Here is a 250703-nt window from a genome sequence, read left to right on the forward strand (position 1 = left end):
CCCGACAGAGTCAAGCTCATAGGAGCGCAGAGTAGAATACTGGCTGCCAGAGGCTAATTAAGGTGGTTAGGGGAGAGGGGCGGGGAGGTATCGGTCTAAGTATACAACCACATTTACAAGACAGAAGGGACATTTGCTGAAACGTCCACAACAGGTGAATATGTAGAGACAAAAAGCAGATTAGTGACTGTCGGGGCTGTGGGGCCCCGGGAAGAGAGAGATGGCAGTGACTGCACCTGGTCAGGGCGTTGTGTGTGTGTGTGTGTCTGTGTGTGTGTGTGTGTTGGGGGGAGATAATGATAATGCTCTGAAGTTACTGTGGCCGTAGTCATACAGCTCTGCAAAAAAACCTCGAGACCATTGGTAGGATATTTCTCAATAAAGCTGTCTTTGAAAACTTAAGTAAAAATACTCTTGGTACACATTTCCAATTTGCTCTTGAATTGATAACCATATCAAGAAAATATTGACAGCACCAAAATGAGGCAGGCCCTATGAACTTGCCAAACTGTATGGTACAGCTCGATGCTCAAGAGAGGCGAGGGGATTTCCCCTGAGGTCACGGTACACACGACCCGCCGACCGAGCACCTGAGTGCTTTCAAGCTGTCTTCTGAAAACAGAAAGGGAGAACTGAGGGTCTTCCCACTCCCAGAACTGTGCTCTTCATACCCAGTAAATACTAAATAGGTTTATTCATTTAATAGTAACTGCCCACGAGGGCACCAGAAGCACACGGTACAAGTAAACAGCTGAGCACTGCCTTAGAAGTTCTTCATTTCAAATCCTTGGCTGTGAAGCTCAGGAGCAACCGCACCCTTATTCAGTGTTACTCCCTCTGTCAGTATTGCAGCCTGGTCTAGAATGATCTGACCCCATTCCACCTTTCCTCTGTTGACTGAGTGAAGATAGCCAAGCAACACGTTACATGAAAAACAATTTCTTTATTTGCTCCTTGGAGGCGAAGGAAGATTTTACATTGTTGAGAATGTTTCAGATGCGAGTTTTAAGAGGAAGCCACGGTGCAGACACGGATATGATGCGACTGTGGATACCGTTGTTAAATGGGGTAGAGGTGACTCAAAGAGATGTTGCCTCATGCGTTTCAAGCAGCTGTGTGCCAAGCTTTCCAGAAAAGAGAAGAAGAAAATGAGTTTGGCAATTTTCCTTTCTCCCGCAGAGGAATAGTTATGAGTGGCCAGCAGATGCCACTGTTGTCAGTAGATACTTCTTCAAGGTTCAAATACAAAAAGAAAATGAGGCATTACAGAAAATGGGTAAGATGTAGCAAAGCGATTGTGTTATCTTTAAAGAATAAGGGGATGACAGTGTTGCACAACTGGATCTTATTACTTCCTGTTTCAAAAAACATCTAGTTCATTCTTGGTAGCTAAAAGACGTGCACAAAATTAACAGGAAAAAATTAACAGGAAATGGTGAGTCTTCTGTGTTTGAAAATAATAGTTGTTTTTAAAAGTTAGAAGTTTAGGCAATGAACTTGGTTGTTGACTGCTAGCTAATGTATTAGCCAAGATACATTCCATCCTGCTTTGACAGCAAGGAAGAGGAAAACACAGCAATTCTGTTCCTTTTTCTTGTTGTTGTGGCATCTTAGAGCCGTTCATATTCATCAAAGCAGCTCTCAACTGTAATGAGCCGTCCTGCACAATTTGTTATGTTATTACGCTCTATGTCAATGTTGTGTTTTTAAAGTAACATAAAACAACTTGATGAACACAGATCTAACTGTTATTTTCGAGAAAAAAAGTACATTAGTCATTTTCTTCTTCTAAGGCAGCTTCACAGATTCCGCAGTGGGCTGAATAAGATGTTAACTAACTCTCCAGAGATATTCGCATTTTTCTGAACATCGCATCAATTCCTCCAAAAATCCGAAAACTACATTTCACATAGTTTTTTCATGCATTTTCATGTGCAGCCAATCTCCTGAGCATTTTAATGCATTCACCATAAAACACAAGCTGTAACCAGGTGGTAGACACTCTGATATTTGCTGTCTGGGGGTTCAGAATAAATACAGTTTCCACTCTCAGGTGAAGTCAGAGGCAGAGTGGAAAGGAGAGCTTGGTGTGTAGACGGATCTGCACTGTGCTACACAGTTTCTGCGTTACTGATAAATGGATCCATACATCGGTGATGCCCATCAGGTGTTGTAAGGAACAAAGAAGGACGGAGAGTATCAAAGTCTGGTACAACATAGTGGCTGCATGAGCCTGAGGGCTCGCTTTTAGGCAGATAACACAGTCATGGAGAGCAGGCAAGATGTGTGGTCAGAACTTTATTCACTCAGAAAGCAGAGAATGATAGATGACGTAAGAAAGGAAGAAAACACAGGTAACATTTGAAAGATGTTCCAGACAGATCGGTCTGGGAGGAATTTATGGAGGAGAGCGCGTTCAGTGAACGTGTGAGAGAAGGCCAAGTGGTTAAAGGCAGAACCGTGAGATGATTCCACAGCAGACAGAAATATAGTGGGGCTCAGGAGGAGTGCAGGAAGCAGGGCGCTCTCCGCACGCCCCCTCCCACCAGCAAACTCGAGTCACTGGGAACTGAAACACTGCCAGGCGGGTAAGTGGCAAAACTTTGGAATCTGTTAACCACATCACAGCTGTGTAAGAGAATAGCTTTCTTCCTAGGAAGCGCACGCTAAAGAATTAAGGGGTAAAAGGTCACGAGCTAATCAATCTACTCTTAAAGGATTCAGAACAAATAACACGTGCTAACACGTGTGTACGTCTTCTCACATAACACGAGAAGAGAATGATAAGCAGATGTGGCAAACAAGCAACATCAGGGAATGCGGATTAAGGGGGGCAGGTCACTGTACAACTTTTTTAGTAAGTTACAAATGACATCAGCATTTACAGATGGAGATGTGTAGGTAACTTAAATGAACTCAAAAGAAGACAGAAAAAGGGGGAAAGAATAATGAGGGAAATAGAACACAAATAACAAGGAGTCAGACGTGGGTCAAACCATATCAGTAATTGGATGAAGTGTAAACGACCTTGAATTCTTTAAGATAAATAAGGAAAGATTCTTAAACTGCATTTAAAAGTGAAAAACCATGGCCAAATTACACACCAATTTCCAAGGGACACATTGTAAAAGCAAAGGTAAATGCTGGTTAAAAATAAAAGAAGAATGTGAATTAATGCTGAATTAAGTACTCAAACAGTACTTTACACTTTGTGTTTCTGTGTGGGTGCAAACTGCTGAAATCTTTACGTAATATATACTAAATTGATCTTCTGTATATAAAGATAATTGCAAATGAATCTTGATGTGAATGGAATGGGAGAGGGAGCGGGAGATGGGAGGGGTGCGAGTGGGAGGGAAGTTATGGGGGGGGAAGCCACTGTAATCCAAAAGCTGTACTTTGGGGATTTATATTTATTAAATAAAAGTTAAAAAATAAAAAATAAGAGACATATCATGCAAATACCAATCAAAAGAAAGATGATGCCATTATATTGATTCTAGGCGATGCGGATTTTAAGGCAAGATGCAGTATTAGCGATAAATGCAAATATCTCATGAAGGTAAGATGGTCAATTTATCAAAAAGACGTCACAATCTTAACTAGGCATGCATCTAGCAAGAGAGAGCTTCTAAATCCATGAGGAAGAACTGGCAGAAAAAAGGGAGAAAGCGACAAATCCAAAATTATAGTTGAAGAATTTAACACTAATAGTCACTAATAATTTATATTATGGTAATAAAAATAATTGTTATACTGAGAAACTCACAATTGATTCTATAATCAGAAAAATATTTTCAATGATTAATAATGTAATTAGAAAAAATCAACAGAGATGCAGAAAAGAGTTGAACAATGCATAAACTGGACACCATTTTCCTTACTAGAAGACCGCACATAATTTCTGAAAAGTCCTCACTCTTTGCCAGCGGCTGTGGAGTGCGTACCAAGGCAGATCCCATACCCAACCTTGACTGAGCCATGTCACTGCACTTCCTGGAGCCAACCCCTCCCTTCCCAGCTCTGTGAAGACACCAAAAGGAAGTAGCTCAAGCAGGGCCCAGAGGAGAGCACCTGTGGCTCCGTGGAAGGGGAGCTGGGGCCTCTGGAGTGAACTGCGAGGCTGCAGAGACCACCAGGACACCCGCTCGCAGGAGTGACACTGAGACGAAGGAGGGGGAGCCAGCAGGGACAGGGGAGCGAGCTGGGGTGTGCTTGTTCTGACAGGCGAGGCGGGCAAATGGGTTCTGACAGAAGAGAAGCACGCAGTGAGGAGGGGAGGACAGTGGTCATCCTGGGGAGTCCTGGAGAAGTCGGAACGGGAGCAGCAGGACTGCAGGCGGAGTGACTAATTCTGGATAGGAAACCCTTTTTCTTAAAGAATAGAGAAGGGGCTGGCGTTGTGGTGCAGCAGGTTCAGCCACTGCCTGCAATGCCAGCATCCCACAGGGGCGCTGGTTAAGCTGCGGCTGCTCCACTTTCAACCCAGCTCCTACTAATGCGTCTGGAAAAGCAGCAGAGCTTGGACCCCTGCCACGCACGTGGGAGACTTGCATGGAGTTCAGGCTTCTGGCTTTGGCCTGGCCTGGCCCTCGCCATTGCAGCCATTTGACATTTGGAGAGTAATCCAGCAGATGGAAGATCTCTCGTAATGAAATATAAACCATCTCTATCTCTCTCTCTCTCTCCAGAATAAATGAGTAAAATTAAAAAGAAGGGAAAAATATAGCTGCCGGGAAACACTTCCTCTTAAACGTGTGACATACAGAGAATTGTCTACACTGCTTGTTAATAATTCGCAACACTTAATTTAAGGGGTTGTACAAGACAGGCTTCAAAAAGTTCATGGACAGTTGGAATTAAATTTTTAGATTAAAATTGTTAGATCCCTTCGTATAACACAAAAGCCTGATTTTTGACAAGCAAGCCTCAAGTGCTTTAAGTCACATCCACAGATGTAACCTCTTTGCATTTACTTGGAAATATGGATGCTTATTTTATTCCTTTGTTTCTTTTTTGGGGGTGGCAAGTGCAGAAGGAGGTAGAGGGGAAAGCCTAAGATGTCAGGAAATTGAAGGGGTTTCTTTCCAATGGCCTCCTTACTCAGCGAGCAGAAAGCCGTATTCTCTACAGAGAACCTGGGAACAGAAGAGAGACCCGTAACTGAGCAAAGCAAGGACAGCACGGAGCAGCCACTGCGGGGAAAACGAAGAGAACACATCACGGCAGCCCCCAAGTGGACTTATCTTTCTCTTATTCTTGCTTTGATAGGAATTTTTAAAAACCTGTTCTATCAAAAAAGAAAAACCCTAAACAAAAACCAACAAAGATGATGAACAAGCAATTCTCAGACAAGAAGGGAAGGACAGGTGGGAGGATCCCTTGTACCCGCAGACCGTGAACCCCACGCTGGACCCCTCAGCTCAGAGAAAAAGTCACGTGCCACTGAGAATGCGCACTAACGGGATTCCCACTACGCCAGTGGCCACTTAAACTGACCAAACCACTTGACGAGGCCCAAGGCAGTTTCTAAGGAGGTGGAGGATGCACGGGTGGTTGGCCGGGGTCTGCCCCTGGCCTTGGATCCAGGGTCCCCACCGCCCACCTCCATGTGAGCGGCACCCAGCCCTGTACCATGTGATTTGCCTGTTCAGCTGCCGGGGCGGACAGGACTGCTCGTGGGAGCACACGCTGGAGGAGAGGCTGCAGCCCCAGTCTTCCCACGCACAATTCTCAGGCCAGGGAGAGGACTGACACCAGACAGAAGCTCCTTCCACCCCAACCACAACAACTGAAACAATTTGTGCTTTAGAATTTCTCAGGTGGTTTTAGTTACAGATCTTGGTGGTGGAGAACTTTTTTTTACATGTAAAGACAATGAAAACAAGTGCTAAATACACACAAGTATGTTTTTTATTTAAATGTTTATAAATTATAAGATTTTAATTATGAAACAAAATATGTGCAACATATTGCTATATACTGTTACTGTGTGTCACTGGTCTAAGGCACATAGTGCAAAATACTTCTTTTCTGATACAGAGATCCCCAAATGTTTATTTAACTACACTGGCATGAAACTTCTTTAGTACCTTATATGATACAATATATCCCTCATGACTGTCTGGGGAAAAATGCTTTGTGGGTAAAACTAGCACACTACTATTTACTGGCAAAAAAATCTATTAGTAGATTCCAGTTTCTTTTGGTTTACCGAGCAGGTTGCTGTAAAAAAATATTTGCCTACCTGACTTTTTAAGTCACGTTATTTTCACATAACACACAAATTATCCACATGAAAAAAACTCCTGATATCTAATAGTTTGTCATGAATTATTCATTTCTATAGAAACCTCTGATATAAAATAACATGAACATCTCTGACAAAGATCTTGCATCTGTAAATATAACTTTGTCTATCAAAATAGAATTTTCAAAACTTTAAGAATTCTTACTTTTGCATTTGATTCATAAAATACAGTATACAACTTTGAGAAGATAGATCTTTAAATAGACACATACATATATACACACAAGATTATAAAGGCATGATGGAATATAAATATAAAAACAAGTTATTGTTCTTTTAAGTACAATCAAATTAGAGGTAGGTTTTTAAAATTAAACTCTATATTTCATTTCTTATATTGTATACCCACAAAATCTTGTATTTAGCATTTAACACAAGCATAAATAGTTAATATAAAATTGGTACCATTTTTAGGAGGTTTTTTTCCCAATGAAGCACCATCATCTACAATTTTAAATTAACGGAACAATAAACCAAGGTATCTAAACTGTATCAGTAGAAAGTATAATGGCTGTGTGCTCTTGACGTACCGAGTCACTCCTCAGCTGACAGCTCAGCAAGGACTGTAGTCCTTCTCAGGAAACTTCTTCCTGACATCCACTTGCCCAGGACAACAAGCAGGACATGGAGCAGACACCGGCGAGTGGGTTTGGAGACCATGCGGTGGGTCTGGTCCAGGCCAAGCTGTTCACCCAGTGGCGTCTTGGTATAGTTCAAACAGCGTTGAATTCCCTCCCATGAAGTAGTGATTTCTTCCAAAAGGCCCTGACCAGAGTCATGATTTGCTAAGGTCATCTCAACGTCTTGAAGCAAAGGAAGCAGTGGTTTGACTCCCTGATGAGCACCTGAAGAGAAGGCAGAGCCGTCTGGCTGGACGTCGCGGGAAGGGAAGAGTGGAGAAATGAGCACCGGTTCCTTCCCTGTTCTGGAGAACGGCTCCTCCTGGGCCCCACGTCCCACCTCCTAAGTCACAGCACTTGAACTGGGAGCCCGGCAGTCCCGTGCGGAACGCACTTCCCACAGAGCCCTCCGCACCTGCCGTACACTTTGGTTCCATCCTGAAAACAGGGAAAGGAGGAGACACGGGAGAATCTCATCCAAGCTGGACTCCGAGTGCACACTGAGGAAGAAACAGGCATGCTGACACCGTCAGCCAGGGCCTCTAGACCACGGCATCCGAGGTCACAGGCCACCCCCCTCGTATGAGCTCAAAGTGCCGGACAAGGCCAAGTTAACGGCAGTTAAGTGACCTGCTTCAGATAATCTACTCGGTAATGTGGACACTTACGTAAGCGGACACCTCATCTCAACTCACATATTTCCACCGTGGTATTGCCGTGCTTCAGTGAGTTTACTAAGACCTTTCCCAATTCCTGTCCAGGGTTTGCATGAGTTACACAAAATTCCCTGTGACCACATAAAAGACGAACTTGACCTGCAGCATCTCATGCCAGCGTTAGAGCAACACCCTGGAGGAAAGTGCAGCAGGCAGCAGAATGGAGAAAAGCACGGAGCCTGGGCTGAAAGCTGTCCTCGCAGCTGGGGAGCCCTGGCAGCGGAGCTCACTGGCCCACGCTGGGAAGAGCGGATGGGGGTGGACTCCCAGACCGGCCTCTAGTGGCAAAGACAGACACGGCAGGCCCTGTGAGTGCTGACGTCTAACCACTGGAGGAACTCCTTGTCTTCCTCAGGAAGGAAAGGTTTTTGTTGTTAATCCAGAAAGAAGAGTAGACAAGGAACCTGGGCCCCTGGGACACTGCCTGGGAAGAGTGTGTGGAGGGCAGGGGCTTTGGACGTTACCTTTGCTTGCAGAGCCCTTGGCACCGCAGAGAGTCTGAGTAATCAGAGGGACAGCTTTGTCCACTTCCCTGTTCTCAAACAGACTGATCATGTAGAACTTGATATTCTTGAGGTTGATTGGCAAACAAGAAGGCACTGGGGTCCCAGAACCCCAAGTTTCATACCAGGCATTCTATATCAAGAAATGCTGTCATTTTTTTTTATTGAGGTTAAAGATCTCAGTGAAGTAAACATATAGTTAATATTGGGAATATAAGTTGAAATGAAGTAAAATGAATAATCTAACAAAATATTCATTTTTAGTGGTGACTTCAGCCAGAATTCAGTCTTGACATTTAGCCAACAAATGTCCAAGAGCTGGACACAGTGGACAGAGCATGTCATCGGTCTCACATTTCTATTGGCTAGAAACATGCTTTAAATAAGTGGATTTATTCCCATTCTTCTGCCAAAAGAGATTATACTTAAATATACTAAATATTTCTAAAAAATCCTTTCTTTCTGAAAGCTTTCTTTTTTGTTGTTGTTGTTTTAATTCATTTTTTTTTTTATTTGAAAGGCAGGAAGAGTGAGATCTCCCATCAGCTAGTTCATTCTCCAAATGCTCATAGCACCTGGGGCTGGGCCAAGCTGAAGCCCATCCCCCACTGCAGATCTCCATGTAGGTGGCAGGAACCCAACCACTTGAGCCACCGGCTGTGGCCTCCCAGGCACATTAGCAAGAAGCTGGATCAGAAGCAGAAAAGCCAGGACTAGAGCCAGGCACTCCATACAGACTGTGGTCATCCCAGGAGCAACGTGACTGCTGAGCCAAGCGCCCACCCCTGGTTACCTAACAGGTTATCATTATAACAGGAAGCACAAAAATGAAAATTATTTGGTTATCAATTAATGCACAACTTCATCATTTTCAGAAACTGAATGTTGTAAAGGCTATGACTATCGGATCTACTTATAAACAGTGTCTGTATAAACAGTGGCATTACAGAAGCCACTGTTACTACAACAAAGAAAAACTGCAAAACATTGGAGGGGGCACGGTTGCAGCTGGTGCAGCTTTACGTGCAGGGCTCACGTGGCTGACGACCTTCGTATTGCGGGTCCAGGGGTGGTGCGACAGGGCTTGCTCAGAGGCAGTGACTGTGGCGATTGAAGGACTCTCGTACAGACCCACGTCCCTGCAGCATAGCTGCAGCTGAACTACGTGGATTCTGCTTTGGATACGACAGCTGTGATGGCAAAAGTAACCACAGAAATAAACCGTTACAACAGAAGTAACTGGGCTGTCACAGAGGCACCAGCATTCCATAGTAGAGAGCCAGTTCAAGTCCTGGCTGTCCTGCTTCTGATCCAGCTCCCTGCTAATGGCCTGGGAAGGCTTCAGAAGAGGGCCCACGTGGGAGAGCCAGAGGGAGTTCTTGGCCCCTGGTATCCATCTGGCCCAGCCCTGGCTGTTGTGGCCATTTGAGGAGTGAACCAGTAGATGGAAGGTTTCTCTCTCTAACTACTTTCCAATGAATAAATAAATCTTTAAAAATACATGGATAAATATTATATAATAACCTATATTTGCAAAGTTAAAATAATTAAATGTTACAAAGATATATGTAAATGGAGCCGGCGCCGCGGCTCACTAGGCTAATCCTCCGCCTAGCGGCGCCGGCACACCGGGTTCTAGTCCCGGTTGGGGCGCCGGATTCTGTCCCGGTTGCCCCTCTTCCAGGCCAGCCCTCTGCTGTGGCCCGGGAGTGCAGTGGAGGATGGCCCAGGTGCTTGGGCCCTGCACCCCATGGGAGACCAGGAAAAGCACCTGGCTCCTGGCTCCTGCCATCGGATCAGCGCGGTGCGCTGGCCGCAGCGCGCCGGCCGCGGCGGCCATTGGAGGGTGAACCAACGGCAAAGGAAGACCTTTCTCTCTGTCTCTCTCTCTCACTGTCCACTCTGCCTGTCAAAAAAAAAAAAAAAAAAAAAAAAAAAAAAAAAAAAAAACAAAGATATATGTAAATGGAAAACATAGGTACAATATAAATAAACCATACAATATCCAAATTCTTGAGAAAACTGAAGAAGACGTTTGTTAGGCGGCCAACGACTGCAGCAGCACCCCATCCCTGAATGAAAGCAGGAGGACGCCAGACCCAAAATTCAATTCTCACTCTGAATGCTAGAAACGGAGAGACCTCGGTCACGCCCAGGACCGAGGCTCCTTTAGAGAATCCACGCAGGAGAGAACCTGGAGGTGTCAGTAACTGTGAGCAGGCTTTCACTGGGAAGACAGCGGCTGCATGCAGAGAAATCACGGTGCAGACACACAAGTGTAGCATCTGCAGGAACACTGAGTTAAAGCTCCATGAATATTTGCTAACGGCAGAGGAATCTCCCTCCACATATGAAATACAGACGCGTCACCAAAGGGGCACGTATCTGTTTTCCACAACGCTCACACTTGAGACCGGGGAGACTTTCATCGGCCTGACTGCACATCAGAGAACTCACAAGCCTTCACGCAGAAGCCACAGCCCGAGACGCACCAGAATTCCACAGTGAAGAGAGACTGCCTTGAATGAGCGTGAAAAGGTGTCCAGCCACAGTCAGACTGCTCACGGAGCGGGAGCCAGCCTCCAAGCTGGCCCACAGTCGCCTTGGCTCCTGGCAGTCACATACGCGTGATGCAGCCAGTCACCTCGGCTGCAGCCATTTTATGTGAACAAAAGACTCAGACGGAATTTAAACACAAGGAGCCAAACTCAGTGCTACCAAAAATTAAAATGGAATAAACAAAATAAAAGGATAGCTTAAAACACGACCTCTACCTGAAGTACTACCTGCAATCACACCACGAGGCAGACGGCGTCATGCCCTGCACTTGGTGTTTCTCACGCAGGCACCCAGAACCTGCACACAGATCTGTGTGTAACAGCCACACACACACATCGTCAATGTCAACACAATGTCTCTTCATAGTAGTTAGTCCCCATGACACACACTATGACCCTCGCACGTGGGAACCCACAGACGCCTGCCTGTAGGTGGAGGACGTTCAGTGCTCACTCACAGGAGAGACGCGGCCCAGGCAGGACTCACCTGGGATCTGCGGATGACGACTGAGGCGTAGTTGCCCTGAGCGAGCCACTTGGCCGTGCTGGAAATCTTCATCCCTGTTCCTGCCAAGTTGATGCTAAACTGTCCCTGGATTTCAAGCAAGACAAAACAAAAATCGACATTCATAAAACACTTAAGGGTGCCCTCGGCTAGAGAGGCCATGGGAATGGCGCATGCAGGGCGCGTCTGGAAGGAGCTTCTCATGGGAAATGACCATTGACACACGCGTTCTGCGAACGAAGTGAGCCTCAGACAGCACCAGGAGCTGCATGGGGGCTGAGCGGGGTCCCGCTGCCCGACCCCCTGACCCCACCGTGGGAGCCCGGGAGCAGTGCTGAGCCACAGGCAAGGCTGGCAGAAGCTGCCCCTGGCACTGACCCCTGCCAGGCTCTGCCACTTCCAGCTTCAAGGCTGACCCCCACCTCCAACCTCTGCAGTGTTGCACTTGTTCCATGGATTTGCTGCAATCTCGTCACTGTGCCTTTCCCTCTTCACCCACCATGCAAAACGAGCGCCCCCTACACAGCTGTGCTGGCTGATGCGTCCTTCCTAAGCATCCAGACGGGTAGGTGGGTGTGGGGCCCCAGGACTCCCATGCACCCTAGTGTGCGGCCCCACGGGCTCTGTGACCTAATGGCTTCCAAGTGTAAGGACCATTTTATCAAAGCATTTCAGACTCTGTTAACAATTCAGCTTCAGATATCTGTTGACTAAGAAAATGGGTGAATAAAATGAGCAAAATGGTATCCTACTTATGTAATCTTACAGCACACATTTATACACCGAGGAGTGAAAGTCCATGCTAATTCAGCCTACTGGCAAAGCTTGCTCAGTAGGCCAGGGTAAGACATTTCTAGATCACATCACAATATCCCAGTGCCCTGGGACTCATGAAACTTGGGTGAGACTGCGGGAAAACATCAGCAAGTGTATTATATTAATGAAAATATTATCTTGTCCTGAAAGCAAAGGCTAAATAAACTTTACTGTGGTTATAATATTGATTATTACCGTCGCTAAAAGAATTAGATATCAAGTTATTCATTTTCGTTTCTTGGCAATCTTAAACAATGTATTTCTTACTAAATACAAAATATCCAGATATATTATGATGACAACAAGTGGTGATTTTGCCATAGCACAAATAAATAAATTCCAAGGACAATGTGTTACACTCAGTATCATCAGGCTGTGGAATTTAGACTCTGAGCTGTATTCTGCCTCACTACTGCATCCCCAGATCCCACAACACAGCCGGGGTACTCAGAGAGCGCTCTGAACTGATGCACAAATAGCTGTATCATAGGAGTCATTTACAGAACACACATGTGAGCACAAACCCTCCAAATGCCATGAAGGTGAATGGTACTAACACTAGACAAAGAAGTATTTTATGTTGCTAAATGCTGGGGTTGGAGTTTGTTTTAAAATTTTAAAATTTAGTTATTCGAGACAGAGAGAGAGACAAAAAAGAAAGCTCCCATCTGCTAGTTCATTCCCCAAACGCCCACAATGGGTAGGGCTGGACCCAGCTGAAGTTGGAAGCTGGCAACACAATCCAGGTGTACCACATGGGCGGCAGGGACCCAAGACCCAGAGTCATCACGTGCTGCCTCCCAGAGTCTGCGCCAGGAAGAAGCGGGAGCCAGGAGACAGAGCCAGGACGGTCCCCCAGGTGCTCGGGATGTGGGACACGAGCATCTTAACCCAGGTTTTAATGCTAGGCCAAACACCCATCCCTGTTGATACATATTTGAAAGAGAACGATTCTTAGTCATTGATCCTGTCAACCCGACAGGTTTCACACTGAATACCTCACTCCACGTTCCTTGGAAGATCGACTTCTCGCCAAGTAAAATTCCTTCAGAATGGAAATACATGCTGTGGTGTAGTCTCCTACGTCCGGAAACCCAGGAGAACCCCAGTGGGGTCATGCAGTGTTTGTACAACCTGATACTGCCGGCCTCTTGCACTCACTCTCTCCGCCCACTGAGACGTTACTGGGCATGCTGAGGCATACGGCATGTTGTTACTGGACACGTACAGGTAGTAACAGGGTTACGTGACGGAAACAAATGCACATGCCAGCACCTCACAGGGTTACCTGTTTTTCTGGCAAGAGCAGCTAAAGCTACAGGACATTTTAGAACGTACAGACCTTGTGTCACATACGAGGTCCCCAGACTTGCTCAGCCCTCGGATCTGCTACTCTGAACCCTCCTACCTCCACCTCCTATTTCCTCCCCCGCCCACCCCAACCCTGGGAACCAAGGGGTAATTGTCTACCTCTGTATATTTGCATTTCTTAGATGCCACACATACGTAAAACCGCACAGTATTTTCCTTTCCATGTCTGGCCTACTTCACTCTGCATAGTGTCTTTCATGCTCATCCACTGTATGGGAAAGGGCCCGATGGCACTGTGTTTGCAGGGCTGAATAATACTCTGTTGTGCTTATGTGTGCACTGTGGCATTCATCCTTCAGGGGATGCTTAGGTCCTGTCCACATCTTTTTTTAAGATTTATTTTATTTACTTGAAATGCAGAGTTACAGAGAGAGGTAGAAAGAGAGAGAGAAAGAGAGACAGATCTTTCATCTACTGGTTCACTCCCCAGAAGGCCACAATGGCTGGAGCTGAGATGACCTGAAGCCAGGAGTTTCTTCCAGGTCTCCCACATGGGTGCAGGGGCCCAAGGACCTGGGTCATCTTCCACTGTTTTCCCAGGCCACAGCAGAGAGCTGGATCAGAAGCGGAACACCAAGGACTCAAACTGGTGCCCATGTGGGATGCTGGCACTGCAGGCTGGGAGTTTTTTTTTTTTAATATTTATTTATTTCATTTGAAAGGCAGAGTTACACAGAGAGAAGGAGAGGCAGAGAGACAGAGAGAGGTCTTCCATCTGCTGGTTCACTCCCTAATTGGCTGCAACGGCTGGAGCTGTGCCAATCCAAAGCCAGGAGCCAAGAGCTTCCGCCAGGTCTCCCACAAGGGTGCAGGGACCCAAGGATTTGGGGCATCTTGTACTGCTTTCCCAGGCCATAGCAGAGAGCTGGGTTGGAAGTGGAACAGCTGGGACTCAGACTGGGGCCCAGATGGGATGCCAGCACTGCAGGCGGTGGCTTTATCAACCACACCTCAGTGCCAGCTCCTCCCTTCCACATCTTGGCTGTGGAGAACATTTCTGCGATGAACTGCTTTAGGTACTGCCTGGGAGAGAGGTTGCTGGGTCACAAAGCAGTTCTATTTTTAGTTTTTCTAGAAACCTTCATACTATTCTCCATAATGGCTGTGCCAATCCACATTCTCACCAACATATATGAAGTTTCCCTCTACTTCATACCCTCCCCAACACTCATTATCCTAATTTTTAAATAGCAGCCATCCTAATGTGTGTGCAATTGTGTCTTAGCATTTCACTGACTTTTCCCTGACTGGCAAGTTTTACACTCCCTTGTTGGGACATCTATTCAGATCCTTTGGCCATTTTTGAATCAGGTTATTACTAATCAGTTGTATGAGTTCTTTATAAGTGCTGGATACTAACCCTTTATCAGGTCTATGCTTTTCAAATGTCTTTTCTCCGTCTGCAGGCTGCCTTTGCACTGTCCTGATGGCCTCCTTGGCTGTGCAGAAACATTTCAGTGCTGGATATAGTCCCACTCATGTGTCTTCACTTGTGTGGTCTGAGCTTCTGCTGTGACAGCCAAAAAACCATTACCAAGGTCAATGTCCAGGAATATTTCTGGCATTTTTAATTCCCTGATTTCTTCTTTAAAACACACGTCATTCAGAAACATGTGGTATAATTTACACATGTGCATGTATTTTCCAAGGTAACTCCTGCTACTGACTTCTGATTTCATATCATTTGGCCGAAAACACTATCAGATATGATTTCAACCTTCTTAAAATTTTTTATTTTTTTAAAGACATATGAATTTATTTGAAAGGCAAAGACACAGAGAGAGAGGGAGAGAGGGAGGGACAGGGAGAGATAGAGAGACAGAGACAGAGAGAGAGAGAGTCTTCCATTTGCTGGTTGGCTCCCCCAAATGGCCACAAGGTCATGGCTGGGCCAGGCTGAAGCCAGGCACCAGGACCTTCTGCCAGGTCCCTCATGTGGGTGCAGGGCCCAAGCACTAGTGCCATCTTCTGCTCCTTTCCAAGGCACATTAGCAGGGAGCCAAATTGGAAGTGGAGCAGTCAGGACTCGAACTGGAGCCCTTGTAGGGTGCAGGCACTGCAGGTAGAGGCTTAACTTTCTACTCCACAACAGTAACCTTTGTCTTAAAATTCTTAAGAATTGGGCAGGCACTGGTCTAATTGTGAGTGCAGTGGAGGATGGCCCAAGTGCTTGGGCCCTGCACCCCATGGGAGACCAGGATAAGTACCTGGCTCCTGCCATCGGATCAGCGCGGTGCGCCGGCCGCAGCATGCCAACTGCGGCGGCCATTGGAGGGTGAACCAACGGCAGAGGAAGACCTTTCTCTCTGTCTCTCCCTCTCACTGTCCACTCTGCCTGTCAAAAAAAAATAAAATAAAAAAAAATAAAAATAAAAAAGTGGAATTAGGATACCCATGTCACAGAGTACCTGAGTTTGATTCCTAATTCCAGTTTCCTGCTAGTATAGACCCCAGGAGCCAATGGGAGATCCAGACTCCATTCCCAGCCCTAGCCTGGCCTTAACTCTTGAAGGCATTTGGGGGAGTGAACCAGAGGGTTTGAGCTCTTCTCTCTCTCTCTCTCTCTCTCTTCTCAATCTCTCTTCTCAATCTCTCTGCTTCATAAATAAATAAAACACAATAATTTTTAATTATAAGACTTGCTTTGTGGCCTAACATGGTTTATCTTGGAGAACAGTCCATGTACACTAGGGAAAACATGCTTTCTGCTGCTGTTCCATGCAAAGTCCTGCACTTGTCTGTGAAGTCTATTTTGTGAAAAGTAGACTCAAGTCCAGCATTTCCTTAAGACTTTTCTGGTTGATTGATCCAGTGCTGGGAGCAGGGTACTGAGGTACTGTAGCACTCTCCATTTCTCCCCTCATGCCTATCGACACTGGCGTCATGCTTTTAGCTGATGCAATGTTAGCTGCACATTATACTTATAACTTCTATGTCCTCTTGATGAACTAACCCCTTTATTGTTAAATAATGACCTTCACTGCCTCTTATCACAGATTTTTTTTTTACTTGCAGTCCATTTTATTAGCTGTAAGTATAGCCTTCCTGCTCTCATTTGATTACCATTTGCATGGAATATTTTCTTCTACCCTTCATTCCAGCCTCTGTGTTTCCGCAAAGATTAATTAAACAAGTCCCCAGTAGGAGCTTGGGATCTTCCTGTTCTTGTCTTCCTCACAGTGGGGATTCTCAACTGAGGTTCTCTCTGCCTCGCTGCAGGGTCTGGCTTGGTCCACAGGCCGCTTCTGTGGCTCTGGGATCCAGGAAAACTGCTCGGAGCAGCTGCGGAGCCAGGGCCTGGGCTCCAAGGCTTTGAAACTCCTGCACCCATGAAACACGAAGTTCTGGTCCTGGTTGCACAAAATAGTACCGGTTTGGCTTTGGGAAAAGGTTAATCAGGAGCCTGGGCCCTTGGGAACAGAGCACAAGTGCAAGTCATAACTGGGAACCAACCGCACAGAAGGCCAGCGTGCGCTCCAAGGGAGAAGGCACCATACCCTGGTGACTGCACCCTGGGAAGGTGGGCACGACCAGCTCGTGGGGGCAAGTGTCCAGGAATGATGGGACACTGCCACGGATTGGGTTTCCGAGAAAGGTGGGGAGGATGGGGTGGCTGGGCAGTAGCATGGCCCCAGGGGACAGGGCAGAGCAGCTGCTGGCTCAGGGCTGGAATCTACCAGCTGGGCACGCCACAGTGGCAGTGAAGCCTCCGGGAGGGCAGGTGCACTGTTGCTGCCAGAGCAGGGGCTGCCCCGCAATGCCTCAGTTTCCAAGACTGCACACTGAGGTGGCAGCGTGAGCCATGGGGACAGGGCACAGCACCACTCCTCACCTGGGGAGTGGCTCAGTCTGAGGACTGGGGAGCTCTCCCTGCTGAGCTCAGAGCCTGGAGGACATCAGGAGCCCCCGGTGGCGATGGTCTGCAGGGGTCCTGCTTAACTCCCCTGCAGGAAGGAACCCTGCCCTGCTGGGTCAGGAGTTCCCCTCCCTCCTGCCCTGTGCAGCGATCCCAGCTCCAGGCTCTCAGGAGCTCTGCTGCCCCTCGCTGCCTGCTGGAGCTCCCCCTCGTTATTCTGGTCACAGTGTGGCTGTGGGGTCATTGTCGAGGGATTTTTGTTGTTGTTGTTTGTTTGTTTGTAGGAGGGAGGAGCACGAGGAGGCTCCAGTCAGTGGTGTTGCTGACATCACTCCTCCTTACCCATCCATCATGTGAGTGATCCATAGATTAAATCTCACTCACACATGGACAGTGGATCCCAAAGCTTATATGGAAAAGCTAAAGAATTTAAATAGTCGAAGTAAGCTTGAAAAGAAGATTGTTGGGGGACCCACACTTCCACCGTTGAACAACTTCATTCTAGAGTGATCGTGGGGCAGTGCTGTGGCGCAGCGGGTTAACGCCCTGCCTGAAGCACCGGCATCCCATATGGGTGTTGGTTTGAGTCCCGGCTGCCCCACTTCCCATCCAGGTCTCTTCTGTGGCCTGGGAAAGCAGTAGAAGATGGCCCACATCCTTTGGCCCCTGCACCCACATGGGAGACCCAGAAGCTCCTGGCTCCTGGCTTCAGATCTGCACAGCTCCGGCCATTACGGCCATCTGGGGAGTGAACAAGCGGATGGAAGACCTCTCTCTCTCTTTCTCTCTCTGCCTCTCCTCTCTCTGTGCAACTCTGACTTTCAAATTAATAAATAAACCTTAAAAAAAATAAAGTGATTGTACCCAGCATGGCGGGGTACTGGAGCAGACAGGGTCTGCAGATTCTTGGGGCCGCGTGCAGTCTAGCATGGACCTGTGTGCACATGGCCAGCTGGGTTTCCCCAAAGGTGGGGAGGAGAGCACAGGCCACTCGACCCCCGGGGTCCAGGTGAAGGACATCCATCTGCAAACACTCTGAGGCCTCAGGCATTAATCAATTCAAAACGAATCACAGGTCTAGATGGAAAACGAATCACAGGTCTAGATGGAAAACGAATCCTAGGTCTAGATGGAAAACAAAACCGTCAACGTCTCTGCAGAAACCTTCAAGAAGGAGAATTATTTTTGTAGCTTGGGTTTAGTCAAAGATTTCTTAGCTGTGACCCTAAATGCACAGTTCATAAAAGAAAAAAATAATAAATTTGACTCCATTAAAATTTAAAACTTTTGCTCCAAAAAGACACTAAAGAGAATGAGAGGATAAGTTGCAGATGAGGAAAAAAAATATTTGCAAATGGCCTAACAAAAGACTTTTATCCAAAATATAAAAAGAGTTCTCAAAACTCAGTAAGGAAACAAAAACCCAGTTTAAAAACTGGCAGAAGCTTGAGTGTACTCTCCACCAGAGAGGATATACATGGGGAAAATGAGGCCATAAAAGACACTTAATGCTATTAGGCATCAGAGAAATAAAACCACAACCAGATCCCACTGAAGAAGAGAAAGCAAACAGACAAGCAAAAATCATCCCTACCAAGCGCCACCAGGCAAGGCAAAGCCAGGAGCACTTTAGTCATTGCTGGTGGAAACACACAATGGTGTCTTCAAATGTGAAACACACACGTTCCATGTGATCTGGCAACCACTCTGAGATCTACCCTCGAGAAATAAAAACGCTATTCATGTAAAAACCTGCGCCCAGGTGTGTACTGTACCTGCTCCAGAAACAAGAAGCAGCCCTGTCCTCAGAGCAGGATGGACCCAATACTTCCCAGGGCAACAGGGGTGGGGCTCACAGGCACCCTGCTGAGTGAGAGACACCAGCATTAAAGGGGTCCCTGGCCCCTCTGCGTCTTGCAGAGAAGGCAGGACAAGGGCCACGGAGAACCGAGCAGTGCAGTTCAGGAGCTTAGGTGGGTGGGGAGGGGCTTCCCTCCATAAAGGAGCACACAGGAGCCTTGGGAGCAAGGCAACCGCCCTGCACTCTGATTCTGGTGGTAACAACATCAACTCGGACACACACATGTTCAAATTCATAGAACTGGCAGCCAAAAAATTCAGTTTTACTATGTTATTTTAAAAACAAAATAAAAAAATGTGAATGGATATATTTATGAAGGTGCTTCAAAAAAGTTCTTGGGAAAACAGAATCAAAAGCCTAAATTGATTTTGGTGCTAACAAGTTTAGGGGCAAAATCTTGTTCTGATAACGCAGGCAAATGCCTCTGAAGACACCATGGATGGATTTCAAAAAGTAGTTTGCACCAGAAGAAGAAAATTCCATTTTCCCACAAACTTTCTGAAGTGACCAAAACCAACTACATGCTACATATGAGACACACCTGAAACCAAGTGATTCACAAAAGCTAAAAGTAAAAGGAGGGGGAAACATACATCAGGAAAATAGTTGGGGAGAGCAGGTGTTGTGGCATCGCTGATCATGCTGCTGCTTGGGACACCCACTTCCCATATCCGAGAACTTGCGATCAAATCCCACTCCCATTCCAGTCTCCAGGACAGCTTTCTGCTGATGCACCACGAAGGTAGCAGACGATGGCCCAAATGCCTGGGACCCTGCACTCACGTGGGAGACCCAGAGAGAGATGATGGCTCCTGGCTCCAACCTGACTGTTGCAGCCACTTGGGGAATGACCCAGCAGATGGAAAACCTATCTCTCGCTCTGTCTCTCTCTGTCTTTTCATCTCTCTGTCACTCTATCTTTAAAGAAAGAGAGAGAGCAAACAGGGGTAGCAATAAAGGACAAATGACAAAACCATGACAAAGAAGTTCTAAAAACATAATCTACAGTGAAGACTTAACCTGTGAATATTCACATCAAAGAAACACAGCAACACTTTTATGAAGCAAAAACTTTAAGATATAAGGAGACAAGGACAAAAATACCCTATTAATCAGAAAATTTAACATACCACATATAATGACAAGACAGACCAAGTGGACAGAAAATGGAAGGAGGGACGATCTAAATAATAAAACCAAAAAGTGAGCCTTAGGGAAATAAATTAAACTGTACACCCAGACAAAAAGAACAGACATCAAGTGTTCAACAATTGATGCTGTTCCCTCAGAATGAATGCTGGCCAGGACACACTGGCAATGGCTGAACATGATTATTTCTCTCACTCTTATGTAATCAAATATTAATTACAGAGCAGCTAAAGATATATATGTGTATGAATATGTATATGTGCATATATATATATATATATATAAACATTTGAGGGTTTACAAAAAGTGCTGAATCCTTGCTTCAGCTGACTTGTGGCATATGGATTCTACAGTCACATCACAATGTGGGTCTCACATTACAATGTGGCAAAGTTTACTTTCCCTGCAGATGCCATATGTGCCCCTTCTCTTCTGCACGCGTGTCCTGGGGTTCCCTGTCATATGCAAACACAGAGGATGTGGTTTTGACGAATCCCAAGGAACAGAATGGGCTCTTTGTGTGACAGCAAACATCTGGAGAGCACCGATGCAAATGCTGTGTAACTGAACACGCACTCGGGCTTCTGCATCTGACAGACTTCTCCAGAGATCCTGGGCAGTCTGTTAGTGTCGGCATTGGCAGCCCGAGGCAGGTGAAAGCACACTGAATGTAGATGGCACGGCCCCTCTCACAGCCTGGCTCCATGCCCAGCAACCTCTAATTTTAAAAACAGAGCTTTGCCCTCTGAGGCGGGCACCTCGTCCCAGTGGGCAGAGACGGACGTTTTATCGCTGAGTCGGCCTGTGATCCTCTCAAGGATCTTGGGCAGACTGTGAACACACAGTCTGCTTCTCCCACTATCAGATGGAATTACCCAGCTTGCAGCTACGTGACGTTCTCAAGATAGGGAGGAGAGACACGAGGTTGTGCAAAAAGTGGAGGGAGGGAGCCAGATAGGATTGGACACAGCTGCCGTCATCAGCTCCTGCTGGGATTCCACGCTCACCCAGAAATGCTCTATTCTCGGTAACTGGCTTTCCGCAAAGACGTTTTGGAAGGCTTATTGATTAGACAAAAGGACTCTTGACTCCACGTCACAGCTCTGTGCTTTACTTGCACGTCAGCCTTCTGAGAACGTTGCCGATGTCTCACTGACCAGAGCTTGCTCCGTTCAACATGGAACGACAGGGACCAGACTGCCAGTACTTGCAGACCTTTCCAAGTCATGGCATCTGTGAAGGCTGGCATCAGCAACTGTTGACACGTTTAGCTCGCATTGCCAATTCCCTTCTCTTTTCACACCAAATACGTTGTAAGACGGGGCAAGTGTTTCACACTGTGGTTAAGTCGCCCCTTGGGATACCCGCGTCCCATTTTGGAGTGCCTGGTCCAGCTCCTGTTCTGCTCCCACTTCCACCTACCTGCTAGTGCTCATCCTGGGAGACAGGAGACAAAGCCTCGTACCTGGTTCTTTAAACTCATGTGGGAGACAAGGAGTGAGCTATAGGCTCCTGACGTCACTGTTCCCAGCCTGGCTGATGCAGGCATTAGTGGAATCAATCAGTGGATGGACGTTCTCTCCTGCTTTGTCGCTCTGACTTTCAAGTAAGACTACTACAGTCAAGGGACCGCGACTTAATCGGATCAGACTGTGAAGTACTTTACATCCTCCTAAATGGAGATTGTTCATAATCCAAAAGCCAACTCATGTCAGGACTGGACAATTTTGCTTAAAAACCTATTTCTTTATAAGCTACTCCTGTATGTATGTGTGTGTGTGCACTTACATACACACATAAATGAATGGTACTGATGACAACGATTTTGTAACTAATTATAAAAGACACTGATATTCACTACCTTGCCTTTTTTCTCTTAACATATTTAAAAGGCACTGAATGTGTTTAAACTATTGACCAGTGACATACAGAAATGTAATATATTATGCAATGATGGCAGATACGAGACAAGTGGAAGCAAGACTGCTTTGGAATAAGTAAGTGATGCAAATAACAAATCAGATCCACAGGAAGAGAACAAAAGCACCAAATAAGGAAGCCCACATAGGACTGGCACTGTGGTATAGTGGTTAAGCCTCTGCTTGTGGCGCTGGCATCCCATGGGGTACTGGTTTGAGCCCCGGATGTTCTTCTTCAGATCCATCTCTCTGCTGATGACCTTGGAAAGCACTGGAAGACAGTCCAAGTGCTTGGGCCTCTGCACCCACATGGGAGACCTGGAATTGGCTCCTGGCTCCTGGCTTCAGACTGGCCCAACTCCAGCTGTTGCAGCCATTTGGGGAGTGAACCAGAAGATGGAAGACCTTTCTCTCTGTCTCTTCTTCTTTCTCTCTGTTAACTTTGTCTCTCAAATAAATAATAAATCTTTTTTTAAAAAAAGCAAATCCATATAACAAACCCTATTTCTTCTCTTGCATTCTCTAAAAGACATGTCAAGTACAATGAATTATATAAGTCATGTACAACAAAACCTCAAAGTGAGGCAGCAGCATTAAAGTGAGAGGAGGCGGGGCTGGCTCCGTGGTGCAGTGGGTTAATCCTCTGCCTGTGGAGCCGTCATCCCGTTTGGGCACCGGTTCTAGTCCCAGCTGCCCCTCTTCCAGTCCAGCTCTCTGCTGTGGCCCAGAAGGGCAGAGGAGGTGGCCCAAGTGCTTGGACCCTGCACCAGGGAGACCTGGAGGAGGCACCTGGCTCCTGGCTTCAGATTGGTGCAGCTCCGGCTGTTGTGGCCATCTGGGGAGTGAACCAATGGAAGGAAGACCTTTCTCTCTGTTTCTCCCTCTCACTATCTGTAACTCTACCTCTCAAATAAATAAATAAAATCTTTTAAAAAATAAGTAAGTAAAATGAGAGAAGGCAGTGTGACAGAGCTGCAGGGTTCTGGCCAGAGAATGCAGCGCAAGTCGAGGAGGTCGAGGCAGAACTGAAAGATGCCCAGCCAGCAAGGCCCGCGGCCCGCAGCGCGCTGTCCCCAGCAGGGGAGCACACGCTTCCCGGGCACACACTCAACCTTTCCCAGGGTAAGCCGGGTGCTGTGCCACGAAGCAAGGCCCAGCACATGTAAAAGCACTGAAATGAAACAGAACATGTTTTCCAACCACCACTGTCTGAAAGCAGAAATCAAAAACAGCAGGAAATTCGGGAAATTCACAAATGTGTGGAAACTAAACACCACACTCTTAAATTACCAATGATTCAAAGGAGTCATAGTGACAACAGAAAATAATTTAAGCTAAAGGAAAACAAGCCTACAATATGCCCAAACTCTTGGGATGCTTCAAAAGAAATGCTTCCAGGGAAACTTATAGCTATAAATGCCTAGAATAGAGAAGAAACACTATCTCAAACCAGTAACTTTTTCCATATGGAAAAAGAGGAATAAATGAAATCTAAGGCCAAGAGAAACAAAGAAGTGACAGTGATTAGAAAACAAATTGAGAAAATAAAGAAAGTAAACAATTTCAAAAGCTAGTGTTTTGAGGGGCCTGCGCTGTGGCATAGCAGGTAAAGTTGCCGCCTGTGGTACTGGCATCCCATAGGGGCACCGGTTCGAGTCTTAGCTACTTCACTTTTGATCCAGCTCTCTGCTAGGGCCTGGGAAATCAGTAGAAGATGGTCCAAGTGCTTGGGCCCCTGCACCCACAGGGGAGACCTGGAAGAAGCTCCTGGCTCCTGGCTTCAGACTGGCGCAGCTCCAGCCTTTGTGGCCATCTGGGGAGTGAACCAGTGGATGGAAGACCTGTCTGTCTGTCTGTCTGTCTCTCTCTCCCTCCCTCCCTCCCTCCCTGCTTCTGCCTCTGCCTCTCTGTAACTCTGCTTTTCAAATAAATAAGTAAATCTTTAAAAAAAAAAAAGTGTTTTGAGAAGAACAAAACAAATCTTCTGTTACAGTGAGCCAAAAAGACAAAAGGGGACAACAGTTAGAATGAAACAAAAGACAAAAGGGAGGACACTCAAAATATCAAAATCGGGAATGAAAGAGGGAGCACAGCGCTAATCTCTAAAAACAGGAAGTACTAGCTACGGACAGTGTGTGACAACCAGTTAGACGCCTTCGATGAAATGCACACATTTTTTAAAAGGCATCCACCACAAAAACTGAGCCAAGACAAACTAGAAGCCTTGAATAAACCCATAGTTAATACGGAGAGTGAACCAGTCACTGCAAAACCTCGCGCGAAGCGCGGCCTCAGAAAGGCAGTGCTGGTGGATTCTACCCAACGTTCAAGGACAAACACACTCTTCATAAGCTCCTCTTCCCAAAACGAAAAGGAACAGACACTCCCTGATTCATTTTTTGAGACTGGTAGTTCCCTGATGCCCACCAAAGGCATTACAAGAGAAAAAACGATCGAGCAGCACTGTGAACACAGAAGAAAAACTCCACAAAACAGCAGCAAACCAAAGCCAGCAACATGTAGAAGGAACTGTGCACTAGGACAAGGGGATGTGTCACAGAAATGCAAGGCTGCTTTGACAGACAGAGTCAAGCAGTACGACACGTGACTTCAACACAGAAATGAACAAAGGCCACAGGGTCATCTTTTTTTTTTTTTTTTTTTTTCTGACAGGCAGAGTGGACAGTGAGAGAGAGAGACAGAGAGAAAGGTCTTCCTTTGCCGTTGGTTCACCCTCCAATGGCCGCCGCGGCCGGCGCGCTGCGGCCGGCGCACCGCGCTGATCCGATGGCAGGAGCCAGGAGCCAGGTGCTTTTCCTGGTCTCCCATGGGGTGCAGGGCCCAAGCACCTGGGCCATCCTCCACTGCACTCCCTGGCCACAGCAGAGGGCTGGCCTGGAAGAGGGGCAACTGGGACCGAATCCGGCGCCCCGACCGGGACTAGAACCTGGTGTGCCGGCGCCGCTAGGCGGAGGATTAGCCTAGTGAGCCGAGGCGCCGGCCCACAGGGTCATCTTAACAGACGCTAAGAAGTATGTGACAAAATCCAGCGCTGCTCATGGTTAACAAACACTGAAGGTAGAAATGGAAGGACCCTCCCGCTACCCAGTCAAGGACACTACAAGGCACCGTGGCAAGCATACTTCACACCTGTCCATGGCTAGCACAGCTAATGAGGGAGAACTCAAAGCTTTTATGGTAATTAGCTTACGTATGAATCACTCCATGCTCTGCATGAGTCACATTTAAGTCATGATGGTTGAATAAAACACCCAGGACTTGTCCATGTAGCAGGTCTCTGTACCTAAATCAGGGTTTGTATATTTATTCTGGATAATCTTCTCTTACTCATGTTAGCCTTCCATTCAGTTGAATACTGATCCCTTCTAAGACTTCTCTAATCAGACGAAGGCCTCATTCCTAACGCAAGGACACATACTCTACGCTAGAGGATGAAAATTGTGAACTGGAAATCCCATGGACAGAGATGCTGCAAACCATTAACTTCTCTCCAAAGTGACATCGATGTGTTAATTACTATTCCTCTCCCAGGAGCTCTGGCTCATAGGTTCAGTTAGCTGTGAATATATCTAATAATGCCATAAAATATCCACCTAGCTTCAAATTTTCCATTTTTTACTAACATGCTTGTTTACATGGACTACATAAAATTCCTTGTTGAAAATGAGATGGTGAATTTTCTCCTAGGAAGCACACTTAAATCTGAAATCACAGAAATGACATAAAAGGATGTGTGAGAGAAACTCTGTTAAGAAAGGATACAAACAAGAACGAAAATATGGAAAGGGGCCCCACGTGTCTTTCACAGAGAACAGAACGCCGTGGAGAGAATGCTAGACTCAGACGAGCAGGATAACGAACGGTAGCTGAGGAAATCCACATGCTTGTGATCTGTGCTTCCACTTTTTTTAGTGTACAGACTAAATGGAAATATGAGAAGCGATAAGATGTCATGCGAGGAGAATGAAATCTGAGTAATTTAAAGTTCTTGCTACTTGGTCTTTCAAATCAATCAAAACTGGCAAAGATCCTTTGTCTCAAGCTTGAATCTACAATTCTGAAATAATGTACTTAAAGCAAGTTTTACATTTCCATTTATTTCCTTTTTTAGACAACATTCTGCTTAAGAAAACGGATGAAGAGAAACACTTGGTTTTTTTATAGTGACAGAAAAAAATTTTTTAAATGAAATACCTGCGGGCATCGGGCAGCACTGTAGCAATCTCCAGCTGTGGCCAATGGAACTGGTTTTCCAGAGAGTGTCTTGGAAAACAGGAGGTCTGTGGCTGGAAATAAACAATGAATCTCTTTAGCATCAAGACCATAATGCAGTTTTCATGGTCAAACATGTAGTTTTCCAATTATTTTGTTAAAAATAATACTTGCATACTTAATTCAAAAACATAAGCAAAACTGTCGTAATTATGCTGCATAACACAGAACAGACTGTCAGTGAATACATTTTCATATACAAATACAAATATGTTCATCTTATGAACTGTCCTAGAAAATGACAGCTTAATGTCAAACTAAAATGGAAAATTGAAAAACTAAATAAATGCCTCACTGTATTTTGTACCATAGTAAATACCTACAGTGGATGAAATGGCATCAACAGTAAAACTGCTACAGAAAAAGCATTATTAAAAGATAAGAAAATGATGACAAAGCAATATGTAAATACTTACAGACAGCATAAACAACAACTACCTTCGGCTATTTAAAGAACTCAATTAAACAGTGTAACAGTGTGCCACTTTCCTTAATTTCTTACATTGCTGTATGATAACATATGAAGGGCTTCCAAGGGTTCACGGAAATGGAACGAAAGGTAAGTTTATTTTGGTGCAAAGTAATCTCAAATCATAACTTCAAGCAGTCCTTAAAAGCCAGGTCATATATTGTGAAAAAGCTACACGTGGGACTAGGTCATACTATGAAAAAGCTATGCACGGGTCTTGATTTTCTTTTTGCACCAAATTAAATTAAGTTTATCTTTTTTTTTTTTTTGACAGAGTGGACAGTGAGAGAGAGAGAGAGAGACAGAGAGAAAGGTCTTCCTTTGCTGTTGGTTCACCCTCCAATGGCCGCCGCGGCCGGTATGCTGTGGCCGGCGCACCACGCTGATCCGATGGCAGGAGCCAGGTGCTTCTCCAGTCTGCCATGGGGTGCAGGGCCCAGACATTTGGGCCATCCTCCACTGCCCTCCCGGGCCATAGCAGAGAGCTGGCCTGGAAGAGGGGCAACCAGGACAGAATCTGGCGCCCCAACCGGAACTAGAACCCGGTGTGCCGGCGCCGCTAGGCGGAGGATTAGCCTGTTGAGCCACGGAGCCAGCCAAGTTTTTTTTTTTTTTAATTTTTATATTTTGACAGGCAGAGTGGACAATGAGAGAGAGAGAGAGACAGAGAGAAAGGTCATCCTTTTTTGCCATTGATTCACGCTCCAATGGCTGCCGCGGCTGGCACACCGTGCTGATCCGATGGCAGGAGCCAGGTACTTATCATGGTCTCCCATGGGGTGCAGGGCCCAAGCACTTGGGCCATCCTCCACTGCACTCCCTGGCCACAGCAGAGAGTTGGCCTGGAAGAGGGGCAACCGGGACAGATTCTGGCACCGCAACTGGGACTAGAACCCGGTGTGCTGGTGCCGCAATACGGAGGATTAGCCTAGTGAGCCACGGCACCGGCCAACTTTATCTTTTAATTCCAGGTTTCCACAAATTTTTAGAGGAACCCTCACATTATTTATTTTATTTTTTTATATTTGAAAGGCAGAGTGACAAGTAGAGAGAGACAGAGAGGTATCTCATATCCCCAGGTTCATTCCCCAGTCTATAGCAGGACTCATGTTGAAGATTCACCTTTGATTCAATCAACAGGATTGAATCAAAATGCTGGGTTTCACGTGAGTGTGGAAGAAAGGGAGGAGTTAAAGGTGTTGCTAGATTTTAGGTAAAATAACTAGAAGACTATAGTTTTTTTTTTTTTTAAAGATTTATTTGATAAGCAGGGAGACCTCAGGTCCGCACCGGCCCTCGGCCTAGCAGAAAAACATGACTCTGGGGGGTGAAATAACATGAGATTAGGACCTAGTGAATGTGTGGTGCTAATGAACTGAGACTGTGAAAAAAGAGACTGTGGGGGAGAGAACTCACGGAATTCACGTGAGCACTCTCCAGAGATGCTACAATTCGGTAACTTTGGCAACCCAGTGGGAGGCTGCAGGAGAATTTGAGCCCACACTGAGGGTAACACAGATTCCCTGTGTGGTCCTTGGGAAAGAGCTTCCAATCTCTGGCTCCTGTGGGTATATCATTCGCCTGCTAACTACCTCCAATTCCACTCAGCTGTGCGGAATTACTTCCCTTTTGAATCAAAAAAAGAAAGAGAGAGAGAGAGAGATTTACAACGCCTAACCTGGGAGTGTCACCTTTGGCACACCCTTAACCCTGAGGAACCAAACAGAGCTCTCAGGCCACACCCATCTCAAGCCTCTAAGGCTCCATCAAAAGCAGACAGTCCACTTAATACAGTCATAGCACTCTGGCAAAAAGATCTCTGTGAGTGAGATCCCAGTGGAAAGAACAGGTCTTCAAAGAGGGAGGTGCCTTTCTCTGAAGGGAGGAGAGAACCTCCACTTTGACTATGACCGTGTCTAAACAAGATAAGAGTCGGAGAACTCAAGGGGCTTCCATAGCCTTGGAAACTCATAACTGGTGCATAGGGAGATTACTGATGCCATAAACAGGAGTGTCAATTTGTAAAGTCAACAACAGGAGTCACTGTGCACTTATTCCTCATGTAGGATCTCTGTCCTTAACGTGCTGTACACTGAGGCTTAATGCTATAACGAGTACTCAAACAGTATATTTCACTTTGTGTTTCTATGGGGGTGCAAACGATTGAAATCTTTACTTAATGTACACTAAACTGATCTTCTGTAAAAAAAAAAAAAAAAAGAAAGAAATTATCAATTCCCAACTTGACTCTCACTGGGATTAAACATGACAATAGGTCTGATCTGATTTCATCATCATTTAAAAAAAATCATCTATTATTTTTCACTTTATGTTTCTGTGTGGGAGCAAACTGTTGAAATACTTACTTAAGGTATACTAAGCTGATCTTCTGTATATTAAGATAATCGAAAATGAATCTTGATGTGAATGGAATGGGAGAGGGAGATGGGAGGGGTGCGAATGGGAGGGAAATTGTGTGTGGGGGGTGAAGCCATTGTAATCCATAAACTGTACTTTGGAAATTTATATTTACTAAATAAAATAAAATATAATATAAAAAAAACTAAAAAAAAGATTTATTTATTTATTTCAAAGGCAGAGTTACAGAGAGACAGAGGCAGAGAGAAAGGTTTCCATCTGCTGGTTCACTCCCCAGATGGCTGCAATGGCTAGAGCTGTGCTGATCTGAAGCCAGGAGCTTCTCCCATGTGGGTGTAGGGGCCCAAGGACTTGGGCCATCTTCTACTGCTCTCCCAGGCCATAGCAGAGAACTGGATCAGAATGGAGCAGCCAGGACCTGAACCAGTGCCCATGTGGGATACGGGACCACAGGTGGTGGCTTTACCAGCTACGCCACAGTGCCGGCCCCAGACTATTGCAGTGATAAAAGTGGGGGCAGAAGCAAGCATTTTGGCAGGAAATATTCCAAGATCAGTTGTTGTTTTTGGCTTGCCAGTTAGATATTCATGTTGGATCACTGAATAGACAGCTGGGTTCTGGAGCTCAGAGTACAGTCCACGTCTGAGCTATGCATCTGGGACTGTTATTTAGTAGAACTCTGTAGCTTGAATGAACCTCCAATGAATAAATCCTAAAGCTCGCCAACATCCCGCATTGTGGGAGGTGGAGAGGAACCAGCCAAGCCAAGAGACAGCGAGAGGACAGAGAAGGGGGCTGAGGGAATGAGGAAACCGGGAGAGGGTGGTGTTCTGAACGGCAGATGCTGCCAATGACCAACCACCCATCACTGGATCCGGGACTGCCTCTGTGAGTGAAATGAACAACAGTCTACAGTCCAGGCTATGGGGGTCGGGGAGAAGCTGGGGAGTGGGAGTTAAAACTCATTTAAGGGTGAAGAGAATTCTCCCCTTAGGATGGAAGAGGTAAGAACATATTTCCCTATGAGGAATGCCAACCATCTCACAGAGAGGAAGCAGTGATGATGGGAGAGAAAGGAAAATCACTTGACTCAAGCTCTCTCTCTCTCTTTTTTTTTTTTTTTTTTTTTGACAGGCAGAGTGGACAGTGAGAGAGAGAGAGAGAGAGAAAGGTCTTCCTTTACCATTGATTCACCCTTCAATGGCCGGTGCGGCCGGCGCACTGCAGCCGGTGCACCACGCTGATTCGAAGGCAGGAGCCAGGTGCTATCCTGGTCTCCCATGGGGTGCAGGGCCCAAGCACTTAGGCCATCCTCCACTGCACTCCCGGGCCACAGCAGAGAGCTGGCCTGGAAGAGGGGCAACCGGGACAGAATCCGGCGTCCCGGCCGGGACTAGAACCTGGGGTGCCGGCGCCGCAGGCAGAGGATTAGCCTAGTGAGCCGTGGCGCCAGCCTGAATCAAGCTCTCAAGCATGTACAAGGCGATGAGCCTGGGGAACACAGAGGGGTTTTCCTTAGAGGGAGCGTGAACAGCTCAGACCTAGTAAACAGGAGGGGGCCAAGTGTGCAGAGACCGGCTTGAGCCGGTTGCGGGATGTGGTGCTCCCTTTGGGGTGCTCCCACTGTCCTGGAGAAGCAGGAAGCAAGATTGTGAGCAAGGGGCAAACAGAGCGGAGGTATAAAAAGTACAGGAGTTTGAAGAAGGTCTGGATAGAGGGTCAGGAGAGTGGAAGGGGGTGGCAGGGACTGGGGGTAAAGTACAGGACGCCAGGCAGCTCGGCAGCGCTGTGCATGAGAGGGGCTGGTCCCAGAGCGGTGTGTGATTTGTCTTGTTAATTTCCATACAGCAGAATGCAGAACGGCTTAATGTAGTACGGCTGGGCTTCCACCACCACATGTGAGGAAGGAGACGGTACGAGTCAATGTGTGTGTTTGACAGCCCACTCAGGGTCCAGCCAAACACCTGGCAACACGGCAGCTCATTTTGATAAATTAATGAAAAATAACAGCCTACTTAACAGTAAGTAAGCAATCAAGTGACTCAGTAATACTAATACCTGATACAAGAAATTATTAAACAATAATTAGCAATTATACAGTATTTATGGTATACACTAAAGCAGCCAGATATGTTGCCAAAATGTCATTGCTTACTCTTCAAAAAAATAACAATAAGAGTGAAAGGGCAGGAAGGAAGGAAAGAAAGAAGGGGGAGGCAGGTTCACATTTCGTAAGCGAGGGCTCCAGGTTTGAAGAGACACATCCAAGTGAGCTAACTGGAAAAGGCTTCGCACCCAGTCCGCGCCCAGAGTTAGGACCAGAGCCAGAGCAGCAGGCAGCTCCCACACCGTGAGGACAGAAGACGGTCAGCACACGGGGGACCCAACCACTAACAGTGACAGCTCCGCTGCGTCCTGGGACGGGACTGGGATACTGTGGATTCCTACCACTGTCTCAGCTAATGCGGTCCATGCACTGCGTTAGGCTCCGGTTAGCCAGCAGTGGGTGGGGTTAGAGTCTTTGCCTCCAGATGAACCTCCTGGCCTCTTTCTGGAGCCATGCAACTTTCCGGGCAGCAGGTGCACTCTGCCCTGCAACGCCAGCTCCAGAAATATGACTGACTTGACGGAACTGTGAGTGACTCCCCAGCAAGGCCGAGTAAGCCACAGTCCCGGGTCTGTGGGAGTCTGCTGGACTTTATTCCCCCTCAGTGACAGCTGCTACAGTTGTGATCTGGACAATTAGGTTGGCTTTACCACTTGTAACATTATAACACCTGCCGTGACTAACCCAGGGTGGTTAAAAAGATCAAACACAATTGTGTATGGGAAGATGAGGCTTGATAAATTACCCTATGAAACCAATGCTAATACCTAGTTTAAACCTTGAAAAACAGTTTACACAGGAGACTGAGGCTATTAACTACCTTAACCTTAATGTATTTGGAGGTGTTCTGGCAGAGGCTTTATGTGGGAAGGACTGAGTCTTCTTCTTTTTTTTTTTTTTTTTTTTTTTTTTTTTTTTTGGACAGGCAGAGTTAGACAGCGAGAGAGAGAGAGAGACAGAGAGAAAGGTCTTCCTTCTGTTGGTTTACTCCCCAGATGGCTGTTATGGCCAGCGCGCTGCGCCTATCTGAAGCCAGGAGGCAGGTGCTTCCTCCTGGTCTCCCATGGGGTGTAGGGTCCAAGGACTTGGGCCATCCTCCACTGCACTCCCGGGCCACAGCAGAGAGCTGGCCTGGAAGAGGAGCAACTGGGACAGAATCTGGCACCCCAACCGGGACTAGAACCCGGGGTGCCGGCGCCGCAAGTGGAGGACTAACCAAGTGAGCTGCAGCACCGGCAGGACTGGGTCTTACCACTGTCATTACCACTCCATTTGTATTGAGGGTCTCCACGGTGCTCGCTGTAGCTGAGAAATTATGCAACTAATAAGTTGTGTTTAAGAATTTCAGGAGTGGATGAACCCTGATAAGCCCTCTTCTACACACGACTGTCACATCTTCCAGTGTACTGCTAGATTTTCATCAGCAAATGCAGGCTTTTTGTTCTAAAAATAGGGATGCTCCACTTACTTTTAATCTGCATGGAAGTGAGATCGACTCTTATTTTGCTGAAAACTGTGTATCCAGCAGCCAGGTAGTCGTGTTTACATTCACAGTCTTGCCTCCTACTCCCATTGAAAGGACAGTCATAGGGGTTTTGCAGCCTGCAACAGTATTGCAACATTTGCAGGATCAGACACAGGTATGAGGCCATCAGGTGGATAAACAGCAAGCTGTGGGTGGAAGTGGGGAGGTAAAAGACACGGCCCGGTCTTCATTATTATAGCGTGAACCAGCTACAGGAAGAAGTAAAACTGCTCAACGGGAAAGTCAGCAACAGCTTGTGGGACTCACTCAGCTCTACTTCTCCCAGCCTTGTTCCTAGAATTAATTTGATCCCTAGGAAAATGTGCATGGTCCTTCACTCTTCCCTCTCCTGTTGTCCTGTGGGTCACAAAGCTTTCTTGGTCAGTCTCCCAGTGACCACCTCTTAATGCTCACTCCTTTATTATCATGTGGGCATGGACAACACCTGGGCTGGACCTCCTATGTCCACCTGCGCCTACATTACTTGTCTCACACAGGAGCTGCTCAAGTGTCACTCTGAAGGCTGGAACTTCTGATCGTCTCCAAGGACCAGCACAGTGCCCAGAGAAGTGAGAACACAGCGCATACCTAGAGCCATATACCTCCGAGAAGTTGTCTTGCTCTCCTTTGACCAGTGGTAAATACTCCCTGGGGTTGTCCGAGTGCATGTCTGCACAGTGGATCTACAGGCAAAAGGCAAACATCTAAGTCATTTTTCCAAAGCCAACGGTCAAACCTGAAACCAAACAGGAGTTGCTCTTGCCATACCTTTATGAGTCTTCCCTTAACATTAAGGAGATGGTCACCATCGTCCGTGATGTTGTTTTTCACTTGGATTTCCTTGCAGGTGGTAAGTGAGTTACCTTAAGAGGCAAATTAACAGAACTTACGAAGCATGAATGAGAACCCAGCGTGGGTGTAACCACCCAAGGCTCTGACAATCTGACACCAGAGTGTTAACTAGATATTTAGTTTGCATTTTAGCCAGAATTTCCTAGGAACACTGAGGTTCTAGGTGGGTTTTTGAAGTCTGTTACTTACAGTCACTGACGTAACACTTCTTTTGAGCATGTGGTCTTAAATGCTTCAAACACAAGTCACTGGGCCACCCATCTTCAGTCACACACTCCACCCTTCTTTCCACTGCTCCAGTTCCACAGGTCACCGAGCACTGCAGACAGGTTACAATTGGAAGGCAAAGTCTACAGTCTACAGTGAATAATGTAGCAAGACAAGCCACACCTCCTCCTCTCAGACAAGGTCCTTCTGAGGTCTAGAATTCCTGGAATGCCAAAGTGCACCTACAAAATGGATGGTTGCAGGTGGGAAAAATCCTTAGGCATAAGCCCGGATTTATTATTTCTCAGTTACTGGTCTTTCAATTACTTTGAGCAGTTTCAGGAATAGCATGTTGTAAATATGAATAAAGGGATAATTTCATAACTTTGCAGAAAGGAAAAATAAAGACATTAAGTTCTTTTTGGAGTAAAAAGTTTTTGAAACCCAGGGCAGGTGTTGTAGCACAGTAGGTAAAGCCTCTACTTGCAGTACCAGCATCCCATAAGGGTGCCAGTTTGAGACCCGGCTGCTCCATTCCCATCTAGCTCCCTGCTAATGCACCTGGGAAAGCAGCAGAGGGTGGCGCAAATCCCTGGGCCTCTGCATCCACATGGAAGACCAGGCTCCTGGCTTCAGCATGGCACAGCCCCAGCCATTGCAGCCATTTGGGGAGTAAACCAGTGTATAGACGATTTCTTTTTTCCTCCCACGTCTCTCCCTCCCTCTCTCTCTTTCTCTCTCTCCCTCTCTCTTTCTCTCTCTCTCTCCCTCTCTCCCCCCCCATAGCTCTGCCTTTCAAATAAATAAATAAACCTTTAAAAACACTATTCTTAATCCTTGCATACAAGAGATCTTCAAAATTCAAGGAAAAGTGCTTATTATGAAATAAAAATTACATGGATTTCAAAACTTTCTGCATCAAAAACCCTTAATTTTTATCCCATCTCTGTATAAATTTTTGCAATCCCCTCATAAACATTAATTAAGGATGGTTACTAAGACTACCAAGAATTCTCTCATAAATTATATAAGGAAACTTCAAAAACTTCATAGAAAAATTGAATTAAAGCATAATGTGAATTTTCCATGAACTTCTTCCATCCTCTTTGTATTGTAAGTTTGCAAAGCAGTATTTATTTCCTTCCATTAATTTAGTTAGACAAAGAATCTAGTGCAAATAACTTCCATGAATCGGATTAATTTTCTTCACTTAACCAGAAATAAGTCTGGGAAAAACAGAGCACAGACTTAGTGGTGGTCTCTGCGGATGCACGAGTTACAGCAAGCGTAGAAAGAAAGATACGTACACAACAGATAAAGCGGGTTTCAGACAACGGGGTCTGAGACAAGCTGGGGGCTCCCAGGAGACAGCAGACCAGAGAGCCCGCACCTAGACAGTCTACTCTGACGTCTCAGACGCATCCCCGTGCACTGACCTTGCTCCACTTCCCAACCTTCCAGGAGGCCACACGCAAACACCTCCTCGCCATGCATTGGTAAGCCTGGGGGGAGGTTAGCACGGGGCACTCTCGGTAGGCCACAGGCCGGAGCTGCAGGGGCTTCTGCTTCCTCGCAGACGGGATCCCGACACAGTACGTGATCCGCTGTTGGTGGCTGAACCCACAGTTGCCTGCGCACTGAAACACAGTCACAAGCAGAGAAGTGAGTGGGCTTCAGCTGAGCCAGGCCAGTATGTATTTGTCAGATGCTTAATATATGGTACTGCTCCCCCCACAGCAGTGCCGCTGAGTGACCCTGTGCACAAGTCAGCAAACAAAAGCCCCAAAACAGGAGGAAGCTCCCCAGTGTTGTACCAAGAGATGGAAAGAACCAAGACTCAGGACAGATTTTCCATCTGTAGCACCTGTTTGTTGCTTGCTTTCTGATACTTCAAAATGCTCATAGAATGTACAATTATCAGACAAGGTTGTCCTAGTGTAAAAAACCTTTGAAATCCATGTCTGGGGGGGGGGGGTCTTGAAAAATTTCATGGAAAACTCATATTATGAGAAAACTATATTGGATTTCAAAACTTTTTTTTGCACCAAAATGTATTTACCTTTTAATTCCATTTTCCATTAACTTTTTGAAGTGCCTTCATATAATGTAAAGCCTAATACCATTTGAGTAAAATAGGTGACTTAAATTAAAGCCCCAGGCCAAAAATGGGCATAGATTTGTACTTGTAGCAAAAGTGAAGAAACAAGAAATGTATTTACCTTCTAACCTGAAACAACCAAAGCACCTTGACAAAACATATGAAGCAGTGACTTTAAGACACGGGGCATGGATGGGACCGGCACTGTGGCCTAGCAGGTAAAGCCACCACCTACAGTGCCGGCATCCCATATGGGCACCGGTTCAAGTCCCAGCTGTTCCACTTCCGATCCAGCTCTCTGCTATGCCCTGGGAAAGCAGTAGAAGATGGTCCAAGTCCTTGGACCACTACACCCACATGGGAGACCTGGAGGAAGCTCCTGGCTCCTGGCTTTGTGTGGGTGCAGCTCCGGCCATTTCAGAGAATTGGGGAATGAACCAGTAGATGGTAGACCTCTCTCTCTTTCTCTGCCGCTCTCAATCTCTCTCTGCATAATTCTGACTTTCAAATAAATAAACAAATCTTAACAAAAAAAAGACATGGGACATGGAGCCCTAGAGGATGGTTATCCCTGGGAAATATGAAACAGATTTGCCTTAAAATTGCTCCATTCTCTCCCCCTCCTCAGAAAGCAGAAAATTAGAGAGAGATCCCATCTATTGGTTCACCCTCCTAAATGCCCCCAGTAGCTGGTGTTGGGCTAGGGCAGAACCCAAGAGATGGGAACTCAGTCCAGGTCTCCCAAGTGGTTCAGTTACTGCCCAACAGGGTTTGCATTGGTGAGAAGCTAAAGCCAGCAGCTGGAGCTGGGAATTGAATTCAGGCATTCTGATGTGGGGCGCAAGCATCTTAACTACTAGGTAAATGCCGGTTCCCTGTCTACTTCTTTAACGAGTTTTCAGGTCTTGGCAAAAGGGAAGAGAGAGCGCAAAATTCTAATCAGTGCTACCTGTGAAGATTCTGACTACAGCCAGGGGATGAACCAATGCAGACTCAGATGGCACCTTATCAGGTGCTCACACAGGACCAAGAACAGGGCCCATTCACTCCATTCATACTGGAAATGATTCACATACACAAGGCAATTGGTAGAAGGCTCAAACGGTTCTTATCCCAACAGAGGGAATAATTAACTCCAGATTCAACAAATCACTGTACAAATCCTAAGAGCAAGGCAAGAGGAGATCAAACGTTTCTGGACAAACTAACTGCCTCACAGAAAAAAAGCTCAAAACGTGTATAACAATCAAAATTATCTAGCTACCAAAAGATTAAATTTCACAAAGTCAAAAATGCAATAAAAAATGATGTGGCATGCACCAATGCAGGAAAATATGCCCCATAATGAAGAGAAAAATCCATCAATCAAAACATTCGCAAGTCTAGGAGACGATCGTTTAAAAAATGTGGAAAGAGTGCAGTCTCAGGGAAGAGTTATGGAGAAAACAGCACAGGAAACTCTACGCAAACTGGAGGGACACAGGGGACCTATGTGGAGGGTGCAGATATGCACAACTCAGGAACCCAGCAGCATTGGAGAGTGAGGTGAGACCAGAATGCAGCAGTCCAAGTTGCATTTCACCAAGTCTGGTGAAAAAGCTGCAGGAAGAGCCTTGAGGGAATCCAGCTTGGAACCCCTGGGGGATAGTGTACCTGCTAAAATAGAGGTGAAAAAACAAAGCATGTTTTCCCTCTCCTCAATCACCCTGCAAAGGCATGCTGTAACAAGCTGACAGAGAGCAGGTGCCATTTTCAACACACATAACAGCTGTGCCAGCTCATGTCTGCCCCATCAACCAAGCAGAAACTCCTGAGTCAGGTGGAGAGAACTAACAGGGCTGGGTGCTCGTGACTGTGGAAGGCTTGTGGCCAGGACTGTGAAAAAACTGAGGCTGTGTGGGAGGACTCAGGGTGTGGCTGGGACTTTGGGCAGTCACTGTGGGAGGCTCCACATGATCAGGGCTCCCTGGTTACCTTGCGAGGGACACTCCTGGGGAATCTGAGCTTACATTGAGGACTCGACAGATATTTTGTGTGGTCCTTGGGCAGAGTGGATGAATATTACACCCACTGGGGCTAGCACTAAGGCACTTTTCTCCTTTGAGGAGAGGAGCACAGATGAGTCTATGCCAACAGAACAAACCTCCCCTCTGATAAAAAAAGAGAGAGAGAGAGAGAGAGAGATTTAACATGCCACACCTGGGTGTGTCACCTCAGCCATGCCCTTCACCCTGGAGCACTGAACAGAGTTTCCTGCAATACCCACTATGAACCTCTAAATAGTCACTAAAAGCAGACATTCCACTAATCTACAGAGGCATAGTACAAAGATAAAATCTGCCACAGTGAAAAAACAAAGAAGAAACCAACAAGTGTCTCCACCGATGCCGAATAACAAAATGCCAATTCAAGAAACAAGAATATGGAAGACAACATTACACCCTCAAAAGATCACAGCCTTTCAGTACTAGATTGTGAAGAGGATGACACTGACAAAATGCCAGAAATGGTATTCAAAAGATTGATCATAAGACTACTCAGAAGTAATAAGAAGCAAATGCACAAACAAAATCCATACAGGGCATGAAAGAAAATTTCTCCCATGAAATTGAGATATTAAAGAGAAATCAAAGTGAAATTTTGGAAATGAAGAATTCAATAGAATGAATAAAAAATACAGTGGAAAGCCTTAACAACAGAATCAGCAAAGCAGAAGAAAGAGTATCTGACATAGAAGACAAAGCACAGGAAATTGCACAGTCAGACCAAATAGAAGAAGAAAAAATTAGAAAATTAAAAACCACTGTTGGGAATCTACAGGATACTATCAAATGACCCAACATACGGGTTCTAGGAGTTCGTGAAGGCATGGAAAGAGAGAAAGATTAGGTCTTTTTTAGTGAAACAGTAGCAGGAAACTTCCCTAATTTGGTGAAACAAAGGGACAACTAAGTACAGGAAACACAGAGAACTTCTAATAGACATGACCATAAACAGTCTTCACCACAACACATCGCAATCAAACTCTCCACAGTAAAACATAAAGATTCTAAAATGTGCACAAGAGAAATGGTAGATCACATTCATAGGATCTCCAATTAGACTCCCAGCAGACTTCTCATCATAAACTCTACAGGCTAAGAGAGAATGGTGAGATATAGCCCAAGTCTTAAGAGAAAGAACTATCAACCCAGGATACTATACCCTGCAAAGCTCTCATTTATGAATGAAGGTAAAATAAAGACCTTCCATAACCAACAGAAATTGAAAGAATTTGTCACCACCTGTCCAGCTCTGCAAAAGATGTTAAGGATGTGCTGCACACAGAAATACAGAAACATGGTCATCACCATGAAAGAAGGTAAAGGAAGGAAATCTCCCAGTGAAAGTATAAAGGAAATCCGAAGTAAAAAACATGAATATTTATGGAAAAAATGGCAGGGCAAACTTGTTACTTTTCAATAGTCACCTTGAATGTAAATGGCCTCAACTCTCCAGTTAAAAGATACAGAATTGCTGAATTGATTAAAAAACAAAACTCATCTATTTGCTGCCTATAAGAAACACATCTTACCACCAAAGATATATGCAGACTGAAAGGGAAAAGATGTAAAAGATATTTAATGCTAAGAAAAACCAAAAAAGAGCTTGTGTAGCCATCCTAATATCAGACAAAATAGACTTTAACCCAAAAACTGTTAAAAGAGACAAAGAAGGGCATTATGTAATGATTAAGGGATCAATTCAACAGGAAGATTATTATATTATAAACATACATGCACCTAATTACAGGGCACTGGGCTATTTAAAAGAAATGTTAAAGGACTTAAAGGGAGACATAGGACAATCTCTTCAACAAATGGTGCTGGGAAAACTGGATGTCTGCATGCGAAAGTATGAAGCATGACCCCTACTTTACACCTTACACAAAATGGATTAAAGACCTAAATCTATGATCTTATACCATCAAATTATTAGAGAATATTGGAGAAACCTGCAAAATACTGGCATCAAGCAAAGAATTATTGGAAAAGACCCCAGAGACACAGGCAATCAAAGCCAAAATTTACAAATGAGATTACAGCAAATTGAGAAGCTTCAGTACCGCAAAAAAACACTCAGGAAAGTGAAGAGGCAACCGACAGAACAGGATAAATTATTTGCAAACTATTCAACTGATAAAGGATTAATAACCATAATATATAAAGAGATGAAGAAACTCCACAACAATAAAACAAACAACCATTTTAGATATGGGCAAAGGACTTAAACATTTTTCAAAAGGAGAAATCCAAAAGGCCAACAGAAACATGAAAAAAATGTTCAGAATCGCTAGCCATCGTGGAAATGCAAATCAAAACCACAGTGAGGTTTCACCTTACCCTAGTTAGAATGGCTTTCACACAGAAATCAACAACCAACAAATGCTGGCAAGGATGTGGGGAAAAAGCTTACTGTAATCCACTGTTGGTGGGAATGTAAACTGGTAAAACCACCATGGAAGACAGTTTGGAGATATCTCAGAAATCTGAATATAGACCTACCATATGACCCAGCCATCCCACTCCTCAGAATTTACCCGAGGGAAATGAAATCAGCTGCACACCCATGTTTATTGCAGCTTAATTCACAATAACTAAGACATGGAATCAAATTAAATGCCCGTCAACTGAAGACTGGATAAAGATATTAGGGGATATGTACTCTGTGGAATACTACACAGCATTAAAAATAAAAAGGAAATCCAGTCATTTGCAACAAAATGGGTGAATCGGGAAACATCATACTTAGTGAAATAAGCCAGTCCCAAAGGCACAAATACCATATTTTCTCCCTGTTCTGTGAAATTGCCACTTTGAGCAGCAAAGTCTTGAATAGCCCTTGTCTTGACTGTTGAACAGTTTTTTTTTCCTCTTAATACTATTTGTTGAAGTCTTTACTTTTCATAGTTAATTGTGTATAAAGATGAAATATTTGTTAATCGTGTATAAAATAGCATGAAATAGATCTCAGTAAAAAATAAGAGCGGGAATAAAAGAGGGAGGAGGAAATTTGTAACTGTAGAGCTGTAAAGTTCTTTATACATTCCGATGGACTTCTAAGAGTACAGTTTAAAAACTTGCTATGGGATCCCCAATCCCATTAAGCTGGGTGATAAAAATTCCATCTTAAGTATTAAAGGGACCATGTTAAATGTTAAAGTGATCATATAGATAGGATTAAGTGTTAAAGGGATCCTATAAATAAGATCAAGTGTTTCATAATAATAATAGAATTAGAAAGGAGAGAATATTCCAACACGTGAAGTAGTCCACATAGCCAATTCATAGAATGACAATCACTTTAAATAGCACTCTGACCTCAGAATCAGCTGTTAAGTCATGAGAGCATTTCAGGAATGGAAAGCCAAGACACTGTGACAAAAAAAATGTACTACATGAAGGATTTCTGTCAGAGAGACCCCAGTGGAAAGAAGTGGCCATCAGAGAAGGATGTTTTTTTCTTTGAAGGGAGGAGAGAACTTCCACTTTGCTTATGGCCCTGCCTAAATACTGACAGAGATTGTGGACTCAAAAAGCTTCCACAGCCTTGGAAGCTCATGACAAGAGCCTCGGGTGGTCACTGACATCATACATAAGAGTGTTAAGTGCTAAATTAACAACAGGAGTCACTGTGCACTTACTTCCCATGCAGGACTTCTGTCCTCAATGAGTTGTATTATGGGAATTAACTGTAAAACTTGTTCTCAAACAATTTGTGTGTGTGTGTTCAAATTGTTGAAATCTTGTTTAGTTGGTCTTCTGTGTATAAAGTTAATTGAAAATGAATCTTAATGGAGAATGGGAGAGGGAGGAGGAGATGAAGTAAGAGTGGGGGTAGGAGGGCAGGTATGGTGGGAAGAATCACTATATTCGTAAAGTTGTACTTATGAAGTTTGTACTCATTAAATAAAGGGTTTCTTTGAGAGGAAAAGATATAAAAAAAATTCCCAGACAGGTGACGCCCATGAAGACGCAGAGTGGAGCTGGCACTGTGGCATAGCAGATAAAGCCATCACCTATAGTGCTGGCATCTCATATGGGCACCGGTTCAAGTCCCAGCTGCTCCACTTCCAATTCAGCTCTCTACTATGGCCTGGGAAAGCAGCAGAAGATGATCCAAATCCTTGGGACCCTGCACCGTGTGGGAGACCCCAAAGAAGCTCCTGCATCCTGGCTTTGGATCGGCTCATCTCTGGCTATGGTAGCCTTTTGGGGAATGAACCAGTGGATGGAGGACCTCTCTTTCTCTCTGCCTCTCCTTCTCTCTGTGTGTAACTAACTTTCAAATACATAAATAAATCTTTTAAAAATAAATACAAATTAAAATTTTAAAAAGACTACATATCATTACTAAGTGAGATTTATTCTATGAATGTAGAATGTTTCAATATATGGAAATAAGTCAATGTAATACATTATACTAATAGGATAATAGACAAAAAACACACAATCATCTCAATAGCTGCAGAAAAAGCCTGTCACAAATTCCAATACATTTTCATGTTATAAACACTGAAACATGATCAGAGGGACACTTCTTCAACCTGATAAAGAGAATCTGCAAAATATCTGTAGTCTACATACTTAATTGTGAAAACTCCTACAGGGTGTAGGGACAAAGCTAGGATGCCTCTTCTCACCACTTCTATTCAATGTTGTCTTGGACTTTCCATCAGGGAAATTAGGCAAGAAAAATAAAGAAAATCATCCATATTTAAAGGAAAAAGTAAAATTATTTCTATTTGCAAATCACATAGTGTTGTATGTAGAAAACCCCACTATACACACACATAATTAGATACAATAAACATGATGAATATTCAAAAATCTATAAAAGAGCAATGGACAATCAGATAATGAAATTAAAAGGATAAATCCACCTACAGCCCATAAAAAATAATAAAATATTTAGGAAGAAATCTAACAAAAGTATAAGATATTAAACTAAAAACTATGAAGCAGTCTTGAAATAAATTAAATAAGACCTAACTAAATATAAAGATAGTCCCTGTTCATGAATTGGGAGACAATTTTAGAACAGGAATATTCCCTGAATTAATCAAGATTCTCTGCAATCTTTAACACAATCACAGCTAGCTCTTACACAGAATCTGAACAATCAGTCCTAAAATTTACATAGAAATGCAGGCAATGAGAACAGATAGATAACCTGGAGAAGGAAGAATAAAGTCGGTTTACTCATGCTTCTCAAATCAAACTTCTTCCAAAACCACATAGCCAGAACTACGTGAGAATGACTCAAGGGCAAGTACACAGATCCACTAAAGCATTTATGGCCACTGATTCTTGACGAGCTGCTGAAGGGACGCAATGTGGGAAAAATCATTTTCTCTACAACTGCACAGACACATACAAAAGGATAAAATTAGATGTACAGCATTCTATGTAAAATGTTAAAATATATCAAAAGCTTAAATGTGTTGGCTAAAAAGACAGTCATAGAAGAAATCAGGGATGTAAATTTTTATTCTCACAGAACAGGCAACAGTTTCTTAGATGTGATACTTTACAATGAACAACAAGATAGATTTGGTTGTGTCAAACTAAAAGCATTTGTGTTTCAAAGGGTACTACCCGGAAAGTGAAAAGGTAACCAGCAGAATGGGAGAAAATACTTGCAAAACAAGTAACTGATAAAAGTTGGTAGCCAAAAGTTGGGAAAAAAATCTTTATGACCTAGTAATAAAAAAGTCACTCAGTTTTGAAAATTGGTTGGATATATATTATCCAAAGATTTACCAACAGCCAAAATGTACATAAAATAATGCTTACCTTCATTAGTTATCAGAGAAATCGAATTCCAACACCAAGGGAGATACCATTTCACACACATTAGGATGACTGCATTAACAAGGATAGACTATAAAAAATGCTTCTGTTGACGTGGAGAAATCGGAACCTTTATCACCACTGACAAGAGCGAAAATGGAATGGTACAGCAACTACGGATAACACTTGGGCAGTTACTCAGCAATCAAATGTGGAGTTAATGTAATATCAGCAACTCCACTGTTAGGTGCCACGTCTGAAAGAGCGGACAACACCTCCTCACAAAAACTTGTGTACAACTTTCCTTGGCAGTGTCCCCCACCACAGTAAAAAGTGAATCGTTCTGAAAGATCATCAGCTGATTAATTAGTTATCCAAGTGCACAACGGGATGTGATTGAGTCGTGCAGAGGAAGAAGTGCTGGTGTGCGCTATAACATCGAGCTCAGCGGAAGAGGCGGACACCAAAGACCGCGTGTTTTACTAGTCCATTTACAGGACATGTCCAGAGTAGGCAAGTTCACAGAGAAAGCAGAGTGGCAGCTGTGAGTGACGCAGGGGAGAAGGGTGGGGAGAGACGAGGAGTGATGCTGTGTTCTGGAACTGGGTCACGGTGAGGGCTGCACGAACTTGGGAATACACTGAAATTCTCCAAAGTGTAAACACATTCAGATGTCAGTTGATCAGGATACTAAAATGTTATTAATAACTACATTTTATGGGTTTACAAAGTTAAGTAGAGTAAGGGAATACATATCTCAAAAAGCCAAAAGTTGAGACGCTGCCTGGGATGGCAGCAGGTGATGGATCAAGTGCTTGGGTCCCTGACGCCCATGTGGGAACCCTAGTTTGGGTGCCAGGCACCCGGCTGCAGCCTGGCACAACCCTACCTGTTATAGGCATTTGGGGAGTGAAGCATAAGATGGAAGATCTCTTTCCATGTATCTCTGTCTACCTGTATCTCTGCTTTTCAAGCAAAAGTAAAAATAAATTAATGAATAAAAGCTGTAGTCAAACCTCTAAAGATGAAAATGATAATGAACGAGATGAAAAGCAGAGTGGAGGAAGATTAAAGGCAGACCCCACACAGGAAAAGGAAACAGGAGTGGACCCAAAGGCATCCACTTAGTGGAATATTATCCAACAAGAAAGAAGGAACAAACTGTTGACACAGACTGCAACCTGACTGAATCTCCAAATGCCTGGTATATAGTCAAAACAAGTGCAGTGCATTGATTGCAATTACATAAAATGTAAAAGGACACAGGGACAGACCACTAACACAGAAAGCAGATGAGGTTAACTGTGGTGTGGGCAGGAAGGGTTATGGTTACAAAATAGCACAAGGACATTTGCAGGGAGAATGGAGATGCTCTTCATTTGGGATAGGACAATGGTTTTTCAGACAAATACATGCACAACGTACTAAGCAGTACACTTTAGATATATGCAGTTTATTCTATGTCAAGTGTACCTCAATAAAGCTGTTTTTAAATCGTGGGCAACCACACAAGGCCTGTTTCCCACACTTTTCCAGTGGTTGGTTTCACAGTTGGCTCCAACTGACCCTTGGGACTTGCACTAGAGTTTAGAAGACCTGCGGTTGTTCCTCTGTTAGCACCATCCAACTCTCAGCGGCTTCATTCCTCGGTGACAAGCCTACCCAGCATCTGTCCCAGGCTTGGATTTTATGCACAGTGTCAACCGGCTCAAATGTCTGACCAAGTGTCTCACATAGGAGTGAACACCCCCACCTTCGTCTCTTTGCCTTACCTGTGAGGAGTCACCTGTTACCACGACATACTTGCAGAGAGGGTTCTTGCACTTCTGGACAGACAGAGGTCTCGTCGCAGGGTCACAGAGACTGTCGCTCACTGGGACGCCCTGCACATCAGCGCATTTCACCACCCGATAGGTCTCTTTCTTCTTGCATGATGGTGAACACTGGAAATGCAGGACAAAGTGAACAATGCATTCCGACATGCAGTGTCTGAAGGCTTAGGGTCAGTACTCACACGCAGCCACTCTTCTGCCGTCCACCGGTACTGCGCGCAATCCTGACGCCAACACTGCCTGTGAGAATAGGGCCGGCTGGACGGGTCACACCTCTCCGCAGGCACCGGGCCCTCACCTCGCAGCCTGCAGAACACATCCCTTCGCTGGACTCCAGAGCCACAGGTCGCAGAGCACTGCAAAGGAGCCCACAGGAGTTCAGCACCAAACCACACCAAAACGGCAAAGCATAGCCCTTCGTGTTTTCTTACTTCTGGCATTATTGTATCATGCATTAGTTGGAAAGAAGTGCGGTAAGCAGTTCTACCATTGTCATATCTGGATCTTCCACTGAAGATATATAAATAGATCTTCTTTATTTGGCGTAAGTTATCTCAAGACTTATAGAAACTATGACCTTGTTATACAAGACTTCACCCCGATCCATCGCTCTCTTCTGACTTAAACATAGTTAATGTCTACAAAAACTGCCACAAATGAATCAAACTACACTGCTTCATTGCCTTAAAATTTGATTTAAATGTGTACACCATTTACATTATCTTCCTCAAACATGTCCCAGATTCTGTTGCATCCATCTTCCTACTTGCAAGACCTCCCATGCTGGGCACCTGTTAGCGTTCTGAGTGTTGGCTGATTCGTTGGCCCATCACTATCTTTCAGTGGATAGGAGTTTAAGATTATTGTGTAGACTGTAAACTTTGACTTGACTTGAATTCTCCAGGCCTATTTTTCTTATCTATATGACGAACATTGTGGATGGTCTATCAAGCTTCCCAGGACACTTCCCACACATTCACTGCTGACAACAGCTCTAGACAGGAAGCACCATGGCTGGGGACCCCGAGAGTCCAGGAGGTTCACTCACTGCCCGAGGTGATGCCTTCAGGTAGTGCTTGTCTATGTGTGTGTGTGTGTGTGTGTGTGTGTGTGTGTGTGTATTTAATTTATTTGAAAGGCAGAGTTACAGAGAGAGAGAGAGGGGTCCTCCCTCCGCTGGTTCACTCTTGAAGCGACTACAAAGGCCAGGACTTCTTCCAGGTCTTCTGCATGAGCCATCCCCATCCTTCATTTGGCCATCATCTGCTGCTTTCCCAAGTGCATTAGCAGAGAGCTGGATCAGAAGTAGAGCAGCTTGGACTTGAACTGGTGCCCGTATGGGATGCCAGCACTGCAGGCAGAGGCTTAATCTTCTACATAACACCAGCACCCAGAGTGCTTGTCTTAATCCATTCAGGTCACTGTAGCACAAAAGCATGATCCCGCTGATTCATAAACTACAGAGAGTCATTCCCCAAGGTCAAGGTTGTGGAGCTGGGAGCTCCAAGATGAAGGCACAGGCAGACTTGGTGTGTTGGAGGGCCCACTCTCTGGGTACTGGAAGGCACCTTCTTGCTGTGTCCTCGCAGGTAAAAGGGACAAGGCGGCTCTCCCGGCTCTTTGTTAAGGACACTCATCCCAACCATGAGGGCTCCAGGTTCATGAGATAATCACCTCCCAAAGCCTCAGCTCCTAATGCCATCCTGTCAAAGTTAGAATTTCCACATATGTATTTCAGGGCAACAAAAAATCTTCCACTATGGAATTCTGCCCCTGCTCCCCTCCACAATCCCTAACCTCCTCATAGGACAAATATATTTACTCCATCCCATTTGCCACTCATTCCAGCATCAACTCAAAAGTCTAAAGTCCAGAATTTCATCTAAATAGCAATTAAGTCAGATGTCAGATGTGGTTAAGATTCTAGGTACAATCAGCCTAAGGCCAATTTCCTCCAGCTGTGAACTTGTCCAATTTATTTGCTTGCAGACAATGGAGGAGCAGGTATGGGGTAGACATTCCCATCGTGAAAGGAAGAAATCACAGTGAAAAGGGAGAAATCACGGTGACAAGGGTGGGGGGGACAGGTCTCTAGGAAGGCCAAAACCCAACAGGGCAAACAAAATTAAATCTGGGACCAGCGCCATGGCGCAGGTTAATCTTCCACCTGCAGCGCCGGTATCCCATATGGGTGCCGGGTTCTAGTCCTAGTTGCTCCTCTTCCAATCCAGCTCTCTGCTGTGACCAGGGAGGGCAGTGGAAGATGGCTCAAGTGCTTGGAGACCAGGAAGAAACACCTTGCTCCTGGCTCTGGATCGGTGCAGCTCTGGTCATTGCAGCCACCTGGAGAGTGAACTAACGGAAGGAAGACCTTTCTCTCTGTCTCTCCCTCTCACTGTCTGTAACTCTCTCTCTCAAATAAATAAATAGAATCTTTAAAATAAAATTAAATCTTAAGCCTTGGAGATACTTTTGACTCAACTCTCACCTAAGGGACATAGTTGGGTGGTGACAGGGCCCCCCAAGCTCCAGACAGCCCTGCCGCCCAGGCCCAGGGCAGGCTCATCCTGTAGCATCTTGATGGTGGCCACATCATTAGGGCTCCTGAGCTGTGTGTGCCAGCACCATGTGGATGCTACCAAAGTCAGCACTCAGGAGTGGCAGCCTCTGCAGTCCACACCACCACCCCTGGGCCCACTGAAGCCACACCTGGGTTAGCAGAGGAGCACCACCCTAGAGCAGAGAGGGTAGACCCATAAGAGGAGGTGGCAGCAGGCAGCTGGGGCCTTTTCCCGCACTTGGTCCTTGCAGTTCTGGGCCTGTGAGGCGAGCTCTGATGATCTCTGAAACAGTGTAGGGGTCTTTTTTCCATTGTCCTGGGCAACAGGTCATGGCTTGTGGATTTAGATGGCTGTCTAATCCCTCCTCCGCCTTGATGAACAGGCCACAGATTTGACTGCAGCGGCTGATCCAACTCGATCTTACCGAATTTAGCCACACACTTTAGGTTCTCTCTGAGTGAGCCTTCTCCCTTTTTCAAATATGGATAGCATGAGCATATTCTAAGTTTTTAAATTCTAATTCCCCTTTGACTAACAATTCTACCGTTAAGTCATTTCTTTGTTTTCATATTCTATCATAAACAGTCAAGTTAAGCCAAGCTGCAACTCACGGCTTTGCTTGGAGATCTTCTCAGCCAAACGTCCAAAGTCATGACTCACAAGCTCTACACCCAGCACAATACTGGGACACGAGCAGAGAGTGGTCAGAGCCTCTGCCACTGGAACAGTGGTGGCCTTTCCTCCACGGCCCAGCGAACTGTCGGTGACTTCTCTGAATGCACTTTGCTGTCCTCAGATCTACGACCTGCTTGCTGTTACTCAAGCACTCACCAAGCTCCAGGCTCTTCCCTTCTAGCTGGGCTTCCGCCATGATCACCCTTCACCATCCACACAGAGCAACGGAGGCTTTTCCCAGCACTCACCTGAGAACCTACTGAGCCTCCACCCAGTACCCAGGCTGCATATTGCTTTCCCATCTTGGGTATTGGTTAAGGCAGGGTCCCACCGCAGGACCAGTTATCTGTCTTGGCTCATTACCTTTGGCTTAACCTGTGCAGCTAACAAACAACAGATACGTGTTTCAGTCCCAAATCCAGGCACCAGTGGAACCAGTGTCGGTGAGGACCTGCTTCCTGGTCACAGACGACTGCCTTCTCTCGGCATTCTCCCAAGGAGGAAGGGACAAGATCACTCTCTGGAGTCTCTTATAAGGGCACTGGTTGCAGTCACGAGGGCTCAACCTCATGGCCTAATCACCTCCCAGTACCCCTACTTCCCAGTCATCGCCATGAGGTTAGGATTTCAACCCAGGAGTTTCAGGGGGACAAATCGTCAAGTCAGAGCCGCGATGAAGGCTGAGAAGTAACCGGGTTCTGAGTCCAAACTGAGCTCTCACTGCGCTGTCTCCTGAGGGTGGCGTGGACTCGGCAAACTCTCACCTCTGCGGTGTCAGGTGTTCCACAAGTAAGCAGCAAAACTGTAACACAGAGCTTGACCACAACCCGGGGCCGACACCTGCCAACAGCAATGAAGCGCAGAGCTTGTCTAGGGATGATGAGTCATCTGTGAGTTTGGCTCACTACATTCCTTGCTATTCCAGAAGGGGCTGGAGGTAATTCAGTAATTCAGTAACTGAGTAATACCATTTTTGGACCCATCAGAATTCCCAACAGTGATATGATTTGGGCGAAATACTAGGTTCACCTTCAAGTTCTCTGTGTCAACATGAACCCCAGGGTAATGAACTTCCTTTATTATTACTATTTATTTTTCATTTTATTTGAATGACAGACAAAGAGAGACATAGACAGATAGACAGAGATCTTCCACCTGCTGGTTCACTCCCCAGAGACCTGCAAAAGTTACGGCTGGACCAGGCTGGAGTTATGATCCAGGAAATCAGTTAGAGTTCCTCACATGGGTGGCAGGGACCCAAGTACTTGAGTCATCACCTATTGCCTCCCAGGGTGTGCATTATCAGGTAGCTGGATTGGAAGCATCGTAGCCAGGAGTCAAACCAGGCACCCTGACATGGGATGTGAAAATCCCAAGCAATGACAACCACTGTGCAAAACCCACCACCTGAATCTCCTTTAAAAAAGAAAACAAAACAACAAAATGAAGAGTTACTACCTGAATCTCCTTTAAAAAAGTTATTTTATCTATTTCAAAGACACAGTTACAGAGACAGAGAGTGAGATTTTCTATCTGCTGGTTCACTCCCCAAATGGCCACAAAGGCCAGGCTGGGCCAGGCTGAAGCCAGAAGGCCAGAGCTGCTTTCCCAGGCACATTAGCAGGGAGTTGGATTGGAAGTATAGCAGCTGGGACTGGAACCAGTGCCCATATCAGATGCCAGCATCGCAGGTGGCGGCCTAACCCTTATGCCACAACACCAGCCCCTGAATCTCCTTTTTTTTTTTAAACAACAATAAATATGTTTCTGTAAAATATAGTTTTCTCATAAAAGGAAACAATTTTTATCACACAAACACTAAGAACTTAGCTTACGCAGGAGTCTCAAATTCCTCTTATCAACCAGAGCAGAATTTTTACTCCTAAGTCACTGACAGTTGACGTTTTCTACCTTGTGGGTGGAAGCAGCGGCCAGCATTTCACAGAGGATTTCTCTCCTCCTTACGAGGGGTGTGCACCCATCTCCATCGCTCACACTGACCCCAAGCCACTCCTCAGCAGCTGGACTGGGCCAGCCTGCTGGGGGCCCTCACAAAGCGCACAGCTCTAGGGAAGGAGACCACAGCGACGCAGTGCGGACTCCACGCGGAACACGGCTTCCGCCAGGGGCTGAGCTCGTCTCAACCTCTTGTGAAAACGGTCACTCTACAGAGTAAGCTCCTGGACTCTGCAGAAATAGCTGCAGAATATAAACATTCTGCCTCTAAACCTCAAAATAATTTTTTTGGCAAAACTGATTTACAAACATTAAACCATCAAATTTTTAAAAAATATTTATTTATTTTACTTGAAAGTCAGAGCTACACAGAGAGGAGAGGCAGAGAGGCAGAGAGGCAGAGAGGCAGAGAGGCAGAGAGAGAGAGAGAGAGAGAGAGAGGTCTTCCATCCACTGGTTCACTCCCCAGATGGCTGCAATAGGCAGAGCTGCGGCGATCCGAAGCCAGGAGCCAGGAGCTTCCTCTGGGTCTCCCACATGGGTGCAGGTACCCAAGGACTTGGGCCATCCTCCACTGCTTTCCCAGGCCATAGCAGAGAGCAGAACAGGAAGTGGAGCAGCCAGGCCACAAACCAGTGCCCACATAGGATGCTCCCACATGGGTGCAGGGGCCCAAGGACTTGAGCCATCTTCTACTGCTTTCCCAGGCCACAGCAGAGAGCTGGACAGGAAGTGGAGCAGCTGGGCCTTGAACCAGCACCCATATGGGATGCCGGCACTTCAGGCCAGGGCGTTAACCCGCTGCGCCACAGCGCTAGCCCCTAAATCATCAAATTCTATCAAACATCATTTCCTACAAGTCAGTAAGGCACACTGATTGGTCCTTCGCTCAGATCACGTCTTTAGAGAAAATATCCGCTGAGGCTATGAGGAGCTGCTACACCCTTGGTGTGGCCCCAGTCCCTAACGGGAGAAAGTCAGTATGGACCACCGCGTGGAGGACAAAGTAACTCCTGCTTCTTGGTGTCTTCAAGACAAGGCCTTGGATCTGAGGAAGAACTGGTTACTTAAATCAAACATCCCTTAGACTCATGTCATCATAATGTCATCGGCAAATCCGACAGAAAGTTGTCAGAGTTTCTCCCTGATCGCGCCAGCCCCCGGGGCTGCACACTGAGCTGAGCCACTGTGGCCTCTGTGGCTGAAATCCCTTCCAGTTCCAGGTGTTTTCCGCTTCTTCAACTGTTTTCTCTCGAAGCACCAGCTGCCTCCCCTCCTCTGTTCACCCTCCGAATGCCGGCATACACCAGGGTTTGTGTGTGTCTGCCTTCTCTTTACACCCTCTGAGCTCTCCCCGAGCAATTTCTACACTTGAACAACACCAGATTCTCACCGGTGGGAAAAGAGGGAAGTTCAGTCAGTCCCAGCCAGAAGACACTCCCCACCCCAAGACTCAGAGCCCCTGTGGGAGAGACACTGTGTGTTTTGGCTGGGGGCGTTTGGGACTTAAAAAGATTAAGATTTACTCTATATTTAATCATAAAAATACACCTGCAGGAGTCATCTTCAAAAAGGTCATGGAAAATGACCTTTAAGAAACAATGCATGATTTCAAAACTTTTTTATATCAAAATAAATGGATAGTTTAATGTCATTTTCCGTGAACTTTTGAATTACTCTCGAATGTGCTGGAAATTTTGAAAATATAGAACTATGTATTTTTGAAATACATGTATTTTGGAAATACAGAAAGTTTGGAATCTCAGAAACATAAAATCACTTGGACATCTGGCATCGAGCATATCATTGCAATTTTTAAAATTCAAGTTAGAGACCTTGGGAGGGGGCACTGGGCACTCGATCTGTGGGATCTGGGAGTGTTGTCCTAGCTCTGATCTTAAAATATGAAAAATAAAATGTCTCAGAGAAGGGGCCCAAGCCAGTGGCCAATTTCACCTGGTGCTAGGTCGAACAGGGTTGAAGGAGATTCTCCAGAACTCTTTCCAAGCTGTCCAGCAAGTGTGCCTGCCTCAAGGGAGCTGAGTTCAGAGCCGTCCCTCTTCTTGAGCACAGCCTGCCCTGGGACAGCACCTCCCCACCAAGAAGGGACCTGAGACAGCCCGGAGCTGGCGTCACAGGAGCCTTAGAAAGGTGGGCTTCCAAGCGAAGCTGAATCCCAGGCAGATAAGAGAAAAAGGCCTCTCCCGCCTCCAGGAAATTGGAGGGTGGGGAGTAGGGTTTTTTTCTTTTTGAATGACTCAAGGATTTAATTCGCCTTTAAAGAGCTACATCTGGGTACAGAAGACAAATGGCCTTGGACAGCAGTCTTAGTTCCTGTCTAGCAGCCTTCATTAAGGTGACTGCTAAATGCTTTCATTAAAAAGGGAAAAAAAAAAGGCCCACTACCGAAGGAAGGGTGTCCTGCAGAATTCAAAGGAGCACGCCTGGGGTCCCCGTACGGAAGGATTCTCCTCACTGGAGGCCCCAGGTAAACAGCAATCGCGTGAAAAGCTGTCACAGCGAGTGGTGCCGCTAAGCCAACACTGTAAAGCAGCACCCCCTGAGGGTCCAGTAACGACCTCGGAAACTGCACTCTGCGGCCTCCTGACCATCTGCAGTGCAGCGACAGCCTGCGATTGTTCCCTCACATGGGCGCTTTTCACAGAACGCACCCCAAGCCAACGCAGCACAAGTGGGCATTTGTTTCTGCCCGGGACTTGCTGTCTGTGTGGGTGAATGACGCAAGCTTCTATGACAAGGAGAGGCAGTAGAGGGCGGAAAGTGGACTCCGGACAAAGGCGTCCGTGTCTTTCATCGCCTTGAATACTCACATCGGCCTCTGGGAGCCCCCAGCAGCACGTGCTGTGGGTGGATCTTGCATAATTTCACGTCCATGATGAGCCACGGCCGTCTGCTAGCACTGATGACAGGTTCGCTGGTGTGGGGCTGGACGTCAGGGGTGAGATTCCCCCTCCTGAATACAGCCAGGAGCTGCAGCCGCCGAGTCCTCAGTGGCCACGGGTGAAGCGGTGGCCCCGGGGACTCGGGAGCTTCCTGCTGCACACGGGGTGGATCAGCGACCTCAGGCCTTTCCAGGGTTTCACGCTCTTGGAGAAGCTACATTGCGCTACTCTGCCACACCTTGGACTAGCGAAAACAGTGCCCCACAGCAAGCAAAGCCGCAGCAGAACCAGTTTAACAGCTTGAAAGATACTGAGTCCTGCAACTGCCTCATGCTCTTCCAAGTCCTACGAAGTGCGTGCTTTGTCAAAAAGACACCCAGGGTCTCCTAGAGAGGCCTGAACTCCTATATTAAAGTCCTTAATGTAGGCGTCCTGGTCTGTCCCGCAGGTTTAACCACCGATCACAAGAATTCGCTGAATCCAGGTAGCATATGACTGGCCCTACAAGGCTCAAGCCTTCATCTGTTTTTCCAACAGATAAAACTTGGATGGCCAGCATTGTCCAGGGGCGTTTTGCTCAGGAAAATTCCAGGTCTGGGGCAGAATCTAACTACCACCTGCCTGTAATCCCTCAGACCAACTGAAGCCCACCCAGCCATCATCAAAACTCACTGACCAATCAAAGGAAGGCCACGAGCACCACTGACCAGCCAGGAACTTGGACAGGAGCTGGTCATGCAGCTCTCAGGCCCAATTTCAATCTGTAAGAATCTTCAGCTCTAACCCCATGGGGATGCCAGGAACCAAGCGATGGCTGCCTGGCTCCTTGCTCTGTGCTTTGCACACACCTACTTCCTTCCACCACTCTGATGTCAGTGATTGGCTTTCTGTGCATCAGGCAAGTGGACCTAGGTTTTGGGATTCTATAGCAATGCCTCCAACTAGTCTGGAGGAAAAGAGGGTGGCCTGAGATGACTCTGAAACAGTTGGGATGGGTGAGGGCTTAGACCTACCCCTTAGAGACAATACCGAGTGGTGGAAGACATTGAGTTCTTTTAGGGCTTGCACTCTATGCCAAGAAATAGTGGCCATGCCATACACAGGGAGGCCATTGTAGGCCCGGGGACAGACCATGATGAACTCTTGAACTATATTGTGTGGCTGCAATGGAGATTCAAGAGCTACTTACAAGATCATTGTTGTGGCACAGTGGCTGCCTACAATGCTGGCATCCTATATGGGTGCTGGTTCAAGTCCCGGCTCCTCCACTTCCTGTTCAGCTCCCTGCTAAGACCTGAATGAAGGTCCAGGCTGCTGGCTTCAGCCTGGCCCAGCCCCAGATGCTGGGGCCACTTGGGAAATGAGTGAACAGATGAAAGATCTCTGTCTCTCTCCCTTTCTCTGTGACTCTGCATTTCCAAGTAAGTAAGTAATTTTTTTTTGGTTGGATTAAAGAGCTATGTAGGAGAACTGAGAGAAACTGCTGAGTGACAAGCTATGGGGCAAAGGAAATGGAGCTGGGTGGGTCCAGTGTCTCCTTGAGCAACAGCTTTGTGTTAAAGATGTTCTCTCCACACGGCAGGCCAATGAGATCTTTAGATCATGGCCTCCGCTAAAGCTTGAAAAATAATTTATTTACTTGATCAAAACTTAATGCAGAGGCAAAGGCCCCTGGTGGCCTCTGTTTTGTGGGTGAAAACCAGAGATGTGGTAGGTCCTGGTCAAATATTAGCCTTGAATCTCAGGACCCTCAAACCTGGCGGAGGCTGACTCTCCAACCAAGAACCTTGACTTTGAGCCTGACGATCAGTTTGGGAGCTGTTTACTCCGTATCAGTGATGAGCGATGCAGGGCGGGGCCTTGTGCTGAGCCCAGAGTGACTGATAATGCCTTAGGTAGGGGACCCACTGACTCTAGCTCTAGACCCCTCTCTCTCTCGTGGCACAGGAGCCATGACTTCAACATCTGGTGGGTCAGACAGGTCCAGCCACCTTTCCCCTTTGGGGGCAGCCTCTTTAACACAGGTCCTGTGGTCCTGTGTTGAGAGCCCAGCCCCGAGGACATCAGGCCTTAGGAAATGACTCCAGTTTCCACTTCTCACTGCACTGACGGGCTGGCCTGCTCTCTGTTAACCAAGCTGCTGTTTTAGCGAGGGCCTCTAGCATCTGCCGGCCCCCCACAGGGCAGCCCTGAGCTCCCTTCCAAGAGCATACCAGGGCAGGTGTCCATCACCCTTCTGTGGCGAGTTCTCATTTGTTCACCAGTTTCATTTTCACTTCGTCTTTGTGCTCCATGCCTTAGCCCTGCTGAGACTGCCTGGCTTGGACATCGCCCTCACTCTCAGCCTCAGGCCCACAGTCCATTCCCCAGGACTCAGCCATAGCTCAGTCCAAGATTTCAGCAGTGAAATAAGGCAGTAGAAGAGGCATCGTCACACATACCTTACAACAACAGTATCATGACTGCCAGCCCTCCTAGCACTCAGCAATGGACTTTCTCATAAAATTTACACACACACAAAACCAAACAACTACTTTATGGGTAAACTAGAAACTTAGGAAATGTGTTAATTCTGTAGATTTGCAACTTTGAACACAGTACAAAAAAGTGAAAACAGGCTAAAGTATATTTTAAACAAGTAAAACTCCCAAGGTGATCAAAAACACGATGAGCAAATTAAGATTTTCTATGGAAATGCAAAAATCACCCCGTACCTGTGAAATGCACTACATACCTCCTTCCACCTATTGGCTTTCCATGAAGGGCATCTAGGAGACCTGCAGGCTTTGTGGGTTCGAGGTTTGGGCAGGTGACTGCAGTATTTTTCTCCCACTTTCCCTTGGAACTGGTGAACGCAAAGCACATCACGGTGCTTTATACCTTTCCCACAGGAAGCTGAGCACTGGAAAAAAATACATATGCATTTGGTTCCTTTTTTCCTGGCATTGAAGTTTATCTTCAAGAAGCATAAAATGAAACAAAAACATCATGGCTTGGGTATTTTATGAAGATATGCTCTGGTATTTCAAAGTAGAGAGAACCTGGAATGTGCCACCTGCCCCGGACCATACCACGGATGCTCACCTCGGAAGATGTTCATTCATTCTGCAAAAAGATACCAATTGTCTGCAACCTCCCCGACACGCCACTGGTGCAAAGACTCTTCAGCTCTCGTACAGTGGAAGACTGGCTCCTGCTAACCCCTTTCACCAAGCACAATACAGTATCACTTGCTTTCAAGTTTATAAGGACAGTCACCCCATCTCTTTCCAGCCCATACACTTTTCCAGACTCAAAGTATGTTTATAATGTTTAAAAATGCAATGATCTCTTAAGGCAAGAAACAGAAAATTTTATTTTTTGAAATGAAATTCAGCTTAATCTTGTTCTCTTAAATCAGTCTGGAAATTGTATGACTCTACTGTTAGCCTTCCGATATATTTAGCTTTAAAAAAAAAAAGTACACCATACCTTTAAAATATAGGGAAAACAATCGTTTCATCTCATCTTTGAGACAGCTGTCATTTTTTGAGCGAGGCCAGCGCAGTGCAGTGGAAAGAGCATGGGCTCTGGCACCCAGTGCTGGTACTGTCAGCCGCAGCTGGGGAACCTGAGGCATTTCAGCACCTGTCCATGCCTCGGCTTCTCCACTTACAAAACAGGGTCGTAACACCCATCTCATGGGTGTCACAAAGATGAACATGAGAAAGAACACTGAACGTCTACTCCAGTCTCACTACACATGGAGTACTTCCATAAACTCACTTCCACTTCTACCACCTTCCTTCCTACAGTGACAGGGATGACAATGTCACGTGCCAGGGTCCAGCCACCCGAGAAGACACGGGTTCCAGGCAACTCCTGTCACTCCTGCGAGGCAGCTGCTGATCTATGGTTTCATTTACAATGAGTTCCAGGAATACCACATTAGGCTTGTATACTATGAATTTTATGCACACTGTATTAGACACAATTAGGGTATTAGAGTAACAGATTATTAGACACTTAAAATACCCTAAACTTTTTAAAAAATTACCTTTTTGTATTAATGCCATATCCAGTATGTGTAGGTAACTAACTCAGTGCCTTGATGAAGAATCACTGCTATCATACCCTAGATGTTCCCCAACCCCACTTTCCATGCCAGTTAGAATGTGCCTGGCACCGTGAGGCCTCTGCTGGATCCGTATACACTGCACTAAGACAGCAATCCCACCTCCTGTGGGTACAGATCCACCTTTAAGCTCTGCTTTTCCTGGCCACTTGCTGTGGGCAGTGCCCTATCTCTTCCTTTTCTTCACTGTTAATTTTCTGAAGAGTACAACACATTGTACACAAAAACACAAGCATCAAGCATACCTTATAGGAGTGTGCCAACTACACACACGTTCACACATGAAAGACTTCTTATAGGTGTATTTTTTCAACTTTCAAATTATGACTTTTGCACAAAGGAAGTATTCATTACTCTCCAGGTTTAGTCCCTTTTTAAAAGAAATAATTATCTTGAATAGTCATTAAACACTGCCTCTTGCTTTGCCCTTGCCTGTCTTCAAAGTGCTCCTAACCTGGATGACACACTGCCTATGAAAGAAAAGCCCAGGACCAGACGCCTTCACTGCTGAATTCTACCAAACCCTTAAAGGAGAACTAATTCCAATTCTTTTCAAACGATTCAAAATAAATGAAAGGGAGGGAATCATGCCAAAGAGCTTCTATGAGGCCAGCATCACCTGAATCCCAAAACCACAAAAAGATACAACAGAGAAAAAGAACTATAAACCAATATCCCTAATGAACACAGACACAAAAATCCTCAGAAAATACCAGCATGTTGAATCCAACAAAAGAAAGATCATTTACCCCGACCAAATGGGATTTATACCTGGTGTAGAGAGATGGTTCAACACACACAAATCAATAAATGTGATGCATCATATTAACAAATTGAAGAATAAAAACCATATGAATATCTCAACAGATGCTGAAAAACATTTGATAAAACAGAATATCCTTTCATGAAAAACACCTTAAGTAAATTGGGCATAGAAGGATCACTCCTCAACAGGATCAAGGCAATGTATGACAAACCCACAGCCAGCATCATATTGAATGGGGAAAAGTTGGAAGCATTTCCATTAATATCTGGAACAAGACAAGGATGCCGCTTTCATCATTACTATTCAGTATAGGTCTGGAATTTTTAGCCAGAGTCACTAGGGAAGAAAAAAAAATCAAAGGGATACAAACGGGAAAGGAACGAGTCACGCTATCCCTGCTGGCAGATGACATGATTCTCTATGTAGGGAGACCAGAAGACTCCACAGAGACTACTGGAGCTCCTCAGACAGTTTGGTGAAGTTGCAGGATATAACAAACACACAAAAATCAACAGCCTTTGTATACACAAACAATGAGAAAGACTGAGAAAGAACTTGTAAAATCTGTACCATTCAAAATAGCTACAAAAAATTAAACACTTTGGAAAAATTTAATCAAGGATATGAAAGAGCTCTACAATGAAAATTATAAAATATTAAAGAAATAGAAGAAGACATGAAAAAATGGAAAAAACCTTCCATATTCATGAACTGGAAGAATTAATAGTATCAAAATATCCATACTACCCAAAGCACTTTACAGATTAAATGCAATCCCAATCAAAAACCAATGACATTCTTCTCAGACCTAGAAAAAATGATGCTAAAATTTATATGGAAACACAAGAGACCCCAGATAGCTAAAGCAATCCTTATCAACAAAAACAAAGCTAGAGGCATCACAATACCAAACTTTGAGACATACAGCAGGGCAGTTACAATCAAAACAACCTGGTACTGGCACAAAAATAGATATGTGGACCAATGGAACAGAATAGAATCCCCAGAAATCAATCCACACATCTACAACCAACGAATCTTCAACAAAGGAGGTAAAAGCAATCCCTGGAGTGAGGGCATCTCTTCAACAATTGGTGCCAGGAAAATTGCATCTAAGAATGCAGAACTATGAAACAAGATACCTAATATACCCTATACAGATATAAACTCACAGTGGATCAATGATCTAAATCTATGAAGTGACACCATCAAATTACTAAAGGAAAACATCGAGGAGACTCTGTAAGGCATTGGCATAGGTAAAATCTTCTTGGAAAAGGCCCCAGAAGCACAGGCAATGAAAGAAAAATAGGCAAATGAGATTGCAATAAGCTAAGAAACTTGTGCACTGCAAACGAAACACTTAGCAGAGAGGAGGCAACTGACAGAACAGGAGAAAATATTTGTGAACTATGCAACCAACAAAGGATGAATATGCCCAGGACCCTTAAAAAGCTCAAGAAACTCAACAACAACACAACCAGCAATCCAGTTAAGAAATGGGCAAAAGACACGAACAGACCTTTTTCAAGGATGAAATTCAAATGGCCAATAGACACATGAAAAAAACACTCAGGATGATTAGTCACCAGTGAGATGCAAATAAAATCCACAAAGAGGTCTCCCTCACTCCAGTCAGAAAGGCTATCATTCAAAAATCATAAAACAACAAATACTGGTGAGGATGTGGAGAAAAAGATACCCCAATGCCCTGTTAGTGGGAATGTAAATTCATATAACCATTAAGGAAGACAGTATGGAAATTCCTTAGAAATCTGAAAACAGAGCTACCATATGACCCACCCATCCCACTCCTGGGAATTTACCCAAATGAAATGAAATCAGTGTAAGAAAAAGTTACCTGTACCCCATGTTTATTAAGCAGCTTAATTCACAATAACTAAGATATGGACTCAACCCAGTTGTTTGTTAACTGATGACTGGATAAACAAAGTATGTTATACATAGAATATGGAAAACCACTTAGCCGTAAAAAAGAATGAAACCTTGTCTTTTGTAACAAAATGGATGCAACTAGAAACTATTATGCTTAGTGAAATAATCCAGTACCAAAAAGACAAATAACAAGTTTTTCCTGATTTGTGGTAACTAATATACAGATTACGAAAAAGTAATGTCTATGAGTGAAAGCCATTGTCTTGAAAGTTGATTATTGTTTACATGCCTTGTCTATATTCAAGAAACAGTGGTTTTTCTACTTAACTACTTGTCAAATTCTTTATTTAGTAGACAGCTAAACTTGTGATTTTAAAGAAAACTGAATGCATATCACTGTAAAATTGAAAGAAAAAATAAGGAAGGAAGGTGGGGACAGGATGGCAGCATGGGTGGGAGGAGAGACAGGTTGTGGAGCACCACTACACTCTTAAATGTGCAAATATGACACGCATGAAAAGTGTACACCTTACCATCTGTGAATGGACGGATCTTAAATCATATTAAACCCGCTGAAGATCATAAAAGCAAAAACAGTACAACACACTAAATACCTTTAAAATGACAGAGACAGGACAGACTTAAGAAGTTCATGGAAATTAGCCATTTCATCCTGGATATTAGGTAAGTACTCAAGGGTGATATTAAACTCATCTGTGCAGAGGGAGGTTGTTGATGGAGAAAGCTGAGTAGTCTTATGTCCTTGTCTGGCACACCTTATCTAGATACTAACTGTGTGTGTCTGTTTTGCACAATTCCCAGACTCACTCACTGAATACACAGTACACTGTTGATACTTCTGATAAAAATCACCAATTCATTTGCAACTATGTAACATAAGGGGAGAAAGATTAAATTCAAGATTCAACTTTGGAACTTAGCGACCTATTTCCTCATTGAGCAGCATCAGGGAGTGTGATGCAAACTCTAACTGTCCAAGTTAAGGTTCTCAACATTGAGGAGCCACCTGTTCTGATGATAGCTCAGGTCATCTTTGATTCTCTCTCTTCTTTGTCATTTTAATTTATTAGCCCACTCTAGATTGCTAGTAGTCTCAACTATTAAATATAATTTTGATGTAAACCTTTTCATCAACTTATTTTACGTTTTATGTAAGGATATTTTTTATTTGACAGGTAGAGTTACTGACAGTGAGAGAGAGAGAGACAGACAGAAAGATCTTCCTTCCTTTGGTTCACTCCTCAAATGGCCACTACAGCCGGAGCTACGCTGATCCGAAGCCAGGAGCAAGGTGCTTCCTCCTGGTCTCCCATGCGGGTGAAGGGCCCAGGCACTTGGGCCATCCTCCACTGCACTCCTAGGCCACAGCAGAGAGCTGGCCTGGAAGAGGAGCAACCAGGACTAGAACCTGGTGCCCATATGGGATGTCGGCACTGCAGGTGGAGGATTAACCAAGTCAGCCACGGCGCTGGCCCAGGATATTTTTAATTTTTATAAACATAAGAGTTATCATTCAACCTAAGTTTAAACATACTGGGATTGATTTTTTCCTCTCTCTCTACTGTCTTTAATGGCACCCTAAAACTTACATTTTGCCTCTTTTTAAATAAGTTAACTATTTATTTGAGAAACAGAGTAAGATCTACTATCTGGCTGCTGCCGCGGCTCACTAGGCTAATCCTCCACCTAGCGGCGCCAGCACACCGGGTTCTAGTCCCGGTCGGGGCGCCAGATTCTTTCCCGGTTGCCCCTCTTCCAGGCCAGCTCTCTGCTGTGGCCCGGGAAGGCAGTGGAGGATGGCCCAAGTGCTTGGGCCCTGCACCCATGGGAGACCAGGAGAGGTACCTGGCTCCTCTTCGGATCGTCACAGTGCGCCAGCCGCAGTGCGCCAGCCGCAGTGCGCCAGCCATGGCGGCCATTGGAGGGTGAACCAACGGCAAAGGAAGACTTTTCTCTCTGTCTCTCTCTCTCACTGTCCACTCTGCCTGTCAAAAAAAAAAAAAAAAAGATCTACTATCCACTAGTTCACTCCCCAAATGCTCATAAAAGCTGGGGCAGGGCCAGGCCAAAGCTGGGAGCCAGGAACTCAATTCAGGTCTCCCCTATAGGCGGCAGGGACCCAACTACTTGAGCCATCACCGGGTGCCTCCTGAGGTCTGCGTTAGCAGGACGCTGGGACTGGGAGTGGAGCTGGAACTCTAACCCAGGCACTCCAGCGTGGGGTGTAAGTTTCCCAAGTCGCATCCTAACTGCTCTGTCGAACACCTGCCCCTCTTTCTTGTTTTCCTGATCCACCAAATTGTATTCCAAACTTTATTTATGTTTTTTAAAGATTTTATTTATTTATTACAGAAAGTGAGAGGCAGAGACAGAGAGAAAGGTCTTCCTTTCGTTGGTTCACTCCCCAAATGGCCACAACAGCCGGAGCTGCGCCGATCCAAAGCCAGGAGCCAGGAGCTTCCTCTGGGTCTCCCAAGTGGGTGCAGGGGCCCAAGGACTAGGGCCATCTTCTACTGCTTTCCCAGGCCATAGCGGAGAGCTGGACTGGAAGTACAGCAGCTGGGACTAGAACCAGCGCCCATATGGGATGCCGGCACCACAGGCAGAGGATTAACCTACTGCACCATGGCGCCGGCCCCTCCAAACCTTATATTCTGCTCCTTTTTATCGCATAAGCTTAGTTCCATCAAGGCACAATGCGCTTGCTTCTTTGTTCAGGTGACGGACTCACAGGACACCAGACCTCACTGATGATCTCCCCTGCGTGCACTGATCACTTCCATGAGTACCATATCAATTCAACCTCATGGCTACAGCAAACACAGTGCTCATTCACTGCTCGGGGCTCTTGGGGCTAAGCAATCCATCAGTTTCTTTTCGCCCCACACTTTATCTACCCAGCCTTCTGTGGGACTGCCCAGATCACCCACAGAGGGGCAAACACCAGCTGACTCACCAATGGCGATTTTGGGTGCTGACAATTTCATTATTGAAACTACATCAACATAATTTATTAGAAATTATTAATTTAATTAAACACATGTATTGGTCAATAAGCTCAGAGTCCTCTAGCTAAGAAAGGAAAACTATAGGATCAAGAATAAAATAAACTGTGCTTTGGACAGACTTGTAGAGTTCTGTTCTCCAAGATCTGAGGATGAAGTCACTTACTTCACCATGTCTGGTCAATTCCATGTGGAAACTGCCCAGGTGAAGAGAGAATACGTTACGTAAAGAATTCTTGCATTGGACGGAGGCAGCCACAGAGTAAACAAGGGAGAAACGCTGCCCAGTTCCTTGTCCGGTGGCAGCTCCGAGATGTGAGAAGCGCACACAACAGCCATCGGGCACAACTGCTCCCAGATAGCAGCTCTTTCCGCCGGTACCCAGAAACCCCTTCTTGTATCCCCTCGACTTTGTACCCCTGACACACTGCTTCCCTCTGAGGTTGTATTACTGCTGTAAAGTTAATCTGTAGTATTCTTGTCAGAGAAATGTTCTTAAATCCCTTATATGCTCCTTAATTGTGATGGTCTTAGACTCGCCCTGAGATTTTCCCAGATCTGTTAAGGAACAGTGGGTAAGGATGCAGTCCCCTTCCAAGGTGACACCGTTACATAAACCCACTGGCAGATGAGGCGGGAGGAATGTCTGGAAGGATGCATCGAGGCCCTGGGAACGAGGCTCGGCTTGCAAGCCCTGGAAGTGTGCTAGAGCCCGCGGACTGCTCTATTTGGCTGCTACTTTCCTTTCCAAGATGCAGAGTTGACATGAATTTATTTCCCCTTAGCTAATTTTTGAGCACATATATCCTTGTCTTAGAGAAAACTGATACAAAATTACACCATGACATTGCTACTGATATCTGAAGTGTGGACTTTGTGTGTGTTTATATACAAGGATACCACAGAACAACAAACGAACTGACTGTGGCAGTCTTGTCGATTAACTTAATTCTGGGAATTTAAATTGCTAGATGAAATCAAATATGGAAACGAGGCTGATTTAGGAAAATCTGGACTGCGGTGCAGCTCTGGCACTGGGCCCCTCCTGACATCTCTGCAGGTGCCGCTGCCTCCCACCTCAACAGCCCCGTCCACCGCAGCCCTGCACGTTCCCATCAGAGCTCAAGTCTCATCCTCTCTGCAAAGCCTCCCCCTCTGGCACAGGATGTCACACCAGACCACGTGTGGCTGTGGGTTTCTTTCAAGCACCCTGTGGTCTTCTTCCCCATGCCTAGCACACCTGTGACCAAAGTCGGACTGTAAAATTGGCTCCAAACACTCTTATGATAGGGAATCAGGGAAAACAGAAAGCACCAGAAACACCGATTCCTAACTAAATGCATCGTGGACCATTCTACATTCCTTCTGGATGAAGGAAATACCCCCTGGCCCCACGACCATGGGCTCCTGCATCAACTCACTGGCCAGTGCTGCTCTCAAAGGGCGGCTCTTACACTGGTGGCACGCAGGCCGATTTCATAGATTTCAGATTTAGTGGTTCCCCTGCACAGTAACACCCACCCGTGATTCCAGCTAAAAGATCATGTAGTTGGTTATGCAGGGAAAAACCAATCTGGACTACAGACCAGCAAATCAAATGAAAGCTAAGAGTTCATTATCCACTGTGTCTATTTTACTTAGACTTGCCGCGACAAATAGCAAATGCCCATGCTAGTTGCTACTGTATGGTGTCATCTTGGCAAGAAGGAATTTGTTTTGTTTCTGTGTTAATCATGTAAACATCAGCCACACTTCTCTAAGTATTAAAAGTTACAGTCATCACTTTGTATTAAAAAGCTAGTCTTAGGGGCTGGCACTGTGGCATAGAGGGTAAAGCTGCCACCTGCAGTGTCGGCATCCCATAGGGGTGCAGGTCTGAATCCCAGCTGTTCCTCTTCCATTCTAGCTCTCTGCTATGGCCTGGAAAAGCAGAAGGCGGCCCATGTGCTTGGGCCCCTGCACCCACATGGAAGACCTGGAAGAAGTTCCTGGCTCCTGTTTCAGATCGGCCCAGCTCTGGCCATTATGGCCATTTGGGGAGTAAAACAGTGATTGGAAGACCCCCCACCCACCCCCATCTCTGCCTTTCTGTAACTCTACCTTTCAGATAAATATTTAAAAAATGTTTTTAAAAATATAGAATATTTCAAAATGTGTTAATATAATTGTAAAATTTTTTCAATATTATACCTTTTATCTAAGAACTATTTCAGGGATAGTCTCCCTCAGCCATTGTTTTCTGATGTTATTATTTGTAAAACAAATTCTTTAAGAAGCAGGGGAGACACACACACACACACACACACACAGAGGGAGGGAGGGAGGGAGGAATGCTATCTATTGGTTCACTCCCCAAATGAGTACAATGACTGGAGTGGGGCCAGAAATGAAGCCAGAGCTGGCGCCACGGCTCACTAGGCTAATCCTCCACCTAGCGGCACCGGCACACGGGGTTCTAGTCCCGGTCGGGGCGCCGGATTCTGTCCCGGTTGCCCCTCTTCCAGGCCAGCTCTCTGCTGTGGCCCGGGAGTGCAGTGGAGGATGGCCCAAGTGCTTGGGCCCTGCACCCCATGGGAGACCAGGAGAAGCACCTGGCTCCTGCCATCGGATCAGCGCGGTGCGCCAGCCTCAGTGGCCATTGTGGGGTGAACCAATGGCAAAGGAAGACCTTTCTCTCTGTTTCTCTCTCACACTATCCACTCTGCCTGTCAAAATAATAATAATAATAATAACAAAAAAAAAAAAAACACTGAAGCCAGGAGCTGGGAACCCAATCCAGGTCTCCATGGGGGGAAAGGACCCTGTTATCTGAGCCTTCACCGCCTCCCAGAGTCGTCACCAGCAGGAAGTTAGGAGAGGGAACAGGGCCAGGTGCTGAACCCAGGCAGCCCAGTGCAAGACGCAGACATCTTAACCAACAGGCCAAGCGGCAGGCCAGATGTCTGGAATCTTGTTTTTTCAAAGCATAGTCCTTCAGAAGCTAGGCAGTGATCAACGAAGAACATTTGTGCTTACTTCCTGGGTCTCACAGGAACTCTCTGCTTCCTGACAACAAGGTGCTCAAGAAATGCGTGGGCCACGTGCAAGTGCACGGCCACGTGGCTGGGCATGAGGTCCACCCTGCTGCTCATCACACGCCAGGGACTGCCCACGTGTCCAGACCACAAGGAAAACAAGTCACAAAAGGGCTCACAGAAATGCAAATCCACCTTCTCACTAGGACTGGCAGTCACTCCCATCAGACAAGCCTTCTGTGTTGGCAGCACCGCACACGTGGACACAGACAAGGGTTCCCAGGTGAGCACGCACACGCTGCTGGGAGGACTGCTGTGTGCGCCCTAGTGCTGAGCAACAACTCCGGAATCATCAGAGAACTCTTCAGTGCCGGAACATCTCTTGTTTAGCTTGTTTGCATCTTTTCTCAAGACTGCACATGCTTCTGTAGCACACATTAAACACCTTTAAGGAAAAATCCTGACCATAACCACCTGCAGAAGTTTTATGTTCAAGTCTTTAGAGCACTTAGGAAGTAAGATCAGGGTATGAAACAACGCATGAACCAGGCCAATGACAGCATTCCCGGTCAGAACCGACCAGAAATGACACATTCAGTGACAGCATTCCCGGTCAGAACCGACCAGAAATGACATATCCAGTGACAGCATTCCCGGTCAGAACCAACCAGAAATGACATATTCCAGGAAACAACACACAGAAGCCTATCACTCTCTCAATAAAATGCAGAGGCTACAACAAAACCCCGAAAAAAACGTGGTTTTCTAATTCTTCACGAAGTCAGTAATCCTCTATATCTAAGCAAAAAATCTACTGTAGTCAAGTTTGTTTTTTGTTTTTTTTTGTTTTTTTTTTTTTTGACAGGCAGAGTGGACAGTGAGAGAGAGAGAGAGAATGGTCTTCCTTTGCTGTTGGTTCAACCTCCAATGGCTGCCACGGCTGGCGCGCTATGGCCGGCACACCACACTGATCCGATGGCAGGAGCCAGGTACTTCTCCTGGTCTCCCATGGGGTGCAGGGCCCAAGCACTTGGGCCATCCTCCGCTGCACTCCCGGGCCACAGCAGAGAGCTGGCCTGGAAGAGGGGCAACCGGGACAGAATCCGGCGCCCCGACCGGGACTAGAACCCCGGGGTGCTGGCGCCACAGGTGGAGGATTAGCCTAGTGAGCCGCGGCGCCGGGCTACTGTAGTCAAGTTTTAAATAGCGTTTTGTACAACTGCTTTATAATTCAGGGCATTCCCTGTAAGGGAGAAAGTCAATTTTAAATTCAGCTTCTCAATTCCTAGAGAGGCCAAACCCTAAAATGGTGGACGTCGTGAGAGTCCAGTAGAGTGGGCTACCCCTCCGCTGAAGAGGGCAAAGTGTGGCTGTAAAAGAGAGCAGCTACTGTGCAGTTAACTACGCATGTGCAGCACAGAGCGGGGACCCAACCCAGCAACAGGGACCAGCTCAGAGTCTCCTCAAAGAGCCTACTTCGGGTTTTAAAATTCAATGGAGTTTGGGGCAGGCGCTGTGGCGCAGTGGGTTAACGCCCTGGCCTCAAGTGCTGGCATTCCATATGGGTACCGGTTCTAGTCCTGGCTGTTCCTCTTCTGACCCAGCTCTCTGCTATGCATAGCCTGGGAAAGCAGTAGAAGATGGGCCAAGTCCATGGGCCCCTGCCCCCATGTAGGAGACCTGGAAGAAGCTCCTGGCTTTGGATCTGCACAGCTCTGGCCATTGCAGCCAGCTGGGGAGTGAACCATCGGATGGAAGACTCTCTCTCTCTCGCTCTCTCTCTCTCTGCCTCTCCTCTCTCTGTAACTCTGACTTGCAAATAAATAAATAAATAATCTTTAAGAAAAATTCAATGGAGTTTGAAAATTTCCCTTTTAACCGATTACAGACATCCTTGGAGTACACAGCTCGAAGAGTTAGGGAAATGTTGGGTTTCAAACACCCTGACCACTGACATATCTCATCCTATTGCATGGTATCTAACCGTATTAAGAACTTTCAGCTTCTTCCAGACTTTGTTTTTAAAGTTAATTTGCAAAGAAGTCTGAATCCAAACTTAAAGGATAATAAAGTGATTAACAAAAAAACATCCAGCACACTTTTTTTGCATTAGTGTCCTCCTGAGGCGAAGCACACATTCTGGTTTTTAAAAGAAGTTTTAGTTAAAAATGGTAGAGGGGCCCAGGTTTGCATTTCCTCTCCCACCTCAGTTTTCTGTTCAACCCACAAGGGAAAGTGGTGGAAAGTGTCTCAGTAACTTTGGGAGGCGCAGAGGGGATGAAGGCGGCGGAGGGGCGGGGGGGGGGGGGGGGGCGGAGGGGCGGGGAGGTGGGGGGGTGGGGGCGGGGAGGTGGGGGGGGTGGGGCGGAGGGGCGCTCCCGCAGCCTGCAGCACCAGGGGAGGCCCGGCACCGGCGGCAGCAGCGAGGCAGGCGCATTTGCTGCAGTTACAGCACCAGGGGCTTCCGCTCCGAACCTCTCAGAACCTCAGTCCCTCCGCCCACCCTACTCACCCCCAAGCAGAGAGAGACAGCTTTTCTGGGTGTCAAAGACAAAAGACCTTAAGAGACTGAGGGCAAAGGTCACTTGTTACTGAACTCCACTGAGATGCAGCCTCCACTCATTTCTCCAGTGCCTGCCGAGATTCACGAACATTTGAGGAAAACCCTCAGAAGGAAAAACAGGAAAACTCTGCTACCCCGGCCCTAAGGAGAGGGACTGAGGACCAAGAGAAAATCCTGCCCAAAAGGAGACACACACACACCAACAAAACACTGTCGGTGACATGTGACAGATGACGGATGCTTTATGGACAGATGGAGAAGAGACTGCAAGCCACCAAAGCCACTAGAAAGTAGGGAGAAGCTTCTGATGGCCAGAGATCCGAGAGGTCGGTGTCGTGGGACGACGGGCCAAGCTGCTCCTGTGACGGCAGAGCACCAGTTCGAGTCCCCGATGCTCCTCTTCCGCTCCCTGCTGAAAGGCCTGGGAAGGCAGAAGCTGGTTCAGGTGCTTGGGCCCCTGCCACCCCTATGGGACATCAGGACAGCTCCTGGCCCTGGCGCTGGCCTGGCCCAGCCCTGGCTGTTGCAGCTACCTGGGGAGTAAACCAGAGGAGAGGAGATCCAGCTCTGTCTCACCCCCTAGAACATCCACCTCTGGGAGTGTGTCTTGTGTCACTCTGCCTTTCATTTAAAAACAGAGTAACTAAAACAATTAGAATACATAACTTGATAGACAAATTTCTCGGTATCCAAACTATCAAGTAAAATTGAAAGACAAAGGTGGAAAATAGCAAAGAATAAAGCAAGAAAATTAGGTCAATCCCAGAATTCCGGTATCACCTTCAAAGAGTTCAAGAAAGAACAAAGAAATGGCTGCACAGGAATTACGGAATAGCACATTTCCTCAACACAGTCTGTGGAGTGAAAGGACCTACCGGAAAGCCTAGCAGACAGGAGTTTAGGCCCACGCACGGGCACACACACGTCAGCTTGTCATGAAAACACAGGGGCAAAGAGAAGGCACCACAACTGCACTTAACAACCCAACCGGGCCGGCGCCGTGGCTCACTAGGCTAATCCTCCACCTTGCAGCCCTGGCACACCGGGTTCTAGTCCCGGTCGGGGCGCTGGATTCTGTCCCGGTTGCCCCTCTTCCAGGCCAGCTCTCTGCTGTGGCCCGGGAGTGCAGTGGAGGATGGCCCAAGTGCTTGGGCCCTGCACCCCATGGGAGACCAGGAAAAGCTCCTGGCTCCTGGCTTCAGATCAGTGCGGTGCGCCGGCTGCGGCGGCCATTGGAGGGTGAACCAACGGCAAAGGAAGACCTTTCTCTCTCTCTCTCTCACTGTCCACTCTGTCTGTCGTCAAAACACACACACACACACACACACACAACAACAACAACAACCCATCCAGAATGAGACTGATCAGACTTCCAGCACTCGCTCCGAACCCCCGAGCAATTAGGGAATGGGTTAGAATTCCAAGCGAAATGGTTTTCAGGCCAGAATCCTTGAACCTAACGTGGGCTGACTGCGAACACGTTCAGATGCAGAGATGGGAAATGCGCTTCTCCTTTCCTCAGGGAAGCAGAGGAGTTTTCCTAGACAGTCACAAATGCAAAATGTGCACCAGGAAGTCACCAAGCCTGAAGGGCGTAAATGAGAGAGAGAGAGAGAGAGAGAGAGAGAGAGAGAGAGAGAGATATGCCCACAGACGGAGAGGGATACAGTGGCAGGGGCCAAGCCAGGTTTTTCCAGAGCAGAGAGGAAGACGGGGTCTCTGGGAAGGAATCCAAGGAAGAGGAATTATCTAAGGCTTTAAAAACCATTGCTAGGGATTTCACTCATCTGTTCAGGCTCTTGAGGGGGACAAAGCGACTGGAACATAAGAATGAAGAAGCGTTTGATAAGGCAGTTATTAACTCAAGGACAGTGGGGAGTGGCTCAAGAAAGAACTGGTGTGTGAGAGCAACTCTTGGGCTGCACACGGACGCCTGAACTGATGGGATCAGAACCCAACTCGGGGCAGGTGCTGGACCACAGCGGGTTAAACTGCCACTTGATGCCTGCATCCCATATGGGAGCACCTGTTCCTGTCCTGCCTGCTCTGCTTCTGATCCAGCTTCCTGCTACTGTGGACCACAGGAAGGCAGCACAAGATAGCTCGAGTACTTGGGTCCTTGCCACCCACGTGGGACACTCAGAAGAGCTGCAGGTTCCTGGCTTCAGCCTGGCCCAGGCCTCCCAGATGCAGTCATTTGGGGAGTGTGCCAGTGGATGGAATATGAGCCCTCCATCACTCTGCCTTCAAGTGTATGAAAATAACTACACACACGTAAAAAAGTAATCCCACATGCTTATCAACTGCAGAATACTCATACAATTCAGATTCATTCATAAAGGCAATTAATACTAATTCAGTGATAATCACTAGATTCAGCAATGAGTTGATAAATGGGCAAGTATAGATCCAATGAGCAATTCTAGATCTAAAAGGTCATACTTGATTCAATGAAAAACCACAATTACACGTACCATGAATGGACCGGACATGAGATGGCAGCTCTCACAAATCCTCTAGGTTCTGCTCAAAACGGGCAAACTTGTTTACATTTGATGTCAGAACAGAGCTTTTCAGAGGACAGTCACTGCAAGGGGTCCGTGTGGGAGAATTTCTGGGAGAACTGATGTTCTTTTGGGGGGCAGTAGCTACACAGGTGTATTCACTTTGGAATAACTTTATGATTTGGTAATTTTCCTATACGTTGTAATTCCATAAATGTCTAAAGAAAAGAAAACCTCCAGCCCAAGTTGATTTCTCTGTTTTAGTATAACTGGCAAAAATGGATCTTGATTCAGATTGCTCGAAATACTCCTAGCCCTCTCTACCGCATTTTTTAAAAGATTTATTTGGAAAGCAGAGTTACACAGAAAAGGAAAAAGACACATCCTCCTCCCGCTGGTTCAGTCCCCCAGTGGCCACAATGGCTGGGGCTGAGCTGAGGCCAGGAGCTTCTTCTGGGTCTCCCATGTGGTTGCAGAGAGCCAAACACTTGGGCCATCCTCCACTGCTTTCCTAGGCCATTAGCAGGGAGCTGGATCAGAAGTGGAGCAGCCAGGACTCGAACCAGCGCCCACATGGGATGTCAATGTCTTAGGTAGCATCTGAACTTTCTATGGGACAATGCTGGCCCTAATTTTAGTTTCTTGACGAAAAGGAATATAAGTGATACTGATGAGCAATACACTTCGAGCCTTATTATAAGAGAACCTATGCTAAGAACATTTTCTACTGCTCAATTTCACCCTCCCCCCCAAAAAAAACCTTTAGGTAACTACTACTACTATTTCACCCTAAGACAACAAACTCTTCCCAATGTTAGGAAACATGTCCAAGGTCACTCAGTACAACAGCAGTCCTAACTCAAACCCATGTGTTCTAAGAGAGCTCACATCTACAAGATCCAGACTTGATATTTTGTATTGCAGCGGGTTTGATCCTTATGCTCTCTCTTCAAACTCTTGGAAAATCGGTTTCCTTTGCTCTTGGTGAAGTCAAGATTGCATCTTCTTGGGTGGGTGAGGCTGACACCAGCCCTCATTACACCCCATCAGACGGGCCCTCACAATGGGCAGCAGCGCAAACACATCACCCAGACTTCTCAACCCAACTCCCTTGGTAACAGAGCACTTGGCAAGATGTTCCCCTGCACATCACTTCTTTCTCCCCGGCTTCAGACGCCAGCCCCTCTCTCCACCAAGACCAGACCCACAATCTCTCCACACTGGTTCCTTCTAGGTCCTCTCTCTGTACACACTTCCATGCTGTGAGCAACCCACAGATGCCTGGAGAAAATACAAAACACTGATCCCCAGCCTCTCGAAGTCTCCCCTTGACATCCACCACGTTGTCAACTTGCTTACGTTCTATGATAATGATCTGTTAATTTTCCTAAAACACAGCTCTGACCTTCACTCCAAAAACTCTGTTCTTCCATACACATAGAATTTCAGAATTTTTAAATCAGTTAGGCATGTCCATCATTGGACCTCCCTGATCAGACCCTGACTTGTGTCTAATCTTACGTCCTTGTCATCACAGACAGGTGACACTGACACTCCTCACGTCCTTGTCAACACAGACAGGTGACACTGACATGTCGTTGTCATCACAGACAGGTGACACTGACGCTCCTCATGTCCTTGTCATCACAGGCAGGTGACACTCCTCACGTCCTTGTCATCACAGACAGGTGACACTGACACTCCTCACGTCCTTGTCATCACAGACAGGTGACACTGACATGTCGTTGTCATCACAGACAGGTGACACTGACGCTCCTCATGTCCTTGTCATCACAGGCAGGTGACACTCCTCACGTCCTTGTCATCACAGGCAGGTGACACTGACACGTCCTTGTCATCACAGGCAGGTGACACTGACACGTCCTTGTCATCACAGACAGGTGACACTGACCCTCCTCACGTCCTTGTCATCACAGACAGGTGACACTGACACTCCTCACGTCCTTGTCATCACAGACAGGTGACACTGACCCTCCTCACGTCCTCATCACAGGCAGGTGACACTGACATGTCCTTGTCATCACAGACAGGTGACACTGATGCTCCTTATATCCTTGTCATCACAGACAGGTGACACTGACACGTCCTATCACAGGCAGGTGACACGCTCATGTCCTTGTCATCAGACAGGTGACACTGATGCTCCTCACGTCCTGTCATCACAGACAGGTGACACTGACGCTCATGTTCTTGTCATCACAGGCAGGTGACACTGACACGTCCTTGTCATCACAGACAGGTGACACTGACACATCCTGTCATCACAGGCAGGTGACACTGACGCTCCTCACGTCCTGTCATCACAGGCAGGTGACACTGACGCTCATGTTCTTGTCATCACAGACAGGTGACACTGACACATCCTGTCATCACAGACAGGTGACATGGACACGTCCTTGTCATCACAGGCAGGTGACACTGAGCTACTCTTCCCGGCCTCTGTGGTTTTGCTTCAGGCAAGCTCCTAGCCAGCACCCCTCTCCCAAGTCAAGCACTAACTACCCATGGGGCCCTGGACCTGTCCCTTCTCCTCCATAAACTACCACATTCCTCCGCCGGACACGTATTTTCTGACTTTCCCTGCTCCCCTTTCTGCCCTGTTAGTGGTTTCTGTGCATATCCAACTCTACCTGGACTGTGAATCCTTTGAGGACACTACAGCATTTTTCTGTATTCTTCTGTATTCTGTATTAACTTATCTGTATTCTTCCTCCAATTGGAACCCAGTGGCTGATAAATGTGGGCTCTCAGCAGCCTTGAGTGGGTGAATGGATGGGTTTGGGGCAGCTCCGTGACCATGTTTCCTTTCATAACCATTACTAAGACCTCTGGGTTTCCCCGGTCACAGCTTAAAAAATCACAAAAGCCCAGGGAGATTAGAGCTGTCTTATGGACTCCCTTTCACTCAGTTAACTATAGATAACTAGAAGAATTTAATGAGGTAAGAGCTGGTTTACTAGTAAAACTTGGCAATGCATCACTGAATTCTTATAAATACATGCATTATATGACGTCTAAGTTTACCAAGTTTACCACATCACAACAGAACTTGGCAGGTACCTCCCCAGTACGTCCTTCTGGAACATGAATTAGGTAAATTAGTGTTAGACTAATTTAATTTTGATTTAAGTACTATCTTGGGGTTAAAAGAGCACAACGAGGAAGCAGCAAAGCTGTCTGTGAAAACAAATCATGAAATTTCGACACCTGTCACTTATGAGAGGTGTCACTGCACACCTGTGTCCAGGCGGCTGAGGATCCAGATCAGAGCGCTGCAGCAGACCCCAGGCAGCATGATTCACGGGGGCCCGAAGTCACGGTTTCAAACTTCTCCGTATTTTTTTTACCTAATATTACAGAGAGTAAGTTAACTTCCAACATAGGCCCATACATCATGGTGACACCCAATGCATATGACACACGATGTCTCCCATCAGCAGAGAGACAGCATCGCTCACTCAGCCGTGCACAGGCCATGTGCCTGTGGCCATTCCCACTGCGGTACTGAGGAAGGGGCAGAGGCCATGCTACCTGGACGTCTCCAGGCACCCCGGCATGAGGAGCACCACACTGTTAACGCTGGCTGCAGTTTTAGTTTATTAACACAGAGAGCTGCCAGCTCCTTCAAACTCATGAAGACAAACGGGCTCGCAAAGGTGAACTGCTATTTATTTCTACTACAAAAAACAAACAGGTTTGTTCCAAGTTCCTCATTTTTTAAAACTTTTATTGAAGTTATACAAGTATGCATTTCGTCTATATAGATTTAGCAAACAGCGATACTTCCCACCCATGCTCCAGCCCTTCTAGCTCCCCCCTCTCACATCCCATTCTTAATTTTCACAAAGATCTATTTTCAGTTTACTTAATGATCATATAGTTAACCCTCCACTAAGTAAGAGAGTTCAAAAAATAGTATGAAGAAAAAAAAAGTTCCTCAACAGAAGAGACAAGGACTGTAAACAATCATCGAATATCAAAATGTCCCTTTCACTCCTAAATTTTTTTTTTGACAGGCAGAGTGGACAGTGAGAGAGAGAGACAGAGAGAAAGGTCTTCCTTTGCCGTTGGTTCACCCTCCAATGGCCACTGCAGCCGGCGTGCTGTGGCCGGCGCATCGCGCTGATCCGAAGGCAGGAGCCAGGTGCTTCTCCTGGTCTCCCATGGGGTGCAGGGCCCAAGCACTTGGGCCATCCTCCACTGCACTCCCGGGCCACAGCAGAGAGCTGGCCTGGAAGAGGGGCAACCGGGACAGAATCCGGTGCCCCGACCGGGACTAGAACCCGGTGTGCCAGTGCCGCAAGGCGGAGGATTAGCCTAGTGAGCCACGGTGCCGGCCCTAAACATTAAATGTTAAGCACACTATTAGTTACCTCAGATCAAGGAAAACATACGATATCTGTCTTTTTGGGACTGGCTTATTTCACTAGGTATAATGGTTTCCAGTTGCATCAATCTTGTTGAAAAACACAGGATTTGGGGCTTGCGCTGTGGCGTAGTGGGTTAATGCCCTGGCCTGAAGCGCCACCATCCCATATGGGCGCTGGTTCAGGACCTGGCTGCTCCACTTTCAGTCCAGCTCTCCACTGTGGCCTGGGAAGGAAGTGAAGGATGGCCCAAGTCCTTGGGCCCCTGCGCCTGTATGGGGGACCTGGAAGAAGCTCCTGGCTCCCGGCTTCGGATCAGCACAGCTCTGGCTGTTGTGGCCAATTGGGGAGTGAACCATCGGATGGAAGACCTCTCTCTCTCTCTCTTTCTCTCTGCCTCTCCTCTCCTCTGTGTAACTCTGACTTCCGAATAAATAATAAAAAAAGGAGAAAAACACAGGATTTCATTTTTTTTTTACAGCGGAGTAGTACTCCATTGTGTATACATAATTCCTTTATCCAGTCAACAGCTGATGGACATCTGGGTTGATTCCACATTTTAGCTATTGTGAACTGTGCTGCAATGAACATGGCGGTACAAATAACTCTTTCAGATGCCAATTTCTTTTGGTTTGGGTAAATTCCCAGGAGTGGGATAGCTGCATCATAAGGTAGGCTTATATATATTCAGTTTCTGAGGAATTTCCATACTGTTTTACACACTGGCTACACCAGCTTACAGTCCCAACAGTCAACAGTGATTCAGGGTACATCTCCACCCACATCCTCGCCAGCATTTGTTGTTTGCTGATTTCTGTGGTGAGGTGAAACCTGTGGTTTTGATTTGCATTTCCCTGATGGCTAATGTTCCTAAGCATTTTTTTTCTAGCCATTCAAACGTCCTCTCTTGAGAAACGCTTGTTCAAGTCCTTTGCCCATTTCTTAACTGGATTGTTTTGTTGTTGAATTTCTTGAGTTCTTTATGGATTCCAGATGTTAACCCTTTAAGAGTTGTGTAGTTTGCAAATATCTTCTCCTATTCTCTCAGTTGCCTCTTCGCTGAGTGTTTTCTCTCGCAGTACAGAAGCTTCTCAGTTTGACGTCATCCCATTTGTCAATTTTGGCTTTAGGTTGTCCAAGCTTCTGGTGTCTTTTCCAAGAAGTCTTTGTCTATGTCAGTGACTTGCAGAGTTTCCCAACGTTCTCTAGTGACTGGATGGTTATCAGGTCGTAGATTTAGCTCTTTGATCCATTCTGAGTGGACTTCTGTGTAAGATGAAAGGCTAGTTTCATGCTTCTGCAAGCAGAGATCCAGTTTCCCCAGCACCATTTGTTGAAGAGACTTACTCCAGCACCATTTGTTGTGGCTCCAGGGATCGATTTAGCTCCTTTGTCAAAGGTAAGTAGGCTGTAGATGCATGGGTTAATTTCTGGAGTTTCTATTCTGTTCCACTGGTCTACATGCCTGTTTTTGTGCCATACCAGCCTGTTTTGATTATCACTGCCCTGTAGTATGTCTTGAATTCAGGTATTGTGATACCTCCAGCTTTGAGTGTGTTGTAGAAGATTGCTTTAGTTATCCAGGGTCTCTAATATTTCCATATAAATTTTAGCTTCATTTTTTTCTAGATATGAGAAGAATGTCGTTAACATTTTGATTGGGATCAGTCTTTAAATAGCTTTTGGTAGTATGGACATTTTGATATTAATTCTTCTAATCCATAAACATGGAAGATTTTGGTGATATTTTTAATGTTAAAAATGTAGTACCTAGGCCGGCGCCATGGCTCATTTGGTTAATCCTCCACCTGCGGTGCTGGCATCCCACATGGGTGCCGGTTCTAGTCCCAGTTGCTCCTCTTCCAGTCCAGCTCTCTGCTGTGGCCCAGGAAGGCAGTGGAGGACGGCCCAAGTGCTTGGACCCCTGCACCCACATGGGAGACCAGGAGGAAGCACCTGGCTCCTGGCTTCAGATCAGTGCAGCTCCGGCCGCAGCAGCCATTTGGGGAGTGAACCAATGGAAGGAAGACCTTTCTGTCTCTCTCTCACTGTCTAACTATCTGTCAAATAAATAAAAAATTTTTAAAAATGTAGTACCTAATATTTATCCTTTACAGTGAAGGAGACAGCTAAGAATGGATGAGAAAGCAACTGCTTTTTGGATCTTTTTCTACTAATGAGAAAAGATTTGGAAATGTTTTCTGTGTTTTTTCTTTTGCCAAGTGCATATTTTTAAAATTTTGAAGTAAAAATTTCTAATTTGTTTAAATAGTTTCCAATTATTTCAAAATTTGAGTTTTGAAGCTACTTTTCAAAATATAAAACCCTAACTTCTACTTTTCATGAACTGATTGACATAATTGAAAACATAAATTTGTGAGGCAAATTTCAAAAATTTCTGATAGACATGTTGGACTGAAAACCAATTAAATTACTAGTATAAAACAGGAGCATCCAGTGATAAACTTTGCTAATTGTATATATTTTTGCTGAGTAATGTTTTTCAGCTACAAAAGTTATCAAAACTACATACTGGAATAGCTAAACCAGGTTGACAGCATTGAACCAGGTTTTAAAAACTAATGAAATGGGCCGGCGCTGTGGCACATTGGGTTAATGCCCTGGCCTGAAGCACCATCATCCCATATGGGCGCCAGGTTCTAGTCCTGGCTGCTCCACTTCTGATCCAGCTCTCTGCTGTGGCCTGGGAAAGCAGTGGAGGATGGCCCAAGTCCTTGGGCACCTGCACCAGCATGGGAGACCTGGAAGAAGATTCTGGCTCCTGGCTTTGGATCAGCGCAGCCCCAGCCGTTGCGGCCAACTGGGGAGTGAATCACCAGATGGAAGACCTCTCTCTCTGCCTTTCCTTCTCTCTGTGTGTAACTCTTTCAAGTAAATAAACAAGTCTTTAAAAAAAAACTAATGAAAAACATTCTACCACGTTTTTAAAAAATGAGATAACAGAAATAGCTCAGGAGGTTCTGTAACCCTACACACAAAAAACAATTGACTTTATTCAATTTATCCTTTTAAATGCATGCTTATTTGTGCTTTATACATCATATAACCTACATGTTTATATATGCAATACATAAATGCGTATTAAAATATACATTTTACTGAGAAATATGAGTGGACCTTAAAAAGTTTGTTGACAATGGAAATAAATAAGTTTACTTTGGTGCCAAAAATTTTGAAATCCCTGTGTTAAAAGGGTCTTCAGAAAGTTCCTAAAACCTGCAATATTATGAAAAAACTGTATAGATTTCACATTTTTTGTACCAAAATAAATACCTTCAGAAACAACTTATTTGAAAGGGATAGACACAAAGAAAGAGTTCTCATCCACTGGTTCATTCCCCAAATGCCTGCAACAGCCAGGAATGGGCCCGGCAAAGCCAGGAGCCAGGAACTGAACGTAGGTCTCCCCTATGCGTGGCAGGGGCCCAACTTCGCTGCCTCCCAAGGTTCTTACGAGTGTGAAGGTGGAGTTGGGAGCCAGAGCCAGGGTGGAGACCCAGACCCTTCAATACGGGAGTGGGCGCCCCAAGCAGGGTCTGCTGCACCAAACGTCTACCCTGAATCCTTTTACACAGTGTTTTAAAGTAGCCTTACAGATGATCAAGTGATAAGAAATCAATTATCTAGAAAAATGCCAAGCGAGACATAAAATATTAACATCTGACCATTATGATCAGACACTGAAATATGATTTTTCCCCCAAACTGCTGAAAGCTGACACATTAACTCTTAACAGAAATGTGGGACAGCTAAATGAACTAATGTTAATAATGCTTATGAGCAGGCTCATCAAACAGCACAGAGACAGTGAAGAAAAATGAGGACACTTTCTTCTAAGGACATTGAACCCATTTCCAGAGTCAAACATTGCAAAGCATCAGGCCTGGGAAACCAGAACTCCTGCAGCAGGGTGGGCGTTCTCACCTTCTCTAACATGGAAATACCAAGAGAAAATAAGACTTACCACCCTGGGACACAGTTGTAGTTACTTTACATTCCAACTTCACTCAACATCATGACACACAGAATCTTTTTTTTTTTTCTTTTACAACCTCATCACTGCCTAGAGAACCTACTTACGTTTCCTTAGACCATTCACTCCAAACCTGCCCAGTCCATTGTGTCTCCCACACTGTCTCCAGGGCATTGCCGCTGAGTGACATCTATGAATCTGCCCGTGTTCTCCCCTGTGGTGAGGCACAGAACCCACAGGTGGAGAGAGGACGATTCCGTAACGGGAGCAGAATCTATTCTTCTAGGGTAAGGACTTGGGACGCTGCTCACCACTTGCCAGGGGACGATGAAATGTGTGACACGCGTTTTGGCATTCTGGAAGGATCTACTGGCAGGACTCTTGTGCAGTTCAATCGTCTGTATCAATTCTTGAGTTATTCTAACCTGTTTAGCCCCAGATGTCCAATATCTAACGTTCAGGGTTACACATACCCTAGTTACTACTGAATGGGAACAGGAATCTCACCCGGCATTCTGACCACCTGCCGAGTTGGTACATTCTCACTGAACTGCACCTGGTTCACTTTCAGTGACTAGCACGACACCTCTGGGTGGCAGACACACATGATACTGGGGACCTGAAACCCTCTACTTCCATACGCAACCAACAGCAGAAGCAGGAGCAGGCGTCCCCTGAGTACGTGTCACTGGCACCCTCTGCTCAGAAGCCCCCCCATGCTGGGCTGGCTGAGTGTGGCACTCCACGCACATTCAGTGTTCCTCACATTCCACTGTATATACACTTAACATATCCAGAATATAGTTTTATGCACAATGCTACAGGCATTTTCTTTGAAAAAGAAACACTGTGGGCCAAGAACTAAAACTAAGATTCAAGCTAGTTTCTGTTCTTAAGCAGCAACTTATTTTTTCATGAGAAAAATGCTCCTTAAGGAAAAAAAGAACCAACATATTCTCTTTACTTCTGTTGGACCATCAACACCAGAAGACATTTACAGGAATGATTCCATTCCAGGAGGAAATGCAAACACCTTAGAGAAATAAATCACTTCTACATGAAATCTGGGTACGGGAATACATATTTACATCAAGAGCACCTGACAGAACGACTCAATTATGCCACACCCAATGCCCCTTACTACTTCAAAGAGAAAATTAAATCCTCTAGTGTGACCTTTTAAAAAATACCTTGATCATATGCACATCTATTCTTACCTAAAAAAATCCATTCCTGTCATTAATTTTATTCATTATTTATTAAATAATGTAAAGAAAAACCAAATGTAAAGAAAAAAACAAAAATTTCCAGTATTTAATAATTGATAGCTAAATAATACATCGCATACTTTTAAATCACATTTGTTTTAATAGAAACGTTCTTTGAGAAATCACAGCAGTTTATACACATACTAGGTACAATTATGAAAACATACAGTATTAAACAATTAGTGTTTAATAAAAGAAAATAACAGTTTGTTATTAAAGAAAGATACCAACAATAGAAAAGAGGCATTCATTACAATGCAAAATCTGTCAGTGACTTAAGACATTTTATGTATTGATCCATGGAGTAAAAACACAACATATACACGAATTAAGCAAAGCACAAAGCCACAACACATGTCATAATAAGCAAGGGTTAAAACACAATCATTTCACATTGACTTACCACAGAAAAGCAGTCATTAAATTAACAGTGGTTAAAATTTATTTATTGCTTTTGTTATTACAGCACAGGGTTTCCCACAGCATGGAGAAAACGACAATGTCATCTTATAACCTGCTAAGGATATTTAAATGTCTTTGCCCTTCATGTATTTTTTCACTTTAAAACGAAAAATGAGGTTTCCTGCCATTCATTGGTTCACACATACTCTTAATTTTCTCCCTTCTTGAAGAAGACCTGTCAAAATGAGAGCTGTCCATGAAGGAATACTGACCTGACATGTTCAGAGGAGGTATGAAATGCAGCAACACTGAAAGATGTCAAGGGTTTTGACAGTAAACTTTCAGGTCCCCTAAACCCTTTTAATATAAAAGGCTAATTCAGTGAATAAATATTCTTCATATAATAAAATAAATCCAGGCACTCTAATGATATAAATGTACTTTTCATTTATAAAACATTAAATAAATAAGTTTGTAAAAATTCTGATATATACATTTATTGTGACTTTTTAAAAACTTCATTGTCTTCAATTTATCACGAAAATAAAATTATTATAGTTCTTCATTAGTGCAAAGACTGAGTCATTCAATCAACCCCTTCTGGAATAGACACATCGTAAACAGTGAGGAATCTGCTTACTATTTGGTCGTTTGCGGCTATTACTGTTCCCGGGCCCTTTGTTGTATGAGGCTGCAGAAGTCATCTATGCAGGGGACTTTAAGGAACATCCTGGTTTGTCACGTAAGACATGATTCACATACAAAAACAACAGGCTGCACTAAGTATGTGAGGGATACAGTCTTAGACTCTGACACTAGGAATTCCATAATGGATATGTAGAGAGGGTGATAAGCCTTAGACTACTTAGAAATGTCAAATAAAGAATCAGAGAGATCTAAAGTGACTAAGAGAAACAGCTGATTCTATGATGTGAAGCTCTTTTTTATCTGCCATTTAAAAAGCATTGTGTTTACAGAATAGGTCGGAGTCTATCAGCTCTTTCCAGCACGGGCCAAACAGTAAACACTGGCAGGCTCTGTGGGTCAGTCCCATCCTCCGCTCTGCAGCCACCAGGCAAACCCAGTCACAGGCGGTGCACAGACACACGAGCACAGCTGCTGTACTGAGACAGGCGCAGGTGGGCTTGGTCCACGGACACACGGTCTGCCACCCCTCAAACAGAGCATCCGACCCAAAGACAGTGAATTTTAGGAACCGCTATACGAGCACAAAGCAGGAGACGGAAGTCAATGTTTATGTTTTGTGAATTAAAGTCACAGATGAGTGGGGAAAATGAAACCTTTGTGCTCAGAAGCAAATGCCACCACAATTCAATCTCTCATTAGTGATCAGAATTCTGCTTCCTAATTGGGGCAAAATTCAAAGAAGCCTCATTAAGAACTAGGCTTGCAAACTCAAACCAATAAAATGAAAGAAAATGTTCAGAGATACAGTGGTGAGATAGTGGACTTCCAGGCTTCCAGATGGCTGGTGGGAAACACCTCTGGAAGGTGGGTGCCTCACCAGTCTCCCAGGAGAGTAAACCCAGCAGGGACAAAGCACGTGTGACTCCTCCCCCAGCACCGTACCCAGGACCAGCAGAGGCCGGCACACACTTGTCAAACAAGCACGTGGATGCTCTAAGGAAAACAAGCTTGCTGCTGGCTCCTGAGTGATGGCTCACTGAAGCGGACACTCAGCTTTGCCTGCGCTAGCTTTTAAAAATCAGTCACATTTGGAGGGTAAAGACGAATTTCAGCCTGCACCAGAGCCAGACCTGGAACCTGGGTCCATGTCTCACTGGGAAGCTCTGAGGCAACACCACAGGGGTGCAGGTGCAGGCTTTGAGGACTGATTACTCCCAAACACAGAGGCGCCTAGCTTTCATGCTTAATCATAAACGTTCTAGAGCCTCAAACCTGGAAGAAATGTGCTTAGTTATTCATGATGTAAAAGATCAAAGGTGATTAAAATGCAGTAATTTCAACATATTTAGCTATTCCTCAAAGTCTGAATACTGGAAGGATAACCAGAGAAAATAAACCATTCATGAGCACTGATTAGGAGTTTTGTCTATGACTCCAAAAAATAAAAAAACAGAAAATTCAAATATTCGCAAACCACAGTAACTCCACACAGTGGAAGAGATCAACATTCATATAAATTACTATAAACCCTAATTTTTCCATGATGTATATAACAAACCGTAAACAATTAACTTACTTTATGTAAGTAAGTTTCTCTATCTCTTCTTTAGTATATTTTCACATTTCCAAACAAAATAAGTTTAACAATGATTTACAACAACAAGCTTTAAAGAGTGTTACTTGGTTTTGGATCAGTAACTGGACAGTGACAGACAAAGTCACAACAGTTAAAATCTCCAACAAGACACAGACTCAATTTGCCATTGCTGTTAACACTATGTACAAATGTAAATAGCAAAACGTTTCTGGTGAAACACAGGGCAAGCTAAAGATGTGGTGAGCCAAAGAGTGCGATGTTTACAATTCATATGTACGAAATAAATATGCATAGAACTATCACATATACACACATGTACAGTAGACAGTATTTGAAACTGAATGGATTCTTCCTTCAAACCATCAAACTTAATAACACAAGCCAAGATGGCCAATGGCTTGCCTGAGAAAAAAATCAGACGATAGAACGTGTGCGTTCCACAATTCACAGAGCGAGAACAACAGAAATGGGACACAGACTAACACAGAATAAAACAAAGGTAAGAGTAAGAATGCTATCGTACCGACTTCCACGGCCCCCGATGCCACGACACACCATCAGGGCACGCGTGCGTGTGGCACTGGGCCACATGAGGTGGCTTGTCTGAGCTTTCACAGTGGTGCTCTTGTAATACTTGGCCATTGGGAAGCTGACATATTACAAATCTTGATTTTATTCCTCCTCCACATGTCTGTGTACACTACAAAGAAGAACAGGAAAATTCAAAATCACCATTAAGTGAGGATACTTCAAAGAGTTCAAGGAAAAACAGAATTAAAAGATAAGTTTATTTTGGTGCAAAAAAAATTTGGAATCCAAGCACATTTTTTCATTATTATTACACATTTTCAATAAACTCTGTTTAGACTTCTTGTATTGCTTTATTCAATGTTTAAAGATAAAAAGTAATGCTGAAAGGTTATGATTTCTTCAAATTCCCAACATTTCTCCTGGGCATGAAAATAAAGTTTTAATTTTATGATCAAAAAATGGCAGATGTTGAGAATTAATACAGCAAGATATCTGAATAGCATATCACAGGTCTCTATGATACCACTAGCAGGTGAAGCTAGAAACAAGTCTGATATACCTAATAAGAATCACCTCTTTAAGGTCTTAACGTCAAGTTTGAAAGTTACCTATTTCTGTATCTCATACATAATATCTACTCTACTACTGATGCAGTCCATTTGGATAAAGGTAACACATTAATAAACTGTGGAAAAAAAGGAATTATGTTATGCACAAGATCTAATCAAATATGTAGCCATGAAAGCTAATATGGTAGATCAAATTTATATAAGCATGAAAAAAATGTGCAGTATATAACAGGATGCTACCAAAGGCTCACAGACTGATATTAAAAGATAAGCCTATTTTGGCACAAAGTATTTTGTAGTTCTTTTTTGTAATATGCATCTTCCACGAACTTTTTGAAGACTCTTGATTTTATTTGAAACAATAGTTTGTATTTTTCCATGATTTGAATTTTCACATTGAGCAGGCCTGAGCTCAGGAAAAAAATAGTTGTTTTACTTTTGGAAACTAGTAAAGGATAATCTTTAACATTGATATTGATTAGATGCACCCTCACACAGTATCGTCCATGCCCCCTACAGAAGGAAATTACACTACAAATCATCTGGTCTATTAAGCTACGGGATTGATTTTACTCATCTAGTACTAATAAAAACCTTTACTTCTTGTTCTTGCCCTTGAAAAATATGGAATATATTAGTATTTAAATGACTTTTGAAAGCTTTTTCTTTCCAGAGGCTAGAAGAGTATGAGAGCATGTGGACAGTGCCAGTCGCTGATAACTCTGTCTTCATGGAGAAAGATTCCTCTAGTGCATGAAAGAGGAACAGGATAAAGCATGTGTAGACAGCAACCTCTTCTACTTTTATAATGAACTAATTTTCTAAGAAATTAAAGCAGGGGCCGGCGCCATGACACAGTAGGTTAATCCTCCAACTGTGGTGCCGGCATCCCATATGGGTGCCGGTTCTAGTCCCAGTTGTTCCTCTTCCAGTCCAGCTCTCTGCTGTGGCCTGGAGAAGGCAGTGGAGGATGGCCCAAGTGCTTGGGCCCCTGCACCACATGGGAGACCAGGAGGAAGCACCTGGCTCCTGGCTTTGGATCGGTGTAGTTCTGGCCGTTGCAACCACTTGGGGAGTAAACCAACGGAAGGAAGACCTCTCTCTCTCTCTCTCTCTCTCTCTCTCTCTAACTCTGCCTTGTCAAATAAATAAATAAAATCTAAAAAAAAAAGAAATTAAAGCAATAACATAGCAATTTTAGAAAGACAGCTCACTGACACACTTCTAGTATCACAGGCTCCCTTCAAAAGCGCAGAGTACATGAGAAAACACCTACTAACAGTCCCTGAAGAAAGCAAGCCCCTCTGTGCTGACGCTGAAAGGGATCACCCACCAGTACCCGTGGGCTTCAGAGACGTGGAACTCCCACGAGCTCAGGAGAACGACACTTACTTCTCCCCAGCTCCCGTGGATCCACCGTGGACAAGGGCCGGAATCACAGTGCCTGGACTCTGGGGGCTTGGCGGCGGCGTCACAGGAACTGGCGCTGCGTCCATCTTCATCCTGGCAGACCACAGCCCTGTGCTGGAGGCCTCGGGCACAGGTGCTGGAGCACTGGAGGGGAAGAGAGCCAGAGTCGCACACACTCTGCCCCACACTCTGCCCCGCACTCTGCCCCACACTCTGCCCCACACTCTGCCCCACACTCTGCCCCAGCTGCTGCGAAGTCAGGCTGACACCATCACCCTCCCGGGACAGAACACCGGGCAGAACACGCGAGCTCATCAGCATGCGGGTGGAAAGGCGGTTCTTTTTTTTTTTTTTTTTTTTTTTTGACAGGCAGAGTGAACAGTGAGAGAGAGAGACAGAGAGAAAGGTCTTCCTTTTGCCGTTGGTTCACCCTCCAATGGCCGCCGCAGCCTGCACACTGCGCTGATCCGATGGCAGGAGCCAGGTACTTCTCCTGGTCTCCCATGGGGTGCAGGGCCCAAGCACTTGGGCCATCCTCCACTGCACTCCCTGGCCACAGCAGAGAGCTGGTCTGGAAGAGGGGCAACCGGGACAGAATCCGGCGCCCTGACTGGGACTAGAACCCGGTGTGCCGGCACCGCAGGCGGAGGATTAGCCTAGTCAGCCACGGCGCCGGCCTAGGCGTGTCTTTCAAGCTTGTGTTAGCATCTGTCCTGCATCTCTTCCCAAAGGTTAGAAAAAAGGGATTACAGCTTGCAGGCCTCACGATGAAGGAACAAAACAGCGTAAAGTGACCGAGTTTTTCTAGAGGTGTTTTTAAATTCTGTATCATTAACTGCCTGTGAAACTTCATGCATTTGAACTTCCGTTGTACCCGTTATAGCTCATCGTGATTTTCCACCACCTTATTGTGCTGCTGCTATCACAGTAACATTTGTTTCCTTTTAAAATTTCTATCAACTTTTGTGGCCTTACTTCTTAGAGGGATTCCTTTGGTTTTATTACAGCAGACTCCACTCAGAGTGTTTCTAAGCACACTCCTCTTAGTGATCACTTCACACAGGTGTGTAATTCAGTAAGGTCCTCGGATCTGCAACCTGCTGAGCCCTTTAAGATCTACACTTAACGCCCTGACACACCTGTGTGTGCAGGGTGGTGACCTAGCAACATCTCAGGCTAGAGTAACTAGGAAAGCTTACCGAACCCCAAGGTCCTGTTCGCCACTGGAGTTCTCCAGCCACAGGGGGAACCCCTTGATTCTGAGGACCTTCGAGCTTGTGATTGAGGGAGAAACTCCTGCCTGGACCAAGGCTCGGCTGCTCGGAGGAACGGAAGCGGGGGTCGTGGTTGTGGCCATGGCCCTGGGCGGGTGAGCAGGCAGCCAGGGTGCACTCTTGTTCCGTCACAGGGCGTGCCTCGGGGTCACAGTAGCTCTCGTCAATCGGCTGATGGTAGCTCATGCACACGACTTGTCGAGTTGCTTTTCCACGGCCACAGGAAGCTGAACACTGCGCAGAAATTGTGCCCACACTTACAACGTGGCACACTACATGCACACATTACATGTGACAATCACTACGTGTACGACACGTCCAGTCAGAAACGGCACCTGTTCACCACTTCCCCGGGGAACACTTACCGGGGACCAGCTCCCTGCCTGCCACTCTCCGCAGGGACTCACGCAGGCGGCTGTTTCAGCAGGCCGGGGCAGGTGCGCGCAGCGCGCCTCGTCAGCTGCCTGGTCGTGCGCGTCACGGCAGCTCACGTAGCGGGCCCGGGTGCCTCTCCCACAAGACACAGAGCACTTGTTAAAAAACCAGAGCACAAGGAGGTGTCACACTGGGTCTGTCACAGTACCACGCACGTGGCTGTCCAATTCCCAACACATCACGTTTCTTGAGAAGGCATGCATTACGACACCATCACCTGGCATCATTTCGGAGTCAAATGCAGACAAGGTACCAAGTGTTCCAACCAGTTTAGATCAGGGGTGGGGAACCTTTTTTTCTGCTAAGGGCCACACAGGATTACGAACCTAAAAATGAGCCAGCCACAGACTGAGTTTTGAGTCCTACCTGTGGCCCCCTTGGCAAGGCCAGACTCCATGACTCTGAAGGCCTTAGCCACTGCTTTTGGCTGAGATCAAGTGAAGGCCTTAGCCAGCCTGCAGGCTGGGTGCTGCCCACCCTGGCTGCCATCATAAATTTCATAAATACAGTAATTTAAATGAATTCAATGATCTGAAATAACATTTGCTTATAACATCTGCTTATTTTCTGTAAGAGAATATTAAGGTATCATTAAAAATAATTCTGAAAGACTTAATTAAGGAATATGGAGTATATATGATCCCACAATTAAAATTTAAGATTAAAGCAAATCATATACTCCAAATACATTAAAGCTTTCAGTTCAGAAAAACAACATGAAATACTTGTAGCTTACATAAAAGCTGCTAAGTGCCTGAGAGCACATTTGCTGCCCTTAACTCCCCGTGACGTATGTATTACTATTAGCCTCATGTCGTGGATTACAAAAGAGGACCAGAAAACTTACCTTTCTTGCTCCAGGCAAGCTCTTGGAAGGCAAAACATGATTCGGACCTTAAACTACCTATTCCTAAACCTATGCTTCATCTGTACATCAAAACACCTGCCGGGATTCTGTGAAAGTTTAAAAGCCTCCGAGAGAAACCCCTCATCCCTTCCATGAATTCACTTACGGGGGTCCAGGAACCATGTCGCCACTGTGCTGCCATTCCCACGGGCAGAGCGGGCAGTGAAGTGGCCACAGCGTGGGAGATACCTGGGCAGGGTGCAGCCACACAGTCCTGTCGAAGCAAAGTGGAGCTCATGAAACACAACCCACCCGTCCTGCTGACAGTTAGACCCAGCAGTTCACTGCCTCTGGTCTGACTAAGAACAGCTGGGTACCAATTCTCAAACTGACCCTGGAAGGGTTCTGGTTTCAAAAGCACCAACTACCGTCACATGGCAGGCATGAATGGTGGCATGAACCCTACAGTCTGGAAAGTCTTTGACAAAAACACCGCAGCTCAGAAACTCCTCCAACACATGGAAATCTATTCAACAAAGCACAGCACAGCATGCGAGCCCATGATGTTCACAGTAACAGACGGCACCCTTCTACAGTTCAAAAAACAGCCCTGTGCCTGTTAAAGCAGAGAGCCCGTGGCTGACAATGAGTCAAAAAAAAGTTTCATTGATTAAGCTGGCAAAATTAAGAGTGACAAATTCTGTATCACAAATTTTTAAGGCATCTAAGCTGGTGTAAAAATACACATAGAAATATAAATGTAACTCATTAATAATCCTCCTGCAAGGGCCAGCGTTGTGGCCTAACAGGTAAAGCCACCACCTGCAATGCCAGCATCCCCTGTGGGCGCCAGTTCAAGTCCCGGCTGCTCCACTTCCGATCCAGCTCCCTTTTAATAAGCCTGGGAGAGAAGGAAAGATGGTCCAAGTGCTTGGGCCCCTGCACCCATGTGGGAGACCTGGAAGAAGCTCCTGGTTTCAGCCTGGCCCAGCCCTGGCCACTGAGGCCACTTGAGGAGTGAGCCAGCAGATGGAAGATACATTCTCTCTCTTTCTCTGTTTTCATCTTTCTGTGTCCTTGACTTTCAAAATCAATCACTCAATCTTTTTAACAAATCCCGCTGCTTCAGAAGCTGTTTTGTCAACAGTCCCTGGAGAGGCGGCCCTCACCTGCCGGTCATGGGGGCGGCTGGTCCCAGAGCACTCGCGCTCCTCCAGCACCGTGCCCAGCAGCTCACTGATGCACTTCACGGCACGCATCTGGGACCCACGTCCACACGTGGCTGAGCACTGCACGAGAATACACAGAGACCTGAGAAAGCATTGCTTGCCAACAGTTCCACAAACTGCACTTTGCTAATGAGTGCACAGCTATCGCCGCACTTCCAGTGGATCTGGCGACTACTCGTCCTTCCTGCCGTGTTCCAGACCCAAATGGAACAAAGTCAAAGTTAACAAACAAGTACCACTGTATTCTTAAGACGCTGTCATGCAAAAATATCAATGGGACTTGATCTTTGGGAGGTAGAGTCAATACAATTCAGGACGATAAAGCACTTTTCAAGCTCTACCTTCTGTGTGTGTCACTCCAAAGACTAACAAGGAACCTTCACGGGGCTGCAGGAGGAGCCCGGGTCAGTGAGAATGAGCAGGTTTCCCACGAGCGGTGGCCACCTGTGCAGGACCAGAAGCTGCTCACCCTCGCTCATCCTGGGGATTCCAGGTGCTCATTTGGCAGAACTGACAAACAACGCCTTCTCCAAAGGCAGTAAAGCTCCCAACTCAGACGCAGAACATGAAAATATCTATGGTTTAATCAAAGCTGATAAACGCACAGGATGTGCGTACTCTAACTGCCTGTCCAAAAAAAAAAAAAAAAACAAAAAAAACACTAAATTCAAAGACAACGCTGCACCTTCAGTACAGCAACATCAGCAGTGAGATCAACAGTTTCCAAGTAAGGATTAACACTTCAGCAGGATTTGTGCCATCCATCGGCTCCAACGCCACTGCTTCCACTAAGGAGGCAGTGACTACCACAGGAGCCCGTGATGGACGTGCCAGCAAGCTCACGCGTGAAGGAACCCAGAGACTGCTTATCTGCGGTGCCGGCCAACAACACGGCACAGCGCAGAATGTGCAGCCATGAAGCCGCCTGTGAAGAAGCAGCTGGAGGGCCATCCTGAACAGCACCTTCTCCTACCCCCTGGAGATTCGCGGGTAAACCAGCCATGCCCAGGTTCTGCCCATCAGGTCCCAGTCTGCAACCAGTTCTCCCAGAGGCAAAGGCCAGACTGGAATCAGTGCACATCCCAGGCTGCTGGGTGCACTGTACAAATGCAAGCGCAAGTCTTCTATGGCCTTGATAATGAAGTTATTTACAAAATGGCGAAACAAATTCAAAAGCTTTTGAATTCTGTGAAGTCTTCCACCGCCAAGCTTTCCAAGCATGAGGTTACGAGAAAGTTCTAGCCCCGTGTGCGTCATGTTACCTCACTCCACTCACTAGTGGCCCAGCGGGAACAGGGAACCGCATTGCAGCTCTCGGTGGTGACGCGGGGAAGCTCCTGACATTCCTGGTCAGCGAGACGGTGGCCGAAGTTATTGACGCAGACGGATTCTCGAGACCTTTCCCCCGGACCGCAACTCCTGGAACACTGATTTAAAGAAAAAGTGGTGACTTCTGGAAATCTACCACAGAATCAGACTTTAGAGTCATTTAAAGAATTAGAAAAAGAGGGGCAGCTCTGCCAATGCAGCCATTTCTACGATACCTGAGACCATTCTGAATAATGCCATCTCGCGGAGGCACAGTCCCCGTGGCATGGTTCTCGGACGGGCGGTTTAGGCTGGTCGCTGCAGTAGCGGTCATCTACTGGGACAGTCTGTCCTTTATGAACGGAATACTTCATGCAGCGGACATCCAGGGACCTGTGCCCTGGACCACAGTGGGACGAGCATTCACTCTTGCCAACGATGTGCCACCTAGGAAGAAAACACGGCACCACCCTTGGGAGGTGTGTTCGTGAGCACACTTACAATGTAGATTCAGAGAAACTCAGGCATAGGATTCCACTTAAAGACTCCTAAGAGGTGACGAACAAGCCACCTGAAGACATGTGACGGGCCAGTGAGTCAGAAGTGAACAGTCCACAGAGATCCCACAGCCCACACTTCAATTCTGCAGATGAGAAAATGAGGCCGACAGGTAATCATATTTCAGTCAAACAAGCTCTTGATTTTGTCAGAAGCCTTACTTTTTTCACAATCAAATCTGCGCTGCTCTCAGAACGTGAGTAGATAAAGTGGAGCTTGTCTGGTTACAGCTGGGGACAGGGAGCCAGCACTACGCCAGCTAAGCCCAGTCTGGCACAGGTGGCAGCACAGGAGTTGTGTCCCAGAAACTACACACTTCCGGGAAAACCTCACGAGAGGGGGATGCAGACAGAGATTACCCGAGAAGGCGACAGCTGAGAACGTGGGTCCCCAGTCAGGGGGTCCCCGCCCACGCAATCCTTTTCCAGTATTTTGATTCATGAACAGGAAACTTCTGTGACTCTGACAACATTAACACAGATAAAGCACCTAAAAGCTGGTAAACCAGTTTCCGAAAAACGTGATCTGTGACATCACTAATCTCACTGATCTCTATCCAGACGTGTTTCCAGGGAAAATCTGTGTTCCACAAGTAAAAACGCCAGTTACGGCCAAATTATCACAAATGTCGTCCGGCACTCTATCAGATAATCGGAGCACGTCAGTAAGACACATCACAGAAATCAAGGAGTTGACTTGCAACCCCAACAGCATCTCAAGGACTTCAGCATGCAGCATTCTACGGCAATGCAACACACGCGACTCCTACAGCACCTGCACCCTTGGGCTGTGCTGCAGGACTTCAACATCACCACAAACGCACAGCAACGCCCATCACTGCCGAGGGAAAGAGTCCAGCAATGTTTCAGAGCCCAACGGCTCCTGCTATGATGCAAAAATGAACAAAAGATGACGAGGTATTTAGGTTAGCTGTGCAGACTTTCCTGCAATTATCTATGACAATGTTTCTTAATGTTTCATGGCCAAAGCACTAATTCAGTACCACGGAACTCCGTCTATGTGTTCTCCTACCTCAGATGTGAGTAGAAGCTGATGTGTTCCTAAGTCCCGTGGAGAAATGTATGGTTTCGGATATTTAAACCATAGCTTTTCAGATGAGAGTTTACCTGAGTGGCTTTTACAGATAAAATCACTTCCATTCTCTACAAAAAATATTGACACCTAGATACTGATATTCAGCAAATGGTAAGAATAAAAACTCAAACTCATCACGGGGTTTCAGCAAATGAATGACCCCGAAGTGACACATTGGCCAGGGTGGACGCTGTCACACACCCGGCACCTCCGGTACGGGTTTGCACGTGGCGCGGTGCACACCACCTCCCGCTTACCTGAGCTCACAGTCTGTGTTGCACCTCTCCATCAGCAGCAGTGGAGGCGGCAGGTGCTCACAACTTCGGTCTGACACAGCCGTGTGATCACTCTGACGTATGCAGGCAAGCTTTCTCCTTTGGACACCTTGACCAACGTCACAGGAGAAATAAAAGAGAGAGGAAAATCCCATTGTTGAATGCTGTTAACAGTCTGCAAGATTAAGCTCAGCAAGCAAAAATCTCCAGCACAGCACACAGGACGTTCTAGTATCTCGATCTCATCAGCAATGATGTTTGTGGCAAGAAGGCTGAACCCTGAATGACGCGCAGCTTGCTAAGTGAGAACAGGAGGTGGGATGGGCACGGAATAGACAGAAACTCCGGATAGCTGCAGGGTGGCGAGTGGAAAACCGTGTGGCTGGGGAAGGTGCTGGTGCACCAGGAGCACCCGACATTGTCCCCATGGTGTCCCCCCCCCCCCAGGCCCAGCATCGCCAGCAACTTCCTGCATGAGAAGAACACCTCCCTCTCCACTGGCAGCGGCGTCATGCCAGCCAACTACAAGGAGCAGTGAAGACGCCGGCTCTGCCGCTGACCCTCGAGGGCTGCCCCAGCCTGGAATCGTGAGAGGACAAGGCAAGGACGATGACAAAGACCAGCAGCTGACAGGGGCTGCCGGGGAGGGAGGGCGGGACGACTGGGGAGCACTGTGGCAGGGCAGTGAAACTCCTCTGTATGATAGTGGAACGGTGGCTTCAAATCACTAGACATCTGTCCACACTCACAGCACGAATCTGAACACCTGACTGACAGCAGTGCGCTGAAACTGCTCATTAGTGACACACCTGTATCACACTAGTTCAAGGCTTTAATGACAGGAGATGGGGGGTGGGGGGAGGGGGGGCAAGTGATTTTCTTTTTTTACTTTCTATGCAATTCTTCAGTAAACTTAAAACTGCTGTAAACAGTAAAACCGATTTTTTTAAAAAAACAAAGACACTGGCATGGACGTAGATTCAAGGTTGAAATAGAGTCAGAGCCAACTAGCAAGCAGAATACGCTAAGAGCAGGAAGTGGCCTTCTGTTCTCAGCACTGAGACTAGGCAGTGACTGGGGGGCAGCACGACCACAGAGAACACAGACCAGGGGCAGCGTGCACAGTAGTCAGCGGGGACAAAGCCGAGCTTCACACAGCGACATCAGCTTTCTCCGTCCCTCCTGTTAACTACACGTGAACACGTAACGTTTCCCTCTGTTCCCTCCTAAATACCCTTTGAAGAAACCATAAAGAATTTTGAAAAGGCATAAACTTAAAAGGATAGCAGTAGTAAAAGAAACACAGTAGGCAAGAAGAAAAAAATCTGGATGTAAAAAGTGGACGGAAGTAAGTATTTAACAGAGCCAAGGAAGTTCGTGAAACCCAAGCCCACGGAGGGGAAAAGTGAGTAAGGAACAAACTCTCTGTGCCACAGAATCCAAGAAAGGCAAGGACCCAAACACACCAGGTTCCTCTGAAGAGCTGGCAGTGTGAGGGGAAGGCAAAGAAAACGGAGCGTGAATGGGGAAGTGTTTATGAAGAACAGTTAAGATTATCACAGCCACACTGGCCAACAAAAACAGAACGTGAACCACATCTAACGCAAAATGCAGCACTTTCAACATCTCAATATAAACACTGCTAGGGACACATTTACATTCCCTCTCATATGCCTGTGCACTTCAGTCTTAAACGCACGTCTCAGCAGGGCAGCCACACGTGGCTGGTGACTGGCAGACAGCTTACGCCCAATGAATCAGACAGCGTTCCAGAGAAGCGACCTTGAAGGCAGAAGACGCCCGCGGGAAGCGGGGGGTGCACTGTGCTGAAACTGGCTGCAGGCGCCATTCTGAAGCTGGCTTCCAGCCGACTGGGTTCTCCATCTCCCTGTGGCTCCAGGTGACGTCTGCTGTTCTCCAGCCCCCCAGTGACCATCGGATGATGGGAAATGTCTGTCTTGGACTCTTCAACCCAAGAAGAAATATTCACTGGCAGTGTGCACTGGTGCTTCTCCCCAGTGACGTAAGAAGTAACCACGTGACTCTGGAATGCAGCCCCTGGCTGACTCGTCTGACCCACCCAGGACTCCTGATCTGCACCTGAGTTCTGCACACACTGCAAGGGGTGAGCAGACTTCAGCCAAGTCTCTGACACAGAGCAGGTCCAAGAAACACAAAACAGAGCTAGGAGGACAAAGTCAGGGAACAGAAGGAAATCGGTGATCACGATTAATGCTCTCAGGGCACATAATGAGTACAATGCATCCACAAACCAACATGGGCAGCTATGGGAAGAAATTAATAAAACAAGGAAACTGAAAGAAGAATTCAGAAAACAAACCATCAGTTCAGAAAGCTGAACATCCAAATAAAAGTCTAAAGCAGGAGAGAGAAAAGGTGAAGAAATTATCAAAAATATGTAATAAAATTTCTCAAGATAAATAATCTTTGTTTTCAACTAAAATGATAATTACCTAGGAAAATATGAGAGAACTTCAAAATGCTTATGGAAAAACTGAATTAAGAGGCAAGTTTATTTGGCACAAAATTATTTGAAATGTATGCATATGAGACAGGTCTCCAAAAAATTCATGAAGAATGCATCTTATAAAAAACTGTGAATAGATTTTTAAAATCTTTTGCACCAAAATAAACTTACATTTTATTTTTCTTACATTTTATTTGTTGAAATACTCTGATATAAAAAAGAACCACTCATATCAAGGTACACTGTCCTGGTATTTTATTTTATTAGAATTAAAGAGAGGGTCCACAATACTTCTACAACAGAAAATACCACCTTATATAAGCCCAGGAAATGAAAAAAAAAAAAGCCAAAATTCAAAGTCAAGCTTCTGTAAAATAATATTTTAGAATTTACAGTAGCTGAACTGTTGAAGCGTGATCAGAAAACAGGATCTTTCAGCACTTTCGGATGTGAAATGTGTAAGAAAACTGCCTTAGTAAAGCACTAGGGATATGCTCCACCCAAGGGAAGAAGTCCGCAAGGATTCCCAGAACAGTGGTGGCCACTCACAGAGACCAGCAGACAGCAAGCTCAAACAGCAACGTGAAACCAAGGAGCTCGACAGAAAGGACCACGGGCAAACGATGAAGAAAACGTGAAGGCAAACTGGGCTGGCGCTGTGGCTTAGTGGGTAAAGCCGCTGCCTGCAGTGCTGGCATCCCACAGGGACCCTGGTTCAAGTCCCAGCTGCTCTACTTCTGATCCAGCTCTCTGCTGTGGCCTGGGAAGGTAGTATAGGACGGCTCCTGGCTCCGGATCGGCGCAGCTCCGGCTGTTGCGGCCAATTTGGGCGTGACCCAGCGGATAGCAGACCACACTTCAGAAAGCTTTGCCTGGATTTTGGCCTAATTCCCAAACACAGCCATACACCAGCTTCCCCGCCCAGCTCCGCAGCACTGGGCCCAGCTCCCCCAGCTCCAGTTTGCTCCGTAGAGGACACACAGGGCCGTCCTGTCAGACTGAATCCTCCCTTCTCCCGGGTCACCTGAGCTCACTGTGTCCTGTGTTTGATCACAGCCAACCTTGCATCATGTACCATTGTACTGCTCCAGTGAGATGCTGCCCAGACAGAAGGAACACCTGCCCCCACAGTCACTGCGGGCAGCACTGTCCCAGTGCCCAGGACCAAGGCCTGAGTGGGACCACAGTCTCGTGGACCCTGGGGTCAGTGTGTCAGGCCATCTCTCACACGAGACTGGTCACCTCTGACCACCACTGCCCCCACCAGTTGTCTCCGCACTCTCCTCTGACCCACGGCCTCCTCACTCCCAAACCTGCCCTCTACCCTCCCTGGAAACTACTTCTCATTGTAAATGAGGATACTTCTCCCTCTCTCTACCTCTACCACTAGGCTTCCTTCCCCTTTCCTGTGATCATGTCCACCAGTATCGATTACCACTGCGTGCACCACTTCAATTAGCACATCCCTGTACGCTTCTGACTCCAGGTAACGTGAGACAAAGCTGTCCCTCTCACAACGAAGATGGTTTGCTCAATGAAGGATCCACATTACACACTGCACGGCGCCCCAGTCTTCTCACTCCCTGGCCCACTGTCAACTCCCGGTTCACCACTGCACTGGGTTACGCTTTGCCATCAAGGAAGGACGGTGGGAGAACGCGGAATGTTCTGTCTATACACTGTCAGGGGGGCGGGGGCTGAGAGGCATGGGCAGAGGAGGGGAAGAGGGAAGATCACTCACTGGACAGCAGGAGACAAGTCAGAGAGACTTCCTGTGACTGCGAAGAAGGAGGAGAACAAGAAAGGGGCAGAGACGGAAAACGCTGAGAAGTGTGATGCTGCACGGGGCTTTGTCAGGGTACGAGTCAGGAGGAAGGAGGGAGAGGAAGCACGGGAAGAGAACCGGAGAGCTCTGTTGCCCATGTGGAATGTCTGCGTGTGAGCTTGTGGGGGGGGCAGTGGGGGGGCTCCGGAGCACCCAGACTCAGAGGGAGCCCCAAGGACACGCGCACCCACAACATCTGTCCCTGTTGTGCAGCACCAGGTACCTTGGCACATCTTGGAGCAGTCCTGCCACGGGCCAGACGGGTCCCACATGAACAAATCGCTCTTTTCCTCCAGAGGAATATTGAAGGAATAATGGACATCGGGGTTGTATAGATTACCCACACACAACACCTCAATAAAAATGCAGAGGAACACACAATTTAATCCCAAAGATACATTCTTAAGATCTCAAAATAACATTTAATAAATGCTGCACATGTAACCAATAAGGTTTACTAATACGATTAAAACTAAGTCCGTTTAACGACTGCTGAGAACTTACCTGCAAAACAAGCTCTTGTTCCAGCCGATCAGTGCCGTTAAGTCTTTCAACGGAGCTGTTGGATCCACTGTATTCAAAAACAGCTCCTTGTACGTTGATTTCTGTCTTTGCCATAGTTACAACGTAATTTCCATTCAAGAGGAAATTCCCTTGACTGTCAGATAATGCTGCAGAACAGAATCACATGAAACAGATCAGTCAACGACAAAGAACATGCTTCCTTAACTGTGTGAATTCAAACCCTTTTGTGAGACTGAAGAATGGAAATGTAAATTAACATTACGGAAATGAACTTTATTGACTACAGTGTGGTATCTAACCTATAAACAGGGAACTGTGAAGACACGAGGCAATGATATCGAACTTAAGTGCAGAAGCCCTCAACTCAACCACTGAACTAGAAAGAATCTGCACCCTAACAAAGCCAACGGGCCTGTCTTTCCTATTTCCATTTATATTTTCTTACAAAATATACTGCTACTTTATTGGTAAAGATTTCTAATTTTTTGTAAACACCATTTTTAAATTTTGGTTTTTGTTGATTTTCATTTTATTTGAAAAGCAGACAGACAGCGAGAGATTTTTCCATCCACTGGTTCACACCCCAAACGCCTACAAGGGCCTAGTCTGGGCCAGACCAACACCAAGGTATCTCCCACGTAGACAGAAGGGACCAGGGATTTGATCCGCTATCTGTTGCCCCCTAGGGTACACATTAACAGGAAGTCAGACAGGAAGCGGAGTAGCTAAGATTGAAATCATTCACTCCAGGCCAGGATGTGGCGTCCCATGAAGCGACTTAACTGCTGCGCCACCTGCCCACTGCAATCCTAAACGCGGGTAGCAACTGGTCCGTTTCTAGGAAGGTGCACACAGCAGCCCCGCCTTAGGCGTCATTGTCCCCGTGGTTTCAGTTACTTGCAGCCAACTGCAGCGGTAAATTCCAGAAATAAGCAATTCCTAAATTCTAAGTTATACACCACGCAGAGTGGCATGACATCACCTTGCTCCTTCCAACACTGCCCTGCCCAAGTTACAAATTACCCTGTGTCCAGTGTTTCTACAATGTCTACACCACCTGCCTGTGAGTCATTTAGTAGTAGGCTGGATTACCCAACCGACTACTAAGGAATTACGATGCTGTGTTCAGGCAACTCTCAACTTACTTTTATCACAGTAATTGTTAAAATTACTCTACTATTGTTAGTCTCTTATTGTGTATACTTTACAAGTTAAACTATCACAGGCTATGTATGTTTGGGGAAATCAACACGGCATACACGCAGTTTTTTTATCTGAGGCCTGGGGCTTCTCGGAGCCTCTTGGGATAATCCCCTGTGGATCTGTAGCAGGGAGGACGAGCTGTCTATCTGGAACCCAGTAAATTACTAATCTACAACGTAGTAGGACATATTTGTGTGTATGCACCTAGAAAATATTTTTCATGAGAGAAAAATAATTTTAACATAAAGGATAACAAATCATAATATTTACATTAGATTTTCTTCTAGAAATTTGCTTACACTATTTATTGAGATGAAACCGACATAGCATAAAGTTAACCATTTTTATGTAGACATTAATAAGGCTATCATCTTCCCTTAAAGAAAGCCTGGGCCATTATGTGGTGCCAAATCTAATTCCTGAGACAAGGGCTTCCTCTGGATTCAGATTACAAATTAAAAGAATGGGCCGGCACCACGGCTCACTAGGCTAATCCTCCGCCTGCAGCACTGGCACACCGGGTTCTAGTCCCGGTTGGGGCACCGGATTCTGTCCTGGTTACTCCTCTTCCAGGCCAGCTCTCTGCTATGGCCTGAGAGGGCAGTGGAGGATGGCCCAGGTCCTTGGGCCCTGCACCCCATGGGAGACCAGGAAAAGCATCTGACTCCTGGCTTCAGATCGGTGCGCGCCGGCCATAGTGGCCACTTGGAGGGTGAACCAACGGAAGGAAGACCTTTCTCTCTCTAACTCTGCATGTCAAAATAAATAAATAAATAAATAAATAGAATAAAAAAATTACAAGAATGAATTTTGTCCAGATCAGCTCTACAGCGCCCCCTACTCTAGCCTGGTGAATTACAGGACAGTCAACAAACTTGCTCAGAAACTCAGATCAGTCTGCAAAACTTTCTGTTCAAGCTTGTACCCAAGTGAAAACTTTAAACCCGACAACCTCTAAAACTACTAAATAACATAAATCACATAAATAACATAAACTATTAAATAACGTAAATGAAGTCTACACTCAAGAAACGCATCAGGTGGTCTTCTAAAAATCTATATTTAAATGATTTTGCCACATGCTGAAAATACTTGAGCAAATTCTTTCAAACATGTAACTCAGAGTTCTTAACTAATATTTTATAAAAAGAAGAGGGGCAGCCAGCGTTGTGGCATAGTGGGCTAAGCCTCTGAGTGCAGCGCTGGCATTCCACACGGGCATAAGTTCGAGTCCCGGCCACTCCTCTTCCGATCCAGCTCTGTTGTGGCCTGGGAAAGCAGTAGAAGATGGCCCAAGTCCTTGGGCCCCTGCATCCGCGTGGGAGACCTGGAAGAAACTCCTGGCTTCAGAACGGCCCAGCTCCAGCCACTGTGGCCATTTGGGGAGTGAACCAGTGGATGGAAAACCCTTTCTGTCTCTCCCTCTGTATGCAACTGTACCTTTCAGAGAAATAAGTAAATTAAAAAAAAAAAAAAAACATAATTTTATGCTAAATACACATGCAATTTTAACTTTGGTTGTCCAAAATAGACTTAGGGGAAAACTCTGAAAACAAGCTGAATTTTTGGAATTTCATTCAGTTTTTCTTGAGGCTACACTCTGTAGACCTCGGGAGCACGCGTGTCCAGGCTGAGACAACCCCGCCCCGTAGGAACTGAGACTGTGCCCACACGGGGACTGCTGCTGCCTGCCGGGACCTACATCAGCCACAGACCGGCTGCAGCTGCACACAACCCACGAGTTACCCAGGTAGTTGTCATCCTCTGCTCTTCCAGAATAGCTGTGCTGAAGGATTTCAATGTTGGTTGCTCCCGAGGGAATCTTTACGACCTCGTTATAACCTGCAAGACAATTTCACACGCTTTAGATTTCACAAAAAGAAGATGGCTTACAGGCTGCTACTGCTCAACGGTCAAAAAACAGGTCCAGCACAGTCAACTCAATTTCACTTTATCTTTTTAAAAATGATGTAGTGTTCATTCCACGTGAATCAACACCTTATACAAGTTACTGAGGACAGAGAAAAACTGGGTGATGTTAAAACACACAGAGTTTGAGATCCTTAAAGCACAATGTTTCTTACATTTTCATTCTAAATTAGGTATGATGCTAGTATATTCACTCCTGAGATTCTTAATGCCTATTTGTTTTTAAACTTGACTCATATTTTTATATTCTATAATGGGAAAAACAGATTTTCAAACGCTATTCACAAATCCAGGATGTATCAAAATAATCAGTCATTGCTATGATATGTTCACATAGATACAATGAACACCAAATATGGAAACATTCAATTTCAGTGCTCAAAAATAATTTCTGTACAGTCTAGGCTGGAAATCCCTATATCTACCCCCAAAATTTGACATTAGTTTTAAGTCTAGTAACAAACTTGTTACGATAAAAGTAAAAAGTTTACTGGAGTGAAGTGAAAGTAATATTTCTATTTTATGAGACCAAAATCAGCATTACTGGCACTGCTTTAAGGGAGAAACAACATAGCTAATATTTATTAGATAAGAAAAATGTTCTTGTGACACTAAAAACACCCACATTCCACAGTTGTTCAAATGCTCCCAAGTTTTTAAATATATAATTAATAATGCTATGGTGATATTATTTTGTTCTTTGATTTGAATTTTCCCCTATTTAATACACGAAAAAAAAAAAAGCTGGGATTTTTCTCAGACACTAACTTTGATAAATACCTGATGAGATTAAGGAATAGAAAATTGAAGACGGCTTAATTTCACCACCTGTCAGATCAGCTTGCATATTTTTAGAGCTCATTTTTATCTCTAAGACATCACACGTGGTCTGATGATTCTGCATATCACACGTGCACCCTGGCTGTGGTTAATCTCCAAGAAAAATTGTCATTTGCCTTTTCTTCACTATAAAATCTTCCCATCCACTATCTTCACTATTTCTCTCTCTCTCTCTCTCTCTCTCTCTGTGTGTGTGTGTGTGTGTGTGTGTGTGTATTCTTTTTTTTCCTAGAAAGCACGCCTTCAATAAGTGAGGCACTGCCCGGACAACAAGATGGAGAGGACCACCAGGGGGCAGAATGTAACCAACATTGTTAAGATCTTGCAAATCACTTGAACACCTTTTTCAGTTGCAAACCAATTAATTTGCAATACAATTTTTTGTGAGGTTAAGTGTTTGATCCTAATTTTGTATATGTTGCTTTATCCTGAAAACAAGTAGCTTTCAGTGTGAACTATGACCAAAGTATGTAGGACAGTGCAGGACATGTGTGTGGCTCCCAGGAAACAATGACCAGCTGGAGAAGGAGTATGTCAGAGCGTGAAGCACAGGACACATCTGTGTGCTCAGAGTGTTGACTGTGGGTTAGAAGTATACTGCTTTAATTGAAGTCACTTACACTAGCTCAATTCTTCCAACAACCGTAAACACCATTTAATGTGTGCAACAAGGCTTTAATAATGCATTTTCACTTGCAGGAAAGGATTTAAGGGCATCTTCTTTTACTACAAAAAGAAAAAATGCCTAGAAAACTTTCAGATGGGGGCCAGTGCTGTAGTGTAGTGGGTAAAGCCATATGATGTGATGAAAATAATGGACAGCAGGTTTCCTGGGAAACGTGATAAATATACACGTTAGACCACAGAAAAACCAGTGGAAGAACTTCCTTAACCAAGAACTGTTCACACACTACGGTCAAAAAGCCGTGGACTCAGAAAACAAAACAAAACCAACCAACCAAACAAAAAACACTGGGCACATTTAAGATCTGCTTTTATTTATTTGAAAGGCAGAGTTAGAGAAAGGGAGAGACAGAGAGAGAGAGGTCTTCCATCTGCTGGTTCACTCCCCAGATGGCCGCAAAGGCCGGACCTGCACTGATCCGAAACCAGGAGCCAGGAGCTTCTTCCAGGTCTCTCACGCAGGTGAAGGGGCCCAAGGACTTGGGCCATCCCCCACTGCTTTCCCAGGCCACAGCGGAGGGCGGGATCGGAAGTGAACCAGCCGGGACTCGAACTGGTGCCCATATGGGATGCTGGCACCCCATGTGGCGGCTTTACCTGCTATGCCACAGCATCGGGCCCCCTAATGTGTTTTTAAGGATCAGATTTATCTTGGAAAGGTGATTTCATGAATTCAAAGCTACTTGTGGTAGAATACTTACTTTGCATTAGGTTTATTTTATTTATTTGAAAGAAATATAGAGAAAGAGAGAGATCTTCCACCTGCTGGTTCACTTCCCAAATGGCTTTAACAGCCAGGGTTAGGCAAGACTAAAGCCAGAAGCCAGGCGCTTTTCTGGGTCTCCCATGTGGGTTCAGGGGCACAAGCATTTGGGCCATCTTCCACTGCTTTCCTAAGTCATTAGCAAGAACCTGGACCAGAAATGGAGCAGCCAGGACTCAAGCTGGTGCCAGCATGGGATGCCAGCACTGCAGGCAGGGGCTTTACCCGCTACACCACAATGCCAGCCCCAACACTTGCCTTTCTATACTTAGGGAATATTTCTTTAGCAGTCGTTTTGGATGAATGGTACACAGTAGATAAAGCAGTACAGCCACACCTTCACTGCATATTTCACTACTACAGCAATGAGAAGGGTTAGGAGCAGGACAAGATAGCAGCTGAGTAAGTGCTCCTCCCAGTCGTCTTCCCCGGACACCAAGCCACGTGGACAAGACCCCAGGAAGCCAGTAAGCGACCACAGTACTGAGTGTTACACAATAATAAACCAAGAGCCACTGAGAAAGACAGGACGGGAAGAGTTAGCTGTGCCACCCCTTCCTCAGCTCCAAATACCACGGTGGAGAGTGCTGCCTCACCACCACCTGGAGGCAGAAGGAGGAATTCAGTCCAGACCTCAGTCCTGAAATCCAGGACAAGCTCACCACAGTGAAACTCAATGCCCAGTGGGGCCCCAAAGCCCTGTCCCCAGGGTCTCCAGATCCTGGTAACCAGCAACATAAGGGACTGACTCTACTACCCTCCTACAACACAGCAAGATGCCAGCCACTGGGAAACAGGGCAGGAAAGTGAGCTCAGGACTTCCACCTTCAAGTTCAGGGCTGGGCCTGCCGTGGTGAGACTCAGCCTCGGGAAAGCCCGGAGGCCTCTATACCAGGTCAGTGATGGTCTGCAAGAGCACCAGGTAGAGCCCCACACCCCCAGAGGGACGGACTCATTTCAGTCTGCATCACTGCCTGCACACGGGCCTGGTGTGCACAAGGCCCAGTGACTGTGAGACCCAGGTGTCCCCCGGCTTACTGTCAGCCTGGGTGGCTGAGGAACTGCCTCTACCACACCTTCCCTGACCTCGGGAGAAAGCAAGGAAGAAGACTTCAACCGCGGAGGAGTAGAAAAAGAAAGCAAGCCCAGGGTTTTGCCTTGAAGCTCAATGCCAGTCTTGTCACGGTGAGACCCAGCACCAAGCAGAGCTCCCAGGCCCATGTCCTCAGACTGGACTTGCACACAGAACCTCCGGATCTGCTCGAGCATCAGACAGAGACCTGAGAAGAGACTGTTGGCCTGTGTCACCACCATCTCCCCAGGTGCCTGGTGCACAGCCCCCAGACTGTGCAGGGCTTTGTGGCTGCAAAACTCAGATGCACCCCACTTCGTATCAACCTGGGAAAACCCCCCTCTCCCAGTCTGGGGCAGACAGCAAGAAGCAAGTCTCGAGTCACTGGAAAGGAGGGCATGGAAGTGGGTACACTGCTTTGTCTTACAACTCATCGCTAGGCTGGCAAAGTCCAACAATCTGCAAATCCCACAGTCCTGCCTCCAGGCCAATGCTTGCACACAGTCTCTGAACCCGCTCCATTTGACTGGAACTGTAACCTGACCAGCATCACCTGCAGCTCACTGCAGTAGCCTCAGGCCTCAAGCCTGCCTCGGCAGCAAGCAACCCATGGCCGTGGGAGCCTCAGCGCACCGGTCTCAGCAGGCTTGGGCTCTGGGTACGGACGGAGCATTGCGGTGCTGCCATCCATGACACTGCCCCCGCACTCCTCCACTAATCCCAGGAAGCACAACACAAAGGACAGTAATTGCTTGGGGGAACGAAAGGGAGGTGGACGTCAAGACTTTGTACCAGGAATCTAGGGCCGCTCCCTCCACAGTGAGTCAAGAAGCCAGGCAGATTCTACGGTACCTGACCACAGGCTAGTGACTGGACAAGGCACCTGGGTCTACCCAGGCCCAAGGAAGAGGCTGGCACAGATGGACCACCCCTTTCCAGAGACTTCCTCGGTTCCATATGCACGACACAAAGACTGAACATTTGGGACAAACCTGGGATGGGGTACCCTCTGGTGCTCAGACAGCAACAACGCACCTACAAGAGACTCAGCAAATCTCAACTTCAGGCACCAGCTAAGTGATGAAACAGCACAAGTGTCCACAGACTCAGAGAAAAAGAGCAGAATGCTTAGAATTTCTCAGATGACAGCCAGAAACAAAGCAGATATGAAGCCTGGGAAAAATTTCCAAAATACAGATGACACCGTATGCCAGCCAGCATCATGAGCTCATCTAAGGAACAGAAATAGGGGAGAAACTGGCCAAACAGCAACTGACATGTGCAAATTCTCAGATAAAGAATTCAAGATAGTTGTTTTTAAGGAGACTCAATGAGCTTCAAGAACACACAGAGAAATGGTGTAATACCCAGCAGAGAGTCTTAACAGAGAAAGGAAAGTATTAAAAAAAAAAAAAAAAAAAAAAAACTCAAGTTCTTGAGCTGAAGAATATACAACTCTATACCAAGACATATGATAATCATAAGACATATGATAATCCCTATTAGCCTGACCTCAGATTTCTTGGGAGAAGCCCCACAGGCCAGGAGACAGCAGGAAGAGGAAAGGGAAACAAACAAGCAAACAACAACAAAAACCCCTGCTAACCACAAGTACCATTCCAGAAAGCTATCCTTTAGATATGACAGGACAGATGAAGACGGTATCAGACAAAAGCAGAGTGAGTTTATCTCCACCCAACCCATGCTACAAAATTGCTAAATGGAGTTCTTCAAACTCAAAGATGCTAGGGAGTAAGGAGACATCAGAAGGCAGAAAGTCAATGACAGGAGCCAGTGCTGTGGCACAGCAGATAAAGCCGCTGCCTGCGATGCCCGTACCCCACATGGGTGCCAGTTTGAGTCCTGGCTGCTCTGCTTCCGATCCAGCTCTCTTAATGCTTCTGGGTAAGCAGGGGAAGGTGGCACAAAAGTGGGAGGCCTGGAAGAAGCTTCTGGCTTCTGGCTTTGGTCTGGTCCAGCTCTGGCTGTTGCAGCCATATGGGGAGTGAAGCAGCAGACAGAAGACCCTTCTGACTGTCTGTCTGTCTCTCTGTAACTCTGTCTTTCCAATAAATAAATCTTTTTAAAAAAAAAAATCAGTGATAAAAGTAACTATACAAACAGAACGCTCTAAAACTATAAGCTCACACGATCCAGTATTGTAAATGTGGTGTGTAAACCATTCATATGTTCAGTATGAAGACTAAACTCTTAAATAATTAAACACAATTACCATATTTTTATGTAGAGACAGGCAATGCATAAATATATAAAATGGGATACGAAAAACAACATGTGTGAAGGAATAGAGTACAAGCATAGGTTTTTTTATTGGAATCTTTCATTACTTATTTATTCCTTTTCCCATCTTTATAATCAATATTAAGATGCTTTCATGTCAAAATAGCTTTTTATAAACAGAACACTTTTTGTAAGCTTCATGGTAACAAAACAAAAATCTCAAATAAACATATTTCAGAGAATAAGCAGAAAGAAGGCCAAGAACTACAATAAAAGAAAATGGCAGTAATAAGACTTATCAATAATGACCCTCAATACACAGAATTAAATTCTCCAATGCAAAGACCTAGAGTGACTGAATGGGTAAACTAAGTCAGAGAGAGACCGAGACACACACACAGAGCTTACCATAGTGAGCACTGTTGAAAACCCCGGACATCGTCTTGCAAGAAGAGCTGTCCCCACCACACACGCCACACTTGTCTCTCCTGGTCTTGGAGTTCAACACATGGTCACAGCCGGCTTGCTTCAAAACACAATGATTGCATTCAGTATTATAAAAATGATACATTATAAGCATGGTGCTTTGAACAATATTTTCTTCAAAAATATTCTTTCAACTCACAAGAGACTCCACACAACAGGATTTTTTTTTAGCATAGCTACTGATCTTGGTGTACAGTAGTATTTTTATACATCTGTTCACATGGCCCAAGAAGCTGCACTGTTTACAGTGCCATCCACCTGCTTCCTGAATCAAAATCACACAGAGTGACATTTAAAAAGACAAGTTCCCAGATTTTCTGATCTAAAATCCTTGGAAATAAAACCCAAGAATCTTCATTATAAGACTAATAGTGACACAAATACTCACTATAATTCAAAAACTACTCTTTAAAGAAATATAATCCAAAGAGATTAAAGTATGATTTAAGTAACATGTCACTATATTCCCAAAAGCTATCTTGCAGGATTTTTTTTTTAACTCATGACTTAAGACTCTGGGAATGGGGCCGGTGCTATGGTATAGCAGGTAAAGCTGCCACCTGCAGTGTGGGCATCCCATATGGCGTCAGTTCAAGACATGGTTGTTCCACTTCCAATCCAGCTCTCTGCTATGGCTGGGAAAGCTGCAGAATATGGCCCAAGTCCTTGGGTCCCTGCCCCCACATGGGGGACCTGCAGGAAACTCCTGGGTCCTGGCTTCAGATTGGCACAGCTCCAGCCATTGTGAACTGGGGAGTGAACCAGTAGATGGAGGACCTCTCTCTCTCTACCCCTCTCCTTCTGTCTCTGTGTAACTGACTTTCAAGTAAATAAATAAATCTTGAAAAAAAAAAAAAAAAAACTCTGGGAATAAATCCAGTTTCAGAGAAACATTTGAAACAAACAATTCCTTTCTCCAAAATTACCCCTCAACATAACACAATGTTTATTAAACTGAATGAACGAACAGTAAACGGTTTGTTGCAAGGACTTGAAAATACAAGTGCAGCTCCTGTGTAGCTCCTACTCCTTCAGAACAGTCTTCTAAATTCAGTGATCACAAAACTCCCCAAGCCTCGTGCATTCTTTTTCCCGCAAAGACAGTACCTCCAAAATGAACTGTGTGTTCAGAAAACCTGCATCATGTTTTTTCATTTTCATGTGACTTTAGGCTGTTAATGTGAATAAAACTTGATTTTTCAAGCCACTTGGTAACCTTGGCAACCCTGCTTGAGTATGCGAGGTATTCCCAGTGGGTACATTGTATTAAGTGTCTTTGACCATCTGTCTCATGGGCTCTTTGGTTGTAACACCTTACTCACCTAGGTAACTGGTATACATACATGGTGACAGAAGATAAAACTGACCCTACCAAGTTTCATTTAATCAATGGAATGGGTTCTTAAAATTATTCCACTCTCCTAACTCTCAAACTTTCTACCCCTTCTCAAGATTTTCAGGCTTACGCTTTAATTCAGCTTCTCACCCATTCTTTCCAGAATCCTGCTCAATGGCCCATCTTGTTCTAGCGCAGGGCATTCTGAAGGTTCTAATAGGCAAATAAGAGCCCATTTCTCCCTTTACTTCAAATCCTTCTTTGGGTCTCCCAGGAGTTCAAGAAGTCTGCATAACCACACCCACTAGTCCCTCACTCCAGCTCTGCCCACCCCGCCCCAGTCCTCACCTCGCTACAATCTACTCCTCTGCGACACTTAACAGAAACCTCAAAGCCTCCATGAAGGCTTCTCTGTACCACTTAGAACTCCCTCACGTTACCCCGCAGGCGGCCACAAAGCACCGCGTTCCCATCGCTCACACTCCCATCTCCCATCCTGGAATCAGGAGCTCCGTTCTGTCCTTCTGTCCTGGTGACCAGAACAGTGTCTGACATCCAATCATATGACCAGATACAATGAATTCTTAGGGATGGACATTCAAAATAGGAGCTGAGGCCAGCGTTGCAGCATAGCGGGAAAAACCACTGCTTGCAACGCTGGTTCCCCTAAGGGTGCAGGTTCGTGTCCCAGCTGCTCCACTTCCAATCCAGCTCCCTGTCAACAGCCTGGGAAAAGCAGTGCAAGACGCCACCTACAAAGGAGATCTGGATCAAATTCCTGGCCTGGCCCAGTGCTGGCCACCATGGCCATCTGGAGAGTGAACCAGTAGATGGAAGATAGTTCTCTCTCTCTCTCTGTAACTCTTTCCAAATAAACAGATAAATCTTTTAAAAACAAAACAAAACAAAACAGCAGACAGAGAGCTGGAGAGAGGAGCGAGGGAAGGAGTAGGTCCACGGGCGTAACACACAAGGCAATGTCAGCACAAAGGTCCGGTCTGATGTAGCAAAGCACTCGACAACCCCCCATTTCCTATCTATAAAAAAGCTGACTTCATCCTTCTCTCGGTTATGGGCACTTCAGGCCAAAAAAAAAAAAAAAAAATCAGCAAACGATCCCAGTGCTTCATGGTGGGGCAGATTCCCTCGTCAGAAAGTCCTGACCGTTTGCCTGTAGGACGTTGTATCCAAGCCTGCTTTCCCGTTCAGAAGAGCGTATCTGGAAGCCATCAAGCAACATTTGGATGGAGAAACAGAAGGAAAACACTGTTCCGAAAGCTGCTTTAAGTGTCACAGAAGCTGGGTTGGCTTACCCGACACGTGCCTTGCACACAGATGTCGCTGGTGTCAGCCCCGCACGGAGTGCCGTCAGTAACCCTGTCCTTGAGCTGGTAGAAGCGGGTGGTCCCGGAGACGCGGCAGTAGAGCTTACAGCGATCCTTCATGGCAACTGCAGAAACAGCCAAAGCCAAAGGCTTGGTGTGCCGTGAGAAAGCCCCAAGTTTGCAGTCTCAAAAGCCTTCAGGCCAAAGAAGTTACTTACTCCCACTGTACTTGGGCAGCCACCTCACGTTAGAGGGGACGCCATTGATGTTCAAATGTTTACCATCAAAATCAGAGCACTGCTTCTCGCGGAAGTCTTCCTTGCCTTTTGGACAGGAATCAGTGTTACATGACCGAAATTTCATCTTGCGGCCCACACAGTACTTTCCTCCGTTTCTTGGCCTAGTCAAATTCATTGGTGTAAAGTGCATCAGTACCATATAATCTCCACAGGGACTGCTACAGTTGCTTCATTCTCTTTCAGGATCTGATCTGCACAACCACTGCTGTCTCACATGCTTCATCTAGCAGAAGTGTGTAAGAGGGCTTCGCGGCCATCTTATGGTTAGTACCCCAGAAAGGTGTACACCGCAGGTGGACACTGAAGCCTCAAGGGCAGAGGGGTATCTTACTCCCAACTGCATTAAGAACCTAAGCATGGGGATGTGTTTTAAAAACTCCAAAAGAGCGTCTGCTCATTTTTCTGGGGCAGGAGGACCACCTGTAGCCAGACAAAGATGATAACATGTTAAATAAAAAGGAATTATATATGCATCTTGCTCACATCTACTCTCCTTGTCACTCAGCTCAAGGAATTTCATGCGATGAATTATTATCCATCTCGGTTTCAATTTCTGCTAGACAATGGAATTCTTCAGAAATTTTACAATACAGAAAGTACTAGTACAATGGAGCTATTCTAGAATTCAAATCAACTGAGATTTTATTTAAAGTAGTACATCACTTTTCTACACTAAAAATACTTGCTACTGAGACTTCCAGTCTTTTCACTATTAGTATATAATCTTAGCAACTAATACATAGAACATAAAATTTATTTAACAATCTATAAAAGTTCTTTTAAATAGTTTGATGAGGGTATATAGTGCTTTAGTATTTGTTCAGCTAAAGACAGTGATGTCTCTGTAAGACGAGAAGCAAAGGAAGAAAATACGACAAAGGCAATTTACACAGAACAGTAAAAACATTATAACGAAATCATGCATCCTATCCATGAGGGCAGAAACAGAGGTGAGAGGAGATGCATCCCTCGATTAGGAACACGGTCAACATGAAAATATCACTATGCAACTGTCATTCATATTTGCAAAAAATGCTCATTTATAGTAAATCAGAAAGCAAAATAATTGTTCTGTCTCAATTCATATTTATAAAGTTTAATGCATTTACGGTTTTGGTATTCTTCCGTTTGGGCCTGACTCTGCCGAGATACGTAGTAAGAGAGCCTAAAATAGTCCAGAAGTTTTCCGCATCTCAGAAGCTACAGACTGATCTCAGGGTTGGAAGTGAATGACAGAGTGCTGGTTACTTTCAGGTGCCTTGAGATAACCTCAACCTACTGCGACATAAGAAGACAAACTCGGGACAGATAACCTTAACCTATAGCGACATAAGAAGACATACTTGGGACGGATAACCTTAGCCTACAGCGACATAAAAAAGACATACTCGGGACAGATAACCTTAACCTATAGCGACATAAAGACATACTCGGGACGGATAACCTTAACCTACCACGACATAAAAAGACATACTCAGGACAGATAACCTTAATCTACAGTGACATAAAAAGACATACTCGGGACGATTACAGAGCCTGGTTGTGATTCTGATGCCTCCTCCACATGTTCTTGAGCAAGAACTGTAGGGGCCCCAGGAGCCCCAGTCACCATCCACGGGACGCATCTCCATCTCTTTGTTTACACACACGCCATGATAGCAATGCTAGAAAAACAACAAGTGCACAAAGAAATGACTCTTGAGTATTCAACCAGAACATCACGAATGTAAGAAAAGCTTATAAACCAGCAGAAGAACAGACGATAAACAATTTAAGGGAAACGGATATGAATTCCAAAATGTGATCATATTTGATCTCACTCTATGGATATCGCCTGTTTACTGAGAAACTGTTAGATGTGCAGAATGGAACAAGAACATAAATACTTTTTCTTTAAGACCGTCCCATTTTACAGAAGAAAATTTAAGCAGCAAAATGGAAAATTATGTTTTCTAAAAGTTTCTTTGACAAGCAGAGTGACAAAGAGGTCTTGCATCTGCTGGTTCACTTCCCAAATGGCTGCTATGGCCAGGGCTGGGCCAGGCCAAAGCCAGGAGGCAGAAACCCCATCTGGGTCTCTCACATGGGTAACAGGAGCCCAAGCACCTGGGCCATCACCTGCTGCCTCCCCAGGCCGGTTAGCAGAGAGCCAGATCAGAAGTGGATGTGGAATGCTGGCACGGCAAGCGGCAGCTTAAGCAATGCCAGCCCCTGCTTCCAGTTTTCAACTGCAAGATATCTTGTTACTCTCTCATGCTTTTAGAGCCTCCAATGATGACCTCGTTTCTTTATTTCATGTAAGAAACATAACAGGAAACTTAGAGAAGAATGTTCCCACAATTTCCCATCACCCCCTATGCCCAACCCAGTAGCACCTATACCCAGATACTCAGAAGGGCTCACCACGATGTCATACAAACCGATTTACAACTAAAAGTACTGAGCAAAGAGACTCTCTTTTAAGATAGTCACGAGATATAATTTTGTGTTAAGGCAAATCATACGATACTTGTTTAAGCTATTACTTCAATAAAAGATCCATTTAATACTGAAAAGAGTTAATTTACAGGAGTTCACAATCTTGTATTTAAAAAAGAAAATTCGGAAGCCTGCATTGCGGTGCGAGGGGTTCAGACAACTGCTGTTTTGATTCCCAGCTGCTCCACTTCCGACCCAGCTGCTTGCTAATGCACCTGGGAAAGCAGAAGATGGCCCAAGTGCTTGGGCCCCTGCACCCATGTGGGAGACCCAGACGAAGCTCCTGGCTCCTATATTTGACTTGGACCAGCCCTGGCCATCATAGCCATTTGGGAAGTGAATCAGTAGATGGAAGATCTTCCTATGTTTGTGTTTGAGTGTGTGTGTATGGCTGTAACTCTGCTTTTCAAATAAATATCTTAAAAAATTTTCCATTCACCCTGATGCACACATTGCTGCTCCAAACAACACCTCTGCTTTTCATCACGCTGGCTTTATAGTCTCAGAATTCCATCACATTTACCTTGAACCCCAAGGATCCAGGCTGACCACACAGTCTCAATGGGGAAATATTCAAGTGGCCAATTAGCACATGAAAAGCCACTCAAGTAAATCAATCAGGTAAATATAAGCTCAAACCACAGTGAGATTCATTCTATTCTGACTGAAGTGGCTTAAATGTTTTGAAAGAACTAACAATCCCCAAAGTGGGCAAGGACCTGAGAGCGAGTGGAGCCTTCCCAAGCTGCTGCTGGCAGCCTACAAGGGCGCACAGACTCGGGAAATCGCCTGTTAGTTTCTTGTGAAACTAAACACTTGCACCAGGACCCAGCAAGTCGACCCCAGAACACGCACACAGGCCTGTAAGAAGACCTGCATATCGGTGCTCACAGCTGCTTCCTCCATCATAGCCAAAACCCAGGAGAGGCCCCAGTGTCCAGTGACAGAAGGATATGCAAACTCCGCTACACCTGCACAGCGACTGCACCGCAGGATGAACGCGGGGCCGAAGCACTCAGCAGTGTGGACGCAGCTCAAACAGCTGGCGTTGACCCAAAGAAGTCTGATTCATCCCAACAAGGGGGTGCACTGCACCATTCCATGCCCAAAGATCAAGACACAGAGTCAAGGCAGACAGAAACAGGAACAGAGCTGAGAGCAGAGGGGAGGGAACTGTCTGGAAGCAGACAGCACCGAAGGCTTCAGATGGACAGAAATGCTTTGATGCTGCTTGGGCTGCCTATACCCAAAAGATCTCCGCCCTGCACCACACACCTCCGTTTCAAAAGCAAAAATCATGCTTACACGTGAGCTGACTTAGGCCACTCAGAAAGCTGGCTACAAACGGGATTTTCTTTTTTTTTTGTTTTTGTTTTTGTTTTTTGGTATTTGTAAACACAACAATCACTACTCTGGCTGCAGATCTTGAGGCTCAGGCTGGGATCAGGTGACCCTCTCAAGCACAGTTCGTCAGCCCAGCACGTCCAGACAGCTGCTTCCTGGCTCTTGGCAGGTGCTCACTGACTCCCAGGTGCCTGGCCGCAGAAAGCTGGCTACTAACACTGCTCCCAGGAATTGAGGGAAACAAGGGCAATGTGGTTTTTTTTTAATATTTTTATTTATTTATTTGACAGGCAGAGTTATAGACAATGAAAGAGAGAGACACAAAGAAAGGTCCTCCTTCCATTGGTTCACCCCTCAAATGGCCATTACGGCCAGCGCTATGCTGATCCGAAGCCAGGAGCCAAGTGTTTCCTCCTGGGCTCCCATGTGGGTGCAGGGCCCAAGTACCTGGGCCATCCTCCACTGCTCTCCCGGGCCACAGCAGAGAGCTGGACTGGAAGAGGAGCAACTGGGACTAGAACCCGGCATCCATATGGGATGCCGGTGCCGCAGGTGGAGGATTAACCGAGTGAGCCATGGCGCCGGCCTGGCAATGTACTTTTAACAATTCTTGGCCAGCGCTGCGGCTCAATAGGCTAATCCTCCGCCTTGCGGTGCCGGCACACCGGGTTCTAGTCCTGGTCGGGTCACTGGATTCTGTCCTGGTTGCCCCTCTTCCAGGCCAGCTCTCTGCTGTGGCCAGGGACTGCAGTGGAGGATGGCCCAGCTGCTTGGGCCCTGCACCCCAAGGGAGACCAGGAGAAGCACCTGGCTCCTGCCATCGGATCAGCGTGGTGTGCCGGCCGCAGCACGCTGGCCGCGGCGGCCATTGGAGGGTGAACCAACGGCAAAGGAAGACCTTTCTCTCTGTCTCTCTCTCTCTGTCCACTCTGTCAAAAAAAAAAAAAAAAAAAAATCCTTATCCACCAAATCACTTCAAATGAACGCTCAAATTTTGAAATTTACTGCTTGCTGAACTGAAAAGGCCCATGAGGACTGTGAGCATGAAATCCCCAAGAGGTGAGCGAGCAGTGGACACGCTGGCCATGCCAGAAACCGCTCAGGTTCCAAACAGAGGCCCCGCCCAGTCGTCTGTGACCTGAGAGAAGACGAGGAAGCACCGGTTGGTAACAGCACGGGTTCAGTTTCAGCTGCGTCTACACTGAGCCGTGACCACGTGGCCTGCGCCAGCCCACTGCTAAGGAAGCTGCCCCTTGCACTGGGGAGCCCGGGGGAGGTGCAGACGGGAGCTCAGCAGACGCCACCTGGCCTCCGCTTCACAGGCAGCACAGTGAGCTCTGCCCGGCACAGCGCAGGGTCTGACTGACACAAGCTCGCAGGTCAAGACGTGCTACGGCAGGCGGGCTACTCCAGGGCTAGAATGGATTCTCCATCAATGACAATCTATACACATCTGAAGAAGCCACGTAGAACTTTGTTATACTCAGCCAAATTTTGTCGGGAAGCACCCTTGGATCTGGGGAGACTTGCTGAACTGTTAGGGTTATGATGTCAGTACTCAATTTTAATAACCAGTCTGTGATATACTCAAAGTACATCTGTATCTGTGTAACTGTTTATATAATTACGTGTAAGTTTAATAGTCACGTGCGGTTGACAATGTACTGCATCCAACAAACGTGACGGCAGAAGGCACAGGACGCAGAGATGCAGAGCGGTCACATGCCGGCACACCTCTCGGTACGAGACTCACCCTCTGAGAACACCTACCATGCCAGCGCCGCAGGCCGTCCCGTCTGCCAGCGGCATGTGGTGAGTGCGGCAGCCCTTGTGAACGCCTTCTGTGCCCGTGCACCACAGCCGCCGGCACTGTTTCTGCAGAGAAGCAACGGGCAGGGAGCACGAGTGAGAGTCACACACACACATCAGGCCCCTCCCACGCTGGCTCCCAGGTTGGTCCACACCTCCCCTGCACCAGGGCCCCTCCCACACTGGCTCCTAGGTTGGTCTATGCACTCCCTGCTCTCATGGCAACAGCTAGAGACCGTTGGCCAACATCTTTCCTAAGTAAGTTTCTGTCATTGAGTCTCCTCTAGACCCCTAAAAACACTACACTCACATTTTTAAAAGATTTTTATCCATACACAGGACAATGGGAGAAATGAGTCAGAGTGGAAATATTCAAACTTACGTGAGAATTTTATTCCTCTTTACAAGATATTTCTCTAAAAGACATTTTATGGCTAAATATTCACAGGGAGTGCCTCAAGGCCCCTTTGATGCAGTGGCAGAATGTATGAATAATGCACACAGAAATATTTTAAAGCCCACTGAAGCTCCTATTTTGTGAACCTAATGCATACTTTCAACTTCTGAACAAAGAATTCCAAAGCTTTCACAAGAAACCGAAGTCCAGAGGGTCACGGCAGCTATATCCAAGAGAATTCCGTTCTTTTTCAGAATTTAAATTCAAAGTGTTTTTAGTGTCTAAACCAGGTTGGAAAGAAATGTATCTCTTGGAATCAAGTAGTAAGGTCAAGTTCCCCTCCGCCCACCGGCAGTGGAGTTTAAAGGTTTGCTAAAATTAAAATGGCTGATGACAAACCTAAGGCTCTGGGAACAATATCCACCACGTGACGCACACGTGCAAGTCTCTGCACTCCCTGTTAATGTGACTTAATTCATTCACTCAACGTTCAGGAGATGTGTATCTGAGGGTACCCACCGTGTGGCAGGCCAGTGGGCCCCGGGGATACACATGCATTTGGGAGTGCCCAGCAGGGCCCATGCCTCACAAGGCAGGAACGCACAACAGGAAAGAACTACCATGTCTGGAAAAACAAGGCCGGCGTCACCAGAGCAGGGGCGCACTGGGTCAACCCCAAACCCGACATCTACCCCCCAATAACGCAACAATGACAGACCCAGTGTGTGTTGGGACCAGCTACTGCAATGGAAATCAAACATATCTAATCCACAGAAAAGTCCCAAATTATAAAGTAACAGATTAAAGAAAACCAAGCAAAGTGCCCTAAATGTTGTTCCTTTTGATCCAAACCTACATAAAAGAAAATACACTCTAGTGGATTTCTGAGGCCTTTGGAACAACTCAGGATCAAACACTACATTTTCTCGACACATGCCCCAAATGTGGTTTGAAAACCCGCACTCTGAATATTTTCAGTCTTCAAATGCCAGAGCCTTGCTGTGGCTGACGCACAGGAGAACTCTTCACGGGAACGTATCGGAGCCAACAGGGCCCCACGCACCCGACACACAGGAAGCACTAAGCTTGCATTTCCCTTTGGTTAACCCCTTACTGCAAACACCAGAGTTCTGAAAGACGGAACACTGTTCCTGCTCTCCTTCTGTTCTAGAGGACAAACGTACATTTGGAAATCCGTCCTAACATCAGCTGCACGGCAGGCACTTTTCTTACCATGTAGGGACACACTTGTGAGCCAGGACCAAACATGAGTTCACACTGCTTGTTCACATCGTACAGGAGTCCAGGAAGTTCCGAAAACAGCTCATAGGTCCTTCCATTCGGTTTGTCCAGAACGCACTCGCCGTGGCCAGTGCTGGGCCCAGGACAGAAGACAAAATGTGAATTTCCAGGGATGCCCGGCCATGCAGCCTCTTCCTCACACTTGCTGCGGTTCTGACTTCACAAACGAGCATTTCCTCCTAACTTAACAACCAGCTCAGACCAGCAGCAGCACGGCAAGTCCCCGTGTGCAGTGACAGCCGTGGCTGACCGAGGACGCGGAGCTGTACGTGTGCTCCATCCCAACTGAACTCAAAGTGGCAACCAAACAAAAGAGCATCCTGACTCAGAAACGTGCACTCACGGGAACGCGATTTACCAAGCACGTGCGCCTAGCACACTTCAAGTCTACGCCTGCAACATGATGTCCCATCTGTCAAAATGCTTTCAAAATACCCATGCATTTCCAAGACTTCTGAGAAGGTGTGCTTCCAGTTCTGAACAAGAGCGGGATTTCACAAAGCTTCGTGCAGGCCCCTCTAGGAGGGAGCGCGCACGGAGCTGAGAGCTGTTTGGATTTGGGGGAGCTTAAGCGTGGTTCCCCTGCTTTCCAGGAAGCACGGCTGTGGACACGCTCTTTATTCTCCCTGAGCCCACGTCTCTCAGTGTGGTAATGTCTGTCCTGCAACTTTCTATCAGAATACACGATAACCTAAGCGACTTCGAGAGTGGTACAGGCACGGGCCTCGTCTGTCATGCAACGTCCCGCCGACAGACAACCCTGAGGACGTCCAGTGTCCCCACCGAGCACTAATGATCTTCTGTTCCTCTGCAGCAATTAAAAGCAGTTATTCTAGAGGCTGGAAATCTCTGCTGCCGAAGACGTACTGATTTTCCAATGAAATGCACACTTAACTTCTAAAATTTCCAACGAATAGAAGCAGAGTATTATTCCCTCACACATATAAAAAGCACACTCACTGGTATTTACGATCAATGCACCAGTTAGCTGCTGAACAAAGCTAAGTGAGTCACGCACAGATCAGTAACTGTATGCTGTGTGTTTTAATCAAGTTCCTAAGTGAGAATAAATCCTGCCTGCTAGTCATACCTGCAGGATAAACTTATGCACATGTATCCCAAAGCATAACTTAATTATTACCAAGGATCTCATGAAGAGAGAGGGAGATAACTATGAACTACTGATGCTGCTAACTCAGTGACTGAAATACACAGAAGAAAGGAAGCACTTTTTTCCATCTACACTAAATGATTTCCTGGGCTGGCCTTCTGGGAGTTTCTGTGACTACAGTAAACTGCAGCTGGATAAATGCATTTGGGACACAAAGAAACATGCCTTGTCTCCTCTCTCAGAGCCAGGGGAGCCCCCCAAAGATGAGCCAAGCCAGACTCCACATCCGTGTGGCTCTAGAAGCCATGTGGGTGACTCGGAATTTGGCTGCAGCCACCCCCTGTCCCTCCAGGCCACCTCTAACCCCTCTCAGAATAGGACCTGGTGACTTCATTCAGAGGTCACGCAAATTCAGACACGCAAGGTAGCTGTGACTGCCATTAAGTCTTCACCCAAACAAGTTCTTATCACAAGAAAGGGTCCAAATAAAAAAACGATAGTTGGCTCTCAGCTGCAATAACAATGCTTTTCCTCCTTTCTAAACACCCACTTGTAAAGTGAAAATAAGCTTCAATCTAAACAATGGCAAATTAAGCAGAAGTTGAACCACCCTGAAAAACATACAAACATCAAATCTGCAATCTAGATGTTCAACAATGTGACAAAAGGGACATCCATTCGGACTTACTCGAGGAATTCCGTGATGTATTTCTGACTACATTTTGACCAGGTCCAGGGAACTGTTTCGTAATTTAAAGTTGGGGCCATCACATGATACGGATGTTTAATTCCAACTTCTTTACACTTGAAGCTGTCGTCATGGGGAGCATTAAACCTGAAAGTGGAAACAAACCCTTAACAAAGGATATCCAGAGTGCACACCGAGTGTCACCAATGCCTATGTCTGTTTTAGGATGTAAAACACAGATGGGTCACGTTACGGCGGAATCTGTACTCTCGACTGCTTCCCAAGGTGCTGACAACGTTCATGTTTAGGAGCAACCGGCTTCCAAGAAGTAAAACTGAGCGTGCGGGCTGCTGCTGACCGTGAGATGGAGCCAAGCTCAAGGGCTCTGAAGAGACACCAGCTCACTGCAAGACCTCCCCACAAAGCCATGCCCCTGAGATGCCCTACTGATGTCTCACAGCAAGACAGGCAAAGCAATGGCGTGGACCTGACAAGGGAGAAATCAGCCTCGATTTGTGTCAGCAGTCACAGAGAGACCCCGAATCCTGGGGCACGGTGGGAACAACTTCTCAGAGGGGTTTCTAACGGTCCCTGGGCAGTCCCCATTCGTAGAAGCCCACGGCAGTTTTAGTAATACAGGGGTTGATAAAGGAACCACTTAACAAAACAAAACAAAACAAAACAAAACAAAACAAAACAAAACAGGGCCAGTGCTGTGATGTAGTGGGCTAAGCCTCCACCTGCAATGCTGGTATCCCATATAGCTGGGCTCCAATTGGTGTCCCGGCTGCTTCTATTCCCAGCCAGCTCTCTGCTATGGCCTGGGAGAGCAGAAGATGGCCCAAGTGCTTGGGCCCCTGCCCCTGCACCAGAGACTGGGAAGAAGCTCCTGGCTCCTAGCTTCAGATGGGCCCAGCTCTGGCCAGTGAGGTCACTTGGGGAGTGAACCAGACGACAGAAGACCCTTCTGTCTGTCTTTCCCTCTGTTATCTCTGTAACTCTGCCTCTCAAATAAATAAATGACAAATTAAAAAAAAAATTAGAGAAGAGAATTCTTAAAACAGAGACATATGTTTTAATGAGTAAGAACTTCCCCTGGCCAAAAACACCCTCTGCTGGGGCTCTGAGCTGCAAGATCAGAGACAAATTGGTTTTCACAGAGACCGGGAGATGTCCACAGGCAGGCACCCAGCAGGCCCTTCCACAGCTGAGAGAGGATGAGAGCTGGACTTGTGCAGCCTACGACAGATGACAGGGCCACGCAGAGGACAGCAAGGGCTGCAGGACATGTGCAGGAAAACAGGGGACAGGGGTCAAGTGAAGGACAGTGAGTGTTGGGGGTCACACTGGAAACCAAGAGATAGTGGTCATGAAGAGGATAAAGGAATAAAGGGGTAGAGAACATGTAGAACAGAAGTGACACACAGCACAGGAACAAGTAGAGGCCACGTGCAGAACAAGAGACAGGGTCGTTTACAGGCTACCACAGACCCGCAGCCATGCACGGGATGACCAGAGAGGCCACTGTGAGGATGGAGACGGGGTCGTGCATAGAACAAGGGACAGGGTCATTTACAGGCTACCACAGACCCGCAGCCATGCACGGGATGACCAGAGAGGCCACTGTGAGGATAGAGACTGGGTCGTGCATAGGACAAGGGATGGAGGCCATCAGTGCCTGTCAGGGACACCACTACTGTAAACCAAACAATTCCCAGGTTCTGTTTCTTTGGCTTGGTCTGCTGATCTAGACACCCTGAGAGACCTAACACAGCTCTAAAACAGCCTGAGTCAGCATATCAGGGAGCAGTTACAGTGATGACTTTTTGAAGAAACACAGGTACGAGCAACTCAACCAGAGGTGGATCTTCAGGAGCTCTGTGCAGTGAGCAGAAGGCACATCCCCGCGGGACAGGATACTCCCACACGGCCCAGTGCATCCCCGCGGGACAGACACTCACACACGGCCCAGTGCATCCCTGCGGGACAGATACTCACACACGGCCCAGCGCATCCCCGCAGGACAGAGGTACTCACACATGGCCCAGCTCGTGCGCAATGGTAAAGGCAGCACTCAGTCCATTCTCTTCACTGATAGAGCAGCTCCGGGAAGGATCACACAGGGTCCCTAATTCTGCTAGGCCTGAAAAATTTCATATTTGCATATAACCAAACTGGAAACAGCATTTAACTCGTAAACTAAGAACTGAATTTTAAAGTATTCATTGGCATTACCACCTAGAAATAAACAGAGCTGGCTGTTAATACTGAATGAATATAGGTATTGAACATTTTGTCTTATAAAAGCTTAAAGAGAAAAAAACTGAACTAGACCAAATAATGTTGATTGCTAAAGGTTGGGAGAGGAAGGAAGGTTAGAGGGAGCTTGGATTAAAAAACAAAAACAGGGGAAGCTGGGTATAGGTCACTGATCGTTACAGATACACTAACATGCAATGCTGTTAACAGGGGAAGCCAGCATGTGCCCACAGCTTACAGACTGTGACAAAGTATCACAATAATATCAGGTGCTAACCAAAGAGGAAGTGGAGTGTAGAGTATATGGGAATTTCATACTTCTTCACTATTTTTTGTTTTATAAATTTAAAACTTATGAAATCAAAGTCTAAAAAAAATCTTTGTAGTGGCCAGTGCTGTGTACAGTGGGTAAATGCCAGCTGTAAAAAGCCTGCAATGCCAGCATCCCACGTGGGTGCCAGTTTGAGTCCTGGCAGCTCCTCCTCCAATCCAGCTCTCTGCTATGGCCTGGGAAAGCAGAAGACGACCCAAGTCCTTGGGCCCCCACATCTGCACAGGAGACCCAGAAGAAGCTCCTGGCTCCTGGCTTCGGCTCAGCGCAGCCCCGGCGACTGCAGCCACTTGGGGAGTGAAACAACAGATGGAAGACCTTTCTGTCTCTGCCTCTACTTCTCTGTAACTGTGTCTTTCAAATAAATAAATAAATCAATCTTTTTTTAAAAAAAGAAATCCTTTTAGAAAACTCTTAGATTACTCAAGAAAATAATTCCAAAAATGGGTGAACAAACAATGTTTTTAAATATACGTAAAGAATAGTCATTCCATGTAGGTTGAAGGATGTAGGCACATCAGTGTGGGAGTAACAAAGGCACTGAATGGGTTAACTGGCAATACAATAACTAATGAGAGCAGAAAATAGCACACAACTCCAAAAATATCTATGAGACTTAATTTTCTAACATCTAAGATCACATTATACACACACACACACACACACACACAGAGTTATCACATAATTAAATGAGTAAAAACATGTTCAGTGCTGAGAACAGTACTTGGCATTTAATCTATGTTGAATAAAATGAGACCCAGCGATAAGAATTACTTTAAGCACTCAGTAATTCTGCAACTCTTTCAGCAACAGGAAATGCACTATCAAGATGTAGTCACTCTACTATAAAGAATAACAAGCAACTCAAATGTGCAGTTGAAAGACGACAACAATCTGAGCTGGCTGGATACTAAAGACAGCAATAGTCAGTTAATAGTCCTCGAAAAATACCACAGAGCAGGAAATTCGAAATAAACGTTCATTACAAAAATCCATGCTCCATCATCAGGCAAGGTAGCTTTTTATTTATTATTTTTTGAATTGAACACAATACCATGGTTTTACCACCAATATCCTGTAATATTTAGTTGTCAACTGGTCTGCTCTCCTATGACAATTCCTTTCACGAAAGTTTTTCATACCTAAGATAATAATTTCTTAAAGTTTTAAAAATTTCTTCATATAAAATAAAAAACATTTGCATTAGCTACTGTTACAGCTCTCACCTCTAAGTGGTAATTCTTTTATTCTTAAAAGTTAAAAATATGGACATCTTCATAGCATTTAAGGTAAACTTCATAATAATTAGAATGCTTTCGTTGTGTGTTAACAGAAATGGAAATTAAATCAATAAAGTTTTAAAAGGCTGAAAAAAAGCCAAAGATAAACAAGTTCATTAACTGATACTTTTCAGCAAAAAAGCAAAGATGTGTCCTCTTTCTGACCTCATTACCAAAAGGCCTTGTTTGGGCAAAGTCCCTCCTACCCTCAGTGACTTTTTCTTAGTTTAAAGCAAGACCAAAAACTAAACAAGAAAAAGAATACATTAGTAAACAGTGCCTCAAAGATAGTATGAGGGCAGCACCAGATGCTCCCTTCCAATCTACTCAGTTTCAGGGCTGTGCAGACATCTGATTATCTCCCACACTTTGTGCTTCACGCTTAGATACATGTATACATTCTAGGGACCAGATAAGTGTGGCAGTTAAGAAACTAACAAGCATCAGCAAAGAACAAATTAACGTGCCCAAAACCAACCTCCTAGGAAATGAAACTTCTAAACGCTCAAATGAATATTTCAAAATACCTATTTTAAGGAAACTCAATTCAACTTAAGAGAATATTGAGAAAAGATTCAAGATTCTAACATATTTGAGAGAGAGATGGAAATGACAAAATCAAGGAGCAATTCTTCAAGTCAAAAGTACACCAAAGTGAAATTAAAAATGTAAAAGGCGGCATCAATTGCAGAACAGATCAAACAGAGGAAAGAATCAGACACCTGGAAGACAGGCTATTTGAAAACACACAGTTGGAGGAGAAAAAAGAAAACCAAGAGGAATGAGGAACAGTTATGAAAAATATGGAATAGTGTGAAAAAAGCAAATAGTTGACTTACTGGGATTTAAGAAGAACTAGAGCAACCAAAGGAGTAGAAAGCATATTCACAGATACTGACAAAAATTTTCCCAAACCTGAAGAAAGATACAGCCATCAGGTGCAAGAAGGCCAAAGGTCATCAGTCTGATTCAACCTGACATTCATGGCTACCCCAAGACATAGTCAAGCTCCTCAGGATTAGAGATGAGAACAGGACTCTCACAGCTACAAGAGAAAAGAAGTAAAACACAGCAAGGGCTCCCCATCCGCCTGACCGCACACTCCCCAGCAGAAACCTTTCAGGCCAGGAGAGAAGGGGAAGAGACTTTCATGATATGGAAGGCAGAACAACTCCAGCCAAGAATACTGTCTCCAGAAAAACTATGCTTCAGATGATAGGAAAGATACAGACAGTCCCAAACCAAAGTTCAGAGACTTCATCACCACTAGATCTGTCTTACAAATAGTGCTAAAGGGAGCTAGTTCTTCAAGCTTCAAGAAATACTAACAAGAAGAACATATCAAAAGGTAGAAAACTCCTGGTAAGAGTAGCTTTAAAAAATTTCAGAATGCTCTATTACTTTAGACATTGTGTATAAAGCATTTATATTTATTGTGAATCTCCCCAACTTGTAACTACTGAATTGAAACATTAAAAGAGGCCAAGCATAATATCAAAAACTCAACACCAGGGATGAATGCAGCACCAATTTAGAGGCATTTATTAAGATTTACCTCTTTGTTTTTGTCTCTTTCCATATCTTTAAAATCAACATTAAGCTTTTTTTTTTAGCAAGATAGATTGTTGTAACCAAAAGAAACTTTTTCTAAGCCTTAACAACACAAAACCTATATACAGAATTATCAAAACATAATAAGCAAGGAGTCAAAGTACACCCCAAGAAAAAAATCATTTAACAGAAACAACAAAGACTGCAATTTAGAAACAAAGAAAGTAATTACAATAAAAATACAAAACAACGATCCAAATGGCAATAGTAGGATGCTACCCATCAGTAATTACCTTAGATATTAATGTGTTCCTGGACTGGAGAAATCAGTATCATTGAAATGTACATACCACCTAAAGCAATTCATAGATTCCATTCAATCCCTAACAAAATCCCAGACATGTTCTAGAACTAGAAAGAACACAGCTTAGCTTTGTATGGGACCATAAAAGATCATGAATAGCCAAAATGATCTTGAGCAAAAAGAAAAAAGCAGCAGGCACCATACTATCTGCATTTAAGATATAATGCAGAGCTGCAGTGATTAAAACAGCATGGTGGCCAGCACCGCGGCTCACTAGGCTAATCCTCCGCCTTGCGGCGCCTGCACACCGGGTTCTAGTCCTGGTAGGGGCGCCGGATTCTGTCCCGGTTGCCCCTCTTCCAGGCCAGCTCTCTGCTGTGGCCAGGGAGTGCAGTGGAGGATGGCCCAAGTCCTTGGGCCCTGCACCCCATGGGAGACCAGGAGAAGCACCTGGCTCCTGCCATCGGATCAGCGCGGTGTGCCGGCCACAGCGGCCATTGGAGGGTGAACCAACGGCAAAGGAAGACCTTTCTCTCTGTCTCTCTCACTGTCTACTCTGCCTGTCAAAAAAACAAACAAAAAAATTAACAAAAACAAAACAAAACAAACAAACAAAAAACCAGCATGGTATTGGCATAAAAACAGACCCACAGGGGCCAGCAGGGTAGTGTAGCAGGCTAAGCCTCTGCCTGCACTCCGTATGGTCACGGTTCCTGTCCCAGCAGCTCCTCTTCTGATCCAGCTCTCTGCTATGGCCTGAGAAAGCAGTGGAGGATGGCCCAAGCCCTTGGGCCCCTGAACGTGCTTGGGAGACCAAGAAGCAGCTCCTTGTTACTGGCTTTGGATCGGCCCAGCTCTGGCCGTTGTGGCCCTTTGGGGAGTGACCCAGTGGATGCAAGATCTCTCTCTGTCTCTCCCACTCTCAGTCTGTAACTCTACCTCTCAAATAAATAAAAATAAAATCTTAAAAAAAAACCCAACAGATCCACAACCATTAGAACAAAAGAGAGATTCCAGAAGTGCACCCATGCATCTACAGCCAAATGATTTTTGACAAAGATGCTAAGAGCATGCATTGGAAAAAGGATGGTCTTTTTAGTAACTATTGCTGGGAAAACTGGATATGCATACACGGAAGCATAAAACTAGATCCCTACCTCTTACAATGCAAAATAACCAACTCAAAATGGATTAAAGACCCCAGTGTGAGGGACTGGCGCTGTGGCACAGCAGGTAAAGCCGCCACCTGGGGTGCCGGCATCCCATATGGGCACCGGTTCAAGTCCCAGCTGCTCCATTCCTGATCCAGCTCTCTGCTATGGCCTGGGAAAGCAGTGGAGGATGGCCAAGTGCTTGGGCCCTGCACCCACGTGTGAGACCTGGAAGAAGCTCCTGGCTCCGGACTGGCACAGCTCCAGCCGCTGCAGCCAATTGGGGAGTAAACCAGCGGATGGAAGATCTCTCTCTCTCTACCTCTCCTCTCTCTCTGTAACTCTTTGAAATAAATAAATAAATAAAAATCTTAAAAAAAAAAAAAGACCCAAGTGTGAGACCTCAAACTTTGAAATTATTAGAAGAAAGCACAACAAAAACACTTCAGGACATTATAATGGGCAAGTATTTTCTGTACCACACTGCAAAAGCCCAGAAAATAAAAGCAAACAGACACGAAATTTCATCAAACTAAAGAGCTTGTAAACTCAGCAAAAGAAACAATCAACAAAGGCACAATGGTAGAAGACGCTTGTAAGCTCTACGTCTGACAAGAGGTTAGTATCCAGACTATATAAAGTCCTCAAACAATTCAACAGCATTAAATCCCAAATAATCCAAGTAAAAGATGCAGCAGTGGACCTAAACAGACATTTCTCAGAAGTGATACAAGGGCCAACATTTAAAGAAATGCTCAGTATCACTAATCATCAGGGGAATATGCAAATCAAAACCACGATGAAACAGCACCTGGCTCCAGAAGATAGGCTATTAACAAAAAGACAAAAGATAGTAAGTGTTGGTCAAGATGTGCTGAAAAGGGAACCCTTGCACACTGTCGACGGGAAGGCAGAATAGTGCAGCCATTGTGGAAAACAGTACAGACCTTCCTCCAGAAACAAGGAACAGAACTACCCTACAGTCCAGCAGTCCCTCTCCTGGGTATATATCCAAGAGATGAAATCCACAAAAGCTAGGAAACAACAGCAACTGTAGTGCTCATGCACCAATGAACAGATAAAGAACGTATGGCACAAATACAGGATGTAGTACGGATCAGACATAAGAATACGAACTCATGTCATTCTCAACATCATGGACGGAACTACAAGTCACTGTGTTGGGCAAAATAAGCTCCAGACAAATACCACATGACTACACTTGCTTGTGGACCCTAAAAAAATCCCACAGAAGTTATAAACATAATGACCGACAACAACTAACAAATGTAGATCACATAAGGCAGCATACAACGTTAATTACAATAACTGTAGTAAGTAGACTTTGCCAGTTGAACAATAAAGAATACTGTATTTCATATTTTAAGAATCCAATTATATGCTTTTTTCAAGGAAAAAACTAACATATGAGGGCACAGGAAAACTGGAGGTAGTGACATATCCAGCAACTAAGCAACAAGAGAAAGTTGAGGTCACCCTGCTATCAACAGACATAATAAATTTTCAAGTATTCAACTCTGAAAGAAAATAATACATATTTTGCCAAGACACTTAAAAAGTCCACTTAAATGGACAGATCTTTTAGGAACATTAAGCGGAGATACACAGCCCATCAGTTATTAAGATTACAGAAGTCTGAAGTGAAAATAGTGCAGAATTGGCATGTGAATGAATAAGACATGGGCATGGAATGGATGGATGTTACACACATCCAGGTTCATACAGAGATTTCATACATGATATTGAGATTTCAAGGAAAAGGAGGACATATTCAAGGTACAGTTTGGGGAATCTGGTTTTGCAGTTAGAGAAGAAAGTAACAAAACCAAATAAGTATCTGACATCGTATCAAAAAAATTGTCCCTTTTTAATTTCTTCAATGGCCCACTGGTCATGCAGTAGCATGTTGTTTAATGTCCATGTACCTGTAAATGTTCTGTTGCACTTCTTGTTACTGATTTCTAGAGTTAATCTTTTGTGGTCTGAGAAGACACATCATTGAAGATACATTCAATCTTTTTTAAATCTACTGAGATTTGACTTGAGGCCCAATACAAGATCTACCCTAGAAAATGTTCCATGTGCTCATGAGAACAGTGTGCATTCTGTAGTCACTGGGTTACAGAGTCAAATATGGAAGGACGAATTTTGAAATATTTACAACAGGGGCCAGTGTGGTGGCACAGTGCGTTAAGCTGCCATCTGCAAAGCCAGCATCCCCTATGGGTGCCAGTTCATGTCCCAGCTGCTCTACTTCTGATCCAGCTCCCTGCTAACGGCCTGGGAAAGGCAGCAGAGGATGGCCCAAGTGTTTGGGCCCCTGTCAACCTCATGGGAGACTTGGATGGAGCTCCTGGCTTCAACATGGCTCAGCCCTGGCCATTACAGCCATTTTTGGAAATGAATCAGCAGATGGATACCTCTCTAGCTGTCATCTGTCTGTCGCGCTCTCTCTCTCTCTCTCTCTCTCTAACTCCTACTTCCAAATAAATAAATTACTCTTAAAAAAATATTAACGGAGCCAGTGCCATGGTGTTGAGGGTAAAGCCAAAGCCACTGCTTGGAGCTGGCATTCCACATGAACACCAATTCATGTCCCAGCTGCTCCACTTCCAATCTAGCTTCCTGCTACTGTGCCTGGGAAAGCCGCAGAAGATGGCTTAAGTGCCAGGGCCCCTGCACCCGCGTAGCAGACCCAGAAGAAGCTCCTGGCTTTGGCCTGGCCCAGCTCCAGTTGCTGTGACATTTGGGAAGTGAACCAGTGGATGGAATATCTCTTCTCCTCCTCCCCACCCCCCGTAACTCTGACTTCCAAATAAATTTATTTTTTAAAAAATAGAATACAGCAAATACCACCACAGAAAAAAATGGGAAATTTTATTTCATTCCTTACAGAGAAGGAAAACCAACGGCCAGTAAATATGATTTCTCATTAGAAATCATGGAAATAAGTGACTATAATATATTACATTTAGATTGACAAAAATCAGAAATCTGAAGATGTCCTACTGTGACAAGAACACAATCAAAAGGAATGCTTGTTGTCCACTGATAATGGTGTAATTTGGTACGACCACATTAAAAAATAGCTTGGTATTTCTTATTAAGTTGAGTAATAACATACATACTGGCAGAGCAATTCTAGTCCTAGGAATTTACCTTCCTACAAAAAAAAAAATCATGAAAAAAGTCAGATGAGCTCAAATTATTCTCTGATAAGATCTGGATATATAAGCTATCGATTCAGTACGCCACAGCAGTGAAAATGCATGCATTCCAGCTACAAACGCTCAAGAAGCAGCAAAACCAAGTGATTCTCCAGGAACACGTACACTCGTTATAGAACCATTCCTCAAAACACAGAAGGAACTGGCAAATATGATATACTTGCTACTGCTACCTCCCGGGACAAGCAGGGACGGATGGTGGACAGAGCTCTTGTCTTAGTAACAATAGTACTCTGAAGCCTGTGTCTGGCCATGGATTCACTACTTTGCTTTCCGTGGACACGTGGGTTATTAAGTGTGACTTAACATGAGCTGAGTGTTATGTTAGGTAACACCGTAAGTTAATCAAACACGTCGCAGAATTTCATACTTTTTATTCTGTAAACTTTATAGAAGTAGAATTAAATAATAGTGATAGGTAATAATGTATCAAGACAACTAATCAAAACATTAAATAAAGAGAAATTAATTTGAACATTTTTTAAAATAATGCAGTCACCAATTACATAAGCTAAAGTTAACTGGCAAAATAACTTACCTAACGTGTCACATTTTTCTTTAGCACCACAAATGTCTTCCCTTAAAAGAAAATTTTTATTAATTAATAAACATGGTACATAATTAGTAATAATACTGCTAATAAAATAATAGTCATATATTAGTAGTAATTTAAAATTTTCATTTGTATTTAAAGATATTTTCTCACTACCAACCAGAGCAGAACCACAGATCAAGGTAGAGTAATGTGTACAAAACTAAATCAATTTCTTTTAATTACAAAAAGAGAATACATGGGCTATGTGTTGGCTTCTTTACATGGGCTCAAAGTTTGTATTTCAGGGTTCTGGGAAGTTGAGATTTCTCTCAGGTTAAGCCCCAAGAAAAGTATTTCTCCGTAAAACCAACCAAAAAGTAAACCTGGGATCTATATGTTCTGACAGCACCCACGTTGCTGAATCAAAGGTATTAATTAGCAATACACAAAGCTATTTCCAAAGGTTCACCGACAAATGGAATTAAATGACAGTGTCTTCGCCATGAACTTACTGCAGACGTCCTGTTCTCCAGTGTGTGTAAAATAGAAACTGACTTTTATCAGCAGAAGGTGTTTCCGTGGAAATAAAGAGGCTCAAGAAGAGCCCCAGCCAAGGCAACATGGTCCTTAAGACATGCACAGAGCATCAGCATACAGAGCAGACCGAGGAAAACGCACAGGGAGTCCACAACGTGCACAGCGACTCAATTCAGACCTCTTTCCAGGGACTGAAACAGCAGCAGGGGAATGGAGCAAAGGAGATGATTCTGTTCAGACCACGCCATTTCTCCACAACCAGACAGTCTAACCCAGCACTCTGGTGCAAAAGCTGTGAGAACCCTCACTCGCAGCTTTTTGGGGAATTCAAATTCTCACCAGACGTTTCTGAGCACTACTGGTACAGAATCACGGCGGGGAGGAGGGGAGGAGGGGAGGAGGGGAGGAGGGGAGGAGGGGAGGATGGGAGGAGGAGGGGAGAAGAGGGGGAGGAGGGGAGAAGAGGGGGAGGAGGGGAGAAGAGGGCGAGGAGGTGAGGAGGCGAGGAGGCGAGGAGGCGAGGAGGGGAGGAGGGGAGAAGAGGGGGAGGAGGGGAGGAGGAGAGGAGGAGGGGAGAAGAGGGGGAGGAGGGGAGGAGGGGAGAAGAGGGGGAGGAGGGGAGGAGGGGAGGAGGGGAGGAGGGGAGGAGGGGAGGAGGGGAGGAGGGGAGGAGGAGGAGAGCGTCTGCTGAGCCCTACCTGGTGATGAGGACAGCTGTGTCGTGGTGGGCAGGGTGGGTGTCATCAAGGACATTCTGAGTTTGCTGCCATGAACAGAAATTCTGCAGCGTGCTGCCTGCGTTGGAACTGACGACTGGTCCTTCCTACACAACACACAGCTCAGGGTGAGGTCCAAACATCAGGCCCACTTTCTCCTCCAAGCTCTCAGCATCCTGGCCACCCCACGCACAGAAGAGCAAGCTGCAGCCAACTCCAGGAGCGGCACCTCTCTCCTTCACCCCAAACACCGTGAACTCTGAAGCTCCCCGGTTACTCTCTATGCTAACCCAGCCACCAGCAGGGTATTTAGTGTTGGATTTTTGATTTGTTTGTATCTTCTCTCCCCTGGCTCAGATAAACCCTGCTGTGGTTCCACTTGATCTCTATCACAACAGAAAAAGTAATCTCAATCCTTTTGAAACCAAGTTTTTAGAGTAAACTGTTAAAAAAATCTAATTCTTAGTGAGTTTTGTGACCTCTATATATTCACACTAAAAGCCCACTGCAACTAAGATTACTAATGTTTTAATATTCAATCCGTTTCTTACATGTTCATTGTGAATCACAATTAATTTTACGAGTACAATGTTTATAAGATTTCCGATACTTGAGTCCTTGTAGATTTGTGCAACCTGCAATAAAAAAGAAAGCAGGATTAGATTCCACAGATGTGTCTTTCTTCTAGAAAGTGCACTGAGCCCAGCCCGAGAGCAACTCTCCCGGCGAGCTGCATGCTGAAATCCAACACAGCGATTATGAGCCCCACGCGTGGGTCCCACCCCTTCCAACCACAGCAGAGCCCCCAGGGCTGGGACCCAGGCGTCAGCATCTTCTCAGCTCCCCCACAATCTCAGTGACTCTAACAGGCGGCGAGTCTGAGCACCAGGCTCCTACACCAGGCGGATGCGTGTCTTCCAGCGAACTCCGAGCTGCTGGGCAATGGAGTTTCAGGCCCAGCCCTGATGAGGGAGACACAATCTATACTTTAGCAAGAACCCCGCGCAATGTGAACACAACTTAGAGTCTGAAGGATTTAGTGTTCTGAAGGATTCAGCAAGAAATCTGCTGCATTCTAGTCCATGGTCCACCACGTGCACCATCACAAGATTCCACCACACAAACATGGAAGTTTGTCTATTTGTTTTCTGCTAGTTCTATCTGATCTTCTCTGCACTCAGTGTTAACTTCCAATTATGAACATGGTTTTGAGGATCTTTGTTTAAGATTTATTTCAGAGGTAGAGTTATGCACAGAAAGCGGGAAGACAGAGAAAAAGGTCTTCCATCTGCTGGTTCACTCCCGAAACGGCCACAATGGCTGCAGCTGGGCCAATCCGAAGCCAGGAGGTTCTTCTGGGTCTCCCACATGGGTGTAAGGGTCCAAGAACTTGAGTCATCTTCTACTGCTTTCCCAGGCCTTCAACAGGGAGCTGGATTTGAAATGGGGCAGCCAGGACTCAAACCAGCACCCATATGGGATGCTGGCACCACAGGTGGAGGCTTAGCCCACTACGCCATGGTGCCGGCCCCTTCCATGAACTTTTTGAAGACTCTTCATAGTATATATTTCAAAATTTACACACCAAATAAGCTCATGCTCTAATTCTGGTTCTACAAATGTTTGTAGGACCCCATATATAATCCACTGGCTCCATGGCTGAAGCACTCAGCTCTTCTCCCCTTGTATCTACAGCTCAACACACGAAAACTCTTTCTTCCCCTTGAATCTTCCTTTAAATGGCTTACTGTCATATTCCAAGCCTAAACCACATATCCCTCTCTTTCTCCTTGATCATAACATTACCACTAACCCAGGTATATGTGTTTGAAGAAATGCAGTGAGCACCTTGCGGAAACATAAAGAACTCTCAAGTCTGCTCCCTCAAGTGGGAACAATCACGACACTCAGATGCAGCCCACACTCCTCAGACCCCACAGACCGATCTTGGAAATGGACTTCACACCCTAGGCTAGATCAGTTCTGATGCTCTCCCTGCGGTACGTGTGACCGTCTCAGTTCACCCAGGACCAAGGGTTCCCAAGCATATGAGGCATTTAAAGACGAAAGCTAAGAATGTCCTGGGAAATCCAGAAGAGTCTGTCACGTTCGCTAAGTCTCCTTCCATCTTTAGCACTGACTATCCATGAATGCAGCTGTGACCTCTGCTTTTCACCAATTAAAGAGTAATCCACGGGGCTGGCACTGTGGCCAGCCAGTGAAGCTGCTGTCAGCATCCCATACAGGCCCTGGTTGTGAGCGCCGGCTACTCCACTTCTCAGGCTCACTAATACTGCACTTTGTAAAGCAGCAGATGATGGTCTGCGTGCTTGGGTGGCACATGATAGACCCGGAAGGAATTCTTGGTTCATGGAAATCATCAAGTCTGCTGAATGTCCTGTATCCTATTTTGAGCATTCTTTTGAATAGAGATGAAAAGAATGAAGAAAACACTAAATCCATGTATATAGAAATCTGCAATTCCACCTTTCGAGAGGAGAGGGAAGATATTCAAAAACCAATGGAGGGCCAGCACTATGGTATAGACGGTTAAGCCTCTGCCTACAACGCTGGCATCCCATATACACACAGGTTCCAGTCCAGGCTGCTCTGCTTCCCATGCAGGTCCCTGCCAACGTGCCTGGGAGAGCAGTGGAAGGTTGCCCAAGTGGGAGATCAGAAGAAGCTCCTGGCTCCCGGCTCCTGGCTTCAGCCTGGTCCTCTCTTCCTCAAAACAGCAGCATCTATCTCCCAGAAAATCAAAGCTGAACGCAAACCAGGTGACTGCAACCACAGAAGTCCCATCTTGGATGGAAATATGTTCTCCCCTAGTGGGACTAAACTCTAGAAGGTGATCTGCACGGTACATACACTGAGCTGCACAGTCTCACACAGGACATGTACTGTCCATGACACACACTATCACACAGTGGCATGCACTACCATACAGTGCCATGCACACTGTGTATGAGCAGCCATACACAGAACACGCACTGTCTATGCAGGACATGCACTATCATACAACATTCACAGGACATGTACAGCAACATGCACAGGACATACACTGACATGCACTGTCCATGCAGGATCTACACTATCTTACAGTGACATGCACAGGACACGCACTATCACACGTGACATACACAGGACATGCACTTACACTGACACACACAGGACATGCACTAGCATACAGCAACATTCACAGGACATACACTGACATGCACTGTCCATGCAAGACCTGCACTAGCGTACATTGACATGCACAGGACATGCACTATCATACAATGACATGCATAGGACATGTACTATCATATAGTCACATACACAGAACATGCACTATCATACAGTCACATACACAAGATATGCACTATCTTACAGTGACATGCACAGGACACGCACTATCTTACAGTGACATGCACAGGACATGCACTATCTTACAGTGACATGCACTATCTTACAGTGACATGCACAGGACATGTACTATCATACAGTCACATACACAGAACATGTACTATCATACAGTCACATACACAAGATATGCACTATCTTACAGTGACATGCACAGGACATGCACTATCTTACAGTGACATGCACTATCTTACAGTGACATGCACAGGACACGCACTATCTTACAGTAACATGCACTATCTTACAGTGACATGCACTATCTTACAGTGACATGCACTATCTTACAGTGACATGCACAGGACACGCACTATCTTACAGTAACATGCACTATCATACAGTGACATGCACTATCATACAGTGACATGCACTATCTTACAGTGACATGCACTATCATACAGTGACATGCACTATCATACAGTGACATGCACTATCTTACAGTGACATGCACTATCTTACAGTGACATGCACAGGACACGCACTATCTTACAGTAACATGTACTATCATACAGTGACATGCACTATCTTACAGTGACATGCACTATCATACAGTGACATGCACTATCTTACAGTAACATGCACTATCATACAGTGACATGCACTATCATACAGTGACATGCACTATCTTACAGTAACATGCACTATCATACAGTGACATGCACTATCTTACAGTAACATGCACTATCATACAGTGACATGCACTATCATACAGTGACATGCACTATCTTACAGTGACATGCACTATCTTACAGTGACATGCACAGGACACGCACTATCTTACAGTGACATGCACTATCTTACAGTGACATGCACAGGACATGCACTGACATGAGCAGGACTAGCACTGATCTGAGGCTTCCTGCAGCCTCAATGCAGATCTGGTTTCCACAAAATCAAAGAAGTCTGCTCTAACCCTGCCTTTAGAACGCCCGTAGATAACTTCAGCTACCCCACGGCACCCCACGGTCCATCAGAGAAACATCACTTTGCAGCACTGATAACGGGTTCATTGTGAAATACAGGAAACAAGACTTTTCTTCCCAGAGCTACACCAGAGTCACTCTTGAAGAATTTCTCTTGTGTTCCTTTACTTCCTGTCAGGAATTCCAAAGCACCAACATCATCTGTCATTTACTACGTTTCAAAATCTGCTGCATTTACAAAATGCAGTATTTTCCCTCACTATTGAGCCCCACTCAACTTCTTCATGAATGTCCTCTTTCCTAACCATTTTCAACTGGGAAGTTGATCCCACTGTTCCATATAATGGATACACTATCCTGAGAACCAACTCATACTCCCCATGTCACAGTTCTCACAGGATCCCTTCCACAGGAGGATCCCAGCCCCACATCCATTTAAGTATATAACTAGATGATGAATTTGAATCTAGAAATTTAAAAAATTTCATCAGGATAAATTTCTACACATAGTTCCTCTGTCATTTTAAAAATTCAAGTCAAGAAACGAGTGTCTACATCATATAATTCCAGGAAAACTTATGGATCAATTGTCTTATGTTCAGCACAACACATCACATTCAGAAAAAAGCAGGAATCTTACTTTCTTTTGTTTAACAACAATTATTTGTTGAGCACCGACTGACAGATGCCACATTTAGGTAAGAAAGACGATGATACAATCACAAAAACTGATAAACAATGCCATACATAAAGAAAAGTACAGAATCCGATGATCTTTACGTCAAAGTGAACTTGACTGAGGATTTCCAGCCAGAGGGATTTCAAACATCCTAAGGCTGTCCTGGCCAAACCTCTGTATCCAACTGCTTCCTTGCAGTGCTACTCCCAGCCTTGAGATGCATTACAGAAAACCTTGAATCTGTATCAAGAGGGGACCACGTAACTCATCCACTAAACCAGGACACTTCTGAGCATGAAAGAGGTAGCCATTAGCAATTACCCCCCAAAAAACTAAACTGAAACTAAACAAAAAAGTAGTCTTAAATTCTAGAATGCTCCACCAACTAAAGCGCATGTGTGTGTGTGTGTGTGTGTGAGTGTGTGTGTGTACTGGTATATGTGAGACCGGGGCTACCAAAAACACAGAACAGTGCACTCCACTCATGTTAGAGATCTGTTCTGTGGCTACTGGCACCACCACTGCTGGACACGGACAGCAACCCCAGATGGAAGACTCAGTGCCACTGTGGTCTCAGATTCCACATTGACTGAGACAACTTTCTTAGCAACAGCTTATGCCATCATTCCCCAAAACTCATGGATAAAAGCTCACACATCTCAGGTTCTGACATAGAAAATGCAGTAACAGTAAAAATACTATGGTTCTTGGCCGGCGCCACGGCTCACTAGGCTAATCCTCCACCTTGCGGCGCCAGCACACCGGGTTCTAGTCCCGGTCGGGGCACCAGATTCTGTCCCGGTTGCCCCTCTTCCAGGCCAGCTCTCTGCTGTGGCCCGGGAGTGCAGTGGAGGATGGCCCAAGTGCTTGGGCCTTGCACCCGCATGGGAGACCAGGATAAGTACCTGGCTCCTGCCATCGGATCAGCACAGTGCGCCGGCCGTAGCGCACCAGCCGCAGCAGCCATTGGAGGGTGAACCAACAGCAAAAGGAAGATCTTTTTCTCTGTGTCTCTCACTGTCCACTCTGCCTGTCAAAAAATTAAAAAAAAAAAAATACTATGGTTCTTCTTCTCTGCAGAAACAGGGTCCAGTTCTAAAATGCCAAGCAGAGATCAGTGCAACTAGGATATTCGCTGTCACTAGAGGGCAGAAGCCATTCGTGAAGAAATGAGAATGAGTCCAGCATTTTCTGAGTCATTTCAGAGATGCACAAATGCTTTAGAAACTGTCCCAGTCCCAGAGTGCAATACTTGGTGTACAGACATCTAAATTACGTCTCAGTGAGATGTTACCCAGATAAAAGTTATTTATATCTAGACTTTAGGAAAAAAAAAAACATTAGATTTTATGTGGAAAAAAAACCAGACTCATGTGGAAAGACATTTTAGGAAGCAGGGAGGAAGCGTTTTGCCTACTCACAATTGACATCAGGGTGAGTACATAGTGCTGCAGATTCTGCCCGTGATAACGCGCCATCTTGGAGTCAGCGGTGACCATGACCTCCACGTATCTTGGGTACGACAAAAACCGCTTGTTCCTGGAATGTGACGGCCTCCTTTCGTCTCCCAATGATGAATTCTTTGAAGGGTATTCTAAAACTGTGCCCTTCTTTCTATTAACATCTGTAGTCACGTTACTGTGCTTATGAAATGCGAGAGCAGCTTTCTTCACTTGATTCTCTGGGAGTAGAAAATGAAACAATGAAGCTGTTAAACTGGATGTGACTCAAAATACTGCAAAAAGCAGAAAAGCCAAAAATACCCAATACTTACATATCTGCTTCCAATATGAAATAATAAAAGGGCAAAGAGAAATTATTATTTCAATTAGCACTGTACAGCACCATCACAAGATTATTCACAGTAATAAAAGTTTGAAATATGTTCACATTTTCACAGACTGCACTAACAAAACCACATCTAAGTCTTATTTCAAAAGGTATGAGTATTCAAAAATATTTACTAACCACTGGGTAGAAAATAAAATCATGAAGGAGGGCCTGTTTTTCTCAAATCGCCAATGAGTAATCACATTTTGTAGGCTGGGACTTCATAAAACACAAGACAGAACAAATGGTTGTTACACAATGTATGAAAAGCGTACATTGTGGGGCCAATGCTGTGGTGTAACGGGTTGAGCCACGGTCTGCAGCACCAGCATTCCATGTGAGCGCCAGTTTGAGTCCCAGCTGCTCCACTCCCTATCCAGCTCCCTGCTAATATGCTTGCGAAAGCAGCAGAAAATGGTCCACGTGCTTGGGCTCCTGAACCCACGTGGAAGACCTGGAAGAAGCTCCTGGCTCCTGACTTTGGTCTGGCCCCGCTCCAACTGTTGCAGCCATTTGGGGAGTCAACCAGCAGATGGAAGATTCCTCTCTCTTTCTCTCTCTCTCCACCCCCCTCTAACTCTGCCTTTCAAATAAAATAAATGTCTTTAAAAAGCACACATTGTAAAAATACAAATGCAGAAAATTAAGCCATGTAACAATAAGCAGTGATACAAAACCAAAAAATCACATTGATATAAATTTTATAATGCTCTGTCCCACTCTGTCCGTAACCCTACCTCTCAGACAAATAAACAATATCTTTAAAAAAGATATAAACACAAAAGCATGCATTTTTATTAATAGGATAATTTGGGGGCAGGCATTTGGCACAGAGGTCAGACACTGCTCTGGGTGCCTGCACCCCGTGTCACAGTGCTGGGTTCCAGTCCCAACTCCACTTCCAATCGCAGCTTGCTGCTGACGCATACCCCAGGAGTCAGCAGGTGACAGCTCAAGTACTTGGATCCCTGTCACCTGCACGGAGACCTTGATCGGGTTCTGAGCTCCTGGCTTCAGCCTAGCCCAGCCTTAGCTATTGTAGGATTTGGGAGATGAACCAGAGGACAGAAGAGCTCCCTCTGTCTGCCTTTCAAATAAATAAAATCTTAAACTTTATAAAAATAATTCATTTCATTTTAAATATAAATGCAATCCTCTGACTGTAAAAAAGAAACTGAAGTCCTTGTCTAGGCGAACTTCCCTAATTCCTAAAACCATCTTGTTTTTTTTTTTTTTCCCCTGAAGATTTATTTATTTATTTGAAAGTCAGAATTACACAGAGAGAGAGGAGAGGCAGAGAGGTCTTCCATCCAATGGTTCACTCCCCAACTGGCCTCAATGGGTGGAGCTGCACTGATCCGGAGCCAGGAGCTTCTTCCTGGTTTCCCATGTGGGTACAGTCCTTGGGCCATCTTGCACTCCTTTCCCAGGCCTTAGCAGAGAACTGGATCAGAAGTGGAGCAGCCAGGTCTCGAACCAGCACCCATATGGGATGCCAGTGCTTCAGGTCAGGGTGTTAACCCGCTGCGCCACAGTGCCGGCCCCTACCTTGGTTTTAGCAATACTTCACTCTTAGGTTTTATAATTATTCCAATAGGAAACTCAGCAGAATGTGCTGTCCTAAAACTGCTTCATACCAGCTCTCTCCTGGGGCAACTCAACTACTAAAATATTACTGAATATTGGGGAAGATCCTAGGTACCTAGATACCAATCTCAGAGTTATCATGAAAAAGTTAAATTTAATGTTTTGATAATCCATTTCATTTATTCAAAATAAACATTTACTGAGTCCCTCAACTATATCAGAAAATGTTTAGAAATTGAGAAAAATGTTATTTTTTTGGGAATGGAGCAAAAATTAGTGATCATATAATTAAGGATAAAATTTCAGATACCTTAAGTACTTCAAATAACAATTCAGCCAAGAAACACACACACACACATGATTCAGTCAACCAGAATGGCCAAAATCAAAAACTGATCATACCAAGTGTTGCTATAATCACTTTATGAAGCTATCTGTTCATTTCTAAGTTAGACACGTATCTCCCTATCACATTGCAGCTGCTCTCCTAGATATGTACCTAAGAGAAACAAAACATCCATCCATGAAAACGTCTACAGCAAAACATACACAGACCAGAGCAGAAGAGAGCCGAGAATTAAGCCTTCATATATGTGATGTAACCAACTACAACAAACGGGGCAACACAACTCACTATATGAAAACTAACATCCAAAAGTACAACACACACACACACACACACTTCCCAGAAGAAAACCCAGGATAAGAACTATGACCTGGCTACCACGAGGATTTCTCGGGAATGATGCCAAAATCACAATCGGGAAAGGCAAACACGGGTAACTGGGACCATACCTGTTATGGGTAGAACAGCACCTGTCTCCCAGAACTTACACAGACCCAATCTGCTTCTTTGACATTAAGGCTTAATGGACTGACGGTGGAGGCTTGTTCTAATTACGGTGTTTCAGAGGTACATCTGGTGGGAGATCGTCAGGTCACCCTTGGAGGGTGGCTCTCGAGAGAGGGCTGTTTATTTGAGTTCTAGTGCTGCCTGGCTGCTCTCTCACTGCTCCCTGGCTCACTATGTAATCATTCCTCCACACCCGCCAGCACTAGCCTCCACCTATGCCTTACATAGGACCACTCATCCCTGAACTTTAACCTCCAAACTAAAAGCTGAAATAACCTCTCCTTTCCAACAAGCTCCTCCCAGGTATTTTACTTAAAGTAAACAAAGGCTGACTCAAAGAACATCTAATATAGAAATTTCTCGTGCCAAGATCATAATCAATAGTGTGAAAAAGCAACCTATGGAATGTGAGACGCTGTCTGCTAACTATTTAACTGATATGGAATTAACAGCCTGAATGTATTTGAAAATCAACAACTAATCAACAATCAAACAGATAATCTGATTTTAATAAGAATATTAATAAATGTTTCTCCAAAGATATATACAAATGGTCAAGAAACACGAAAAGATACTCAACATCACTAATCATTAGAGAAATTCAAAGAAAAAAACAGCAAGATCCTATTTCACAACCTTTACGATGGCCAACATAAACATACGCGCGCACACACACACACACACACACAGTGTTGACAAACATGCCTTTGTGTACCCCTGGTGGGACTGGCATGGTAAAAATGGTGCAACCACAGCTGGCGCTGTGGCTCACTTGACTAATCCTCCACCTGTGACACCGGCAGCCCAGGTTCTAGTCCTGGTTGGGGTGCCAGGTACTAGACCTGGTTGCTCCTCTTCCAGTCCAGCTCTCTGCTGTGGCCCGGGAAGGCAGTGGAGGATGGCCCGGGTGCTTGGGTCCCTGCACCCACATGGGAGACTGGGAGGAAGTACCCAGCTCCTGGCTTTGGATTGGCGCAGCACCGGCCATAGCGGCCATTAGGGGAGTGAACCAACGGAAGAAGACCTTTCTCTCTGTCTCCTTCTCACTGTCTATAACTCTACCTGTCAAATTAAAAAAAAAAAAAATGGTACAACCACTATGGAAACAGCATGAAAGTTTCTGAAAAAGTTAAAAGCAGAACTACCACATAGTCTTGCAATCCCCTCTAGGTTTAGGTATGTAGTCAGAAGAATGGAAAACAAGATCTTGAAGAGATAGTCACATACTCATGTATCCTGAAGCATTACGTAAGATATCCAAGAGGTGGTAGGCAACCTAAATGTCCACCAACAGACAGAGATAAAGGAAGTGATGGACACGCGTACAATGGAATGTCACTGAGCCCTACAGGGAAGGAGATGTTGTCATATACAATATGGATGAACCTTGAGGACACTGTGCTATGTGAAATAAGCCAAATGCACGTGATTCTACTTACGTGAAACAAAAAGCAGAATGGTAGTTACATGGGCTGGAGGGAGGGGAGAAATGAGTTGTGTAACAGGGAAACAGGAAAGAGGGTTTTCAAAAAGTTAACAAAAGACAGTGAAGGAAAATAAAATTATCTGAGATGGACATCCGACCTAGCTGTTTAACATACTGACTGATGCTTGGGTTCCCCACCACAGTGCCTGGCTTCAAGTCCCGGATCTGCTAATTCCAGCTTCTTGCTAATACACACCCGGGAGGCAGTGGTGACGTCATCAGCTGAGCAGGCTACACTGGCTCTGGATCAAGGTGAGCATCCTAAGTGAGGACTCTGACACACACAGGAGACCTGGATTTAGCTCCAGGCTTCAGCCTTGGCCCATCCCCAGTCTTTGTAGGCATTTGGGGAGTCAATCAGTGGATGGGAGTGTTCTCTCCCTCATTCTCATCCTCTCTGCATCTCAAATAGCAATTGTTAAAAATATATGAAGGGGCTGGCGCTGTGGCCCAGCAGATTAGGGCCCTGGCCTGAAGCGCCGGAATCCCATATGAGCGCCGGTTCTAGACCCAGCTGCTCTACTTCCAATCCAGCTCTCTGCTATGGCCTTGGAAAGCAGTGGAGGATGGCCCAAGTCCTTGGGCCCCTGCACCCACATGGGAGACCTAGAAGAAGCTCCTGGCTCCTGGCTTCGGATTGGTGCAGCTCCAGCTGTTGCAGCCAATTGGGGAGTGAACCAGTGGATGGAAAACCTCTCTGTCTCTACCTCTCTTTGTAACTCTTTCAAATAAATAAAATAATTTTTCAAAAAAGTATTTAAAGGAAGAAACATCAGAGTATCGTAATGTGAAATAAAATAACAGCTACAAGCATATTTCTGGTAATTTTCCTTGAAAAATTTTTGCACCAAAATAAACTTATCTATTAATTCCATTTCCAATGACCCTTTCAAAATACTCTCATATTAAATCAACGATACCATATGGTAGGTTCTGCCACTGGTCCCATTTTACAGGTGGGAAATCTGCAACACGCTCATACACACAGCTGATAAGCAGCAGTAACAAAAACAAAAGGGACAAAGCTAAATGAGTCACTTGTCACAAAAGGTCAAGGAGTTAAATGTGTCCATCAAAAAGCAAAAGCCCCAGCAAGATGGCTGAACACAGATGGCCGAGGTGCTTCCTTCCACAACCACGACCCAGAACAAAGAACGAGCAACTGCTGCTTCCCCAGGGTGTGTAGGCAGAGTGCTGGAGTCAGAGAGCACAGACACCCAGGACGGCCCTGTGAAAACGCGAGATGAGCACACAGCATCCATCATGGCGTCTCTCAAAACCATGCCTAAACCAACAGTGACTTCACACCGCGAGAGCAGGGTCCGGGGGAGTCCCCACCAACGCCACAGACACCTGCGTATCTGCTACTGGACAAGCCTGCAGTTGTCACGGGCCCTGAGCCCATTCTGGGGAGCTGTGAGGCTCTCCACTACTGCAATGCCACGCTGCACCCCTGCTCATGCAGGTCTCTGATGCACAGAGATATTCTGGGGCCACGCCCACCAGGGAATCCTGTGAAGCTGCAAGTCAACCATCCAGAGATCTCAGCCCACTCTTCCTGGCAAACCAGCCAGGAGGCCGGGCAAGAAGCAGCCAAGTTGGCTGCCGCGAGCTGCTCAGGCCATCAAAACCACAGGAAGTGGGGTGTCTCCCTCTCGTCCATCCTCAGCCCCAGGAAGCAGCAGGCAGGTCAGCCTGCCGTGGCTGGGCCTGCCAACACCCCAGGAGGAAGATGGGGTGCCTGCTTATTTGCCATCAGCCCTGGAAAGAAGCTGAGCAGCCTCCCCCAAGTGACCTGGCCTTCGGAAGCCCTGGGAAGCAAACAGGAGACCTGACTCATGCTCTTGGCTCTGGGAAGCAGCTGGACGATCCACTCTGATCAGCCTGGCCCCCTGCGGCCTCATGAAGGTACCAGTACAACCCTCAGACACTTATGGGAACTCCATCTGGGCCCAACAGTGCAGCCTGCCCCCATGCAACCAGCTGGGTATGTACACACAAAATGCTGGTTAACCCATGCCACCTAAGACAGCTGCACCAAACTACCGAACTGCAAACCCCGCAACCTAGACCACCGAGACAGCCACAGGAATTACCACTATCGACACAACTGAGTAAGCTGGCCAAATACTGAGCTATGAGGCACACCTTGATCCAAAGCCCATCTATTCTCAGCCGACACAATGCCAGAAGAAATCTTTTACTCCAAAAGCCACCTACAGAGTGGTAAAGCTGACCCTTCAGAGGTACCAATATCAACGTAGGGACACAAGAAGCAAGAAAAAAATACATGACACCTCCAAGGAAAACAGTATCTCTCTAGCAACACAGCCCAAAGAAAAGGAAATTGACAAATTGCCTGAAAAATAATTCAAAAACGAATGGTTTGAAGGACATGCTACAGCATGTAAGAGCAAACAGACAACTCAACAAAATTAGGAAGATAGCGCATAATCTGAATTAGAAATTCAGCAAAGAAACAGCATAAAAAACAACCAAATCAACACTGGACATGAAGACCTCAATAAATCAAATAAAAAATAAAACAGAGGCTGAACAACCATCTAGATCACACAGAAAGAACCTCTAAGCTTAAAATAGGTCTTCTGAAATAACCCAGTCAGACCAAAAAACACGTTTTAACGAAGGAGCCTATAAGATTTATATAAGAGAATAAATGTAAAAACTTAAGACTTGAATCTAGGAAACTACTAGAAGGAACTACAGCAGAAATATGTTAGAAAATTTGGGTATGACCTTAAAAGCACAGGCAACAAAAGCAAAAACTGAAAACTGGGATTATATCAAGTTAAAGTTTCTGCAAAGCCAACAGTCAACAGACTGAACAGATTACCTGCAGAATGCAAGAAAGTATTTGCAAACTATACACTACACAAAGGATAACATCCAGGAGAGATAAGGAACTCAAATAACCCAGTAAAAGAAAATAATTCAATTAAAAATCGACAAATTACTTGAATATTTTCAAAATAAGGTAAACAAACAGGCAACAAGTAAATTAAAAAAAAAAACCATGAACATCACTAAGCATAAGAGAAATGAACATTCAAACTACAGTTCAAGGAACATTTGGCAACCCATGGGACCAGCATTGTGGCACAGTGGGTTAAGTCAACAATGGAATGCTGACTTCCCGAATGGGCATCAATTCAGGTGTCAGCTGCTCTACTTCTGATCCAGCTCCCTGATAACGTGCCTGGGACACACTACACGGTGACCCAAGTGCTTGGGGCCCTGCCATCCCTGTGAGAAATCCAGCACCAGCCATGGTGGCCATTTAGGGAAGTGAACCAGCAGATAGAAGATGTGTGTGTGTGTGTGTGTGTGTGTGTTTCTGTAGCGGGGGAGGGTTGTCTCCCTCTTAAACTCTGCCTTTCAAAAAAATTACTTAAAAAAAGAACATTTGGCATTTCGATTACATTTCTACGCAATGCTTTGCTTTCTATTTAAGCTGCATCATGTCAGAAGTTAAAACAGTACCTTACCCTTTATTAATAACAATTGCATGATAATCCAAAACTAATTCAGACCAAACAAAACTACAGAAACATGCACATCAAGTCACAGTGATGTTTTGCTCAGCAGAGCACAAAATTCTTAAAAATTGCACCTGTGGGGGCCAGCGTCATGGTGTAGTAGGTAAAGCTGCTACCTATGGGAGCTGGTTCATGTCTTGGCTGCTCCACTTCTGATGCAGATCCCTGACCTCCTGTGAAAGCAGTGGAGGCAGCGGAGGATGACCCAAGTGTTTGGACCCCTACTGCCCATGCGGGAGACCCAGATAAAGCTACTGGCTCCTGGCTTTGGTCTGGCTCAGTTCTGATCACTGTGGCCATCTGCAGAGTAAACTAGCTGATGGAAGATCTCTGCTCTTGCTCTCTCTGCATAAATTTGTCAAATAAACAAACAACTCTTTTTAAAAAGTTACATCAGTGGCTATCACCCTTCTAACAGCATGGTACATTCTAGAATGTAAGGAGAATGCTAAAAATCAATAGTAATTCATAAGAATATAAAGTACTAATAATTAGCTTAATAATGTCATTAGAAGCCTGTATTTAAAAAAAAAAAAAAAAAGGCCCATAATTCTATGTGAATGTCCTACAGGCACCTCATTCAAAATACACAAAAACTGGTTTTGCCATTTTCTTCTCCCATCCTCACTTTCGCTGTTCTACTAACATGAGAAATGGCCACCAACACCCAAAACTCACATGCCAAGCCCACACCCCATTCGGGCTCTTCCTCTCCTCACTTCTCTAGTTCTACCATCTAGTCAGCACATATGGCCACTTCTCCTTTAAAACCATCTTTGTACTGCTCCTCCTTCAAACAGCTAACTTGCCTCTAAGCTCATCCAGTCTTTCTCATCTTCGAACAATGTTAGAACCAGGCAAACCTGGGCACAGAGTCTCCCAAGTAGCCTCACCATCTTCAGTCTCCGGCCCCTCGCACTGATCTTCATTTATGTCCAGAGAGATTAATGTTAAGGAACAACCCTTTCCTCTCATCCTTATTCAAGATGAAATAACACGATCCTCACTGGTCCCTCGCCACCAGCCCAACACTAAATACTGTCATCCGCTCCCCCACCAAGAATCTACACAGTCCCCAACACCAAGAACAGCACGGAGTAATGTGCTCTTCATCTCACAAGTGCTCAGTAAGGGTTCATGGACAGAAGGGGAAGGAGACAGGCGGCAAGAAGGGAGACACTGAGGAACAAGAACAAAGAGCTGGCCAGCTTCACGACAGAGTGCTGAGACTGTGACACAAACAGCAGAAATTCAGGAACAGAGGGGCATGGAGCCTTCTCCAATGGTACCCAGCCTTCCACCTTCAGAATAAGGCCATGGAAACAAGCAATGCTCACTCCAGAGCCTCCCATCTTTTTTACTTTTTTTGTAATATTTATTTATTTATTTGAAAGTCAGTTACACAGAAAGGAGAAGCAGATAGAGAGAGACACACAGAGAGAGGTCTTTCATCCACTGGTTCACTCCCCAGTTGACCACAATGGCCGGAGCTGCACTGATCCGAACCAGGAGCCAGGAGCTTCTTCTAGGTCTCCCACATGGGTACAGGGGCCCAAGCACTTGGGCCATCTTCTACTGCATTCCCAGGCCATAGCCGAGAGCTGGATCGGAAGTGGAGCAGCCAGGTCTCCAACTGGCACCCACATGGGATGCCGGCACTTCAGGCCAGGGCGTTACTCCACTGTGCCACAGTGCCGGCCCTGAGCCTACAATCTTGACTATCAGACTCTCTGACCACCACTGAATACCGCACAGCTCAAAGAACTGGGAGTCCCTGGGAAGAAACTGGGGCCACATCAGGTATGCTATAAAACAGAACGTTTTCTGGTGATTCATGTTGCTGCACTACTGAATTTTCTTTTTATAAAAAAGACTTATTTATTTATTACATTTCCAAGTCAGAGTTAGAGAGAGGGAAAGACAGAAAAGAGATCTTCCATCTACCGGTTCAGTTCCCAAATGGCTGCAATGGCCAGGGCTGGGCCAGGCTGAAGTTGGAAGCCAGGAGCTTCATCTGGGTCTCCCATGTGGGTGCAGGGGCCCAAGTACTTGGGCCATCTTCCACTGCTTTCCCAGGCCTTAGCAGAGAGCTGGATCGGAAGTGGAGCAGCCAGGACTGGAACCAGTGCCAGTATGGGATGCCGGCGCTCCGAAGTGGAGAAGCTGGACTGGAACCAGTGCCAGTATGGGATGCCGGCGCTCCGAAGTGGAGAGGCTGGACTGGAACCAGTGCCAGTATGGGATGCCGGCGCTCCGAAGTGGAGAGGCTGGACTGGAACCAGTGCCAGTATGGGATGCCGGCGCTCCGAAGTGGAGAGGCTGGACTGGAACCAGTGCCAGTATGGGATGCCGGCGCTCCGAAGTGGAGAGGCTGGACTGGAACCAGTGCCAGTATGGGATGCCGGCGCTCCGAAGTGGAGAGGCTGGACTGGAACCAGTGCCAGTATGGGATGCCGGCGCTCCGAAGTGAGAAGCTGGACTGGAACCAGTGCCAGTATGGGATGCCGGCGCTCCGAAGTGAGAAGCTGGACTGGAACCAGTGCCAGTATGGGATGCCGGCGCTCCGAAGTGGAGAGGCTGGACTGGAACCAGTGCCAGTATGGGATGCCGGCGCTCCGAAGTGGAGAGGCTGGACTGGAACCAGTGCCAGTATGGGATGCCGGCGCTCCGAAGTGGAGAGGCTGGACTGGAACCAGTGCCAGTATGGGATGCCGGCGCTCCGAAGTGAGAAGCTGGACTGGAACCAGTGCCAGTATGAGATGCCGGCGCTCCGAAGTGAGAAGCTGGACTGGAACCAGTGCCAGTATGGGATGCCGGCGCTCCGAAGTGGAGAAGCTGGACTGGAACCAGTGCCAGTATGGGATGCCGGCGCTCCGAAGTGGAGAGGCTGGACTGGAACCAGTGCCAGTATGGGATGCCGGCGCTCCGAAGTGGAGAGGCTGGACTGGAACCAGTGCCAGTATGGGATGCCGGCGCTCCGAAGTGGAGAAGCTGGACTGGAACCGGCGCCCATATGGGATGCCGGCGCTGCAGGCAGCAACTTTAGCTGCTACACCACAATGCAGGCCCCACGGCTGACTGTTCTTATAACACTATCATTAAAAATAATCAGGGATGGCACTCTCACATAGTAGGTTAAGCCTCGGCCTGTGGCGCCGGCATGCCAAATGGGTGCAGGTTCATGTTCCAGCTGCTCTACTTCCAATCCAGCTCCCTGCTAAACGCCAGCAAAAGCAACAGAAAATGGCCCAAGCGCTTGGGCCCCTGCACCCACATGGGAGACCAAGAAGAAGCTCTTGGCTCCTGACTTCAGATTAGCCCAGCTCTGGCCATTGTGGCCATCTGGTGAGTGAGTGAACCAGCAGATAGAAGACACCTCTCTCTGCCTCTCCCTCTCTCTGTAACTCTGCCCCTTAAATAAATAAATAAATAAATGTTTTAAGAAACAATCACCATAATGCTGAGTGTTCATTACGCATCAGGTACAGGTACACATCACACACACCATCTCCTTCAGTAGTAACAGTTACTAAATAAGACAGATGCTATGGGGCAGGCATGAGTAAAACCACTGCCTGCAGTGTTGGCATCCCAAATGGGTGCTGGTTTGAGTCCCGGCTGCTCCACTTCTGATCCAGCTCTCTGCTATGGTTGGGAAAGCAGTGGAAGATGGCTCAAGTCCCTGGGCCCCTGCACCCATGTGGGAGACCCAGAAGAACCATCTGGTTCTGGGCTGATCGGTTCAGCTCCAGGTGTTGCAGCCAACTGGGAAGTGAACCAGCGGATAGAAGACCTCTCTCTCTCTCTCTGCCTCTCCTTCTTTTTTTTTTTTTTTTTTTTTTGACAGAGTGGACAGTGAGAGAGAGAGACGGAGAGAAAGGTCTTCCTTTGCCGTTGGTTCACCCTCCAATGGCCGCCGCGGCCGGCGCACCATGCTGATCCGATGGCAGGAGCCAGAAGCCAGGTGCTTTTCCTGGTCTCCCATGGGATGCAGGGCCCAAGCACCTGGGCCATCCTCCACTGCACTCCCTGGCCATAGCAGAGAGCTGGCCTGGAAGAGGGGCAACCGGGACAGAATCCGGCGCCCCGACTGGGACTAGAACCCCGTGTGCCGGCACCGCTAGGCGGAGTATTAGCCTAGTGAGCCACGGCGCCGGCCTCTCCTTCTCTCTTTATGTAACTCTTTCAAATATATAAATAAATTAAAAAATATACAGGTTCTATATATATTTTTACAGGTGAGGAAAGTGAGAAACAGGAGCAAAGTAACTAAACTGCCCATTGTAGCAAAGCTAATAAAATATAAATCTGAGATGCTTTACATTTGCCCTCTCTGATGTCCCAGTGTCAGCAGACACTGCTGCCATGACCTCACAATTGTGATTCACAGCCTAAGAATTTTATAGTTCTTCATTTCAAAGTTTCACAAGCTAATCATTTGAGCCCGACCTCCTGGTAACAGAAGGGCAGAGGACCGTGGACTGGCCCACGGTCAGCTCAAACTGGAGACCTAAAAATTCCTGACATCAGAGTCCCCCTGCATCCCTGAATCAGTTGCTATTTCCGCGAACATCTGAAAACAGAGACGTGAGACACAGACAGGAAGCTGCAGCAGCCACCACGGAGTAAGCGGCCTAACAAAGAAGTGACCTAAGAAAGAAGTGGCCATCACTTGTTAGCGCTGAGGTCACGCCACACGCCACTTTGAAAGGTCACACGACTAACAGGTGCAGAACGCCGAGAACTCAGAGACGAGTCTGAACGGCAAACGTTGCTTCCTGGGAGACTGGAAGAGGGAACGAGCGCACAGAGCGCAGTACTCCTGCTGTTACTCAAGTGCGGCGCGGGGCCGGGATGTGGGTACATGGCCTTCGGGCTGTACTTGGAACAAAGCCAGAGACAGATCTGGCACTGTCCCTTCATCTTGTGGCCCTGCAAGAAAAAACTAGACACTGGAAACCCCCAAGTCACTCCCACAAATCTTATACACCGAAATTCTAGTTCCTCCCGACATGCGTGCAGGCAGAATGCAGAAGCTCCCATCAAAGGCTGTCCTGGTTGTTCTTTTTAAAAAAGGTTTACTTACATATTACTTCATTTATTTGAAAGTCAGAGTGACAGAGACTGAGAGATTCCACCCACTGGCTCACACCCCAGACACCCACAGTATCCAGGGCAAGGCCAGACTGCACCACAAGGCCAGAACTCCATTCAGGTCTTCCACGGGGTAGCAGTGAACCAAGCGCCTGAGCCATCATTGGCTGCCTTTCCAGGAACATTAGCGGGGAGCCCTTATCATGGTATTGACACAGGATGGACAAACAGACCAATGAAAGATAATACGCCCAAAAATGGTACACATACATGGATAACTAGGGGGATAAATGTTACATCCTTTTTTTCTTTTCAGTTTCTATGAGCTACCTCAATTAACTTTTACAAAGAAGCAACATTTTATTTACACTGCTTTTGATGATGTTACTGAGTCCACTACTTTCAGATTTCAACAGAAGGCACAGTTTGGACCTTGAAATCACGGATAAAAACTGGGCTCTTATTTCAACTATTATTTTCTTTCTTTTCATTAAATACTATATTCCAAAGCTTAATATATATTTTTAATGAAAGTTTTCACCACAACAGGACTGCCTGCCAACAACAAAGGCCTAAAACACAGTTCACCTAACTCTTCATTGATAAACTTTAGTTTTATTCATATAGATGTTCTCCAGCCTTAACCCTAATCCTAATCATCTTTAATTTACAAAATCCCACAGTCAGTTCTAAATCTTCATGTTCAGAGAGGGAGAGAGAGAGAGAGAGGGAGAGAGGGAGGGAGGGAGGGAGGGAGGGAGAATTGAGATCTTCCATCCACTAGTTCACTCCCCAAATGGCCACAACAGCCAGGGCTGGACAGGGCCCAAGCTAGAAGCCTGTAACTCCATCCTGATCTCCTACTTGGGTAGCAGTGAACCAAGTACTTGGGCCATCCTCTGCTGCTTTCCAAGCACATTAGCAGGGAGCTGGAAGGGGAGCAGAACAAGTGGGAAACAAAATAGCATTCCCATTTGCATGCTGAAATTCACAGTTGGTAACTGAGCTATTCACTGGCCCCATTCTTTGAATTCTTAACTCCACTGAGTCACAGCCAAGTCCCCAGTCTTTCTGGACGTCCTTCTTAGCTGGGTCCTGCAGCACACATTCCTCAGTTCTCTTGCTATCTCCCTGGCCTCTACTTTTCAGTCTGAATGGATGCTTTCTGCTCATAGCCCCAACTCAAACACTGGCACATCTCGGAGTTCAGCCCACGGGCTGCTCCCGGTCTCTCTCTGGTCTGCTGCCGAGAGAGCTGACCCGCACATCCTCTGACACCCATGCTGTTCTCTCAAGCCCAGGCCCACCCACTTAGCTTCCACTCATTAATTCTAGTGCCTCCAAGACCCTTCTCCCTTTAGAGGTTTAATATGCACCTCAAACTCAAATTGTCCAAAATAGAACTCCTGATGGTTCCTCCTCAGCCCTGTGTTCCCAGAGAAATCCCCATCTCTAAAACGAAGACGCACCCTTGCATCTGCTCAGGCAGAGGAAACTTAGGATAATCCCTAACACGTCTCCTACTCCCAGCCTGCATCTGCAGTCCACCTGTGAGCCTGGCGATCACCAGACAAGGTGTCCGGCCACATCTCCCTTCTGCGTGGCTACCAGCCCGATTCAGACCTCACCACTGCTCCACACGCTGCCGCAGCATCCTCCTAGCTGGTCCCCTTGCTCCACCTCTCGTCTGCGAGCCTCCTCCCCACATCACCACAGGAGCGACCTCTGACATGTGGACTCGCCATGCCACGCCTCTGCTCCGAATCCTACAGCGGTCTCCAGTGTTAGAGCCATAAACAGGCCCTGCTGTAACTTACAATATCCCGAGTGTACGAGCAGATTCACTAAGACCTAAAGCAGTTGGAACTTCTGAATTCTCTCTTACAGAGCTCCTTTGAAGACCTTGAAAGAAGCCCTACAAGTGGCACATGCATCATTTCCTGTTCGTTTGTTTGTTTTTCCTTAAAGGAGGCCACCTTAAACTGCTTAGCCTTCAGGCCCTGGATCTAATGCAGCTACCTAATTTCGGCTCCTGCACGAACTCTCTGACTTCACTGCCCACACCCCTCCCTCCGCCCCGGCTGCACCTGCACAGAACGCTGCAGGAACCTGAGGCATGCTCCCCCACAGCATCAGTGAGGAAGGCACTCACCACACATCTCACCAAGGAAGGAAGCCACCACAGGCTTTTCACAACATGAACTTTCTGAAAACTCTTGTTATGCGTGAACTTCAAAAAGTTTCTGCAAATATAAATTTATCTCTTCATGTTTTCTCAAGTATTCCCATGCATGTGCAATTCACAATTAAGCAAGAAGGGCACACAACTGGCAAAATAAATGTGCCAACAAGACTACCCTACATGGATGCCGCCAGTGGTCACACCACTGCTATTCCATGTCTTTAAGTCAAACTTCACTAACTCAGAACAATAAGACTGAAGAACAGGTATAGAAAATAAACTACTCTTGGGGGCTGGCACTGTGGCACAGTGGGTAAAACTGCTGTCTCCAGTGCCGGCATCCCATATAGATGCCAGTTCAAGTCCCAGCTGCTCTATTTCTGATCCAGTTTTCTGCTATGGCTTGGGAAAACAGTGGAAGATGGCCCAAGTCCTTAGGCACCTGCACCCATGTAGGAGACCCAGAATAAGATCCTGGCTCCTGGCTTTGGATCGGCGCAGCTCCGGCCATCGCAGCCAACTGGAGAGTGAATCAGCAGATGGAAAACCTCTCTCTCTCTCTGCCTCTCCTTCTGTCTCTGTGCAACTCTTTCAAATAAATAAATAAATCTTTAAAATAAAAATAAAAATAAATAAATAAATAAATAAGGAAATGACCTACTCTCAAGCACACAGAATTCTGGTCAGGAAACAACAGGGGTGATTCTAGGGACTGAAGAAAGTACTGTGCTATTCCAATATCAATGAGTCTTTCTACTTGGAAGAGAACTTCTTTTTCAAGTGACATCTGTTCGGTTTCCAGTGCAGCAAGCCCTTGATTTACACAGAAACCTGCGCACCAAAGGAACAAAGCTTTCTATTGAGGGGCGTGGGTGAAGAGGGAGGCGAGAGAGGGAAAAGGGCTTTGGATTCAGCTTTGCTGACTCAAAGATGTCACTGGACCACCCAAGACAATGGCAGCGTCCGGCGGTTCATGGACACAAGTTTTAACGGAGTTAAACTCAGAACAATGGTCTAAAACGACGGCCAGGAAGAGCACTTACAAGTGCTTCACAGAGAAGACGGAGAACAGAACAAGCAGGAAGAGGAGTGGAGGGGATGGAACAGGAAGCAACGCTGACGACACAGTATGCCAGAGGGGCCAAAAGAGAGTGAACGTTCTAGCAGGGGTGTGAGATGTGCCCCAGAACAGACCAAGCGACTACTGCCTCCGACAGGCACAGGCTGTTAGCAACGTGGGAGGGGCAGTGTCAGTCAAGCGGAACCGGGGACACAATCCCTACACTCACCTCCCGACACATGCAAGTGCCCAGGCCAACTCCCGAACACGCCCTGACAAGTTATTCCCACAGGAGACTGCCCATGGTCACCGCCCATTTATAACCCTCCTGCCTAGTCGAATTAGCAGCACCTTCTCCTCTGCCCACACATTTATCAACGTGTTACGTGGGGTGGACACTTTAGAGCCCTAAAATAAGAGAATGCATCCCAACAGCTAACAAATCAAATTCAGCTTTCATACTTCCGGGTCTCCCCACACACACCCCTAAAACAAATCTGTGTTTTCAACCTCTGTAAAATACTAGAGATCTGGCAATGTTGGTCCCATGTTCCCAAAGTGCCTTTTCCAAAAAAATATGCACATCCCAGAATTCTACACACACTCAGTTTCCTAGAGGCGCCTCACTGCGCTCATATGTGCTAAGCGCATAGTCCCCACAACTGAGGATTTCAACTCGACCTTCTCTCCAAGAGGAAGCAGTGACCCAGGGACGTTGGGGCCCAGTGCCCACAGGAGCAGGGCCAGGGCAGTTTCCCGAATCCCAGGATGCTGGCACCGAAACACGCACATTTCTCCAGACGCTGCCTGCCTTCCCTTGGAGGGAAATGGAAACGATCTGTCCATACAGTTTTTACTGAAGAGGCAGCCCTCATGGTTGACCATTATCAATCGGTGGAATATTTGCAAACAACTAGCAGAGGATCCTGAGTGTTCAACACGAAGAAATGATACAGGTCTGAGCAACAGATATGCCAAGCGGGCACCCGGAGCTGACCGCACACTGTGAGCGACGTTCCATCGTAACGGGCCAATTACTGAAATATTTTTAAAAGGCAGTTCTCATCACTCACAGAAATACTAAAAAAATGGATCACTCGTAGCAAGTTCCTTGATATGTCCTCAAAGTTGAGGAAAAGCTTTATGGCAGGGCCAGCACTGTGGTGTAGCAGGTAAAGCTGCCGCCTGCAGTGCCAGCATCCCATACAGGTGCCAGTTCAAGTCCCGGCTGCTCCACTTCTGATCCAGTTCTCTGCTGTGGCCTGAGAAAGCAGTAGAAGATGGCCCAAGTGCTTGGGCCCCTGCACCCACATGGGAGACCTGGAGGAAGCACCTGGCTTCTCACTAGCGCAGCTCCAGCCATTGCAGACATTTGGGGACTGAACCAGTATATAGATGGCTTCTCTCTCTCTGCCTCTGCCTCTGCCACCTCTCTGTAACTCTTCCTTTCAAATAAATAAATCTTAAAAAAAAAAAAAAAAAAAAAAAAAAAAAAAAAGCTTTAGGGCAATTTCTTCCAACTCTCTTCTTTAAATGAACCCTACTTGTTTGACACCTAAGTCCTGTGTCAATGACATTGCTTTTTTCTGAAGGTCAGCATCCCTGCCTTCAATCTCAAAAATAAAAAATCTCATTCAAATCCCAAAATATCTTAAGGAAAAAAATAAACCAACCAACCAACCCTGCCTTGCTAACTGAGCCAACACCATTAAAAGGAAAAGCAGACGCTGTGAGGTGCCTGCCTCAGAATTCCTGTGCTTCCCCATCACCCTTGAGGTCCCAAAAAAACCCTTCAAGTCTCTTAGACCACGTTCCCCCCACACCTGCACCACATCTCCTGCAACAGTGAACAGGGACCTCACACTCAGCAGGACGCCGCTGAGGCCAGGGCCACTCCCCTCGGCCCCATGCCCCATTCTAACCAACCTGTGCAGATCTCCTACGTACTGACCCAAAGACCCCAAGACCAAGGGCATTTAGAAAAGCTCAGGGATGGCACAGACGTTGGAAGCAGGCTTCAGTCACCCGAGAGCCCCCTGAGACACCCTGTTCTGGTCCACTGCTTCACTGCATTTCCACCCGGCACACAGAGCCAGGAAGGCTGACTGCGCCTCGGGAGGACAGGGCCAGCTCTGCTCTGCCTTGGACAACGCGTGCAGAGTCCACAGAGCTGCCTGTTCCTACCTTCCCAGGGCTCCCCTCCGCTTGGCCTTGATTTATTTTATTTTCATTTCACTGGCGGACGATGTTTCCTTTGGTGTCTGTTCATCTTAGGGGTTTTCGTTGACTTTGCTTTGCTGTTTTCCACTGGACTTTACTTAGGCTACATCTGAGAGTGTGGCATCTACAAGGGTTGCACTACCAACGGTAATTTGTATGGTCTGAGGCTCACAGCAAATTCTAAACCCAGGACTACTCTATTTAGTTTATCAATACTGAAGCTACCAGGAACTGTAACATGTTAAGGTCATAACAAATTTAAGTCATAAACAGAAACATAACCAAAAGAAGTCAGTTTTCCTTTTCCATTTAATCAATGGGGTCCATGTGATCAATCAGTAGTCCACCTACTTAAGGATGGCTTCTCCTGAGCCATCCACCCACGGAAACATGCTCACCCACAAGGACACGCTCACCCATGAGGATACACTCACCCACGAGGACACACTCACCCATGAGGACACGCTCACCCACGAGGAAACGCTCACCTGTGAGAACACTCTTCCCCCACAAAAACATGCTCACCCATAAAGACAGGCTCCACCCATGAGGACACTCTCATCCACAAGGACACACTCAGCCACGAGGACACGCTCACCCACAAGGACACGCTCACCCACAAGGACACGCTCACCCATGAGGACACGCTCACCCACGAGGACACGCTCACCCACGAGAACACGCTTCCCCCACAAAAACATGCTCACCCATAAGGACAGGCTCCACCCATGAGGACACACTCACCCACAAGGACACGCTCAGCCACGAGGACACGCTCACCCACAAGGACACGCTCACCCACGAGGACAAGCTCACCGATGAGGATATGCTCACCCACAAGGACACACTCAGCCACGAGGACACGCTCACCCATGAGAACACACTCACCCATGCAGATACGCTCACCCATGCAGACACGCTCACCCACGAGGACACACTCACCCACGAGGACACGCTCATCCACGAGGACACGCTCACCCATGAGGACACTCTCACCCACGAGGACACTCTCACCCATGCAGACACGCTCACCCACGAGGACATGCTCACCCATGAAGACACGCTCACCCACGAGGACAAGCTCACCTGTGAGAACACGCTCACCCATAAGGACACGCTCACCCACAAGGACATGCTCACCCACAAGGACACACTCAGCCACGAGGACACGCTCACCCATGAGAACACACTCACCCATGCAGACACGCTCACCCACGAGGACACACTCACCCACGAGGACATGCTCACTCATGAGAACACGCTCACCCACGAGGACACGCTCACCCACGAGGACACTCTCACCCACGAGGACACTCTCACCCACGAGGACATGCTCACCGATGAGGACACACTCACTTGTGTAGACACACTCACCCATGAGAGAACACTCTCCATGAGAACACATTCACCCACGAGGACACACCTGCCTGTGAGAACAGACACTAGCCCACAAGGACACACTTGCCCATGAGAACAGGCCCATGAGGACACACTGGCCGAGGACTTTGCAAGTCTTTCTGATCAACAAAGGGAGAGGAAAAACCTCTCATCACATTTCACTAATTATATTCACCACTCTTCACTTTGACCAACAAAATTGTGATGAGTAGCTGATTTTCAGGCAATTTAATTAAATGCCTTTATTAGTGATTATATACACACACACACACACACACACACACATATAAGTTGTATCTAAAGATGAAGGTAATTTTAAAAAAGAGTTGAAAATAATGGATACCACCATTTACAACTTAGTAGGTAAATACAGAAAAATATATACTCAACTGAAGGAAAACTAACCCAAAGCTTTGCACTGGCTTTCTGCTTGTACTTTCTCTAAGTTTCTTTTTGTTGTTGTTGGTTTTGTTTTTTTTTCTTTTTTTTTTTTTTTTTTGACAGGCAGAGTGGACAGTGACAGAGAGAGAGACAGAGAGAAAGGTCTTCCTTTTGCCGTTGGTTCACCCTCCAATGGCCACCGCACCGCACTGATCCGAAGGCAGGAGCCAGGTACTTCTCCTGGTCTCCCATGGGGTGCAGGGCCCAAGCACTTGGGCCATCCTCTGCTGCACTCCCTGGCCACAGCAGAGAGCTGGCCTGGAAGAGGAGCAACCAGGACAGAATCCGGCGCCCCAACCGGGACTAGAACCTGGTGTGCCGGCGCCGCAAGGCGGAGGATTAGCCTAGTGAGCCGCGGCGCCAGCCACTTTCTCTAAGTTTCTTAAACAAAAGGCCTGGCTTTTCTTATCGGCTGTCTTGCTGATAACGAGCCCTGACTGCAAGCGCAGAGCCCTGGGTGTCACCGTGCGACTCCCTCGTGCATTCAGATTGCCCACTTGGGGTTTGCTTCTCAGAAGCTGCCCAGTTCACGACGCAAGCTGACTGCTCGGCAGATCAGAGCAAGCACAGCCGCCTTCTGCACGGATGCATTACGAGCCTGGACCCATTCATGTTTCCTTTGAAGCCACAAAAATAAAACCCTTATGCTCCTATTAGAAGCCTAAGAAAGGCATCTATTATGCCAGTAGGGTGAAAACGTGGCCTTTGACACAGGGACAACCACGCCGAAAGGGCGCTCTTACAAGCGCGCAGGCGAGGACGTGCAGCCCCCCAGGAAAGCTTCGAAGGCCTAAGGCCGTATATCCCCAAACAGATGGCATCACGCACCGGGAACTACGGTGTATGGACGCCTACAATGCAAAGGATCCTTTCCAAGCCCCCTCTCCCGCCTCGACTGTGTACTCCGGTGACTGCGGCAGGTGCCATTCTCCTCCCGTATCGTTAGCGTCCCTCTACAGAGCGACAGTGAGGACTCATGGTCGTGTGGGGACGAGACCCCAGCAAGCAGGAAGCTGATGTCACGTGCAAGGTTTCCACCAGCAGCAGGGGGATGATGCTGTAGAAGGCTGTGATTCCTGCATTCTACTCTGCTCCAGGAGTCTGAATTTTACAGGGAAAATTACTATTAAAATACCTATCATTGCAGCTCCATCCACAACAGATAAGATATGGAATCAACCCAGATGTTGATGAAGACTCAATAAAGAAATTATGGGATATGTGCACCACAGAATACTACACAGTGGTAAAAAAAAAAAAAAAGAAAAAAAAGAAATCCTATCCTTTGCAACAAATGGATGCAATTGGAAAACATTACACTTACTGAAATAAGCCAGTCCCAAAAAGACAAATACCATGTTCTCCCTGATCTGTCATAACTAACAAAGCACTTAAAAAGTCATCTATACAAGTGAAATTGACACTGAGATGCGATGGCTTTGAACAGCCCTTGTCTCAACTGTTGAGGAACAGGCTTTTTGATACTATTTGTTGAACTCTTAGTGTAGGGTTAATCTTATGAGTATAAAGTTAACTGAAAATATATCAGAGAAAAAGTAAGAATGGGAATAGGACAGGGAGGAGGAAGAAGGGTGGCAGTGCTGATGGGAGTATGGTGAGAATAATCACTGTGTTCCTAAAGTTGTATGTATGAAGTGCATGAAGTTTGTACACCTTAAATAAAAGATTTTTAGGTTAAAAAAAAAAAACTACCTTTCACAGATTGATGGAATCATAAAATGACAGAAACTGCTTTGTAAGACAGTATGGAATTATCTAGTATCTATGTGCACACGCCCTAAAACTCAAACACGAATTCACAGCAACCTTGTTCCCGACAGCAGACAGAACTGTTCACCAACAGAACAGGTGTATGAACCGTGATACACTCAGACGACGAAATTCTGTAAGCAGTGAAGACGAATGATGGTTGCTACATGCACAGGGCAGGTGGAACGAGAAGCAAAGCTGAGAGAAGAGGAAAAGGCAGGGGAAGCCTCAGGCATATCTTTACTTTTCCAGCTACACAAGATGGAACCAGCCGAAAGAGCAGGGTCGTCCTCACTGGGATTCAGCTTTTGCATTTTTGCTTTTAATCTATAATTCTGCCAGGGGAAAAGTAAATAGTACTAGTGTAAACCAACAGATTACGGTAAAAATGTTCTGTGATGATGTTACAGAGCTCATAGAAAACCCTTCTGGATTCAAATTTAGTTTATTATAGTCAAGTTACCCATCAACAAGTAATCTCTAAAAGATCTCTAAAAAGTAAAAAAAAAAAAAAAACTGTTTAGTACATCATACACAACAAATACCACTTGATCTAATTCATACATAGAATCTAAAAATACAGAACTCAGTGCAAGTACAGGGCTTAACAGTGGTTCCCTGGGGCTGGGGAGCAGGGCGAGTTTCAGCTGCATTGCAGGAATGAACTTCAGAGATCTACGGGGCATGCGAGGGACCACGGTTAACAGCAAAGCAACGCGTTCCTCCAAACTGCCAAGAGCAGATTTCAAGAGCTCTCACCACCAACAAGCATGTGAAGTAACGCACACGTCAACTGATTCAGCCATTCCACACTGTACACGTCACAGCTACAAGCTGGCCAGCACAAATGCACACAGTTTTTGTCAAGTTAATAAAAGCAAACAAATAACAAACAATTAGGGGAACCCGCGAGGAGGCTGCCACGGCGTCCCGGAGGCGCCCCGGTGCTTGCTTACCTGCGACGCCGCACGGCCTGCGTGGCGGCAGTGGTGTCCTCCCCGCGTCCCGCCTGTAGATGAGGTGCGGCTTGTTGTGCGAGTCCTGGGGCTCACTGCCGTCCGCATTCACCAGCGGCTCCAGGAAGTACTCCCCATCGTGCGCTTTAAATGCTCCCATCTGAAAATGCAGAAGAGGAACTGTTGCCAGCCCCGGCTGAGGCCCAGAAGCTGCACGCACCGGGTCCCCACACGGCCACTGTCCCCGCCCCGCGCTCTGGGAGGCGCCCCAGGAACACCGGCACCGAGGGACAGTCAGCAACAGTCCTCGGAGGGGAACGCTGAGCCACCAGATGCAGGCGCGAGGGATTCCGTGTCCTCTCACAGGAGTCTTCACGGGACAGGCCTTTCTTCTGAACCTAGGACCCACTGCTCACAGACAGCCTCCGCCAACCAAGGCCGGTCCCGTGACGGCTGCTCCCTGGGTGCAGGCTCTCATGCTCCCCGCTGAGAACTCTCCAGCCAGCCCTGCCCTCACCTGCAAGCCCTGGAGCCCAACCTTCAAGGTGTCGCCTAAACAAACAGCTTTCCGCACGTTTCATCCATGCACCCACGAGCTAGTGTTCTCTCTCCCCGCTGGACTCACGCAGTTCTTTTTAAGAGAAGGCTGGGTCACATCACTCTCCTGGAACGCGAAACTAATGTCTCTCAACAAACAGGCAAGCCCTCACAGCGGTCTCCAAGGCCCCACCTGACCCCAGGCACCTGCGGAGCTCACACTCTGACAACAGCCCAATCTCTCCACTTCCGCCCCAGGGCCCCAAGGGCGCCACGCCTGCTGGCTTTGTTGTTTCTCCACTGGACAAGCTGAGCCCAACCTCAGGACCTTCTACCTGAGGGCACCCTCATCCAGCACCTCAGGGCTCAGTCCCCCTTCCATCACCCACCTCACAGAACCTTTGTCCTGCCTCACTTCTCTTCCCAGTGCTCCTCACTGCCTGGTGTGTGTGCATTTGCTATCCGATGCCACTCAGGAACACCTGAGCCCCGGGAGAGCAGGGCTTTGCCTGCCCCCTTCTCTATATGCCCGCAACATCCCAACTTCTGAGTACACCAAGTGGAATGGACAAACAGTGGAGACCTTAAGACGTGAACTTGGCCATTGGCGGGTGAACCAACGGCAAAGGAAGACCTTTCTCTCTGTCTCTCTCTCTCACTGTCCACTCTGCCTGTCCAAACAAAACAAAACAAAACAAAAAAAAACGTGAACTTAACCTAGCAGCCCTGCATTTATGGTTGGAGTAAACACTACAGGCAGGTGCGCAACAGAGGCTGTGACCTAGAGTCAGGTGACACAACCAGTATGGTGGTGAGGGTGTGAACAGGAAGATCCCAAGCTCCAAAGCCTGAAAACACTCAAAGAAAAAGAACTTCCAATGGAGATCATTATCAGGGCAAACATAGTGAACCAAATTAAACAAAAAATGCTACCAATACGGACAGAGGTCAGAGCAGCAGGACAGAGGCTCCCATGCCGGACCTGCCTCCTGGGAAGAGCAGAGGATGCCAGTGTTACAGAACTTGCCCTCAATACGAGAACACGAAACACCCAATCACATTTATGTGAGTAGTGTGAACTTTCAGCAAAGCCTGACAGAGACAGTACCAGAACCAAACAAACAAAAATAACAACAGGACAAGCTCCTATGGAAACATCAAGGGTGAAGTTAGAAACCGAACCAGCAAAAGAAATCCGGGAGGGGCCCACGCTGTGGCACAGTGGGTTAACGCCCTGGCCTGAAGCGTCGGAATCCCATACGGGCGCCAGTTCTAGTCCCTGCTGTTCCATTTCTGATCCAGCTCTCTGCTATGGCCTGGGAAAGCAGAAGATGGCCCAACACCTTGGGCCCCTGCACCAGCGAGGGAGACTAGGAGGAAGCTCCTGGCTTCAGATCAACACAGCTCCAGCTGTTGTGGACAACTGGGGAGTGAACCAGCGGATGGAGGACCTCTCTCTCTCTCTGTAACTCTTTCAAGTAAACAAAATAAATCTTAAAAAAGAAAGAAAAAGGAATCCGGGAACATGTGAAGAGAACACGTGACCAGGTGGCGTTTATCACAGGATGGGAAGTATGGTTCAAATTAGGAATACATTTCTGTTATTCATCACAATCATCTACATAAATTTGTAAAATCACATAGTTTGGCCGGCGCCGTGGCTCAATAGGCTAATCCTCCACCTTGCGGCGCCGGCACACCGGGTTCTAGTCCCGGTCAGGGCGCCAGATTCTGTCCCGGTTGCCCCTCTTCCAGGCCAGCTCTCTGCTATGGCCAGGGAGTGCAGTGGAGGATGGCCCAGGTGCTTGGGCCCTGCACCCCATGGGAGACCAGGAAAAGCACCTGGCTCCTGGCTCCTGCCATCGGATCAGCGCGGTGCGCTGGACGCAGCGCGCCGGCCACGGTGGCCATTGGAGGGTGAACCAATGGCAAAGGAAGACCTTTCTCTCTGTATCTCTCTCTCTCACTGTCCACTCTGCCTGTCAAAAATAAAAAAAAAATAAAATAAAATAAAAAAATCACATAGTTTGATAAAATTCAATCAATGTTTTTTAAACACAAATTTTTAAAGACATACTTATTTGAAAGGCAGAGTGACACAAAGAGAGTGAGACAGCAGGATCAAGACAGAGAGATCGTCCAACTACTGCTTCACTCCTCAAATGCCGACAGTAGTCAGGGCTAGGACAGGCCAGTCAGGAGCCAGGCACTCCACCTGGGTCTCCTGTGTGGGTGGCAGGGGCCATCATCCATCACTTCCCCAGGCACATCAGCATGGAGCTGGATCGGAAGCAGAGCAGCTGGAATGGGAACCAGTACCCGGATACGGATGCTAGCATTCCAGGGCAGCCTAACCCACCGTGCCGCAACACAGGCCTCCAGTACACACTCAGAAAATTGGTGCTCGCTTTATAAATTATACTTGCTTTTAAAAAATGTTTATCTTAATTTGGAGTCAGAGACAGATCTTCGATCTGCAGGTTCCCTTAGAGAGACCGACAGATCATGTTCCCACCACTGGTCACTCCCCAGCTGCTTATAATGGCTGCAGCTGCGCAGAGGCAGGACCCTAGCAGACCCCAGGACTCAGCACGGGTCTCCCACGTGCGTGGCAGGATCCTGTGTTAGTCATCACCGCTGCCTCCCAGGGGCTACAATGGCAGGAAGCTGGAGCCAGGAGCTGGGTATCAAACCCAGGGATCCTAGGGGGGGATGGGGCATCTTAACTGCAAGGCTCAATGCCCACTTCCTCAATAAGTGTTTTTGATTTGGAAACAATAAAGTGGAGCAGAAGTAGAAGGATGCTTCCTTAACATGACATGTATCACAGCCAGGAAAAAAAACAAAACAGCATCATGTAAAATGAAGATCCACTGAAAACACTGCCTCTTAATCAGGAACGCAAGCCTGCCCTATACTAAAAAACAGAATCAGATAAATGAAAGAGATTAGATATACAAGGAGTTGAAGAGGAGCAAGTAAAACTGCCATCTTCCTAGATTATATCAGTACTGACCTTCAACATAATAAAATTAACTGAAGAAGTACCACGAACACTAAGTGAATTTAGAGACACAGTGAATTCAGGCTTTAAGAATTGTCCTATATACTACAATAGCAATTACAACGTAGTGTGGAAGAAGCAACCCCATTTACAAAAATTAAACAAGTAAGATGTCTGACAGATACTGCACAATGCCGGGGCTCCCTGGAGAACCAGAGCGCACACAGAACCAGCTGGGTCTGCGAAGAGTGTGACCTCCAACATGGAGGGCTCCACACAAACCCCGACTCTTAAAAATACTGACACATTCTTAATATTCAAACTGCAGAGGAAGATTATCAGAAATACCAAGATGATTGTGGGAGGACACTGAGGCCAGATGGGAACTACACAGCACCAGAAGGTTGGCAAGTGCATACAAAAGTCTCGAGGCCAGCACCTGCAGAGCCGCGGGCTGGGCAGAAAGGTGCACACGAAATCCTGCATCACACAGAAGTTCACAGAAATCCTGCATCACACAGAAGTTCACAGAAATCCTGCATCTCACAGAAGTTCACAGAAAGTGTGTCTGGTGAGAAACTGCGCTCGCACTTCAAAACAAGCTTGTCTTTCAATTTCATTTTCCATGAACTTTCTGAAGTTCATTTAGATAGGGGAAGCATGTCAAATCGATGTGAAACTGAGTATTTCTTTAACAATACAGCAGCAACTAGACAGACAGCTGGAAAAAATTATTTTGGATCCACTGTACATAGATTAAGTCTCAAAGGATCCATGGTATACACATTCAAAACAAACCATAAATGCGTTAGAAGATAATTCCTTTTCGACTTTGCAGTAGCATCAGTCATTCTAATATACTAAAATCTAAACTTCTACGTGGCATAAACACTCCACGGAGGGTCAAAGGCAAAACCAGCAGCAAGACACACTGCTCCTCTGCCACCGAGGGGACTGCCAACGGACGCTCTGAAAAGGAGCTGTTTCTGTACTGCGCTTTTAAAATTCCAAAAATGTTTCAATGTTTAAATCCTCGAAATCAATTTAAAAAAAAAAATCAGACCAGGATTCAAAGTAAAGATGGGTAGGAACACTAAGAGGCATATCACAAAAAGGGGCAAATTTTCAGCTTCATTCAGAATAGACAGGCATACTAAGTGGAGAAGTCATTATCACCTATGAGATCAGCCGATCTTTCAAAGCTTTTACTGTTCTCCAGGTACATGTCTGTGGACAAACAGGCACCTTGGAATTACTGTCGAGAATGGAGACGAGTGTACTCATGATGTACAGCAATTCAGCAACACCTATCACAAGTACGGATGCACTTGTCCTCTGGTGCTGCAGCCCACCTGTGAGAGCTCACCATCCATGCAATGAAGGTCTGCACAGGTCGAATTCTTTTTTTTTTTTTTAAGATTTTATTTATGGGGCTGGTGCTGTGGCATAGTGAGTAAAGCCACCGTCTGCAGTGCCAGCATCCCATAAGGGTGCTGGTTCAAATCCTGGCAGCTCCACTTCCCATCCAGCTCCCTGCTAATAAACCTGCAAAAGCAGCAGAAGATGGTCCAAGTGCTTGGGCCCCTGCACCCACAGGGGAGACCCAGAAAAAGCTCCTGGCTTTGGATCGGCCCAGCACTGGCTGTTGCAGCCATTTGGGGAGTGAATCCATGGATGCAAGATTAATCTCTGCCTCTGCTTCTGTTACTCTGTCTTTCAAAATAAATAAATAAAATCTTTTAAAGTCAGAGTAACAGGGAGAACAAGAGACCTCCCATTCTCTGGTTCACTCCCCAGATGCCCGCTGGGCCAGGCTGAGGCAGGGAACCAGGTGCTTCTTCCGTGTCTCCCATGTGGGTAGCAGGGGCCCAAACACCTGTGCCATCCTCCAGTGTTTTCTCAGGCTGTTAGGAGGCAGCTAGATTGGAAGGGGAGCAGCCAGGACAAGAATTGGCACCCACATGGGATGCCGTTGTTGCAGCCAAGGGTGTTACCCACCAGGCACCAATGCCAGCCCCAAGCACTGTTCCTAACCATGAAATATTGAAACCAGTTCACAAGTCCAAGGATAGCGTCTGTTCACATAACTCCTGCGGTTAGAGACAAATTTTTTTTTAAAAAAGAGTGAACATTTTATGAAGAGTATGGAAGAATTCCAGTGCACGTGAGGGCACTTCAACAAAACACTCACGGAAAAACGGAATCACAGGGTAGGTTTACTTGGGTTCAACTCATTGTTAAATCCACATACAGCTTTTTGTAATATGCCTTTCCTATGACCTTTCTTAAGGACCTTAGTGTTAGTAAAGCAAAGCTAAAAACTGTGAAACAAGATGCACACTGTGTGACCATTTGTGTAACCAATGAACAGAAACATACACTAGGTCTTTCTATTGCTGGCTACTACCAAAGAAACTCCGGGCGCATAGATGAGAAACAACGAGGTGGCAGGGGAGGAGCAAGTAGGGGCACCCACAGGTCTGACCTCCTGCTCAGCTCAGACAGCTGCCTGATCCCCCACCTCACCTTCCAGTCTGGCTAAAAAACGTAGCAACTACTCAGGAAGCTCCTCCCTGACCAGGTGAACCACACGCCCACCCCAGCCCTGAAAAGACAGGACACCTGCGTGATTCTGTGAGCATGCGTCACGTGCCCTATTTACTGCTATGTGTAGACGTCCCTACGCCTAGGCAGAGGCCTACCCGAGCTTCCAGTGCTGCCTGGGGATCTGAGACACGGCCGAAATGGGACACAGAGCACCCCTGCCAAACCAAGAGAGCGACTCCCGCAACGCTGTCTGCTCAGCTGATGGGAAGCAGAGGCGAGACACAGGTTTGGAAGCAGGGCAGAGGCAGAAAATGCAGACTGTGAACGCGGGGAAGCCATCACCTCGGGTGAAAAGACAGACATCCTGATTATCGCTAACCTCTCGCCGGGGCTGAGCCTTCCCTTCAGCACAAAAGAAGGAACAAGCCCGAGGGACACTGCCACAAAGGCACAGGTGGCCTGAGAACTTTCCAGATGCCTCGAAGCACTGTTGCTATGCTGGTGTTAGTCACATTACTGATGTGCTATTCCCTCTCTTTAACATCCTAAAAACCCATTTTAATATAATTGGTTCCTTTTGTATTTTTTAAAAAATTTACTTGAAAGGCAAAGTTACAGAAATAGAGACAAAGAAAATGACCTTCTATCCACTGGTTGTCTCTCCCAAATGGCCACAGCAGCCAGGGCTGGGCCAAGCCAGAGCCAGGAGCCAGGAGCCAGGAGCTCCAACCAGGTCTCTCACATGGGTCCAGGAGACTGAAGACTTGAGCCATCTTTCACTGCTTCCCTGGGTGCATTAGCAGGGAGATGGATCAGAAGTGGAGCAGTCAGGACTCAAACTGGCACCCATCTGGGAAGCCAGTGTCATAGGTGGCGGCTTAATCCACTAAGCCACACTGCCAGCCCCTTCTTTCACATTTTATTAAGGGTGAATTAAACGTTGTGAGAAGGAACTTGTGAACCGTGGAAGGGTCTGAGGAGGGAGAGGGAGGGGCAGAGCCACAGTCACAGCTCCAGCAGGTGCAGCAGTGTCACAGTCAGCGAAGGGGGCCCAGGCAAGGGGCAGACATCAGGGCAGGAGAGGGTGAGGGCTTGCACTGAGTGAGCCAGCAGAGAGCGTGGGAAGAACGACTCTCGTGTCCAGCTTCAGCAGAGACCCCTGCCCGCTGTCATCTGGGGCAGGCATTTATGGTAGCAGGAAGAGCCGAGCCCAAGAAACAAGTCAGATGGCAGCCACTCACACAGGTGTGCACACACGATGACAAGGGCTCCCTGACCTTACTGTTCGCACTGAGCACGGAAGCTAACCGAGACAGGCGGGTTGTGCAAGCTGTGCACGTCTCACATGGAGTAAGAGGCGGGACCACAGTGTAACCGCCTGGCCACACAGCGCATGCTGCAAGCCTCGCTCCACAGCACTGGTCAGCCCACACCGCCAGCGAAGACTAAGGAACACAACCTCAGGCCAGGAGTGCCGCGGGCGCTGCAGGTGCAGAGGTGAGCTTGTGACAGCACGGCCTTCAGCAGCTGACAGGGCGGAGGTCAGGCGGCAAATATCACACTGCGGCCGGCAGTCAGAGCAGTGAAGAACCCGAGGCAGAGACGGAGACAGCGCGTCCTAGCGGAGACGGCCGGGCTGAGGCTCCGTGAGGAGCAGGCAGCCACAGAAAATCCTAGGGGAGCACCCACTGGTGATGCGACAGAAGCTGCCAGACGAGTCCAAGGGGGCCAAGGCGGGCCCACCAGCAGACAGGAAGCAGGGATGGGTCAGACGCAGAGGCCAGGCCAGCGGCATCCTGGACCTGCAAAGGCCTGACACTCCCAGAGCAGGCCCAGGGGTCTGTCCCTGGCTTCACTGGCCCTCGGCCGCGGAGAAATGCAAGCTTCTCTCAAGAGACAAATCTGAAATAAACAACAGATGATGCATGCGACAAGCCCAGCCTTACTGAAAGGGACTGTGCTTCCACTTCTTAATTATAAATATTTCTTTTTTTTTTTTGACAGGCGGAGTGGACAGTGAGGGAGAGAGACAGAGAAAGGTCTTCCTTTTGCCATTGGTTCACCCTCCAATGGCAGCCGCGGCCGGCGCACCGTGCTGATCCGAAGCCAGGAGCCAGGTGCTTCTCCTGGTCTCCCATGGGGTGCAGGGCCCAAGCACTTGGACCATCCTCCACTGCACTCCCTGGCCACAGCAGAGGGCTGGCCTGAAGAGGGGCAACCGGGACAGAATCTGGCACCCCGACCGGGACTAGAACCCGGTGTGCCGGCGCCGCTAGGTGGAGGATTAGCCTAGTGAGCCATAGCGCCGGCCATAAATATTTCTTAATTAAAATATTTCTTAATTATAAATATTTTTAAGTTATTTGGGAATAACTTTAAAAATTGTTTAAATTTCACCAACACATAGCTTAAATTACTATTTTAACTGAATAAACATGGAAAGCCAGGAAAATGATTGTAGTAATTCTACCCATAAACTTTTCTTTATTATATTTATCACTAGATGATTATTGCAAGAGGGACAGCTTTACTCTCTTCATAGTTCTTGCTTCTAAATTGCTGCCTGAAACATCGCAGGCATTCACTATATAGCTGCAGGAATGAACATTTTAGCAACAAACTTTTTTTTAAATTTATGTATTTGAGAGGCAGAGTTACAGAGAGAGAGGGGGAGAGACAGAGAGATCTTCTATCCACTGGTTTCACTTCTCAAAACGCTGCAACAGCCGGAGCTGGGCCGATCTGAAGCCAGGAGCCTCTTCTGGGTCCTCCCATGAGGATTCAGGGGTCTAAGCACTTGGGCCATCTTCTGCCGCTTTCCCAGGCCACAGCAGAGAGCTGGACTGAAGGTGGAGCAGCCGGGACTAGAAGTGGCATCCATACTGGACGCCGGCACTGCAGGTGGAGGCCTACACTGCCGGACCCCAAATATTCTTAAGGAAGTCTTGAAACCTGCCTGATACAAATGTACACCACAGTTTTCTCTCTGGGTTGAAAAGTAAAATGTGTAGGCACTCTTTGATAATATGCTAGTACTTTAGGATCAAGTATTTTTTTTTTTACATGGTTTAAAAATTACTCAAATTCTGTGAGACAAAGTCCTGCGATGTAAGCCTATAAAATAAAAAAGCCGAGCTGTACACCTCAAGAGCACTTACTGATGTCTCCGGTACCCTCCAGCAGCCTGCACCGAAGCACGGTTCACTAATTCTGCCAGCGTCCGTGTCCAACTCCAACTACCAACTGACAGTTTTGAACACATTCCCAAACCTGAGCTCACTGTCTTCCCAGAAGACTATTTCAACCAGAGCGACAGGTCTTGAAACCTGAGGCCGTGGATCCATGGAAAATCCCTTTCTGCCTTTCTCAGCAAGCGTGCTGAAGAGGGGAAATGTGATCTCGCCTTGGGAAAGCTACAAATAGTCCTGGGATGGCTCACTAGGAGCGGAGCCAGCAGCGAGCGCAGCGCACCTACGGCACCCTGGGGGACGGCCGCACACAACCCCTCCCAACGCGGCAAGCATGCCTGCCTCTGGATGCTTCTACGTGCCTATGGACCAAAACCTGAGGGTGAGGCCCCATGAAGGGACAGGCGGGTGCAGCCCAGAAGAGAAGTGCTGGACAGGCCTGTCCAGGGGCCTCGGCACCTCCTTTCCAGGCGGTGCTGGACACTCCAGCCTGCTAAGGATGACCCAAAGGCTTTACCTGACACAAAACCCCATGTTTAAAAACATCAAGTTTAAGAATACAATGGCAAACACTCTGTCCTCCGAGTGATTCCCCTTATCATCCACGAAGGACTTCAAAGCACTGCGCTTACGTCAATTTTCCCATAATCCACCCCCAAGCAGGAAGCTTTCCCTTCCAGTAGGAACACTTGGAGGGCTCTGCCTCAGATCCTGCTCCTAACAAAGGGCTTCACTTTTCCTTAACTTGGAACGGGACCTGGTAAAGGATCGGGACTGTAACATGACAGGTGGCTCACGGAATGACTTTTAGGTCATGGCGTATTTTTAGCAGCCTGCCTGTCTGCAGATGGGCATTGCAACTTGACTCATAAACGTCAATCAAAGTGCAAGCCCTGTTTGTCAATGATTGTTTTAAAAGAAGAAGGCTACCTTCCACAGGCGCAGGGAGTTCCCATTACAGCAATGCCAGGCTGTCCGACAGGCAATCGCGCCTGCACGGCTAGGGCCAGCGATGCCCACAGGCCGAAATTCCCACACGTACCGGACGTTCAGAATGCTCTTATTTCAGAATTGCAGCACCCTTCATGTGTTTTTCTGCAGATACATGGCAAATCCATGTACCACCAAGTACCGCTGCCACAGCCAGTAACACACTCTCAGCTCTCATTAAGGGCAGAACAACCAACAGGAACACAGCCCGCTGTGCTCTTTTCCCAAGTCATTGTCACGTAAGCACTGGCAGCTGCAAAGCAACACATAAAAATAGGGCCCTGCTGAGTTGTTAAAAAGCACTTCCTTCTGCATTCTTTAACCATAAAATCACTATCAAGAGAATCAACAAGCCAGTGTTGACAACAAAACAGGTCCAGGTCCTGGCCTGCACTCCCGGCATCTTGGGTGACTCAACGCACCGCTCTGACCCTCGGCTCCACGACTCAAGAACAACTGAAACCCTTCCATCCACCCGATCTGCTAAGGAAGGCGCTGGGTATGACAGTGCCGTTCCTCACAGGTGCTCGAGGACTGTCTGGAAACTGGACACGCCGTGAAGCAGCATGAGCAGTTCTCCACCAAAACCGCCGACGACAGAGGGCTCAGGCCATGACGAGGACGGCAGAGGTTCAGTGTACCTAAGTTCTTCTCGCCGACAGTTCCTCGGTTTAACTTCCCTGATCAGTATCGAGGCCACCACCACACACTGAACCAAGGCATAAATCAATGATAAAAAGCAAACGTAAGAACTAGCTCCAGAAGCATGAAGCCCAAAACTCAGTTTCTTTTTTCTTCTTTGAAGAAGGCTTGGGCTGCTGTGGCACCGAGGTGACGACACCGGTTAGGACGCCTGCTGCCCACATCACAGCACCTGGGTTTGACAGCCAGCTCTGCTCGCACTCCAGCTTCCGGTTAATACAGACTCCTGGAGGCAGCGGGGATGAATCGGGTTATTGGCTTCCTGCCACTCACATGGGAGACCTGGACTGTGTTCCAGCTCCTGGGTTCAACCTGGCCCAGCTACTGCCATTGCAGGCATCTGGGGAGGGAGCCAGCATCAAGAGCTCGCTCTGCCAGTCTGCCTGCCTGACTCAATGTGATTTTTTGAAGCTGTGTCTTTCTTCTCCCTGGAGGCAGCATTTTTCTCCACCCTATCGGATACCCTAGATCTCCAATACAGAAGTAAAGAGATAAGAAGAAACATCTGCTGATAGCTCACCCAAAAAAGAGACTGGTCTCTCACCAAGCCTGAGCCCATCAGGATCAAGAAAACAAAACAATGACTGACTCATTCACCCAAGACTTGTCACTCTACTGTAGAAGCCCCCTGAAGAATCGGGGAATCACAGCGTCGAAGCAACCAGGAGCCAGCCACTTACTGTAAAATGACTCACAGGTCCTGAGCATCACCCAAGCCTGCCGGAGGCCCCCAGACAGCTTCCTCCATCAGACCAGGTTAGAGAGAACCACAGAGGAGGAAGGACAAGACGCGAATGGCGGCACCAAAAGCCCTGGCAGCTGCATGCACCTCCCAGGACAGGGCAGCACGTACCCAAGGACCTCGCCTCCGGCCGGCTAAGGGGCACCACGACTCCCCCCACCAGGAACAATCAGTGCCTCCCAAGTGTGCTGCCCTTCTCTCTGCAGTGGGCTCAGGGGAGGGTGTTTGCCGTGGGCAGTTGGCCTTGGGCAGGTGCATGGGATGAGTATTTTCAGGTCCCAGGTTGCCAAGCCACAAACACCCCCCGGAGGCTTCCTGGAGGATCCTGCACACACCCCGGAGGCCCTGGACTTGGAGCAGGGGCAGTGCCTCTGTGCAGGCCGCGGCCGAGTCCTTGCACAGAAGACCAGCGTGCGTCACAGACAGGAAGAGAGGAGCCAAGAGAGGCAAGGTGACCGGGGGCAGCCTGCTGTAACCCTTGGGGTCAGTGTTCTCCTCCTCCTTGTGGAGGGACTGCTGGCCCTCAGAAGCCAGCCCCTCACACGCAGGGACGGCTGGGCAACTGGTTCCACTGACTGGACGTACACAGTCTGTGCCATCTCTGGGCTGCGGCAGCTAGCAGCCATTGGCTTCTCTATCCAGCTCACAGAAGTAGTTTTAGTTAACAAATGCAAGGCTGGCCCAATAGGAAGGACATTACTGTACCCATACCCACAGTGGCAAGGAGGTAGTAGATGTGTGACATTTATCTACCGGAAATTTTAAAAAAATGATCAATTAATATCAGTATGCACTGGATAGCTTAAATATACTTTTTTTTTTTTTTTTGACAGGCAGAGTGGACAGTGAGAGAGAGAGACAGAGAGAAAGGTCTTCCTTTGCCGTTGGTTCACCCTCCAATGGCCGCCGCGGCTTGCGCACCGTGCTGATCCGATGGCAGGAGCCAGGTGCTTCTCCTGGTCTCCCATGGGGTGCAGGGCCCAAGGACTTGGGCCATCCTCCACTGCACTCCCTGGCCACAGCAGAGAGCTGGCCTGGAAGAGGGGCAACCAGGACAGAATCCAGCGCCCTGACTGGGACTAGAACCCGGTGTGCCGGCGCTGCAGGCGGAGGATTAGCCTAGTAAGCTGCGGCGCTGGCCTTTAAATACACCTTACAGACTGAACGTACCTTATCTGAAGTCCTTGGGACCGGAAGTGTCTAGGATTTAGGGATTTCTGAATCAGGAAACGTGTACAAACAAACACAGGAGACGACTCAGGGACCCAAGTCTAAAGCCCAAATCCGTTTGTTTCACATTCACCTTAGGCGCACAGCCTGCAGGTCACCTTACATGCTATTTCAGTGCACCTGTGTCCTGACTATGGCCTGTCCTGTGAGGTCAAGAGCAGAACTGTGCACGTGTGGTTATGTCAGTGTTCACAGTTCCACGCCCCCGTCAGCCTCGCACGGAACTCCTGAGTCATCACACGCAAACGCACTCGGTCATCCTTCCAAGTCCATCCAGGAAGCCTCCCCCAGCACAGCTCCGACCCTCTCCTTCCAGTTCACACCGTGCTTCATACACACCTCTCATAACCGCACTTAGCAGACTGTACCTCCATTAACTGCTCCTGTGCCTGAAGCCACCACGTGGGGGCCTGGAGCATTCTCAGAGCATAACTGTCCAAGGCCACTTCGAAGTCCCCACAGTGTCGCCGCGGCCGTGCTCCCAGTCAGTGACAGAGTGCGCTGGGGATCCTAAGGCAGACCCACCTTGGGGAGGCCTGGGACTCCTCTCCAGGAAGACTTGGCCGGACGCTGAAGCCTGAAGCCTGGGCTCCTCTAGGCAACCTCGGTCCTCTCTGTGCGGACTTGGCCCTCCCAGCTCTCTCCTGAGCTCCTCTAACACAGGACCCTCTCCTAAATGAAATCCCATTTTGGCATCTGCTTCCCGAGGAGCCTAGACTAACACACACTGGAGACTGTTAACAGCAGATGCACAGGAAACTCTCCCTGCTGCCCTGTGACTCCGTGTCTGTGTCCAAGCACAATCCAAAGAGAGCCGTACACGTTCTTCCAAGGAGACAAATACGAATACAGACCAGCATGGTCATAATCCAGGGCTGTGTTAGGGCTGGGAAACAGGAAGTTTAGGAAAGAGTCACACAAAAAAATAGACAAGAATGGACAAAAACCAGTCAACACGCCACTGACATTCTCCATACTTGCACTTCCTGTCTGGACAGGAAGTCACCAGAGCAGTTCACTAATCCGTCATCAGGGGCAGCAGGTCCTGACACGCGGCAGAGCAGTTCACATGAGAGACTTCAAAAAGGTGCCTGGGCCACTCCGGGCTACTCCACCAGAATCCCGCGCGTGCCACAGGCAACGGCTGGTTTTAGAACATCTGGAAACTGTTTGTTCAACCAGAAAGACTGCACTGCTTCAAATCCCACCAAGGAATAGTGACGTGAACGTCCAGCCAGCCAGCTGAGTCCCTGAGCGCCTTCAGAAGAAGCCAGCCCTGTGGGTGATGCAAGCAGAGGCTGCCCAGGCCATCTCAGACATTCCATGGGAAATGGGTATGTCCCGGGCTGACCAGCGCGGGCCAATCAATCTCAGTCCATCAGACGCTGCACTCCGCTGGGACAAGAGCATGGTCACGCTCACGGAAAGGCGGACAACGAAACGCTCTAAGGCGTTAAGGCCTGCAACTGCACATTCCCTGACAGCGTGGCAAGGAATTAAGGAGCCTGATCAGCTGTTCTGCAGTCCCTACAGATAACTTTATCATTAGCTCCAACTGAAGATGTACTATAGATTTTGGAAATGTATAAATAAACCTCTGTTTGGAAATGTCTGAATCCTGGGATAAACAGACACTTATGGGAAAGAAAAATTACAGAGAAAGAAAGATTAGAAAAGCAAAAGCTATGCACACATTAAACAAAGGAAACTTCTGGCAGGCTCTTAGCCCCTCCTGGTACTGGGGCTCAAAACACTTGCAGAGAAAACTAAACATCACCAGTCATGGTTCGGCGATTCAGTGAAAGAGAAAAACATGTAAATACCAGGACTTCCAAAAGTGAAGAAAATTAACCCTACAGAAATGGGGATGAACACCATCAGTCCCCGTGTTGAGTTCATTCTAAACCAGCAACTAAAGGGCATCACTGACGATGCCGGGTGCCGACTGTACCAAACGGCTGCACAGGGACAATCTTCAGGAAGCATTCCTTCGATTCGTCTTCATTCCCTTCAGCTGCAAGTCCCATCCCCAGCAGCTAGCACAGATGGGAGCGGGGAAGGCGGCAAAGACAGCACTCAACTAAAGGAGACGACGCGGGGACTTCCGTAGTCTAAGGGGACAGAGGGTCGCAGGGGAAGGACACAGGCAGGAGGAGGCAGGCAGGCGAAATCTCCACTGGGACTGAAATGCGGACAGAGAGCGCACACGGGACGGTCCACACAGACAGCCCAGAGGCGCTGCAGCACGCCAGCCAGGTGGGCCTCGAGGGAAGAGCCTCTGACAGCATCGCCCCCACACCCACTGAGAGGTCTGGGAGCACTGGCCAGAGAGGACCGAGGCCCTGCTGACTCTCAAATGTCAGAGGGTTTCAGGCCAGGTAACAGCCAGCAAGACTGCCACCAACTGCCAAGCCGGAGCAAAGGGACTCTACACGAGGGCTGCACAATGCACTCACCAGACCAGAACCCAAATGGGCATCACACTCACGACACCTGTGAGAGCCGGAGCAGGGGTGTGCAAGGCAGGGAGCTCCGACTGAGCAGGAGAAAGGCCCCCAAGTCAGCCACTGGGGCCAGAAAAGCACCAGCCGCGGGGGACTTCCTCCTCACCCTTCTCCCAGATGGTACACACACCTCGAAAACCTACCCTGCTCAATATGCAACCTGTGTGTCCCTCACTGCAGCAGTGCACAGAACAGCAGGTGCTCATCTCAATATATTCAGGAAAACTCACTTGACATCCGGCATTGGCTCAGCACTGAAAGCAAAGCAGAACTTCACGTGGAAAAGAACAGAACCTCAGGTCATCAGACTGGTTCTAAACCCAGCCACAGACCTCAGCTCTAGTGTTTACCTGCCGGCTGGGGGTCCACGCCAGAGCATCACAGTCAGGTACGCAAATGCCAGAGACAAGTTAGGAAGCAAAACGGACAGGCCAGCAGGTCAGCATGGCTGGGTTCTCAAGCTTTGTATCAGTGCTGATCTCCCAACTACATAGATGCACTAGGCTTAGGGTAGCACACTGTACCCAAACACCGAGACTAAAGACTGATCTGAAACTAACATGAGTATTATGACAGAATGACAAGTGGAGTCTAAAAACTACCAGAGGTTTTACTCTTTGACAAACTATTAATCTAAAGGAAATTCATGATGGGGTAGAAACAAAAGTACACAATCTTACATACGTAGTGTATCCCAAAAATGAGAAAAAACAAAGAGACGCCATTAATCTCACTGACAATTTAGACTCTTACCTGGTTATGACCACACTATTGCAAAAACAAACTTAGATGCTGGTACTAGTAATTCGCTATTTATTGGAAAATTTCTACCTATCTCCATAATGGCCAACATGTTCATCTGGATCCTATACAAAGATAAAGAAACTAAGGTAAAACAGGGTTATTTATATAGGCATGGAAATAAAATTTTAAATGTTAAATCAAAAATTCTGATGAAATCTGTAAGTTTATCAAAAGTAAAGCTAAAGCGTCAGATTGGTAACACGATGATTTAATAACAGAGGCAGCCATATCCAAACTGAGACAGGGTAAGAGGGTGAACCATCATGACCCAAAGAATCTCAACTGCGTTCTGAATCCAAAGAGGGAGCACTAAGCAATAATGTGCACGATCTCCACTCCATGACTCAAAGCAAGCAGGACACTCCTCCTAATAACACTGTCCACGTGGAAGCTTTCTCCATGACACTAAGTAAAGAAAATATAGTGACCATGGCAAATCTGTCAAATCTAGGCTTTCCCAAGTAAGGCCATTTTAAAAGGTTTTACAAAGTGTCCCTTTCAACTACAAGTTTAAAAGAAGGAACTGCAGAAGAAAAGAAGGAAATTGTTCAAGGCACTCATGTAAATCCAACTCAAGACAACAGCCTGGAAAAGCGCCAATAGACTTTTCAAATTTACCTGGTAATGGCTAATGCTCACACAAAGTGTCATCAAATAGCCTGAAAGTATTAACATTCAGCCTGGAGAGAACTGCCAATTTTCTATTAAAAAATAAACACTGACGATGTTTTCAAGTAGCCCCGAGAGACTGCTGCACAAAAGCTAGGCAACTGGGCGTCAAACTCCGTGACAAAATTCTTAGTGCTTATTCCTTTGCAGTACTCCTCTATCAGAGAAGGGGACTGATCAAGCCTCAGGGCAGGCACTGTGCTGCACTGGGTTAAGGCGCCACTTGGATGCCTCCCTCCCTCCTCTGACAGCCAGTTCAAGTCCCAGATTCTGCTTCCAATCCAGCTTCCTGCTGATGCATCCCATGAGGCTCCTGTGCCCAGGCCCCTGCCACCCTGTGGGAAACCCAGGTGCAGTTCCAGGTAGCTGAATGGGAAAGTAACTGGCATCTTCCTTCCACCAAACTTGATGCAAAACTTGACATTGTGTCTGTGTCACCAACAAGTCGCTACTTCCATAACACATCAGAGTTGACAGGGCTGCCTGGATGCCCACCCAAAAACCCAGGAGAAAACAGACCTGATAAACAATGCCTTACAGGAAGTATGCATGAGCTGGCCTTGTATGTTTTATTTACTCGTGTAAAAGCCATGGTGAGAAGCAGCCCCGGCTCTCACCAAACTGCATTAGTAGTTCATGGCGGAAACAAACAAAAAAACCTTAAGAACCTATCTCAGAAAGAAACGAATGAAACGAGAACGCCGGGCATTTCACTGCCTTCCTAGCACCTCTTCGGTGAAGTCCTCCAAGTTCCCACGCTTTGCTCTTCTCTCTAATGAGGACTCCGCACCCCACGCATCCGCCGTAATGCACCGCCCACGACTCAGCCCCTTCCCACGCTACTCCACAGACTTGGAGCCACGGCCACCGCTGCTCCTTTCCAAACCTTACCCAGGAAGCTTTCCCTCGCATCTTTCTAAATCCTGGAACCGAACTTCAATAAAATCAGGGACTCTGCCCCAAAGCGTTGCCATCAGCGACAGAGGCTGCCCTGCGGACGGCCATCGCCCCCCGCCCCCGGGCAGGCACCCCCTGACCTCGGAGAGACGCTCTCCCAACCCCTGTCCCCGCTGCTGGCTCAGGCTCCCCTCGGTGGGCGTCATCCCGGACCCCCAGCCACCCAGTGCGAATCCCGCTGCCCCACCCCGGGGAGGTGCAGGGCCCCCGCGGCTTACCAGACCCCCGCACAGGCTGAAGACAGCCGTGAACTCGGCGCGCGCGTTCACCCGGCCGCGGTAGAAGCAGTGGCGCAGGTCTGGGGGCGCCGCGCCTCGCTCGTGCGCCCCGCGCGCGGGGGCTCCCAGGTGCACCTCGGTGTAGCCCGCGGCCAGGAAGGTGGCGTCGGCGCTCAGGTTCAGCTGGAAGAGCTGCCCGTAGGCGCTGATGCGGTAGAGGGTCAGGGCCGGCGTGGGCTCGGGCGCCCCGGGGCTGCGCCTTCTGCGGCTGAAGTGGCGGCTCTCGGGGAAGGCAGCTCCGAACTCGTCGACCCGCTCGGGGGTCACCACCTCGTAGGAGGTCAGCGTCTTCACCAGGGCTTCTGCAACCACACACACACACACACACACACACAGCGGCTGGGACCAGCACGACCGGGCGCGCCCCCTGCCCCGCACACGTGCGCGCAGCCCTCGCGCCCACGCGCGCCTGACAGCGTCCCAGGCGCGGGTGCGCCCTCCCCGGCGGCCTCGCGCCGAGCCGCTGCCCCCAGCTCCCGCTCTCGCCGGCCGGACGCTCACCTTGCCTGGGGTGCAAGCGAAGTTCCCAAGAGCGGGCGACCAGGAGTGAGAGCTGGTAGAGCAGCCCCGCGAGCCACTCGGCCGCCCGCATGGCTGCCACGGGAGGACCCCGCGCCCTCGCCTCGGCCGCGCGGCGGCTCAACAACGCCGGTAGCAGCCGCCCGCGCCCCGTGCCCGCCGGCCTCGCCGCTGCTCCCGCCCGCGCGCCCGGGGCCGCCGCCTCATCGCCCGGCCGCGCAGCCCGCTCGCCCGCTGTCTCGCCCGCCGCCGCCGCGGAGGCCTCCGCAGGTCCGCCCGGCGCGGGCAGCCGACTGGACCTGGCCGTGGCGAGGCCGCCGAGCCTAAGCGCCCGGGAGCGCGAGGAGAGCCCGCCCCCGGCTCGCCGGCCAATCAGCGAGGGGCGCGCCCCTCCCTCCGCCGCGCGCCGGCGACCCCCGGGCCCCTGGCGGACGCGCGGCGCTCGAGGCTGCGGGGCCGCCGGCGCGCCCTGGCCGGCGGGGCTGGGCTGGGGCCGCGCCTGGGGCCGCGCCTCGGGCTGCAGGGAGGACGTTTCCCATCCCCGAGGCGCGCAGCGGCGGGACGGGGCGCGGGGGTCCCCGGCACGCGGCCGACAGCGCAGGAGGAGAGCGCAGCTGGGTTCGCGCTGCGCGTCTGGTAGTGCCTTGGGGTTTACTTCTCCTTTCCAGGTCGTCATTTCTGGGGGAGCCCCGTGTGCACAAGAACACCCACGCTCTGAGCTTGATGAACGTCTCGGCCCCCGCCGGGCGTCCCAGCTGCGGAGCGTTTGAGTCGGGCGCGAGGGACCGCGGGCGCCACGCGGAAGCCTCGGCGGCGCCCACCTGCGTGGCCAGGTGTGTGCTCGCGCGGGAGGCCGCGGCGGCCGTGGAGACGCCGCTCGCGCGGTCTCCGGATCCACCTGCTGCCTCGGCGGGGTCCCTGCGGCTCCTCGCTCTCTGGCCGTAAGGAACTCCAGCACGAGAGGGAAAGAAGACAAGGGGACGCAAAGGCTTGCGTGGGGGGGTCTCCGTAGACACGGCCCGCCCGCGGGGATGCGCGTCCTCGGCCTGGGGCCCCTGCTCCGCGCCCCTTCTGGCCAGCGTGGCGGGCGGCTGCCGCACTCCCCCCCCCCCCCGTGCCCCTTAGCACACCTGTCTCTGGCGGGTACCTTCACCCGGGACCGCTCAGGGCCACGTTCCCCGCCCAGCCGCTGAGTGCATCTTTGCGTCAGCAGCCCAGGAGCCACGGCTTCCCTCGCAGAGTAACGGGGATGGATGTGCACCTGCGGCTGCGGGCTGCACGGGCGTGTCCCTGCCTCCGCACGTGTTGGATCCCCGTGGAAGGATGCTTTGTTCGGAGCGGGAAGCTGCAGGAGATGCTGTTATGCCGTAGTCGCTGCAGTGAGCCCTGAACTCTACCCCTTCTCTCTGTCCTAGCCCATCAACGTTGCATTCACCCAAGAACCTAAGCTGTGTTGCCCCGTCTTTTCTGACTCCCGGAGTTTTCCCCTGCCCCAGACCGTAAATACTGCCACGTTCACAAGCTCTCCCTCTTCCGTACTGAAGGGAAGGTCGTGCAAGAACTAACCAGGACGTTCGAGTCCAGACGGCAGGCACTGCGCAGGGGGCTTCCGAACAAATGCTGCATTTACTTTGCCCACTGCACGACTGGGCTCAGCGGAACTGTGTTAATTCACTGTGGATCAACTTAAATGCACACATCGCGGGCTTCTGACTCCTTATTTAAAAAAAAAAAATAGCTCTTCAGAGCACGTCAGATTGACACCCAGTTTAGCTCCAAAAGTGAAAACCATACTTAGAGCCAATACAATCCTGCTTCATGTGTGATTCAGCCATCATCACAAATAGAAGCCATGCACCCCGACTGGCACGGTATGGGAGGAGGGGAACCCAGTCTTGCAAAGCAAGAAAACACTCAACTCAGGAGTTGGGTAGACCTTGAATTATGCCCTAAATCTATAACCAGCTGGGTGAGTTCACAATTTAACATAAGCCTGCCTTCTCTCAGCTGTAACATGGAGGTAACAGAAGCTCGTGCAGATGGTAAGGTGATTAAAAGAGATGATACAGCTCACATAGCTGGCTTGATTAGTACAGACAAAACGGTCTCCCTGTATGCTCACGCTGATTTTCATGATTTCTATCCTAGTACCAGACTAAAGATTCAAAAAGGAACAGCAATCCCAATGAGGCCTGCTTTGCAGCAGGCAGTAGGTGCGCTGGTGACCTCCAGTCTACCTGGGACTAGAGGTTTCCCTTAGGAAACTTCGGAATCTGGGCAAGTCAGGTTAAACTGGTCACCCTACTTCAGGGCTTATCAACCAAGGAATATTCACTTTCTGGGGATGAATCTTTATTATTCTGGCTGTGCACTGTGGCATATGAAGTAGCATCCCTGGCCTCCACCCCTCTTGTGACAACCGAGAATATTTCCACACTGGTTGAAGGAAGGGTTGCTGGAGGAAGTGTTGGGGCCGGGGGCACAGCAAAGGCACTGAGGTGGGTTGGGAGAAGACACCACACACACTGCTCCATTCTCAGTTACCAACCGCCGGCTGTTTAAAAGAAACTGTGTATTTTGGCAGGTGTGAAACCCCTCCGTGAATGTAATTGAAGCAGTGTGAGTTGTGACCCTGTGTTCATCATCTTAAAGCATCGTCAATGTTTTCTGGATGGGCAAAGGAGGCTCAAACCCTGCAGCCAAGCACTGCCCACACTGCATTAGTCATCCACTGTTTTTCTACATTCAGCACTAAATCGTTAGGGTCATGTGAGGAGGGACTCTATAAACAGGCATCTAAGCAGTTTCTCAACACATGGTGTGCACCCTGGGAAATAAAAATAAACATCATTGAACAAATAAATAATAATGGAATCCATATAACCAAGGGATAAGTAGGAAAATTACCCATCTTACTGTCTCTTTTTTTATTTTATTTTATATTTATTTATTTATTTATTTATTTATTTATTTATTTTGACAGGCAGAGTGGACAGTGAGAGAGAGACAAAGAGAAAGGTCTTCCTTTTGCCGTTGGTTCACCCTCCAACGGCTGCCACGGCCGGCGCACCGCGCTGATCTGATGGCAGGAGCCAGGTGCTTCTCCTGGTCTCCCATGGGGTGCAGGGCCCAAGGACTTGGGCCATCCTCCACTGCACTCCCTGGCCACAGCAGAGAGCTGGCCTGGAAGAGGGGCAACTGGTACAGAATCTGGCGCCCCAACCGGGACTAGAACCCAGTGTGCCGGCGCCACAAGGCGGAGGATTAGCCTAGTGAGCTGCGGTGCTGGCCCTGTCTCTGTCTTTTAATTGGAGTATTTATATCATTCACATTTAGTATAACTATTGAAATGATGACATTCAAGTCTATCATCTTGCTGTTTTTTATATGTTGTATCATTCTTTGTTCCCTGTTTTTCTCTTGTTCTGTCTTCTTTTGGATTAATTGTGTTTTATGATTGTCTTTCATTTCCTTTGTTAGCTATAACAAATTGTTCAAGTGGTTAATCTCGGATTCACAGAATACACTTTTAACGTACCCTACCCTACCTGCAAGTGATAGTATTGCCAATTTCAATTCTTCCCTCCCAGCCTTTGAATTGGCTGTCACGCATTTAACTGTTGTCATACATAGACAGTATTGCATTGTTGGCATTTTTACTCAATGGCTCCTTCCCTGTGGTGACATTTGCCTTACATTTAACATTTTTTGCAGTGTGACTCGTTAGTGATGAACCCTTCCAATCTTTGTATGATGTCTCTAGAAGTCTCCATTTCACATTTATTATTGGGTATGGAATTCTATATAGATATTTGTAGGGCTTTTTTTCTTTTGGTTCTTTATAGATGTTTGCTTACTGTCTTTTTGTGTCTTAGAAGATTTTTTTTCTGTTTATCTTATGCACTTGACCTTAGCCAAAAGGCAGAGAAGCGGTTGTATATCTAATGAACATTGGGCATTTTTGTTGTTGTTGTAGTTGCCTTTAAGACTTTCCATTACCAGTTTTGCGCAGTTTAATTGTAGCAAGACTTGGTGTGATTTTCTTCCTGGTCCCTGTTCAGTGGAGTTCATTGAGCTTTTTATAACTGTGATTTATTGTTTTCATTAAATTTGCTAAATTTGAGGCCTTTTTCTTTGAAAATATTTGTCCCCCTTTCTCCTGGGAGAGGACTCCCATGATTCATATTTGAGATGCATGAAGTCCCACAACACTCAGAAACTCTTGAAAAAAAATTCTTTCTTTTCATTCTGTGCTTAATTTGGATAATTTTATTGCTTTGTTCCTAAGCTCACTAATCTTTTCTTCTATTGTCTATTTCTTTTGTTGTCTAATGTGTATTCTGCCATTAATCCCATTCAGTGCCCCCTCATCTCACATACTGTAGTTTTTAATCTATGCAGCTTTCATTTGGGTCTTTTTTGTGTGTGTGCTTATGTACCCGTCCTGTCCCCTACTTAACTTTTTGAATCTATGGGAGTGAATTATAATAATTCTTTCTAGCAGATTTGTCAATTTGGCGTCAGCTTTGATTAATTAACTCTTGCCCCTCATTATTGGTAAACCATCCTGCTTCTAACTGGATGCAACACTTTCTAAATTTTGACTTTTGGGTGCTGGATATTTTTGTCTCCCTATAAATTTCTTGAGCTGTGTCATGGATGAAGTTACGTTGCTTAGAAACAGAGTCTTTCTGGTCTCACCTTTAAGATTTGTTTAGCAAGGGGCAGGCATTGTGGCACAGCAGGTTAAGCCACCCCTTGGGGCAACTGCATCCCATATCAGAGTGCCTAGGTCAAATCCCGCCTCTGCTTCCCATCCAGCTCCGCTAAAGCTCCCGGGAGGCATCAGATGGTGGTCGCAGTACTTGAACACAGAGCAGTGCTCTGTCCAGGGCTAATTTTCCCCACCACAGAGGCAAGGCCCTCCGGAATCACCAAATGTTTCTGCCCATGAATAGAGAGGCTTGGCAGACTGGCCCTGCGGGGGCCAGGGCCGCCATCTTGCCCTCCTGGGTGATTCTTCCACTATTTCTAATGTTGCTGAAATATGAAAAGGAAACTGATGTAAAAGACGAATGTTGCTGCACACATCAGGATAGTTCCCCTCTCCTCCTGAAAATCCGCTTAAACCAAAACAGGGAGAGCTGACTTCCAGGCCATATCACAGCCACGGGAACCACACAAGGAAGCGGCCACACGGAGTCAGGACAGGACACACAGGGAGGCGTGGTGACTCAGCCGGGACCGAAGGCAGTGACATGAGAGGACACGTGTGTTCTGGCGGGGAGTGCTATGCCCGCTGCATGAACCGACGCCCCTGGCACGCAACGTCAGAGAGCATCCCTGGGCCCCTCTCAGCAGATGTCAGGAGGAGCCGGGGAGGTGGGCTCTGCAGACAGTGATGGAGATGAGCGGAGCTGGAGTGGGCAGCTGCCCCTGAGAGAGCCCAGGAGACAGCCTGGGAGGCCACTCTGCGCCTGCAGCCCCATAAATTATGGGCCCAGTGAAATCCAGGGAGCTCAAGCAGCAGATTAAGAAATGGAATTGCATTATAAGAAACCAATGTGGGAATGAGCGTGCCAGCTTCCCTGTGGACCAAGGAAACACACCGGGAAATGCTGCCATGAGCAGATAACAGTGGCGATCAGCAACAGGCATTTGGCTAGTGGTTGGCATGCTGCCGGGGATGCCCAGGGCCCATTTAAGAGGGCCTGAGTTCATCCTGCCTCTGCCCCATTCCAGCTTGCTGCTGGTGCACCCTGGGAGGCAGCAGGTGATGGCTCAGGCATGGAGTCCCTGCCACCCACCGCCCGCGTGGGAGACCAGCTCCTGGCTTCAGCCTGGCCTGGCCTAGCTCTTGCAAGCATTTGTGGAGTGAACCGGGAGATGGGAGATCCCTGTGTGTCTGCGTGTCGGAATCCCTCTCTCTCTCTCTCTTCCTCTCTCTGCCTCTCCTCTCTATGTAACTCTGACTTTCACATAAATAAATAAATCTTTAAAAAAAAAGAGATCTCCCATCTCCTGGTTCACTCCTCAAATGCTTGCAACAGGTAGGCCAGGCCAGGCTGAAGCCAGGAGCTAGGGACTCAATGCCAGTCTCCCCCGTGAGTGGTAGGTGGGTGGCAGGGGCACAAGGTCGTGAGGAGAAGTGAGAAGCAATAGACCAAGAAACAGGAGCAATAAGTTCACATCTGCAGCCGGCCCTGTGGCTTAGTAGCTTCAACCTCCACCTGCAGCAGCATCCCATACAGGCGCCTGAGTACCCAGGTGGCTGCAACTTCCAGACCGGGGCAGATCCACAGCCAGGGGCCAGGAGCTTCTTCTCAGTCTCCCATGTGGCTTCAGGGCCCAAGCACTTGGGCATCTTCCACTGCTTTCCCAGTCCACAGCAGAGAGCTGGATGGGAAGTGGAGCAGCCAGGACTTGAACCAGCACACATATGGGATGCTGGCACTGTAGACAGCAGCTTTACCCACTACACCACAGTGCCAGCCCCCAACACCATATTCTTGATCTAAATCATGGAGAAGAAGGAAAAACAGCAGATTTTACATCAGCACCACCTTTTAGTAACAAAATTAAAAAGGAGCAACAAAAGCAGTGTGTAGACAGACACACATCATGGAGTCCAGTGGTGGTCATGGTAGTAGATCACAAGTAACCTCCATTCTCAACTGTCTCTACAACAGGCAACCTGCGTCTTATGTGGCACTCACCTCTGGCATACCTGGGAACCCACTCCTAGGCTGAATGCAGCTCCAACTGCAAGAGTGAAGCCAGGGAGCTGTCCAAGGAAACCCAGGAAAACAGGTGGACCCTGCCTCAGGCAAACATTTGCTCTTCAAGGGTTCAAAAGTCTCATCAAAACGTGGTAACTGGCCGGCGCCGCGGCTCACTAGGCTAATCCTCCGCCTAGTGGCGCTGGCACACTGGGTTCTAGTCCCAGTCAGGGCGCCGGATTCTGTCCCGGTTGCCCCTCTTCCAGGCCAGCTCTCTGCTGTGGCCAGGGAGTGCAGTGGAGGATGGCCCAAGTCCTTGGGCCCTGCACCCCATGGGAGACCAGGAAAAGCACCTGGCTCCTGGCTCCTGCCATCGGATCAGCGCGGTGCGCCGGCCGCAGCGCGCCGGCCGCGGCGGCCATTGGAGGGTGAACCAACGGCAAAGGAAGACCTTTCTCTCTGTCTCTCTCTCTCACTGTCCACTCTGCCTGTCAAAAACAAACAAACAAACAAACAAAAAAAACGTGGTAACTTGGTAACTGCTTTATGGTAAGATTCAGAACTTCTGCTCATCAGGAGGGTAAGAATGTGGGAGACATTACTTGCAAGTATCCGCGTGACACATGGCTTGTTTCTAACTACATGAAGGTTAAAATGAGACATGAGACTACAGCAAAATTAAGACGTTCTACCCAAGACACTGTGGGGACAGCGGAAAGTGAGAGGGACATTATTGGTAGCACCTGTATCCAGCACAGACTCATATCCAGAATAGTTAATTAAAACAACAACAACAACAACAACAAAAAACTCCTCTACAGGAGAAAAACACAACCAAACAGAAAAACAGTTAAAAGGCATTTCACAACACAAGTTATTACAATAGCCAAAAACATAGGGAAACTTGCGGCAAATCACTCATCAATACGGAAATGTGAGGAAGAGCACATGTGATTCTCTCGCGGAGCCACTGAACAGATCAGTTTAAACGCCAGGTGACGCTAACTGGTGGCAGGGATGAGGAACGCCCGGAGCCCTCAGACACGGCGGTGGTGATGGACTAGGAACGGCCCGGCAGGGGCTCTGGGAGCTGAGCAGGTCATCCCGTGGGCCGCCTGGGGATCTCCCTGGGGAAATGAATTCACCCATCCAAGAAGAGACAGCACACAGATGTCCACAGCAGCGCTCGGGGTTCGCACACACCCGACCCCGACCCAGACAGCCGACTCGACAAACAAATGATGGAAAATGCGCACAGAGGAGAAACAGAATGAGCACCTGCAACCTGCCCTCCACACAGCAACACAAACGGACCTCACACAGAGGTGCGTAGCGGAGGATCCTCCCCACTCCCGCAGCAAAGGGGCACGGTGTGTGACCCCAAGCCCACACACCTACAAGAGCAGGCACCAGAACCAGGGAGGGGCTGGCCCTGGGGCGGGGAGAGGACGAAGCGTGGAGCCAGGGTGGGCAGGAGTCTGAGATGCTCCTGCCTTCTGGCTCCCGGGCTAGGCTCTGGTTGCACAAGTGGGTGTTGTGAGGGTTCCTGCGCCTGCACTCGTGCCCATTTCCCGTGCATGGGTGTAATCTGATAACAACAGTACTTTTTATTAAAATGTATTCATTATAAAACGCTTTCTTTTTTTTAACTTTTATTTAATGAATATAAATTTCCAAAGTACGACTTATGGATTACAATGGCTTCCCCTCCATAACGTCCCTCCCACCCGCAACCCTCCCCTTTCCCACTCCCTCTCCCCTTCCATTCACATCAAGATTCATTTTCGATTATCTTAATATACAGAAGATCAGCTTAGTATACCTTAAGTAAGTATTTCAACAGTTTGCTCCCACACAGAAACATAAAGTGAAAAATAATAGATGATTTTTTTTAAATGATGATGAAATCAGATCAGACCTATTGTCATGTTTAATCCCAGTGAGAGTCAAGTTGGGAATTGATAATTTCTTCTTTTTTTTTTTTAACAGAAGATCAGTTTAGTATACATTAAGTAAAGATTTCAACAGTTTGCACCCCCATAGAAACACAAAGTGAAATATACTGTTTGAGTACTCGTTATAGCATTAAGCCTCAGTGTACAGCACATTAAGGACAGAGATCCTACATGAGGAGTAAGTGCACAGTGACTCCTGTTGTTGACTTTACAAATTGACACTCCTGTTTATGGCATCAGTAATCTCCCTATGCACCAGTCATGAGTTTCCAAGGCTATGGAAGCCCCTTGAGTTCTTAAAACGCCTTCTTTATGGAAAAATTTAAAACGGCTTCAGATAATTAAATAGTAAAATACTCTTGGGAATAAGTATTTGTTTTCAGATACAATTTGCTCTAATGATTAGACCCCATAACTAGAATTTCACAAGCCAAAAATATCAGGAAAAAAATTCTAGAAAAATAACTTCCATGGTGATTTACCTGATGTTTAGCTGCATATTCAAGTTCTCTCTTAAAAGTAAAAAAGGAAAGAAAGAGGGGCATATATTTCTTTGAAGGAACAAAGTTGTATTTAATCAAAACATGACTAACTACATAGTACTTAACTCATGAGTTACAAAAGGAAAAAGATTTAAAAAAAGGAAATCTACTAAATTTATCTGGATTTTGAGAAATTCAAGACTTACTGACTAGTTTTATTTTAAACAATGTAGTGCTAATTTCAAGAGACTGTAGACTGCTGATGGGCTTACCATTCTCCATAAGACTTGAAATCTTTGGACCTGTTACATCACACAGCATATGTCTAGTTCATAACCTGTATAGAATTATTTTGTGGAAGCATTTTATCTGACATAACATATTCTCACTGAACACAGCAAATGAGTTCCTATGCAGACAGTTGTCAGTAGTCCATGAGAAATGAAATGTGATTGGAAGAATCAACTGTTTTACAAGAAATACATTTTTTCTAAACAATTGCACATTGTTTTCCTTTAAGTGGTCCTTATATTAGATTTGTGCAAAGCATAATAATGAACTTCCTCTTGCTTCTGAAAATTGGTCTTTTGGACAAATGTACTTGAATGCAAGTTTTTAAGAGTTTACAGCCTAAATTAAATGCTTCTTTTTGGAAACATGTTTAATAAATAATACAGTTTACATCTCCTTGTATTACTGAGAAAAATTCCAGTAATCCTTTCTGGCTAGAAAATGTCTAAAGAACTAATGCCACTAAACGTGTTTTTTAATCCTACACTAAGGAAAAGACACATTATATTTAGAAAAAGAAAAGATAACTTTATCTTAAGGAGGTGCTAAATTGAAAGTGGACAGCACGTGGCATTTGACCAGCAGGGTTTTTTTTGCCAGAAGAAAAAAATAGCAGAAGATCAGAGAATACAGGGGCCAGTCTTAGAGCTTACCCACGCGCACCCCAGATGCCACGGATTCCACCAGGACAGAGTGAAAGTGAGGCGAGGAATCTTGGGAAGACATAAGGGAAGGGCAGCGCCATTGGTGGGCAGAAGAGAGGAGCTGTCCTCTGCCTGTGCCGCCTGAATGACAGAACCGGAGAAGTGGGGAGGAGCTAACAGTCAACTCTGCTCTAACTGGGCCGGTGCCTGAAATCTACCAGGCGAGCATGATGATGATTGAATGGTTTAAATATAAGACGCTGGCTGGTGATACGCCTGCCAAAGCCAAGAAAACCTCTGCTTGCAGGCAGCGTAACGCTCAGCGAAAGTTCACGCAGGCCCTTTCAGTCCAATCCACACCACCACCTGTTTCAGAAAATACAACCATTTGTTTTCTAAAGACACGGCCACACCAAAAGATAAATCTGTCAAATCTCATCTTTCAAAGTCTCCACTCCTTTTCTTATCTCTGAAACAAGATTGGCCTGCGTGATTCCTGTGACTTGTCACACGCCTGACGCCTTATTTCTCTGTAGAACACACAAGGTCCTCGGGGAACGGAGGTGACCGCAATGTGGATCTGGACCTCAGAGGAAGGCCAGACCCTGACAACGGTGTATGTGGACGGGAGTTCCGGAAGTTTGTGGAAAGTGGGATTAAAAGATAAGGCTGTTCTTGTGGGAAATAATTTGAAATACACCCATGTGGACAGTCTTCAAAACGTTCATGGACATGAAAAAATTATTCATGGATTTCAAAATTTTTTCCACAAAAATCAAACTCTATTTGATTCCATTTTTCTATGAACTTTTTGAAATACTTTTACCCTGAGGCTTGAGGGAATATTTTGTTTCTTGATGAGACAAAAGAAGGTGGAATCCAAAAGTTAAAATTAACATTTTGGCATCCAAGGAGGTCTGTGACACTCAAACGAATTACACACAGTCAGCCTCATTCTACACACAGCCAGCCACGTTCTACAGACACACAGTCGGCCTCATTCTACACACAGTCAGCCTCATCTACAGTTACACAGTCAGCCTCATTCTACACACAGTCAGCCACGTTCTACACACAGTCAGCCACATTCTACAGACACACAGTCGGTCTCATGTACAGATACACAGTCAGCCACGTTCTACAGACACACAGTCGTCCTCACCTACAGATACACAATCAGCCTCATTCTACACACACACAGTCAGCCTAACTTTATGTGTTTTACCGTTTTGTATTACACACAAATATGAAAGAACCCCTTAACTGCTCGGGTGATGAACACCTGGACTGTCCTCACAGAAATGCCATGTCTCCCGACTGCGAATCACCACCCACGCCAGCTGGGGTCAGAACACACACGTTGTGTGACGCTGTGCACTTGGGACAGGCACCCAAGACAAGACCGACGTTTTATGAAACCAGCCTGAAGCTGCACAGTTTGTTACTTACCTAAGCTTGTTTGCAAGAGCAATGGCTGGGGCAGTGTGAGTTTCAGAGCCCAAGCAGGGGCACAGAAGGAAACTGTGTGGCTAACCCTTTGCCCAGTCAGAGCTCTAAATGCCCTCGAGCCGTCTGATGAGGACGGACCTTTCCTGTGAGTTGACCAGAGACCCAGAGGAACACTCCAATCAGCTTTCGGGAGAAGTCATGTTTGCGGGACGAATGCTTTGAGGCAAAGAGGATCGGGTGGATGTGGCTGACAGGTGTGTTAATTACCAGTTCTGGTTTGTGACACTGCTCCATTGGGAAGCCTCTGCACAGTCCCCCGGGAGCACGTGGTTGTACTGGTTATACCGAGTGATAATCAGCACTTGAGGCTAGCAGTACCGGTAGGGCAGGGGCCAAGCACGGCCATCCTGCAGTCCAGCAAAAACAAAACTCACCCTTTCACTGGATTCATATTGCATAGGGACCCTTGGCATAATCTGTGTATACCTGCTGGGCCAGAATTAGTTCATGTTTGCATTTAAAAGATGAAATCACATTCAAAAACAAAAAAGAAGAAAAGAAAAAAAAACAACAAACAACAACAAAAAAGATGACACAGCGAAATGCACCCAGCCTAAGCGGGGTGTCTGGGAGGTTTTATACAAGTGAGTGGAGACGGGGCTGAGCAGATGAGAGACCGCTGGAGCACACCGCGATGCTATCCTCCCTCAGCACCACCTCTTCACTCTCCAGCAGGACACGCACTGTGGCAGGCCCCTGAGCTCGAGCCAGGCCACCCTGTGAACTTCGAAGACCTCGCCCCGTCAATGCAGAACTGGGTGTGGCTGGCTAAGATGTCCGTCTCTGAGAGTAGTTCTCCAGGATTCTGGATCTGGCCTCCTGGTGCTGACACAGGAGCTCATTATCCTGGTTGTGTCTTGTCTCATTTCCTGCAAGCCGTGGTGCGAGGGCAGAGAAGGCACAGGCAGAAGAAGGTATGAAATCGCCCTGGAGACCCCACCCTGGACCACCAGGTTTGCCGCTCGCTCAGCTCCTGATCCTGAGCCCACCTGTGAATCACCTCCTTGAGCACAGCTCAGGGTCTGGCTTTTCCCAGAGAAGGAAAACGCCGACTGCATCTCTCTGTGGTGTCATCTGGCTGTCTCCCTCTCCCGTCCTTTCTCCTTGTGCACTCATTTCCGTGGGACTGGATCATCACACTGGCTTCTGGATGGATCAGCTCAAAGATTCAGGAAAGAATGTTGATGCCTTCAGAGCCAGAGTATTCCCAGAGTGACCGGAGGAGTTGTCTAGAAGGGGCAGAGGTCGGCAGCAGGAGGTGACACACGTCTGCTGGATTCCACGGAAGGAACTCACAGGTGACTGTGGTGGAGCCACGCTGTGTATGGGAAGGCGGGGACACGGGGAGGCAGGGACAGAGCCCACACAGCCCTTCCAGGGCCCCGGTCATGGACACAGCGTGGGCTTGGGGAGACCCATGGGTAAAGCAACGCTTGTGTTCCCTCAGCATCTTAAAGATGAGTGATTTGAGCAAATGTGACAGCTGATGGGGTGCAGCCAGGACAGAGGGGGCCGGAACAGGCTCTGGGGACACAGAGGAACCAGGAGGGCAGGTGGGGCTGCGTGATCTCAGGCAGCAGGAGGCACCACCGGGCCAGTACGAGAGCAGGCACCGTCCAGGTAGACAGGCCGGTGCAGTGAGTACGGTGGGGGACTCCGGGATGCAGGCGCCTAAGGACCTTCTGAAAACAGAGGTGAGGGCGTAGGCTGGGAAAACTCAGGGAAGCAGCAGCCTGAGAGCCACAGCAGTGGCCGTGAGACAGGAGCCTCTTCTCCCCCCAGCCCCCACCCCCACACCTCTGTCCCGCTCAGCTCCATCCCGGGGGTCTCCTTTGAATTCAGCCTGTGAAATCCACCATCTTCCTCTTAACCTGCAGCGGGTCCTGGGCTGGTGTCCTTGCCCCCAGCTCAGCCCTTCTGCACCCAGAGTTGTCGTCGGCACCACCGGGAACACTGCTCGGGGGCTTGCGTGGCATCTGCTCCCTCCCAGTTAACACTGAACCCACTTCTTCAAGGACGGGACCCATTATTCCTTCTCAGCACTCCCGTTCGAATGTCTAAGTGTTTGGGGTCCACAGACCCACCGTGGAAGGGGACGATGTTCGTGGATCTTCAAGACATTTTGGTCCCAACAGTTCCGTAGTCTTTTGCTTCCCCAGACTGCTGAGTTCCCACTTTGAGTCAGGCCAGCCCCTCAATCTTAAGTGCTTCCAACTCCCACCACAGTCCAGCCCACCCCACCAAGCTCAGCTCAAATCTCCCCTCGTCTTCCAGTTACCCAGTTCCTCCAGTGGGGATCCGTTCGTGCTTTGCCTGGATTCCCTTGACCCATTCTATACTCTTTCGGTTTTGATCTTACTTTGCTGTTTCATATTAAAGTCGTGTAGCAAGGATGTAAGATGAGCCCAGGAGGGACGTCCACTGTAAATTTTAGAATGCATTAAAGAATGGGGGGAAAGGACTTGGAAGATTCTAGCTGCATGAAAACTGTAAGAAGGGTTGCTTGGGAAAAGTGACTGAGACCTGGAACAAGTCCAGGGTCAGGCAAGCCTCCCGGCCCAGGGGGTGGGAGGTGTCCGGGTGGACCTGCCTGGGATGCGTGGAGGTCCGAGGGCCGGGCATTGGGCCCAGAAGGACGGTGCTAGGCACAGAAGCCACGGGAGCCTTGGCACACTGCACCAGCTCCCCTCCACTGGGAGTCTCTGGTGAGAATCCTCGGAAATGATGTCTCATCAAGGTTGTGTCTTCGGATCCCTAGGGAACAACAGCGGATGTTCCGTGAGTCAGGGAAGGGTTCTTCACTGGAGGACCGGAGGCCACTTCATCCCCCAGGGGAAGACAACAGCGGTGGGAAAGGAGAGGTGGCAGGGCCAAACTGAGCGCGGGCAGCGAGCAAGGCAGCTGTGAATGCGGGGCGGGGGCCTAGGGGGCCCTGCAGAAGTGACTTGAAACTCCCCGGTGAGTGCAGGAGACACTGCTGTGAGAGTCGCAGCCTGGGTGAACCCCTGCTCCTGGGGGAGGGGAGCTGCCACTCGGCCCCGTATCCCAGCGCAGGAGAAGAGCCCTGTTCACACCTAGCAGATGTCCACCGAATGGATGAGGAGCCCCTGGCTACCTTCCGTAGGTGACATCATCACCAGATCCTGCAAAACGGATCTGGCTACCCTCAGGTCCTCACTCCATCCTCAGCCTCCCACACTGCGCACATCCACACGCGTGTGCTGAGCACGCCCCTGCTTCCTCCTGGAGGGGACCTGGCCCTCCCCTGCTCCAACTCCTGGACCCTGGCGAGGCTGCCAGCTGCAGGCCCGTGGACTGGCCTCCCCATTCCAAGTGCCTCACTACTTCAGCAGCAGGGACCCAGTCTTGATGGGTGAGCATTGTTCATGGAAGTGTTGTGTACAGAGGCAGGGAGACAGAACTCTGTCTCTGGAGTCATGAAGCTTCCGGGTCCAAGAGCTGGGAGCTCTGTATGGGGCTGGCCCTCTAGCAGGTGCACACAGGCTGCTTGAAGCAGGAGAGAATGAAGTGTGGACAAGTACGGGTGAGTGTTGCAGGAGGAGACAGACAAGAGAGAAGGGTGGTACTTTAAATATGTCTACATTTTTTAATTTTTTAAAGATTTATTTATTTATTTGAAAGAGTTACATAGAGAGAGGAGAGGCAGAGAGAGAGAGAGGTCTTCCATCTGCTGGTTCACTCCCCAGTTTGCCTCAACAGCCGGAGCTGCGCCGATCTGAAACCAGCAGCCAGGAGCTTCTTCCAGGTCTACTACGTGGGTGTAGGGGCCCAAGGACTTGGGCCATTTTTTTTTTTTTTTTTGACAGGCAGAGTGGACAGTGAGAGAGAGAGACAGAGAGAAAGGTCTTCCTTTGCCGTTGGTTCACCCTCCAATGGCCGCCGCGGCCGGCATGCTGTGGCCGGCGCACTGCGCTGATCCGAAGCAAGGAGCCAGGTGCTTCTCCTGGTCTCCCATGGGGTGCAGGGCCCAAGCACTTGGGCCATCCTCCATTGCACTCCCGGGCCACAGCAGAGAGCTGGCCTGGAAGAAGGGCAACCGGGAGGGCCATCTTCTACTGCTCTCCCAGGCCATAGCAGAGAGCTGAATTGGAAGTGGAGCATCCAGGTCTTGAACCGGCGCCCATATGGGTTGCCGGTGCTTCAGGCCAGGGCGTTAACCCACTGCGCCACAGCGTTGGCCCTGTCTACATTTTTATTAACATTTTCATGCTGCTTAAACAACCATTATTTTCTTAAATCAAAAGAAGAGGTTGGCACTGTGGCACAGCACATTAAGCCACCATTTGCAGTGCTGGCATCTCATAGGGGCACGGCTTCAAGTCCCAACTGCTCCACTTCTCTTCCGCTCTCTGCTAATGCACCTAGGAAATCTGCAGAAGATGCCCTGAGTGCGTGGGTCCTGGCTCGCATGTGGGAGACCCGGATGAATCACCTGGCTCCTGGCTTCGCCCTGGCTCAGTCCTGGTCACTGCAGCCAAATGGGGAGTGAAGCAGTGGATGGAAAATCACTGTTTCTCTCTCTCTTTCTGTTTCTCCCTCTAACAGTAACTCTGGTTTTCAAATAAATAAACTTAAAAAAAAAGATCAAAAGAAAACACAAGCATATCATGAAGCTAACACTGAGAAACTGCACGTGACACCCATGATTGGTCTGACAGAGCCTGCCTCCCTCAGACGGCCTGTCTCTGCCTCACGAGCGACCCGAATGAGGGTCCTCCTGGCCGTGGCCTGTGCTAGAAGCTCCTTTGCTTTCTGGAAGTCTCCAGAGTCCACTCCAAGTCTTTAAGGGTCAGGCCCTTTTCTGCATGAAAATCCCAGGTGCTCGTGAGCTCCAATGCTCTCCTAGACCTCAGAGAGGGCTGAGGGGGTTGTAGAGCCACGGAGGTTTGTAAGATGCAGGCTGACTGATTTCTGGTGACCCGTCCTGCTCAGTGTGTCCAAAACAGACCATCACTGTGATGCACAAATCGAAGAACACAGAGTAAAGGAGGCGGGACAGGAGCTTCAGCATGAAAACAAGGCGGACAGAAAATGTTGAAGAAAAGTCGATCAAACCGTCTCAAACCCCCACCCTATCCAAACGCTGAATTATTCAAGGCGGCAAATTTTCTGGATTCCAACTCCATGCTGCAAGAATTGGAAACAGATAACAGAAGCATTGTTAGAGACTTCTCGCTGCCAGCCCTCTGCTGCCACCACAAAGCGCCCTGTCTGTCCCTTGGGCTTGCACGGAAGATGGCAACTGAAGTCCCTGGTGCTGTTTGAAGTGATGAGGAGGGCTCTGGAGGCTTCTACAAGGAGGCTGCTCCACCCAAACTTTTCCCCATCAGGTTGACTAGCGATGAAAGTGACCTTATCTAACGACATCCCAGTGCAGATACAGACTGCACATAATAAGGCAGCATACGGCTGCCATCAGTTGTTTTCAACTCATGATCACGATCGCTCTACTGACACCGCCCACACATGGCCGAAGGCCCCATAAACAGGAAGCTCTCTTCAACTCTACTGACTTCTTAACAAGGTGGGATACTTCCTAGCTTCATACTTCTTTAAGATTTATTTATTTATTTGAAAGGAAGAGTTAAAGAGAGAGCAAGAGAGAGAGACACCTTCCATCTGCTGGTTCACTCCTTGGACGGATGCAACAGCTGGGGCCAGGCAGGCTCAAAGCCAGGAGGCTGGAACTCCATCCAGGTCTCCCACGTAGGTGGCAGGGGCCCAGACACTTGGGCCATCTTCTGCTTCCTTCCCAGGTGCATTCCCACAGATCAGAAGTACAGCAGCCGGGACTCGAACCAGCACACTTACGGGAGGCTGGCATGGTCAGCGTTGACTTGACCAGCTGTGCTATGACGCCGGCCCCCATACTTCTTTTTTTTTTTTAGTTAGTTGGGACTTCAACCAGACACCAAATTGAATCTTTCTTTTCTCCCCCTTCCTTCTAAACAAACATTTTTTTTCCTTTCTAAAATTTGCTATGCCTCACTTCCCCAGGATGACCCCACAGGGCGGGAGGAGCCCTGCCCATGACAGGCATCCCTGTCCTCTCCCCAGGCCACTTCGCTATCGTGTCCTGCATCTCCAGAAAGGCAGTCGCCCCTCAGGGAAAGCCTGAGAGAAAAGAGAGGGCGGCCGGGGCGTCACTGCTGGCCAGGGGGGCAGGCCCGAGGCGCACTGCGTGGCGTCACCAGTCGAGGCTGCTCTGAGAAAAGGCGCAGTGCCAGCACCGCAGAGAGCTTTCCTCCAGGCCCGAGTACGCCGCAGACGTGACGGCTGGTCCCGTGCAAGCTCTGCTGCTGGCTTACGCTCTGCTGTGGGGTCTGAGGTGGGCGCAGGCTTCATCCCACCCCGGAGCTTAGCAGTGGGGTCCTGAGAGGTGTGTGGGACCAGGTAAGTATGGGGTGGCACCCCATGACAAAAGCCCACTGGCTTTGTAAGCAGAGACGAGGGGAGCAGAGGACATGCCAGCTTGTGTTCCGTGCACGGCCTCAGGACCCTGCCAGCAAGAAGGCCATCTTCGGGGGGCCCTCAGCCTGGGACAGAACCATGCACCCAAGGAGATCTCTTTTCTTTACAAAGTCACCCAGCCTGGGGTATTTCATCGCAGTAACAGAACCGATGAGTACAGGGAAGAGCCTGGTCCAGCAGAGTCCTGCACAGATCTCTCTGTCCCTGCCTCTCCCTCCTGGTCCTCCACACGGCCAGATGACAAGCGGGTCCCCAGTGACACACCAATGTACACGCTCCCAACCCCAGGCTGGAGCTCCGCTCACTCGCTGCTAAGCCAGCAGCAGGCTCGTTCTGGACAAACTTAGATGGACTCCAAGTCCCCGCTGAATCTCTCAGCTAAAATTACATACAGATGCTGGTCAGTGCTTGTATTAACTTGTGACTGTGAACAAATTATAAGGTTTTAAGATCACAGAAAAGTTTTTGAAGTTGAAAATAACCACCATTACAGACAAAATAACCTGTCACTTCTTCTGGAGTTTGGGGAAATAAAATGTTGGGAAGGAAACAGAACTTTCTGGCTTTGAGCCAGAACACAGCATCGCATCCTCTCGTGCGCGTCTCAAACTCCTGTCTGAAGTGTCAGCAAATGGCTTTTTGTTTAAACTCATCTCCTAGAAAAATATTTGAGGTCTTCGTGGTTGACGGTGAAGTGTCTGGCACCGGGAAGATCATGCGCTAACTTTGTTTTAAAGGAATTAGCATGCAAACCTTCATTTCATCCATGTCAAACACATTGATCACAAAACTCATCCACAAACCAAGGAAACAAAAACACTTGCTGTGTTTAACGAAGGCAGCAACAACTCCGTGCGTTTAAATTCTGACGTGCATGTCGTTTCCCTGGTTCTGGAGATCTGAAATGAACAACACATGGTCTAGAATCTACTTACGGTAACTTGAAACTTCTGTCTGCACACGCCAAACCTACTAGTAATAAGATATCCATCAGGACACCTAACATTACATTATTGTGACCATGTAAGCTCAGAAAAATCAGGTACAATTATGATCTTCTGTACTTTTGAGAGTATGGGTTTCATCATAAAGAGTAACTAAGCAATACTAAATTTAAAGGGAGGCTGCTTTTGCCAAAATTCTGATCATTCAGAGTGTGGGCAGGGTTAGGAGGGAACCACGCAAGCTTTCTCATCCACAGCTGTTTTCTGCAGAGGCCTAACACCCACCACAAGGAGCGGCCCCTTTCCTTGAGGGGCGCACAGGGGCAGGTGCATTTCTCAGCTGGTCACGCCACCCCCTGCAGCTGTGGGGGTGGGACCAAGCCTCCTGCACACTCAGACGCCTGCTCTTCTGGCCTTCTGAGTCCCTCTCCTGCCTGCCGGTGAGCCTGGCTTTTAGCTTCCTTGTTCCATCTTTCCCTCTCTCAGAGGAGAAAAACAAATGAAGAAGGAAACGAAACATCGTGTGCAGTCCTCAGGCCTACACAGGGTGAACCATAGCAGGAAATCTCCAAAAGCTCATGGCAAAGTGGAATTAAAAAATAAGTTTAAGGGCAGGCACTCGGCCTAGCAGTTAAGACATCCGAGTATTTGGTTTTGATCCCAGGCTCCGGCTCCTGACTCTAGCTTTCTGCTAACGCAGACTCCAGGAGGCAGTAGGTGAGAGCTCAATTAACTAGGTTCCTACCACACCCACAGGGGACCTGGATTGAGCCCCTAGCTTCTGGTTTTGGCTTGGCCCAACCCCAGCCCTTGTGAGCATTTATGGAGTGAATCAGTTGATGAGAGCTCTATCTCTCCCTCTCAAAGAAAAAAAAAATGGCTAAGCTTGTTTGAGTGAAAAAAAAAATGGTGAAATCCATGCAGCTTTTTTATACTATGCATTTTCCACGAATCTTTTGCAGATCCCTTGTATTGGCCCAATATGATACATCAAATACACCAGGAAGCTCAAAGTCTGAGAGGGTCTGCCGCAGGTAAGAGCTGAAACATCACAGCACAGCACTTAGCCAAAACAGCGGGACTCAGTTTTACCTTGATTTAATATGGAACCTTGCTTTTGCCCGTTCAGGGGTTGTTTTCATTGATCTAAAGCTTAGGAGTTCTAGGCTCTACTCTTCCCCTAAACCACTGCGTGACCTTGAGCTAGTCATGTTCACGATGTGTTCCTAACAACTTGGTTCCTTACCTAGGAAGTTACTCGTCCAATGCTAAAATTACAACTGATGTTAGGTGAGAGGTCTGAAAACTGTTGGGCCAGGAGAAAGAGAACCCAACTAGAATACGTGGTGGACTCTGAGACAACTACCAGCTCGGATATTCGGGAAATCCTTGGCACACAGGTTCCATGCAGCATTCTCTGGTTGCTCTGTAGGACGACACGAGCTGTGAAACCGAGCTGGCGGCCGTCTCTTCGTCCCATGTCCCGTTTTGCACCTCACTAGAGCTTTACTACATGTAGAAGAGTCTCGGTCTGTTTTCTGTCTCTACAGCTGGAAACCCGACACTGGATCTTGTATAAAGAAAAGAGGCTTATGCAGCTCACAGTTCTGGAAGCCCAGGAGCACGGCTCTGGCCTTGGCTTCTGGTGAGGCCTCGTGGAGCAAAGTGGAAGACAGCAGGTGCATGGGAAGGGAGGAAGAGGACAAAGGGCCGCGGCAGCTGCTTCTGCAGGAATCGATCCACTCTCGGGGGAACCGCGTTCAGCTGGCCCTGGGGACAGAGCCCCACGACCTGATCACCGCCGACAGCTCCCAGCGCCTCTGGCCATTGCTAGGCTGGGAAGCAAAGCACTTCAGGGGGCACAGGCCACATTCAAGCCACAGGAAGGAGAACGGACCCCAACCAGAAAATCTCTGCCTCCACCACAGAGAGGAACTCGCCTGCTTCTCTTCCTCGGCTATCCACAACAGTCAAGCCTGCGCAACTGCCACACTTTGTGTGCCTCACCCAGAAGGGAGCCGGCGTCCTCACTGAGGTCACAGATCCATCAACGGTCAAGACAGAACTAATCCGCCCTTCCTGGGTGATGCTCTGCGGTATCCGGGCTGTCTACACGTCGACACGACCCTCTTTCTTTTTTTACAGGCAGAGTTAGACACTGAGAGAGAGAGAGACAGAGAGAAAGGTCTTCCTTTTTCCGTTGGTTCACCCCCCAAATGGCTGCTACGGCCGGCGCACCGCGCTGATCCGAAGCCAGGAGCCAGGTGCTTCTCCTGGTCTCCCATGGGGTGCAGGGCCCAAGCACTTGGGCCATCCTCCACTGCCTTCCCGGGCCACAGCAGAGAGCTGGCCTGGAAGAGGGATAACTGGGACAGAATCCAGCGCCCTGACCGGGACTAGAACCAGGTGTGCCGGCGCCGCAAGGCGGAGGATTAGCCTAGTGAGCCGCAGCGCCAGCCGCCACGACCCTTCTGAAGCCGATTTCTCAAGGCCCTGCAGCCCCTGCTTGCAGCTCCTGGATGCCTCCCCTTCGCTTTCAGAACACGGATGCTTGTCTCCCACCTGCACTGTGATTTCTTCCAGCTGGAGTTCACGCCGTTCCAGGAGAAGGGCCAGTTCCTCATCCCTGACTCATTCCAGACCATTCCCTGCTCAAACGCATCTTACAACTGTACCCAGCTTTAAAAAAAAAAAAAAAAAAAAAAAAAACTCCTCCCCTTTGTCTTACAGAGCAGCCCTGCCCTGCTCAGCACTGTCTGCAAGCTTTTACAACCTGCTGAGAACCTGTTTGTCAGCCTCATCTCCAGTCAAGTCTTACCATCACCTGAACGCGCCATTTGCTCCGGTTCTTTGTTTTTGTTTCAGACACTCACTGTGCCTACATTATTCTCTCTCCAAAGCCCCCACATTCCTGCACTCATGCTGTCAAACCTCTTTTTATGATTCTTCAAGATCCAGGTTGAAAATCTCCTATGTTGGAACTGCAGAATTCCTGCAGCACTTAGCTGAACACCTGCTCTGTGAGATACTGCGTCGGATACTGAGGGCACAACGTGACAGGCCCAGTCCTTAGCTTCCAGGAGTCTCAGTCAAACAGAGAAGTCTGCCCCCAGCGCAGCTGAGCGCAGAGAAGTGGCTGGGGCAGTCCCACCAGAGAGGACAGATCAGGAGCACACCACCAAGATGACTGAGCTGAGGCTCGGGAGGACAACAGATACACAACAGGCAGGCAAATAATCACCAGAAAGAGGGACAGTCCATCCAGCCACTCTGTTATTCATTCAACAGACATTTTTTGAGGGACCATGATATGTCAGCCACTGCACTGGGTGTTGAGAACATAAAAACAAAACAATGATATTCTTTATCCTGTAAAAGACAGACAAGTCGATAAATGATTAAAGGACAATGAATACAGTATCCACCTCTAAAACAACCGCCAGTAACAAGGAGTCTGACTCCAGCTTCACTTTTGCTGTTTGACCCCTGATAACCTTCATGCCCTCCCTCCCTCTTCCCTGTTTGCCCCCCAAAAGTCGGGATGGGGAGGAACAGCACTGCAGGGCTCCCTCCCTTGGTGCAGAGGGAGACTCTGAAGGCATTCAAACCCCATTCCCGTGGGAACCCTCACCATAGCCCCACCCCTTCACCACAATAAAAACCAAAGCCACTGGCTTCTCTTTTCACTCGACATTCCAGGCTGGCTTTTGTGCCTGCTATGTTTTTCCCAGAAAGTCTCATTCTGTGAGTAATAAATCTTTTCATACCATTCTGGGGATGTGCGAGTGTGTGTGTGTGTGCGTGTGTGAGTGTACGTGTGTGTACGTGTACGTGGCATCATCTCTCTTGACATCCAGACCAGTGAGGATGAGTGTTTGTTGACTTCTGCAGGGTGACCACAACCCCCCCCACCATGCTTCCTCCTCCTGGGGTCCACGTCCTGTACAATCCCTCACATGAATGTGGGCTGAGCCTCACAACTTGCTTCTGATAAAGAGAATATGGCAAAAGTGATGGAATGTCTTTTCTGAAACTTGATCACAAAAAGACTCTAGTTTCTTTGTTGCTCAACCCAAATTGATCTCTTGCTTATTCTAAGAGAAACCAGTTAACAGGTAGTGAGGCAGCCTATGAAGAAGACCCCATCACAAGGACATGAGGGAGGTCTGTGGTCAGTAGCCAGCCAGGCACCCAATCCTCAGTCACCAGCCAGTGTGGAGCTGAATCCTGCCCACAGCACTGTCAGTGGACTGTGAAGTGGCTCCTGCCCCAGCTGAACCTTCAGATGAGACCACTCTCCAGCCACCACCTTGTACTGTAGTCCTCCAGGGGACGCTGGCTAAGAAGACCCGGTCAAGTTGTGCCTGCATTCCTGATTCACAGAACCTGCGATACAATGAGTGTTTGCTGTTTTCAGCCACCAAGTTCAGGAATGATTTATTAAACATCAACAGGCAGCTGACGCAGTGGGGTGAGGCAGTGGTGGAAATGCAGGAAGATGCTATGATGCTTTGGGGCGGTGGTCAGAGGAGGGCGGTCAGCCAACGTGGACATCCTGGGGAAAGCCCAGAGGCAGGAGATGCCTGAGGAGTCACAAGATGTTTGTGTGCAAGGTCATCCCACGGGCTGGGCTGGGGGTCTGAGGAGGAGTCGCAGGGCTGAGCCTGGAGACAGAAAAGGAACAGGGCGTGAGAGTGCCATGGAAGCCCTGCTGAGCAAGAAGTCACGGAAGACTCCAAACACCAACAGGAGCACTTCGGTGGGATGTGAGCTGCGCTGCTCCCCTTGCGGGAGACATGTCAGTCTCATTGCTTAAGTTGTCAAGAAACTTCTTGGTTCATGGCAGGGCCTAACCCTGAGATGAATTAAAAGATAAGTTTATTTGGGGACACAATAATTTTGAAATCCACGCATAGTCTTTTCATAATACACATTTCCCTGAACTTTCAAAGACCCCTCAATGTGCATAGATTCGATCTTCATCAGAAGAAACCTATATGTTGATTAGATTTTCCAAGAACATTTTGCAGCCTCTCACAGTCAAACTTGCAAAAGCCAGAGTTCCCAGGGTTCGTGGAGTCAAGGAGAGCAGAGGAATGACTCTGAGCTGAGTGATACAGTATCTGCTCTCGGACTGCCCTAGGTTGCCGTCTGGGCCCCAAGTAGAAAGACTTGCAGTAATGAGCAAGGAAACCAAAGAATTACTTCACACGACTCGCAGGGAATCTCAGATCCCAAGTGGCACCAGCAGCTCAGCTGCGGTGCAGTTAGTGGGTGTGGCAAGAGTCAAGACACTGGCTGCTGCACGAGGACGTGGGGGACCTCGAACACGGCACATCGTGCTGGCATCAGCGGCCTGGCAAGGATTCTGGCCTTTCAGCAGAAGACATTGTTCTCTTTCATCTTTGAAAGCCAGACTGAGAGAGAAGCAAAATGGTGGACAACAGAGGACTATTTCTGAGGATGGGGAAACAGGGATCTAGGTGTTCCCCCAAAGAGGATGGGGGATGTAGCAGGAAAAAAGAAATGCTATTAAAAAAATACTTATTTTATTGATTTAAAGGCAAAGTGACAGAAAGAGAGAATGGAAATTTGGCTATGCTTTCCAGGTAAATTCTTGTCTTCCACCATGTCATGGTCAGAGACTGGCTTTCTTGCTGTCTGACAAGCAAACCCACTTTGGGGCTCTGTAGCAACTCCTCCAACTCGTTTGGGGAGGAAAGGAGGTTGTTCTGCAACATCCCCAGGAAGACATCAGAGGAGTTCAAATAAAGGGGAGCCCATTTTTCATTAATATGATTTATTTCTGGGGGGCAGATCAGATGAACTGAAATACTGAGCACTTAAGATGTTTCAAATGCCCACTCCTGCACAGCGCCCCCTCTTGGTAGCATCTCACACCAGCACGTTTGCTAAACTGATGAACCACTGTTGATCCATGATTATTCATGCAAGTCCATAGTTTATTCATGATCCCTTGGTATTTACCTAGTGTCCTTTGTCTGTCTGTCCAGGACACCACACTGTGGTCGATGGTCACGTTTCCTTAGCCTCCTCCTGGCTGTGATGTTTTCGTAGATGGATTTGAATCGTATAGGGGCTCGGTTTCAATGCCGCCCTTCTACTTAGTCATCCATCCTCAGGGAGTAGGGACGATGATTGTTCTCATGAATTCATGCCGTTGGAGGGCAACGTGAGGGTGTTTCAGGAAGTTGTAGAAAATACTTGAGGGGGCCGGCGCTGTGGCATAGCAGGTTAAGTCACCACCTGCAGTGCCGGCATCCCATATGGGCACCGGTTCTAGTCCTGGCTGCCCCACTTCCTATCCAGCTCTCTGCTGTGGCCTGGGAAAGCAGTACAAGATGGCCCAAATTCTTGGACCCTTGCACCTGCATGGGATACCAAGAATTAGCACTTGGCTCCTGGCTTCGGATCAGCTCAGCTCCAGCCATTGCGGCCAATTGGGGAGTGAACCAGTGGATGGAAGACCTCTCTCTCTCTCTCCCTCTCTCTCTTCCTCTCCCTCTCCATCTCTCTCTCTCTGCCTCTCCTCCTCTCTCTGTGTAACTCTTTCAAATAAATAAATAAATCTTTAAAAAAAAATGCTTGGGGCCAATGTTATGGTGCAGCAGGTTACGCTGGCATCCTATATCAGAGCACCAGTTCAAGTCCCAGGTGCTCCACTTCCAATCCAGCTGCCTGCTAGTGTACCCGGTGAGGTAGCAGAAAAATGACCCAAGTATTTGGGCCCACCTTCACACATATGAGAAACTTGGATGGAGTTCCTTGTTCCATGCTCCTGGCTTCTGCCTGGTCTATCCTTGGCCAATGTAGTCATTTAGGCGTGAACCAGTGGATGGAAGATCTCTCTCTCTCTCCTTCTCTCTCTCTCTCTCTGCCTTTCAAATAAATAAAACAAGTCTCCTAAAAAAATAAAATTCCTAGCCTCTGGTTTAGCTGGAGAAGTTTTCTGAATCATGATAAAGTTGACCACTCAAGTCCCTGCATAGCTTTACCTTGGCAGATGCATCATCTTTATGATATGATGTAATAGGCGGGCAGCTAGGCAAGCCTAAGTGAGCTGGAATTCTTCCAAGTTCTACCATTAATGTTATTGCTTTACCTGTCAATCAAAGCACCCATATTCCTAGGATTACCCTGTGTCTCATCAGAGACCAGGAAGGAGGAGATACCATGATGGTGACGTGGATATTAAATCCATGCGGAGGTGACAAAAAATTCCGAGATGGCTCCATGCATGCTAAGACCCCACCAACTACCTCATAAACGAGGCTGAGAACAGGAGAGAGCCCTCTTTTCCCACAGCTGGGGGTGCCATTCTCTTTCCTATCTCTTTGAGAAACCCTCTGACCCACTCCTAGTGGGTATTTCTCCATGGGGGGTGGCCCACACTCACACATGGATGTAAGTTTTTTCTCTCACCTTGACTAAGTCCTGTTCCTACTGTACAGATAAGAATTCTTATCTCTGTGGGAGGCAAGAACCTCCCATAGAAATTAAGAAATTAAGATAGCAGGCCCACGTCAACTACACATCAACAGTAAACACAAAAACATGTTAGTGTTCCCACACCTACAGTGAAAGCCATGAAGATTAGCAGCTTCTGCCACCAGGAACTTCCAATCCCAAACCAGGCACGGAGCTACTGATTAAGGCTTGGTGTGGGATACGACATCACGCTGATTGTGTGTGCATGTCTCGAGCTACAGAGGTACATCAGGAATCATCGGGGTGTAGCCACAGCGTTCTGTTCTGATGAAAGCAAGGTCCCCCTTGGGCAGCTGTGAGGACACCAGAGGGCATGTGGTTTGGAAGAACTACTTTTCTGGGAAGGAATGCTTCAGTAATGAGCAGAGACAGCTCTGTGGCACTGGCACCTAAGGCCTGTTGAGCATAACTGGGCAGGGCTTCTGTGTGCCAGATCACACTCCCCAGCTCTAACTGTGGGCAAGGACTGCACGTGGAAAGCAGAGTGTTCCTTCCAGGAAGCACCTCTGGGAGACGGGCAGGCTTCTGTGTACTTTGCACCCACCTTCCTCGAACCCAAGGGAGGCCTAAAGTACAGCTCCTTGTCCACCCTAGTGGAGCCCAGGCCACACAGCCACATAACCCACGTAGCCCCTGGGTCCCACCTGGAGCTGGCCCATGCAAACCAGGCCTGGGCCTGCAGGACCGTAACCTGTTGACAGCGCCGTGCAGGGAGCCACCCTGGATCTCGGGTGCTATTTGGTCAGCTGTCGTAAGAGTGGTTTCTCTTTTCCCAAAATAGGGGTGCCTACCAGCTTGAATGTCCTACAGTGGGGTTCAGCCACTGGCAGGGCCCTGGCATATGTCTGGGCTACAGAGAAGCCCATGTTGTCCTGGACAACTGCAAGTATGGTCACTGGGCCATAGAGTGACATCATCCGGGGACACATCCTCCAAGGCAGGGCTGTCATTCTGAAGACCTCACTGCAGGCCCATTCAGGCTCCGCCTTGCAGGGGGACGCCCACCAGGGTCGGCCTGAGGTGCTGGATGGTGCACTAACCCACAGCTTCAGCCCGAGTCTCTTTGCAAGCCATCTGCATACCGCTGGGCCCAGTCTAGGAAGACACCCACTTCTCCCGCTACTAAAAGTGAGGGCATGAGCATTAGGACAGCTCCACAGAACCTCCGCCTGCGATCACTTTAAGCCCTGTATTTGTCACATTTCTCCTTCTTCTTCAGCATTCACCTGGGTCTGGGCCCAGGCTCAGAGCAGGATTGGTTGATGGGTGGCTCCTCTTGTTCCCATCAGGCAGGCTGGAGGTAATGAGTCTGAGGTGGGGTCTGGCGCTGGCCTCACGCAGCAGGGGGCACTCCGCCAGGGCTGGAGCCGGTCCTCGGCCCGGGTCCCTTTCCAAGTGTTGAGGAGGACCCAGCGAGGCAGGGAACATCTGCAGGGAAAGCACACGGGTGCAGGTGAATGAGCAATCAAGATTAAGGCTCAGTCCCAGGGACTGGACACACCCAACAATGCCCAGTGCTTTCAGCTTTAAGTCAGATTGTTTATCGGGGTGCTGGGAATAGAGGAAGGGTCTCCCACCGTCCACCCAGGGGGCTACTCCGATTCCACGCGGTGCAACCCTCAGAACCTCATCTGAGTCGAGGTGGTTTCTTGGCATATTTTAGCTGTGTCCTTCTTTCAGTCTTCCTTGTTGTCTGAGGTCTCCAGGAGGCACACAGGTTCCAGTAACTTCCCAGATGTCTAGATTCCCTTTGCAAAATGCTAGCGAAGAAGGCACTTCCATTATTGCTCTGAACTGAGCGAGGCAAGCCAAACCTGGGGAGTTTTCCCTGTAACAAGACGTCAACCACTTCCGATGGCTTTCCTGAGTGGCAGGAGGCCGAGCCTCCGCCTGCAGTGGCAGTGCCTGCCATCACTGGCAGAGCCTTGACCTTTCCTGCTGCCTGGGCATTAGGATAATGTCTGCTGCCTCTCTGGACTCTGTCCACCAGCCTGCACTCCCAGCTGCGCAGGAACTCTGGGCTGTTCTGAGCACAGGTCATGCGCTTGTGAGTGACTCCCTGTATGGTTCTCTGCATATCTGAGCTGACGACAGGTTCCATAATCCATTGGAGGGGACATCCCATCTATGGTGGGTGCTTTGGTTAGTGGGCTTAATTAATTCATCAAATGTTCAGGCCCCAAGGGGCCGGCACTGTGGTGTAGTGGGCTAAGCCTCCACCTGCAGTGTTGGCATCCCCTGTCCTGGCTGCTCCTCTTCCAATCCAGCTCTCTGCTTATGGCCTGGGAAGGCAGCGGAAGATCTCCCAAGTGCTTGGGCCCCTGCCCCATGTGGGAGACCTGGAAGAAGCTCCTGTTTCCTGGCATTGGATCAGCTTGGCTCCGGCTATTGCAGCCATTTGATGAGCAAACCAGCATACGGAAGACCTTTCTTTCTGTCTCTCCCTCTCTCTGTCTGTAACTCTACCTCTCAAATAAATAATAAAAATCTTTAAAAAAATTTTTTTAAGGCACGAAAATCACTCCTCAATCATTTACCAATCAGGTACCAGGTCTTGGATCTGTTGGATCAAAATCCCATTCCTGAGATTGTGTGAGGTCCCTCGGGGAATGAAAGGGCTTGGGCTGCATGGGATCTACAGCTGGAATGAAAGTGGTCACCAAAGGGCTCTTGGCTTTTGCAGTCCCTTTGCTGCCTGGCTGGACCTGTTACTTCCTGTGGCATCCAATTCCCACGCCTGGCACAGTGCATGACTGCCACCGTGCTTGGCTCCCCAGGGCCTCTTTAGCATCTTGCATTTCTTTCTTTCCTCAAGTCAACAATCCTCTTTCCTTCCAAACAGCCCCATGGGCACGCAATATGGAAAAAAGCATACTGAGAGTTGGTGTAGGTATTTACCCTCTTACCTCTTCCAAGGCAGAAGGTATGGGTTATGGCTGAGGGCTACGCCCTCCTGAGGTTGGAGTTCTTCTAAGTCCTTGGCAACTACCTCCCTGGACAAAGGAGCTGGGGTGGGGCGAGAGGGTGTGTGTTCTGAAACCCTGGAGCCCAACAGTCCATCAATTTTGCTATTTCCTCCTCGTGTCTGGGTCTTCCCATGCAAAGGCAAATATCTCTGTGACTCACAGTCCAAAAGACACAATGAAATCCATCCTCTAATGCCAACACAGGTAGCATGTAGGGATTTGGAACTGTGGGGTGTACGTCCCAGTTATTAGACTTTCAGCCCTCAAATCTTCAGGGAAATGGTGCTTGTCTGTGCCATGCATCTCAACAGGAAGGACAGGAGTGTTATGGGAGATGCAGCCATGTTCCAGGAAGGCCATAGCCAGGGGTTGCAGCCCCTTCTTGCCTGTGCCCAGAAGGGGGCTGCTTTCCCCGGGGACCTCTGCCCCAGCTTCACCTTCGCCTTCACAGCTACAGCAGCTCTTGCTCTGCCTGGCTTCTCCTCAGCCGTGCTCCTGGACTCACCCACAAGATGGCTTCAGGGTGCTGACGCAGAAGAGCAGCTTGCAGAGCGCCGGCCTGCCAGGGCCAGCCGCTCTGCAGAAAGAGTCACGTGGGCATTCGAGTTGGCTAACACGTCGCATCCCAGCAGAGAGATGGGCTGTAGGCTGGTAGCTCCTGTTGACAGTCTAGGGGCTGCAGGGGAGGCTTGGCAATGGCTTTCCCAAAACGCCAGTCGTGGTCAGACTCGGTTTCTGGTCAGTTTACTCAGTCTAGTCTTTACAGCTCAGAAAGTAGCTCTGGCATCAATCAAGAAATCTGTTTGCCTGCCACCCATAGCAGTGCGGGTGCTCCTGGTGGGAGACAGGCGTGGATCCCTCTCCCCTGGGGAGTTCCCTGAGGGCCATTCAGTCTGAGTCACTCTCAGCCGCTGCCGGCAAGTCCAACACCTTTCCTTCTTCCTCTTCCTTCTGCAATTTCCTCTGCAGGTTTGGGCATTTCCTTCTTCCAGTGGCCTTCCTGCTCAAAGTGGGCGCGGTGCTCAGGGCCTACTGCCCCGTGCTCTCTGGGGGTGTCCTCCCTTCTCTCCCTGGGGCCCCCAGGAGGATTACAGATTAGGTAACGATTTAGAAACCGCCGAACTCTACAAGCACCACCTACGCATGGGAGAAAGCTGCAGCAGTAACTGAGCCGGGGCTGGGACGTGAAACAAAGCCAGAAAGAGCAGTGTGCGGAAGAGGAAGTCTCGGGGATGCTGCAGGGACTCAGAGGGGAGAAGCAAAGCGACCGTGGCGCTGGAATGAATTAGATGAAAGGAAGTACTAGCAGTGGGTGTGCACGCATCTGAGCAACTGGATGCAACGGCAGAACGACCAGGGGAGCAGCTAGAGAGGCAGAGCTAAACCAAGTGCAACACAGCACCAGGACAGGCTGCGTCACGGCAAGGAGAGGTGAACACACAGCGGAACCCAGACGCTGGCCTCCCCACATGGAAAGATGGAATCACCACCAGTGACGATAGCTATGCACACCGAGTGTTTACCTGTTCCAACACTGCGTGGTTTTTCACATTAGCCTTTTAACGCTGCTGGGAGGTTGGTGTGGTTATCTCCCTTTTATGAATGAAGAATCTAAGTCAAACAGGAATGGGAGTCAAGACTTGGACCCACACAGATCTACGACCCACGCACATCCACTGCCTCATCTTGCTCTCTGCAGCCTGGGTAGCAGCCTGCAACAGCAGAAGAGACATGCGCAGGACGGTGGGTGCCCCGTGGGTGGCTGCACCATACATATTTGTAGAATGAATGGACCGGTGGCAGAGTGCAGACATGGATACATAGCTTCGTGGATACATAGCTACGGGGCAGGAAGTGGATGGAGTCACGCTTGGCAGTGCTGATCACATCACCGGCAACAAATGTGTTCTATGGTAGACAGGAACAGCGGAGCACTTGTTTGGTTACATTTCTGTAGTTCAACTCCGTCTCCTCCCTTAGCTGCACCTCTCTCAGCGAGGAGACTGGCTGGAACTAACCTATCCCTGGGTTCCTCAGGCTAGAACTGGAAAAGACAGCAGAAGGTGCCAGAGGCAAGGAGAAAGCAAAGCCCAGTGAGAAGTAGAGATGCAGTAAGCTGAAAATCAGGGAGGAGCAGAACAGGTTGGAATGGAGAGTGTGAATCCAAGGACGGGAATCCTGAGTGACGAGGGCCAGAGGAGAGCCCTGGACAATCAACAGCCGTTCCCTCCTGAGTCGCACTTCCAGCTGTTAGCCGTGGCGACAAATGGCCAGACGGAGCAGCTGACAGGGTCAGCAGGGGTCAGATTCCTCCAGGTGGAGAACCCTAAGGAGCTCAGTCTTTGTTCTCTACATATGTCCCTAGCATCTAGCACCATGCACAGAGAGTGTGCCAAAACACTGACTAGACTAGAATGGTAAGCACTTGTGCGTTTGAACTAACGTCCTTTTGTGGAGTGAATAACAATCATCATATAAACCATCTCTGAACCTGAATCTGATATAATGCTACTTGAATTTGCATCTCACAAAGTGCTCCTGGCTTGTCATTGGATGCTATTGACCCAGGTGACGCACACTCGTGCTTAAGGTGATGAATAGCTACACTTCAAAGGGAAGTGTGACTAGAACAAGATTCACCAATGCTTTAAGCATTCTTTCTAATTCCATAATAGTCACAGTATTCTCGAACATTTTACCAAATATATAAATAACCCAGATATGTCTCTCCAGTCTTCAGGTTCTCCTGAACATACAGGTTAGGATGGGACTGGGGAAGTAGAAACACACTAACTCCCATGGAGTAAGGGATTCATTACCGACGAAGTTCATGGAAGGCCACTGCCCCTGCCTCTTGTGGGGGGCCTGAAGTTACCCTAGGTCCCCAGGGCTGACGGTGTGGACAGAACATGAGCTGCGACAGGTCAAACCAGACACCAGCAGCACTGGCAGTTCCCCGCCCTGAGACGCAGGTGCCTTGCAGAAGGCTGTCACTCACTTCTCAGGGAAGCCGCATTCCTGCCTGGCCAGGACGCCACGAAGCTGGAGGAAGCCAGGAGGAGAGGGGCTGCAGGAGCCAGACGCCAGCCCCAGTCCCATCCCAGAAACCTGGGCTGCAGATCCGCAGCGAGATCCAGTGCCGCTGCTTCGCTCCTGCCTCCACATCTCACACCCGCGCGTCTCCTGTGGTCAGTGCCCACCAGGAAACACACAGGAGCGTCGCTTCAGAGAAGCCGAGTGGACACGGCGTAGACCCACCATGCTAAGCGGTGCTGGCCGAGCTGTCTCAGGACCACACCTGCTTCAGGCGCTCTGTCCCTCACCTCACTCACCCCCCAAGCACGTGTCCAGATGGCAGAAAGATGTGTTCTCCTGGCTGTGCCCCAGGCAGGCACAGCACCCTGAGTAGTCACACAGCACCCAGTGGCCGAGGCCTGCGCACCTCTGTTCACTTCTACTTGCCAGTGGGAAGCGTGTGACGTCCGAGTGGCACACACTGACCCTACACCACCCACAGCAGCAGAGAAGAGTCGGATTTCCAAGTCCGAGCTCCACACCCCAGCTTCCAACTCTGCCTCCTCCCCTCCAGCATTTGCCCACACGGACAGGGCAGTGGGAACAACATTCCCCCAGGGAGAGGCCCCTCCTGCAGCGGCCAAGAGCCAGACAAGGAGACGCAAGGGGCAGCTCGGGACATTTCCCAAGGCGCTGGTAATTGCTCTGAAGCAACACCCTTTGTGTTGGGAAGCCAGAAGGAAGCTAAGTCAGTAAGCCAAGGGTGGCCCATTCTCCTTGTCAGTGTTTCTTAGAGGAAGATGGAGGATCCGACGTGCACTTCCCTTCTGCTCTGGTCGGGTCTCACGACCACCTGAGCCATCCATGTGCACAGTTCTCTCTCCCTCACGCAAACAGGCGAAGCACGTAGGCTTCTGGCAGCACCAACACAGACCCGGTGCAGGAGGAGAGACCTGGCGGTCTCCGGCAAGACACGGCCCTCCCCAGAGCACTCTAAATGCTTCTGTTGGAAGCTTCGACAGCTGCTCTGAGATACCGACCTTCCAGTCCACGGTTGCTTCCTGGTTCTGCAGGTTGATCATCTCGTTGGTGTCTAAGGCACCCTCCACCACCAAAGCAAGGTCGGCTCGCTCTGTGGGGAATTCAGCAGCTCCACCTCTCCAGGGAACAAGGAGCAGTTTTCAAAGGATTCTACTGTATTAACAAAAATGTTGAAGGTTCACCAGGCATTCATCGCCTGTCGGAGGCAGCTGCTCGGAGATGGTTCCTGCTCCCTGAGCCTCCGTCTGAGAAAAGGAAACCACACGCTGCTTCAGGGACTTACAAGCAACAGACGAGATCGCGAGCAGTGCTTTCGCTGCACACGGCCAGCGCGTGTCGGCTGTTTCGTCTCTGTGGGCCGCTATCCCCCGGTGCCGGAGACAGGGTGGCGTAGCACCACGGCGGGCTGTTGCTCCTGTTCTGGAAGCTGGCAGCTCTGCTGAGAGCTTCATCTCCGTTCACAGCGGACGCCTCAGTGGGTGGAAGCAGCAAGCAGCTCTCTGGGGCCTGATTTCGGAGCCACTGATTCCTTTCCTGAAGGCTCTACCCTCAGGACCTACTATCGTCCCACCTGGGAGCTGGGATCACAGCACAGGAATCTGAGGGGCACACACTCAGACCACAGCAGTGCCCGGGACAGACACTATCGCTGATCTGAGGGACACACACCCAGACCACAGCAGTGCCCGGGACAGACACTACTGCTGATCTGAGGGACACACACCCAGACCACAGCAGTGCCCGGGACAGACGCTATTGTTAATCTGAGGGACACACACTCAGACCACAGCAGTGCCCGGGACAGACGCTATTGCTGATCTGAGGGACACACACTCAGACCACAGCAGTGCACAGGGACAGATGCTATTGCTGATCTGAGGGACACACACTCAGACCACAGCAGTGCCCGGGACAGACGCTATTGCTGATGAGGGACACACACTCAGACTACAGCAGTGCCAGGGACGGACACTATTGCTGATGAGGGACACACACTCAGACTACAGCAGTGCCCGGGACAGACACTATTGCTGATGAGGGACACACACTCAGACCACAGCAGTGCCCGGGACAGACGCTATTGCTGATGAGGGACACACACTCAGACCACAGCAGTGCCCAGGGCAGACGCTATTACTATCCAGTATCGTAGCATGGACTTCACACGCGCGCGCGCACACACACACACACACATCTACATCATTTGTTACGCACCAGTAAAGATAACTGGATGTCCGCGTTGGTGTACGTGTTTCAAAGGGGAAGTTCAGCTACAGGGGCGGTAGGGTGTGGAGGGAAGGATACAACGCAAACAGACGCTCTGTAAACGCACTCCCAGGCCACTTGGGACCCACTAGCAGGTACGCTTGGAGAGTCTACTGGGTGTGGAGCCTGCTAAACTCAGCCTCCTGTGACCTCCTCTCTTACTATCTGAAAAAAGACACTAAACCTTTGGAGGGCAGTGAGTCATCACAAATGTCCAGGTGTTTTGTTTTCGTTAGATGGTAGTGTACAGTCTAATTTCCCACCCCATTTTAAGCTAAATCCCAGCATGTGTTTATTATACTTGAATGGTGAACAATGGAACAATGCTAATTTTCCCCTGGTGTTTCTTATTCCTCAAAGGTTTTTTTTCTTGTTTTCATAAACGAGGATACTTAAGACATATGGGAAGAATCGTAATACTTACCATGCTTTTCTCATTTAGCAAATTAATACAAATAGTAAGTCATTGACTTCTAGTGCTCATGAATTCTCTCGAGTGCCCAGAAATCACTGAAGAATCGCTGAGAGCCTGCTGTGCACCAGGGAGCGTTCCAGCCGCTGGGAACCGGGAGCAAGTCCGTCTCTAACTCCAGTAGATTCGGTCAGTTCACTGCTGGGGTAGACACACATCGCATCAATATCCACACAGGGTGACCAGAGGCAAACATAAGGAAGGAACGTGTCTTTCTGGAGACAAAGGAGGGGCGGTTCATACAGAAACAGCGGAAGTGGGTGTTAGCCGAAAGGGAGGCCTGCGCGTCGCAGGCAGAGCAGGGGAATGAATGCCCGTGATGCCCCGGGAAGGGAGGGAGACCACCCCACAGCCCAGGGGATGTGGGGAACAAGCGCTCGGTTCCGTCAGCACCAGACCCTTCGTGGATGTGTTTTCAAAGTCTGGCTTAATTCAAATATCCAAAAAGAAGAAATCAATTAAAATGGGGGTACAAGTGATGTTTTCCTGTGTACCTCTTCTTCAATTTTGTCTCAGACACCATAATATTTTAATACATTTCCAACCAGTTGGAATAATCTTAAAAGGCCTGCTAACAGACTATATAACAACGTTCAAAGCAAAGATGTTTTAGCTCATGCAAGCTTGGGAATAAGCTCAGGATCGAACACAGCTTCAGTTTCATTTTGTTTCCCAGCACTGCAATACGGAAAGATTTAGTGGAGGACCCAAAAGAATTAGGAGTCTTTTGCTCCTCGCTTACCAATCAGTAGTGACTGTAAGCTCTTTGCAAAACATCTTGAATGATTCATTTAGTGCAGAAGAACAACAAGTTTCTTTGGGGGGAACCATCTGCATCGTAGAATAGAAATGATGGCCATGGGATTTCAGGGGCCTGGGCTGGTTTGTGTGAGGACAGCAGGGTCAAATTTGTATTTGGAGGATCATATTGCAGAGCCTTTGTAAAACCAACAAATTATTCCAAGTAATATTTAAAGCGATCCCAGAAGCGAACACTGTCTCTCTGAAAGGAAAGAACACCTGAAGAAGCGATGCACAACTGGTACGGACTCATCGTCAGGATGTCTCCACCCCAGGGAGGAGGAGGAGCAGGCGGAAGGGATGGTGAACACGCGAAACTCCACTGGCAGAATCCGCAACAGCTAAGTAAGAATCATCTTCTATTAGCTTTCATTTTACATGAAAAGATGAACTACCTTTCAAATCAGCACCAGCTCTGTCCGTGGACTCCTGCCTGTTGGCACGGGTGTGTTTTATGCAGTGGTTACACGAATACACATTCAGATTTTTACTTTTACCCAGTAGGTGCCTATCATGCACAGTGATTTCTCATTACTACAATGTACTCTGATTAGGATCAGAATTGCCCAGTAATGCAGGTGAGGAAGAAGAGGTTCTGTTTTCCCCAAATCAAAAACCATCATTGATCAAAACTGAACTGCATCCCAAAGCAAACCAGGCCTGGAAGTCAGAGGCCCGGGGCTGTCAGGGCTGCAGCTTCAGCATCCCAAGTGGCTCGACAGCAAACCGTACTGCCCTCCTCCGGAAGAAAGGTCAAGGTCCTCCAGGCCTGAGACGCTGAGGCTCTGAGACGCAGCACGCACCCACTCACTCACTCACCCACTCATCACAGCTAACACCTGCTTAGTCCCTTTCTGCGTCAGGTGCTGCGGGTGAGCCCTCTAGAACCCAGCAGAGAGCGAGGCCATCAGGCGTCCTTGCTTTCCAGTTCACATCTTTGTGATGGGAAACGAACAAGGAACCAGCAAGCAAATGACATAATTTCACATAGCTGTGCATGTTAGTAATACGATTAAGAATGTCTGATAGGGAGCAAGGATTTGGTTTTGGTTACTGTGTGCAAACTGATCACACACACACAGACACACACATGGGGGGTGGAGGGACAGAGTTGGGGGGGGGGGAGAGACAGAGAGAGATTTTCCATCCATAGGTTCATTCCCCAAATGGCTGCAACAGCTGGAGCTGGGCCAGGCCAAAGCCAGGACCTGAAACTGCATCTTGGTCAACCACGTGGGTGGCAGGGGCCCAAACACTTGCTTTCCCAGGCACATCAGCAGGGAGCCAGATCAGAAGCAGAGTAGCTGGCATCACACACAAACTCACTGTGCCACATGCCAGGCCCAACAGTGTCAAGTTTTTAATCTGCTTGAGTACAGCAGACAACGACCCACTCTGCAGTACAAAAACTACTAAATAATTTTAAATAATTATTTGGTAATTATAGATACTATGAAAATAAAAGATAATTTATCTTCATGTAAATAAAAGTTTATAAGGATGCCAGGTACACTGAAATATGAAACAATATTGTATTCTAGCTCCTTGAATCACCTAATCCTTGGAAGGGTCACCCTAGCTGTGTCGGCAGGGACCCAGAACACAGCTCCACATACCATCATCCACACGGGGGCCCCTGCTGTGGTCTGACTGTGCTCCCCAAAACTGAACTCCCACTGCGACAGTCTTGAGAGGTGGCACCTGCAAGAAGTGACTGGGAGACGGCACTGCCCTCACGAATGGATTAACGCTGCTATCACAGGAGTGGGCGAGGTTTGCAGGAGTGCGTTCCTGATGGAAGGGTGAGTTCAGCTTGCTCACTCGCTCTCCGTCTTTGCCTCTCCTCCCTCTGCCCTCCCTCTCAGTCTCTCCTACCTCCCACCAAGGGATGATGGCGCAGCGACAAAGCCCTCCCAGGAGGACCCCCCACCTTGGACTTCCCAGCCTGCAGAGCTGTAAAGTCCATCTCTGCTCTCTACAAACTTGCCAGTCTCACATATGCGTTGTAGCAGAACAAGACGGATTAAGAGAGGCCCCATGGCAGGCTTCGCTGTGCTGTGTCTATCGTCACCCCGACACCTGAAAGTAGGACATCTGTGAGCAGTCGTCGGTGCTCCGTGTGGGTTACACAGGCACAGCGAGTGGTCACAGCATGGACAAGACTGTGGACAGCCAAACGGTCTGGGATGTTCAGACTAGCCCTGCTCCTACCAAAAGCTGGGCAGAGCTGTCCAGCCACACAGTTTGAGAACTGCTTACAACTCTTCCCCTCTTGCATCAAAGGTAAATCTGCACCTTAGTTTTTAGATTAATCTGTGCACATTCTCCACTTTTGCTTCCAATTTGACACAGTGACTCTCGCTGTCACTGTCCTGAGCTCTTCCAAAGCAGCATGCAATGGCAACGTGCAACACATCAGCTAAGAAAATGGGGAGTAACTTGAGGTTAGAGTGTTTTTTCCTTAAATTGTGCAAGTAAAACAAGCCAACATGATGTCTTTCTGATCCCAGAACAGCCAGTCTTGTTAGCATGCTTCCATAACAGTGGTGGAAAATGCCCTCCAATACTGCAGGACACTTAACATATTTCTAAAATGGGTAAGAAATCATTTTTTAATCCCCTGGATATAACCCAGTAATAAGGGATGGATGACATAACTCCCATCTCTTTCAATTTGTTCCACTGCTTTCCCCCTCATTCTCCCTGAACTTTTCTTTTTTTTGTTTTCTTCTAGTTATTCTAGACAAACTAGCCACATCGATCTGAAATTGGTTCAGTTCATCTCAATAAATGGTTCCTTAAAATAGTCTAATTGCCTTTAATTCCTAGGTGTTCTCCTTACTTTTAAGTTTGGCTGCTACTGTTGGTCAAAAAGATGAGCTGGCAATAAACTATAAATGCTATGTGGCCTTGAAGTCTTTCTGTTGCATTTTTAAAGACTCAGAAGCACTGATGGAAAATACAAGAAGAGGATAAACCCAGGCATTGACGTGAAGAAGGCCAGGGGTGTTCACCTGTTGGCCACTTGGAGACCTGCTGGGAGGAAGTCACCAGGTGACAAAGCAGTGCACAGGTCACCAGTCTGGGGTGGGGAGCCCATCAGGCCCACTCTCTGGTGCTTAAAACTTTGATCCTGTTGTTCTTAGTGATATTGGTGCTTGTACTTACAGGAATGGAGTCGTTTGGCAATAATTTCATTTTTAAAGATTAAAGCATGGGTGAGCAGGCAGTATGAATGGACAGGTAAAGTCACCAATCTGTAACCTGACATGTAAAACATTTTCACCAAAGAAACCGAATATGCATGTTTCCCCAGAGCCTTCAGTAGGTGTTATCCAGCTGTCAGCCTTCTGTCCTGTCAGTTCTCAGCCCCACCCTCCACGGAGGACAGCGTCTTCTCTGGGGCTCCAGCCCTGGGGACAGATTTACAGTCTGCAAGTCTACTTCTTCAGTGACTTCCCTCCTCTGAGTGCCAGGCCTGTAAATTTCCCACATTTGCCCCTCTTCATGTCTCCACCAGTGCGCCTGACCTACAGGGAACTCTGTCCAGGGAGGGACTCCCACTCACCCAGCTGCTAAGAGTAAAACTGGAGATCATGGCTTCCTCCTCTTCCACCATTGCCCAAGACCATCAGCCATGGTCCTCTTAGTTCATTTCCTTTCTAGCCCCACAACCTTCATATCTCACGAGAAAACTGCTCCAGGAGGCACCACTGCAGCTCGTGAGCCCAGATAACACTAGCTGACACGTCAACACGCATTTGATCACTGCTGTCACTCAATTTACCAAACTGAATATCCTTCATAGACATGAACTGGTTTGACCACTTTACACATCATTTGTTTAGCAAGTTCTCTCTCATAACCAGGAGTCCAGATATGTGATAAGAAACTTATCCTGTCATAAGATCGATCAAAGCGTAGTAAACGTTTATGTCCCATGTGAGCTAGAGTTATGTTTTATCAGAGAGTTCCTATGGCCTGTGAATATCAGCTGCTTTTGAGCACTCAAGCTGAGCAAAAATTACTTTGTGCAAAGAAATAAAGGACGGTGGACAGAGGAGAGGGTCTGGGCATAGTAACCTTCCTGCCCTTTAAAGTCAGATTCACCACAGTTAACACAGTGTCAGACCTCCCAATTGGCACACAATCCTGGCAAAACAGAAAAAGAGCTCTGTGACAAGACACTGGGATCTCTCACGAACCTCACCTTGTCAGGAAGGTCCCCTTCTGTGTCATCTGTTTTTCAACACTAAATGTAGGGGCTGAACTCATCTTAGCTTTGCTTTTTTTTTTTAACTTTTATTTAGTAAATATAAATTTCCAAAGTACAGTTTATGGATTACAATGGCTTTCCCCCCCATAACTTCCCTCCCACCCGCAACCCTCCCATCTCCCGCTCCCTCTCCCATTCCATTCACATCAAGATTCATTTTCAATTATCTTTATATACAGAAGATTGATTTAGTATACATATTAAGTAAAGATTTCATCACTTTGCACCCACACAGAACATAAAGTGTAAAATACTGTTTGAGTACTAGTTATAGCATTACTTCACATTGAACAACACATTAAGGACAGAGATCCTACATGGGGAGTAAGTGCACAGTGACTCCTGTTGTTGACTTAACAATTTGACACTCTTATTTATGGTGTCAGTAATCTCACTAGGCTCTAGTCATGAGTTGCCAAGGCTATGGAAGCCTTTTGAGTTTGTGGACATCGATCTTATTTAGACAAGGTCATAGTCAAAGTGGAAGTTCTCTCCTCCCTTCAGAGAAAGGTACCTCCTTCTTTGATGGCCCATTCTTTCTACTGGGATCTCACTCTCAGAGATCTTTCATTTAGGTCCTCTTTTTTTTTTATCTGCCAGAGTGTCTTGGCTTTCCATGCCTAAAATACTCTCAAGGGCTCTTCAGCCAGATCTGACTGCCTTAAGGGCTGCTTCTGAGGCCAGAGTGCTGTTTAGGACATCTGCCATTCTATGAGTCTGCTGTGTATCCCGCTTCCCATGATGGATGGTTCTCTCCCTTTTTCATTCTGTCAGTTAGTATTAGCAGACACTAGTCTTGTTTGTGTGATCCCTTTGACTCTTAGACCTATCAGTATGATCAATTGTGAACTGAAATTGATCACTTGGCATGTACCAATGCCATCTTGATGGGATTGAATTGGAATCCCCTGGCACATTTCTAAATCTACCATTTGGGGCAAGTCTGATTGACCATGTCCCAAATTGTACATCTCCTCCCTCTCTTATTCCCACTCTTATATTTAACAAGGATCACTTTTCAGTTAAATTTAAACACCTAAGAATAATTGTATGTTAATTGCAGAGTTCAACCAATAGTATTAAGTAGAACAAAAAAAATACTAAAAGGGATAAAGTATTAAGGGCTGATCAAGTCACTGTTTCTCATAGTGTCCATTTCACTTCAACAGATTTCCTCTTTGGTGCTCAGTTAGTTGTCGCCAATCAGGGAGAACATAGGATATTTGTCCTTTTGGGACTGGCTTAATACACTCAACATGCTGTGTTCCAGATTCCTCCATTTTGTTGCAAATGACCGGATTTCGTTGTTTTTTACTGCTGTAGAGTATTCTATAGAGTACATGTCCCATAACTTCTTTATCCAGTCTACTGTTGATGGGCATTTGGGTTGGTTCCAGGTCTTAGCTATTGTGAACTGAGCTGCAATAAACATTAAGGTGCAGACAGCTTGTTTGTTTGCCAATTTAATATCCTTTGGGTAAATTCCAAGGAGTGGGATGGCTGGGTTGTATGGTAGGGCTATATTCAGGTTTCTGAGGAATCTCCAGACTGACTTCCATAGTGGCTTGACCAGTTTGCATTCCCACCAACAGTGGGTTAGTGTCTGTCGCTCCCCATCTTCGTGGAGGAACGACACAGGACCCTGCGCTGTTCTTTTGTCTGCTCGGCCCTCCCCGGGTTTGCTGCTGGTTCTTCCCGGGTTGGCTACCATCCCTTCCACCTCCGTGGAAGGGCGGTTCCCCCTGCCACTTTTCCCCACTTCCGCGGGGGAGCAGCACACCACCGGCCGGCTCTCTCGGGGGCTGCACAGGTATTCCTTCAGACAGATGTTCCCCTTAGATGTTCCTGGTGCATGTTGTCTCTCTCCTCCTTTATAGTCCTTCCACCAATCCCAACTCTGCTACCCACACGCCGAGTACGCTGCTCTCCTCCAATCAGGAGCAGGTCCTACAGTTTATTGGTTGAACTGGAGGCAGCTGCGTAGAAGCTGTTTCTCCCTTCTCAGCGCCATATTGTGGGAGAGCAGATGCATAGAATAAGTCCTAATTCCAGTAACTTAGTCTAGTCCGGGTTGCTCCCCACAAGTGTCCCTTTTTCCCCACATCCTCGCCAGCATCTGTGGTTGGTAGATTTCTGTATGTGAGCCATTCTGACCAGGGTGAGGTGAAACCTCATTGTGGTTTTGATTTGCATTTCCCTGATTGCTAGCGACCTTGAACATTTTTTCATGTGCCTGTTGGCCATTTGGATTTCCTCTTTTGAAAAATGTCTATTGAGGTCCTTGGCCCATCTCTTAAGTGGGTTGTTTGATTTGTTGTTTTGGAGTTTCTTGATCTCTTTGTAGATTCTGGTTATTAACCCTTTATCTGTTGCATAGTTTGCAAATATTTTTCCCATTCTGTTGGTTGCCTCTTCACTTTCCTGTTTCTTTTGCAGTACAGAAACTTCTCAATTTGATGCAATCCCAATTGTTAATTTTGGCTTTGACTACCTGTACTTCCGGGGCCTTTTCCAAGAAGTCTTTGCTGGTACCTATATCTTGCAGAGTTTTCCAATGTTCTCTAATAATTTGATGGTGTTGGGTCACAGATTTAAGTCTGTAATCCATGTTGAGTGGATTTTTGTGTAAGGTGAAAGGTAAAGGTCTTGCTTCAGACTTCTGCACGTGGAAATCCAGTTTTCCCAGCACCACTTATTGAATAGACTGTTCTTGCTCCAGGAATTGGTTTTGGATCCTTGATCAAATACAAGTTGGCTGTAGATGTTTGGGTTGATTTCTGGTGTTTCTATTCTGTTCCATTGGTCTATCCATCTGTTTCTGTACCAGTACCATGCTGTTTTGATTACAACTGCCCTGTAGTATGTCCTGAAATCTGGTATTGTGATGCCTCCGGCTTTGTTTCTGTTGTACAAGATTGCTTTAGCTATTCAAGGTTTCCTGTGTCTCCGTATAAATTTCAGCATCATTTTTTCCATATATGCGAAGAATGTCTTTGGTATTTTGATTGGTATCGCATTGAATCTATAAATTGCTTTTGGGAGAATGGACATTTTAATGATGTTGATTCCTCCAATCCATGAGCATGGAAGATTTTTCCATTTTTTGGTATCCTCTTCTATTTCTTTCTTTAAGGTTTTGTAATTTTCATCGTAGAGATCTTTAACGTCCTTGGTTAAGTTTATTCCAAGGCATTGGATTGTTTTTGTGGTATTGTGAGTGGGATTTATCTTAGCAGTTCTTTCTCAGCCATGGCATGGCCTGTGTATATAAAGGCTATTGATTTTTGTGCATTGATTTTATACCCTGCTACTTTGCCAAACGCTTCTATGAATTCCAATAGTCTCTTAGTAGAGTTCTTTGGATCCCCTAAATAGAGAATCATATCATCTGCAAAGAGGGATAGTTTGAGTTCTTCCTTCCCAATTTGTATCCCTTTAATTACTTTTTCTTGTCTGATGGCTCTGGCTAAAACTTCCAGAACTATATTGAATAGCAGTGGTGAGAGTGGGCATCCCTGCCTGGTGCCAGATTTCAGTGGAAATGCTTCCAACTTTTCCCCATTCAATAGGATGTTGGCTGTGGGTTTTTCATAAATTGCCTTGATTGTGTTGAGGAATATTCCTTCTATACCCTGTTCGCATAGAGTTTTCATCATGAAAGGGTGTTGTATTTTATCAAATGCTTTCTGTGCATCTATTGAGATAATCATATGGTTTTTCGTCTGCAGTCTGTTAATGTGGTGTATCACATTAATTGATTTGCAAACATTGAACCATCCCTGCATGCCAGGGATAAATCCCACTTTGTCTAGGTGGATGATCTTTCTGATGTGTTGTTGTATTCTATTGGCCAGAATTTTATTGAGGATTTTTGTGTCTATGTTCATCAGGGATATTGGTCTATAATTTTCTTTCAATGCTGCATCTTTTTCCGGCTTAGGAATTAAGGTGATGCTGGCTTCATAGAAAGAATTTGGGAGGATTCCCTCTTCTTCGATTGTTCTGAGTAGTTTGAGAAGAATTGGGGTTAGTTTTTCTTTAAATGTCTGGTAGAATTCAGCAGTGAATCCATCTGGTCCTGGGCTTTCCTTTTTGGGGAGGGCCTTTTTTTACTGTTTCAATTTCAGTCTCAGTTATGGGTCTGTTTAGCTTTTCTATGTCTTCATGGTTCAATTTAGGTAGGTTGCATGTGTCCAGGAATCTATCCATTTCTGATAGATTTTCCTGTTTGCTGGCATACAAGTCCTTGTAGTAATTTCTGATGATTCTTTTTATTTCTGTGGTGTCTGTTGTTACGTTTCCTTTTTCATCTCTGATTTCACTGATTTGGGTCTTTTCTTTTTTTAGTTAGTTGGGCCAATGGGGTGTCAATTTTGTTTATTTTTTCAAAAAACCAGCTCCTCGTTTGGCTGATTTTTTGTAATTTTTTTGATTCAATCCTGTTGATTTCTTCTCTGATTTTAATTATTTCTCTTCTCCTACTAGATTTGGGTCTGTTTTGCTGCAGTTTTTCTAGATCCTTGAGATGCACTGAAAGCTCATTTACTTGGTGCCTTTCCAATTTCTTGATGTAGGCACCTATTGATATAAACTTTCCTCTTAACACCGCTTTTGCTGTATCCTGTAAGTTTTGATATGTTGTGCTGTTATCCTCATTTACTTCCAGAAAGTTTTGGATTTCTCTTTTGATTTCTTCTATGACCCATTGTTCATTCAGGAGCATGTTGTTCAATCTCCATGTGTTTGCATATGATCTAGGGATTCCTGAGTTGCTAATTTCCAACTTCATTTCACTGTGGTCAGAGAAGCTGCATCGTATGACTCTAATTCTTTTGAATTTGCTGAGACTTGCTTTATGGCCTAGTATGAGGTCAATCCTAGAGTAGGTTCCATGTACTGCTGACACGGATGTAAATTCTTTATGTGTAGGATGAAAAATTCTGTAGATATCTGTTAGATCCATTTCGGCTATAGTGTTGTTTAAATCTACTGTTTCCTTGTTGATCTTCTGTCCAGTTGATCTACTTCTGAGAGTGGAGTATTGAAGTCCCCCAGTACTATTGTATTGGAGTCTAAGTCTCCCTTTAAATCCCTTAACATATCTTTTAAATAAACCGGTGCCCTGTAATTAGGTGCATATACATTGATAATCGTTATATCTTCCTGTTGAATTGATCCCTTAATCATTATATAGTGACCCTCTTTGTCTCTCCTAACAGTTTTTGTGTTAAAGTTTATGTTGTCTGATATTAAGATGGCTATGCCCGCTCTTTTTTCATTTCTGTTGGCATGGTATATCTTTTTCCAGCCTTTCACTTTCAGTCTGCATGCATCTTTGTTGGAAAGATGTGTTTCTTGTAAGCAGCAAATAGATGGGTTTTGTTCTTTAATCCATTCAGCCAGCCTGTGTCTTTTAACTGGAGAGGTGAGGCCATTAACGTTCAATGTAGGTGCATTGAAGTTGGCGGCTGCTGTGGCAAGGTTGCTCTGGGCCCTGCTTGCCCGGAACGTGGGCTTCATTCCTCAGGGCAGGCTTGCCTCTGCAGCCCCTAGGCCTGCTGCTTCCGGAACATTGTGCTTGACACACATCTTGCGGTCTGGAGCAAAACTCGCCTTCAGCACCAGTCCCTCGCACTGTGCTCCCACAGTCACCCAGCCCACACCCTATTTCAAGGGCACAGCCATCGCCAACGGTGAATTCAAAGACCTAAGCCTCGATGACTTCAAAGGGAAGTACTTGGTGCTGTTATTCTACCCTCTGGATTTCACCTTTGTGCGTCCTACAGAAATTGTCGCTTTTAGTGACAAAGCCAATGAGTTTCACAATGTGAACTGAACTGTGAAGTTGTCGCCATCTCCGTGGATTCCCACTTTAGCCATCTTGCCTGGATCAACACACCACTGAAGAACGGCGGTTTGGGCCACATGAACATCTTGTCAGACTTAACCAAGCAGATAGCCCGGGACTATGGCGTGCTATTGGAGGGCCCCGGGCTTGCTCTGAGAGGCCTCTTCATAATTGACCCCAATGGGATCATCAAGCACCTGAGCGTCAATGACCTCCCAGTGGGCCGGAGCGTGGAGGAGACCCTGCACCTGGTGAAGGCCTTCCAGTATGTGAAGACCCACAGGGAGGTCTGCCCAGAGAACTGGACGCCAGAGTCTCCTACGATCAAGCCACATCCAACCACATCCAAGGAGTACTTTGAGAAGGTCAATCAGTAGCTCCTCCCACGTGCACCTGCACCTTCTCAGCCCAGAAGACACCCATAGCCCACAGCCGGAGTCCACTTGTAGCATTTCAAAGGTGATTGATTGTAGAAGGCAAAAGAACAGTTACACTTATTGTGATAAATAATTATCCTGAATGTTTAGCTTCTGTAACCCTGGCTAAGGTTGGGGTGGTTAGCTGCTGACACGAGGAGCCCGCACCGGCACGCTGGAGGGCCAGCCTGTGCCTGCAGAACCCTCATTTGCCTGCTTCTTAGCATCTTCCATAAGGGAGAGCACTGTTCTTAGCCTGGCTCATAGCTTCGTGTGCGTCACAGGGGCACGAGCCCTGGGAGCTTCTGAACCAAGGGTCCTGGGATTTTCTTCCTGAATTTCTTTGCAGTAAGCTGATTTTTTTTAGACATCAAAGATTCTTTTCAGCAGCAAGAGTCTAAAGTATCTTGTAATGCTGTGCTCCTGAAGGTGATGGAAACACGTGAATCATGTTAAAAGCCACGGCGGCAGAGTGGCCTAACCGATCACGCGTGGCCCCCAGCCCTGAGACTTGTGGTTTATGGAGCTGTTTTACCGGCTTTGTTCTTCAGCTGACTTATTTACCTACATTTCTAGATACTGATGAAGCGTAATTATAAAAAGATATTCATTGAATCCAGGGGTGGCATTTTGAAATCATGGTAATTCTCTCTTGAAGTATTCAACATAAAATACATAATAAACATATTTTAAAATAAAAAAAATTAAAAAAAGTTCAATGTGACTATTGATAAGTAGTAACTTTGCCCTGCCATTTTCCAAAAGATATTTTCTAATATATGCTTTGAACTCCTGTGATCTTTTGCTGCGAGGTTTCCTTCCTTTACCTTCTTTCATACTGATGACCGTGTTTCTGTGTTTCTGTGTGTATCACATCTTTAAGCATCTTTTGCAGGGCTGGACGAGTGGTGACAAATTCTTTCAATTTGTTTGCTATGAAAGGTCTTTATTTCACTTTCATTCACAAATGAGAGCTTAGCAGGATATAATATTCTGGGCTGGCAGTTTTTCTCTCTTAGTACCTGGGCTATGTCTCGTCATTCCCTCCTAGCCTGTAGGGTTTCTGATGAGAAGTCTGCTGTGAGTATAATTGGAGATCCTCTGAAAGTAATCTGACGTTTCTCTCTTGCACATTTTAGAATCTTTTCTTTCTGTTTCACCGTGGTGAGTTTGATTACAACGTGTTGTGGTGAGGATCTCTTTTGGTCATGTTTACTAGGGGTTCTATGAGCTTCCTGTACTAGGATGTCTCTGTCCTTCTCCAAGCCCGGGAAGTTCTCTGCTAGTATCTCACTAAAAAGGTCTTCTAATCCTTTCTCCCTCTCCATGCCTTCAGGAACTCCTAGAACCTGAATGTTGGGTTTTTTAATAGTATCCTGTAGATTCCCAAGAATATTTTTTAGATTTCCAATTTCCTCTTCTTTTCTTTGGTTTGAATGTATACTTTCCTGTGCTCTGTCTTCTAAGTCTGATATTCTCTTCTGCTTCACTGACTGTTTTTAAGGCCCTCTAATGTGTTTGTTATTTGATCTATTGAATTCTTCATTTCATTTTGATTTCTCTTCACTATTAAACTTTAATGTTCTACAAGTTTCTGCATTTCATTTTGATTCCTCCTTAAGATTTCATTTTCACGAGAGATTTTCTATCCTATCCAGTAAGGATTTCTGTAGTTCAAGAATTTGTTTTTGAAAACTTCTAAATGTTCTTATAAATTTCTTGAAATCTGTATCTTGCATTTCTTCTATCTCATCATCTTCATAATCTTGGATTGGGGTGTCTTGTTCATTTGGGGGTGTCATAATATCTTCCTTGTTCTCATTTCCTCGGTTTCTGCGTTTGTTGCTTGGCATTGTGGAGATATTCTTTGGTTTCTTCTTCCCTCGCTGTGGTGTTTTTTCTCGTTATACTATGACTGTATTAAGTGGACTGTCTGCTTTTGATGGATCCTTAGAGGCTTCTGATGGGTGTGGCCAGAGAGCTCTGTTTGGTTCTTTGGGGTTAAGGGTGTGCCAAAGGTGACACTCCCAGGTTAGGCATGGTAAATCTCTCTCTCTTTCTCTTTTTTTGATTCAGAAGGGAAGTAATTCTGTACAGCTGAGTGGAATTGAAGACAGCCAATTCCTGATCTCTGGCTCCTGTAGGTATACTATTCGTCTGCTCTGTCCCAAGGACCACACAAATGATTTATGGAGTCCTCAGTGTGAGCTCAGATTTCTCTGCCGTCTCCCACCGGGTTGCCAAGGTTACCGAGTTTGTGTGCTCCGCTGCGAGCACTCAGGTCTCCGTGAGATCTCTCCCACACCTTCAGTCCTTCACAGTCTCAGTTCATTAGCTCCTCACATTCACCAGGTCCCAACCTCCTGTTATTTCACTCCCCAGAGTCAGGTTTTTCTGCTTGGCTGATGGTGGGCGCAGCCCCTACGTATGTCCAAAATGGCGCCAGCTCTTTGTCTTGCTCACCCTTGAAAGGTGAGTGGAGAGAGAGAGACTCATGTCCCTACCGCCCCCCCCCTTTTCCCTCTCTCCTCTAGTTAGCCTGGTGAACTTTCCTTCACGGGGCCTCAAGCTTTGTTCCCTCTAGGCTCCTCCTTCCACTTTCCCACCAGTGTCTCGGGCTACTGAGGTTTCGGCTCACCTCCCTTTCCAGGCTGGTGCGTAGATTCCATGGCTTGGGTCCCGAGCTGTGGGCGGCCATGCCCTCCACGTAGGTCCACCATGAACCAGCAGTTCCAGAAGAGTTTCCTCTGCTGTTTGTTCCCTAACTCTTCCTTGAAACTGCAGTACCTCACTTTTATTAAACTGTCTTTCCCGACTGTCAATGTGCTCCCTTCCTATTCTGCCATGTTGCAAACATCCCATCTTAGCTCTGATGTATTCCCAGCAGTGTTCATGCTACATTTTACCAAACCTTTGTCCAAACCCACCCCAGCTGCTGAGGCCACCCCAGTCACAGCTACCACCTTTGTTTTGGACCAGCTCTGGCCCTTCCCTTGGGTGCACGGCATCAGTGGAGAACCGTGTGAGGGAGAGTACATCAGCCTCATGCTAGGACGGTTAGTCCCACAGGAAAGTGGCCTTGGGACGCCCTGCAGGATGGGCTCATGCAGCGGCCTGTGGGTCAGTGTCTGACGGGTCTGGCAGCTTGCTAGGAATGCAGCCTGAGTTACAAGATCCCTGGGTGAATATTCAAGTTTGATAAGAAGTATTTTAAATTATTTCAAGCAATAATGTTTCAAACTATGGAAGATTAATCAATCACGTGAAGTATTTTTTAAAACATTAGTTCCAGAAGAATGTGAGCAGAGTCTTCCCCAGCATGGCTGAGAGGAAAAGCATTCAGTCGTAAAGTGTGTGTACTGGCACAGCCACCCCCATCACAGGCTCTCCCTGCCTTAGCTTTTCTCAAAAGCATTACGCCTGTCCTGAAGAGGTGGCGCCAGGAGGAGTCCTAAACCCTCTTATAACCCCAACAATCGCACGGACCAGATACAGACACCTTCTGTGCGGTTATTCTTATTTCAGCAAATCCTTCTTCTACACTCTCTATCCTTCTAATGCACCTAGCAGAACACAGCAGGCAACAGCATCATCACACTCTGTTCTGATTCTGAGATCTTCATTAGTTTGAACACATTTTATGTGACTATCTGCCCAGAGACAATGTCAGTGGTGATTAGATCCAGGGTAGAAAAAAACTCAAGCCTCTAGCAATTTGTGGTAATTACACCTCCAGTGGTTGCCCTCCCCCGCCTCTCCCTCTCCATTTCCCTCTCCCTCCCACCCTTCCCCCTCCCCTCCCTCTCCCTCTCCTTCCCCCTCCCTTCCCTCTCCTTCTCCTTCCTCTCCCTCTCCTACTCCCTCCCCTCCCTCTCCCTCTCCTTTCCCTTCCCCCTCCCCCTCCTCTCCCTCTCCTTCCTCCTCCCCCTCCTCTCCCTCTCCTTCTCCCTCTCCCTCCCCTCACTCTCACTCTCCCCCCCTTCCCCCTCCTCTCCCTCTTCCCCTTCCCCCTCCCCTTCCTCTCCCTCTCTCCCCTCCCCCTCCCCTCCCTCTCCCTCTCCTTCTCCCTCTCGTTCTCTCTCTCTCTGGCTGTTCCTTCCTCTTCTTTCCTTTCACTCTCCCTCTCTCCCTGCTTTCATTCCCTGTCTCTTTCATTTCCTTACTTGCTTCCTTCTCTCTTCCTTCTGATTATTTCTACCATTGACACAGTATCCCATCAACATTGCTTTGTTAGACCCCTTGTGCAATCCACATACTTAGGAAGTCTAACAAACTCCCTTGTATGTGTTTCCGGATTGGCAACCAATATCCACAGAAAGAATGACTGCAGTTTTCCTTGTGTCTGATGAAATGAAGGATTAAGGAATGCCAAGGGGTTAGGATCAAGGGATAGATGCCCACTTGCCAAAATCCCTGTAGGAGTTTCCCGAGGGCAACACTGTGTGTCAGCCCACTGTGCATTCATGAGTAACACTAGACCTTCTCTTTCGAAAGCCTCACGGCGGAAATCCCCTGTCCGCAGGCCAGTGAGAAGCAAGGTTGCTGAAGCAGGAAGACTGATGCCTCGAATTCATACCATGCAAGACTGCCTACGTAAAGAACGAGCTCACATTTTTGAAAGGAAAGAGCAAGTGACATAAACAGCATTAAATTGCAAAGTGGGAACTCAGAGCTGGCCCTGCGGTCCCTGATGGTATCAGGTGAGTTGCTTCATGTCTCAGACCTGCATTTCTTCAACTGTAAGGTGAGAAACTGGATCTTTAAAGTCCCTTCAACTCTGACATCCTTTGTTCTATAGTTCAGCGTGAAAATGATTTCAAGACACACAGCAGTGCTGGTGAAATGAAATATGAACAGAAAGAGGAGTGACATGAAGGAGGACGGGTGAGGAGTGGGACGGAACTGTTTCAAACTGCCTGCCTGAGTGAACACACAGCTTATCTTTCTTTTCAGAGCCAGAGCAAGAAAGGCTGAGAGAGAACTCCCATCCACTGGTTCACTCCCCAGATACCCGCAACAGCCAGGGCTGGGCTGGGCCGAAGTGGGCAGCCAGGAACTCAACCCAGGTATCCCATGTGGGTGGCAAGGACTCAAGCAGTCGGTCAATCTTCAGTGCCTCCCGGGGTGTGGCTTATCAGGAATCTGGAGTCAGGAGCCACAAACCCACACACTCTGCCATGGACGTGGGTGCCCCCACTGGCATCTTAACTGCTTGGCTCTGCGCCTGCCCCTGTAGCTGTTTCTTTATGAATAAATGGTATCAACTTAACGATGAATTCCTGCCGTGCTTGTGGTCTGTTCTCACTGTCAGTCTGTTCTCACTGGCAGGTCTTGGCCTCCTCTGATAGGAGACGGGGAGCTGGGGCTGCCACAGAAGGAAGATGGTGTAGACTCCTGTGAGCCATGGCTAGGGGCAGGGGCTCCCTGTTTGTCTCTCAGCAAAGCCAGAGCCCTGAGCATCCTCCTTGCCTTTCCTCATACTTCTGTGTGAGTGGGGGAGGTAAGGAAACAGTATCAGCAGCAGCTCTCATAACTCCACAGCAGAACCTTGCGGTTGGACAGGAGAGCAAGTATGTCATTTCAGAAGCTCATTCTCTGAATCACAGAGACTGAGAACTTGATGGCATGGTGCACACCCCACCCCACTGTTTCATTTCCTTCCACTGTCATTATTTTAGGGAAATTATTTCTCAGTGCTGATTTTCAAACTTTCCCTCTTAACTTCTCTTTCATTTCTGCCAAGTCCAAGCAGCTCCCAAATTTCAAAGATCACAGTTGTGTACAAGCTGCCCCACGTGATGTGGCTGCATTCACACGGAGCAAGCACTGTAGGATTTCATGCTCTTTCAGATGGGTAGCTCTTGGCAGGGTAGAAACCACTGGCAATCTTTCCTGCCTGCAAATCAGCCGCTTGTGCCACGGCTCCAGATCCAATCGCCATCAAAATGCACATCTTCACAAATCCACATTTCACTGAATGATTGCATCTCAAAAATTCAAGATGACCAAAGGTTCACAGGGCAGTGTCAAAATGGTCTTATTTGTAGAAGGCACATATTAAACTTGGTTGTAACACTGCATGAACTATGCATTAAATTTAACTAATTTCATCTGACAGTGGTTTACTTGGCTGGGACACACAGTACGATGTATGTGCCAGAAGATTGCTATTTAATAGGCGGAAAGAAGTGGAGCTCATAAATGTTTGTGGAGGACTGGAATGTTCTACATGAAGATAAAATTTCAGTGATGTATTATTTTAAAATTATAACAACGCTTTGGAATTCGAAGTGTCTGATGTACTGTGTACCATAAAGCTGTATACAAATACCCTCTGCTCTGAGACACAACCAGTAGCTCCAGCCCTTCCACTGCCCACCTGCAGAGGAGGTGAACATCCACAACCCAAGGCGGAGAGCTTTTCCCCAGGCTGCTACTGCAAATCAGCACGAGGGGAACATTACTCTGCTGTCGGGTGACGTCAGGACTTCTTACTTGGAGACCCTCGGCCACAGGACAGCAACAAAACACGGAGGGGAATTGCCACGGGGCTCAGTGGGAGATCCTCAGCTGCAGTTCCTTGCCTGTGAAGGGGCTGGGGCTGGCGTCCTGCACGGGAGGAATCATGTCTGATCGGCGTGCGGCAGGAAGCAAGCGTCTCCAAGCATGTCCCGCTGCCTCAGCTCGTGAAGGCACTGACTGCAACAGCTGGGTTTTTTCAAAGCTTTTACCCTTCAGTTAGTCTGGATAAAGTAACTCATTCTCAAGTTAATTGTAGGTTGCTTTTAAATACAGTGTGAGGGATCTCCAATTTATGATTCTCCTTTTCTTCATTGCAAAGATAAAAGTAGTGTGTGTGTGTGTGTGTGTGTGTTGAAAAGCTTTTACAAGTTCATATCCGGAGTGGATAGTGTTGGTCTAAGTAGAGATATATTTTGTTCTGTTGAAGTATTTCTGGGTAATTATCCCTTAGTTCCCTCATCTTCATATGCATTTCACTCTTGTTAAAAATCCCCAACAGACGGCTCACTTGGCTAATCCTTCGCTTGCAGTGCCAGCACCCCAGGTTCTAGTCCTGGTCGGGGCACCAGATTCTATCCCGGTTGCTCCACTTTCAGTCCAGCTCTCTGCTGTGGCCTGGGAAGGCAGTGGAGGATGGCCCAAGTGCTTGGGCCCTGCACCCCATGGGAGACCAGGAGAAGCACCTGGCTCCTGGCTTCAGATCGGCGCAGCGCATTGGCTGTAGCGGCCATCTGAGGGGTGAACCAACGGAAGGAAGACCTCTCTGTCTCTCTCTCTGTCTAACTCTGCCTGTCAAAAAAAAAAATCCCCAACAGAGTGGCCAGCACTATTGAGTAGTGGGTAAAGTCACCTGTGATGCCAGCACCCCACATGGGCGCCACTTTGAGCGAGTCTGGTTGCTTTACCTCTGATTCAGCTCCCTGCTATTGTGTCTGGGAAAGCAGTGGAAGATGGCATGAATCTTTAGGCACCTGCATGCACGTAGGGGATCCAGAAAAGCTCCTGGCTCCTGGCTTCGGTCTGGCCCAGCCCTGGCGGTTGTGGGAGGGAGTGAACCAGAGGATGTTAGATTTCTTTTTTTCTGTCTCTTCCCCTCTCTCTCTGTAACTCTGCCTTGCAAATAAATACTTTAAGATTGCATAGAGTTACAGAGAGAGAAAGAGAGAGAGAGAGAGAGACAGAGGGAAAGGTTTTCTCTTCCATCCACTGGTTCATACCCAAATGTCTACAGTGGCCAGAGCTAGGCCAATCAGAAGCCAGGAGCCAGGAGCTAATTCCAGATCTGCCACACGGGTGCAGGGGCCCAAGCCCTTGGGCCATCTTCTACTGCTTTCCCAGGTCATAACAGAGAGCTGGATTGGAAGAGGAGCAGCCAGGACTAGAACTGGTGCCCATATGGGATGCTAGCACCGCAGAGAGACGCTTACCCACTACACCACACTGCTGGCCCCTCAAATAAATTTTTTTAAAAATCCTCAGCAGAGCTTCAACAAAAAAGGTAGAATAACTTATTCCCATTTTTGCATAGTCTAATAAAAGATGTTTTTTATAATGTATGCATTAAAAGTCCATTAATGGGGCCAGCGCCGTGCACAGTAGGCTAATCCTCTGCCCGTGGCGCCAGCGTCCCATGTGGGCGCCAGTTCTAGTCCCAGCTGCTCCTCTTCCAGTTCAGCTCTCTGCTGTGGCCTGGGAAAGCAGTGGAGGATGGCCCGAGTGCTTGGGCCCCTGCACACCCACGTGAGAGACTAGGAAGAAACTCCTGGCTCCTGGCTTTGGATCGGCACAGCTCCGGCCATTGTGGCCATTTGGGGAGTGAACCAACGACAGAAAACCTTTCTCTCTGTCTCTCCCTCTCATTGTATGTAACTCTACTTCTCAGATAAAGAAATAAAATCTTTTTTAAAAAGTCCATTAATGTCACCATACAAGGGAGGGAGACGCAAAAGCCAGGCTCCTTACCTCCTAAGAGCTTCCAAACAGAGAGACAAGATAAATCTCATATTGTCCTTGTTTGCCAAATATAATGATACTTGTACCAGAGGTTGTGTCCCAAAAATTTTTCAAAACTTCTTGTTTTCTTACTTTTAAGCTTTAAAAAATATTTTGAATTAGCACATAATACATTGTGTGGGCTAGAGTGTAATATTTCAACACATTGCACATTTCCTTTACGCATTCATTTGCGATCAACACTGGGGTTGACTCTGTTTCATGCTTACTATGCATAATGCTGTAATGATATGCCAGGGCACCCTAATTTCAATTCCTTTGTATCTATACCTCCCAGTGGGTTTCTGTATCATACAGTAGCTCCACCTTTTATTTCATGAGGAAATTTCACACAGTTTTCCATAATGGCTATGGAAAAGGCAACATTGTGCCAGAGTTCCCTTTTCTCCACATCTTTGCCAGAACTTGTCGTCTTCTTTTTTTTTTTTTGTTTCCTTTAACCTTTAATGAGAAATTACTCTGGAGATCAAGGCAGCTTTCAGTGTGAATAAAGTTCTGAAAGCTGGCGAAGGATGAAGACCTGGACATTTTGGTGTTTGTCTGAGGAAGAGGCCTGCTCTCAACAGCACGAGCCTTGTGCCGACGTCCCTGTCCATGCCGCGAGGAAACGCTGCGGGAGATCCGCGCTATCCTCTATGTCTGAGCTACACCTGCGCCTCCTTAGCTGAAAGGTGGGTGACTTGTTAGTGGGCTCCCTGCTGTGCTGACCCCTGCTCTGCAAAGGTTTCATCGGCAAGTGGTTTGACTGGAATGGTGCTCAGCGTCAGCACGCGACACGTCTGCCCTAGGCCATTACGCCTCCGACTTCAGACACTTCTGCCCTAGGCCATTACGCCTCCGACCTCAGACACATCTGCCCTAGGCCATTACGCCTCTGACCTCAGACACATCTGCCCTAGGCCATTACGCCTCCGACCTCATTTACGTCCATAGGAAAACTGGAAGCAGACGGGGAGTGTTTGAACAGATGATGCAACAAGAGGCCTTGGACTGACAGCCCAGGAGGAGATCAGTATGTGCAAGACCCTAGGCAGTGGCATACCTGGGCTTGAGGTCCAGCCCTTCCTTCCAGCTCCAGTACCCAGCATGGGTGAGTCCTGGTAGGCAGAGGTGACACTTCAAGTAGTTGAGTTCCAACCTCACGTACAGAGAACCTGAGCTGAGTCTCTCCTGCCTGACCTCCTGGCCCAGCTCCAGCAGTGGCAGGCATCTGGGGAGTACACTAATCAACGGGAGTTCTCCCTGTGTTTCTGTCTCAGTTAGAGGTATGCTCATTTTCTTTGGTCTTGAAAACATGTAGAAGTCTCTGTGAATTTTGCCTTTGGAGATGCAGAATCAATACAGAGCCACTTAAGCTGAATCAGGGCAGCTGTGGGGCCTGGACTTTCTTGTCTGAGTCTGGCTGCTCCATTTCTGTTCCAACTGCATGCTGAGGTGCGTCCTGGGAGGCAGCAGGTGACAGCGTAAGTACTATACGCTTGGGAGATATGCATGCATTTTCTGGATGCTGGCATCATCCTGGCCTTCCGCTGCTGTTGCAAGCACTCAGGGAGTGAGCCAGCAGATGGAAGACCTTTCTCAGTCTCTGTCTCTCTGTTCTCTTCCAGCTCCGGAGGTGCCCAGGCATCCTTTTGAGGGCTCCTGTGGCAAGGGAAGCTCGCAGACAAAGGCTGAGCCAGCTGGGACCTCGCTCAGGGCCAGACAGGGGAAGCCACGTTTGGCAATGCCGAGAAATAGGCCCCATGTCTTTTGTCTTTGTGATAACAAATTTTGTTTTAATCATATGACGACTGCCACTCCAGTTTTCCTGTGCTTATTGCCTGCGCAGTAAATCTCTTTCCATTCATTGCATCTCACCTATTTGCATCTATTTAAAGTGTGCTTCAGGGGTGGGCGTTCAGTGCAGCAGTTAAGTTGCCACTGGGATGCCTGTTGCCGGCCATCATCCGCCCTCTCATTCCCATTTATTCTTATAAAAGACGAAGTCTGCTTCTGTCTCTCGCCTTCTTGCCCCAGAGCTAAAGGAACCTAAACTTCAGCACTCATTCTATGCCACTGTCATTCCCTTCTACCTCAACTGCAGAGCCTCACTTCCGCTTCGCGTCTGCAGTCAGGCAGAATCCTGGTTTGGGTGTTGCTGGGAGTCCTATCGCAATCACCTACCCTTGGGGAGGAGCAGTGCAAGCCCCTGTCCCCAGTGACACCCACGCAGAGGTGGGACCGATGCGGGCAGGTCATTCTCACTGCTACTGCACAGCCAACTCCTAAGGATGACATATCATCATACATGACAGTACATACAGTCCCACGTGTGTCTTTCTGGTAGGAGACACACTACTCACTGATGTGGTGGAGGCCACAGAGAAGAGCCTCCCGTTCCAGGCACAAAACAGAGATCATGAACTGAACTGTGTCCCCCACCCTCAAGACCCTCCTCAGGACAGCGTGAGACAGCCACTGCTGTCAGTCAGGACTGAAACTGGACAGAAACTGTATTTGTCACTCAACTTCGGTTGCATTAATGGCAAAAACTTGCCCAGAAAGTTGTGTGCTTGCCAATTTGTAAAAATAATTTTGTCTTCGTATAAGACAACAGGTGACAGAGAAAGAAGGAAAACACGAAGGCGCTTGTCTCTGTCCAGGTCCATTCTAACTCCTTCAAGGTTTTTTTGTGCTATTTTCAGCCACTGAGAAAAGGAAATGAACATATGTGGCCTAAAAAACATACAGTTGGACAAAAACAAAGATTCCTTTTAAAGATCATAAATTTCTTTCTAGTCTACCTATTTTTTTTCCAAAAAGGCAGATCTGGAAGTAATTTAGTAAATCTACTACATATAAATTATAACTAACTTTAGACAGAAATCATTTGTTTTCTTGGAAAGCGGTAGATAAACTCAAGGACAAGGAGATCAGGTTCAACTCTTAGTCACAGAGGACAGTGAGGCGGAACAGACCCTGTATGTGATGCCAGGAACAAACAGATGCTGGGATGTTGAAATTGCTCTTGCTGTCCACAACACTGTGCTGGACTTTGCAATAACAAAATCTTACACATTTATGGCTTAGACTATGCAGAAGTTTTCTGAATATGATAATTTTAATTCAATTGGCCCACCACCTAAAATTGAGGCGAATTAGAATTTATATGCCATGTGCACCAAGCCTGAAAATGCAGTATCAAGTTCAATCAATGTTTGTTAAGATGAATGTTAGTGAAATTCCCTGAAGAAAAATGACACTGTCCAGGAAATAAAATGGTTGATTGAAGTAAGTTAGAACTCGGCTTAAAAAGTAAAAGGCAGGGTTTTGGAATGCCTACCTTACTCATACTCCCTCTTGGATGTGCTCAATTCTCACAGCTTTTGCTGAGTGAACAATGGACCTAGTGCTCGGCTCTCTTCAGCCTTCGGGTGGCTAGAGAAGGGGTCAACAATACTGGAACATGAGTCAAATAATTAACAAAGGGAGAAGGGGAGGGTAGAGGGGAGGGAGGAAGGAGAGGAGGGAGAGGGGGGAAAGAAGGAGAGGAGGGAGAGGGGGATGTCCCTCCCTCTCTTCCCCTCCCTCTCTTCTTCCCCCAAGTCCTCTTATGTTGCCTTTCTCAGTAAAGCTCTCCCAAGCCTACAGAGGTGTTGGTATTGTCACCCCTTAGTGCACTGCAGTCCGGCTTCTACTCTTGCTTCTCACACCCTGGATGGCCAGATGACCAAGCACAAGAATGTCTGAAAACCGGAGCCAAATAGCCTGCACATACCTGCCCCGTGCCAGCTGCACCTTGCTCTTGCTCAGTTGGAGCACTGGGCCTGCGTGAGTGATGCCAACTGCTCTCCCCTCCTCTGGCGTCAGTGGCATTTTGTCAAGAGAGGTGGCCGGCGGTACGTGCTTCCTACAAATCTTTCTGGCATGGAGGAGACCCTGTTCCACAGGTGTCTCTCTCTTCCTCTCTCTACTTAATTACTCCATTTGCAGGGCTGTTTCTGGGGAGAACCCTGACTCACTCAGGTCCTCATCATAACTGCCTCACAGTGAGTTCAACACTGTTCAACATCTCCTTCTGATAATGCTCTGATATTCTGCATTGCAACCTTTTCACCTCCCACTCTCAGCCTCGTTTGTTGGCTGCTCATCTTTCTCTGTTACTTTTCTCTATGGATGTTTCTCAGAGGTGGGCCCATGGTTTTTCCCATGTTTTCCCTTGGGCATTTCCAATCAGTCTACTAGCTTCAGTGACTGCCAAAAGCATGAAGCGTGGGATCCAGCAGGTGCCCAATACACACTGGCTGTAAGTGAGGGAGTGAGTGTGTCCCTGACAGTCGTGCCTTAATCTGTAGGCCCTGTCTCTCCCCTGATCTACTTATGTGTAGTTCTCACTCTCTACTAAACAGCCCCACTTGGGTGCCTCACAAACATCTCAAAGCCAACATGTTCAAGACTGAACACATTCTCTTTATTGCCAAATGTCGACTCTGTGGCCCGTATTTTAATCCCAACCCTATATGCCTGGTCACCCCATTCGGAAATCTAGATGTCATCCTAAATAGCCACCTAGCTCTACTCAGCTCTCACTAACTCTTGTCAACCTCAGCCAGGTTAACTCCTCACTCTTCCATGCCTTGTTCTCCGTCCACAACTCTTCATGAAGGCCCTCGTGGTCCCTCGTCTGCGCACTGCGGTGACGACGGCCCTGGGGTCACTGGTCTGACCCGGTGTGCTCTCACCTGCAGTGCTCTGGCTGCTGCTTCTGCCTCCCAAGACCTCCTTGAAGCACCCTTCATGGTGAGCTGCACTTGTGGTGTCTCTAGTTAAAATAACTGAGTGGTTCTTACTTGCAAGATCTCCAGGGCCTCCTACCCAGTTTTCACCTTTCACGTCCAACAGCGGCTTCACCGCACAGAACTCAGCGTCACTCACAGGAAATGTTACTTTGTCCCCCCCCCCGAATTTGCTCCCCAACCTTCTCTCGAAGCTTCCTCACATCATCCTCCTTTCCTGTCTAGGTATGTTGTTCCTGTTGATAACTCTGAACATGCTGCCTTGTAATTAGCTCCTATGTATCTGCCTCACAGAAGATATAGCTTGGTATCTCTGATACGAGCACCATGTCTGGTGTGGAAGTGCACTTCAAGACACACTTTTTAAAGGAACTGGGGTTTCAATTTCTGCTATTCTTATTCAGGGTTACCACGGGTGTTCTGCTATGGGTTGACTGATGTCTCCACAATTCAAAGACTGAAGTTTTATCCCTGAGAAGTGCAAAACGCAAGCTTGTGTGGAGACCAAGTCTTTAGAAAAATAAGTTAAAATTAGGTCATTTGCAGACCCTAAGCTATATGGCTGGTGTCTCACAAAAAGGTGAAACTTGGACAGATAAGACATAGAAGGATGACAACAGGGAGAAAGAAGCACAGAGATAACCCAGCCCCCTGCATGTCAAGCGGGGATGCTTGGTGCACACCCCCCCTTGCAGCTCTCCCCAGGTGCCAACCCTATCAATGCCCCAGGCTTGCAGGAGCTGCCCAGGCTGGGGACTTCGTTACGGCAGCCTCAGCAAAGCAAGACCCAGTGCGACTCAGTCATCCGTTCCTGCCTTTTGAAAAATTGCCATTTCCATTCAATGTTTACCTAAATCCCTCATCTCGACTCCGGGCCACTGACAATGGGCCTGCTGTTGGCAATCTTTCATCGTCAAATTCCTTCCTCCTAATACGTTTTCCATTTAGAAAGTCAAAATACAGTGATGAATGTGCTCATTATACTTCTTCTTTAATGCTTTCAGTAGATCCTGAAAATATACCATTACATTTAAATTTACAATTTACTTGAAGCTTCCGTTGTATTTTCTTTGGCTCTGCTATTTTTTAACCATATATTACTTTCCTCTGAATTATTTCCCCTCAAGTTAAATAAGCAATCAATGTGTTCTGTCAACTTCTTCACTCTAAACTTTCAAAACCTGCCATTCATTCATTTCTCAGACAATGAATGAGAGCCAGTAGGGTTCCACAATGGTCCCAAGGACCCAGAGTGGTAAAAGAATAAGGCCATCAAACACAAGGAGCATGCAAGTTCACATAAGGGATAAAGTGATGACAGTGGATCCCGAAATCACAGCACATAAGCAGAAGGATGTTTGGAATCTCCAAACAGCAGCATGTCACTCTATCAGAGACCTTCAGAAAAATGAGCATAATACAGGCAGCAAGGGGCATTTTGACAATGAAATGAAACAGCATCATGGAAGGCGGCTGGGGGTGTGAGGCGCTGCGGGCTTGTCCTCTTCCAAGCTCATGGTGCACACCAGCTTCGACACACTCACAGGGCAAGGAGACAGCTCAGCAAGGTAACGCATCCTGGACTCCTAGGTCTCCTTCAGAATCCCCAGACGCGGGGCTTGCCTTCTGCAAATGGATAGCATTTAAACAGGACGGAGGAATTCAGAGGAACAGGAATCACATCCGCTTCAGGCAGAAAAAGCACGGTTAAAGGAAATCAAACAGTTGGTGCGCACCGAGATCTCACTCCCTTTACTAAGTGAACAGAGCAGAGACTCCTGCAGAAGACTGACGGTTCCCTCGCTGTCCACGTGGCAGGGCCTTTCCTCACAAAGCTACCTGGGAAAGCGCCGACTGCTCCCAGAACTCGGCCTGGGAAATCCTGGCTTGCACAAAAGCCTCACAACATGGCTCCATTCTGTCTTCTTACCGCACTACCTTGTCACCTCCTGCTTCCTCATCTCCACCTAGGATCAAACCCTGCCCTGCATTTGCACAACCTCCAACTCTCGAGGTTTGACCTGGGTGGCGCACCCTTGCCTGTCCCCGTCCCCACTCCCAGTCCTTCCCATCACAGGACATTCACATTTCCTCACTCAAAACACGAGGAAACGGCCGCCGCGCCCTCCCTGGAGGCCTCCCTTACTCCCCAGGCACAACTAGTCCTTGTTCTTTCCTCTATGCCCAAGTTACCTGGGCACTTACCCACATTCCAGCACATTTCATAGGAGGAAAATTATTTGTTTGAGGCCAATATTGTGGTGCATTAAGCAAAGGGCAGCCTGGGTAGCCCATATCCCATGTTCAAATCCCAGCTACTCTGCTTCTGATTCTACTAATGTGCCTAAGAAATCAGCAGAAAACAGCCCCAGGCCTTGAGCACCTGCCATCCACATGGGAGATCTGGATGGATTTCTTGGTTCCTGGCTTTGGCCCAGCCCAGGCCCAGCCACTGTGGCCATTCACAGTGGTGGAGTGAACTAGCAGACAGAAGGTCTCTCTCTCCCCCTCTGTAACTCTCCCTTTCAAATAAAGAAATATTTAAAAAGAAAGAAAGAAAACTGGCTGGTACCATGGCTCAATAGGGTAATCCTCCGCCTGCGGCGCCGGCACACCAGGTTCTAGTCCTGGTCAGGGCGGCGGATTCTGTCCCAGTTGTCCCTCTTCCAGGCCAGCTCTCTGCTGTGGCCTGGGAAGGCAGTGGAGGATGGCCCAAGTGCTTGAGCCCTGCGCCTGCATGGGAGACCAGGAGAAGCACCTGGCTCCTGGCTTCGGATCAGCGCGGTACGCCAGCTGCAGCACGCTGGCCGCAGCGGCCATTGGGGTGAACCAACAGAAAAGGAAGACCTTTCTCTCTGTCTCTCTCTCTCACTAACTCTGCCTGTCTGAAAAAAAAGGAAGAAAGAAAAAAAGCTGTTTGTTGGTTTCTGCTTTCCTTACTGGACTATAATCTCCTCAGAGAAAAGAACTGAATCTGGTTCATCTTTCCATTGCAAGCACTCAGCAGCACTGCTGGCCGTATACACTCTTGGTCCATGCAGTGTGCAGCACACAAGCTTACAGCATTAGTGTCTGATTGTATCTACCTACGGCTGACACCTGGAGAGCGGAAACTGAGAAAAGGAAAAGTTCTCTGACAGTCAAGTGGACGAAGGGTTTCAGAGAAGTGACGTCCATGCCTGCGAGAAGGGCTGATGCGAGAGTAGATTGTGACCTGCATGACTGCATCACCACGGGAGGAAAGATGAGATCTTCCAAGTCAACGTAAGGCCCTGCTGCTGGAGAAACAGTGATAAAAGAAAGTTGTGCACGCTTCGAGAAAGGGAACACTGGTCACCAACGGTGGCAAGCAGAGTGCGGCTTTCTTCCTCAAGTCTGAGGAATTACATAGGAGGGGAAACAGCCCAACTTTCTCAGTGCAAAGCAGCATAACTGGAGCAGCTTCCCTGAGGAAGCCAGAAGGGAGGCAGCAGGAAGTGCACGCACAGGGACACGCTCAGACAGGAGCGGCGTGTGCAGGGACGATGCTGGCTTGCCCGATGCAGCCAGCCCACTTTGTTGTCGCGCCCGGGGAGAAAGCGCTCCCTGGTGCATGGTTTTCCTAGACAAGTGGAGGGCAGGGTATCAGAAGTATTTGCTGAATAATGATTGTTCTTCTCATGTCCTTTCAAAACTGAGTTCATTGCAATCACTAGTTATCAAAGACATTTGGCACCAACCTAGGAGGGACAAGGACAAATCATAACATGTTCCTGGTAGACGTGTGTAGGAATAGTGAAGGCCCAGGAAACCACGTGACATAAAATGTGATTTTGAAGAAGGAATGTCAAGGCCAGAGAGAAAAGTCTCGAGGGGGATGGGGCACACTGGGTGCCTTCTCATTTGTGGAGTTTTCTGAGAGTAGATCGGACTTCCTCAAATTTTCAAAAGGCCAAGCAAGAGTGGATTTGTGGTGGCCCCTTTCAGTGGGCAGACTGTGGCCAGATGTAAAGAAAGACTTAGGCCAGGAGGCTAGGATCACATAGTGCTCTCCCAGGAGGGAGCTGGCTTCCCGAAGGAAGACGGTTCCAGCACGAATTATCCATTATACACAGGTTTGCTTTAGAAGATGGCTATATCAGGTGACTGCTACACGTTTTCAACCTCTAGTTCTAGGTTTAAGAGGACTGCGTTTTTAGAAATCTGTTTTACATTTTAGACAAATTAACAGATGAAGTCAAGGCCTTTAGGGAATACAGTGTAGATTTCATAAACTTCATTTTATTTCAGTGACATGTTTAAGTAGATTGAAGTATAAGTCAGGTTTTTTTTTTTAAACACATCTGGTTTTTAAAAGAATGGCTGTGTTATTTTTTTAACCATTTCTGACACCTAAAAGAATGAAAAAATCAGTAACAGAGATTTGTTCAACGGATTTAGAAGAGATTGACTCATGATTCATCAGAATGAGTTTGGGGCAGCTGACTAATGTTTTCATACCTCTGTCTCGACTAGAAGCTTAAAAAGCACACCTGTGGCTCCGCGGCCTCTGCTAACTCATGTCTGCTGAGACGCTTTTCTCCCACAAAGCCCACAGATATGAGCAGGGAGACCAAGGGTGCTGAGGAGGTCAGGGGTGACTGACGGCGACCCGCGGTCCTTCCACAGAGCCTCTTGACTTGTGCTAGTACCGAACACACACACATGGCAAGAGCTCCTGGGGGGTGAGGGGCGGGGCTGGTGGCAGTTGTTGGCACTAAGAGTGGGCCATCTGTTAGTTTCCTCTCCGTAAAACCTCAGCACCCTCCTTCATGAATCAATTCCAGAGGTTCTCATTCTTCTCCCCAGCCGCTCCCCCCAGTATCTGAGGTTCTCTTTCTGGAGACAATGGTGTCCAAACTAATACTGAGTCTGTTCACTCCTTTTTCAGCTAACAGTGCAATACACCTCTTTCAAATTCTCTTACTAGGGTACCAGCATTGTGGCGTAGTCAGTGAAATGCCTTCTGCGATGTTGGCACCATACAGGCGCCAGTCCATGCCCCAGGTGCTCCATTTCTGATCCAGCTCCCTGCTAATGGCCTGGGAACAGCAATGGAAGATGGCCCAAGTGTTTGGACCCCTGCCTCCCACATAGAAGACCCGGATGAAGGTCCTGGCTTCAGCCTGGATCAGCCCTGGCCGTTGTGGCCATCTGAGGAATGCACTAGCGGATGGAAGATCGAGCTTTCTGTCTGTCTCCATCTCTAACTCCGAATTTCAAAATAAATAAATGAATCTTAAAAATGATTCTCTTCTTGGGTAGATATACCCATTTATGGGAAAACTACTACAAGCTTGCCACACAATACAAAAATTAATAGAACAGACTTTTGAAAGATCAAAAATTTTGGTAGTCATTCTAAACTTTTGTTTCTAGCAGTTGAATTATTTGACCAAAGAAACTGCATTGGTTCTTCTTTGCTCACCCTCCCTAGACAGTGTCTGGCTGGGAACGGCCAAGCATGGCACAATAGAGAAGGCTTTATCTCTGCTCTGAGAGAGCTTGCATCCAGTGGGAGGGTGGGACAGCATGAGAGATACAGGTGCCACACCATCAACACACAGGCCCTAGTGACAGAATGGCAAGTCACTCACAAGTCATAGTCACATTTGGGCCCCTTGCTTTCATCATTTCTTCTCTTAGCATTTTTACTGTACTAAGTCACTGAAATTTTCCCAAATTGATAAAGCCAAGATAATTAAGAGGGGCCTTCAAAAAGTACGTGGAAAACATATATTTTAAAAAAATGCACAGAGTTAAAAAACGTTTGGCACTAGGAAAAAAAAACTTTCAATTCCTTTTCCACAAACTTCTCAAAGTACCCTCATGTCACCAGACCATAGCTCATTCTGGGACTTTTGTCTCTACTATAAGTGTTTATTAAAAGGTCATGGATGACCTTTCAAGTTATTGTTGGATTTGGTAAATATAGTTGGCATTTCTCTCTCTCTCTCTCTCTCTCTCTCTCTCTCACACACACACACACACATACAAACACACATACGTTTCAGACTATGGAAAACTGTGGAATTTGGCAAAGCCCATGGAGTAACAATCCAAACAAACTGAATCTCAAATAACTTTACCGTTCACATACATGGAGACATTTATCTCCTCTCCACTATGTGTTCTTGGTCACTAAATAATACACTACTCACAATACAAGGAGTCCTTAGAAAAACACATAGGGCAAGCCATCTGCAGAGAATTTCATGGAAGCCCTATGCTATATTTGCACCACTTCAGTAAAGCAGAAAATATACAGAGAACCTCAAGCAGTGGTTCTCTGTAGTCAAAATACCTGTAGATACCTTAACTTCTTCTGTAGGGGTTTTAACAAACTGTGCCTCAGGTTTTGATATGCAGTGTATTGCTAATAACATACATTCCTAGAGAGAGATTTAAATTGTACTGGAGCAAAACACAGAGGGTCTCTCTCATCAAACAAACCACACCATCAATGTACTCTTAAAATTAAGCTAAATACTTTTATAGAATTATTGGATTATACTGGCCTTTAATTATACCAGAACTATTAGTTCTGCAGTGATTAAATCATGGGCCATGAGCATTTCCTTTCGACTCCTTATATTTAGTAAGTAATAACTTGATTGGGAAATTTTACTTTCTGTTAAAGCTTGATGTAGAGTGGCTCTAACTGAATGACGAAAAGTAGCAATGACAAGAGCCAAGCAGAACTTTCTAGGAATTCAGATTTTAAGCCCTTAGGATCCACCTTGAACTTGTTTTGGTTAATTTTAGGTTGTTATTGCTTCATATAGCTTATGCTTTTGTAGTATTCCTATAAAGTTTAAAATAACTTCAGAAATAAAATTTTTGTATTTCCTTTAACAGTTTGGATATGGAACTTGTAAGTTACTCACTGAGGGAAAAGCATATCCCATATTTGGTGATTAGAGGAAGAACACTTTCCCAACTTATTTCAGCTCACAATGGATGACTTATTCATTTGATGCAGAAATGGCTTGGAGCTTTTGTTTATTAAAATTTCATCACTTTAAGAAGTCAATAGGATATTTGGGACAAAGTACCATCACTTTTAAAGCAGAACCAATTTTAAATGTTAAATTATAAAATTCTTTTAAACTTTTGCAGCTGTCTATGGCATATGCATGTTTTAATTGCCTGTGAACATGTGAATAAATTACATATACTCCTGGGGAACAGATAGAGTGCAGTATTAACTATGTATTTAAAACTGCCTTTAATAAGGGGTCAGATTAAACACCACTAACTCAAGAGTGGAACTGAGCTTAAAGGCAAGGACAAACATTTGTCAGCTTCTCCCCATGACAGCCCATCTTTCAGTCCGATTCAGAAATGGTAACTGTCTCCCACAATATCCATACTAAGTTAGTGACTTAAATTAACCTCAGAATCTTACAAACTTTGTGGTTAAGCCTACAACATGGCCGCCCTAAGATCCAAAACTACAGAGTTTGTACGGACAATCGAGTGAACCGCTGGCAATCATTCACAGAATGTTCCCTAATGGTGGAAATGAGCTATTGAGTTTGTGCTATCATTTCAAGGCTTTGCCAATGTTTCTTGATCCTGGGGTGCAACTGTTCAGCAATTTGTGGGGATTAATTAAAGATGGAAAAGAGCGTGCCCCAAGAAAATATTGTAAAATACCCCATGCTAAAAAGATTACGTGGTTTAGGCTTGACAAATGTGAAGTGACATCCACCAGGCCCTTTTGTAGAAATGGATAAAGGAATTGGTTCATCGAGGAAAGAAAAAAAAGAGAATCCTTACCAGGAACCAATGAGAAGAACAACACGGGGTCTAAGAAGGAGCAGAGTGAAGGCAATGATTCACAGGGCTAAGCTCACCGGAGATGAAAGGGGCATTTTAATTCACTTACAGAGACCACAGATAAGGAGCCCCTGGATCAAAGCTGAGCTGCATAATGGGACGTAGCTGAGCACAGCGAGATGCAAAACATCTGTCCAGGATTCAGTGTGCACAGGATGGGCCGCGCTCACTGTGCTACGCTCTCAAGGACTCCTTCAGCTCTGCTGTGAAATCAGAACCACGAGGACCCGTGTGCCTCCCAGCTGGGACATGAAAGCCGGGCCTACGCAGCGGAGCTGCAGAACAAGGCTCTGCGTTAACTGGGAACTTCCAGCGATGTGGACGTTGCAGGCGAGATTCTCAAAGCCTTTTTAAAGGGTGATCGTTGTTAGGAAATGCGAGATATTTTAATGTTCATTGATCCAATGAATCCGTTCAAGTTCTAACCTTAGGCTCAGATACCTATGCCATTTCCCTTGCTGCCTTGCGATGGTCTTCTTACATGTGTGGTGAGGAATCAGGAGTGAAACCCAGGAGCGAACAGGTCTGTAGCATTCTGCAAAGAACTGTCTGGAATAGCTGTGAGAGGGCTCACTGGGGCAGTGCCCCTGGTGCGGGAAGCGCAGCACCCCCGGCCCTTCTAGTCTAGGTATGGGATGAGCGGCCTTAACGAGAGACCGTCCTTCCTCCGTGGACACTCGTGTCGCCTGCTTAGGCATCTCGATGTCGAGCTGACAATGGCATTTCCTGTCAAATGGCTGTAATGAAAAGTGTTTTTGGCTTTGAGGAGTTTTCTGAAAAGCTGCCTCACCCACCCAAGCACAGAACAAGGTGGGTACCTGTGATGGACACTCCTACAACGAGGCCCCCGGGACACTCCTACAACGAGAGGACATCCGAGTGACACTCAGTGAGAACGAGAGCCTTGCAGAGGATGGGCTGGGACCTGGGCAGTTGCTCAAGAAAGGACTTCTGCACTGCAGCCTGGGGACTGGCTAGACAGCAGCGACTGCAGGGTAAGGGCGCAGAGCGGGCAGGACGTGCTCACAAGCCTACAGGTACAGACCTGAGCCACGGGCACGCAGAAGCCTGGCGTTACTGCACAAGTGTGTCACCCACGTGACCGACACAGGTGCATCATCGCAGGGACAGGCACGGGGAGTGGGGGACTTAAAAGGGACACTTGCTTCCTGGCTCTCACTAGTGACACCGATTTTCCTTAGTGTTTTGTCCGGAATTGCTAGGTTTCTCAATTTAAGAGAACCCAGAAATCTAAATTTTCATGTAAGACCCACTGTTAAAAGAAGCCTGGGGAATTAAGATTTCCTGAAAACACTACAGAGGCCACAGAGCTAAACTTGGCAGAGCAGGAGACATTCTGGTATCGTGGGTACCTCCACACTAGAGGTGAGCCCTTGGAGAGAGGCAGCGTAGCTGCAACACACAAAAACCATGGGTCCACAGCGGGGGCTTGACACCCAACGTGAGCTCCCAGGGATCTGACGGTGTCACGTGTGAGACACTGACACTGCTCAGCAGGACACCGACAGGCACCTTTGGTAAAAGGAGCCCTCTGGTCCCCAACTGGCAGAGCCCACAGAGGCCACAACTGTTTGCTTCCCTGGAGTCTGAGACTCAGGGTCAAACTCCCTTCCCCAGCCGGGCTCCGTCCTCACCCCACCTCTGCCCTTGCCTGATCATCTTCATTCCTGTCTCCCAGCAGAGCTGGGAGGTAGGGCATTGTGGGGCTGATGGGACCGTGGGGGAGTCACAGGCATTGGGTGTCTACCTGAGCTTCGCCTACTCCTGAGGTAGCCCGTGCTTGGAAGATTGCCTATCCCATGTGATTTTGCCATGTGGCCCTGCGCCAGGCAGAAGAGGTTAGAAGACAAACGCCTGGCCTTGCGAAACTCTCATCATAACCTGTTAGGCCTGGTGCAAGAGTCCTCTGGCTCCCTGGAAACGGACTCCATCTCTTAATGCATAAAACCGCTGACCAAACGATCAAACACATTTTCCTGTTAAACAAGAAAGTCAGAATATCTACAGAAACCACCTGTCAGTACAGGATATATTAACTACAAAGAAAAGCACTAACTCAAGGTGTGAGGATGTCTCTTACCCCCTCAGAAGTGTGTCCTCGACCTATTTGGCTCTCGTCTGACCTGTCACAGCATACACTCAGCAGCATTCTTCACTGCTGGGGCTCCGCTCATGGCCAGTGCGCCAGTGAGCAGCAAACACTTCCGCCCCCGTCCCATAGCCCAAACACCGCCTTCATCCCCTCTGACCTCTGCCCCCACGTCCCTTCTTCAGGTCACAGGTGAGCGGCACCTCCCCTGACCTGCCAAGTCCAGCCCAGATCTCCTCCCTAGGTACTCCTGCTCTGCCTGTTGTCTGCTCCCGTCACAGGTGTTCCTTCCTGTGTTCGCTCAATCAGCTAATCATCGAATGTTAGGTGCACACAGGTAACTTCTGAGCTGGGAGGCAGTCTAGTGTAGGGGAAAGAATGCTAACTAGGCACCCCTAAAATGTAACCTTTAATAATGGCAACCAGAGGCCAGCACGCAGCTCAATAGGCTAATCCTCCGCCTGCGGTGCCGGCACACCGGGTTCTAGTCCCGGTTGGGGCGCCGGATTCTGTCCAGGTTGCCCCTCTTCCAGGCCAGCTCTCTGCTATGGCCCGGGAGTGCAGTGGAGGATGGCCCAAGTGCTTGGGCCCTGCACCCGCATGGGAGACCAGGAGAACCACCTGGCTCCTGGCTTCAGATCAGCGCGATACGTAGGCCAGCTTGCTCCTGTGGGAAGTTCACATCCACTCACCAGATTGACACGCTCTGGGGTGTGGAGGGCACTCCCAGCCCCATCCAGGTCTCCCTTTCCCTGCTGGGGAGCACAGAATTCAGAGAGCAAAACGGCTGAGGACCTGGCTTCCAGCACTAGAGCGGAGTCCAGTCACCCTGCCTTGCTGCAACTTCAGTCCTAAGTGACTGCCTGGGAACCGCCCCGCCAGCCCCGAGCCTTGGGAACAGTGCCCTCCCCTCGTCTCTCACCACCCCGAGACTAAGGGTTCCTGTCCACTGCTGGCTTAGAGCTATTTCTGTCTGAGGGACAGGGTGGGCACGGTTGCTGGAGAGAGGGTTAGCTGTGTAGTT

At 47.3% G+C, this 250703-nt stretch overlaps 2 protein-coding genes and 1 pseudogene across 5 annotated transcripts; 2 read left to right on the forward strand and 1 right to left on the reverse strand.

The window, feature by feature from the left end:
* Positions 1 to 5895: 5895 nt before the first annotated feature.
* ADAMTS20 (ADAM metallopeptidase with thrombospondin type 1 motif 20) lies at positions 5896 to 180049 on the reverse strand. 4 transcript variants are annotated; one of them, XM_051850403.2, is made up of 38 exons: positions 179736 to 180049; positions 179175 to 179536; positions 161083 to 161242; positions 138070 to 138329; positions 132193 to 132276; positions 131624 to 131748; positions 130392 to 130432; positions 121767 to 121872; positions 119730 to 119876; positions 117862 to 118003; positions 116193 to 116297; positions 112119 to 112264; positions 110520 to 110701; positions 110290 to 110426; positions 107563 to 107680; positions 101372 to 101467; positions 98402 to 98568; positions 98121 to 98250; positions 93567 to 93693; positions 91893 to 92103; positions 91611 to 91775; positions 90289 to 90408; positions 89286 to 89393; positions 88203 to 88367; positions 87763 to 88071; positions 86546 to 86707; positions 84577 to 84753; positions 56608 to 56775; positions 45961 to 46134; positions 45719 to 45868; positions 35453 to 35653; positions 33999 to 34128; positions 33726 to 33820; positions 33546 to 33640; positions 32901 to 33034; positions 26400 to 26491; positions 11195 to 11299; positions 5896 to 7368 (listed from the first exon to the last, which is right to left on the reverse strand). In XM_051850403.2, exons 1-38 carry the CDS (start codon positions 179824 to 179826, stop codon positions 7279 to 7281), a joined length of 5577 nt encoding a protein of 1858 aa, XP_051706363.1. In that variant the 5' UTR covers positions 179827 to 180049; the 3' UTR covers positions 5896 to 7278. The 4 variants fall into 4 exon arrangements, with proteins under 4 accessions (XP_051706363.1, XP_051706362.1, XP_051706365.1 ...); XM_051850402.2 differs by having other exon boundaries at positions 45719 to 45889; XM_051850405.2 differs by having other exon boundaries at positions 5896 to 10445; positions 45719 to 45889.
* LOC138843663 (uncharacterized) lies at positions 179825 to 180698 on the forward strand. The gene is made up of 2 exons (XM_070048362.1): positions 179825 to 180327; positions 180422 to 180698. The coding sequence occupies exons 1-2, from the start codon at positions 179825 to 179827 to the stop codon at positions 180696 to 180698; spliced, it is 780 nt and encodes a 259-aa protein (XP_069904463.1).
* A 9373-nt stretch (positions 180699 to 190071) lies between these two features.
* On the forward strand, positions 190072 to 227112 carry LOC100339309 (thioredoxin-dependent peroxide reductase, mitochondrial pseudogene; annotated as a pseudogene).
* Positions 227113 to 250703: the final 23591 nt, after the last annotated feature.

Source organism: Oryctolagus cuniculus, chromosome 9, assembly GCF_964237555.1.
Source record: "Oryctolagus cuniculus chromosome 9, mOryCun1.1, whole genome shotgun sequence".
Classification (NCBI taxonomy): Eukaryota; Metazoa; Chordata; class Mammalia; order Lagomorpha; family Leporidae; genus Oryctolagus; species Oryctolagus cuniculus.

Bases quoted from the DNA above. Each gene is read 5' to 3' on its own strand.
- LOC138843663 (XM_070048362.1), top strand. From the start codon at position 179,825: ATGGCTGCCACGGGAGGACCCCGCGCCCTCGCCTCGGCCGCGCGGCGG. The intron at 180,328-180,421 runs GTCCCCGGCACG...TCTCCTTTCCAG, and splicing joins CGGCGGGACGGGGCGCGGGG to GTCGTCATTTCTGGGGGAGC.
- ADAMTS20 (XM_051850402.2), bottom strand. From the start codon at position 179,826: ATGCGGGCGGCCGAGTGGCTCGCGGGGCTGCTCTACCAGCTCTCACTC. The intron at 130,433-131,623 runs GTAGGGCTCAGC...TTTTCTTTTAAG, and splicing joins ACAGCTGTCCTCATCACCAG to GGAAGACATTTGTGGTGCTA. The intron at 98,251-98,401 runs GTAAGTTCTCAG...ATTTTTATTGAG, and splicing joins AACAAGAGCTTGTTTTGCAG to GTGTTGTGTGTGGGTAATCT.